Raw genomic sequence first — 288,358 nt, forward strand, 5'->3', positions numbered from 1 at the left:
TTTTTTTTAATGAGCTTATTCAATATAGAGCGTTTCGGAATACATTTGGTTTTCAATTTCGAATACAATAAGATTCAGGATAATGTGAACTATTATTTAAGAAAAGCACACGTTGGGGCGCCTGGATGGCTCAGTCGGTTAAGCCTCTGACTTCGGGTCAGGTCACGATCTCGCGGTCCATGAGTTCGAGCCCCGGGTCGGGCTCTGGGCTGATGGCTCAGAGCCTGGAGCCTGCTTCTGATTCTGTGTCTCCCTCTCTCTCTGCCCCTCCCCCGTTCATGCTCTGTCTCTCTCTGTCCCAAAAATAAATAAACGTTAAAAAAATTTAAAAAAAAAAAAAAAAGAAAAGCACACATCATAAAATTTAAATGATGGCATTAAGATTTCTAAAGCAAACATTTCTTTTTATACTACCAATAGAAATAATATTTCTCAAAATCTTATTTGTATGGAACCATGAGTAAATGAAGAACATACCACATAAGTAAAATTTCCAAGTTACTAAAACCAAACCCTTAACATAAAAAAACTTTAAAAGTATATTTTATGTTATAATAGCTATCATTTATGATGACACATGCAGATATATAATATTTTAGATAGCCATTTGGACAATATCCCTTCTTGTTAGCATTTTCTCACTGACTGTGGTTCATTGATCTAGACATCAATTATTGCACAATGCGGAAATAGGCATTGCCCTCAGGAGCTAGTAGAACTCATAAGATAGAAACTCACCAATCCAAATAGCCTCGCACTGAAGAATTTTTCAAGAAATACAATTCAGGGGCGCCTGGGTGGCTCAGTCGGTTAAGCATCCGACTTCGGCTCAGGTCATGATCTCACAGTCCGTGGGTTCCAGCCCCGCGTCGGGCTCTGTGTTGACAGCTCAGAGCCTGGAGCCTGTTTCAGATTCTGTGTCTCCCTCTTTCTCTGACCCTCCCCTGTTCATGCTCTCTCTCTGTCTCAAAAATAAATAAATGTTAAAAAAAATAAAAAAAAAAAAAAAGAAATACAATTCACATTGCTTTGTAATCATTTCAGGAAGGCAGGGAGGAAAACCTTTTCCCCTTCATGTCCATAGCTGTGCCTGAAAATTAAATTGGCCAAGATAGATTAACAGGACAAATGCATGCAAATAATGCTGTAAGTTTCACATGACACAGGAGGCTTCACAAGGAAACGAAAACACAAGGAAAAGGTTAAGCCTGGACATCGTTTATACTAGATTTAGTAAAGAGAAAAAAGTTATGGAAAAAAGTAATAGGACAAAGGAGCGTGAGTTCAGGACAGTAAACTGGGAGAAATGAGCAAAGTCTGTTCATTTGGATTTCCTCCATCTTTGGAGATGAGGGCGCTCCTTTCTTCCAGGTACAGGGAGGAGACCTCTCACAAGTGGGTCCTACACCCTGCTTCAGGGGAGAAGGGGAGGGGTCAGAGAGCTTTTCCTGCACCTGCTGCTCTCAAATTCCGTTAGCTGAAAATATCCAATACGCCAAGGTACCATATTTGAGAGTAGCATGTTTTGAACCCCATCCACATCTTTTTCCTCTAGCGGAAAGAAGAGAAAAATAACCTTTTTTGAAAGACAAATAGGACAGGTGAGCTGCACGGTGGCCCCCTCTGTGTTCTTCAGGGTCACCACACTGCCACACCATCTTCTAGGCTCCAGAATTCAAGGGTGATTCTATACCTTCCTGAGCACCCCCAGTTCTCATTTCTGAGCTTTCTCTAACCCAGCTATTTAGAGAGTCCTTGTCCTAGGCATAGGATTCACTAACACAGAATGCAGCTGGGTGAGGGAGGGTTCTGACTTTCTTTCCAAGTCTTAGAATATTCTGCCAATGTGGAACTCTGAGCTGATCATTATAGGCCAGCACATATCATTTCCGTGACCATAAGCTACTACTACCATTAGTAAAGTGCTTGTGGCTTTTTAAAAAAATGCTTATTTATTTATTTATTTATTTATTTACTTATTTATTTTGAGGGGGTGTGGGGAGGGACAGAGAGAGGGGGAAAGAGAGAATCCCAAGCAGGCTCCACACTGCCAGCACACAGCCTGATGTGGGCCTCAATCCCACGAACTGTGAGATCATGACCTGGGCTGAAACCAAGAGTTTGATGCTGAACTGACTGAGCCACCCCGGTGCCCCAAAGTGCCTGTGGCTTTTTAACGCCAGCAACATAGCAGATAGTCAATGTGTCTTAGTTGAATTGGGTTAGAGGGTGATCTTTCTTTTCATAAAAGCGTCCATAAGAGAATACTGGGAAAACTGTATTATAAATATTCAACAATTGAAATAAAATAGACTAATTCCTTGAAGAATACAAACTATCAAAAGTCAGTCAAGATGAAATATATGTTATCTTATAGTTATTAAAGAAATTAAATTTACAGTTTCAAAACCTCTGGGGGCGGGGGGAAGTCTCCCAGCCTAGATGCTTTCACTGGAGAATTTTACTAAACATTTAAAGAAGAAATGACACCGTTGTACATATCTTTTCTAGCAAGTAAAAAAGGAGAAAACATTTCTTAACTTATTTTTTGAGGCCTGTATCACGTGGGTACCCAAATCAGACAATGATAGTACAACAAAAGAAAACAACAGACCAGTGTTCCTTATAAACATAGATACAAAATCCTAAAAAAAAAAAAAAAAATGTGAACAAGTTAAATCCAACATTATTTAAAAAGAATAACACACCATGAGTTGGGATTTCTCTCAAGAATGCAAAGCTGGCTCAATATTCAAAATCAGTCGATCTAATTCACCATATTTTTATTTCGAGCTGTCTCTGTGTTTTAAACATAGCACCCAGCATGTTACAGAAACACCATTCATAAACCCCAGTCACGGGTGTCGGATGGGAGCAGGGTACATGTATAAATAGCCTGTGTATGTCAAACAGAAGAAAAGAAAGGAAGCTTGGGGAATAAGGTGGAAATCATCGTGCCCAATTTAAACCATATTTACAACCTAATTTACAACCCTCCTGGAACGACTCCTCCCCAAAAAGGAGAGAACATCAAATAGAAAATTCTACATAGGCTAACATCCTCAGGTTGAACTAAACAGAACAAATGAGGCTCTAAGTATGTTGTTTCACTTCCTGGACCCTGGATGTGCCAAGATACAGAGCAGGCACTGCAGCGTTTTTGGGACTCGGAACCATTTGGGGTCCTGAGGAGAAGGCAGCTTTGACACTGTGGACCAATTGATTTGCATCCATTGATTCCGCGATGCTTTGGGATTGATAGAAGGACACTTCCCCAGCCTGATAAAGGGTGCCCGTGAAAATTCCCCGGCTAACATCATACTGAATGGGGAAGGTCTGAATGGGGAAGATCAGTGACAAGACAAGTGTAATTTTTTTAGGGGGGCATACTTAGGCGGTGGAACTCTAGAGCAAACTCTTCAAGCCAGGCTAGCGGCTCCCTCTGGGAAGGGAAGAAGAGGGGCACTTGGAACTGAGAAGGGACACTCGGGGGTTTTCTGGGCGCTGGCAGAGGTCTATGTGGTTTCATGGGTGTTTACATTACAACAGTCTGTGAGTTGTATATCTGTTTTATGTACCTTCTACATTTGCATTATATTTCTCAGTAAAATGCTATAGAAGAAATAAAATTGTTTAGAAATTTTAAATGTTAGTTTCTTTAGAAAAACAGTTTAGCCCCTTATTCCTCCTAACTGCCTATGTTTTTAATATTAACACTAACAGTTAATAAATAGTTGAAATAAAGAATTGCTCTCTGGAGCTTTTATGGCAATCAAACCAAAATCATGTTTGTTTGTTTATTTTTTAATTTTAGAGAGAGAACGCTCATGAGCAGGGGAGAGGAGCAGACAGAGACAGAGACAGAGACAGAGAGAATCTTAAGCAGGCTCCATGCTTAGTGCAGACCACGATGTGGGCCTTTATCCCACCACCCTGGTATCATGATCTGAGCTGAAATCAAGACTCAGACACTCAACCCATGGAACCACCCAAGTGTCCCCCAGATCATAGTTTTAACTACTCAGCTTGGAACTTGCTTAACTTAGTTTTGGTGTCATCGCCTGCACGGTGAGGGGTGGGTTGGGATGTCTCCCCTGGGTAGGGGTAGCTCCCATACTGGGCAGACCACAAGAATGTTAGCTTTAGACAGCAGTCTCTGTTCTCAGCCTCAATCCAAACCTTCTGACTGAAAAACAATGTCAAAAATTAGCCTTAATTACCTAAAAGCTTTTTATGTAAGTTCCTTAGCAGATTATTTATAGCAAAGCCATTTAATATCATTAAGATAATTCCATGTGCATTAAAAAAAACTTATTTTAAGTTTTAGCGATGGCTCAAACTGTCTTTCCTAATTTTTTAGTTTTCCCTTGCTTAAAATAGTGCTTAGAAATAAAAATGTGGAGCAAGGGGCTAACAGGAATTTTGAAACACAAGCATGGATAGAAAAGAATGGGTATAAGTCCCATAACGACATCCTCACTTATATCACTACTATGGAAAAAAACATAAAGCAAGGTAGGCAGGCTTCAGCAAAAGTGCATGATAACTTCAGCTCTTTTTTTTCCAGAACTGGAAAAAATGATGTAAAACTTGAATTTTTATTATGAGCCCTCATTTACTCTAAAATTTAAAAAGTTCTTACTTTGAGAGAGATCTGGGGGTTTTCTTAAGTATATGATATAGTAGCCTATCTTTGTGTTTTACCTGTGGTTAAGTTTTAAACGCGTATGCAGTAAAAAGTAGAATCCCCTTTTTTGTGATTCCTTTTTATCTTTTCTTTCTTTTTTTTTTTTTAATTATTTTTAACGTTTTATTTATTTTTGAGACAGAGAGAGACAGAGCATGAACAGGGGAGGGGCAGAGAGAGAGAGGGAGACACAGAATCGGAAGCAGGCTCCAGGCTCTGAGCCATCAGCCCAGAGCCCGACGCGGGGCTCGAACTCACGGACCGCGAGATCGTGACCTGAGCTGAAGTCGGACGCTTAACCGACTGAGCCACCCAGGCGCCCCTCCTTTTTATCTTTTCTATGCCTAGAAAGCAGTTCCGCATCTTTTTCTCATCCACCCAATTAATCTCATTCATTTACTTAATAAATATTGAGCATCTAACATGTGAGTGTTCTGGGTATAAATCAGAAAACAAAACAGGCACTCTTTTGTGCCCTCATGGAGCTTATCTATAGAGGAAGGAGACAAAGAGAAAAATTAGTATGTTGCATATTAGAAGGTAGTTAAGGGTGATGGGGAAAAACCAGAGCAGGCTATGAAGATGAGTGCCAGGACAGGGGCTGGGAGGTGGGGACTTCTGGCAATTATAAACAAGGTGGTCACAGTAGAACACATTTGAGGAGATGACTGTTTTTTTGAGGAATGAGTAAGCCATGTAGATATTTGGGGGAAAGTCATTCCGGGTGAAGGAAACAGCATGTGCAGACCATCTGAGACCAGAGGGTGGCTGGAGCATTGAAGGAACAGCATGGAGTCCACTACGGCTGAACCAGAGGGGGGCAGTGAGACAGTGGTCAGAGATGTAAAAGGGATCTTGTGGGGCATTGTAAGGACTCTGACATCTACTCTGAATAAAATAGGAGCCATTGGAAGGTTCGTGATCTACGTGGGTTTTGACAGAATCACCCTGGCTGCTCTGTTGAAAACAGATTGTAGGACACAAGGGTAGAGCAGAGGGGCTGTTAAGGGGCTATTACAATAATCCTGGTGAGATGTGATGATAGTTGGACCACAGTGTAACAGTGAAAGTGGTAACAAGCAGTCAGACGTTGGATCTATGCTGAAGGTAGAATTCCCAATGGAAGGATGGAGTTGTTGCCAACTGAGATGAGGAAGACTGTGACTAGAGAAGGAATGGAGAATATTAGCTCAGTTTCTGACACGTCAAATTAGATGCTTATTTGACGTTAATGACAATGCCCAGTAGTGTAGTGGATTGACTAGCATTCCCTCAAAATCATGTCAACGGTGAACGTCACAGTGTAACCTTGTCTGGACATAGGATATTCGCAGATGTGATCATTTCAATTAAAATGAGGTCATACTGGATTAGGAGGTGCTCTAAGTCCACTGACTGGGGTCCCTAAAAGAAAGACCCACAGGGGAGAGAGCGCAATGTGAGGACAGAGGCAGAGATCGGAGAGATGTGTCTACAATACAAGTCACTCCAAGGATTGCCTGTAAGCAACAGATGCTGTGGGAGAGGCAGGGAACGGCTTCTCCCTCCAAGCCTCCAGAAAGAATCAAGGCTGCTGACACCTGGATTGGGGATTTTTGAAGGAATAAATTTCTGTTTGAGGTAATACGTTGCAGCAGTCCTCGGACACTAAGCCAAGTAGGTGTTTGAAGACAAGAGGGTGAAGTTTAGGGAAAAGGTTGGATTGGGGGTATACATTTGTGATCTGGAACAATCGCAAATTGTTCCAGGGCCCTCAATATTAAGAGTCAGGGAAGACGAAGAGGAGTCAGGCAAGGAGAGGGACGAAGCAGGTAGGAGGAAAAGCATGAGTGTGATACGCTACAAGTCAAGTGAAGAAAGTCGTACAGGTGCCGGTATATGTATATACGCATAAAGAATGGAATATTAGTCAGCCATGAAAAAGAATGAAGTCTTGCCATTTGCAACACCATGGACAGATCTAGAGAGTGTAACGCTAAGCAAAATCAGTCAGTCAGAGAGAGACAAATCCCATATGAGCTCACTCATGTGGAACTTAAGAAACAAAACAAATGAGCAAAGAAAAGGAAAAAAAGAGAGAAGGAGAAGACAAACCAAGAAACAGACTCTTAACTATAGAGAACAAAGTGGTAGTTACCAGAGGGGAGGTGGGTGGGGGGGATGGGTGAACCAGGGGATGGGGATTAAGGAGGACACTGGTCGTGATGAGCACTGGGTGATATATGGAAGTGTTAAGTCACTGTATTGCACACCTGAAACTAATATAACACTGTATGTTGACTCTACTGGCATTAAAATAAAAAACTCAGGGGTGCCTGGGTGGCTCAGTCGGTTAAGCTCTGACTCTTGATTTCAGCTCAGGTCATGATCTCACAGTTCATGAGATTGAGACCCGCGTTGGGCTCCATGCTGACAGAGTGGGGCCTGCTTGCGATTCTCTCTCTCCCTCTTTCTCTCTCCCTCTGCTCACGCACACTCTCTCTCTCAAAATGAATAAAATAAACTAAAAAAAAGTCTTTTCAGTTGGCGAATCAGCTAAATCATCAAGCAAGATGGAAAATCAGAAGGTAGCAGTGAATTGATTAATAGAATGGACCCTTGAGAAAAAGCATTTTGGAATGCTAAAGGACAAAGCCTGATAGGGTGGATTTAGGGGAGATTATGAGGGAAGGAACTGTAAACAATGACTAGAGATGTCATTTTTCTTTAAAAGGAGCAGCCCAAATAGGGTTTCTCAAGAAATAAGTGGGGTCAGGAGAGGGCTATTTGAAAATGGGGAAAATTATAGCACACTTCTATGACAAAGGCAGTGACCCAGGAGAGAGGTGAAAATTGGTCCATGCGGGGGAGTCAAGGAACGGGACATGTCCTTGCGCAGTGGAGAAGGAATGGGATCCGGGGCTGTACTGCCCGATATGGGAATGAGGAGCCACCAGTGGCTGCTGAGTATTTGAAATGTGGAGTCTAACTGAGATGTGCTGTAAGCACGAAATACACATGAAATCTCACAGATTTAGTAAAGGCAAAAGAATGTAGTTTATTAATAATTTTTATGTTGACTACATGTTGAAATGATATTTGAAATATATTGAGTTAAATAAAAGATATTATTAAAATTATTTTCACCTATGGGCACCTGGGTGGCTCAAGTTGGTTAAGCGTCTGACTTTGGCTCAGGTCGTGATCTCGTGGTTCGTGAGTTCGAGCCCTGCATCGGGCTCTGTGGTGACAGCTCAGAGCCTGGAGCCTGCTTGGGATTCTGTGTCTCCCTCTCTCTCTGCCCCTCCCCTGCTCTTGCTCTGTCTCTGTCTCTCAAAATTAAATTAAAAAAATTTAAAAAAAATTTTTTATGTATTTCTTTTTACCTTTTTTTATGTGGCTACTGAAAATTTTTAAATTCCATATGTCATTTTCTATTGGACAGAATGGCCCTAGAGCCCAAGTTAAAAAAATGATAGAAGATAGAAGCAAAGACAGTTTGTCTAAAAGAATAAAAGGAAAAGCAGAGCATAAGGGCAGAAATGCTAGTGGATAAGTAGAGGGGGTGGTGGGTATCTGAAATGGCTTCAGTTTCCTCAGTGAATGAGGGAGGAAGATGATCCCTAAGTTGAGTCCAATTAATTTGTGTTGGATTTATTTTGGTATAGAATCTAAAAGTAAGAATTGAAATCGATTTTTCCCCAAATAAAAGACCCTTTGTCCCAGTACCACTTACTAAGGTTTCTCTCTTTCTCCCCCTATGCTTGTTTGTTTTGTTTCTTAAATTCCACATATGAGTGAGATCATATGGGATTTGTCTTTCTCTGACATATTTCACTTAGCATTATATTCTCTAGTTCTATCCATATTGTTGTAAATGGCAAGATTTCATTCCTTTTTATGTCTGAGTAATGTTCCATTACATATACCCAACATCTTCTTTATCTATTCATCTGTCAATACACACTTGGGCTGCTTCCATAATTTGACTACTGTAAATAGTAATGCTATAAATATAGGGGTGCCTGTATCCCTTTGAATTAGAGAGGAACATTCTTACCCCAGGAGACTAGAAGTCAACATCAAAATGGATCTGTACAAACAAATCTCCTAAAGTGACTGATCTTCCGTTAGTTTCCCCCATATATTTCCTAGTCACTCACTCACAGTTTACTGCCCCTAGCACAAACCTCTTTGTCTTGTCACTTCTCCACAAATTTATTGTTTCTTTGTTTAAAATGTATGTAAATTCTCAGTCCTAGATGCTTCTTTGGGTCTTCAATTTCCTATAAAACTCCCATGTGCATGTAAAAATAGTAAATAAAATGTACATGTTTTTCTCCTGTTCGCTTGTCTTATGTCAACTTAATTCTCAGGGCCAGGTACAGAACCTAAGAGGGTGGAGGAAAGATTTTCCTCCCCTACATTATGTAATATACTCTGTATGTTAGGACCATCCCTCCCCTCTCTTTCTTTTCACAAATATTCTTCACTATACTTGCTTATTGTGATTCCAGATGAAATCTTAAGATATTTTTGCCAAGTCCCCAAGATTGTAAGCTAGAGATTTTGCCTGGAATGACCCTAACTATATAAGTTGATTTGGAAAAAAGTGACATCTCTACAATACTCTGTTTTGCCATTGAGTATCTTAGTATACTTTTCCATTTGTTGAAGTCATTTTTCCCTCTCTATAACTTTCTAATCTCCCTCATATAGGAGGCTCAGATTTCTTTTTCTTCCTTGGGATTTTTGATTTGAGGCTTGTCATTTTTATTTCAAATGTAATCCTTCCCCCCCCCCCCCCACTATATTCTTTTCTTTTTAATTAATTTTTTTAAGTTTAATTATTTATTTTGAGAGAGAGAGAGAGAGCATATGCGCGAGTAGGGGAGGGGCACAGAGAGAGGGAGAGACAGGATCTCAGGCAGGCTCCGAGCTGTCAGCACAGAGCCCAGCATGGGGCCCGAACTCATGAACTGTGAGATCATGACCTGAGCCAAGATCAAGAGTTGGACACTTAACCAACTGAGCCACCCAGGCACACTCCCCTTCCCCCCATTATAATTTCTAATTGGTAAGTTCTGGTGTGCTGGAAAATTCTGGACTTTTCTATATGAAACTTGTATTTATTCTCTGCCACTTGTCAAGGACCTACCATGTTCCAGACCACGTGCAAGTGCTAACTCACGACTACTTTGAGGAAACTGAGATGAATCAATACATTATTGTAGTCGTTTTCCGCTTGATTCTCTGAAGTTTTCTCTATATGTAATTACATCATCTGTACCAGATGTAACCACATCTCTTTCTTTGCAATAATTATACTTTTCATTTCCTTTCTTTGCCTTCTTTCAGGGCAAACTGAACAGCACTTAAGCCTCTTTTTATTTTTTTTTTTTTTAATTTTTTTTTTTCAACGTTTTTTTTTTTTTTATTTATTTTTGGGACAGAGAGAGACAGAGCATGAACGGGGGAGGGGCAGAGAGAGAGGGAGACACAGAATTGGAAACAGGCTCCAGGCTCCGAGCCATCAGCCCAGAGCCTGACGCGGGGCTCGAACTCACGGACCGCGAGATCGTGACCTGGCTGAAGTCGGACGCTTAACCGACTGCGCCACCCAGGCGCCCCAAGCCTCTTTTTAATGACTCGGGCACGTCGCTACAGAGACTGGCAATGTCAACAGATTATGGGCTGTTTCGTCGCTGGGCTTGAAATTGTTGCCACTGGCGGTATTCTCCCGGGTACTACATCTGGTTACTAGCCTCCTGCTGCTCTACCCCACCTAGTCTGTAGCTTTTAATCTGACAAGTAGTAAACTGCTAAATCGGTACACTTCATTTTAGATTAACTTCCAGGCTGTGTGGTTGGAGGCTCCTGTTGGAAAGTGGTAGGTGATAGCTGTTCTGTGTCCTAACACTTCCCTGCTTTCTCTAAACAGTCGAGGTCATGGAAAGCCTGCCCTCTGGACAAGGGAATACTCTTGTACAACTGAGTGTTATTTAAAAATCGCCAGCAGGGAAGCTAGGAGATATGGATTCCCCAGTTTTATTGACTTGCAATATTTGTCACTTCTGCCCTCTGGCTCTCATCTATAACATGGCTGGGGGGTAGGACAACAATATTAATAGTTTCTGGTTCTAGAAGTGTCGCGTCACAGGTTTCTGAACTTTTAACACACATTATTTCATCCGTTCTTTCAAATAACCTTTGGAAGTGATCAAGCCAGAGGCCATCATTCCCACTTTACAGATGAGAAAACTGAAGCCCAGGAAACTGAGTTGTACAGACTAACAGAGGTTTCTAGAGGTTGTGCGTGAGCTAGAGACTTGGTTTCGTGTTTTCCAGTTCAGGGCTCTCCCTTCTACTCCATGCTTTTGTTACGCATAGGTGCCTTAAAAATCTGTCCAAGTATATTCCCTTAATATTTCTAGTTAGCTGATAAACCTACTGTTGATAGATTTTAGTCTGATTTGCAGGGGGATATGGAGCACAGTGTCCCTCATCCCCCACTACCAATGCTCTAAACTGGGATACTCCCAATCTCAGTATAGATTCTCCCCCGAGAGCAAACTAATTCCTTATTCCCAGGGTCTGGGGTCTGATCTTACTGACGGAGTGCATGTGAGGGCTTTAGGAGCAATTGCAAAGGTAGAGGGCATAGTCCCTGAGACTGTCCTCCCTTCTGACACCAACCGCAGTTCAAGGGGTTCCCAAATCATCGTCTGGTTTGGTATTCTCCAGACTTACAGGACTCACTGAAAGCTGGTAGATTCACAGTTATGGTTTATTACAAGGAACAGATACAGATTAAGATCAGCCAAAGGAAGAGACAAATAGGACAGAGTCCAGGAAGGTTCCAAATATAGAGCTTCTGTGGGCTTTCATCCAGGGAGGCAAGATATGTTGTGTGATGCCAATGCGTATGTATGCACAGGGTATTGCCAACCAGGGAAACTCACCTAAACCTCAGTGTTCAATTTTTATTGGGGCCCCATTACACAGGTATGGTGGAGAGATTAACTGATTGCATGTTGCTGATATCAGTCTCCAGGCCATTGATACTGGGAGACTCAAAGCCTCTGCCCTAGGTCATATTGTTGATCTTTCTGGGGTGGCCAATCCCCCAATCTCAATCACAATGGCAGTCTCTCCACTGCACCAGAAGAACGACATCTGAGATTACCCCCCGCCCCGTTCCCCCTCCCACCCGGAGTTGAGAACAAAGGTCAGACCTCTTTAGAGGGTGGTTCATTCTTCACCCCACGGTGTAGCTGACATTTCTTTGCTTCCTGTGTAGTTAAGAACCGAATGCAAGAGCTTCAGCTCAGAGGAGCAGACTTTTGGAAGAGGGTTCACCTTGGCTGTGCCTGAAAGGCACGTTCTCTAAGGGAGAATGAACCCACCCTGCATTGGAAAACAGCCCTTAACCAATCAGCAGCACAAACAGAATACTCCAGGAGGCCTCAAATCTCTAATCAGCAACCTGAATCACGCTGAGGAAATTGCCCTTAATGTGTCATCCAAATTTTAAGTAGCCCCAAATGTTTCATTTAAATGTAAAACGAAGATAACAGAGTGTATCCTAGTGAAATGCGCCTCTCCTTCAATCAGGCTGCTCTTTCCCAAGCACTCAAAATTCCAACCCTGCTGAGAGGTTACCCTGCATCACCTTCCAGATAGCAAAACCCCATTAGGGGAAGCCAACTATTTTTTTTTAAAGTTTATTTATTTTCTTCTGAGAGAGAGAGAACGTGGGAAGGAGGAGCAGAGAGAGAGAGAATCCCAAGCAGGCTCTATGCTGTCAGCACAGAGCCGGATGTGGGCCTTGAACTCACGAACTGTGAGATCATGACCTGAACCAAAATCAAGAGCCAGAGGCTTAACCAACTGAGCCACCCAGGCTCCCTGAAAGCCAGCTATTTTTAAAATCTTTCCTCAGTATCCAAAATCTATAAAGAGCTCACCAAACTCCACACCCGAAAAACAAATAACCCAGTGAAGAAATGGGCAGAAAACATGAATAGACACTTCTCTAAAGAAGACATCCGGATGGCCAACAGGCACATGAAAAGATGTTCAACGTCGCTCCTTATCAGGGAAATACAAATCAAAACCACACTCAGATATCACCTCACGCCAGTCAGAGTGGCCAAAATGAACAAATCAGGAGACTATAGATGCTGGAGAGGATGTGGAGAAACGGGAACCCTCTTGCACTGTTGGTGGGAATGCAAATTGGTGCAGCCGCTCTGGAAAGCAGTGTGGAGGTTCCTCAGAAAATTAAAAATAGACCTACCCTATGACCCAGCAATAGCACTGCTAGGAATTTACCCAAGGGATACAGGAGTACTGATGCATAGGGGCACTTGTACCCCAATGTTTATCGCAGCACTCTCAACAATAGCCAAATTATGGAAAGAGCCTAAATATCCATCAACTGATGAATGGATAAAGAAATTGTGGTTTATATACACAATGGAGTACTACGTGGCACTGAGAAAGAATGAAATATGGCCCTTTGTAGCAACATGGATGGAACTGGAGAGTGTGATGCTAAGTGAAATAAGCCATACAGAGAAAGACAGATACCATATGGTTTCACTCTTATGTGGATCCTGAGAAACTTAACAGAAACCCATGGGGGAGGGGAAGGAAAAAAAAAAAAAAAAGGTTAGAGTGGGAGAGAGCCAAAGCATAAGAGACTGTTAAAAACTGAGAACAAACTGAGGGTTGATGGGGGGTGGGAGGGAGGGGAGGGTGGGGGATGGGTATTGAGGAGGGCACTTTTTGGGATGAGCACTGGGTGTTGTATGGAAACCAATTTGACAATAAATTTCATATATTGGAAAAATAAATTAATTAAAAAAAATAAAAAAAATAAAAAAAAATAAAATCTTTCCTCAGTGCATTTCAGATATAATGTCAGTCAGTCAACAACCAAGAACCCACTTGGGGACAGGCACTAGATTCATTGTGGAGAACAGAGAGGCGAATCAGGGGTGCAGCCTGCCCTCTGGGATCTGACAGTCCGGAAGGGCAAGGAAACACCTGTGCAAATACTCCAAGGACGGTGGGAGACATGGTGCCACATAGACTCACAGGGAAGAAATGGGAAGTTCCTTCCTCAGAGCCTGGGACACGGGCCCACTTCTTGTCCTTTCTGAGGCCGGGAAGCCTTTCTCCATGACCATTTAGTCTTGGAACATCGGCTTTACTTGGAAATCAGGCCTCTGGTTTCCAATATGGAGCAATTCTATCCACGGGAATGCATTTCCACCAAGGGGTCAGATTTTCTTAGCCATCCCTTTCCTCTAGACTTCTCAGGATGTCACCGTTGCCTGTGGAGGAAGGCACCAGCAGAAAGGCAATGGGATTAGGGGTTGAATGATTGGAGCCTTGTCGGTGGAGCTGCCTCTGAGCCCTAGTCTTTGAAGAGTCGTCAGAGACAAAGAAATTTGTGTGTCTGGGAAAAGAGGAGCGAGCGCTGAGCTAAGACGCTCCCTTCTTCACTGGCCTAATGGATGATAAAATTAAGTTCAAGGGTAGAGAATGAATTGTTTTATTTATTCCATTTTTCCCAGGCATTTCCATATTAGATGACCTTTTAATGTTTATTTACTTTTGATAGAGAGAGAGAGAGAGAGAGACAGAGTGCAAGTGGGGCGGGGGGTAGAGAGGGAGGGAGACCCAGAATCCGAAGCAGGCTCCAGGCTCTGAGCTGTCCACACAGAGCCTGACGCAAGGCTTCAACTCACGAACCGTGAGATCATGACCTGAGCTGAAGTTGGATGCTTAACTGACTGAGCCAGTCAGGCGCCCCTTAGATGACCTTTTTAAGAAGCCCAGAAATGGTTTCATTTTTCTGGTAGGACTACATGTGGTTAGGGTGGGGAGTAGGATGGGACCTCGAGGAGCTGCCCCTCATGTTAAAAACAAGAGACTCAGAAGGCCAGTGTTAGTCCGCATGCAAAATTCGAGAAGTCACTTAGCTGCTACCTCAGTTTTCCTATCTGTGAAAAACAACCCGTAGCTCAGGCCACCCACCCCACCCCCACATTACCCACATCAACTTTCCACTACCATCATTTCCACTGGGGCCAGTCTTAGTTCCTAAAGGGCTGACAGGGAGTTTCCTTCCCATGGCCTCTGGCTTCCAAGGCCGAGCCCTCCTACGTGCTCAACCTCGTAAACCAACCCAGGCTTACTGCCTAACCCTGTTCCCTTCCACGTCTCAGCAACCCTCCTCGCCTCAGCAAGACGCATGCTCACCTATGTCAGTGCCCTCTAGCGAAGACCACCAGACGCACCCCTGTACAAACCATGGGGGTCCCAGCGTGTGGATGTTAGGAAAGCCTATAGGGCTTAGGCTAGCATTTGCTGATTTGGGGGAGTGTCTGAGGAAGAAGGGCTGGGCTCTAGATCGGGCGTTGTCAGGAATCTGGCTCCTTCTCTGATTGGCGTATTGATAAATGTCAGGTATGGGGAAAGTACGCTAGGGGGGAGACCAGGAGGGTTAACTGATAAAGAAATAACCATCCTCCGTTATCAGCCGGGAGAGAAGTTTGGTAGTGTGGCCTGGACAAGATTTGAGTTTTATCTGTGTTCAGACAGGACTGTGGAGTGGTTTTGTTTTTATCTTGATCCATCACAATCACAGAGTGGCCCTGACCGATGCTGATGGTCTCGGATATTGTGTGCCTTCAGTAAAAGAGCACCAAGGCCCAGCTGACCGCACCGGACCGGCCCTCCGCTGTCGGAGCTGTGGTTTGCCTCTTCAACCAGTAGGTTTCCTTGCTCTCTGCTGACCACGTCAAATTATGCCCATCCTTAGTGCTGGGACTAGGGTGAGGCCGGAGAGGCAAGAAGTGCACACAATTTAAGGAGGCACCCACTCTCAGGTACTGACCTTGCCCTGGCGCGACCCCGACAGGGAGCGCTTCCTTACATTTCATGCCTGACCCCCCTACATCGCCTCACCTCTGTCCTGCTCTGTGAGATCCCTTGCCCTTCCTTCTTCTTTCACCCTAAATCCTACCCAGACCAGACGTAGACGTGATGAAATTTTGAGGTGATGGTGGGGTGGCCCGGAGCTGATGGCCAAGAAAGAATTCTTGAAGACGCCTTTGGTGCAAAAAGGTGATTTTATTAAGGCAGGGGGACAGGACCGGTGGGCAGAAAGAGATGCGCTGGGGTCGTGGCGGGTAACTGATTATACACCTTCAGATTGGGAGGGGGTTAGGGATAGAGTCAGTCTCTAAGGAATTTTGGAAGCAAGGTTTCTAGGACCTTGAGGGGTTAGCTGTTGCTGGGGAAACACCATTTATCATCATTTATCACCATTTAATAAAACCTCAGTCATGAGATCCTTCATGTATATCAGGGGTCCATAAGCTTGGAGTATGATTGCCAGCATCTATCTTGGGGTAGTTCAGATAAAGGAAGTAGACCTACAGGATCCTCGAGTTTGGGACAACGTCAAGCTAAGATTCTCTTTTGCCCCCAGCAAAGTGTCATGCTTGAGGCAGCTGAGTTCCTAGAGGGAGGTCACTCTGCTGGCTTTAAGGACTATGTGTGGGCTGTAGGCAGTAAGGGAATTTAATTTTTCATTTGCCTTAGTTTCCCACATCACCATGGCAAGCACTTAAACCCCTTTCCTTTGTTCTTGGGTAGCCAGGAGTGTCCGAGGAATATCACACGTATTCCACTGGGGCGGGGGGTGCCAGCCTGTATTTTGCCCTCCGCTTGCCCCATGCTCCCTCATCAGACATACGGAGACCACAGATGGAGTTCAGAGCTAGTCCCCCAAAATACGGCACACGACCATATTGCATATTTTAAGCTGAAGGAATTTGAGAAAATGGTGAAAACAGGAAGATGACTCTGACCTCCTCTCTGTCTCAGCCTCCTTCCCTGAAACAGGTCATAAAATCTTCCTGTGAGATGTGTGTCCTCACTACATCCCGATACCTGGAGGAAAGGGGGCAAGCTTATCTCTGATGTCAAAGGGATGCCAAGAAGAAGCCTAACAAACTGAACTTTCTAGGTTCCCCCAGTTTGCCCCACTTACCTCATACTCCTCACTCGATCATATTCCTCCGCGACTGTCCAACCCCCCATCAAACCTGGCATAAAAGTACAAGGTCTGACTGTTTCTTCCTTTCCTTACGAAGGCTCCTGTGTCACGTAAGACTTACCAGTGAATAAATTTGTAGGCTTTTCTCTTATCAATTTGTCTTTGTCCATTTAATTTTCAGACCCAGCCAGGGAGGCTAAGAGGATGGAGGACAAGTGTTTCTTTCCCTATCCCAGATATAGCTTTCACCCCCCTGACCGTTAATGCCCTTGTGGCCATCACCCCCTCATTGTAGCCTCCAATTATTTGCTAATTGCTTCAGGTGGATTTGTTTTCTCCAATTGTACTATAGACCTTAGCCTGACTGGTTCTTTCCCATCATTCATGTCTCAACTTAAATGAGCCCCTGAGAGAGGACTTCCCAGTGCCTCTGAACTAAAATACACCCAGCTCCAGTCATTCTCTCCCTTTGCCTTAGTTTGCTCTCTTCATTCATTGATCACCATCTGAGATGATTTTAATGATAATGTTATTTTCTGTCTCCACCAACCGCTCCGGTGTCAGTAGTACAAAGGCAAGTCTGTCTTACTCATTCCTGTATCTGCAGGGCCTTGCCTTGTTTGTTTTTGACAGTCAATGTGCATTTGTTGTAAGTCCACGTATGGGATATAGTGAGTGAGCTGTGTATACGTGTGTGCAGAGGGCAAAGGAGGGATGTTGGAATAGAACAATAGAATCCTTGCCTTCCTGTGGTTTACAGTCCAAGTTCATCAGTGCTTGAATTGGTGTCAGCAGATGTTCATATATCAATACTGCTCATTGATTCCCTGATTGCCAATCATTTAAAAAAACCTAATGATCCTAATTAGACTAGTTAAGTTGCTACATACAATCAGCAATTAAACTGCACTTCGGAAAAGGGAGTTTTGAAAATGAGACTTTTCCAATTTTTCGAAATTCATGAATGTTTAAATTATAAACCAGTGAGGATTCCATGCGGTGTAAAATTCCTGATTCAACCCTCCCCTGAAGAGTTTTAGGTGATGGGCCCAGAATGGAAAGAACAATAATTGTTGGGGCCAGGAGGGCTGTCGAATCCAATTTTTCATTTGTTTGTTTAGGTCTTCACTTTCCTACTATTGTCTTGTGTGGCTTTTTATAGTTGTTTGTGGTGAGGGAACTTCCATTGTCATCAGCTGACCCTGACCTCTATACTGGTTCAGTTCAGCTGCTATTTATCAGGCAACATGTACAGAGTTCACAGCACCAAACCAGGCTGCAGCCAAGCCATAGATCATGTCTGCTTCCAGAATAAGGGGTAACACCATCCAAGTGCCTCTTTATCCTTTGGCCAAATGATTGCTAAATTCTTAACCCTTAATAGCCTTCAGCATTCTGCGTGTGGAAATTGGATGCCCGTATTTCTGAGATGTGAAGAATCTCACCTACCTACTTTGGTTTAAGTGGTTGCAGGTTGCTAAGTGCTGGATAGGGCTGTTCATTTATACAAAACTATCAAATGGAATGCCCCATATGCATAGAAACAGTTCTGGAAGGCTACCCAGAATGCCCTCTGGGTAAGAACAGGATTTGGGAAATAGAGTCAAGGCAGACTTTGGCTTTACCTGGACTGTTTTCATTTTTCATAGTGAGAATACATTTGTACGTTAGTTATATAATAAAGTAATTTTTGGCAGAGCTATTAGGCAAGAAAAGGAAATAAAAACAATCCAAATTGGAAAGCAAGAGATAAAACTGTAGCAGATAACATGATATTATATACAGAACTCTCTAAAGGCTGCACCAAAAAGCATGTTAGAACCAAAAATGAATTCAGTAAGGTTGCAGGATACAAAACCAATATACAAAAATGTGTTACATTTCTATACACTAATAACTATCAGAAAGATACATTTTTTTTAAAAAATCGCATTTATAAATGCACCAAAAAGAATAAAATACCTAGGAATAATCTTAATGAAGGAAGTAATAGACTTATACATTGAAAAGCATAAGATATTAATGAAAGAAACTGAAGATGACACAAATAAGTGGAAAGATATTCTGTGCTCATGGACTGGAAGAATTAATATTGTTAAAATGTCCATACTACCCAAAGCAATCTACAGATGCAGTGTAATTCCTATCAAAATCCCAACAGCCTTTTTCACAGAACTGGAACAAACACTCCTAAAATATGTATGGAGACACAAAAGACCCCAAATAGCAAAAGCAATTTTGAAAGAGAAGAACAAAACTGGAGGCCCCATGGTCCCTGATTTCAAACTATATTACAAAGCTATAGCAGCCGAAACAATATGGGATTGGCTTTAAAATGGACACATAGATCCATGAACAGAACAGAGTCCAGAAATAAACCCACGCCATATATGGTCAATTAATTTATGACAAAGAGGCCAACAATATACAGTGGGGAAAGGACAGTCTTCTCAATAGATAAATGGTTGGGAAAACTGAACAGCCACATGCAAAAGAATGAAACTAGACCACTATCTTACACCACACACAAAAATGAACTCAAAGTGGATTAACGACTTGAATGTAAGACATGAAACAATGACCCTCCTAGAAGAAAACATAGGAACAAGGCTCTTTGACATCAGTGTTGGTGATGATTTTTTCGATCTGACTCCAAAAGCAAGGGCAACCAAAGGAAAAAAAAACAAAAAAACCAGTGCGACTCCATTAAACTAAAAAGCTTCTGCACGGTAAATGAATCCATCAACAAAATGAAAACACAGCCTACTGAATGGGAGAAAATATTAGCAAATCATGTATCTGCTAAGTAGTTAATATCCAAAATGCGCTAAGAAGTCCTACAACTCAATAGCAGAAACCAAAACCAAAAACAACCCAACTAAAATAGGCAGAGGATCTGTGTAGATGTTTTTCCAAAGAAGACAAACAGATGGCCAACAAATACATGTAAAGATGCTCAACATCACTAATCGTCAGAGAAATGCAAATCAACACCAGAATGAGATATCGCTTTACACCTGTCAGAATGGCTAGTATCAAAAAGAAAAGAAAACACAAGTGTTGGTGCAGATGCGGAGAAAAGGGAACCCTTGTGCACCGTGGGTGGGAATGTAAACTGGTACAGCCACTGTGGAAAACAGTATGGAGGTTCCTCAAAAGATTAAAAATAGAACTACCCAGGACGCCTGGGTGGCTCAGTCGGTTTAAGCGTCCGACTTGGGCTCAGGTCATGATCTCAGGGTTTGTGAGTTCACGCCCCGTGTCAGGCTCTGTGCTGACAGCTCAGAGCCTGGAGCCTGCTTCCGATTCTGTGTCTCCCTGTCTCTCTGCCCCTCCCCCGCTTATGCTCTGTCTGTCTGTCTCTCTCAAAAAGAAATAAACATTAAAAAAAAATAAAAAACAATAGAACTACCCTATGATCCAGCAATTCCACTTCTGGGTATTTATCCCAGGAAAACAAAAAACACTAACTTGAAAAGAGATATGGATGCCCATGCTCGTTGAAATATCATTTACAACAGGCAAGAGAAGGAAGCAGCCCAAGTGTCCATAGAAGGATGAGTGGACAAACTAGTTGTGGTATATACATACAATGGAACACTATTCAGCCGTACCAAACAAATAAAAGAAATCTTGGCATTTGTGACAGCATGGATGGGCCTTGAGGGCATTATACCGAATGAAATAAGTCAGACAGAGAAAGACAGACACCACATGACCTCACTTATATGTGGAATCTAAAAACCGCAACAAGAATGACAACAAACCAAGTTTATAGATATAGAGACCAGGTGGTGAGGGATGGGTGTTGGGCAAAATGAGTTAAGGGGGTCAAAAGGCACAAACTTCCAGTTCTAAAATAAGTAAGTCACGTAACTATGTACGGAGATGGATTTTGACTAGACTTGTTGTAAAGATCACTTTGATATGTATATATCCAATCGTGGTTTATACCTGAAATAAATACAATGTTTTATATCAATTATTAAAGACAAAATAATTTCACAAAATAAGTTTGAGAGAGAAAATACACCATGAATGTCGTATTCTCAAATTCTATACCGGGGAAGTAAGAAAATCTCTACTGTCGGTGAGATCGTACACGTTTTCACGAAATTCAGAAGTAAGAGAAGAAGTGTTCCTGGACGTCTGTGGTGATTCCTTTGTGTGAAGCTAGCTGTTCCCAGCAGGTGTCTCATTGATGGCTCTTGGTCTGCAGCTCATTCCTCAAACACTCTCAATTCCCAACCGGATGTGTTTCCATCTCTTCCTAGTGCTGCTTCTCGTCCCCCACACCCTACGCAGCTACCACCTTGTGTCACTGCATTTCGTGATCTTCCCCTTCCACGGCTGATAATGATGTGAGATTAATTTCCACTCTTGTCAGTCACTGCCAACATTCCAGCCACCCTGCCCACAAGTCCCTAGGCACTCCTGAAGGAACTGGGTGTTTCTGAGCTCTCTTGGGATGACTAGATCCAGCTGGATCCCTAACAGGGGCAGTCAAAGTCTATAGGCTGGTAACGGCCCTTGAGGTATTCTGACATGAAAAGCCTTTCCAAACAAGGATAAATTGGCTCTGGCCGTCTAGCTTTCAGGAGTTAGAATTGAGAAACAAAAGAATGGGGCAGTTTGCAGTGCAAATTGTACAGAATATGCAAAAGAAAGAGCCTTGAAGAAGAAAGGGGACCATGAGGACCCATGAGCAAGTTGAAGTTGAGAAAAGGCAGAATCCATGGGCACAGAGATACTGTATGAAAAGATGGTGAGTGAAAGGTGGGGCAACCAGTTGACAGTGAAAGAAAATCAGAGAAGCCCAGAGAAGCAAAGTGCAGAGAATAAATTGGTCACATTACTGGTGGGGGCCTCCCAGAAGACCAAACAATTCCACCACCTGAGCTCCCAGAATGGTCTCCCCATCTGTATGACTTTCTCATTTCAGTCTCCTCGAGCCTAATTCTGATGTCGCTTCTACGCTTCCTGAAACTTGGTTCTTCTGCTTTTCCTGGGTTCTCTGGGACTTGGCCATGAGGCTGAGATCCCTGCTTCCTCATTTCTCCACATTCTCCATTGTTTGAGTGACCTGAGTCTTATTCTTAAAATAGAAAGAGCCTAACTCAAATGGTTAGCTTGCCACTCAGGTGTCCTCTCACCACAGAAGGTTGGATGGACACAGCTGAGCCGAGTGGAAAAGGCATGGTCCTCCAAGCATACTGGTCTGAACAGCAGTCCAGAATCTACCAAAGGTGAGTTGTGAGGATTTAGGCAATTTACTTAACTACCTCTGAGACTCATCCTTTCTACCTTGAAATGCCTATGGCTCAGGACTGCTATGAGACCCAAGCCTGGTGCATGCAAGCAGCTGGCGTGGTGCCTGATGAGAGTTAGCACTTGACACAAGTCCGTGCCCTTTCTTCTCTCTGGATGCTTCCTGTCTTGCACAGTAAAGCCCAAACCACCCATCCCCCCCCCCCCCCCCAGCAGCTATGGTTAAAATTGTCTGCTTCCTGTTTCCATGGGCTCTACTATTTTAACTGTTTTGTGCTTAAACACTTAAAGAGTGATAGTCAATCTGGCCAAAGCTATAAACATGGATTTGAGGTGAGCTAGGGCCCATTTCTTTGGTATCTACTGAGAGTTCATTAGAAGAAAATGTTAAGAAGCCCCATGATGGTGCAATCAACTGTGCAGGCCACTGGGGCGTGGGGTGGGGTATTAACCTTTTTTATGCCTACACCCAGTCAGTCTGCCATCTGCAAATATTTATTGCGTGGCTACTACGTGCAAAGTTACTGTCAAGATAGAAGGACCACAACGTTGAACGTGATGAAATTGCTGTACAGAAAGATTAAATTACGGTAAGATTATTTTGAGTTCACTTATTTAGGAATTGCAGATGTATGCTAGACGTTAGAACAATGTAATAAACATCATAAGGGTAGGGCCTAACTCTCTTTATTAGCTCTTAACTAGGACCAACTAAGATTTGATATAAAAGTGTCTCTTGCATAGTGCTGAAGTGTCTTGCTCCTAGATAGGGCTCATTAAGTATTTATGAATGACTCTAGATGCTGCAGGAATCTGCAAACAACTGTAAATCTTGCTGAGCTAAAGTATGGTGTTACTATGTCGAAAAATCTACGGTCATATTGTGATTATGGTCGTACCAAATTATCCTAAAATCATAAGTTTTAGAGGCATCCAAACACATATTCTTCCTCAGAAACTAATCTGCCTCTTTTCCCTGTTTGGACCTCTTTTTCCTACGAGCCTACAGATGGTAATTTTTGAAAAGGGATAGGTATAAATCTTTCTGAAGCTGTTTGCTCTAAATTCTATTTTCTAACAATCTCAGGGAAGGGACTTTCTGTGCCCCACTGACCTTCATCTCACAACAAACACAACGGCAACAACAACAAAAACCCCATAGACCAAAAAACTGAGCATCCCCAATAATCAAATTAGTCAATGTGAAATATGGATATTCCACAAGTGCTGTCAATTTTTTTTTAGGCATAAAAGACAAATGCAAGTATCATTATTCTGCCAACTTAAGGATCTGCTTTGAAAAATACAAATCACAGCATGAACAATTCTCTGAGGATAATGAGATGAGGAAGAATCTTTCATGAAAAATCAGAAAACTTGTAGCTAATTCACCCTTCCTACCAGAAACAAACGTTTCCCAAAAATATATGTCTTAAGTCACTATAAATCTTAAGCCGGTAATCAGAAAAAACAATATCTCATCAGCAAGAAGATCACTACGATTCTCAGGTAAGTAATGAAAAATTAGGCAAGGGAAAGATCTAGAACCTAAATTATATTCACATTCTCTGGAAGCATTGTTATTTGTCATGTAATATCCACATACGTTCCATGCCTTGATCTAGTGGTTGGGCAGAACCTGTTTCAATCAGCCAAAATGGTAATTTTTAAAAAATGAAATGTCTGAGTTTTCACATTGAAACCCTTCATATGAGAAATTCTGCTGCAAGGAACAACCTTAAATAGCTTGGCTAGGTGACATCACATGCCAGTACCCAAGGGGAGAAAACACCTCATCAAGAAAAGGTCAAGTTAAACCAGGAGAATAGATGTGGCATCTAATTACCATTTCCTAACTCAACACTTAGTCATTAGGTAAGTGCCATCAGACAAGATAACAGGCGGAAAGGAACATCTTAAAAGGAAGAATCAAAATGACCAAAATCGTTCAAGAAAGACAATGACTAGGATATTGCTTTCAGGATCCATACCATGAATCCCGTGTCCCTACAATGCTTCATTCAATGAAATACAGTTATTTCTCCTGATTAAATAATGTGGGGTGGGGACCAAAACACACCATTTCCTCCTATTTCATTTCATTTTATTTTTGAGATACTTTCTTTCCTTCGTCATCGGCATTGTCGTCAATATTTAAGGAATTACTGTGTGCCTCATAAGAAGAGAGGCCATGATGTCTACCTGCTAGCATAGTAAGGTTCCTTCCTGCTACTTCAGCTACCATTGCTATTTATTTTCTCTCCAAAAAGACCCTTTCTGTTCCACCTGGCAATGGTCCTGGACTGCCTTGGGTGTAGCGTGCTTCATATGACTCCATCATGCCGAAAGCCGTTCTGGGTCTTATGCTTGCCACCTGCTTTTCTCAACTCCTCCGGGTCGGTGCTGAGCAACGTCGCTGGCTTTCAAAAGATACTGACAGAAGTGAAATCAATCAAACACCTTGGTTACACAGGTCTCCTGTCAGTATTTTTTTTAATGTTTATTCACATTTGAGAGAGAGAGAGAGAGAGGGAGAGAGTGTGACAGAGGGAGGGACACAGAGAGGGAGACACAGAATCTGAAGCAGGCTCCAGGCCCTGAGCTGTCAGCACAGAGCCCGATGTGGGGCTTGAACTCATGAAACGCGAGATCATGACCTGAGCTGAAGTCGGACACTTAACTGACTGAGCCATATAATTAGGGATGTTTTCCTTCCAGAATCCTCACTTTCATTTTCTGTGTCTCAGGAGTGGGAATGCCTTCTCTCACATCAAGAATTCATCGAATGACCTTTACAGACTTTTTGTTCAAACAAGTCACCCTGAGTTTTTCTCTGAAGTGCCCTTGTTTTCTCAGAATTCTTCTGTTTTATGTTCCTTGGAGTAGCCTTAAATAGCTGAGCAGTGTTTGTGTGCCTGTTTATTGAGCTGTCTCTATGGCTCCCACCTCTCTTCTCCTAGAAGTCCAAGAGAGAGTCTCTGTGCAGAAAGAATCACTGTGTGTGAACAAATACACTGCCTGGCACAATGAAGAGCTCTGTGAAAAGGCAGCCTTTCTTTTTATTCAGTGAGATTAATCTCATTAATTAGAATGCTATCATTTTTTTTTAATTTTTTTTTAACATTTATTTATTTTTGAGACAGAGAGAGAGTATGAACAGGGGAGGGACAGAGAAAGAGGGAGACACAGAATCAGAAACAGGCTCCAGGCTCTGAGCTGTCAGCACAGAGCCCGATGTGGGGCTCGAACCCACGGACCGTGAGATCATGACCTGAGCTGAAGTCGGATGCTCAACCGACTGAGCCACCCAGGCGCCCCACGCTATCGTTTTTAAAAACAGCACGTCAAGAAGACAGGCAGAATGAGACGTAACACTTTATGGGGTTTTAGAGTTGCCAAACATATTCCCAATACTCCTGATTATCATCTCCAGAAAACTGAGGTTCAGAAAGCAGTTCTTTGCCTCCAAATTGCTGTATTTTACCCCGCGTTGGACGGTATAGAACATGCCCTTTCCTCCTTAAAGAGCTCCCCGTGAGCCAGCCCTCTTGTTCATTTCTGTCTGCCTAGATGTGGTTATTAATAACTAATTAGTTCAATGACTTGTTAATATAATCACTCAATACCTGCTCCCAAACGCTGCTGCTCACTCCAGAAAGCATTTAAGGCAGGTTGTCATTATTCATGGGGATAAACAAAGGGACAGTCTTGTTCCTCCGAGTTTCTTCGCAAAGCCCTTTGTCCCCCAAGCTGGGCTTCTGTTCCTTGTCTAAGCCAGCAAGCAAGGCCTGTTCTCTAGAGACGGGCCACATCTTTCTCTACTAGGGCTGCTGTGGAGTACTGCCCCAAACCCCTCCTCTCCTGCTGCACTTTCAAGATACAAGGTTTCTAAATGTCTCCTTTGAGCTTGAAATCCACATACACAAAACATCTGATCTAGAAAAAGATACTTCAAGCAGCTTCCCAGGAGCCTTCCCTTAGAAATATTTTCCAGCCTGTACAATGAATCCAACTCAAGACAAGCTACAACATGGGCTCTACCTGTCAGAGTTTGTTCACTGAAACTAAAACTGATAAGTAGAAATTCACCTATACAATTTCCATATATGCTTGTTCATTTCATGCGTGATATCTCTAGAATGCTTGCTCTTACAGAAATATGGCTGTTTTGTTTTGTTTTGTTTTGTTTTGTTTTTACTTCACCCAGTGAGTCTGAGTTCCTCCTGCCCAAGATCAAACATTATTTTCATGTCTTCCCGTCCATGTTAGGAATATGCCTCTAGTATTCCCAGGGATATTTTTCCAATGGGAAGAATTCAAAGAAAGAAAATAGCTCAGTTGATCAACGTGATCATCTTTCACTTCAAAATGGACATACTCTTTCCCATATGTTGGGAATTACGGACAGATTCTTTATCATCCCATTATACTCAGCTGTTGTTTACTTTTTGTGAGTCGAATGTTGACAATTATAGTTTGAGAAGTTTTTTTTTTTTAACAGCATATGCTGAACAAGATAAAATATTTAGAACAACTTACTTTGGACTTAGTAATTATGCTACATTCTTTCAGCCCATTTATGACTAAATTAGAACATTTAGTAATGTTTGGCAACAACTCCCACGCTTCGTAAGCACCAAGGGGAAAAAATATAATTTATTTAATTGGTTTTCGTTTGGAAGGGAAATAATCCCATTTCAGGCATCTCGGTGTTAGAAAAGACGCTATATTCTCCATGAAAATACACAGATGCTCATACATTTGGGAAATTAACATATATCTTCCTCGGGGAAACTTGGAAAGACTGTTCCATTACATTATACCCATTCTTTCACCCATATATTTTTGTAGGATCACTCTCTGTCACCTCATACTCACCTCACATATTCTTTACAGAAACCCTGAACTTCAGGAGGCAGAAATGAAGCTATTAAGTTATTGTGGACTTTTGTGCCGTCACAGACAGGTGGCATCATACATTCAATAGGCACACAAGGAAGGCCTACTCTACTGTGGCAGGCCTGTGCTGGGCACTGGGATGCTGAACTAAATGTGGGCCCTTCTTCAAGGACCTCATGACTTAAAGGCGGAGACCACGAGGAAAATGCACAATAACAGTTCTGTAGTGCAGAGGGGGCACAGAGGGGCTTCTCAATCAGCCAGAATGGGAAGGGAGTCGGCAGCAGAGAAGCTGAGAAATATTAACCAAGAGCAGACAATGTTTGAGTGAGTCAGGGAGAGAGGGCACGGCATGAAGCATCCCCCTCAGAGGCCCGGAGGCAGGAGAGTGCACCCCCGATTAGTGATGGCTACTGTCTCAGTGGTGACCTGAGGCGAAAGGGGATTCAGACGGAAAAGTTATGCGCAGGGTGGGTGGCACTGGGCTTTGCACTTGAACTTTGCTCTGAAGGCAGTGGGGAGCCCATGAAGGATTCTGCATTTTTTTTCCCGGTATACGAGAGGGTGGAAGGAAGGTAGACAGAAGGCAGTCTATGTTATGTGAACCTAAACCAGGACTGTGGCAAAGGGATGCCGAGGAGGGGACAGACTTGAGTGAACTTTCAGGGTGGAATTGGATATGCTTTAAATGTGGAAAAGCTCGTGTGTAGGGAAGCCTAGATAGAAAAACTGAGGAGAAGACAAAACTGCTTCTTCCCTTTTCCATGCTGCCCTGCCATGCTGGGCTCCAGAACTGCACATTCGACTCTAATGATAGGTGACTATCCAGGACTGACCACACCTGTACTAAGCACGTTACACCGACAGGGATCAGAATACGCCATCCAAAAATGTGCTACATTGGCATAAGGTTACTCTGAATTGAAGGCCAATTGAGAGTCAACAGATCCAGGAAGAGTTCTCTGCTCTCCACTTGTCTGTCTCAAAGTGTGGCATAAGTTTTCCTTTATGAAGTTGTCCCCTCCCCCCATCCCTAGGCTGTAATCTCTGTAATCTTTGGAAATGGAAAATCAACACCGAGATGAGTCTGCGTAAACAGACCTTGCTAAAATAACCCTCATCTTCCATCAGTTCCCCTACATATCTCCTAGTTCCTTTCCCCCAGTTTATCATTCTTTGAAGCCCAAACTTCCTTTCCTTAGTTAAAATGGTGGGTAAGTCCACGAGTCTGACCACTTCTCTGAGCTTCACTCCTTTTCTAAGAACTCCCATGCATGTAAATATTAATTAAAAAGATGTGCCTCTTCTCTTGTTAATCTACCTTTTGTTAGCTTAATTCACAGTTCCCCAAATACGAAACAGAAGAGTGTAGACAGAAAATTTTTCCTCCCGGACAACATACATCATCTCGCTGAACCCTCATCCGTCTCAGTGGGGAAGGTACTGCTCTTATCTCATTACACTGATGCCAAAACCAAACCGAGAGATGTTAAGGAGCTGGTCCAAGGTCAAGTAGCTAATAGGTAGCAGATCTGGGATTTGGATCCATGGGTCTATGGCTATACAGCCTGATCATCTAATAACTGCACTGTAATCCCTGCAGGATGGAAAGACACTCTAACAGAGCCAGGAAGGATGGATTAGGGTGCCAGGAAATCCATAATCTAATCCTGGTCTTGTCACTACCAACAATAAAGTTAACCATGTAAATATTCATGTTGTCCTCTGTGGTTCAGATAATAAGATAATACTAGTCATCTATTGCATGAGATGCAGTATAACTTTGAGCAAATCTCGTCCCCCAAACTTCATATGTTGAGGCCCTAACACCTGCTACCTCAGAATGGGACCTTGTTTGGAGATCGGCTATATTAGAGTGAGCCCTAATCCACTGTGACTCTTGTCCCCAAAGAAGAGGAAGTCAGGATGCAGATTTACATGGAGGGAAGAATGCGTGAAGACACAGGGAGAAGACAGCCATCGACACAACAAAGACCTCAGAAGAAAGTAACCCTGGCCAGAAAAAAAAAAAAAGTCTTGATCTCAGACTTCTAGCCTCCAGAATTGTGAGAAAATAAATTTCTGTTGTTTAAGCCACCCAGGGTGTGGTATTTTTACGGCAGCCATGGCAAACTAATGCAATCATATATAATTTAGCTATGTGCTGGCAAAACACGGTTTTCAAATTCCTATTATGTCCCAGGCCCCATTCTAATCCTTTTCATCCACCTTGAAATAGCAGTGATCACCACCCTCCAACAGTGACCCCATGAGCTACACCATGGATGTCTAAATTCTGTGGTTGCAGGAAAATGAAACAGAGAGAGGTCCTTCCAGTTCTGTTAAATCCAAAGCAAATACCTATGTGGGCCAGGTGGGGGCTTCAGGGGCTGCGTTTGGACTTAGGCGTTAGCCAGGGTAACTAAGTGGTCACTTGCTCTCAACTGAGAGGGGAAAGGGAGGCAGCAGGGTTCCTGCTGATGACCTTATTTTGAGCAGGTGAATACCCCCTCCTTAGCTGGGTAATTTCACTGCCTTGACTAAACTGTGATGACCGGGTTGGTCGCATTAATGCCATTTAGCCAATCTTGAGGCCCGGAGTGGTCACCAGGAGAGCCCCAAGGAGAGCCAGCTTTAATAGGGAAGGTGAAGTCCCCATGACTTTTGGACAAGGCTTTTGTGGAGGGGACTCAGAGAAAGGGGTGGGGGAGCAGAGCACAGCCCGTGAGGTAGAGAGAGAGCTCAGCAGGGAGGAGAGATAGGGAGAGTCATGGCTATGGCGACTGCTGCAGGAGAGAAATTTGAGGAAATAAAGAGAACGCAGAAAGGTTTTGTTGTGTGATAGGTATACGAATCCCTCTTTAATCTATGGACAAAAATGTGAATCAAATTCCTCCTTGTTAAAGGTTGTGCTGGCAAGTTGCCTGTTTGTACTCAGACCCATTCCCTGCTTGTGTTCCATCCGTCTGACTGTCACAAGCTCTGATTCTCAGGCCCTCTTGACCACCAGCTCTAGACTAGGTTTGCCAGCCAGAGGTGTGGCTGGAGATTGGAATTGGGCAGGAAAGGAGAAGCCGGGGTATCTCTCGCCCTTCTCCTCTGCTTCCTGAGGCCTATCCAGCAATAACTGTAACTCCTGTGTGGCTCCAGCTCCTGCCTAAATAGGTCCCTACGATGCTAAGGGTCTACCAGGTGGCCCCAGCTCCTGGGCTCAAATAATACCACCTTCTTCATTTGTCCCTCCAGCCCTAACGATGGGTAATGGCTTCCCAGTTGTTAGTCTTTGGGATGCTTCCTTCATCCAGGATATTCTTTCAGCCACTCTAACACCTTTGTAACCAATTCCCTGCGTTTCCTACCCTGTATTTAATAACCCTGACATGGATTTTGCTTTCCTGGAAGAACCGTGATTGATACAGGAGAGAGGAACCTTTCTCCTCTCCCAGATTCTATAATGAGGAGTTCCCTAACAGAGGCCTTGTCTCTCTTTACCCTTTTACTCATTCCACCCTTGGGGCACTGGAGTGGGTAATCTGATCATAATTTTGGAAGAATTACTGGGCCTCTTGGTTCAGCTCTGCTTCCTCCTTTTTGGAGCAAACCTTCCAAGAGAGTACAATATCTCTTTGTACTGTCTGTCTTGCCTGGGCCTGTCCTGGTCCAGCAAATGCTTGCCTATGGGCAAGTCTGTCTAATTTCAGCCCACTTGACCATCAGACCTGAAGCCTAGTCTTCCAGCCTGGTCTCTAGCAGTAACAAAGTTGATCCCCATTTGTTCTACCTGTATTTTACTTCCTCAGCTTGTTCAGAACACAGGTGGGGAAGAGGAGTGCTATTTATTGAGGTTTCTTCAAATCTTAACCTTATTCACCAACTTTTTTGGGAACTGCATTTATGATGTTTTGTGGTTTTTTGTGCTTTTTGTTTTTAGCTGTTAAAATAGCTGAGAAAGGCTAACGGCAGGGGAATCTGGTCTTAGCTGATTAGACAGTGTTCCCTTCCTCAGCAATTTCTGGATCACTCTAGTTGGGCTCACGCGTGTCCATGGATCAGCCCTGCTTACTGCTGACTTCCTGATTTCTCAGTTTCTCACCTGACATGTCTACAGTGGCGCCATGGAGCTAGAATATTGTTCCTAAAGCCAAGTTGATGGGACCAAAATTGACATCTGCCTTTGAGGTTGGAATCCCACCATATATTTTTGCTGTTAGAGATAGAGTCCTGCTATACTTGGGTTTCAGTAATACTGACTAGTAAGAAGTATAAGGCTCCTTGTGATTCCTAGAATCACCAGTGCCCTGAGCTCCCAAGGCCAAAGACTTTCCTTCCTCATGGAGTGTTCTCCCTCAGTGGTCCCCATCGTTCTCCTTGTAATCTGGCTGCTTTGGAACTACTGGCATGCTTTGAATACACACATGTGCACGTGTGCACGCATGCACATGTGTGCACGTGTGCGTGTGTGTGTGTGTGTGTGTGTGTGTGTGTGTGTGTAATCCCCTTGGGTATACATGACTCAAATCTTCTTCCTAGGAAGCTCCCATGTAAATCAAGGATTCAAATATACATATTAAACTTTCTCCAGAAGCATCTGAGCCTCAGCCAAATGACCTTGTGCCAATGTGTATTTTAAAAGTTGAACCCAGGGTTGAAGAGTCTTGCCTTCTAGACACCACCTGGGCTGTTTTTCCATCCTCCATTCTCTTTGGTCAATTCGTGTGAGTGCAGTGGAGGAAATTTGAGCTCTTGGAATGAAGTCAGATAAGAATATCTTACAAAAGAGCATATTTCTTCACCATTCTCTTTGAATCCCATGATGGGGCCAGGATTCCAGGACAAGAGGTAACTTAGCCGAGACCCAGATTGGAACTCTGCTGCAGTGGAGTTCTTGGGCCCCGTCCTGATGAGTGAGGTCATTTGTGACTGTTCTACAGAGAGGCCCTGCAGACTGAGTAGAAGCATCTTACGTTTATAACAAAATTCCAGAGATAGGGAATGATCTGGAATGTAGACTCACTTCCTTATGCATCTGTAAGCCCAGCCCTAGTGTAGGGGGCACCCCTTAGGGGAGCAATTGATGATGAATGAATGAGTGATGTTTAAAAGGATCTGCAGACGGAGCATAGACACCAAGCCTGGTGCAGCAACCCAAGACCATCTGCTAAAAATGCTGAGTTAGCCTTTTCCTCCTATTTCTCAAACCCGGATTTTTCTTCCCCCCCCTTTAATCTCTGTCCTCTTATTTTACTTCGTTCTCCCTTTAGACTCTTTTCCATAGGCAGCAAACTTCTTGGTATGTGATATGACCGGAGAAGAGGGAATTCTTTGCTGGTGCATGGACTCCAGAAAGAGTGGCGCAACCCTTTCCACCACCACCATCCTGTCTGCTGTTGGGCAAGGTGCTTAGCCAAACTGGAACTCAAAATGAGGTCAGCAAGTGCAGTTCTATGAATCTCCTGGTGGAGCGTGAGTGGACGATAGAAGGACGATTGTGAACTTTCTCGAATGTTGAAAGATAAAGGCCCCGTGGCTCGTGTGCTGATCGTTGTTTCCACGTAACCAAAAAAGGCCAAGCGTGCACAGTGGAGCACGGTGAGAACCCACTAAAGTAAGGCTTCTTTGTCTGAGGTCCCGGGGCTCCCAGAGGCCCTGTGGGTATGCGTTTGTCATCAGCATTTCATCCTTTCCCGGGAAAGAGATGGGAAAACGTGTGGTTCTGAGGAAGGTTCAGGAAGGGAACGCCTTTTCTCCAATGTAAGCGGGGATTACCTGGGAGCTGGGAAGAGATGTCCCTGCATGGCTCTGGGCAACGTTGTGTGGTGTGGCCACATCCTTCTGCCGATAGAGGAGAAAAAAACCACTGAGAAAGAAAATTGAAAGGTATTTGTGAAAGTGGGGAAGATCGACCGTGTGCGGTGATGATAACTGCTGTCATGAAATGTCTGCCACACGCCAGGGGTTTTACTCAGCTTTGTGCTCTGTTTACTTTTCATCATCCCCCAGCGCTATGGCTTAGGTGCCCTTCCTCTTACTCTGCAGATCAGGACACAAGCTTGGAGAAGATCTTTGCTCCGCGTCGTGTAACTACCACGTGATAGAATCATGATTTGAGCCTGGATCAGTTTTAACTCTTAAGCCTGGGGGGGGGGGGTTGTTTTTGTTTTTATTTTCTACTTGGCGAGACTAAGTTTTGCAAGGGAAAGCCATTGGTCTTTGAAAGGCAGAGAGGAGGAAAAGATGGTAAACATACCGAGAAATGTTCCAACAGTCTCTGCGTATCCATGGGGAAGGGACTGTGTCTTTTCACCGTTGTATCCTCACACCTACTCTTGGCACAACATAGGAGCTCACTAAGCACGTTTGAATAAGCGAGTGAACGAGTAAGTGAGTGAAAACGTAGGTAAAATAGCACAGAGACTTCCTGAAGAGTACAGAGGGGAAAAAAAGGAGCTTTCTAAAAATAAGAATTGCGTCTTGAGAGGAGGTGTGGGAGATCGTAAACAGTAGCTAAGACGCAGAACAGCCACCTGGGGAATGTGATAGAGAAGCCAACAAAAGGTCAAGATGGCTGAGCAGTGAGGACAACTCTCCAGAAGCGTGTATGAGTTTGACAATTATTTCTGAGTTGCACTCTCTTAAGGGGCTTTAGAAAAGGATTTGGTGTTGTACTCTAATCCCGCATCATCTGTTATTGCTATCATTAATTTAAAAAAAAAAAAAAAACCACTAATTAAGAACCTGCTGCACGCAGGATATTTTATAAAACGATGACGATGAAAATTACGATTTCAATTAAGTCATTGAGGAAGTTAATAAAAGTGCTGGATTGAACTTGGAGTCAAATCAGTTCCGCTTCAAACACACACCTTTAAATATCTATTTAAGTAGTAATTATTGCTCTATATTTTCCATTGCACCCGTAACTATTTCAGTGCATATCTAAAAACATAGCCACAAGACAATTATCACATGAAAAAGAAATTAATAATTATTTTAATAGCATCAAATATCTATTCAACGTTCAAAAGTCCCCCAATTTTATTTTTTACACGTATTTGATAAAATCGGGATCCAAACGTGATGCATTCATATGTTGCAATTAATTTATATGAATCTTTCAATCCATAGGTTCCGTCCCTCTTTGTCTCTTTCCCAACTTACATGTAAAGAAAATTAAATGTATTGTCTGTTAAGTTCTCCACAGGCTGAATTTTGCTGATTGTGCTCCCACAATGTCATGTGACATGTTCCTCTGGTCTCTTGTTTTATCCCCAAATGGTATTTAGTTATAGAAGCTTGAAGAGCTTGGTTTTTCTAGCAAGAACACTTCATAGGAGGTGAAGTGTGCTTCTATATGGAAGGATCTGGACATCTCTTTATGAGAAATCGGCATCTGTTGATGATCATGGCTTACACATTATTTTGTTGAGGAGTGCAAAATGATGATATTCTAATTTTATTACTCATTCATTTGTTGGTCGAAGTTCTCCTACGAAGAGAGGTTACATCTCAATCTACTGGTTATGGGAAGGTACAGTTTATACATATAAAGGCGGGATAAATGCCTAATTCTACCTGTTTATCTTCCATTTTAAATAATAGTGGGTTGGTTCTCTAGCTTCCTTCAGAGGTTATCAGTGAGGGTTTTTGTTGTGGTTGTTGAATTCGTTTTATTTCTGTTTTCTGAGCACAGACTCTGAAGCCAGACTGCCTGTGATCAGAATCTCAGTTTTGTCACATGACTTGGGGCTAAGCAGTTACTCTTTCGGGGCCTCGCCTTCCTCACTTGTAAATTGAGGCTACTTCAGGATATCTTCATCACAGCGTGGTTTGGGGGACTTAAATGAGAATATTCGCAGCACTTGGGAAAATGTGTGGCACGTTGTAAGCCCAATGTAAGTTTTGCCACCATGAGCGCTACTGTTGTTGTTTTTAAGTAGTCCTGAAAGGATTCCAGGCAATGGGATTTTGTGAAAGGTCCCCAAGTGATTCTAATGCCAAGCCAACGTGGAGAACCACAAGATCGTGAGTTTTAAGGAGACAATGGTTACAAAGCGGAAGAATAAAATGACTACATTTGTGTTTTTAGGAGATCGCCCAGGGATGGGGGTCCCACTCCTTCCCTCGTTAACAGTGGCAAGCAAATTAACCTCTCTAAGCCTTGGTTTCTTTACAAGATTACTAGTAGCGCAGGAATAGGATCAATAATAGTGCAGTGCTCGTGGAGTGGCTATGAGGGTCAGGAATTCTGCACAGCCCCTTGCGCATAGTAAGTGCTCAAGTCTGGGTGCCCACCTGACACCCCTTTCCCTGCCTAGATGTGTCTTTCACAGAACTAGTTTGTTCTGCCTTTTCACCACTTCTAATTCAGATCACAAAGGCAAGCTCTAGGAATCTGAAATCTATTCCACACAAACAGCTGGAATAGAAAGGAATCCGTGGTCAGGGCCATGAACAGACTACAGTAGTTCACGGTAGAACGTTTGAACTGAAATGGATTTTTTTTTTTTTATTTTACTTTAAAATTTTTATTAAGTTTATTTATTTTGAGAGAGAGAGGGGGAGAGAGAGAGAGAGCAAGCAGGGAGAGAGAGAGGGAGAGAGAGAGAGAAACCCAAGCAGGTTCCACACCATCAGCAAGCACAGAGCCTGACGTGGGGCTTGAACCCACAAACCGTGAGATCATGACCTGAGCTGAAACCAAGAGTCGGGTGTTTAACCAACTGAGCCACCCAAGCACCCTGAAATGGTATTTTAAAAGGAAGAAACTTCAAATTGGCTAAGCAAATAAGGGCCATTTGAACAGCTCCATACCCAAACCCAGATGGATTTTCTGTTTTCTTATTTGTGCTTCCTGCTTCATCAGAATTTCTTCCCTCTTCCGGTTGTACAGCTTCTTGCCATTTGTTTCTGTTATCTACACGCTATACATTTGGGGCATTTCATTTGAGTTGCTGTGTGCTTTAAAAAGAAGGCATTTTGTTTTTTCAATCTCCTAATCTGTCGTCCATAAAGACAACAGACGAGATAGTCTTTAAGAAACAGATGCTAAGGGATGAATTATTGATCAATCCGTAAACAAGTTGGAAGGTGACGTGCATTTGCCAAATCTATTTTTGTTAATCTTCTCCAAACGTTTCATCCTGCGATCCTAGAGATGTGTCAATAATAGAGCAAAATGCTAATATACTACAGGTAGAACCAACTGGAATAATCAGAGGCTATATATTTTAAGGCAGTTGTTCCCAACATTTCCAATACTGAGATTCTCTTTTATGATTTCCTCTCCCTCTGGGCCCTGTGTTTTGGAAAACTGAACATACCAACCCGCATTTATCAATATTTAATTTATTTCCCCATATTTTATTAATCAAAGTAATCTATAACTGCCAACTGGAACATTCAATCAGTATGAGAAAATGTGGGTGACTATCCTGAATTGCTGCAATTCCGGCTAAAAGCAAGAAAATATTTGCTCTAAAGAAACCATCTTTAATCTGAAAACAGACCCTGTGTTTTCCGCCCCAGCTTGAGAAACGGGGATGACAAACCCAACATTCAGGACTCTTTCATCCGTGGTTACAGTTTATGGTAGGCAGAACAATTCCTCCCCCCACGCCCCACCCAAAGATGTTCATGTCCTATCTCCCGGAACCTAGGAACATGTTAGGTTTTGTGGCAAAGGGGAATTAAGTTTGCAGATGGAAATAAGGTTGCTAATTGCTGATTTTGAGAAGGGGAGATTATCTTGAATTATCTGGGTGGGCCCAGGGTAAACATAAAGATCATTAAATGTGGAAGCAGGAGGCAGACGAGGCAGCGTCGGAGTGATGTGATTAAGTATGGGGCGACAAAGACTCAACCGGGCCGTTGCTGGCTTTGAAGAGGGACAGGGCCAGGCGCCAAGGAACGGGAACAGCTTCGACCTGGAAATGGCAAGGGAATGAATGGGTTCTCCCTAAATCCTCCAGAAAGGAAAACAGCCATGTGGACACTTTGATTTGAGCCCAGTGAGCCCCCGATTGGACTTCTTGCCTCAGCACTGTAAGATAATGTATTTGTGTTATCTTAATCCGCCAGCGGATGGCAATTTGTTACAGCGGCCAAGACAACTACTGCATAACCTCTTTCCCCGAATTCTCAATCTCTTTCTCTCTCTCTTGTGGGCTCTGTGCTGTGGCCAAAGTGACTTCCTCAATGGCCCCTGGGCACTTTCCTACGTACTTTTGGATCCTCCTTTATGGCCTCCTTGGAGGCCTCCTTTACGGCCTCCCTCATGGGGACCACCATGCCACCTTATGTCAGCAGAGGTGAGCCCTGGCCGTCTTTCAGGATGCTGCTGGGATGCTTCCTCGGCCACAGACTCCACTGCTCCCGGGTCTGCTGGATGCCTGCAATCGCTCCCTTCCAACCCCCCCGCAGTGCTGTCCTGTCTCTTCTGGACTTACCGCATTTTCTCCTGGCTGGAGTTATTTGTGCACCCGTCCTATCTTCTCTACTGGATTATAAGCTCCTTGATGACAGGGCTGGTCTTTATATATCTCTAAATCTTCTACAATGCCTAGCTCAATACATTTATGTCCTACAAACTTAGACATTCGTGGTCCTTTTTATGCGTGTAAATGTACATACATGGGTGTGTACGTACGTATGCATATGTATGTATGTGCCCATATGCAAATGACATTATAGACCATCCATATGCCTTCACGGGAATAAGAGAAAAGAACACTCAGGGTTTTTACCAGCCGCCATACAGATGTTAATATCCCAGGCACGTCTACTTTTTAGGACCAGATGAGCTCCTGTCTCTTCACAAAAGGGAGGCTGAAGCACGGGTGAGTTTCACGGGGTTTTATTTCTTGGTTGAGGAGGTGCATATTAAAAGTGGAGAGCTGTACCTGAGACACGTCTGTGTTCATGCAAAGGATCTGAGCAGCACGTGAGGCCCATGAGCAACTGTAGGGAGGTTTGGGTCCATCAGCCTAATTTTTCATTTTATTTGGGATCCAGCTACCAGAAACAAATGCAAAACATTTTTTTTTGCCTGCCAACGCTGAATAATATCTTTCTAGAAAGAAAGAAGCTAAGGATGAAACTAAAGTTATGACATCACATAGTTGATGTACATCTATAAGACAAGGAGTTCTTGACAAAAAAATTGGAATGATTTGTCTCCAAGATAAACAGTTATCTTTGGGATACCATGATTTCCAGTTCTGTGAAAATAGAAAATTGTTCTTGTTAATTTTTTTCCTGTTGAAGCAATTACTTCAGCTATCTTTTAAACTTTTGTTTTTTCTAAAATAAACAGACTGAAGAACACACATCCCTCCAAATACTATCCTAATGCTGGTACATTAAAAAAAATTTTTTTTAATTTTTTTTTTAACGTTTTATTTATTATTGAGAGACAGAAAGAGACAAAACCATGAGCATGGGAGGGGCAGAGAGAGGTGGGGACACAGAATCTGAAGCAGGCTCCAGGCTCCAGGCTCGAACTCACGAACCGTGAGATCGTGACCTGGGCCAAAGTCAGTTGTCCAACCAACTAAGCCACCCAGGTGCCACCCCCCCCCCAATTTTTTTTTTAATGTCTATTTATTTTTGAGAGGGTGGGGAGGGGCAGAGAGAGAAAAAGACACAGAATCCGAAGGAGGCTCCAGGCACTGGGCTGACAGTACAGAGCCTGACAACGGGCTCGAACTCACAAGCCGGGAGATCATGACCTGAGCCGAAGTTGAATCCTTCACCTACTGAGCCACCCAGGAGCCCCCCTGGTCCATTTTTAGGTCATTTCGTCTCAGGGTCTGGAAATGCTAGATCATGAATGCCTTTTTAGTTCTATGTATTTACTGACAATTTACTATATGCCAGACGCTGTGCTAAATGCTTTCTAGGCATCGTGCTATTTAAAGCTAACATTTCTATGAGGTGGGTTTCATTTTAAAGTTTAGGCAGCTGAGCCCTAAAGAGTCTGCTTCTTGCCCATGTTTTCATCATCAATAAGGGTGACAGACTCAGTTTATCTGGAGGTATTTGCACCCCCAAGCATGTGCTCTTGACCTAATGACATCAGACCCTCTCTGTGGGCTACTCGCTAGGCAGAGGAGGCTGCTTTACCCCTCCTGTACACAGATGAAAGCTTCTATCCTCAGATATTAGAAGTATAAGTCCAGAGCAGGACTTCCCAACTTTTTTGGACAACAACCAAAAGTGAGAATCACGTCTAACATCTAGTCGCAGAACAAACACCATGAAATAATACCCTTACTGCTTGATAAGTCTTCTGATATCTTCTACTTCATTTTTAAAGACTTCTGGCCGGGATGCACCAGTTTGTTTTCACCATCCACTATTGGGTCATTGCCTTTATGTTGAAGAACACCGCACTCGCACACAGCAAGCGTATCTTACGCAATTACCTTGGGAAAGACACCTCTACCATGTTAGGCAAGCCATTTAATTTCCGAAGTCCTCAGTTTCCTCATCTGCAAGACGAGGCTGGACCACATTAGTGATTCTTAGTCCTGGCTGCCCATTACAAACTTATAGAGAGCTCTTTTTAGAATTTTTTTTTTAATGTTTTTATTTATTTTTGCGACAGAGAGAGACAGAACATGAGCAGGGGAGGGCCAGAGAGAGAGGGAGACACAGAATCGGAAGCAGGCTCCAGGCTCTGAGCTGTCAGCACAGAGCCCAACGCGGGGCTCGAACCCACAGACTGTGAGATCATGACCTGAGCCGAAGTCGGACGCTCAACCGACGAGCCACCCAGGCGCCCCTAGAGAGCTTTTAAGTACACTTATGTCCAGGTTTTTGACCCAGAATTTCTGATTGAATTGTTCTGGGGTGGGGCCTGTGGATTGTTTCATTTGTTTGTTTGTTTTTAACTGCCCAGGTTATAGAGTTAGGAATTACTGAACTACCTGATTGCTACGTTGTCCTCTGGCCAACAGTTCTAGGCTATTCTGACATGGTGCACAGATTATACTTTTTAAATGATTTTTTTAAGTTAGTCTTTGTAAAGAGAAAAGGGCATTACCCTTGGGGAATATCCCTGACAACAATGGTTTTCACATTCTAGCTACATAAGGAATTGGTGTTTGTTTAAAAATCCTGATACCTCTGGATACCCCCATTGATTCTGATTGTATACATCCAGGCTGGGGCCGCAGACTCTTTATTTTTAACGAGCACCTTAGGTGATTCTGATGCAAGCAGTCTAAGAAACCCTGCATCACATCATCTCAACAACTATTGGTAGTTCCCATAGTCCTCAGTGCCTGGCCCTCAGCCTGGGGCCGGTGCTCTGAAACATTTGCTAAAAGCTATACCACCAACCTGCCTGGACCCCAACACTCTCTGCCACGACCATGGCCACGGCTTCATGTCTATTTCCTTCTGTTCTTTGATCCCTTTTCTAACTTAGCCCAAATAAACAATCACATTCTCCACGTTCACTTACTTCAACCATAATTATGGTCTTACATTTTAAAATCACGCTCAAACTGGGTTCCTAATATTCTGGGAGCTATGGTGGTAGGTAAAACAACAGGATGAACTTGGACAAAAATCCTTAATTTTTTTAAAGAAATATTTTTGGTAGAGCCAACTATGTGCCAATCACAGATGCAAGGACTTTGTAAATATTTCCTCAGTTGATATCTGTAATAATCCTATGAGATAGTGCCCTCACCACCAGTTCTATAGATTAGGACCCTGAATCCCACGGTATTTTTGTAGCATTGATTCTACTCAGCATTTTGAAGGGCATTGTTACTATTTTTTTTAATATAAGGGGCGCCTGGGTGGCTCAGTCGGTTAAGCGCCCGACTTCGGCTCAGGTCACGATCTCACTGTCCGTGGGTTCGAGCCCCGCGTCGGGCTCTGTGCTGACAGCTCAGAGCCTGGAGCCTGTTTCAGATTCTGTGTCTCCCTCTCTCTGACCCTCCCCCGTTCATGCTCTGTCTCTCTCTGTCTCAAAAATAAATAAACGTTAAAAAAAATAAATAAAAAAAAAACAAAAACAAATTATGATGCTGTATGGACTTGAACACAGAATTTCAGTTAATATTTCAATATGAGGTGTAAAATACATTTGATCTGTGGGGTCAGTTGCTACAGACAGACAGAAGTATAGGTTCAATCTTCTCTACCATTAGAGGAATTTCAGTGAAAAACTGCGAATTTGGTAGTAAGTTCCTACAACTGTGATTGGCACATGGTTGGCACTGTAAAAAAACACTCAGTAAAGCATTCTGAAGTTAATCCACCCAAGTAGCAAGTTTCTGGAATAATATTATATAATTTCTCTTTCTCATTTAAAGTTTATCTCTAGCCATGAAAATGGAATGTATTGCCTAATACAAAACATTTTTTTAAGAAATATGTATTTGCCAATAAACCATAGGAGACTCGTATATCATTTGCCAATTGACACGGGTACATAAATACCCCCACTCTGATATGCAATAATTTATTTGTTGGTCAACTAGGAAAGATACAGTCCCCAAATGAAGATGACTCACAGGCAAAGACAATTTTCCCACTTTGAACATTCATTTATTAACTGGCCCATTGGTTGGTTTTCTAGAGTCTTTCTAGAATTTTCTAGGAGACTTCGCCTCCTTCCCTTCTGCAAAACCAAGCACACTTGTGTTCTATCTGTAGTCCTCTCCACCTGGTCTATCTCCTTGCCGTTAGTCTAGCTCTGAGCTTATTTCCTCATGTCAATATTGGGGTTCTTGGTTTGTTTCAAAGACCTGGCTTCTTACCAAAACCACATTTCAGATGGCCGTGTCATTTCTTTTTCTCTGTATCTGGGTCCTTGCCAGTGAAGCCCCGGCTGACTGGGAGGGGGAATCTGAGAGTAGAACCCATTTGTACCCATTGTCATATCTTATGGTAGCCAGGCTTTTCTGTAGGAGGCGTGTCTCAGAGAACCAAGTCACTCTGGTTGGTGAAAATATTTCTCTTTTACAAAAGAATGTCGGCTAAGAATTGTACCAGGAATGGCGAAACCAGAAAATCAGTGTTTCTCCATTGCTGGGGTCCAGCTCCAGCAGGCCCAGGGGTTCCCGAAGGATGGAAGACGTCGGCGAAAAAGTGAAAATACAATACAACAAAAATAAAATGGGCACAGGCAAGAGCAGTGTGTTGAACTGGCCGATTTATTGTGGCAAACGTGGCATTATATTTGTTAGCGATTTCCTTGCAGCGTGCGTCATCTATGTTTTCTAGCATTACCTAATTCTAAAAATGTTCCTTTGTGTAATCACCCATTAAGGAACAACATGGTTATTTTCTCATAACGTTCCCTCCTGTCCTTTGCTCATTGATTAATTTCTTACATTATTTTCGTTATGTATCTACGTTTATCTATAATCTATAAAGCATTTGCTTTGCTGTTTTCATGAAAGGTCATCTATCTCTCAACACCTCAAGTGGAACAGTTACAGGGACATGACCTCTTAGTTGTTTCCTGAAACCATTTGTGGTTTGAGGAACAAAAGTATTCGCCTCCGTCCGAGGTGCCAGGAGGGGGCCAAGAGGGTCTTAGGAACCCACGCCTTATGCATTCCCAGAGAGACAATGCACCTAGGAACTAATGAACCATTCTGTACCTTAACCGACTAGGTTCAGTCATCATCTGGAATGCCTCCTGGGGGCCCAGTGGGCCTAGGGGTTGGAGTAACTTGTGCCCATAGATACACTCCTTTGTTGCCAGAGTGGGGCTCTCAAATCCATTTGTTCCTTCCTTGGCTGGGAAATATATGGGGCTATCCTTCCTTTAGGTAGAGGAGTCTTTATAGGGGGTGGCAAGGGCTAGATGTAAGGCCACACAATTTCCTTGTGGAACCTTATTTCTTTCCCCAATGGTTCTTTTCCCAGGGAGCCTATCGAAGGCAATTCCCCAAAAGACAATTCCCCAGGTACTCTGATTGGTCGTGGGGCTGCCCTGACCAACGTTAAGGCCAAATTACATAAAAGCGGGAGTACAAGAAGCTTCACTGTCATGGGCCGCCCTACAGTCCCGACCCATCCGCCACCCGGGCCCTGCCATCAGGCTGGTTGGATAGCTTGGTTTCCAGCACTCTATCCCTAATGAAATCACCATTTCAAGCAAGAATCATCAGTGGTTGCTAAAACTGTCTAGTTGAAAGATTGATGAGGAACTGGAATACTGGCAATGGTACCAGCATATCAGCCACAGGACACTTGCTGACTGCAAGCGGAAAAAATATAACTTTAAAACTGGAGGCTTAGGCTGTCAACTTTTATCTGGCGATCAATCTTCATACTGAATACTAGGAAACCAGTTTATATGCTTCTTGTTGTGATACGATGTGAAAACATGGCCTTGCCTGTGAAATATTCTAGCAAAAATGTTTAGCTTACGTCTGATCAAAACTTTGAAGCTAATGTTTGAAGCTAATGTTTGCTTTATAGGAAACACAGGGGATAGAGTAAAAATGAAATGGCGTCAGGCAGAAATCAGATAAACTCAAAGTAAAACACTCTATCGGATATGTCTTTTCAATGAGTCAATGTCATATAAAAAAATGTGTTTGGGTTCTCTTCTAGACTAAAAAAGATTCAAGAGACATAATAATCAATGCAATGTGTGATTCTTCAGTGGATCCCAGTCTGGATATCTATAGAAAACATTTTTGGGAATGGGCATCTGTCTTAATTCAGGCTCCTATAACAAAGTACCATAGACTTTGGTATATAAACCAGTGGCTTACAAACAATAGAAATTTATTACAACAATAAAACAAATGAAATGTATAAACAACAGAAATTTATAAATGTAGAGACAGAAATTTAGAATTGATAAACAAATTTTTCTAGATGTTCAAGATCAAAACGCCAGCATGGTTGGATTCTGGTGAGAACGCTCTTTTTCTACCTCTCATTGTATTTTTTTTTTAATGTTTTTTTAATTTATTTTGAGAGAGAGTGCTTGTGCAGCGCGAGCAGGGGAGGGACAGAGAGGGAGAGAGAGAGAATCCCAAGCAGGCCCCATGCTCAGCACGGAGCCCTATGGGGGCTTGATCTCATGAGCATGAGATCATGACCCGAGCCAAAATCAAGAGTCCAACCCTTAACTGACTGAGCCACTCAGGTGCTCTTTCTTATTGCATTCTTATATAGCCAAGAGCAGAGAGAGGAAGCAGGCTCTCTTGTGACTCTTATCAGGGCCCTAATCCCATTCATGAGGGCTCCAACTTCAGGATCGCATTTCACCCTAATTGTCTTCCAAAGGTCCCACACATTCAGTCCTTAACAGTGTCACATGATATAAGCAAGTTATTGTCAGCTTTGTTAGGTGTAATATTTATGGTTATGTAGGAAAATGTCCTTCTTTCCTACATACGAAATATTTAGGGGTGAAATATTATGAAGCAATATAATATTAATTAAGAAGCCAACTTTAAAATACTTCAGAAAAAAAATAATATACAACAAAATGTTAACAATGGTTATAAATTTAGGTTATGGCTACATCGGGGGATTACATGCTTCTTTCTACATTTTTTGTTTCTTTGGTGGTTTTCCAAGTGTGGAACTTCCTAGAAATGCAGATCCTAGGGCTCTACTCTGCCAAGGAGATGGTGGCAGTGATGTTTTCACTAGCCCTCCAGGATATTCTGACAGACTCCAAATAAAGTTTGAGAACCAGTGCCTTGGGGCACTGTGTGGTGAGGGACAAATGAGTGATAGGGAAAGGATCCATCTGGCAGCGTGATAGAATCACGGAGATGAAAGATAAGATCAAATACTAGTTCATGTGACATAGACATGGGAGCAGGAAGTAAAGATGAGAAACCAGGTACCACCCAGGTCGGAGAGGCATCACTGCAGCATGATGCAGGGGAAGCTGTTCAGGGCCCAGACTACGTGTCACAGACCACATGACATGGCCACAGCAGCTTCTGTGGGTGCTCTCATTCTTCCAAGAAAGGCTCTTTCTTAGAGAGCTGGGGCCTGCCTCTTACCATGTTGTTAAGTGCTGACCGAGGGTGCTGTGTTGAATGACTATTACCTCCGCTGCGTGCCCTGCTGTGTCGTCTGGACTGGCCACACAGCCCCCTTCTCACCCCAGCCTCCCACCTTAGAACAAAATGAAGGCCATCATTCCTGGTCCATTTCATCCCGCTTCGCTCAACTAGCCAATCTCAGACTTGTCACAGGCCTACCTAATGAATATTATCTCATACTTGGCCCAGATTATTATAATGCTCCATTGAAAAGGGACTTCGTGTGTAAAATGTCAGTAATGAGCCTTCTTTGCACTTACACTGCCGATTTTACGTGGCATTCTCTAGAACAATATTTCCCAAAACATGTTTTTAGGAGATCATACATATGAAAAGGTATTTTCATATGCGGTTGAATACATCTGGAAACCACTAGGTTGAACATGTTTAATCCAGTTCATTTCACGCAGAACCTCTCAGAGCTTCTGATCCATTCAAAGTCATTGTGAATTTCCACATGGGGCAATTACAGAACAAATCCTTACAAGTATCCTTCCCTACAGCATTCATGTAAAGATTATGGCTCAGAGAGACATGTTTTAGGAAAGCTTTCTTTAAAGTTTAATGGGTAAAGTCAAGTCTTTTGAAAAACCGTATCTATGAATTAAGGATGCAGTGACAAGAAGCCTTTTTTTAAAGTGGTAGGAATGAGATACTGATCCTAGAGTTTTAAAGACAAGCATCTAATAGTTTAAAATAATGGCAAATCCCTTAGATATGAGCCTTAATGATCCAAATAACTTACCTTTGCAGAATTCATGAACACAAAGCTGTCAGAGATGGGGCTGCAGCCACGTATAGCTCAGAGGAAGTAACATGCAATGCAGGGCGGGGGTGTGTGGAAACAAGAGCTCTGTGGCTGACCAGGGGAGGGCGGGCTGATCCCCATCCTATGAAAGGCTATAAGATTCCATTTGATTTCCAATGCTGGGCCTTGCATTGTGCTTATGGAAAAATAGTTATAGCTGTGAAATTTTGTCCTTTGATATAACAGTATACCTGATTCTAGAATAAGGTGAGAACCATAGGCTGCTTGGATAATGTTAATTTAATCATTGATTTTACTCTTTTTTTTTTTTTTTTTTCCTTTTTCCAGAAGACAAGAGTCAAGTATAAAAAGCTTCGAGCGCTGTCATTTCTTGAGGCTGGAGACTAGGCCGAATGGATCCTGCATTGTTAAGTCTTAACAATGAAACAATAATTTTTCTCATAACCGTTGAATAATTTAGGCTCTTCTTCCCAGACAATGGCTTGATTGCATTGCTAGGTTTCTTGACTTAAGGAGCAAGGTAGCAAGTAAAAATAGGCAAAGAAGAAAGCTCGGCGTTATGTATGAAATTCGCACTGAAGGTGCTGTCAGGCTAATCCCATGGGGGTGAAGAAGTTCAAGGGTGCCAGCCACCCAGAATGACTTAGATAAAGGGAGAATTCTACAGACATTTTCTAAAGAAAAGTGGTCATATACAGCTCAATTTTAATATAAGTTGCATTCTCATGAGTACACAATGTGAACTACCAATGTTCTTGAACATTTATCTAAAGTAAACATACTTGAACACCTTCCTTGCCAGGCACTGTGGTACTAGACATTGGTGATTCAATAGTGAACGAGACTCAACAGAGCTTACTTTCTAATGGGAGCGGCCAACACACAGCCAGCTACCAAAGCCACTGCTGGCGGGGGGCGGGGGGGGGGGCGGTAAGCAATTCAAGGAAAGAACGAGTGCCGGGGTAGATCCTAACGGTACTTTTAGATGGCATGATTCTAAAAGGCCTTTGGAGGTTACTTGGAAAATGTGGATGGAAGGATGAAGAGTTAGATATCCAAAGAAACCAGGGGCAGGGGATATGGAATATTCCAGGCAGAGGAAATAGCAAGGGCAAAGACTCAACTTCTGATAGAGCTTGGCATGTCGAACATGAACAGAAGGAAGCTCAGTGTGAACAGCAAAGAAATGACATCGCAGGGGTAGGCAGAGGCCTGATCCTGTGGGATGGCACGGGACCCTGGGTAGATTCTGCTTGGACTTTTGAGCTCCTGAACTGTTAAAAGCATAAATATGTGTTGTTTTAGGTCGCCAAGTTTGTGGTTTTCATTACAGCAGCCCCAGGAAATTAATACACCCGGGCAGGAAAAGATTGTCCCTGCTTGAGTCTACCTGCACTCCTATTCCTCTGAGAGAAACAGGACCGTTAAGTGCTTGGTGCAGTTTAATCCATGTCGTATTATAGTGGATTCATCACTGATTCAGTGTCTGGTCTCTGGTCCTCGGCACTGTGTATGTCTCGTCCTCTCACATATATGTATATGTGAGAACTCATTCCCCTTGCCTCGTCAGGTATGATCAGATTAAAGAGGAATAGTACACACTGGCCTGACTCCTAAGAGATATAAACCACACCACTGATTTGTTTATCCATGGAAACATAAATACTAAATGAGTGAGCTTACTCAAATCACTAAGCACTGCTTTGTCTTGCTTGGGGAATGTGAAGCCAGAAGAAGGCAACTGACTTGTATCGATGGCTAATTTCACCAAATCTTACAACCCGGTGCATTAATCTCCTCCTTGGGATTAGCACATTTACATTGGTTGGACAGGTACTCTCTGTCCTGAGTTTGCTGGTATGTTCGGCAAATTCTGACATGCAGACTCCACCTTTCTAGAGTCCTGGAATGTCATCATCGTGTTTGTTTCGGCAATATTCCTTCAGATGTGCTATGGTGATTAGATGTCAGAGACTTGGGTGAGTTTCACCAGGAAGACTTATACACCCCGTATTCATTCACTAATTTATTTAAGAAACAGTATTCAGTACTTACTAAGTGCTATACATGTGCGCTGGGATTTAAGACACAAAGTAAGTAAGACGAAGGTCTTATTCCCCACAAATTTCATGGTTTTTTAGTAGATTAAAAGCTGCTGTGTATTTCTTCTATAGAGAGCTGATCTCATCTATTTTTGTGTGTGTGTGTGTGTGTGATTTCACAAATTTCATTTTTTGTGGGATAACATTTTCTGACACTTGAACTTGTCAAGTTCAGGAATGGTCCAGGGGAGGGCTCATAAACCAGTCAAATCAACCCAATGAAATAATCTATCATTCAATGTTAGTCATGACCTGTTTGGGCTATTTTATCTAAGTGCTAACACTTCACTAGTCTAGGGTGATAAAGGGCCTAGAACATAAAGTCTTGGTGATGTTAACATTCCCACAAAACAGAGAAGAGCTGGCCATGGCCATCTGTCCAAGTCGTGTCCTGCGTGTTCCCTTCCCACTGGTAGTTTTATTCTATGATGGCGATAGACATTGCCATTGAACGCAACTTACTTTTTTCTAATTTTCTCAAGTCGCGAACTCAAGACTGTCCAAAAAATCATAAAGTCACAAGCATGCCATCCACTCTAGTGTACGTATGTAATTCATTGCACACCTGACCAATAAACTTCTGGAGTTATGGAGCTATGAGGGGTTTTCACCATCATTTTCATAGAAGGACCATGTTTGGTAACCTGTCCTTCTTGGTTTGGTATTAGTTGGTATAAATTAGTCCTGTGGTTTGAAAGTTATACCATAAAGTAGGAAAGACTGGTGGATGAGGGCTCTTGCGTGACCTAGAACAACTTACTCACCATGCTTAGCTGCAGTTACCTTGTTTGCGTTAAATATTATATATTCAGTCTTCCCAGTTTTATTTTTTATTTAAAAAGAATTTTTTTTAACGTTTATTTATTTTTGAGACAGAGAGAGACAGAGCATGAACGGGGGAGGATCAGAGAGAGGGAGACAGAATCTGAAACAGGCTCCAGGCTCTGAGCTGTCAGCACAGAGCCCGACACAGGGCTCGAACTCATGGACTGCGAGATCATGACCTGAGCCGGCCGGCCGCTTAACCGACTGAGCCACCCAGGTGCCCCCAGTCTTCCCAGTTTTAAAATTCAATGAGTCTTTGAGAATCTCTGGAAAAGACCACAAAAAATTAAAGTTCTTCTGCTTATTCGTAAGGAATCAGGTCTATTTTATGGAAAGCCTCAGAATGATTTTAGACAAATTCCACTTTGAATAGTTTGTCAAGTAGATGCCATAAACACTCAAGTCAACAGATACCGTCCTTGCTTTTTAAGCTAATTATTTAATGGAAAGGGGAGGCACCATTACATACAGACACACGCAAAATCTACAACTACTTTTGTGAAACTACTTCTTTATTTCAATTTTAGGTTTACAAAAAGACAAAGAGGACAGGGAGTGGAGAGGCAGGAATAATGCTTGGTCACCGCCAGCGATTGGAAGAAAAGGCCACAGCCAACAAAAATGGTTGAAGGGCTCTTCTAGGCCATTATTAGTAACAGCAATGACCAAAAAGAAGTCCAAGCAGGGACCAAAGGCTTCTGTTAACAAGGTCAGGCTGTTTCAGGAGAGTCAGATGATCTGCCCAGTCCATGTCCACCATGAGGAGTAAGGCCTCCAAGTCAGTTTATTGAGGCCTTGGCTGTGGGTGGGATGGGGCCCCTCTCTTGGAAGATCTGGGCTGCTGACCCCAGGGCACATAGGGGCCACGACGTACATTCCGGGGAAACCCCCTATGAACCACAGGGGCTCGCTGCAGGTAGGGTTTGGGGAAAGGGGGCCTGGGTGGCTGGGGATCATCTTCAAAGGAAAATCCTGTCTGGGTAGGTGAGGGGACATCTGAATGGAAATGGTTTGAGGAGAACTGATCGGACTGGAAAGGATGGTCTGAGGCAAATAAGTGATCTCGGGGACAGAACAGGAATCTGGTCATCACAGGGTGAAAGGGAAAAGGGCGAGGATGTGGGGGCAAGGGCAGGAGGGGAGGCGGGGGCGGGGGTAGATGGGGAAGTGGGAGCAGGGGGCGGTACCCGGCAGGAGGCATGGACGGTTGATCTGGGCTGGCCTGGGGCTGCCGCTCAACTCCCCGGCCTGGTCCGGTCCTCGAGGGGCCATCCCGGATCCCGGGGCCCACCGGGTACGGCCGGGGCAGATCCACGCCCCAGGCGTCGGCCACGTGGGCCAGCAGCAGCTGGGAGAGGTGGCGGTGCGCGAGCTCATCCCAGTGCACTCCGTCCCGCTGCAGGTGGCGCCCCGCGTGGCGGAAGTGGAAGTGCAAGTCCAGCACATCGAAGCCGTGTTTCTTCGCTTCCACAGAGCTGTGGAAGTTGGCCGCGATGACTCTGTCTCTCAGGGAGGAATCCTCAGGCTGGTGCTCTGTCGGGAGGAAGCCCGCGGTGATCTTCTTGCCCACGGGCATGGCTGTGTTCCACACCAGGAGGCACGACTCGGGCAGAACCTGGCCCAGGCGCTCGAACAGGCTCTCCAGGTTCTGCAGGTAGCTCTTCCAGGAGTCTGGACCGTACCTGGAGAGGTCCCAGAGGCAGGAGTTCATGATGATCACGTCCGGGGGCCCGTGCTGGCTGGACTGCAGCTCTTGCAGGATGGCCTCGAGGTAGCTGGAGTACACGCGCGTCAGGAAGTAGAAGCGCACCAGGTGGTGGTCGGAGCAGAACTGGCGGACCTCCCGGTACTGGGTGCCGTTGTGCATGGGGCCCCGCTGGCCTCCGTCTACCAGCTTGTCCCGTTCAAAGCTCTCCTCCCCCTTGGCCTTGAGCTGGGTGGGAGTGAGCAGGAGGTCCTTCTGCAGCAGGAGCACCAGGTCCTTGTACACGGCCCTTTGGACAGAGTCTCCCAGGATGACCACGAACTTGTTGTGGAGCAGCTGCTGCACGTCGGCGGCCATCAGGTGGGCCGTGAGGGCCATGGTGCGCAGCCTAGGTCTTTCCTCTCCACGCGGGAGGTCTTCAGGTTGCTAGGACAGAAGGAGAGAGTGGCTGGGAGGGACCCACCCTGGGCTGGCCCTCGTGTGGCAAGACTCAGGCAAGGGGATGGAGGGAAGTGGGAAGAGAGCAAGAAGGGAGCCCGGAGCCATAAGCCCATCGGCCAGGCTTCACCTTAACCTGTGAGCCTCTGCAGCGGCTCTTGGAGGCCCAAGTTCTACCGGGCCAGAAGCAGCCAACCCCACAGGCCCTCCTCCCCCTGGGCAGGCAGCTCAGGTGTCTGAGGACTGAAGAGTGCTGAGGTCAACCCTGCAGCTGCTCAGCAATGAGCACCGTGAGGGAGCAACAGCACAGAGCCTGTGGTGATATGTTCCATGCCCTGCGTCACTCCAACTATAGCACGTAGGTAACACTGAAAGAAAATATGCAAAAGCATAGTTCGTAATAGAAAAGGTCGGGCTATGGATGACTTGCCTTCTCCCCTTTTTTGTAAATAGACTTTATATAATGGTACCTTACTTTTAATAATTTAAAAAGAACTCACGGAAATGCCACAAACAACAGAAAAGTACAGGTGCCAGGTCAGAAAACATATGAAAACAGATTTCCTTAACAAGGAAGCTGCTGGATTTTTGTTTGTGTGTGTGTGTGTGTGTGTGTGTGTGTGGTTTTTTTGTTTTCGTTTTTGTTTTGCGAGGAGGACTTGTGAAAAAGGCAGTAACATTGGAAATAATTCACACGTTTCAGCTGTAATATTCTTTACTTTCCATAGGAAGCAGATCAGAATACACCATCCCCAAAGATGCCATTTTGGTGTAAGGATTATTTTGAGCTGAAAGCAACTAAGAATCAACAGACATAGGAAGTGTTCTCAGAACTTCCCTTATTTGCTTAAAAGCAGTGTACACATTTCCCTTTGGCGCAGGTGATCCTTCCCCCACCAGGGAGAGAAGAGTCAAGGAAGAAGACAGGGAGTTGTCAACACCAAGATGAGTTTGCATAAAGAGACTTTACTAGGGGCGCCTGGGTGGCTCAGTCGGTTGAGCGTCCGACTTCGGCTCAGGTCACGATCTCGCGGTCCGTGAGTTCGAGCCCCGCATCGGGCTCTGGGCTGATGGCTCAGAGCCTGGAGCCTGCTTCCGATTCTGTGTCTCCCTCTCTCTCTGCCCCTCCCCCGTTCATGCTCTGCCTCTCTCTGTCTCAAAAATAAATAAACGTTAAAAAAATTAAAAAAAAAAAAAAGGGACTTTACTAAAATAGCCCTGATTTTCCATTAGTCCCCCTATATATTTCTGAGTTCTTCCCCACAATTCATCATCCCATGAAGCCCAAGCCCCTTTGCCTTTGTTAAAATAATATGTAAGCCCCCGAATCTGCTTCTTTGAGTTTCATTTCTTTTTGGTGAACTCTTGCGCACATAAATATTAACAAAAATGGTGTGCTTTTTCTCCTTTTAACCTGTCTCTGTTTAATTCACAGGGCCCCAGATACTGAACCTAAGAGGGTAGAAGAAAAGTTTTTCCTCCTCAGCACATTGAATAAAATGTTAAGAGTTGTGAAACTCATCTTCAAAACTTCAGTTTATGTTTATTTTTTTTTTTAACGTTTATTTATTTTTCAGACAGACAGAGACACAGCATGAACGGGGGAGGGGCAGAGAGAGAGGGAAACACAGAATCGGAAGCAGGCTCCAGGCTTCGAGCCATCAGCCCAGAGCCCGACGCGGGGCTCGAACCCGTGGATCGCGAGATCGTGACCTGAGCCGAAGTCGGACGCTTAACCGACTGAGCCACCCAGGCGCCCCAGTTTACGTTTATTTTAAAGTTGCCATTTACAACCATGCCCATTAATGATTACAAGGGAGAAACACAGTCCAATATTACCAACAAATCTCAGATGGAGAGGAACATGGCATCCACTTCATACGCTTACACAGAAGTCAATAAAATCCATTGTGGCTTGATATTTGTAGGCTTTTATGCATTAGGAAGCATTTTAATAGGTGGGGGTGGATGGCTATTATTAAATCACACATTCAGTTTCTAAAAGTCATACTATTTGTGGTTTTAAATGGGTAATGTACAAACATAAAAACATGAAAATGGGTAGAATATAAAAGAGTTGCCCTAAGAGAAGAGTTGAAAATATTGGCTTATTTGTCCCCAAAGAATCTTCATTTAAATGTTTTCGCTATCAGAAAAAAAAGCTTAAAAATGAGATGTAGTTCATTGCGGTGCAACAAAATAAAACATAAAGCAAACCCCAAATCCCTTTGGGGCTCAGGGATGTTCCTTGGTTTGCAACCATTTATTCATCCAGCTCACACTTGTTAAGTACCTACTATGGGCTCCACATGGAGGGTAGTGAATGAGTAAAACCTGGTCACGCCCTTCAGGAGCCCTTCAGGAGCCCTTCAGAAATATTCACGGCAAAGTACAATACAAAGAGCGCTAAGTACCATTGAATGAACAGGTGCTGTGGACCTTCAGGGTCTCTGTGAACAAATAGTCCTCCTTTGCCCTAGACCCCAGTCTCTAAAGGGCAAAGTGAAGAGGGAAATCTCCTCCCGGGGCGTCTCAGCTTCTCATGCTGCTCGGCTGTGTGTACCTTCCCTGGGCTGGCTCTCTGGTCCTACTGTGTGCCTAGTCCCGGCTGGCAGATCGGATAACCTGGTGCTGTCTCCAGGAGGGTATTTTGTTTACTGGACCTAATGCATTCCTCCTTTGAGTCTGAAGTGTGCTCTAGACTTGGGACTCACAGATGGGAATCCAATCTACTAGTTAAAAACCGTGGGAAAGAGGGGCACTGAAGTATACTGGTGAAGAGCACTTCTTTCCGAGCAACACTACTTGGGTTTGAATCTCAACTATTCTATTCGCCAGCTCTTTGTCCTTGGGCAATGACGTAGCCTTTCACTGCCTTAATGGTCCTCATCTGTGAAATGGGATTTTAGCGCTCACTTCATAGACTTGTGAGGACTAAATGTAAAATGGTTAGAACAATGCCCGACAAGTAGCAAGCATGGATAAGAGTTCGTTGTTATTATTACTGAGCAAGTTTCAAAACACCAAGTTAATCATCTATGAAAAGGGTGGGGGTGCTTACAGAACGTGAGCCGTTTGCCCAGCAGGGTTCTGTGAAGAGCAAATGATATGACCTAAGTGAAAGATTTTGAAGAAAAGCAAAAATCTGTGTTTGTTGAGTGGCTACTGGATGCCAGTAGCTTTACAAATGTAATCCCATTTATGAGATAATTTTTATTAGTTCCGTTTTACAGGGAAGGGTATTCCTATGTGATCTGATGGAGCTAAAATTTAAAGCCATGAACGCCAAAGTCAGTCTCTGGTCTCTCGGTAGGAGACATCCTTTACAACAGAATGCCCTGCATCCTTTACAACAGAATGTCCTGCATCCTTTACAACAGAATGCCCTGCGGACTGGTGCGCATACAAGATCTTGGCCCATGTCCTGGAGATATTGAAGACAGGAGAGAAGAGTGCCTTGGTAGGTCTTTATGCAAAGGCAGGCAACTATTTCCTCTGTGAGCCAGGAGAAAGGTGGTTTATGCGTACTCAGGGGCTGGGGGGCTGTGAGTGAGAGTATACATATTTCATCCCATCCCTTGACCTCAACCAAAAGACACGCAAAAATTTAAGTGACCTGGATTTCAGAACAACCAAAACAAAATTCTGCAGACTCCCAGGCCTCTCACAGTGTTTGAGGAATTCTGGCTGCCCTCTGTCCCCACCAGTGAACTTAACCCACCCAAATGCAGCTACAAGGGTTCAGCATCAACACTGGGCAAAACGTCTCCCTGGGAATTTCTCATCATCCTTCTGCAAATGGAGCCTGTGAGCAGATCAGACTGTGGAAAAGAAGGGGGGAGAAAATGACTGGGAAAGAGCACTCCAGTCAGAAGCTAAACTGAAAGGAAATTCATGAAATTCTTGATCAAGAGCACCACCCCTGTAACAGGAGTAGCAAATCAGACACCCTTCGGATTCTCGCCCTGGGAAAGAATCATTTAAACTAAGATACCAAGCATTAAAAACAAAACCTAACAAAAACAAAAGTGACTTCTGGGGGGTGGAGGTAGTGAAGGAAGAAAAATTGAGAGTTAAATCTTCTCTGTTCTAAAAAAAAAAAAAAAAAAAAAAGGCTTGTACATTCCAATTTCAAAGTTTTTATTTATAAAAAAAATGAAACAAAAAAGAGAGCTGAAAACAGATTTTGGGGCTTTTTGGCCTAGGCTAAAAATGTGCTTCAAATGTGCTCAATTCCCTTATTAGTTTTGGTAGCTGTTTTATAGATAGATTCATTCACTCATTCATTCATTCAGTAAAGGTCACTGAGAACCAGCTATTGTGCTAGATGGAAGGACTAGGTATAAAAAGGCGGTCTCTTCTCTCAAGAGGAGCGGAAAGGAAACGGACTCAGGCAAGTATTATAGAAGGTGCCAGTGGCTACAGTGGATATATGTAAATGAAGCGCCAAAGCCAGATGGAAGAGTCAGGAGGGGGAGAGGAGGTATTTGGGTGATCATTGCAAGGTGTGATTCCAACGTCAAATTAAAACTTTTTTTTTTAAAGAGTTTGATGATGATTCCTCAAATCATAAGTTAGTGCCATGCTTTCTTTTTTAAAATTTTTTGAATGTTTATTTATTTTTGAGACGGAGAGGGAAAGAGTGAGAGAGAGAATGAGCGGGGGAGGGTCAGAGAGAGGGGACACAGAATCTGAAGCAGGCTCCAGGCTCCCAGCTGTCAGCACAGAGCCTGACGCGGGGCTCCAACTCACGAACCGTGAGATCATGACCTGAGCCGAAGTCGGACGCTTAACTGACTGAGCCACGCAGGCGCCCCTAGTTCCATGCTTTCTATTTGGACGTTGACTAACACTCTTACAGAAATATGCATTAATAATGGCTACTACTACAATAAATTACTTTCAAGTATTTTGCTTAGATTTCTGTTTGGGGGTAATTAATTTTTTAATACCTTCATAAGCACCATCACTTATAAATCACTGACTATTGCTTGTATAACTATCACGAGCCAAACACATAACATTTGTTTTTCATTCATCAACGTGTTGTAGAAATTAGGTTAATTTCTTTTCTTATTGATCTTTAGTTACAGGAAGACAGACACAGATATAGGTCAGTTGCTCTAGAGGCCCTGCAGAGAAGCCTTAAATCAGAGGTAAACACTAACAATTAGGATGTTGTTTTGATTAGTTATAGGAAGTACTTGCAACTAGTTAAAAAATTTCTTGCATAAGACTAACCATCTTAATGCAACATTATGTTGGGAATATAAATAGTTCATTTTCTTCTACCTGCATTTTTCGTAATCAAATCAATGTGTGGAACTTTCCAAGATCCCCTTACATCTATTTAAACGGAACAGATAGTACAAATAAGATGATTATTTTTCACGAATTTACCGCTGTGTCTTGGCATTTGCTGAATTTTCTAAGCGGGATTTAAACTTGTCAAAAATTAAATTGCGTGTCACAATAAGTTTTCTAAGAAGAAAAACAAACAATTCAAACTTCTCTTTGGGAAAGCTTAATGAACGGCCTGAGGATTGCTGATTCTCAAGAGACTGCTCTTTTGATCTGGGGCAAGTCCGTTAACACACACTCTTTTCCATATAACACAAAAAAGGGGAAAATAATGCCGGCCTACTGTGTTTAAAAGTGGTTCTGAGAGCAAATTTTATTTATTTATTTATTTATTTATTTATTTATTTATTTATTTATTTTTGAAGGAGAGAGAGACCATGAGCAGGGGAGGAGCAGAGAGAGAGAGGGAGACACAGAATTCGAAGCAGGCTCCAGGCTCTAAACTGTCAGCACAGAGCCTGATGAGGGGCTTGAACCCACAAACCGTGAGATCATGACCTGAGCCGAAGCCGACTGAGACACCCAGGCGCCCCTGAGAGCAAATTTTTAAAAAAATACATAAAATACTGTGAAATATTACGGTAAATAATTTACTATGGTAAAGAACGCAAATTCTTTGCAAATATGAGCCCCTAGAAAGTTGGGATTCTAATCCCCCACTCCAGGTAACTTCCCCTCTAAAATAGGCCTCAGCTCTGCAGCCCATTAATTAATTCAGTACAAATTGGAGATCACCTGTGTCTATCTGGGGGCTGTGACAGTTGTCATTCTGCAAAGTGACTCACATCTCCCAACTACTGTCAAGGTTCCTCTACCCCATCCCTATATGGCCCATATTTCTTACTTGGCTATTCAGGGAATGAATCCTTAGGCACCACATCTAAAATCTCAAACACAAGTGATGGAAATGGAAAACTGAAACCTAGAATAGTGATCTTCAAAGTGGGCTCCACGTGGAGCGCTGGGTGGCTCAGTCGGTTAAGTGTCCGACTTCAGCTCAGGTCATGATCTCGGGGTCCGTGAGTTTGGGCCCCGCGTTGGGCTCTGTGCTGACAGCTTGGAGCCTGGGGGCTGATTCTGTGTCTCCCTCTCTCTTTGCCTCTCCCCCGCTCACACTCTGTCTCTCAAAAATAAATAAAGGTGAACGGTGAAAGGAAGGAAGGAAGAAGGAAGGAAGGCAACGAAGTGGGCTGCAGGTTTTCCTGGTGGAGGCAGGACTCACCGCAGACATAATCAAGGTGTATCAGCACCATCCCCCTGGGGCCACAATCTTAAATTTGGGATTCTTTTGCAATAAAGTATCCACAGAAGAATTTCACACACTTTTAGAGTGTAAAAATGGCCAAGTGTAAAAACCTGCCAGGCAGCGTATTTTCCCTGTGGGAACAGTCTAATATAAAATTTTCTTATGGATTTTAGAAAGAAATGCAGGTCGCATCCTTTACAAATGAAGGGTGGCTTCATAATACCTGATATGCAGGTGACTTCTATAAAAACGAAACAAACTATGGAGCTTTTATTCAATAGCCCCATAAAAAAAAGAAAAGAAAAAGAAACAACTCCTGTTTTACGAAAGGATCTCCTAGGGTAAAAATATCAAAGCAATCCCTATAAACAAACATACTATTTCAATCATGTACAGTCTATGACAAACTTCCACATTCCGGTCTCCAATCAGTATTTAAACTGTATTCGCTAACTTCCTACCTCTTATTACCCTGAGACCGAAAGATAACGGAAAGACAGGCAGCCGGCTTTCCCTTCCCTGGAGACACTCAAGTCAGGCGTGGACTCTGGCCCCAAGCAGCCGTGTGCGCTTGGGCTGACTGCCTACCGTTCTGTGCCACCGTCTCCTCTGGAGGTAAAGTGAGGTAGATCGCCTACCGATCACCGATCCGCCGTGAAGACGAAAAGAGATCACGTCACTGTCTGTCAAGGGCCTAGTACAGCGCCTGGCGCGCACTAGGCACCTCTCAACCACAACAACCCCTCCCCGCTGGGACGGCAGAGAAAACCCGAGCCGCAGACGGCACCTCGCTCCCGTCCCCCTGCATCAAGCCCTCCAGCCCACGGTGCCCCCTTCCTCCCGCAAAGGCACAGCTGTACCTGCTCAGGTGTAAAGGTAATTCCTCAGCTCTGGCGGCTCAGGAACTTTGCTCCACGCTGTCCCCTGGAGAGGGGGTAATTACGCATTCTACTTTTTCTTCCCTCTCCTGTGGCTGGTTCCTTCCCTTAAGCACTAAACGCATTCTGGTTTCTTGCTTTCAAAAAGAAAGGAAACTTCTTTGACTCCACCTCCAGGACAGTCCTATCTTTTGCTTCCCCTCCAAGGCCACTTTGGAAACGGGTTATTTGCACGGGCTGTGGCTGGGGCCTCACCTCCCACTCACTCCTGTTACTTTCATTTGGCTTCCAACTCCACCAAACCCAAGAAATGTTGGTCAGTAAATCACCAGTGATTTCCCGGCCGCTCCTGTTAAAGGCCACCTCGTGGGCCTTATCACCCAAAGCATTCCCAGCTCCTGGGGTCTTGGGGGCGCCCCAGGTGACTCCCTGAGGAAAATGCCCCAGGCTGACACTCCAGTATCCCGGCTCACCTCCCCCAGGATCCGGTGTGAGTTTCTCTTTCTCGGGCAACTCCTCTACTGTTGGTCTTTCTCAAGACCTACTAATGGGCTCCTTTCTTCTTTTCTTCAACACTCTTTCCCTGGGTAAATAAATCCCTCCACTCTCTCATTTCTGTTTGCCCCAAACTGTTCAGGTTTGCCCCCTGTTTTTCCAGCGCAACTATTCACAGCACCCTTCCCCCCACCAGAAAAAGTCCCACTTCGGATGGAAACAAATTATCCAAGTCTCCTTATCAATCACCATTTGTATGCAGATGCCTCCTGAATTGCGGCAAAGCCCAGTGGCTCAGAGGGGGGCTCGGAATCAGCTCCCCGGGTTTATATCCGGTTCCACCGCTTACGAGCCTCTGAGACCCAGGGCCGTTTAAGTCATTTTTTTGCACTCCAGAACCCTCATCAGCAAAACGAGAATAATACCACGAATCTCTTTAGAAGTGAGGGTTAAATGAACGAAGTCACTAGCGTGAGGTCCACCGCGTTTTTAAGTGCTCAGTAAATTAAGCCAGCCCAAACTTGTCTCCTGAGGTCCAGACGCATTCAGGTGAGTGGAATGAAGTTCCCAGGGGGTGGGGAAGGGGAGGGGGCAACGAGTAACCTTCTGTGTGGGCCTCTTATCACTTTCAAATTCTCTAGACGCCAATTTATCCTACCATCAAACCATGGCTGAATTCCTAAGATAATTCTCTTGTGACCTTTGGACAATCTTCCTAAAGGTAAATATCAGATCCTTTGTGGGAATGAGGCAGCATATTCTTGCTGTGCATTTTCAGAGAGCTGATGTATCATTGAGGCTTGCCACATTGGTTGGGGATAACCAGGTGGAAATCACCTCTGCTTCTGAATATGGCTGTCTCCACTCTTCCTGAAACCTCAAAATCCTTGAATGAGAGCCTGGATGGAGAACCGTTCAACTATTTCCTGGCATTAAAAAATAAGATGGGATTCTTGAGGATATGCTTTAGGGAGAAGGGTGTTGCAATATATTTTGGGAAGCTGAGCACAGCGATCGAGTTCACCTCTGTTTTAGATTTTATGATTACCTCTTGTACTGTCCGTAAATTATTCTTAATTCTTAAGAAAGTGTGTCTTTGGGGCGCCTGGGTGGCTCAGTCGGTTGAGCGTCCAACTTCATCTCAGGCCATGATCTCATTGTTCGTGAGTTCGAGCCCCACATCTGGCTCACTGCTGTCTGCCCTTCAGATCCTCTGTCCCCCCTCTCTCTCTGCCCCTCCCTCCCTCCCTCCCTCCCTCTCTCTCTCCTCAAAAATGAATAAACATAAGAAGTAAAGAAAGTGTGTCTTTTTACTTTTGAAGACTTCTAAAATGGCATGGTTTTTAGTTTCCGTGTTCTCACATAAAATGTGATCATCTAGGCTTTTGAATTTTGTATCTTCACTTTCATTTGATATGCTAGCATAAGCCCAACATGTTGTATTTATAAACTTTGTTTTTTAACCCAAGATAGGATCCTTCCTTCTGTGCCGCTCCCCAATGCCTGTGGATGAATTTTAGAGCCTGTGTATACTCTGAGCTTTTTCTCACCTCTTCGTGTTTGCTCTGTGGCTCAGCATCAGTGCTCCCTAACCCCCTCCTCTATTGAAATTCTTTTTTTTTTTTTAATTTTTTAATGTTTATTATTATTTATTTTTGAGCGAAAGAGAGAGCACAAGAGGGGGAGGGGCAGAGAGAGAGAGTGAGGGAGACATAGGATACAAAGCAGGCTCCAGGCTCTGAACTGTCAGCACAGAGCCCTATGTGGGGCTCGAACCCAGGAACCTTGAGGTCATGACCTGAGCCGAAGTCAGAATCTTAAACCACTGAGCCCCCCAGGCACCCCTTCTACTGAAATTCTGTTTCTGCCTTAAGATCCAGTTTCAAATGAAGTTCTGTCTGAAAGCCTCCCTTTTTTCCCCAGACAGGAAAGTCCCTCCTCCTTCTGATAGATGCCCTGACTTAGTCCTTGGTTCTATTTTGTACTATAATTAACTACCCCAGTATATCCTAGTCCTGGAGGGTGGGTCTCACCCCACCGTTCTACCCCTCTGCATAATGGTTAGCATTCATTGAGCAGTTACTGCCTGCCGGGCCCACTCATGAGGTAAGGACTATTATTATCTTCACTCTATGAGTAAGGAAACTGAGGCTTGGAGAGGTTATGTAAATCACCCAAGATGGTGCAGCTAGGAAAAGGCATAACTAGTCTGTCATTGCCAATGAATCTTCTGATTGATTAGATAAGCCAAAGATATTGTTTTGTTTCTTTAAGAGGAATTACGGCTCCAAAACCTGAGCTTTTAACCCCAGCTATAAATATTTGTTGAAATTAAGAGGAAAAAATAGTCTTATCTAGAAAAATAATATTTGCATACCGTTTTCCTTATTATTCTCTGTTGAAAAATCAAAGCAATGTTTTGTACACAGCTTTAAATTTCTCCATGAGGAAACAGCAGGGATGAAGTTAACTCAGTTCAGCTTTCATTCACTGATAGTTAATTCCTCCTCCTAACGGGTCAGTGGAAAACTCAGTGCTGTGCTAAGCTCTGTTTGTACTTAGAAATTCTTGATACTTATGCTGACTACTCCAGATTCTAACCAGTATTTGAGTAAAAATTTCCCATGGTTGGAAAGGAAGGGTGATGGGGAGCCAGTAACGACTAAGTTGCTTTCAACAGATGAACAGCTTGGATTCTGAAAGTTCTGTCTCCAGGAATGGCGACAACAGCCATTTTCAGCAGTGATGTGAACGTTAGGCTGAGTCAGCAGGCTGGGATTTCCCACCTCTGAGCTCACTTCATCTCCTGTGTTTTCAGCATTCAGATGGGAGAAGTGGCCTCCAGTGCTCCTCTAAGGAGATCACAGGAAAGAGCTTTTAATTTTTTTTTGTCCTTTGAGAGAGAGATAGAGACCAAGTGAAGAAGGGGCAGAGAGACAGAGAGAGAGAGAGAGAGAGAGAGAGAGAATCCCAAGCAGGCTCCCAATGCGGCGCTCGATCTTACAAACCATGAGATCATGACCTGAGCTGAAAGCAAGAATTAGATGGTTAACCGACTGAGCCACCCCGGGGCCCTAGAAAGAGCTTTTAAGTTGGATATTCTTTTATTATTGCTGTTATGATTAACAATGTGGTGTCTGATTACTAAGTGCAATATGTTTCTATGGGAAAAAAAGGTGTTGAATTAAATGGGATTCTAAGAGTCAGTCTCTTGTCCGCCTTGCTCCCTAGCTACACTATGCTATAGACGGATCTGGAAGACCTGCGTTCCCACCGCTCCGTGTGTTGGCAGCAGTGGGACCAAGGACTTTGCCAGTTTTAAGCTGCAGGGCTTGGAACCAGAAGAGAGACAAGGTCCAAGAGGAGAGAAGCTCGCCTGGAGAATGGAACGGGCGAACTCACTCTGACACTGCCTTTTTTCAAGTCCTGTTTTCCTCCCTTCAGCTCCGAGTTTGGACCCGTGAGCTTCCCTTCCTGCTGCCAGGTTCAGCCAGGCTTTCGGCTTCTCTATCCCTCAGTGACAAAATCATGTCAACGGCTCTGCACTCACCAGGGTTAACTGTGGAAATCAGATGCAATGCTCTGTAAACTTTGCACATGTTCGTTGTTGTTATTCTCGAGCCACGTCTGCATGTTCAAGGGTTGGGATGTTGCTCGTTAAGAGAGCTTTCCAGTCAAATGAAGGACTTAATTTATTACTGAGAAATGCTAATTTCACTTGTTATTCAGTAACATTTGGTGTCCACTCCACCAGTATACTAAGTGTTTTACCTGGTTATCTGTGACATTGGTATTTTATTTTTCTCCATTTTACACATTCAAAAATTAAGTTTGGAAGATGAAGTCGTCTGCCCAAGGTCGTCTATTTTATAAAAAGCAGAGCTGGGAGTCAAAACTGATGCCAAGCCTTTGTGGTCAACCACAACATACAAGATTGCACAGACAGTCGATGCTTCACATCCTTTCTCCTGTTCACAACTGGCTGTCTCTTTTTACTGTACGTTTTTAGAGATAGGGTAGTGTATCGATCATAAATCTTTCTTATTACAAAATAACAGTTGTCTCTTCAGGGCTGTCCAGTTAAGTGGGGGTAGGGTGAAGGGGGTTAGGACGGTGATTCCTCTCTACAGTAAGTGCCCAAGAAATGAGGATCCTAATTAATGCTTAAAATAAAATGGGAAAACTGGAAAGTACTTACTCATTACAGTAACTGGTGATTTGAAAACGTACCTCTCAGTTGATCCGAGATCTCTTCCCTAGACGGGCTCCTTTCTCGGCTGTAGATCAGAAGGCCAGGCTGGAGAGCCTAGAGCCTGGGCTGGAAGGCAGATAAGTTCACCCCTGGGTGCTTCTATGCTTATGAGCCAGCGGCTGGGGAGAAGATGCCATTTCCGGTGGTATCTGAGGCCAATGACACGAGTCAGCATTTACTTTTTTGTATTAGGAACCGGAAGACTAATGACCAAAGCTTCAAGGCAACAAATGTGAAAACGCGAAGTCAGTCCAACATACAGCATCTTCCCGGAATTTGGCTCTGAGCTGGTTTTTATTTCACTTTTCTCAGTAATCTGGGTGTAGCTTGTATTTACTAACTCTTAAACTTTGTTTTGTTGTCACAACTCAGACCCTCGGTTCTTCCTGCCTTGTAGTTTGCGCCCCGCCGAAAAGGCAGAGTGGGGAAGGACAGAAAGAGGGGAGAGGAAGGGGAAGTGAGAAAAGAGAACAGGAGGGGATGATAAGAAGCAGACGGTTCCCTCTTCAAATGGATTTGTGATGCACATTCGTGTGCTGCATTAGTTTACATAGCGCCTCCAAATCCTCTCCTCTCACCCTCCCACCGCCCTGTGCGTGGAAGAGCCCATCCCAGAACTATGGAGAACTACAGGCCTCCAGTAAGCTCAGACCGTGGCCGACCCACGAGGACCTGCCGATTTCTCCTCTGCTGTTCCGCGGGAAACCGGCAGGGACCTGGAGAGCGGTCTTTAGATTGGTTAGATACACGTAGTGCTTTGTTGTCTGTGATCTGAAGGCCGAGGAATATTCCCTTCCCTACAGGTACCAAGATGAAAGAGAAGGAGGAAACGAATTGGAAAAGAAGAAGAAGAAGGACACGAAGCTCTAAAAAAGTTTTTCCTCAAACCGGGAACCTTTTATCGGCATATTAAGCACTTTAGGATAGAGCGTTTCTCCATGGCATAAAATAACTAATGATCAAGAGTAATGGGCTCCAAAACAGTCCAGAAATATGTGCCCTGTGCACTTAGTTTGTGTTAGTTTTTTAAATACTATGCTAGTTAGAGGCGCCTAGGTGGCTCAGTCAGTTAGGCGTCCGACTCTTGATTTTGGCTCAGGTCATGCTCTCACGGTTCATGAGTTCGAGTTCCATGTCTGCACGGTCAGTGCAGAGCCTGCTGGGGCTTCTCTCTCTCTCTCTCTCTCCCTTTCTTTCTGCCCCTCCCCTGCTCGCTCTCGTGTGCTCTCTTTCTCAAATAAGTAAACTTAAAACAATTAAAAATCAATACCGTGCTATTTAGGTAAATTGGCCTATAAAACAACCTAGCAGCCTTTTCTTGAGAAATGCCGTTTTCCTTCACTTCACTGACGACCCAAAGCGTGGCTCAAAAACTGCATCCATTACACATTGTTTTTATTCTCTTATCAGTAGCCATAAAGCAAGTTATCTTGCATTTTTTCCATGACTTTTACTACAATTATTATTGTGTCTCAAGGCAAGGCTGCATCTAGATATTTACAATTCAGGCTAGTATGTCCTATAACTGAAAGTTTGCCGTTGTTTATTTCTATAAATGAGTTTTCAATCGCTCCGGTTCTCTGAAGTCCAGCTAGTCTGTGCACCGTGAGGGTGAAAAGCCCTTGTGAGGTCTCGAGGGAGGATGACCAAAACCGGCCTAATTCCAAGACCAGGGACTAGAGCCGGAACCGTGCAAATGATAATCTCGTTTTACTCTTTGAATTTAACATAACACTGTTTGAGACCACACAACAGCTTTTCTACAGATTTTCCCACTTCCAAGAACTTATCTATGGAGACAGTTACTGTTGCTATTCTGGCCCCACTCCGTGTCCCGTAGCTCAGTGAGCTGGCTTGCGTTCTTCTCCGCCACACTTTTCCTAAACAGCCGTGATCACTTACACATGTATAAGGTTTTACACTTAGAATCTCACAACAGACCCCGCTAGTAAAGCAAGGCAAACTTTAATTATGATGGTCACCTTGCAGATGGTGAAGCCGAGACCCGGAGAGAGCTTGAATGACTGTCACCTTGACGGGGTGCTCAGAGCCTGGGGGCACGATGATGACAGTGTGTCCTCTTCACTGCCCTCTCAGCGGGAGGCCAGAAAGGGCGCCCTGCTGTTATTATTTGGCCTATTTTCGGATGGTATTTAATGGCACAGGACTTGAAAAGGTACATGTGGTATAAGCAAGAAGTCCCTCTCCCTTTCTGGTTTCCTAATCCCTCATTCTTCCTTCCAGAAGCAATATGGTCACTGGCTTATCTATTCTACCAGAAATATTCTATACAGATAACCTAAATCTCTCGGAAATATTTTATTCTCTCTTCCTTCTTTCTTGAAGAGTCAACTTCCCTTTTTACTTAAGGCAGACGTCTGGAAAGAATACGAAACCCACTCAGAGCAGATGCTAAACTGCAGAAAGGCTTTGGTAAACCGATCACCCAGATTGTTCCAAATATCCAGATGTTTGAAATGGTACAGAAAACTTGTGACTCACAACAGCTTCTAAAGGAGTTAGGCGAAGCCCTCCCTGTGGTGTCGCACTATAATTGACTTGGGCCTTCGTGCCCTGCCTGGGGACCACTTAAACCTTGATACGGATTTGGAATATGGCGGCTGCATGCCTGTTGACAGTGTGAATGGAAACCAGAGCTACGATACTGTGAATGAAGTGACTCTGAGGCCCACACAGACTTGAGTTGGAAAACTGATTCTGTCATTTATGGCTGCATGACATCGGTAGTCACTGAACTCCTTGTGGCTTGATCTTCTCATCTACAAAATAGCGACAGTAATAACTGCTACATAGGGGCACCAGCGTGGCTCAGTCGGTTGAGGGCCAACTTCGGCACAGGTCATGATCTCGCGGTTTGTGAGTTCAAGCCCCGCGTCAGGCTCTGTGCTGACAGCTCAGAGCTCAGAGCCCAGAGCCCGCTTCCGATTCTGTGCCTGCCTCTCTCTTTCTGCCCCTCCCCCACTCATGCTGTCTCTCTCTCTCTGCCCAAAATAAAACATTAAAAAAAAAAACATTAACACATGAAATGTCTTTCTCTCCCCAAAATAAAACATTAAAAAAAACATTAACACACTAAAAAAATGTTAATAACCACTATATAGATGTGATGGTTAAATGAGAAAATACACCCAGAGCACCAAGGATATAGTAGTGTATAATAAAATATGTCCACATCATTAACCGTGGCCCATGGTTAATTTTGTAGACTTTGTAAATTTTGTAAATTTTTCTTCCCCAGCAAGGGGGAAAGGTGGTTAAGAGATTTTTAATTTTCTTTTTTTTTTTTTAATTTTTTTTTTAACGTTTATTTATTTTTGAGACAGAGAGAGACAGAGTATGAACGGGGGAGGGTCAGAGAGAGGGAGACACAGAATCCGAAACAGGCTCCAGGCTCTGAGCTGTCAGCACAGAGCCCGATGCGGGGCTTGAACTCACAGACCGCGAGATCATGACCCGAGCCGAAGTCGGCCGCTTAACCGACTGAGCCACCCAGGCGCCCCTTTAATTTTCTTTTAAGATGGGAACAGTGATAGTATGTTTGTATGCTTATAGAAATAAGTCAGTAAATGGGGAAAACTAGATGATGCAGGAGGAATACTGTGGTAGACCCCGTTCTCGGTGCTAGAGATACAGCTGTGAATAATACATTAAAAAAAATCATAAAAGCCTTGCCCCTATAGAGTTGACATTTGGGATGGGGGGAGGCAGACAACTAAAAAACATAAGTAAAATAATATGTTAGGTAGAACAGGAACGTGATTGTTGGATGGGGAAGATTCAGGGGCTGTGGGTTGGAATTTTAAACAGGGTAGTGGCAGGGTTCCAGATACATCACCTCAGAATGGCACTCCCTCATACGGAATAGTGTAAGCTGAAGGAATTTGTGAAATGGCAGGTGCTGGAAGGACTCTATGACCCACCCCCCCCGGCCCCGAAGCAGGTCATAAAGCCCGCTTGGGAGAGGTGCCCTCCCCTTACCGGGAAGAAAGTAACATCCTTATCTCTGAAGACACCAGGACTCAGCAAGGAATCCAAACAAACAGCTGTGGGTAAGTTCCCCCAGTTCACCACCCTTAGCTGGTACCCTTTGTCCTACCGATCTTCATCAAACCCAGAGTAAAAAACACTCCGGCTTAACCTTGTTTGGGGGCGTCATTTGTTTATGAAGGCTAATTTGTGTGCTCCTCTCTTGTCAGTCTGCCTTTTGTTACAGAGACCCAGCTGAGCACCTGGAAAGGGCAGAAGGGACCAGCAGTGGTCTGGAGAAGGCCTCCCAGAGAAGATGAGATTTGAGCAAAGTCTGGAGGGAGGTGATGGAAACCCCATGTAGAAATCTGGGGGAAGGCAGCTCCAAGCAGAGAGAACAATAAAGAGGTGAGTGTGACTAGCTTAGAGTGAACAAGTGAGTCAGACACAAGCGATGGAGTCAGAGAAGAAAGGGAGGTAGATGGCGGGCCATGGAAAGGACTTGGGTGTTTACTCTGGGAGCCGTCACGAAGGGTTTGAGCAGAAAATGTCCACCACCTTATTATGGACTGTGTGGAGCAGGAGTGGAAGCAGAGAGACCAATTCAGAGGTCATCAAATAATCCAGGAGGTGAGGCTTGAACCAGAGTGACATCAGCTGAGCAGTGAGAAGTGGTCAGACTCCAGATCTATTTTAAAGGTGGAGATGCTAGGATTTGCTGTGGAGAGAAGATGGGGTGTGAGAAAAAGGAACAGAAGGCAAGTCTAGCCCTGTGGTTTTTGGCCTGAGCAACAGGAAAGATGAGTTGCTGTTTACTGAGATGGAGAAAATTTAGGAGAAACAGGTTTGGGGGTGGAGGTCCAGTGTTCGATTTGGGGCTTGTTCGGCATTCCTTATGCACATCTAAATTGAGATGTTGAATGGGGATGTGAATATACTAGTCTGGAGTTGAGGGGAGAGGGCCAGGCCGGAGATATATCAGTTTGGCCTGGATGCGGTCACCAGTGTCGAAGGTGAAGATAGAGAAGAAAAGAGGTCTGAGAATTGAACCCTGCGGCACTTTAGGTGCAGACGGTCAGGAAGCTGAGGAGGAACTCACACAGGACACAGAGAAGGAAGAGTCAGTGAAACGGGAAGAAAACTAGGAGAGTATGAGGTTCTGGAAGCCAAGGGGAAAACGTGTTTCAAGGGAGGACTCGAGAGAGAGTGTCTGTGTCAGAGACAGCCAATAAGTCAAGCGGGACAGTTGACAGTTGGCTATAGCGTATGGACAGTGTAGGACGTTGGTGACTTGACTGAGTAGTATCGACAAAGGTTGATTGGAGTGGGTAAGAAGGAATAAGAGAAGAATCGGAGACAGTACCACCCTGGAGGAGTTTTACTATAAATAAAGGGAAGCAAAGAATGAGAAGTCAGCGGGAGAGTGTGGGAGCCCAGGGCAGGTTGCCCCCAAATACACCACAATGGCATGATGCTTTTTTAAATTAAGATTATTTAAGAGACAGCCAGTGTAACAAAAACAGTCTGACCCTCCTCCGGCTCTACAAAGCAGGTCGTAAATCTCCCATGTGAAAGGTACGCTCCCTACACCAGGAGGAAGAGAGACATCCTTATCATGAGAGACAGGGAACTCAAGGCTGAAGAAGCCTACACAAACAAACCTTGTTACTTTTGCTAATTTACTACCTCGGCCCAATTCTGTTTAGATTCCTTACTAACTGACAATTCCCAAACAGAAGTTTTCTTTGTCCTGTCCATTCTTCGTAAATTTATGTTTCTTTGTCTAGGAAGTATAAAGCTGCCTGTCTCAGTCACTTCTTAGGTCCCACATCTATGACACCTCTGTACGTAGGAACTAATTCCCCCAGACCCCGTTAATCTGTCTCATGTTCATTTAACATTCTTATACCACCCAGGAGAATCTTAACGGGTAGAGTAAAATTTTTCTTCCCCAAGAAGGGGGAAGGGTGGTTAAGAGATTTTTAATTTTCTTTTTAAGATGTGAACAGTAATAGTATGTGTGTATCCTTATAGAAATAAGTCAGTAAATGGGGAAAACTAGGTGATGCAGGAGGAATACTGGAGCGATGTTGGTGAAAGGGTTGGGATCTAGTGCCTAAGTGGACGGGTTGGCCTTGGATAGGAGCACACATTAGATATCAGGCTGAGTACCGGAGCATGATGCCGGAGTACGGGTAGGTGTGGGGGCGCAAGCTTGGGAAGTTTTCCTGACTGCTATTTTCTCAGTGAAATAGGCAGCAAAGTCTAGGTCACCAGCTGAGCGTGAACCCGAGGCAGGTGCTATGAGAGGTTTGAGCATCGAGGAGAAGATACGAAATCGTCATCTGGGAGATGACGGAGGCTGTAATTACCGCACAGAATGGAGGCTCACTTTGGGCTGCGAGCCTCTATTTGAACCAAGAGTGCTCAGCATGGATGTTTGGTTTTCTCTAGTCTGTTTTAGCCCCATGGGCTGCAGGTAGCAGAGTAGACAAAAATTGTATTTAGTCAGGAATGAGGTTTTGCCTTTTGGTTTCTATTAATGTATGTTAATAGGCCATTACAGGTTTATAATGTATTTTAAACTATGATTTATTTAGAAGCAAACCCATGAAAGCCAAGTATTTTAGACAGTGAAAAATACTATGAATATCAGGACAGAAATAATGTTCTTTTAATATTAACAGCTCTTTAACAGTTCCGGCCATGGATTAATTTAAACTGATCTTTTGGGGCGCCTGGGTCACTCAGTGGGTTAAGGGACTGACTCTTGATTTCAGCTCAGGTCGTGATCTCATGGTTTGTGAGTTCAAGCCCGCATTGGGCTCTGTGCTGATGGTGTGGAGCCTGCTTGGGATTCCCTCTCTATCCCTCCCCCACTCATGCTGTCTCTCTCTCAAAAAATATATAAACATTAAAAAAAATTAAAAGTAAACTAATCTTAGGGCGCCTGGGTGGCGCAGTCGGTTAAGCGTCCGACTTCAGCTCAGGTCACGATCTCGCGGTCCGTGAGTTCGAGCCCCGCGTCGGGCTCTGGGCTGACGGCTCGGAGCCTGGAGCCTGCTTCCGATTCTGTGTCTCCCTCTCTCTCTGCCCCTCCCCCGTTCATGCTCTGTCTCTCTCTGTCTCAAAAATATATAAACATTAAAAAAAAATTTTAAAGGCAAACTAATCTTTCTATGAGCTGATATCATTTTATTCACATTTTCTATTTCCAGGAACACTGTGGTTTTTCTTATCTTCTTGGAATGGAGGGCTTCAAGCAGGCCCGAAATCAACCCAGTGAATATGTACTTATAAATACACGTATTTCAACAAACTGCTGTGTGTTTATGCTCAAATCTATGAGCGGCTACCTTAAAAAAGGATCACATTTGGCAAACCACAAAACAGTATGCGTCTTCTTTGTATGACTTGCAACAGTTTGCATATTCTGGATAATTTCTCTTCAAGGCACTTGCATTTAGCACTTTCAGGCACATACGAATAATTTGTTTCTATTGAGGCGCAAAGTTTTCTCTGATCGTGTACTGAGAGTTCTGAGACTGGATTAAAACCTGTAACACATTCACTTTAGTAACCGAATTCAGTTCTGCACCAAGGCAGTGCCTGCAAATCTCTGTGTTGTTGAGGAGTGAGGCTAGAATTGGAGTTTGGGAGGTTATAGGTCGAGAAGAGCCACATTGGTGGTTTCAGCAGGACGGATGGAATGAGAGGCGAATTTATAAAAGACCTCTTTCTGTGAGGACTCCTTAAAATTTTCTGCAAATTTTCTGGGAATTCTTATGTTTTGTGCAAGTTTTCTACCCTGCTCCGGTGTGTAGCTTAGTGGTTTCAGAGCAGGGCCTTTGTAGGCAGAAAGGTTGAGTTCAAGTCTGAAACCTGGGAGCTGTGTGATTTGGGGAAAGTTCCTTAGCCTCTCTGGCCCAAATCCAGCAGAGGAGATTGAATAAGCAAAGTGCTAAGTAAATGCTCAGTTTACTCTAGAAATTAGTATACATGTATCCATGCTTTAGTAATATAAAATAATTAGTAAATTATGTTAGTAATTTAGTTATAAAAAATAGGCTTTAATACTTTTTTTTTTAATTTGTTTTTAACGTTTATTTATTTTTGAGACAGAGAGAGACAGAGCATGAAGGGGGGAGGGGCAGAGAGAGAAGGAGACACAGAATCGGAAGCAGGCTCCAGGCTCCGAGCCGTCAGCCCAGAGCCCGACGCGGGGCTCGAACTCACGGACCGCGAGATCGTGACCTGAGCTGAAGTCGGACGCTTAGCCGACTGCGCCACCCAGGCGCCCCCCAAAAATAGGCTTTAAATGACATTGAATAAAATGTAAATACTGACAAGTACTCCATTTGATGGCACAGCTCTGTGAACCGGTGTGCCCCTATCCCTGCAGGAACAGACCTGAGAAGTGGGGAAGATGGCAGGGACTTAGGCCAAGTTGAGTCTCCGGGAGGTCAAGCAACTGCCTGAATCACAGCCAGGCTAACCACTGAGCTTGGACTAAGGATCAGGCCTCCTGAGTCTCCTAGTCCCAGAGTCACAGTTCATGAATTTCAGGGGGGCAAAAAAAAGGTTGTAAACCTTTTTTACAAAGAATAACGTAATATCCTAGGAGAATGGGGCTTTGAATTCATTTAACAATGTCCCTTACCTCTAAATAACAATCAAATTTAATTAGAAGACTCCAAACCACTGGCTTAGTTTTCTGATTCCAGTTTTCTCTCTGTCTTTTTTATTACCATCTTAACCACTTGTAAGTGTGCAGTTCGGTAGTGTTCAGTATATTCACAACACTGTTGTGCAACGGATCGCACGAGCATTTCATGTTGCACATCTGAAACTCTATATCCATTAAAGCAGGACTCTACTTTGCTGATCTCCACAGTCCCTGGCAACCAGCCACCTTTGGATTTTCTCTTTCTATGAATGTGACTGCTTTGGATACCCCACCCAAGTGGAATCACACAGTATTTGTCTATCGTGACTGCCTCATTTCACTTAACGTGATGTCCTCAAGGTTCATCCATGTTGTTGTAGGTGACAAGATTTCCTTCTTTCTAAAGGCTGAATAATGTCCCATTGCCAAGTTCACCACAGTTCACCCAGTTACCATGTGTAAGAACATAGCTATGTCAAATCCCAGGCAAGAAGCTCTCAAAAACTCTATTTGAGATGTTTCATGTTCCGGGTTAGTTGACTTAGTTATTTAGGAGGGACAACACTTCTTTTCCTCGATCTGTGTTGGCATAAACTGTGCAAATAAAGAAGCTCCATCCTCGACTCCAAAAATGCTGGGAGCATCAACTCTTTCCCACTCAGAAGGATCTGAGTGGATCTTCCTTTCACATTCATGATTTGCATTTTATTTCTTAATTAATTAAGTTTTCAAAATTCTTTTAAATTTTATTTTGAGAGAGAATGTGCATGCACGAGTTGGGGAGGGACGGGGACAGAGGGAGAGAGAGAGTCCCAAGCAGGGCTCCACACTCAGCACGGAGCCCAATGCAGGGCTCGATCTCAAGACCATGAGATCATGACCATGAGATCATAACCTGGGCCAATATCAAGAGTTGGACGCTTAACCAACTAAGCCACCCAGGCGCACCATTGTATGGGGCTATCCACAACACAGTCAATTAAGGAAAACACCCGGATATTTCAAAAAAATACATGCTTTTAAGTGCATTATAGATTAATTCTAACTGCTAGTTTTATTTTCTTTCTAAATCAAAATGCTAACCCTTCCTATATTTGCATGGTGGGATTGTGGATGCAATAATTTTCTTTATTTTCGAGGCTGTCTGAAACCTGGTCATACTCTATTTATAAAGAAAAAGTTCCAATATTTTAAGAGATATTAACTGCTAAATTGCTAAACATGAAGTTTCTTTGCCCAGGAAGGCAGACGTTGCTTAATATTTTTGATGCATGCTAATTTCCCTTTCTTCCTTCGCTTAGATACACCCAGGCACAGTGCTTGGCATCCAGCTACAAGGTCGACTGAGGCATGTTCTCTGTGCTCAGAAGCTCACAGTCAGTGAGGGAAAAACAGAAGCCGATGACTACAATTCATTGTTGGAAAAGCAATTATGGCCTTATGTTGGTATATTACTTATATTACTGAAAAGGGATTTTAAAAATTTTACTAAAAATAAAATAATTGAAAATAGCTCTGGAAAAAGTGGCCTCTGGTCAGATTCTTTTCAAATGAATATTTACTTTATAATTATAACGATTGACCTGAATTGCATTGTTTTTATTTTATTTTATTTTATTTTATTTTTAAAAAAATTTTTTAATGTTTATTTGGTTTTGAGAGAGACAGAGACGGGGTGCCTGGGTGGCTCAGTTGGTTAAGCATCCGACTTCGGCTCAGGTCATGATCTCACAGTCTGTGGGTTCAAGCCCTGCATCCGGCTCTGTGCTGACAGCTCAGAGCCTGGAGCCTGCTTCCGATTCTGTGTCTCCCTCTCTCTCTGTCCCTCCCCTGCTCATGTTCTGTCTCTCTCTGTTGCAAAAATAAAATAAAAACATTAAAAAAAAAAAGAAAAGAGAGAGACAGAGACAGAGAGTGAGTGGGGGAAGGGCAGAGAGAGAGGGAGACACAGAAGCTGAAGCAAGCTCCAGGCTCTGAGCTGTCAGCACAGAGCCTGATGCGGGAACTGGAATTTACGGGCTGCGACATCATGACCTGAGCCGAAGTGGGTCACTCAACCCACTGAGTCACCAAGGCACCCTGCATTGTTTGTTTTATAAATCAGTTGTTGATCACTAGTCCATTCTACCAGTGAAATAGTAGACTTTTTGACATTTTTCCAAATTATTATTTACAAAACTAGTGTTACTGCTTATTTCTTGTTACCTTCCTCTTTCTCCTTGAGGACATTCTTTTGCTTAACAGTCGGTTGTGGAATCTCTGAAATACATTCAAACAAATGAAAAGGGAGAACTCTAAATGACTTTCACTTCTCTGAATCTGATGATTACCAGTTTTATTGACCGCTGATCATAAATCTTTGAATTCTATGCCAATGTTCTAGTTTCTTAGTCATGATTTCTAGGTGTTGCATAACTGTGGACTCAGTCACCCTATATATTTGTATTAGAACAAAAGACCGTGTTTATTTTCTGTATACGCGTTTATTCTTGGTGATGCATGCTAGTTAAATCACGGGGCAGTCTTAAAACACATGACAAAAATAGCTAAGAAAGAAACGGCTCTTTGTTCCTGGTTGAATAAACTCCGCGATGACGTAAGTATCCAATTTAAAATAAATTCTAAACTAATTATATTAGTCCCCAAGCTTGTTCCTCCTCTCAGTAAGTGAAGTCAATATTTACTTAATCGCTCCATGACAGAAATTGCAAGATCGTCTGTGATTCCCTCCTTGCCTTCAGCCGCCAGGCGTGGAGTCCATTCTCCTTTCTGGACCACTCTGTGATCTGTCCTCTTCTCTCCCTACGCCGCTACCTGGGTTCGAATCTGAAACCCGGGCGTGCCTTCCTGATTTATCTTCCCACAGGTGTTCCTTTCTTCCTCCATCCCCTTCTCTGTCTGCAGTCTATGCTCTTTTTAAGATGCGTATCTTGGGGCACCTGGGTGGCTCAGTCGGTTGGGCGTCCGACTTCGGCTGGGGTCATGATCTCGCGGTCCATGGGTTCGAGCTCCACATCGGGCTCTGTGCTGACACCTCAGAGCCTGGAGCCTGTTTCAGATTCTGTGTCTCCCTCTCTCTATGCTCCTCCCCTGCTCGCGCTCTGTCTCCCTCTGTCTCAAAAATAAACATTAAAAAAAAAAAAAAAAAAGATGTGTAGCTTACAATTTCATTTCCCTTTCAGGGGCTGCGTTTAACCGGCTACATCCTGTCAGAATTTTTCTGAAAATACTCAACATTTTGCCTTTTCTTCATCAGGCATGTTAGGCAAATACCTACGCGGCGGTGCCTCGGTGAGGTCTGAGGCTCCCCAATTGACAAGGCATCTGGGTTCCCGTAGATCACAATAATACATCACAAGCGCATACCGAGTAGATCCTTCTGAACGCACACTAAGCGCATCATCAACCGCTCAGAATGTTAACAATTTACACTAACCCTTTTTACAAAATCAGCAACAATGATTACTGGCGCCATGGACTGGGCGGCTCCTTTACATTCCAGACATATGTGTCCATTAGCTGTTACTTTTTAAACCACCCCGCAGGGTGTCAGGCCACGCTAGTCAGCTAGGAAGTAGCAATTTGCAGATCCAGCCTGCCTCAGCCTACTCCCCGTCTGTCCTCCCCCAAACTGGGCCCTTCACACCTCCTGATCCCTGCGGCTTCCACGCCTATGGGGTGCCACACAGGGAATGGCGACATACAGGGGAATTAAAATGTTGTGGTGGAGTAAAGCAGGCTGTTTTATTATCAGGGGAAGAGAGAGGCTGGAGCTGAGGAGACAGCACCCAGTTCACCACCGAACATGTCACTGCTTTGGTTTCAGGCATATGTTTGGGGACAGCAGGCTCAGAAGTCCTTGACGTTGGGTGGAATTGCAGATGTGAGGTCCTGGGAGAAATTCCTTATACCTTATTTATTTACAATCTTATTCGGATTGTTGGCACTCCTCAGGAAAACAGCAACAACAAAACGTGGGGTATGCTTCACAGAGCTGTGTTAGCCCGCACTCTCTTGCAGTTTAGTGTGGCTAACTGCGGGCTTAAATTTTAGGAGGAAATAGGCGAAGAAAAAAAAATCGGAGCCCTCGCCTGCACGTGCTTGGTCTGTTGAAGAAAACTAGAGAGGGAGTTTATTAGTTCTTTGAATGGGAAAGCCCCCAAGCGTGGGGGGAGGGGAACGCAAAAGCCTCCGGTCTAAGTGAGCGCTCAGCGGATGTTTCAAGAGTGCGTGGGTATGTCGTTGACCGCCAGGGCCAGGACCCAGCCCACAAGGCTGATGCGGTTTCTTTACCTTGTGATTGTGTCTGATGAGGAATGCATACTTCCGTGTTCGCACAAGGAAGATTTTCTGATTGTCCTGTCCCTTCATCATTCGGTACAAAGGAGGAAGAGAGGTCAGGAAGCACGCCACATTGTCACCCCTGCAGAAAAAGGCAGCCGGAGCTCCTGTTGGCCACTTGCTGCTGTGCTGCGCCGTCACTTCTGCCAGCAGGCTTGGACGGAGGCAGCAGCCTCAGCCAGCCAGAGGGCATGTCCCCAAAGCCTCAGACTGCCCTGGAGAGGTGGCTCAGGGCTTCCTCTTTTATGGCCCTAATTGTGTCTAGCCTTGACTCATCTGTGCTAACAGACGAGCCTGCTTCATCTGAACCAATCCAGTGTGCCTATTCAGACCAGCCCTGCCTATCCTAATCACTTATTTTACATTTTGGGGACAGAGACTTAAACCCATTTAGCCCTCGGTCTGTCATCTTCAGGCTAAGGTCCCTTTATGTACTTGATGCTTTGACCACGGGATGCCACCTAGGACCTGAGAAGCTTTTTCCCTGAAGGCCACCAGGGTAACCTTGGTCTGCACCTTCTAAGAAGATTTTGGGGTATCTGTGGTCTGCTACCATCCCGTGACCACATGCAGGTCTGTTTCCTCGCTTTCCTTTCCAACAAACAAGGTCCTTAAACCTAGGATTAAAACAATTTTTTAAAAATGTTTATTTTTGAGAGAGAGAGAGAGCATGAATGGGGGAGGGACAGAGAGAGAGGAAGACACAGAATCGGAAGCAGGCTACAGGTTTCACACTGTCAGTACAGAGCAAAAACAAAACGTTTTTTGTGTGTGTTTTTTGTGTGTGTTGAGCCCCACACACGGCTCAAACTCACGGATCGTGAGATGACTTGAGCCAAGGTCGGACTCTTAATCTACTGAGCCACCCAGGCGACCCTAGGATTTTTTAAATGATCGGGTCGCCTGGGTGGCTCGGTCGGTTAAGCATCCAACTTCGGCTCAGGTCATGATCTCATGGTTCGTGGGTTCGAGCCCCGCGTCGGGCTCTGTGCTGACAGCTCAGAGCCTGGAGCCTGTTTCAGATTCTGTGTCTCCCTCTCTCTCTGCCCCTCCCCCGTTCACGCTCAGTCTCTCTCTGTCTCAAAAATAAATAAATGTTAAAAAAAATTTTTTTTAAGTGATCAATTCATTAGAGAGCGCAGAAAACTGCAGTAAACTTTTGCCTTGTCTCCAGTAGGCTGAAGTAATTACCAAGAAGAGAGGAAAATACCCTAAGCCTGATGCTAAGGGTACTCGGCATCGATATAATACGCATATTACGGTTAACATTTGTTGAGTGCTATTTGTGTTCCTTTTCCTTTCTTCTCTCTCCTTCCTTCCCTTCCCTTCTCTTTAGCTAAAAACTATCGGCTAAAGTCGTTGATTGTTCTAGCATAGTCTACACACAACCACGATTACAAAGATTAAATGATCAGGGGGTCAGTGAGCTAGGACGTCCAGATTCGTTTATGCTAAGAATCATTGACTATATAGCATTTATTGCTAAATTAGAAGGAAACGCTATGGTCCATGTGTGGAAATCAGCTTCTTTGTAGACAATGAGTAGGAGCAATAGAGCCACCCAGAACCTTTACTTGTGGATGTATGACTTACTTCTCCTGGTCTGTAGGCAAATTGAGGAAATGAGGCAGCAAGCTAGGATTGGGGATAAATCCAGAGCATGATACCACTTTAAGAAAACCCGGATGTCTGAAAACTATACCAGGAGCCACAAACTCCAATAGCCGTAGGTATTAGACGTGAGATATAAGACAGTACGTGAAGCAGGATCTCTTCTTGGATGTATACTCATTTTCCATTTAAACATGTAGAAATAGTCTTTGTATCCTCTGAGAATGTATTGTATATTTATTCTTTTCTTGAAATTCTTAAACCTCTCCTATCTCATTTTGCCGCTTCTTACGAATACATGGAAGAGAAAAATACCTCTCGATCATGAAGACAAAAAAAAAAAGCGAAAGTAGAGTGGTAAATGAAAACTTAATACGCAGTCTCATTGTCGGGGACAATAGGGAATAGTGGGGATTGTGGCAAAATGGAGAACACGTGCCATTTAAGTAGGCACTAGCCCTTCTGTTCTAACAGACTGCTCTGTGAGAGAAAATAGTTTCAGTTATTGCCAGGTACTCCAATTTTTCAAAAAGCAAAGCTGTAAAGGTTTTTATGAGATATAGCCTGATTTTTAAACATCGGTCAAAATAAATAAATAAATAAATAAATAAATAAATACATACATACATACACCATGTAGGTAAAACCAAACAGCTTTGCAGTCATTAGGTTTTTACTTCTGTCTAGAGAGTGAGAGAGTCAAATTCAAGCAAACACCTGGGAATTAGGAATCACACAAAATCAGGTCAAATGGGAGCTGTGGACAGGGGACAGATAAGCCATGAGGATTGCAGAAACGACAGAAGGGCCAGAGAGAATTCTGATGCCATTCTTGCCTCAGGAACATTTTCCCTTCTAGCTGTAGCAGAAGCCAGTAACGGTTTCCCAGGCAACATCCAGTCTGCGTAGCCTGGAAACCCACGTGCTTCTGCAATGTAGCAACATTTCTTGATAGGCAACTTTGGCACAATTTCGGAGTCTTACAAACCCAAGAAAGGAAGCTGAGATGGTGCTTTAGAGCAGTAACTCCCTGCCGTGGAAAATGTTAACTCCCCTCCCCCCCCCTTTTTTTTCAAGTTTGCTTATTTATTTATTTTGAGAGAGACAGCACAAGTGGGGGAGGGACAGAGAGAGGGGAGAGAGAGAGAATCCCAAGCGGGGTCTGCTCTGTCAGCACAGAACCCGATGCAGGGCTTGAACTCATGAACTGCGAGATCGTGCCATGAGCTAAAGTCTGACACTTAACGAACTGAGCCACCCAGGCATCCCAGATTTCAACCTTTCTGTGAAGTATGGAGTTTTTAATGAATGCTCATTTCTTTGTCTTTGTGGATCCTTGAAATCAGGTTCTCAAAGCCTGAGTGCTTCATAAGTATCTTCTAGGTATAGTTTTTATTTTGTTTGTGGTGCTTACAATGAATATAGATAATCAGATATTTGTAACACTGGTATATTGATATTGTAGTTGATCCAAATGTTTTTTAATATTTCTTCAAAATTGGGCAGAGCTCCATGGCCCATTTTCAGATGGAAGTTCGGGTTTACTCAAAGATGAACTTAAGAATACGTGTTTTCTTTGTTAAGGAACAATAATAATAGATATAATAGTATATGTATGTAATTTGTAAGAATAGTAATACTGTTAGGGCAGTATTAATAACCATACTACCGAGAAGTTTAAAAAGCCTTCCAGATAACTTCCAGCAATTCTCTATTTTGTTTTTAAGAAACTGGAGAAATAGAATTTAAATGAGCAACTCTGCCTTTTAATCCATATGTCATATATCCTTTACTGTTTACCTGTCCTTATTATTTTTCTGCCGACTCTAACAAGCTAAGCTGAGATTAGATATACCAGGGGAATGCTGTAGGTACATTGTGTCCTGATATCAGCAAGGCAGTTGGAAATGGCTGTCAGTATAACCTTACAAATAAGATGGAGAAATATGTAGGTGATACATGATAGCACAGTTTAGTGCATCCGTAGTCATCTACATCCAATATTCGACATATCATTCAACAAACATTGAGTTAGCAAATATTAATGGGTATCTGCTATGAACTAGGCACCGTGTCAGGTTCTATTAAGCATAGGAGTGAATATGGATTGTTTTGTAGAGGGAACTGAGAAGGAAATAAAGGTTTTAAAGCAGGACACACACACACACACACACACACACACACACACACACAAATTGTATATATAAATGTATAAGTATCAATGTATATTTGAGTGGAGAATAGATTTCATCCTCACAGTGGATATTGCAATATAAAAGTAATTTTGAAGTATCCTAGGTGAAACATGTTGTATCACTATACATAAATGATATATATAAAATGTATCTTGACTAATAAGCTGGTTTTAGAGCAGTTTCAGGTTTATAGAAAAATTGAATAAGAAAGTACACGTTCCTATACATATTCTTCTTCTACCTCCAAAGTTTCCCTTATTACTACATTTTGCATTAGTGTAGCACATCTGTTACAACTGATGAATCAATGTTGATACATCATTTAACTAAAGTTCTTAGTTTGCATTAGGGTTCCCTCTGTGTTGTACATTCTATGGGTTCCCACGAATGTTCATTTGTATCCACCATGTTTCATGGTGTCACAGTATCATCCTGTATCCACCATTAGAGCATCATCAGGAAAAGTTTCACTGCCCTAAAAATCCTCTGTGCTTCACCTGCTCACCCTCTCTTCCCCCAGAAACCTTGGCAACCACTGCTTTTTCTATTGTCTCCTTAGTTTGCCTTTTCCAGAATGTCTATGGTTGGAGTCACACAGGATATATAGCCTTTCCTTCCTGGCTGGCCTCTGTCACTTAGCAATATGCCTTTTACGTTCAAAAACAAAAAAAAACAAAATAGAGATTTGGCAGAACTCTTAGCTTTGTAAGAAACTGCCAAACTGTCTTCAGTGGCGGTACTCTTTTGCCTTCCCACACGCCCTGAAGAGTTCCCGTTGCTGTACATCCTCACCAGCATGTGGTGTCGTAATTGTTTTTGGATTTTGGCCATTCTAATAGGTGTGCCGTTTTTGTTTTAGTTTGCAGCTCCCTAATGAAATGTAGCATTGAGCATCTTTTCCCATGCTTATTTGGCATCTATATCTTCTTTGGTGAGGTTCAGATCCTTTGCTCATTTTAAAACTTAGGGTGTTTTCTTATTATTGACTTTTGAGAGTTCTTTGTACCTTGTGGATGTAAGTTCTTAATCACCTGTGTGATAAATATTTTCTCCTAGTCTGTGGCTTGTCTTTTCATTCTCTTAACTGTGTCTTTTGTAGAGCAGAAGTTTGTAATTTTAATGAAGTCCCACTTACGGATCTTTCTTTCATAGATTATGCTTTCGATACTGAATCTAAAAACTCGTCGCCAGATGCAAAGTCACCTAGATTTTCTCCTATTTTATCTTCTAAGAGTTTTTTTTTTTTTTTTTTTTTTCAACGTTTTTTTATTTTATTTTTGGGACAGAGAGAGACAGAGCATGAACAGGGGAGGGGCAGAGAGAGAGGGAGACACAGAATCGGAAACAGGCTCCAGGCTCCGAGCCATCAGCCCAGAGCCTGACGCGGGGCTCGAACTCACGGACCGCGAGATCGTGACCTGGTTGAAGTCGGACGCTTAACCGACTGCGCCACCCAGGCGCCCTCTAAGAGTTTTATTGTTTCATATTTTTAGGTCTGTGATCCGTTTTGAGTTAATTTTTGTGAAAGGTTAATTTTTGTGTCAATTCTTTTTTTTCTTTTCTTTTTCCATGTGGATGTACATTATTTCAACAACATTTATTGAAAAGACTATCCTTATTTTACTGAATTGCCTTTGCTCCTGTGTCAAAGAGAAGTTGATTATATTTATGGGGGTCTATTTCTGGGTTCTTTATTTTGTTCCATCAATCTATTGGTCTGTTTTTTCACCAATACCACATCACTACAGCTTTATAGAAAGAATTAAAGTCAGATAGTGTCAGTCCTCTGAATTTCTTCTTTTTTTTCTTTTTCTTTTTTTTGTTTTTAGTTTTGTTTTTTTTTTAACGTTTATTTATTTTTGAGACAGAAAGAGACAGAGCATGAATGGGGGAGGGGCAGAGAGAGAGGGAGACACAGAATCGGAAACAGGCTCCAGGCTCTGAGCCATCTGCCCAGAGCCTGACACAGGGCTCGAACCCACGGACCGCGAGATCGTGACCTGAGCCGAAGTCGGACGCTTAACTGACTGAGCCACCCAGGCGCCCCTTTCTTCTTTTTATTATTATTATTATTAGGTTGTCTATTCTGGGTGTTTTTCATCTCCATATAAACTTTAGAATCAATTTGTTGACAGCCAAAACATAACTTGCTGGGATTTTTATTAGGATTGAGTTGAATCTGCTGATCGAATTAGAAAGAAGTGATATCTTGATAATATTGAGTCTTCTTATCCATGCAATACCTCCCCCATTTACTTAGATCATTGATTTCTTTCATCAGAGTGTTGCGGTTTTCATCATATAGATCTTGCACATTTGTTTTAAAATTTATCATTGGATTTTTATTTTCTTGTCAGTACTAATGTAAATGGTGTTGTGTTTTAAATGTCAAATTCCAAATGTTCATTGCTGGTATTAGGAAAGCAATTACTTTGGTATATTAACTTATATCTTGCAACCTTGCTATTATCACAAGAGGTTTTTTGTTGATTCTGTGGGATTTTCTACACAGAGAGTCATGTTATTTGTAAGCAAACACAGCTTATTTTCTCCTTCTTAGTCTGTATAACTTTTATTTCCTTGATAAAAATTCTTATTGCATTACTTAGGACTTCCAGTGCAATATTGAAAAGGAGTGGTAAGAAGGGATATCCTTGCCTTATTTCTAATCTTCAGGAGAACACATCTAGTTTCCGTTAAGTATGATGTTAGATGTGGGTATTTTGTCGATATTCATTCATTCATTTTAATTCCAGTATAATTAATGTACAGAATTATATTAGTCTCAGATATACATGCATAAACTTTAAATAAAGTCTTGATTTTGTTTAACTTTCTTCCTTTGTTATTGTGGTAGATAATACCTCACATGTGCTGATAATTTACTATGTGTCGGGCATCCTATAAAGAGACTTACATACATTATTTAAGTTAAACTTGAAACAATCCTTGTGGTAGGTACTATTATCTCCATTTTATGGATGAGGAAACTGAGGCACAAACAGGTGAGTATCTTGTTTCAGGTGGGCAGAGCCAGGATTTGAAGAGCGGCACTCTGATGCCAGAAACTTAGCCCCTGAGCTCTACTGACCCCTAATGAAGTGCTCCCACTTGCAGATGGCCTGCTCAACCTATATTTTTTATGGTTTGCATATTTTTAATTTTTTTTATTTATTAAAAAAATTTTTTTTAATGTTTATTTATTTTTGAGACAGAGAGAGACAGAGCATGAGCAGGGAAGGGGCAGAGAGAGAGGGAGACACAGAATGTGAAGCAGGCTCCAGGCTCTGAGCCATCAGCCCAGAGCCTGACGCGGGGCTCGAACCCACAAACTGTGAGATCATGACCTGAGCCGAAGTCGGACGCTTAACTGACTGAGCCACCCAGGCGCCCCTTGCATGTTTTTTAAAAAAGACACTCATACAGACTCCATTTCAAAAATGGCAGGATTTTCAAATTTCCTTGCAAACTTAAAAGAATTCATTTATTTTGGAACTGGAATTGATACATTCCCTGGTTTGACTAATCTTGTGGAAAACTGGTCTGATAGAATATTAGAAGGTGTGGGAAGAAGTGTAATGGGGAAAGAAATCTAAGAAGTTTTTTTTTAAGACAATTATTAACTACAGGGAACAAGCAAATGATAAGGAAATTTAATAGTAATCATAGTGCACTCAATATTAAATTATGAATGCTATTTGCATGAGTATAGTAAAGTATATAATAAGTATTTAACGACACACAAAAAAAAGTGAATGGAAGTTGAAGACGTGGAGAATAGGAAAAGTGGATGAGACAACTTGGACAGACTCAGGTACCACTTTCTTTGATCTGCCTGACTTGCCTCCATGTCTGATGTTACACTGGACTGAGCTGCCCTGAGCAATCGTCTTTCTGACTCTCACTGCATCGTGTTGCTTACAAGAACTACACCTCTAGTATAATGCTCAACTCTCCTCTGCCTACGACCATGTAGTTTTTTGGGGGGATTTTCTGCCTCTAAATGAATTTAGAAAGACAATCAGAGAGGAAGAAGCATAAGTAGAGGGAAAGGAATAACCTTATAGCCACCAATTACTAGACAGAATTGAAATGTAAACATAATGAATACGGAGAGAGATCATTTCATATCCTCATCGTCCTCATTTTCTCTCTTGAGGCACAGCTCCAACTTTGACGAATACTCCTGAAGACTAATTCCCAAAGACTAAAGCAGGCTTCTTTTATCTCATACAAGTACACATTTCTTCATAGAACAGGTTAAATATATAATGCTAATAATGCACAATACTCCCAACGAAGACAATAAGTTTAAATGGAATCACAAAACAGAATAAATGGCCAGTGTGAAGGTCGAAGGGAATTTTCATTTGCTATCTCATTTTGCCACATCCCACCTTTCCCTGCCTCATTAAAATCCTGGCCATATATTGCTGTTCTCCCATCTAAGGAACGTCTGTTCTTTAAATAGTATATGGAACTCCTACCGGTGTGACCTTCCTTCTTGGCAGGTCAGCTGAGAATATTAACTAGAGTACTTTGTTCCATGGTTCCCAGAAGAGCAGGAGACCGTAATATTCAGAGAAGCTTCATTGTTGAAACAGCCTGAGCAGTCTGCCAAAAATGACCAGCTCCCTTTGCCCTGAAGACGTTTCTCTTGTGTTTGCAATAAGTAGATATCAAAGGGACACTTATGGGTCTAAACTAGTTCCCACGCTTGTAAGAAGACCCACCTCTGAGATGAGGAAGGCAGTGGGGAGGCAGATCTGTTTGAGGGGCAATAGAGAAAGTTATCTGAAGGACGCTGGCAGCAAAGGGCAGGCAGTTAGTGGTGCAGAGAGGTCTTAAGGAAGCCTGACCAAATGCCCCTACAGGTGGCAAAGTACAGCAAAAAAAACCACTTCAGTATCACAGCATGGGATATTTATTCAGTGATAGGTAGGCAGGAAACCCGGGAATTCAGGTTAGTGAGGTCAAGAGCAACACAAGGCCCCAGCCGTGGAGAAACCGAGGAATGAAATGGGTTAAAAACAACCACAACTCAAGACACCAAATGCAGTCATCACAGTTAGGTCCTAAATGGCGGACAATGAAATACACTGGTGAAATGCAATCAGCAAACAAGATTAGAATCTCGGAGGCTATCTGGTTGCCTCAATGGGATTTATAGGACTAGAGCAGGTGCGCTGACCCTCACACCAAAATTTATGTCAGTGGGTGAAAAGACAATTGTAACTTCCCAGTGGACCATGATTTAAGCTATTCAGGACTAAATGTACGGAAGTAGGTCTGTGTCTCTAAAAGAGATTAGAAGAAATGCTCACAGTTTATAAAAGTCATTCCCAATGTTTAATCTTTTTGTTTTGGAGGTCAGCCAATATTCCAAATCTTTGACTCTAGCTACCGGGGTAATCTGGGCGTGCAAAGGCAGTAATCGGAATTACGGTGGTGATCGAGAGGGGTGGGGGCAAACTGATGAACCAAATGGCGAGCGGAATTGGAGGAGGGTACAAGAGTCATGGCCAGAGAAGTATTGTAGAGAATGGTTCCCAGTGTTAGAAGATAAACTGAGACATATTAAAATTGTTCAGCGTTTATTTGAGCAAAAAATCCGTTCTGATGGGGTAGCACCAAGTCAGAAGTGGTCAGGAGAATTCCACCAACAGGAGCTCCCAGAGAGACTTTCTTTGTAGAGAAAAGGTGAAAGTAAAGCAAGGAAGTCATTGATTGGCTCTAGCTTAAAGCCTAGTTGGCCGGTTGTGATTGGTTACCCTTAGGTTTCAACTTTGTAATCTTGAGGCATTTACAGGCTTAGATTTTAGTTTGCTTACACAGGTTGCCATGGCATTAAAGCTATTTCAATCTAATGGCCTCCTTGTCCGGTTAACTTAACACGGGTTTCTGAAGTGGTTTGGACAACTGGATGGATGGTGATGCCAACACAGAATAGGGACAGTCTAATGCCTGGTTGCAAAACGGACTCCACCTTTTACTTTCTGTGCACATTTGAGCCAATTACTTAACCTCTCTGAGCCTTTATCTGTATCTGCTTCCTGGGCATCTTCTGGTTTTGTCCAGGCTACATATTTCTCTTATTTCAGCCTCTAAACACCCTGTTCCCTGCAGCCTATTTAATTGCCTTTCATATCAAAGGGAAATGAAAGCAAAAAGAATAGGTTTTCTTATCATCATCATTCATTTACTGTCTATTGTGGTTTCAAAGCTATTTGCAGGCCCTGTGGAAAGAAGCAAAGATTATAAAGCATAGTCTACATCTTTGAGATAGTTATCAGTTTGTTTAAGTAAAGCAAATCTATATGCAACGAGAAAACAGTAGTTCTATAACAATGGATAGATATTCCACAATGATATTAGATAGATTGGATATATTCACAGGAGGAGACAGAGCGAATGGATGTTCTATTGGTCAGGAGCTAATGAGGAGATATGGAGAGCGAACTGTCACCTCTTTGGCAAGTGCTAGGTGCCCCATATATCAACTGATGGTTCTGAGTCAGCTATAGAAAATGGTAACGAGGGGCGCCTGGTTGGTTAAGTGTCTGACTTTGGCTCAGGTCACGATCTCACGGTTTGTGGGTTTGAGCCCCACCTCAGGCTCTGCACTGACAGTGCTGAGCCTGCTTGGGATACCCTCTCTCTCTCTCTCTCTCTCTCTGCCCCTCTCTGACTCACACTTTGTCTCTCTGTCAAAATAAATAAAATAAACTTTAAAAAGGAAAATGTAATGAATATGGATCACAAAGAGAAGGGCATGTAGGGTTCTCATTAGAATTACGTGGTAGTAAAAACAAACAAACGAAAAATCCACCTGCACCCTGGCCCCACCCCCAGAGATCCTGCATCAGTTGCCCTGGGCCTGGGAACCCAAGGATCCATGCTTTAGGAAAGCTTCCTGCGATTCTAATGTGCATCCAGGGCTGAAAACCTCTGCCTTAGGGCAAAGACTAGATGATGAATATTTTCATGTCTTTTTTTTTTTTTTAATGTTTCTTTATTTTTAAAAGCGAGAGAGACAGAGCACAAGCAGGGGAAGGGCAGAGAGAGAGGAAGACACAGAATCCATAGCAGGTTCCAAGCTCTGAGCTGTCAGTGCAGAGCCTGACGTGGGGCTCGAACCCATGAACTGTGAGATCATGACCTCAGCCGAAGTCAGACGCCTAACCAACTGAGCCATCCAGGCGCCCCGAATATTTCCACATCGTTTGTGGAGAGCTGCGGGCCTAGCGGTGAATATTTCTTCTTCTGGGTTGTAATGAAAACGTGGCTTCCTCCACGTTGCCTAGGATGAGAGTGAGGTAGATGCCTTGGGCTGTGAACATGCTAGTTTGTCTGGGGAAGCGCAAGCTGAAGGTTTGGGGAAGGCGCCCCCCTGAGATCTGGTAGATCGCTGAATGGTAATGCTGGGTGGGGTATGGCATTAAGGAGAAACCTGGGGATTTCAAGCAGACCTTTATCAGAAGATAAGGAGGTAAAGCGAGTCTGAACACAGACAGCACATGGCTGTGAAGCCAGCCAGGTCCTTTTGGGAAAGCGGCTTAAATTCAGCCTCAGCTTCCTCATTTGTAAATGGGCATACTCTTAGTACCCCCCTTACGTGTTTGTTGCAAGAATGAGATGGGAGAATACGCATAAAGCACAGAATGCCGTGGCTATCATACAGACAGGAATAGGCATCAGATAATGTAACTGTTGTTTCAAAGAGATAAAGGTTCTGTGTGAATGAATCCTGTATCCCAGCCTCAGGATTTAGGTGGCGGCTCGTAAAGATTTGCCTTGGAAACTGGTGGAGACCTAAAGGTTTCTAGTTGAAGAAGTTGAAGGGCATTGAGAGAAAGCCTGTCACCCTTAGCCTGCAGGGAGCTGGAAGGAAGAAAAGGAGCCAGAGGTGTGGAGGCCACAGGCTCGGGGTTCAGGGCGAGGAAGAAGTGGGTCAGACCAAAAGGAACTGGGGGGGACATCTGCACCCATTTTGGAGACTGAGACCCAGAGAATGGGGCCCCATGGAGCAGGGCTCTCGCTCGTGCCTTCTCATGAACCAACCTGAACCACAGAAAAGGACAGGCTGGGATAGACAGCTTTCGCTAATGCGAGTTTAGGCGTTTCTGCTTGTTGGGCAAGAAGTCCAACTCAAGATTACACGAACTCATGCGTATGACAGTATTGTTCTGAAACAAAATACTGTGTGCATGAGGTCTTGTCATTGTGTTTCTGTGTGGAGTTTCAGAGATTCCTGCAAATGACATTGAACCAGTCTGTGCACTTCAAGCACCCTTCTGAGCACATTGTGTTGAAGTGGGTATGTGGGTGGGGAACGGCTGAGACAAGCGCCAGCTGGGGCTGAAGGAGCCAACCCAAGAGCTCTCTTCTGTGGCTCTCAGGCTTGGAGCGGCAGAGAGTTATGCGGAGGGCTTGCCAAACATCTCGGGGAACTTTCTGTTTGGAAATTTCAAGGACTCCCATTTCGTCATAAGGCTAGTTGAAGGGAAAATGCCAGGCTGGAGAGAAACAAAAGATGGCTGGCTTTTAGAGCCTGACTCAGCGTCCCTGCTCATCAGTTGTTTGCTGAAATGAAGACAATATGTGCAATGGCGATACAGCGCTAGAAAGTCCATGGTGTTTGCACCTGATGCTAGGGCAGCAGAAAGCCGCTGTGTAGCCTCAACACCACTCAAGGACCTGTAAACTACCAAAGATCGAAGAAATAAATGTGTGTTCGAGGTCACTCATCCATTAAAAGGACTTTAAAGAAGAATATCTTCGTTATGAGAAGAATGGTCACAATAACAATTTAAGGAAGATGACGGACTGTTCTTTTCTGAACAGGACTGCACCTGTTCAGTTGGGCAGGTTGTTCATGGCACAATAGAGTTGGTCCTGAAATCAGTCTGCTTCTCTGCTCACTAAACCTGTACCTTACTGTGGGGCTGCATCGGCCCAGAAGGAATGCCTTCTTCCAGTTCACACAAAGGCATCCCATGAAGTAGTGTGGATCCTCTCAAGGTCTGAAAACGATGCATGTCTTCTGCTTAGATCACTTCTTAAAGTCACTTCCAGATTCAGGTAGGAAACCAATGATGGAAGAAAAAAGAGAAGATAAAAACGATTGGAATATAAGGTATAGGAAATTTAAAAAAAGTAGCTCGGTGAGGTCAATCATGAGGAACAGTGGGAGGTCTCAAGACAGGTGAAGGCACTCCCTCCCACCCCTGTAGACTCTGGTACTGTGAGTAAACTTGGAGAGAAAGTTCACAGTGACCTAATAAATGGAAGAAAGGAAAACAGGGCAAAATGCAATGCAGAGCCGTTTCACAGTAAGAAGCTACATGAGTCTAGCAGCTAAACCCAGCAATTGTTTAACTGGGGCTGGAAACATTTCATTTGCCAGCAACAGGCCTGTTTTTAGGGAGACCATGTAAAATGAGTGTGTTTCTGACAGCCCCTGAGCTTTTCACTTTCATCCAAACTCCCTTCGCCCCCTGCCCGCCCCACCACCGCCGTGTGGCCGACGGCTACAGCTGACGTCTCACATCTCCACTTGGATGATGAAAGCTTCCATATCACGTTCACATCTGCAGGGCTCTGCCGCTCTCAGTTCTGACCACTAACTGCTCAGTTGCACATTTCACAAAAGGAAGTCCTGAACTGGGAGAAGTTTGGACTTGAAACGAGGTAAGTAATTGCGCAGGTCCCTTTCAATGTCTTAGGAAACCAGAATTTACACATTAAAAACAGATCACCACATTGGGGCGCCTGGGTGGCTCAGTCGGTTGAGTGTCCGACTTCGGCTCAGGTCATGATCTCGTGGTCCGTGAGTTCGAGCCCTGCATCTGGCTCTGTGCTGACAGCTCAGAGCCTGGAGCCTGCTTCAGATTCTGTCTCTCCCTCTCTCTGACCCTCCCCTGCTCATGGTCTGTCTCTCTCTGTCTCAAAAATAAATAAAACATGAAAAAAATTTAAAAAAGTAAACATTAAAAAGAAAATTTAAAAAACAGTTCGCCACAACTGAGCATTGCATTTTGTAAAAATAAATCAGACTACCTCAAAGGACTTTTGCCCAATGCTCACTGTGTATATCTCTTACTTTTCCACAGACCGGGAAGACCTGTGGCCAACACCCTTGTTGGATTCTTGTGACTTAAGGCTTCTGTGTGGGAACATCACTGAACCCAGCTGAGGAATTTACAACATTATCTGCTTCCCTTGGGATTAACCTTTAATTACTTATCCATCCATCCATCCATCCATCCATCCATCTTGGTCCATGATCTCACATAGACCCTCAACTGTGTTAGATGCTGGGAATACAAAGATAACTGAGGCATGGCGACTGCCTCCAAAGTCTTTAGTAAGGTGAGACAGACATGTAACAAATGCTATACTCTGCCTTAGTGCTACGACACATGTATGTCTGGGGAACAGAGGGGTCACCAAGAAGGAGGAGGTGCTCCCAGGCAGAGCAAACTGTGGGAATAAAGCAGCCATGGTCAAAGAACTGGTGTGGTCGGGAAACGACAGATAGATCAGTTGGCCTCTTGGAACCCTATCTTTGGAGCGGTTGGAGTAAAGGCCAGGTCCAGGTAGTAGATGTGGCAGAATGGGGCTTGGCTGGCACACATCGGAAGATTCCAGTGGAAGTGTAATTATCTATTTTTATTTAAATTTTTTATTGTTTATGTGTTTTTGAGAGAGAGAGAAAGACAGAGCACGAGTAGGGGAGGGGCAGAGAGAGAGAGACACAGAATCCGAAGCAGGGTCCAGGCTCCGAGCTGTCAGCACAGAACCCTACGTGGGGCTCGAATTCACGGACCGCGAGATCATGACCTGAGCCGAAGTTGGACACTTAACCGACCGAGCCACCCAGGGGCCCCAAGGAAGTGTAACAGTCTTTACAAGACTTGGCCTCCAGACAATGTCTATAGTTCCCAGATATGCACTCAACGGATTTAATGTTTGAGAGGAATTCCAGAATGTGTAGAGCTGGGAGTTGCCTAGTGGATGGAATGCTTGGACAGCTATTCTATCACCTCTGGTCCTTAGAGCTAAATTCATGAGCACATTTAGTCTCTGTTTTAGCTCTGAAAAAAAAAAAAAAACGTTTAATGACACTGATGCTTTTACCACTTGGTGCCGGGTTTAACTGTTTAAGCCTGTTACTGAATGAAGATTAAAAACGCATGTCTTGGGGCGCGTGGGTGGCTCAGTCGGTTAAGCGGCCGACTTCGGCTCAGGTCATGATCTCGCGGTCCGTGAGTTCGAGCCCCGCGTCGGGCTCTGTGCTGACAGCTCGGAGCCTGGAGCCTGTTTCAGATTCTGTGTCTCCCTCTCTCTGACCCTCCCCTGTTCATGCTCTGTCTCTCTCTGTCTCAAAAATAAATGTTAAAAAAAAAAAAATTAAAAAAAAAAACGCATGTCTTACTATATGTTGCTGCTATAGTTAAACGAGGGTAGTAATTCCCTTGGAGTAAGGATGGGGGTTTTCATCTGCACCAGATCATTTCACCTTCCTTGGATTTCCAGTTTCCTGACACTTCATTTTCTCTCATTTACCATCTCTCTCTTGGTTTTCTCTCCTTTTTTTTTTATTTAACTGATGGCTCCATACTTCAGTTTTCTCATCTGTACAATGGGGATAACAATAGTGCCCACTGCAAAGAACTGGAAGATGAAATGAAAAAAAAAATTCAAGTACAATGCTTAGCATATGTTCATTTGAAAATGTTAAATATCATTATTATCCATGCTCACTGTAGAAAATTTTTAAAATACAGAAAAATATAACAGAGAAAATTATAACAATATAAAAAAATCTCACTCCCCAGGGAGAATCATTATTAACATTTTGCTGTTTTCTTCCCATTTTTTTTTTTTTTTTTTGACTAAGAGATGCTAGGTCATACTGAATGTGGAGTTTGATATACCCCACCTCCATTTTAGTAAGTATTCTTGCAAAGGTTTGTTACCTAATTTAGTTATTACTAGCTGTCTAAGTAAAACTTTTTAAAATGTTTATTTATTTATTTTGAGAGAGAGAGCACATGCGAGTGAACATGAGCAGGGAAGGGGCAGGGAGAGAGGGAGAGAGAGAGAGACAGAATCGAAAGCAGGCTCCACACTGTCAGTGCAGAGCCCCATGTGGGGCTCGATCTCATGAACCGTGAGATCGGGACCTCAGCCAAAATAAAGAGTCGGACGCTTGGGGCGTCTGATGGCTCAGTTGGTTAGGCATCCAACTTCAACTTGGTTCATGATCTCACCTTTTGTGGGGTCAAGCCCCGTGTCAGGCTCTGTGCTAACAGCTCAGAGCGTGGAGCCTGCCTCAGATTCTGTGTCTCCCTCTCTCTCTGCCCCTCCCCGACTCACTCTCTGTCCTTCCCTGCTCTCTCAAAAATAAATAAATAAATAAGAGTTGGATGCTTAACCAACTGAGACACCCAGGCACCCCAAGTAAAAGTTTTTTTAAATTAAGTCTTTAATTTCAATTCCAGGTGAGTTAACATACAGTGTTATATTAGTTTCAGGTGCACGATATAGGGATTCAACGATTCCATACCTCACCCTGTGCTCATCACAACAAGTGCACTCCTTCATCCCCCTCACCTATTTCACCCATCCCTCCACCCACTTCCTTCCTGGTAACTGTCAGTTTGTTCTCTGTAGTTAAGAGTCTATTTTTTGCCTTGCCTCTCTGTCTCTTTTCTCCCCCTATGCTTGTTTGTTTTGCTTCTTAAATTCCACATATGAGCGAGATCATATGGTTTTCGTCTTCTTCTGACTGACTTATTCTCTCTAGCTCCATCCATGTCATTGCAAATGGCAAGATTTTATTCTTTTTTATGCCTAAATAATATTCTATCATGGCTAAAGATATTCCACATATTCTTTATCCATTCATCTATCAATGGGTACTGGGGCTGCTTCCATAATTTCTCTCTTAGTTTTAGATGTGATCTCATGGTTTCTCCCTGTGGACACTACCTCTCAGATACCCTCACCTTTCTAACTTCTTACGCTGGAACTACCTACCTTGATCCTTAGCCTAAATTTCTGAGTGATTCTGGAGAATGTAAAGATCTGTTTGGAGGTGAATCTCAAACGTTGGTAAATAGGGCAGCATGTCTAACATGCAAAGTGGCAAAACGACCCATCTTCGCATACGACAGTCATTGCCTATTGCTTCCTCAAGGCCATTTCCCCTTCTTCCAATGTGTTCAGGTGGTGTGGAGAGATCCCTTGATTACAGGGAGAGCAGACCCTACCCCAGGCCCAAGAATGAATCAGTATAGATCTAAACCAGTTATGGAAATCTTCCCCTGGGCCGTTGATGCTTCTAAGTTTGGGTATCTGACCCAGTTCTCACCAACAGGCTATAAAGAGTAATCTGGAGACTTCCCAAGACAAGGCTTTGTGATGCAGAGGCTTGTGTTGGTTTCCTAGGACTGCTATAACAAAATACCACAAACTGGGCCTAAAACAATATAAATTATTTCCTCACGGTTCTGAAGGTTATATATCTGACCTCAGGTATTGGTCCCTCCGAGGCCTCTGAGGAAGAATCCTTTGCCTTTTCTTCAGCTCTAATGGCTGCCAGCAGTCCTGATGTTCTTGGCTTACACTTTATCTCTCCAATTTCTGCCTCTGTCTTCATGTGTCCCTTTGTGGCTTCTCTGTGTATTCTCATGCCATGAGATACTCTCGGTATCTGTCTGTTTTCTCTTATAAGGATGCCAGCTACTGGATTAGAGCCCATCTTAATTCAGCATGACTTCATCTTAACTAATTACATTGGTCAAGACTATTTCCAAATATGGTCACGTTTACAGGTACCTGGGGTTAGGACTTCATCGTACCTTTTGGGGGGACAAAATTCAACTTATAGCGAGGGCTTATGCCCTTTTCCTTTCATCTTCTTGGAAGTACAGCAGCCATCTCATGACCATGAAGCTACACTCTTGAGAAAAAGGTAAACAGGCTAAAGACAATGGAAAAGAGAGCTGGGGTAAGGGAGGTATCTGATAGCATCACAGGACAACTAACTATTGTTGGCAACCACGAACCTCTAGACCTCTTCATATGTAAGGAAATGACCTGAAGCATTATTTAAGCCACTTCCATGTTCTTCATTACTGTAGCCAAAACACATCCTAATGGATATACCAAAATTCCACAGGTATATAATAACAAGATTAGAAAAAGAAGGTAATAAAATTTTCTTGATCTAGATTCCTTAAATTTAAAGGGCTATTCTTTATTCTAAAATTATGCGGTTTTCACTTTTTGTTGTTAAAATGTCCTTTTTTAAAAGAAATGATGGTGATTATAGATTGTCTTTTTTTTTTTTTTTTTAGCACTTGCAAAGGAAGGAGGGAGAGAGGGAGAAGGGAAGGAAGAGATTTGGGGTTACTCTTCTTCTAATTTTCAAAAATCTTTATATTTGCTTGTGAAATCCAAAAGTCTACGACAAGAAGAACGTTGGCTGAACTTGCCTTGAGGGTCTAGAAGCAATAATCTGCCAGAGCCTCTGGCACGGGCTCGATGGCTTTTCAACTTGTTGGCTTGAAATCCAACATGGCGGGAGTATTTGTATCGTGGGAATCTGCAAATAATAAATCAAAACCCTTCCCCCTCAGTTGTTTACTGGCACACGCCTGTCTCTTGCAAGTGTCCAGGAGGTCAGGAATTTCTTTGGAAAGCTAGCAGGTCATATTTTCTAGGGTAAGGTAAGCTATCAAAAACTGGGTTGGAGGACTGTAACTGTCGTATGCTCAATTTCCTTGACAGGTGTTTTCCGTAAATACAGGCTGACTTAGGTTTAGATTTGTGACATGGGCTCGGCCACTGAAGTGGCCCCCATTTTCTAGGTCCCCGACATACAAATTAACTTTTTCACAGGAAACACAAGCACATTTTCTGCCACCTTAGATTTCTTGAAAGATTCATGCCAATTTCTTTAAGGTTTTTTCCTCTAAGGCCTTAAAGCAAAATATAACATATTTAGGAATTTCACCCTCAGACAGAGCAGAGATAGTTCAGACATTTTCTACATGCTTTCCGCCCACCCCTTTACCTATACGGAACCACCAAGACATGAACGCTTACTTGACATTATAATGCTAGATACCTGAATTGTAAGTACCCCAGTTTTCCCTCACTGACAAAAGTTCACTCTCTAATTGGATATTTAACATTCCAAGGACATCACATACGTTATTTAATTCGATGTTAATTTTCTTTATGTCACCTGTGTTTTCCAGACGGCAAAATGTGTAAAAACCATCTTTTAAATCATTACCAGAAACAAGGAGACCCCCAAAGCCATTTTAATTTAGCTTTTAGCTTTCAGGCAGACCTGAATCTCATTCATCTCAATAAGACATTCTATTCTGTGGACAATCTTGGGAGTGATGAGTATTGGATTCTTGTGCGTTTACATGCCTTCACTTATCTACATCTTACGGACAGCTGGGCGTTTCTCCTCTTCAGGCTGTATGGTGTAGCGATTAAGGTCTGGGGCTCTGGAGCCAGCTTGGCTTACATCCCAATTGTTCCATTATTAACTGCGTGGCCTTGTGCGAGTTACGTAAGCCTCCATTTTCCTCAACCATGCAATGGGAATAATAGCGATAATATCTGCCTCCTGAGTTACTGAAAGGCTTAAACACAAGATGAGACATGTAAAGCACTCCCTGTAGTATTAGTGTAGGTTTAGCTCTCAGCATTTAGGTCGATGGCTTGCAGCGCCTCACTGCCATGTACCTTTGAATTCCTCAGAGTCCTCTCTGTTACCCAAGCAATCGTGGGGATACGTTCTGTTCTAGCCTCTCTTCACCAGGAGCACCCGCCCCCCCCCCCCCCCCCCCCCAAGCTTTCAGCCACTTTAGTTGCTCTTTTCTGGACTACCTTCAAGCCTCACTGGCCCTCTCTGGTTTTCAGATTTCTAACTGAGTTCAGTCTTCTGGAAAAAAAAAAAAAAAAAAAAACAAAAAACGCCTGCTTAGAGACACAGAACCATTTGTGACTTTAAAGTTACATCAAACTGTTCTTTGGAGAGGTTTGCGAAGCCCTCAGCCTGTTATCAGTAGGACTGGACTGTTATTAGCACCCGGTTCTGCACTGATCTTGGATTCAGTTCTGATTCTGAAGGGGGGAAATTACAGGATGTTCCTTGACAGGACTAAGATTGCAGAAGGGTTGTGATGGTTGGTGATGATGTTCTGTCCTCTGTTTAGCAGTGGGAAAAAAAACTTGAGTTGTTTTACTTAAAAAAAAAATCTTTTTTCCAGTAGAGGAGATAACTTAGACTGAGGGGGTAAAAACAGTTCTAGATTTAAAAGACTTTAGAGATTCAGCATTCGTTCTATTATACATGGTTTTTCTCTCTCCTTGTCTGTAATTAAGAGAGATACAATGGAGAATACCTTCACTAGCCAGAACTCAACTCCCTGAAACTATATTTAAATATATTAGAAATATATATTTTCAGGAGGTAACATCAGGCTAGCTGACCTCAGTGATTAATCAAACATCAAGTTCCTGGGTAGGTACTAGTAAAACTTAAGTCAGCCCAGCCTTTCATTCTTGATACACAGATCATTGTACTAAAAGCGAATCTCCATGGAAGTGATTTTGTCTGTTTTGTTCTGTGCCTCTGGAAGACCACTTGGCACATAGTGGGCTTTTGGTAAATATTTATCACATTGATTGATAAATGAACGAATGCATGGTCCCGGAAAAATGAGAAGCGAGATTCAGAATTACAAGGCAGAGGCATTGTAAGGTCTGTAATCATCAACACTATATTGGTTTTATGGAAGGGAACCAGGCTTCTTAACGCGGAGCGTTGGCTTATAGTGTTTAGAAAGATGCTGACAGAGTACTGACTTTTTTCTTTTTTTTTTTTTATAAAGGGCCGATTAACCAGAAATATTATTTCATCAAAATGGTCCACCGATTTCAACTAATTGAGGCTTTAAGTTAAAGAATAAAAGTGCTGACTCTAAGGTTATGAATTATTGCCATCAGCACAAACCTTGTGTTTGATAATAAAACTTTATGGAAATGTCTCCCTCAGCTGGCATTGCCAGATGTTCTGGTGAACTTTGATGGTCCCTTGTTTCATCTCGGAGAAGAGGTCACCCCAGTTTAAACTCCATACTCATTTTCTTGCTCTTAATTGAGGCTAACTAACATTGTGAGCCTTTCAGAGATGTGGAAGATCAGAAGCAGAGACGGGAAGCTGGAGATTAGCTGTCAGGATCTAAATTGTGGTTGTGACCTTATGGTGGGTAAGTGGGGACTTGATAAAGCAAATTATGGCAGTGCTTCCGTTTGTAATTTGTGTCATCTAGATAGTATATCCTTATCCAAATTTGTGTCCTCAAGCCCTCTTGACTTGTCAAAACTAAAAATGATAGGCAATTGCCTCACGAGCTTTTTTTTTTTTTTTAGTGTTTATTCTTGAGAGACAGAGACAGAGCACAAGCAAGGGAGGGGCAGAGAGAGAGAGAGAGAGGGAGACACAGAATCTAAAGCAGGCTCCAAGCTCTGAGCTGTCAGCACAGAGTCTGACACTGGGCTTGAACTCACAAACCACGAGATCATGACCTGAGCTGAAGTTGAACGCTTAACCGACTGAGCCACCAAGGCACCCTGCCTCACGAGCTTTTTGTAAACATTTTGTAAAAAATGTAATGCATTTTTCTATCACTCGGCATGAAGAGGTTCAATCTTATACCAAATCTATGACCCTGGTACCCTTGACGTGCTTTCGCTTTTTTCTATTTTTTTTCTTCGCTTTATTTTTTGAGATGCTGACAAGAGCTCTACGGCCTATTTGACTGTTGCCTTTGCAATGTTTGGAAGTGTTAACGCGATCTTATCATGCCTCGGCAGCCTATGAAATTTCTTGTGGCACCACTCCATTTTCTCAAAGGGTAACTTAGTATCTCCCCAACCTCACCACCAGCCCGTTCCTATTTATTTTGGGGACTCCCCAAAGAAGTGCTTCACATTTGCTCCCAGGCCTGTCTGTTAGACAGTTACCACATGGCGTCCACCATATCTTTCTGCCATTTGACTTAACCTACCACTGCCAACTGCTACTGTCTGAGCGAAGAATATCAGTGTTCATGCAAGAAGGGTGTGAGTGTGGTGCTGGGGTTAGTGCAGAGGAGGGCAGAAAGGCCATTTCTCTAATTTTCCCTGCTACACTGGCTTACATGAGTCTTTAAGCCGATCTGGCTACATCCGGGGTCCTTTGTATTCCTGTAGCTTCTGTCCTTTACCCTCACTCAGAATCTTACAAATTCTCTCCTGGAAATAATTCTGTCAGGATCTGGCACTCATTCCCCAGCTAGAGTCTCAAACATTCTTTTGGAAACATTCCCTGAGTTTCCTGTTGCTATGTCCCACCCTCCCCTACCCCTCTGAGGCGGGCTAAGGCACCATTCGGGGCAAAGATGACGTAATCATCATCTCTGCCCTCACCTTAGGCACTCCCTCTCCAACTAGACTCAGTCACGAAGCAGAAGCTCCACACGCACATGAGAATTTAATGCGAGGGTGACGAGCATGCAGTGACAAGACAGGGGAAGTGTGCACGTTAGTAGTCAGTTGGCCAAATTGTCTCCTACGGAAGGAAATCTTTTTCTCCTGTTTCTGCAGTGACGAAACCAAATCTAACAACCTTGGGTTCTGCACACAATATAATCTCCTTCAGTGCCTCATTTAGGTGGGCACTACCAGGGTCTTGGGGGTTCGTCATCCCTCCGTTGAATCTAAAGGGCCTTTGTGGAAATTTTTCTTAGGGACACAGAGTTTCCTCACATGCCTCCGGATGAGTACTTGTGAGTATTTGTGTTTGGTAGGTGTCCCCCACCTAGTAGCATCCCTTTTCCTCTCCTCCAGGGCCATGGAGAACATGCAGTCTAAGCCTCTCCACAGGCTTCTCTGAGTTGATAGCTCCATCTGGGACTGCTCAGCCTGCCCCAGGGGGACGGTCTTATTTGTTCTCTCTCCTCCATTTCCTTCTTTACTCGGTATCCCCTTGCTATCCCATGCAGATAGCTCTGACTTCTCTTCCTTAAGTTTTCCTGACTTCAGCGAGTTTGAAACCCGGATGCTTTTTACACATGTTTATTCATGTATTTAGTTTGAGAGAGAGAACGAGAACGGGGGCGGGGGAGGGGCAGAGAGTGAAGGAGAGAGAATCCCAAGCAGGCTCCGAGCTGTTAGCGCAGAGCCCAACATGGGGCTCGAACTCGTGAACTGTGAGATCATGATCTGAGCCGAAATCAAGAGTCAGACGCTTGACCGACCGAGCCACCCAGGTGCCCCTGAAACCCAGAGGCTTTTAAGAAGAGTCCTGAGCAATAATATTTAAAGAACCATCGGACAGGACACACCTATATTAAAAGGAGCAAATAGATAGGTTTCTGAATTCCCAAATGGGATTTCCATACATTAGAAATGTCTGACCCGACATCTAAAAATTATGATAATACCCTAGATAATGACCCAATAAAATTAATTATGAGGTTTTGGCTCCTTTGGAAAAAGCTTTGAACGAATTTAATTCACGGATATGAGCATCCTGTGCAAGTTAATATTGATTTACCAACTCAAATAATATGACCGCCCCAGAGTGAATAAGTACTTTGACATTGAACTTGGTTTTGCTGCCCGGATATTATGGGCACTTGGCCACTTTGCTTCTAGGATAATGTAGTGTTAAAAAAAAAAAAATAAAAAACAAAGAAAGAAAATTAAATTTCTAAGATCAAATTCCTGAGATAAAGCCAGTACCATATGTTAAACTGGAAAGATTCTACTCAACTGGCAATTCAGTTTTTCCATAATCTGTGATTTAGTATCCTCTACTAAACATCAAAAATACAGAATAGGAGATGTTAAGTGGATCAGGGATGTTAAATGGATATTTTAAGATAATTAAAAGTGTTATAGTATCTAGTTATATAAGATTACATAGTTTTATAAATAAGGTATAAAAAGGTATACAGTTAGAAGTGTTATAAATAACAATAAATGTTACTTGGGCTTACTATGTCCCAGAAACTTTGCCAGAACTTTACTGAGAGTATCTCATGTAATCGATGCATTAGCTAGTTGCAATTCTCATTTTACAGATGAGGAAACTAATGCTCAACAATGTCAAGCGACTTGCCCAAGTTAACATAGTCTGTTAGTGGCAGGCCCAGGATTTGAACCTGCCCATGTCTGACCCCAGAGAGTATGCACTTAACCAACATGTTACGAGACAGTCAGGACAGGAAGCCACTTAAAAAAAAAATAAAATTAAAAAAAAAAAAAAAAGGATTACATCTCAGGTTTGCAAAGTGTCCAAAAATGACTTTCCTATCTCTTTTTTAAATTGTCGCATTCACACAGATGAGCTAAGGCTCTGAAAAAGTAAATGCTCGAGAAGAGGAGGAGCTGAGAGCAAATGGGTCTGATGTGTGCCAAGACCAGGGGGTGAAGTATACCAATGAGCAGTCTACTAGAACAGGGAGGAAGTAGAAGTCTCAGGGAGTTAAGGTTGTTAGCCCAAGGTAGGTACATGGCTCTGAATAATTTGTGATTCGCTGAATTCAGCGAGAGGGGCCCTGTTATTTATAATGTAGCCAGGAAAATATTTTCTTTATGGGATCGGACTGGACTGTCTCTGCAAGAGGGTCAAGGGGGCAGAGAGATGCTACCACAGGGAAGTCACACACAGGACCCGGGGGAGTGGGGTTTCAAGAGAAGGCAGGGTACCAGGAGTCCCCACAGCAGAAACCTGATGTGGCTGCTCTTGTCCCCACATCCACGTTGTCTGGGAATTCCCCACATCAGTAGCCGGTCCCAGCAGAATCTAGGCTGCTGGCACTGGAGTGGAAACAGGTAGTTTGAGGCATGAAGCTGAGGCAGAACAGGGATCCTCAGCATCCGTGCCTGAGAAAATCCTGGCTACAGCCTGCGATTACAAGGCACCAGGTAGATAAGTACCAGGAAGTCGGATGTTTGATGTGCTTTGTTCTTCAACTCCCTCCTCCCCATTTTCCCTGCTCCCAACAGAACTCTACTGGATTATGTCCCTGTGTGTCCCGAGGGCAAAAATCAGATTTCAGAGACAGTCCAGTCCGATCCCATAAAGAAAACATTTTCCTGGCTACATTAGAAATTACAGGGCCCCTCTCGCTGAATTCAGCGAATCACAAATTATTCAGAGCCATGTACCTACCTTGGGCTAACCCTCAATCTGTTCCCATCTTGCAGAACATGCTCCAATGACCAATTCTCCCCTTCGAATGCAGTCCTGGAAATGTTTCATCCCACCTGTGGCTTGACCAGCAGGGAATACAGTGAATGTGCTGCTTCCCTGAATTGCATCTCAAGCTTTCAGTTACTCGTCACTTAAATCGCCTCAGCGTCGCGAACGGCCACATCACGCCTGAAGTGAGTGTGTGGCCATTGAACACCGGCTAGATCTTTCTCACTCAAACAGCAGCTATCCCACCAGACATCCATCCTATGCTTATGAACACCCAGTTACAAATAAATTTTACGTGGGTAAAATTAATTTCTTTGAGGCGTTAGTGGCCTAACATTCCAAACTGCTGAAATCAGGTTGAATTCCAGCCAGTTGATGGTGTCATCGACACCAAGAGTGTCAAACTCTTGGTGCTCTGTGATCCCTGCGGATAAGGTAAACTGCCTTCTGTGTCTTCAGTAAATTAAGCAAAATTCAACTACAGCCAGCAAACATTTATGGAACACATATCGTGAATTAGTCACTCTTCCTAATCCAAGGATGATTGAGATGTGTTCATGATGTATGGTTTGATAGGTAGCAAGGGGCTGGTGGCACGTGGGGGAAACAGGCATGAATATGGCTAAGTAGGAGGCGATATGAGTAAACTCCTACAAAAGCCTAGAAAATTTAGCAACTCACCGAATTGTTCTAGCAGTGGTGTCGTTTCCTGTATACGTAATCTTCACAAAACCTCTCTGTTTTCACATTGCCATCTGGTTGCTGTGGTATCCCGTTCAGCCCGAAGCTAGGTCTGCCCAGCGCAACTAGGCCGGCTGATTGACTGAGGACTTTGGACCACGCGTGCTCGTCACAGCAGAATGTGTAAATTCGATTTGTTTCAGGGTGTTGATGGCCGGGACTAATACATGAGAAATGTACAAGTATCTCATCCTACCGGCACCGTGTGTGACTTTAAGACAACAACGATGTGAAAGACGGTGCACGAGACGGAGGCATCTCACACGCTGCCTCTTCTAGAATGCAAAGATAACTAGGAAGCAACAGGGAACAAAGGGACCTCCGTCTGCAAGGGTGACTATAATAATGGCGGGGTGTCCCCTTAACCATTCGACAATCTGAGTGACAGTGCAGATGGGCCACATGTCTGCATTTTGTTGCCAGCCACCAAGCACGACAACACAATTTTTGGTAGCCGAAGCTAAAGTAATTATTTGGGCCATTGACTAATAGTTCCTTTATGTTGCCTTCCTGTAGAGGGAGGAGGAGAACGAGGAGGAGGAGGAGGAAACCTTTCTGCCCACGGTTTTTACACTAGGCTGCCAGATTGACATCCGTGGGCCTGGTTCACATTTACTAATCTGAGTCTTAGCAAGAACAAGAGATTACCCACTCAGGTATGGAGGTTCTTGGTATTTTACACTGAAAACAATGACTCAACCCTGGATATAACTGAAAAGGGGGAGAGGTTTCTTTCATAGCTGCTAGCCCCCATTCAGAGCCTTCTTTTCTCTCTTGACACTCTTTGTCTTAAGAGAGCCTTATGCAGTCCTAACAGGAGTTGGCCACAGGCCCTAGTCCTGAGGCAGACACCTAATTACGCCTTCTCCAGGCAGGATCCCAGGCTCAGACCTTTCCTTGAGCCTGGGTCGTGTGTAAGGTTTGTGCTCTCTCGGTGAGGCAGCCCAAAGATTTTCAATGGACTTTCTGTTTTGCTTTTTATTTCCTGTCCTCCCTCTCATTCGTCCCTCCTAAATCATTCAAATACTGTATTACTCAAGCTCAAAACACAGTTCTCGGCCAAAGTGAGGATGAAATAAAATTCTCAAAAGACGTAATAAAGATGAAATCAACTGTTAATAGAGAATCAATGGAGCACATGGAGTCAGGGAGTCAAAAAATGGTGTTGGAACAGTTGGACATTCATATGCAGGAAAAAAGAGAGAACTTTGACTGTACCTTGAACCATATATTAAAAGGAATTCAAAATCTCTCGTAGACCTAAGTGTAGAATGTAAAACTGTAAAAGTTCTAGTATAAAACATAGGAAAAATTATTTGTGACCTTGGGTTAGTCAAAGATTTCTGAGATATGACAGAAAAGCACAAACCAATAAACAGGAAATAATAAATTAGACTTTATCATAACTGAAAGCTTCTCTTTAAAAGACACTGTTAAGGGGCGCCTGGGTGGCTCAGTCGGTTAAGTGTCTCACTTCGGCTCAGGTCATGATCTCACAGTTTGTGAGTTCGAGCCCCACGTCAGGCTCTGTGCTGACAGTTCAGAGCCTGGAGCCTGCTTCAGATTCTGTGTCTCTCCTTTTCTCTGTCCCTCCCATGCTCATGCTCTGTCTCTCTCTGTCTCTCAATAATAAATAAACGTTAAAAAAAATTTAAAAGACACTGTTAAGAAAATAAAGATTAGCTACAGACTGAGAGAAAATGTTTGTAGAATGACACATATCCAGCCAAAGACTTGTAGCCAGAATATATAAAGAACTTTCAAAGCTCAACAATAAGGAAACAACCTAGGGAAAAAAATGGAAAAAAGATGTGAAGACCCTTCACCGAAGGGGATATATAGATGGTAAATGATCACATGAAAAGATGCTCAGCATTGTTAGTGATTAAGAAAATGCCAATTAAAACCATAATGAGATATCACCTATTAGAACGGTTAAAATAAAATGAAACTGGGGGTGCTTGGGTAGCTCAGTCAGTTGAGCGTCCAACTCTTGGTTTCTACTCGAGTTATGATCCCAGGGTTGTGGGATCATGACCTGAGTTGGTTTCTGAGCAGAGTTTGGAGCCTGCTTAAGATTCTCTCCCTCTCTCTCTTTCCCTCCACTGCTTATGCTCTCTCTCTCTCTCTCTCTCTCTCCCAAAAAAAAAAAAAATTTAAGTAAATAAATAAAATGAAACTGGTAAGAGTAAGTGCTAGGGAGGTTCAAAGCAACCAAAACTCATACTATTTTGGGTGGAAATATTAAATGGCATAGTACTTTGCAAAACAGTTTGGCAGTGCCTTATAGTATTAAACATACACTTACTTTATAACTCAGCCATCATCCACTTAACTCAGATAATCGAAAATCATATTCATACAAAAAACTTGTTTCCTAATGTTACAGCAGCTCGATCCAAAATTGCCAGAAACTGAAAACAAGCCAGGTATCCTTAGGGGCAAATGTATCAACAAACTGTGGTACATCCATACAATGGAACACTACTCAGCAATGAAAAGAAACGAACTCCTTATATAGGCAATGATTTAGATAAATCTGAAATGAATTGTGCCAAGTGAAAAAAGGGTACATATTTGTACCTTGAAAGGGTACATATTTGACGAGTCTATTTACACAAAGTTTTGGAAAAGGCAAAACTATAGTGACTGAGAACAGACTAATGATTACCAAGTCTGGGGTATAAGGAAGGGAATTGACTACAGGGAGGTACTGAGGAAGTTTTGGGGTGGCAGAAATGTTTTCATCTTTATTGGGACGGTAGCTACATGAATATACACCTACACAAAAATTCATCAAGCTGTACATTGAAATGTGTGCATTTAGCTGAAGGTAAATTATTTCTCGATTAAAACACTTAAAAAATAACAGTGAATCAAAACCATTTTCAGATACATGGAAATTAAGAGAAGTGGTTGCCAGAAGACTAAGAAATGCTGCCAGATGGGAACTTGGATCTTCAGGAAGGAAACAAGCGTCCCGGAAATGGTAAATATGGTACAACTGTATGGGTTTATTCAGTTTTCCCTTCATGTATCTTCTGGTGGACGCAGGTAGGATACAGAACACCTGCGTCATGGAGGGGGATGGTGATGGGAGGGGATTTTGTAAGAAGCAAAGAGAAAGTCGCTAAATCCATGGGGGTTTACTAGCTCCTAAAAATTTAGCTCTAGCTCGGTGCCACGGTGCAGGGGAAATCCAAACTAAGTCTTCACAATGCTGAACAACCTGGTAAATAAAACAAATTTGAGCGAGCTATTCCCAAACCTTGCTTGTTGGGCATTGGGTGTCCACGACTTGCCCTTAGCAGTTATTAAAAAATATTTGTCAGATAATTATGACCTCAATTTCCAATGCGAGTCTTCTAAGAATTATTCTAGCAAAGCTGCAATTAGTAAATGGAGGCCCATGACAGGTAGGAAATGCCAAAGTCTTGGGTCAAGATTTAAACTGAGGTCAATCCGATTTCCTGTTCTGCTGACCGACCAACACTACCCTGGTTTTACCTCAGACTGTGTTTTCCCATATATAGGTGGAGATGATAATAATGCCTATATCATAGGGTTGTTCCAAGGATTGAAGGAGAAAATGTCTGCCAGTACCTGGGCTATAATGAGAACTCAATTAATAGGACTATACACACACACACACACACACACACACACACACACACACACACACAAGATCTCCAGTTAATACATCTGATAGCCAGTCAACGCTTAAAAGAGAAGGTGTGTAGAACCTTCTCTTTTGTGGATACCCGCACTGTTCTATGACCAGAAATCCCAACTTTTTAAAAAGTTCATTTAATTATTTTGAAAGAAGAGAGAGAGGGGCGTCCAGGTGGCTCAGTCAGATAAGCATCCGACTTCAGCTCAGGTCATGATCTTGCGGCCCGTGAGTTTGGCCCCGCGTCGGGCTCTGTGCTGACAGCTCGGAGCCTGGAGCCTGTTTCGGATTCTGTGTCTCCCTCTCTCTGACCCTCCCCTGTTCATGCTCTGTCTCTCCCTGTCTCAAAAATAAATAAATGTTTAAAAAAAATTAAAAAAAAAAGAGAGAGAGAGAGGGAGAGAGAGAGAGAACGTGAATGGGGGAGGAGCAGAGAGAGAGAGAGATACGGAGTGAGAGAATCCCAAATAGGTTCCTTGCTGTCAGGACAGAGCCTGATGTGGGGCTCGATCTCAGGCACTGTGAGATCATGACCTGTACTGAAATCAAGAGTCAGAAGCCTAACCAACTGAGCCATCCAGGTGCCCCAGGCAGAAACCTCATCTTAATCCCAACAGCCGGCCAATCAACAATGTGTTTAGGTTATCATGGACCTCTTAAAGGCACAATAGCAATTTTCTCCTTGAAACGCACTAAACTACACATGGAAAAATTGTGTGAATTTCAAACAATCCTCAGACTGTCTCTGAGAGCTTCAAATTAGCAATGGTTACCTTTGAGGCTTACTCCAGCTGCATTTTTGGCCCCAAATCTGCTCCAGAGCAAAGGGCTGTCTGATTGCATTTGGAGCTAAATTTGGATTCAAGGATTTAAGCGGATTCCCCTAACATTTACTGAGCTCGTCTTATTTGCTGGACATCACGCTAGACACTTTTGCATATATATTTATTTTAATTTGTTTCAATGAGAATACTCTTTAGCGCATCTGCTGCATTTCCCGCAGATGGTTTCTTCAGTGTTTCAAAACATATGAAAAACCTGAGAAGTATTTGTGAGATTCTTACGATCATTTTTCTAAGATCTGAAATCTTTTCTTTTAGATGAATAATATTTAAACAACTGATAAAAAATAGTGTCTCTTATCTGGGAATTATATTTTTCTTCTAGTATTTCAGAGATTAATCATATTCATCCTAAAATTAGTAATTGTGGATCTTCTTTGGCAGGATGGCTCAAATAGCATTATAAATATCATGGACATTATGTCCCTCTCCTCCTCCCACCCCATGTTCAAAGGGAAAAAAAAATTATGTGTTTGTATACAAAGCTAAAAAAAATATATAATTCCAAACTTTCCAAAGAGCACTGTAAGTTGTATATTAGCTTTGGGGGAAAATTATTGACAACTCTGACAAAAAAACGGCCTCGGAACAAACCCACAGGTACAGTTGGGTATCTTCTCAGCCTTGTCCGTTTCAAATTGATTTCTTCTTGCCACGCCTCAACGTGGTTCCCTCAGGGACATTTCTGTTTCCTTTGGGGTCTCAGGAGACCCTATCTTCCTTCCTCAATACTGCCAGAAGAGAAAAGAGAGCTCACAACATGCCAGTCCTTATCTTTTACAGACGTGATCTCCTAGCAAGAGTTCTGGAAGAAGGTATTGTCATCTCCATTTTACAGGAGGAGGGTCAGAGACTTTAAGCAATTTGCCCAAGTTCACAAAGCCAGCAATGAAGATCTGAGACTTAGACCCAGGTCTTTCTGGCCACAAAGTTCATGCTGTTTCACTATATTATCCTGCTCTGCCACATCCAGAATCAAATTCAAAATTTATCAGCCTTGATAGATTTCTTTGATCTATCATAGATTTCCTTGATCAGGATCCAATTTTGTACAACCAGTTTTATATTATCCTCAAACTTCATCGAAGCTAACCACCATACAGCTTTCCTGATTTTATGTCTCAAAGTCGGATGTATCTACTGGTCTGGAATACCTTTCCCTTCTCTTGTCCCAAGCTTGCAAATTCTTCAAGGCTGACTATGTTTATCTTCCACAGGACCCATCTGACTCCTCCAGCTTTTCTCTTCCTAAACATTTGATGAGTTTGGAAGTTGATATCCCTTGTCCCTCTGCCACACCACTCCAGCTGCCTTTCTTCCAGAGATGAATGGTTCCTATTGCTAGCAGGCAGGCTGAACCTGGAAGATGGGAGCATGGCCTTGGTCTGAGCAGGGCTGGATGGAGAAATCTGGCAACTGACATAGGACTTCTGCCCTCTAGTCTGAATCAGAGCCTGGAGACCTGCTGCAAACAGCCTTGGGACTAGTATCAATTGGCCCAAAGGAGTGTATGGGCCTCTGAAGGGAAAGAGATGGCACCAGCACAGGCAGGTGCTCCTGGGATGCCTACTGGGCTCCTTGGTCTTTCAAGAGAGCTGAATAAACGGGCCAAGTCTTCTCCATCCCTGAGGCTGAAAGACCAGGGGCATTTGCAGCCAAGGAGACCATCAGGATGGAGGTAGCTTCCTTTTGGTGTTCCGTTTAAAAGATCTATTATCAAACACAAAAATCACCAGGACCAGATGGATTCAGAAATAAGTTCTAAGTGATCTTTAAAAATAAACAAAAAGCCAGGTAATCCAAAAGTAATAACATACTTTTTCAGAAAAATGAAAAAGAAATCTTTAGTATCCTCTTACATATTTGTCTTCATTTTTTCCCCCTCTGTTTAATGTTCATCTCCTCCTCTAGCTCACCCGAAGCTACCTCATCCCCCAACCCCGACACATACACATTTAGCTGCCTTCACGGACTTGCTGCTTTCAAACTTATTTCTCCTTGCCTTGTCCCTAACCACCCTCTGTCATCAAAATGTCTGTTGCTGTAGCCGCTGGTCAGCTGAGTTTTAGGAGACCCACCTTCCCCTGCTCAGATCAAACAGACAGTTTTGCCCCTGGGGGGCTCCCTTGAGCTGGACAGCTCCTCGTTCCTCCCTGGGCTCTGCTACTGCGGGTAGAGAGAAAACCCAACAGAACATTATGTAGATTCTTGTCTCAATTAAGATGTCTCTGGTTTCCAGTAACAGAATACCAACTCAAACTGTCACAAACAATGCATTCTCTTCTACAACTTTAAGTAGAGGCAGGCCGTAGGGGTGGTTGATTCAGGGGCTCGGCAACATCATCTGGAATCCAGCTTCCTTCTTTTTCTGCCCTCTATTTATGGTACTAACTTCATCCTCGTCCACGTACAGGATGCAAAGACGATTGGCTCCTTCCCCAGACAACTCCAGCAAACCCCACCTGACATCTCAGCTCATTCACAGGGAGGCGGCATGGTTGCCTTTGACAAGTCGTCTGAGGGGCGACTGTTAGAAAGCCAGCCCCAAGGTCCACTTCAGCTCCACCTCCCAGAAGGTCAGTGAGGAAATCTAGCACAAGTGCCTCCGGAATGCCCAACAGAAATGAAAGTCGTCACCAACAGAAAAATCTTTTGGATAAGGGTGACGCTTTCAATTTTGACTACAGTTCATCCCGACTAGTTTTTGTTTTGTTTTGTTTTGTTTTGTTTCTGTAAAAAGACTTCCCTCTTGGATTGAGGGAATCCATTTTATTTTATTTTTTTTTAATTTTTTTTTAACATTTATTTTTGAGACAGAGAGAGACAGAGCATGAACGGGGGAGGGTCAGAGAGAGAGGGAGACACAGAATGTGAAACAGGCTCCAGGCTCTGAGCCGTCAGCCCAGAGCCTGACGCGGGGCTCGAACTCATGGACCGTGAGATCGTGACCTGAGCCGAAGTCGGCCGCCCAACCGACTGAGCCACCCAGGCGCCCCAAGGGAATCCATTTTATGGAAGGAATGATTGAGATGAGCAGAACATTATTTTAAATTCTCTTCACAGAATGGATTGTGAATCACCTGTTGTCCTGACTCTGGCCAGTTATACTCTACTATGGTCAATTCATAGACTAGTGCTATTGACGTGTTTTTGAGGTAAGCTAAAAGTTTTTGTGCATCTACATTTTGATTGGTTTAGCTTAAATTTTCAGATGGATTATTAAAAAAAAAAGCCAGACATTCGTTAAAGCCAGTAAAAACAGGCTTTCTTCAGTAACTAGTACAGTAGAGAAAAAGGAATCGAGCATAGAACCGAGTTCAATGTTTATTTGTGTAGAGATGTAGAGACTGAGTGAGAGTCACAGAAGTGGAAAATTACAAGAAGCAAATCGGGGGATTGGTCAACATGATTAGGCCATTGGGGTTTGTTAACTGGCTGTTATGGAAACAGGACTTCTACTGCTTGAAGATTGGATAACAGGTGTCCTATCTTCAGGTGTTGACTAGAACAAACAAATTATTTTGTCAACCTTGAGTTTTCCTAGGCAGAAGCTTAAGGGGGGATGTGTTTTTCTACAGATGTGGCTTTGACCTACTAGAAGCCTTGATAGTGTTTGTTTAAGATCTGTGTGTGTGTGTGTGTGTGTGTGTGTGTGTGTGTGTGTGTGTGAAGGGGTTGACGAAATCATTTGAGATGAGAATAAAGGACAGTTTTCAGATGTAACCTAAAGAGATCATGCTACAATAATTATCTTGTACAGTTGTTACCATACGATTTCTCTTTGTCACTGAACCTACAATTTTGTTTACTAATATAAAGTCAAATTAATACTACACATTGAGCTTTTTAATTGAAGCAGAGGACCAGTAGAACATTATGCTTCAGTCACCCCTGAAGACATTGCTTAGTAGTAGCATAATATGCACATAACCGGCTCCAAGGGATAGCCTTGAGTCAGCTATCTGGAACAACTTTTTTTTTTTTTTAAAGAAGGGAGGTTTTGTGGATGCATAACTCAAATAAGTCAGGCTTTGCCCACCAACTTTAAGTGCTGATAGGAAATCAAGGAGTTAGTCATAAAGGTTTATAAATAGGCACTCGAACAAGTACATATAGGATGGATCTTTTTAACCACATGAATCCTTTCATTGTAGAAAAATTATTGAAACAACTAGCAATAAATGATCTGTGTTCTCTCTGGGGTTGTTAAAAGAATATGTGTCAGATTCATTATCAAAACGTTTTCCCAATACACACACACTCTTTGGAGCTACATATGTGGAAATGTGAAAACCTTCATAAAGCTGACAAAGATGAAAAGCAATTCTAGAAAAATTGCCCATCATTCATTTATTATTGTTTGTAAAATTTTTTTATCTTGGCAATCACAAGAAACATTATATGGGATAATATGCTATAGAGAAATGGGGTAAATGTTACACTAAATCAGATATTCCTCTGGTGAATCTGGTTCTATACTGTATAATAAAGCTTCCATAGGAAAAAAATCATCTTATTACAGATCACATTGGGGCTTAGGTATGTCAGTACATCTGGGTGAAAATTAATTAAAAACAATTCTAGTTAGGAATTTGCAAACCGGTAGTGAAATATTTAGTGCCTGGCACACAGTAAGCATTCAGGAAATATATGTTAGGCCAAGTTTTCTGTTTTAATGTTTTTAACGTTTATATATTTTTGAGACAGAGAGAGAGAGAGAGAGAGAGAGAGAGAGCACGAGCAGGGGAGGGGCAGAGAGAGAGAGAGAGAGACACAGAATCCAAAGCAGGCTCCAGGCTCTGAGCTGTCAGCACAAAGCCCAATGCAGGGCTCAAACTCACAAACTGCGAGATCATCACCTGAGCTGAAGTCGGATGCTTAACTGACTGAGCCACCCAGGTGCCCCAAGTAAAGTTTTCAAGATGCGTGTTTTTCCCACACATAAATAAAATAGATACTGAGTAATATTTACATTTGAACTGGTTGGATCACCCTGAATAAGCATCTTTTTCAAAGGCACAACAAAAGGAAAGAAGCTCAGATTGTTCAGTTACAAAGAAATCATATCATTAATGTCACCCTTTCTCACTATTTCTTACTATTATACAGAAACATTTAACTGGAATATCTTGGCACCACCCCCCCCCCCCAAAAAAAAAAAACATAGCTGGGACCAAAGAAAGAAGCAAGAATGTCCTCTGAAGAGCCAGCTGACATTTTTGTAGTCAGAGCCAGCAGGGTTTAGAGCCCTTATCACAGAAGAAGCACACCGAGCCCCAAATCAATCTTATTTAATCTCATTTAGCACAGGATTTAAATAATTTTATCTAGTTTCCATGCCAACAGGTTAGAAGGATTTTATTCAATGATAATTTCTTATGGTAGAATTTTAAAGCATTTTCTTTAGTTCATTTATTTATTTTTTTGAAAGAGAAAGGGAGAAAGCAAACGTAGGGGAAGAGTAGAGAGACAGGAAGAGAGAAAATCCCAAGCAGGCTCTGCACTGGCAGTGCAAAGCCCCATGCAGTGCTCAAACTCATGAAGCACGAGCTCATGACCTGGGCTGAAATCAAGAGTCAGATGCTTAACTGATGGAGTCACCCAGGCACCCCTCTGGTAGAATTTTAAAGCATGTTTTAAGAAACACTAGATCCCTAGGGGCCCCATTGGTTAAGCATCTGCTTCAGCTCAGGTCATGATCCCACAGTTCATGGGTTCAAGCCCCGCGTTAGGCTCTGAGCTGTCAGCATTGGATTCTGCTTTGGATTCTGTGTCTCCCTCTCCCTCTGCCTCTCCCCCTTTTGCGCTCTGTCTTTCTCTCTCTCTCTCTCAAAAATAAACGCTTAAAAATAAAAGAAATACTAGATCCCACTGAGGAATCTTGTTTCATTTTGCCCTCAGTCCTAATTTTAGGACTCTTCCCTCTATCTCCAGTTGACTCCATTATATAATTGTTTACAACTCTATTTCCTCGTTTAGAGTAGGTACTTAATATACTCTATTACCATTTGTATTCTTTTCTCCTTCAAAGTCTTTCCAAAAACCTTGTACACTGTAAGCACACAAGGAACAACTTGTTAAACACAATGAATCAAAAATAGAGAATTAGGAGAGTTGATGTCCCGTTGGAAGCAGCAAGAAGCTACATAAGGTAGTTACAGTGTAGGAAGAAACTAAAATCAAAGAAGAAAAGCCCAGCCATCTGGGGCCATTCAATGTAGGGACAAAGTGCTTCACATACCTCATTAGCCCCTGTGAATTGCAAGAAGATTCAGAGAATAAGTACTTGATGCTCAAAACGACCACACTGAGTCATCAGAAGATTTAAGTGAGGAGCTATGTAATCAATTTATATAAGGAGGGGGGAAATGAGATACTATTTTTCATCTATCAAATTGGCAAAGATTTTTTTTTAATTTTTTTAACGTTTATTTATTCTCGAGAGAAGGAGACAGAGCATGAAGGGGAGAGGAACAGAGAGAGAGGGAGACACGGAATTGGAAGCAGGCTCCAGGCTCTGAGCCATCAGCACAGAGCCCGATGCGGGGCTCGAACTCATGAACCATGAGATCATGACCTGAGCTGAAGTCGGACGCTCAACCAACTGAGCCACCCAGGCGCCCCAAAGATGTTTTTTTTTTAAGATAAAGCCCAGTGCTGATAAGGACACAATGATGTGGCTCTACTTATAAACTGCTGGATGGCGCAAAGAGTTCAAGAAAATGATCTTAAGAACAATGTTATATGTTTGCAAAGACATGTGACACGAGGCTGTCCATCACAGTATTAGCACTGTGAGAAATTGTCCATCAATAAAGAAATATCCAATAAATATTTTAAAAATTAAATTACAATATTTCAATATCATATAAATGTATACATGTGCATTAAAAAGAATGGATGCTTGTGTGAAAGGGTGTATGCCAACGTGTTAACAGTGGAGGGGAGGTTCACAGATAGTTTTTATTTTGTTTCTTACAATTCTATGTTTTCCAATTTTTCACCAATATATACGGATTAATTTAATAAGCAGAAATAAGAAGAGATTTTCTTTGTGTTTGTTCAGGGGTAACCTTTAGTTATACGAAAAATTCATTTATGTGGAGAAACCCGTGCCTTGACCATACAGTGTTAGACCTTTAGGAAATGTCCACTATGTGCTTCATGTTTGTTGGTCCTGAATATTCAAAAATAAAAGACAAGATCTCCGGTCCCATGGAGCTTACATGGAGGAGACAAGATTTTACTCTAATGTTTATTGAACTTTCACTTGGGCTAGGCATTTTGCTTAGATTATCTCATTTAACCCCCACCATTATTCTGTGAAGTAAATTTTTTCTTTTTAATTTTTTTTTAACGTTTATTTATTTTTGAGACAGAGAGAGAGAGAGAGAGAGCGCATGAACGGGGGAGGGTCAGAGAGAGAGGGAGACACAGAATCCGAAACAGTCTCCAGGCTCTGAGCTGTCAGCACAGAGCCCGACGCGGGGCTCGAACCCACGGACAGTGAGATCGTGACCTGAGCCGAAGTCAGGCGCTTAACCGAGTGAGCCACCCAGGCGCCCCTAGTGAAGTAAATATTAATCTCATTCTCCTTTCACATAGTGAGCGGCTGAGGCTTAGGGAGACCAAGTGACTTGGCCAAGATCACAGCCAAGTAGTGGCTCGTGAAGGAGAGCTCCGAACACAAGCACACTAGCTCGGGACGCCCTTCACCAAGACTATCTCAAAAAACTATACTCAAGGTGATGTGTGCTGAGATGGAATGTCACTGGAACACATAGGACGCCTTCATAACCTACAGCGAGTGGAGGAAAGGATGGGAAGTCTACCTGGAGGAGGTGCTGACTTCAGAAGAGATCACGAATAGGAGCTGGGGCAAGGACAGGTGCAAATGGGTGTTCCGGTCGGAGGAAGCCATGCGTGCCTGCCTGTGCTCAGAGGCCCAGGGGATGGCTGCCCACCCAGGCAATGTTGGAGCCAGGGGGTGAAGGAGAATGATGACCCAGGCAGCAAGGCTGAGACACCATGACAAAGGGGCATATCTGCTTCACCCAAGAGTACTGCACGAAATGAAAGTCTCTTTCAGCTTGGCACTAATGGGTAAGAAAAAGGGTTAAGCAGGCTTTGCAAATCCCATCCCTGCTTGACTGATTGGTGCCATGGCAACCCAGCAGCAGCCAACACTTGTCAAGGCCTCTTCTTTGGATACAATAATAAACAGTGATAAAACATTACCTCAAGGCTTTATATTTTTGCCATCAGTTAAAATTCTGTTCTTGGCTGTGCTTAAGACTTCTTCACATCACAGCTGAGAGAGAGAGGGAGGGAGAGAGAAAGGTATATTCTCAATAATGTACTGGGAATGCTGCAGGCATCTGCTTTAAGACTTCAACGCCTTCAACGTTTCAACCCCTTGGAAGGGGCCAAAAACCGTATGGAGGCAGAGTTCGGAAAGGGCTTTTTCCTTAAAAATAAAGACTTGACAGGAGGTGAACAATGACGCCGCATTCTGTTGCTTCCTGAAGCATCAGCCCCATGAGGTCTCTAGTAATGGCTGCCGTGGGGCGATCGCCACCCCCTCACCCCTCCTTTCACTTTTAACTCGAGCTTCAAGAGAGGAGCGCAGACTCACAATCATTGCTGTGTGACAGCTGTGTGGCGGGTGGGAATTGTTTCTCAAACAAATCCACAAATATTTAGATTTGGTGTCCTCCTCAGAGCCACTCGCAACCCGTACAGCCTCGTCAAAGTGACAGTTCCTCACAGGAACCAAGAGCTTCTCAGCATGGAGAGGTGACTGGGCTGGGTTTGAATCTTGGCTCCCCCTCCTCCTAGCAGCTCCCCCTTCACCTCCCCTGACCTCTAAGAGCTTAGTTTCCTGCTTTGTAAAATGGGATTTATACCCCTTCTTTTGCAGCATGGCCGACAGGGCTGGAGATAATGAATGTCAGGGAGAGGGGCGCGTATTATGTGTTTAAACACTGAAATGGCCTAGGCCCAGAGCCTGCCACCCGTGTTGCCAAATGTCATGAATCCTTAGATACACACTGTTGTTCAAGTTTTAACCCTTCTGAAATTGGGAGGTGTTCTTTTTTTAAAAAAACTTTTTTTTTTTTTTTTTTTTTTTTAATTTAAGGGATGTGTCTTATAATATGCAATGTGTCACAGTTAATTAGCAGGGATTTTTCCGTCTCAGTGGATCACAAAGTAATGGAGCATCCTACAGGGGGCGATATCGTACATTAAACGATATAGGGTAGTAGTCCCTCCCAGCAAATGGAGCGTTTCAGTTTGGTTACAGGGCAACAGATAAAAAGAAAGAGCCAAACCCTACTCCTATTCAGGAAATCTCTGACAGAAAAGATAAGATTGATGGCAAGTACCCATCTCATCTTTCTGAGCTGCTGCAACCTGGCAACACATCTGTTCCTAAGAAAAGACCCATCACAACCATCCACCTACTCAGTCTCCTATGTGATCCATACCATCTGGTGCCACCTTTCCACGTCTCCTCAACTGTCCTTCCCGGCACCACACGTGATGCTCTAAAACGAACAAAAAAACAAAAGAGACTTAGAGATTTTCAGAGCTGTTTCTAAAACGGACCCAGAAATGTAATGAATATAATTTTCTGGGCTTGCAGAAACATGTTGATCACAGCAGCAAGGCTTTCAGCGGGGAGGGGCAGAAGCAGGAAGATGCTCCTGCACACACACACACACACACACACACACACGCACACACGCACACACACGCACACATGCACACGTTTGCTCTTGTAAGTAACAGAACCAGATTATGGAGCAAGTTAGGAGACACTTGCTTGGGGAACCAATCTATAAGGGGGCTAAAATGCCATTGGCATGAATTAGAACCATGATCCCAGCTAAGTCAGGTGTTTTTGTTTGTTTGTTTAATATATGAAATTTATTGTCAAATTAGTTTCCATACAACACCCAGTGCTCATCCCAAAAGATGCCCTCTTCAATGCCCGTCACCTAACCTCCCCTCCCTCCCACCCCCCATCAACCCTCAGTTTGTTCTCAGTTTTTAAGAGTCTCTTATGCTTTGGCTCTCTCCCACTCTAACCTCTTTTGTTTTTCCTTCCCCTCCCCCATGGGTTTCTGTTAAGTTTCTCAGGATCCACATAAAAGTGAACACATATGGTATCTGTCTTTCTCTGGATGGCTTATTTCTAAGTCAGGTTTTTGAAACCAGCTCTACCTGGGGCTGAAAGAAACACAAGTTGGTCCCATTCCCACTAAAGGAGACACGGACTTCTGGGAAAAATAGTTAAAAACACACAAATAAAGAAACAAAACCAAACTCCCTATAGGTGCTAAACCTGTCTCAAGTGAGTATTTTTGTGGTGCTTGTTAGCAGATCATATAACGCAGTTACACGATTGAGCACCAATCCTGAAATCTCATTCCTGACATTAGTACTTGTGATCAACAAGTTAAAACAACTGTCAAAACCTGTCAAGGATGTAAGACTTTGCTCTCCTTGCATGCGAGGAAGTTTGTCTGCCACTGTTTCATTGGGTGCTAGTAGGGGACACAGGTTTCCGGATCAGATAGTTTGGAACAAGGAGCAGTTAGTACCTTGCTTACAAGATGTGTGGCTATACAAGAGACCCTGGAGAATTGTCTCCCAACAATGGCATAGTGATGTGACCTAGTGGAATACAGTATAGTACCGTTCACCCCACTAAACAAACTTCTTGAAAAAGACATTGAAACATACTTATTGAACAGTATGTTGAAACAAACATATTGAAACATACTGAAAGAATACCAATGTGAAGAGGCAGATTAGACTGTGTAGGAAGTTCACATGGTCCAGCTCCTGTCTGGAGCAATTCGGGGTTAGTTTTCTCATGGAAATCAACTTGAATAAAAAGATCAACTCGTAGAGAAGGAAACAGGACAAAGCAAGCAAAGAGTAGTTATTTTTCCTCTTTATTCAGAGACATACATATCATGCATTTCATAATTCAGGGAAAAGCATAAAACTGGATGCTTTAAATTAGTTGGAAAAATTTTGGCCTAAAGACAATTCAAGGGTCAAAGCTCAGTTATGGAGTGCTAATCTTGTTCCTTTTCCAGCATAGATGGCTTTTCCTTTCTTTGGGTTGGCTCTAACAGTTCCTTGTCCTTATACTTCAGGGATTTGAACTGGGAGAGAAAGAAAGTTACCAGATTTGAGATGAATGGAACTTGAATCATTTCGAAGTTCTATATCAAACTGATTGGAACATTTTGCATAATTTTAAAGTGTGTAACTCAGCTGTAACTCTAATTTCTAAACTCTAAGCACTTTTTCCCTTTCCTAGAAATAATACATTTGATTACTGTCTTTCATGTATTAGTCATTTTCTTAATAACTTTGACTAACTGGGAGCCTAATTCTATTTTGGAAGATAATATCTATATACTACTAGTAACTAATCTGCAGACCTTATTCAGTTTTCTTCAATTGTTCTTTCCAGTCCAAAATTCAATCTAAGTTCCATATTGCATGTAGTTCTTAAGTTTTTAAAATCTCCTCCAATCTGAAACAATTCCTTATTTTCTGTGCCTTGCTATTTTAGAGTTCTTCAGTTTGAATTGGTTTGATGTTTTTTCATGATTATATGGAGATTGTGCATTGTTGGCAAGGAGATTAAAGAAGTGATATTATGCCCTTCTTGATGCAGCATATCAGGAAATAAATGAAATCGGTATGTCTCCTCATTGGTGATGTTGTCTTTGATCATTTGGTTAAGGTGGTCTGCCAGGACTCTCCACTGTGAAGTTATGTTTTTTTCTCATTGTAACCAGTAACCGTCTTGTGGAGAGATACGTTGAGACTATGCAAATATCCTATTTCTCATCATAGTTGCCCGTTAATTTTGGCAATCTCACTAGCTTGTGACAATTATTACTGTGATATTTATAAAAGAATAATTTTTCTATCATTCCTTCACCATTCATTAATTGGCATTCTATTAAGTCCAGGCTTATCCTTTGACTTTCCCTTTCCTGTCTTGGAATCGGCCATTTCTCCAAGTAGCCCTAGTTCCTTTGATTGGAGAATAATGCTTAGAAATCAGGATGCAGGGGTACAAGGTGTGCTCATCATTACTGGGGTGTCATCACTTCCAGTCCCTTTCAGTGAAAGATCTAGGAAATATTTGTATGCGTGTGCATGCGTGCACACACACACACACACACACACACACACACCCCTCTATTTAACACCATGATTTGCATTTATATATCTGATTCCAATTCAACACCACAAGGCTCCTTGTAGTCTCCCCTTTTTCCTCATTTGTATCTCCTTTCTCTTTTATTAAGATACCTGGTTCTTGTTATCTACAATCTATTTATTTATTTGCACAATCCTATAATGGGACATAAAGTAGTTTCAGAGTTGCTAACTCATACCTCTGTGAAAAACAAATTTATCAATTCAAATAAAATATTTCCGTAAGTTCATTTTGTTTTTAACCTTACAGTATGTAATGAGTAGTTTTATGTTTCAACTTGAATGGGCCATGGGATGCCCAGATATTTAGATAACCATTATTTCTAGATGTGTCTGTGAGGGTGTTTCTGAATGAGATTAACATTTGAATCAGTAAACTGAGTAAAGCAGATGGTCCTCCCCAATGCGAAGGCCAAATATAGTCTTTTGAATGGCTGAATAGAATAAAAAGCTGAGTAAGAAATAATTTTTTTCTCTCTGTTTATCTTCCAGCAGGGGCATTGGTTTTCTTCTTCCTTTGGTGTCAGACTCACACTAGAGCTTATACCATCAGCTACCCTAATTCATAGGCCATCAGACTCAGACTGGAACCATTAACTCTCTTGGGTGAGGAATTTGTTGACTGCAGGTCCCGGGGCTTCTCATCCTCCATAACTGTGTGATTTTATTTCTTATAATATATCACAGATAGGTATGATATAGAACACATGGTATCTATCTGTATCTATCTATCTATCTATCTATCTATCTATCTAATCTATCTAATCTGTATGTATCTCCTACTGGTTCTGTTCCTCTTGAGAACTTAGACTACTAATACACAATATATAGTGAAAATACCATTTTCCAAAATTACTTAGATTAATGCCTTTCTTCTCTATTCTCTTCATCACGGTCATAGTGTTCTTTGCAATGGTCCATTTGTTACCATTTATATTCCTTTAAAAAATTAAGTCAGGTCATCTCTGCCCAAAACCCTCTAGGACTTTCCATCTCTAAGTCAAATTAGAAGTCCTTCCAAGGTCTAAGCCCTGCATGATCTAGCCTCCTCGTGCTTCTCTGGCCTCATCTCCTCACCACACAACCTCTTGCTTACCCCAGGCCAGTCGTACTGGCCTCCTTGCTGTCCCTGCAGCATCCCACATGTGCTTCTGAGTTAGTGCTTTTTAACTTGCTCTCCCTCAGGTATCAGCATAGGCGAGGCTCTCACTTCCTTCAGGGCTTCTGTGCAAGAGGCCCTTATATATTTATTTGTTTGTCTGTGTTAGTCACAAAAATGTAAGTTCCGTGAGGGCTTTGTGAAGGCTTTGTTCTGCTCATTGCCACACTCCTTGACCTAGAACAGTACCGGGAACTTAACAGGAACTTAAATATATTTGCTGTTGACTGTTTGTTGAATTGACCCGCACCATATTTCTTTAAGAAAATATCTTAAATGTTTTAGATGTGAGTGATCAGTATTCATTTGATAACAAATTGCCAGCATAAGGTCTGACAATCTGGACTTATGCCTAGAATGCATATTACAGTAACTGTGCAAGTACAGTATGTGATTCAGTCTTATTCATTAGGATGTTTGCCTTAAATATACTCCTCCACATCTCTTCTGATAGCTGTCTGTCCATATAAAGGAAATACGGGTTTTTTTTTTGCCTAAATTCTCTACAATGAACCTGTATTGTTTTTATAATCAGGAAAAAAAAAAAGCAAAACCTCTGCAAACAAGCTCATATGTTAAAGTGTGAGTTCCCGTCAAAGGAATACTGCGATAACCTCCCTCACTCCTCATGCTCCTCGGGAATCTTTCATGTTTACAGCCTCCAGAGTCGACTTTTAAGGCATCTGTCTGAAAAAAGGATCGTGAAGCATATTTTCACCTACAGATAGCCCATCCACTATCGTGTAAGCCAGCCTGTAAAAAGACAGTTCTCCCAAATCATTTAATTGGAAGAGGCTGAATAAGGAAATAATGACAGATCACCAAAAGTGTGAGGTAACTATTGAGCTGGTTCTCAGGGAACTTGACAACAGGAGACAGAAGTGCAAAGAAAAAGGAATTGAGCTCTAATAGAGGGTCAGGATGTCAATGTCTCCTCCTGCATTTAAACACAATAAGGAGGGTGGGTGGATGGCTCTGGAGGGGAAGCACTTAAGATAAGTGAAATGTATTATCAGTTCTAGGATAGAGTGTTTGGAAGCCAGATACAAAATACCAAATTATAAAAGCCATTGAATGGTTTTTCAGCTGAGAAATAATAGCTGGAAAGCTGTTTCCACCAGTCGAGAGCACAAATTTATTTCTGTAAATTGAAAAGACTGGGAATGGCCAAAGGGATTGTTAGATTAATGGAATCTTACACTGAGTTTCACTGGGGAAGGTTCTCAGCCATCCCATTTCCTGATGGAAGGTTACCAAACCTGAGGGTCTGTGGACAATGGAAGATGCTTAACCGACTGAGCCACACAGGCGCCCCATGGACAATGGAAGGTGAAATGGGCAAGGGGAAGAGAAAAAGAGGACAGAAAGTCTTAATTTTGTAAAATCTCATGGGATAAGGGAAAGACTCTTAAAGTTGACAAATGTGGAAAGCCTCTGTGGTCCCTCTGGTGACAGAGATCTGTCTAAGATTTAAGGGACTTTAGTCAGAAGCACCAGCATTGGGACCAGTGGGGGGGGCACATCTGAATTACCGATCAAGACATTGGTGAAACAAAGGGTGTGCTTCCTTACTAAAGTCAAGGGCTCTCCTTTGGACAAAGAGTAGGAAAATAAAGCTTATAGGAGTATCCAACATGGCTCTTTAAGTTTTTGTACTCTTCTCCTAGGAATCATTTCAAGAAACTAAGGCAACACAGATGACCCCTGGGATTCCCCCATGAGGACTGGAGGTTTCAGAAGCTGTGGAGAATTGCCTCTGCTGTGCCGATCTCCCTGCGAGTTTGCTGTAGGACACAACTTTGGTTGCCTATCCAATAGCAATCACTCACTCTTTTCTAGTGGACCCTGAGTTTTTTCTAGTATCCACACTTTCCCAAGGCACCATGGGCTTTAGGGAATGCTGATCCCATTCCCAGTCTCAGGCGTTGAAGTTTGGTTACACTAAGCCAATGGAGAGAATTTCATTCCTTGCCAGCAATTGGCTTAAGAAGAAGAAGATTTGGTCAGGGGCACATCAAGGAAGTTGGTGGGGGAGGCTTCTGGAAAAGGTCTCTTAGCTCTTTGAAAAAATACAAACAGAAGTCCCCTTTTTTGTGTTCAGATAATGGACTGTAAAGATGTGATACCTGGACTGCTACGGCCACTTTTTTGTTGTTGTTGTTTTTTTTTTTTTTTTTTTCTTTTGCCATGAGGAAGCTAACCAACATGATCAGAATGGAAGAGCAGAAGAATTTAGGCTCTTGATGATGTTGTCAAGGTGCTGAATCAAACAACACTGAAGTTGTACTACCTCAGACCTTCTTGTTATGTGAAATAATAAATCCCTTAGCTGTTTCAGCCATTCTGAGTTTTCTGTTGCCTGAGTTTTGCCTATGTCATTATCTTACTCTTATAATGCAATGTTGAATGTGCCTGCAATAAAACCCTTCCTTTCGAGTCAGTTCTTGAGTAACAGTAAGGCTTTTCTCCCTCTCCCTCCTCTGGGAAACGTATGATACTCCCAGAATGCCAATGGGTCCAAAATAGAGACAGGAGTGCCCAATCACAGCTGGGATCAAAGGCAGGTTTTCCAGGTTCTGGTAGCCCACCGCAATAGCTGAAAATGCCCATTGGTGTGGAGGATCGATGCATGGACCAAACTTAGAAATTGGTTCTTAGGCTCACCTTTGGGCTGGGTCTGCCTCTGAGCTACCCCGTGCTGTGCTCTGGTATCCTCCGGATTCCCAGACACAATACCTCTGACATATCATCCCTTTACAAGATTAGCCCTGCAAACTTGGAGTACTCAAACCTCGCACATTCTAAAGAAAGGACTGGCCTTAACTGTCAGATAACCTCCAGGCCCTTGGAATATCCTTCCTGATGATAGTGTCTTTGTATAATAGATTCTTTGGGCCAAGTCTGATCATTTATGCTAACAACGTAATTTCTGGTGAACATCTGTTGTGTTTGCCTAGGGTCCTGGGCCACACTATATTCGTTTGACCTCTGGAGACCCGGAGATTGAGTAGTTAAGGTCAGTCACTCAGGTGTTCCATGCTTATGTGACGGATCCCGAATAACGAGCCTGGACACGAAGGCTCAGGTGCATTCCCCGGTTGGCAATAAAACTTTGTACGTGTCATCACATATCGTTGCTGGAAGAATTTAGCACGACCTGTACAATCTTCTGGGAGAAGATACCTAGAAGCTCATGCCTGGTTTCTCCTCCTCTATGCATCTTTACCTTTACTGATTTTAACCTGTGTTCTTTACTGTAAAAACAATTAGCACATGTTTACCGGCTTTTCTTAGGTCTGTAAGTCCGCCTAGTGAGTCACTGCGCCTGAGGGTGGTCTGGGGGATCCCCGACACAACCACTGCACAGAAACCTAGAACTTGTGTTGGAATCTCTTATAATCTTTCTAGTCGTGTATCAGCTGGGTCAGTTGATCCACTGGAAAGAGCACTGGGAACATGGAAGATTTGGATTGACATTCAGGTTCCATGACATGGCAGAGGCAAGGTTTGGGGGAAATCACAGATCTCTAATCCGTCCTCTTTTCCCCAGTGGGACAGTATCTGCTCTGCTACAACGGGTTGGTGTGGGGAGCGCATCAGAGAATGCACTTGACAAACTGGAAAATTTGGAAAATTGTAAAGATGTTGCCTATACTTTAAATACTTGACACAGAAGTGGAAGATTGATAGCTAACACTGAATGCTGAATTTTTCCAGAGACCTGGACATGTGCTGGCTCATTTAATCCCCACTCTAGAAGCAACTTCGTATTCTATCTTAAATGGGAACTTTGTGAGGAGGAGATTTAACAAACTTCTCACGGCTCCGTCTCCAATAAAGAGCAAAACCAGAACTCAAACCACAGCCATCTGGTTGAAGAGCTCAGGCAATCAACCATTTTATAATGCAATTCCATCCTTTTAAGTACCTCCACAGAGTTCAGTCTCTTGAGTATAAAACCTGTTAGAGATGTGTAGTCTGTCATCTGAAAATACCAACAGTGACTAGAAACTATCCCTAGACCAAGACCACTGGAGTAAATACACCTGTCTTACCTTAGAAGATCCTCTTTTGTTTTGGGTCAAGGTATTCAGCAAGTAAACATATCTTGGGACACTTAGGGACGCTAACACTAGTAACAACACTAACAAGAGGAGGGGGATTCCCTGCCCTTGTTCCCTTTTCCAGTTTACCCAGTGTATTTTGGATAGATCTTCCTTTCCGCATAGAGCTGCCACAATCATGACTAGGGGGAAAATCTGTTATGTCATCTGTCAGATGTGTGAAGTATTTCCCAGTGTCTTCTGACATAACGGAACGCTTGGTCGTGAAGCACCTCTTCAGTACTTCAATCTTGGTTGTGTTTTCCACGTGGGTTGAGATGGAGACAGGATATCATTTCGTTTCACTGATTAAACGAAGAGAGAGGTTTGGGGTACAGATATTAAAACATAAAACAGAGTTGAGAGTGACAACATATTTTGCTGTCCCTGACGCTTTGATATACATTTCTTGGCAGCTCGAGCTGCCAGGGGCATAAGAGACTAGAGAATATAGGTCAAGAATCCTTGGGCTTTCAAACTCACATTTGAACCAGAATTAATAACAAATGAATCTTAAAACTCTGTACTTTCGTGAGATGTATTATGGCTTTGTTTGGGAACATGTGACTTGCTGCGTTATATATTTACAACGTTATAAGGAATTAGATTTCAATGATCATGATGATGTAGCAGAAGCAAAACAGTGTTCTTTCTCAGGAAGCATCAACGCATTATTGAAAATCTGGGTTATTCGATACGCAAGTTTCCTTATTAGTATGCAGTAACATACGCAATCCAGTGGGCTTGTTCAGAAAGAGATGATCAGAAATGAAATATTTCTTTTCTTTTCTTTTCTTTTCTTTTCTTTTCTTTTCTTTTCTTTCCTTTCCTTTCCTTTCCTTTCCTTTCCTTTCCTTTCCTTCCCTTTTCTTTTCTTTTCTTTTTTCTTTTCTATTCTTTCCTTTCCTTCCCTTCCCTTCTCTTCTCTTCATTTTTCTTTTTTCTTTCCTTTTTTTTCTTTTTTCTTTTCTCTTTTCTTTTCTTTTCTTTTCTTTTCTTTTCTTTTCTTTTCAAGCTGAGGTTTTGAAACACCCTGGCAGCATGAGTTTTGACAAGCTTTTGTTATAACTATAATAGCAACTTCAATACACATATACACAAACACACACGCACCTGCCCTCTCACACCAAGCGTCATACATCCCTTTCCCCACCCACCCCCAACACAAACGGGCCGCTGGCAACTTCCTCACCTAATTTCCAACCTTCTCCCCCTGCTTACTGTACTTCAGCCACACCCGCCTCCCTGCTGTTTCTTGAACACTCCAAACACACTCCTGTTTGTGCTTGCAGTTTCCTCCGCTGAATATCTTCTCTCTTGGATATGTGGGTGACTTTGCTTTCCTCAGAAGGCCCTGCCCTGACTGCTGTACCCACGGAGGCACACAGATCACTCTCTGTCTGTGTGTCTGCCCCTTCCTTGCACTCTCTGAATCGGCGTTAGTTATTTGTACTCTCAGTCCCAACCACGACATGTGAATGGTCCTTAGAAATCAACTAGTCTCATCTAATAGTCCCATTTTGCAGACGACAAAATGGAAACCTGCAAAAGAAGAAGTGACTTGTGCACAAATCATTCATTCGTCCATTCGGCAAATATTTAGTCAGCTTCTAGGTGTCAGACTGTAGCTCCGTACCAGGTATTGGGGGGGTAAAAAAAGACGAAGGAAACTTACATTCTATTCAGGAAGACAGGTAATAAACAAGTAAATGTACAGTGAAAGTTAGGGAGTGATTACTGCTTCAAAATAAAGCTAAGCAAAACAAAAAGCAGAGAGGTAAAAAAAAAAAAAAAAGCCAGAAGTAGGAAATAGCCAGGAATAGTTGAAAAACATAATCTCAAAGGCACATGGCGCTAAGTCTGTTGAAAGTTCTCCAGATGTTAAAACAGCTGTTCATTCAAGATGGTAGCCAAGTGGCAGGCTAACTTCTGAGTGCAGAAGGCTTAGCAAGGGGTTCCTTTGGATTTAAAAAAGAAGTATAGTTTCTGACACTAGGCTCAAGGCAAGTGGGGCGTAAAACACCCTTAAATGATATGATGACTTTCACTGTAGCAATAATTGCTGTTAAAGTAATGGTGAAATCTGGACTGGATCCATTCGAAACACTGCGCATAATGAACCATCACAGAGTTGAGATACTGTAGTTAATGTCAGTTACCAATAGTGACTAGAGCTGACCTGAAATCCAGGAACACACAGAATCTTCTGAGGAAATAATCAACTCTTTAAAAGTGGGAGCCAGGCTACTGAACGCTAGGAATTCAAACGTGACCATGCACAAAGCAAGAGCAAAATCACACTACTCGTCTAGGAATGTCCCAACCTATACTTATTTCAGAATGACAGCAGTCCACTGATGCCATCATGAGATCAGACCAAGTAATATAAAAGCTAAGAAAGGTAGCCCAGATCTGAAAAAAAAGAGAGGGATCAAGAAGCAATGGCTCCCGAGAAAATAGCCAACCAGGTACAGACAGACTCCATTTATCTCCTCATGCTTGAGTTTCTATCTAGGAGCCAGGCACCAAAGGGAAACATCTGTGTGTGTGTGTGTGTGTGTGTGTGTGTGTGTGTGTAAGAGTAGGCATATTTGGGAGAGGTCTCTACATGCTAATGAAATGTCCCATCTGCCTCCTCTGGTACAATGAATTCAACGCATCATCTTTTTAAAGAAAGAATTCTCTTACAAATGGTAGCTTGGGCTTTTATGCTAGTCAAATCTCCAGAATGAGGGCTGCTTCTTAGAGCCTCACAGCTGTTCACTGGCAATTTCCACACAATAGGCCATTTGCACTTAAATAATAAGGCCCTCCTCAATGACAAGGCTGAGTGTTCCTGAAGAAAGTTCCAAATCTCTAAAGTGGCTCAAACGTCTCAGCTTCAGTATTAACATCTCTGGCTACACTGTAGATTTTAGGACTACATAATGCTCATAATTTCAAGCATTAAAAAGTTTCCTTTTTTGAAAGACAAAAAAAGCTTTCCTTAAATGTTTAGAAATTAGAAACATTTTAGAAATACTTCTTACATAGACATCTCTCTAATAGCATTCTTGTAGGTCTTACTTTATATTCCTTAAATATTTTATTTCCTCCAATGGATAAATCATCTTGGTAAAGGACTGCTTTGGATTTGTCAGTGATTCTGATTCTAATCATTCCTACATTTGAATACATATATATTAAACATGATAAGATAAGTTATAATGTGCACATTTAATCAAAACACACCATTGTTTAAATATGAATAAATAAAATAAAATTAAGACCCTGTTTATACGTACATCATGGGAACATTTTATATTAGGTTTTGTGATCAGTCCCACAATCTTTCACAAGTTGGAGCAAATCAGGAAGCCAAGGAGACATTGCTGAATGTGCTTTATCGATATGTTACTTTCCAACAATTAAAGTAACTGAGAGTGCTATATGGCTTTCAAAAATGCTTTACCACGAGATCTTTTAATTTGCAAAACAACCTCTTCGATAGGTGGAAAAGTTATTATTTTAGTTTTATAGATAAGAAAATTGAGACACAGAGGCCTGAAGGGAGTTACCTAATGTTAGGTGACAAGAAAGTGACAGAGGCAAGGCTACAATCCAAGTCCCCTGACGCTAATCATAACGGCCACTCTATAACATAGTCCTCTTGCAAGACTATGCCTTGTCTTCTATTATACGTTGATATCATTTTCTTTTCTTTTCTTTTCTTTTCTTTTCTTTTCTTTTTTTCTTTTCTTTTCTTTTCGTTTCTTTTAATTTTGTTTAATGTTTATTTATTTTTGAGAGAGACAGAGACAGAATGCGAGTGGGGGGTGCATAGAAAGAGAGGGAGATGCAGAATCCGAAGCAGGCTCCAGGCCCCCAGCTCTCGGCACAGAGCCCCACGCGGGGCTAGAACTCAGGAGCTGTGAGATCATGACCCGAGCCGAAGTCGGACGCTCAACTGACTGAGCCACCCAGGCGCCCCAATATCATTTTAATTTAAGGATTTGCTTAATACTATTTTGCTATGATGCTGAGCTGCTCAAAACAGAAATTAACATTTGTCAGCAGCATCACTTAACATTTGAAAGATCCAGGATTCTGAAAGGTATTGAAGAACTACATGAAAGAGTCAGCTCTTTGAAGTTCCAGTGTGCAAGTTTTATGCAGATTATAAAGGCATGAATATGTGGTTGCTTTCCCACGTCTTATTGATCAAATTTCCCTTGAGTACATCAAGCTGACTTCTTACTGTTCACTTATCCTTTAAAGTACCTGATGGTTTGGCTTTTCTCATCTCCAATATCTCATTTTAAAATGGGATCAGGCTGAAATTCTTTTTACAAGAGGGCTTAATAATTCCATCTGCTAAAATGAAGGAAGATAATTTATTTTTACCATTAGAAACTTTTTGACAGATGGACAGGCTAATTTTCTTGATTTACAAAGAGCTCATTGCAATAAATTAAAAGGTGAGCAAGCCAATAGAAAAATGGGTAAAAGATATGATCATGAACCCTATAGTGCAAACATACAAATGGCCAATAAATATATGCAAGATGCTTATAATAAAAGTAATGAGTAGCAAAGTAATGAAATACCTATTGCGTGGGGGGAAAAAAGTTGAATGGTACTCACTCCTGGTGAAGGTTTGGGAGAATAAAGGCCCTTGTATCCTATTGATGGAAGTGTAAATATGAATACCCTTCTGGAGGACAACTTGTCATTATCTATAGAAATTTTAATTGCATGTATCCTTGAGGGAACAATCCCATCGCATGGATCTTACTACATAGATATATTGATGGAAGTTCACCTACATCTATGGACATCAAATTTCAATAATTACAGCATTATCTGTAATGGCAAAAAACTATAAACAATCAATTTCTATCAGTAGGAAATTGGCAAAATAAAAGGTAAATCTATAGTTACAAATACTGGTACATAAAAGATAATATCAATCTGTATATGGAATATTTTTCAATATTTGGTAATAAGTTTAAAAAACAAGATATATATATATATATGTATATACGTATATACGTATATACGTATATGTATATATGTATATATATACATATATATATAGTATGATCCCTATTCAATAGAAGAAATAAAGAAGAAAAATAAATAGGAAATACACATGAACACACGTACATGCATATATGCTTATACATATCCTTTTGTGTCATGAGTGAATCACAAAACACTATTGAGTAGCAGTTACCTCTGATGTGAAATAGTGGAGAGAAGGGGTCAATTTAGGAGGGGAGACACGGCTTATAATTTCATTTTGTTGTGTTTTTGCCTTGTTGAATTTTCCATTTGCTAACCAGATATGTGTATTATTTTCTGTTTACATTTTAGGAAGGCATGCTTTTTCTCCATTTCACTAAATTGGAAAAAAATAAGAAGGAAGAAAAGGACAAAGAAATGGGTTTCATGTTGATTAGGAAAATGAACACATGAAGAGTCCTATGTACAAAGTAACTTCCCAGTATCTCCTGTCCTAATCTAATAAAGGCCTTGCATTTCCAAATCCCCTCCTTATTCTTCCCTGTGTTATCAAATGTCCATCATGCTATGGAATACATCTTTGAGCATCTGCAGACGCCCACATCTGGACTGACCATTCACATCAAGAAGCAGTCAGGGATCTTGGTCACTGGAAATTGTATCTTTCTTTTGTCCTGGCAAATAACACACCTGCGGTGAGGCATCTTATGCTTGTACCATGATATTGGTCTTCAAGGAGTGGGGAAGTATTTCTTTTTTTTTTTTTTTTTTTTTTTTTTTAATATATGAAATTTACTGTCAAATTGGTTTCCATACAACACCCAGTGCTCATCCCAAAAGGTGCCCTCCTCAATACCCATCACCCACTCTGCCCTCCCTCCCACCCCCCATCAATCCTCAGTTTGTTCTCAGTTTTTAACAGTCTCTTATGCTTTGGCTCTCTCCCACTCTAACCTCTTTTTTTTTTTTTTTTTTTCCTTAAGGAGTGGGGAAGTATTTCATATGCAACACGATTATATTACTGCAAACTGAGCCATGACGAAGGCTGTCTCCTTGACCAAGCTATGGTCAGGCTCCTCTGAGCCCCCTTCTCAGCTAGACCTCAACTTTGGCCTATAGAAACTGCAGAATCTCAACACAAATGCTTTCATCCATTCCCATCCTGCTTGAACCAATTCTAGCACAGTTTCTGACAGCTCAAGGTTGTTCTCCTAGGTTTACTTCAGCCCCTCTTAAAGGAACTTCTTGAAAAAGTTCAGTGCTTCCAAGAGAAATTACTCTTTGTTCCAGGGCAAAACCTGGTGATAGATCAGACCCAGAACCCCATTTTTAAGACGATTCTTTAGAAAGCTTGCAATTATAATTTTTTTCTCTGCCCTTTGAGATATAATTCTACCACCCAAACTGTTTTCTCAGGGACCTGAGAGTCTTTGCAATGTGAACAGTCAGGGAGATGACTCTGGTATAGACTCCGCAGGAGGGTCAAGGCCTAAGTTGGGGAGCTGTGCACCTCTGCCCCCTGTCGGCCATGAAGATAGGACACACTCACTTCTTTTCCAGATAAGCACTAATTAAGAAACCCAGATGATCTAGTCGCATGGACCAACACCCTTTAACACCCTTCAGTGCCTTTTCCCTAGCACACCCCAGCCTTTACAAAGTCTTCTGCCTTTTGGAAGAGTTGGGTTCAGTTCACACTGGATTCTCTTCCCTATTGCAATAGTCTGTGACTGAATAAAATCAGCCCTCATAGTTTTAACTACCGCCCGGCTTTGTTTATCTTTAACAACAGATCTCAGGGAATATCAGGTGATCAGGTCTGGACCCCAGAAATTCCACAGGCATCTTCCAAATCTCCCTGTGGCCCCAACCAGTCCACTCCCATAATTAAACCTAAGCCATTATTATCAAATTTAAAAATTATATAACTGGGGGCACCTGGGTGGCTCAGTCCGTTAAGCATCCAACTTTGGCTATGGTCATGATCTCATGGTTTGTGGGTTCGAGCCCCGTATCGGGCTCTGTGCTGACAGCTTGGAGCCTGGAGCCTGCTTTGGATTCTGTGTCTGCCTCTTGCTCTCTCCCATTCATGCTCTGTCTCTGTCTCTCTCTCTCTCAAAAATAAAAACCTTAAAAAAATTTTTTCTTTTAATTATATAACTGCTTTTGGTCCAGTTATCTTCCCATTTTGTTTCTGTTCTTTCAGAGCCCCATATGAGGGGTACCACATCAAGGCATCCATCAAGGCAAATCCTTTTAGGACAGGGACAGGGCCTTCTTTCTTTTCTCAGTACAATCCCTGGTACAGAAATCACAGACTTTGAGGCACTTGGAAAGTGTGTTTGCTGACCTCATCTCACCTTATTTGGTTTGGCTTTTCAAGGATTAAATTCCAAAACTTGTGCAGATTTAGAAACATGCGAAACAGTCAGCAAATAATATTTGTGTCTCACTGATTTAAATTAACTTTGTATTGTTTTATGGGACTACATGTAAAAAAATATTCCCTAGAGTCTCTTTTATAAGAAAGTGGGGGGGGGGGTTACTTTTTAAGCTGTGTTTTAAGTCTCCAAATATGAAATGTTTTAAACATACATAAAGGTAGAATGGTGTATTGCATTATTCTCTACTCATCAGTATTACAGATTACCATAGTGTCCTATTTCTTTCATTTTTTCCCCCTGGAATGTACTATATTTCTAATGATAATCTTTATGAACAAAGCTATTTTTTTCTTTTTCATGCATTTTTATTGAAATTCCAGTTAACATACAGTGTAATATTAGTTTCAGGTGTACAATATAGTGATTCAACACTTCCCTACATCACCCAGTCCTCATCAGAAGTACCCTCTTGGGGTACCTGGGTGGCTTAGTCGGTTAAGGCTCAAGTCATGATCTCATGGTTCATGGGTTCAGACCCTACGTAGGGCTTTGTGCTAATGGTGTGGAGTCTGCTTGGGATTCTTTTTCTCTCCCTCTCTCTCTGACCCTCCTCTGAGCTCTCTCTCTCACTCTCTCTCTCTCTCAAAATAAATAAACTTAAAATAAAAAAAAAAAAAACAAGTGCCCTCTTTAATACCCATCATCCTTTTTTTATTTATTATTTTTCATTAAAAATTTTTTAATGTTTATTTTTGAGAGAGAGAGAGGGAAAGAGACAACACAAGTGGATGAGGGGCAGAGAGAGAGGGAGACACAGAATGCAAAGCAGGCTCCAGGCTCTGAGCTGTTAGCTCAGAGCCTGATGCGGGGCTCGAACTCAGGAACCGCGAGATCATGACCTGAGCCGAAGTCGGTTGCTTAACTGACTGAGCCACCCAGGTAGGTACCCCACCTATTTATTTATTATATTATTTTAAGTTTTTATTTAAATTCTAGCTAGTTAACATAGAGTGCAATGTTGGTTTCAGGAGTAGAACCCAGTGATTCATCTCTTACATATGACACTCAGTGCTCATCCCAACAAGGGCCATTCTTTTTTTTTTTTTTTTTAATTTTTTTTTTTCAATGTTTTTTATTTATTTTTGGGACAGAGAGAGACAGAGCATGAAAGGGGGAGGGGCAGAGAGAGAGGGAGACACAGAATCGGAAACAGGCTCCAGGCTCTGAGCCATCAGCCCAGAGCCCGACGTGGGGCTCGAACTCACGGACCGCGAGATCGTGACCTGGCTGAAGTCGGAGGCTTAACCGACTGCGCCACCCAGGCGCCCCAACAAGGGCCATTCTTAATGCCTGTCACCCATTTAGCACATCCCCCACCCAGTAATCCTCAGTTTGCTGTCTACAGTTAAGAGTCTCCTATGGTTTGCCTCCCTCTCTCAACAAGAGCTAACTTTTAAATTCCACAGATGCTGACTGTGCACGGTGGGTGTCAGTTCTCCTGCGATAGTGAGGCTGTTGTTCAACGTTAAGAAGATATTACTGGCCAGCCCCAGAAGGGCCAAGCCATGATTTGAGTTTCATTCCAGGAACAGCGACGCATTTGGGCTGAGTCATATGCTGTGTCCCCTTCAGTCTCCCTTCCAACTGACAGCACAGTTTCTTAGGTCTTGGGTAGGGTTAAGAATGTAGTTAGGGCCATCTGAAAATTGACTTACAACACAGCACAGTGGCTAACCTGGCCTCATTGTCAGAAGAAGCCTGCCCCTTGGCCTTGCAGTTTCACATAGGCCATGCTGGGTGTGATGTGATTTCCTTGATAATATAAAGATAGCATTCAAGTTGGAACTATAAATCCATCTGTAAGCCATTTAATTCCTCCATAGCACTGGGACATTTATACAGGGACATTTGTTTCAGAGGAAAATCTTACTAAAATTATATTAGGGCCTTATTTTTGTTTTGAATAAACTGTATCAATGCTCCAGACTACAGGCTTAAGTATACACAGGAATAAAAATTAATTAGTGCAATGTGTTTATGGCATCCTTATTTTTTCCCCCATAACTATATTGATGCATAGCCACTTATATAAATCAAGGCTCTGTCTTAACTGACTTATTCGGAAGAAGTTTATTTGCAAATGAGAGAGTTCACGAAAAGGGAAAGAGAGATTTACTATTTATTAATATGAGTACTGGCAGCCAGCTATTTTATTAAAAAATCAAAGTCATTGGGGTGCCTGGGTGGCTCAGTCGGTTAGGCATCTGACTTCAGCTCAGATCGTGATCTCACGGTTCATGGGTTTGAGCCCCGCATCGGGTTCTGTGCTGACACATTCTGTGTCTCCCTCTCTCTCTGCCCCTCCCCCACTCGCCATCTGTCTCTCTCTCTCTCTCTCTCTGTCAAAAATAAATAAACGTTAAAAAAACCAAAGGCATTGGAAAAGTTGCAGTTTCCACTGGTGTTAGTTGTCCTTGATGCAAATGACTTTCTATGTAAAGCTCAGGACACCTGCTTTCACCCCAGCCTTCTCATGTTTTATGTAAACATGAAGCATAACACGACAACCCAGTCAGACTGTCAGGTTGTTGGATAAAACTGGAGATGATCCATGCCTGTGTTGTTCCCTCCAACCTTCCTTCTCTTTCCCCTCTGCTCTCAGCAGCATCAGCAGTCCTGGAATCTGCTGGTATAATCCCAGCCGGGACTGGGGAAGCATAGAACAACAGTGTGCACACCTGGGTGTTCTGTCGGACAAGGAGCTGAAGCTTTTTCCATGTTCGCTCTAACAAGTGTCGAGGAAATATAACCAGTTGAATAATTTTCTGCTTAAGCCAGATACTAAGAGTCTGAAAGGAGGCAAAGGAAGGCTGCTGTCTTGTGTTTGTTAAAGAGGCATTTGGGGAGCACTCTGAAGAGAAGGATCTGGGGGTATTTTTGTTCAACCTAAGGAATGTTGAGAAGAGAGCTTCAGACAGTTTTATTTGCCGTTTCAATAAGTCACAGTGGCTTGACGTTTTTACTGGATGAGTCATCTTTTAAGTATGTGACAGGTATTGGGATGTCCCGAGTCATAGGATAAGAATATGTTTCCTCAAGTAATCCATACTTATAAATACCATCAGTACGCCTTCAGTTTTTAAAAAATTCTATGCGAAAGACTGAGCATAACCAATATGCTTATTATCATAAAATATAGTATATGCATTGATCTAACATATAAGTGATATGAGTGATTGCTGTATCCCAGTTCATCATAAACAGTTAACTGTTAATGTAATTAGCAATTGATATAAAGCTTTACCCTGATGTGGCAGTTGTATCTGTAAACAAAATCAAATAAAACTGTTAGAACAATGTGTTATTTTAACTCATGGGGCACCTGGGTGGCTGAATCCGTTAAGCACCTGACACTTGGTTTCAGCTGAGGTCACGATCTCACGGTTTGTGGGTTCACACTCCGCACTGGGCTCTGTGCTGATGGTGTGGCGCCTGCTTGGAATTCTCTCTTTCCCTCTGTCTCTGCCCCTCCCTTGCGCATGCTCTCTCTCTCTCTCAAAATAAATTTAAAAAATTTAACTCTTTGAATGGGTAATCTTCTCATGGTCATCAACATTTTTATCCTCAAATACATATTGACGGTCATGATTAAGCAATTCCCATGATAACACCCAAGACATAAAAACAACTGGGATAAAAAAATATGATGTTAAGTAACCCTATTCCATTTTCCTGTTTACCCTTCCCAGAAGTATTTTACAGAAAACTGAGCAAAATACGTTAAGTGATCCCTTGACTTTCAGCGTATTATCTTAGTAACTCTATTCTTTAAGGTGAAAACTTCACTCCCTAAAAAACATTATCCAAACAAAGGTATTTCTACTCCCATCACCTGGTGGCTCTCAATTCAGTATTTGTCAATAGCAGAATCTTATCTTCAAGTGAAAGGTTGTTTGCAAATCCAATATGTACAAGTGGACAATATGAAACTGCTCTGGGTGAAAAAGGGCATAGGGAGCTCAGAGTCCTACCTACTAAGTTTCTCCTTTGGGCAGAACTCAAGACTTCCTGCCCAACACAGTCTGAAAACCACTGCGTTAGCCTATCATAAGGAAATGTGTTCTTCATCTGGTACCAAGCAAGTCAGTCAATGTCCACTACATTGTTGGTGATGGTGGTCATGGATCGGCCCTGACCCATGCCTGCCAAGTACGCTGCCCTCTTCTGGGATTCTTTAGAGTTCCTGCCAGAAGCATGGTCCCTCCTCCATCCTTTGATTCTGCCACCTTAGCCACAGGTGATTGGACCAGTAGGGGCACCTGATGTAAGGACAGTTATCTACAGGCTGCCCAGTGACATTTAAGTAACTTGGCATGAGACTTCTGCCCAAAGGGGCACTGCATGCTGGAAGGTCACTCATTGGCCTTTCATCATCTATGGGGAATTTGAACTCGAGATGTACATCCAGGAATGTAGTAGGGAGATGTATAGAAAGAAGGGAGAAAGGAGAAGACTTGAGACAATGTGAACTGGAGTTAGTTACGGCAGGACAAGTGAAAGAAAAGAAGAGAGCCGGTAGGTCATAATGACACAGTGCACTGGGGAAGGAAGCAGCTGTCCTCACTTCACCTTCCTTTTCAGACCGTTGGGACCACTGGCATGCCCTGAAGGACATTCTGGGATGGCTTCCTGCAGTTCCTCACTTTTCTGTATATCCTAGAGATATCTCTATCCTGCAAGGCTACCTAAGCATGCTCTGTGGATTTCAAATTGCAAAAGGTGTAACTAACCCCATTGGGTAGTTTTCCTACTTTAATAAACATATAATTCAATCTGTTTATTATGAATAAACAGATTCATATTGTTTGAATATGAATTCAAACAATATGAGGAGATAATGTGTGGTGCAACCCAGTTTAGACACCAGATGTGTCTATATCTCAGGACCAAGAATATCAAATGTAAGGCTCTGTGCCCTTCCAGTTCCACACCTGTACCCTTAGCAGATATCAATAATTGAACACAATCCTTTATTTCACTATTCGGACAGGAATCAATTTCGGAAACTTTTGCAAGCAGTTCACTAAGCGGTTTATCTATCCACATTATTGATGCAGGAGTTGAAATCTATTTCTCTTGCTTTGGTAAGTGTTTTGAGTGGAATTATTCCTCTTTTCTTGTTTAGCAGGGTATTTAGGTAGATCTATGGTTTTCATTACTTTCTGTGGTATCTGAAAGCTTCAGCTGGGGTGTCTCAGGGGGTTGCCTCTGGGGGAAGGAGAGTAAGGCTCAGATTAAGGCTGAGTAATCGAAGTCCAGAAAAAACCTGAATATCTCCATTTATATCTGATATATGTATTGAAATTCCTGGTAAAATTTTATTTAAGGAAAAGACTGCAACCAACAGTTGTTTTTTGAAATCGCTAAATTATTGTATCATCAGTAATTGGGTCATGGCGTTTATACAATCGTATCATTTCATAGATTGGTTTTACTGAAACCATCAACCGGCATGATTAGCCAACTATTTCAACCTGTCATTTCAAGACCTAAATTGGCAGAACAACATTTCTAAGTACTGTTTTCAGGTTTTTTATTAATAAAATATGCTTTCATACATCAATGACCTGGACATCACTATCAGCCCATTTGATCTAATGGCAACTTACAGAACACTTCACCCAGCAGAATACATATTTCTTTTCAGGTACACATGAAACATCCACCAAGACAGACAATATTCTGAACCATAAAACATGATTAAATAAATTTAAAAGGATTTAAATTATGCAGAGTATGTTCTTTGACCACAGTAGAATTAAATTATAAATCAATAACAAAGAGATAACTAGAAAGTCTCCAAATATCTGGAAACTAATACACTTCTAAATTACCCCTGCATAATAAAGTAAATTAAAGGGAAATTAGAAAATATTTTGTACTGAATGCAAATGCAATGAAAACATATCAAAATTTGTGGAATGCTGTGGGATAGCTGACACAGTTATTAAAATCATTGATTTCAGCTTCCACTTTAGGTATTAGGAAATAGAGAGCAAATGAAATCCAAAGTAAACAGAAGAAGTGAAGTAATACAGACCAGAATGAGAATCAGTGAAAGAGAGAACAGAAAAACAACATAAAATGAATGACAAAAAATTAGTTCTTTGAGAAAATCATTAAAAAACAAAAACAAAAACAAAAACACAACAACTCCAGCCAGACCAATCAGGGAAAAAAGAGAAAGAAAGAAGGGGTGGGGCGATGGGGTGGACAGTAAACAAGTTAAACAATAAACAATATCAGGAATGAGAGAGGTAATAACACTGCAGACTCAACAGATAGTAAAAAGGATAATAAGGGAATTTTTTCTTAATTATGCCAATAAATTTGACAACTGAGATGAAATGGATGAATTCTTTGAAAGACATAAACTATGAAAGCCCATACTACGAAAAATAAATAACCCAAATAATCCTGTATCTATTAAAGAAATTGAATCTGAAGTTAAAACTTTCCCACAAAGAAAACTTCAGGCTCAGATGACTTCTCTAATGATTCTTACTAGATATTTAAGGAAGAAATAATACAAACTTTAAACAAAAATCCTTCCAGAGAATTGCAGAGGAATGAATACTTCCCAACTCAGTCTAGCAGGCCAACATTATCCCAATACCAAAAGAAGACATTATAAGACAAGGAATTTATACACCAATATTCTTCATAAAACTTATGCAAAAATTTGTAATGAAAGTTTAGCAAATTGAATCCAATATTACCTAAATAGGATAATACATCATGGTGAATAAAATTTGTCCCAGGAATGCAAAGTTTTTTTTTTTAAGTTCATTTATTTATTTTGAGAGAGAGAGAAAGAACAGGGGAGGGGTGGGGGGGGGGGGGAAGAGAGAGAATCCTAAGCAGGCTCTGCACTGTCAGCACAGAGCCTGATGCAGAGCTGAAACCCAGAAACCGTGAGATCATGACCTGAGCCGAAACCAAGAGTCGGACGCTTAACTAACTGAGCCACCCAGGTGCCCCAAAGTTATTTTAACATTAGAAAACCAATCAGTATAATCCATCATATTAGCAGATTAATATAAAAAATTTATTATCTCCGTAGATACATTTGGCAAAATCCAACACATATTCCTTATAAAAAAACTCACAGTATACTAGGAATAGAAAGGAAAATTCTCAACCTAAAAAAAATAGCTTTCAGTTAAATATAAAACATATTAAGGAAAGGGGAATATAAAACTTTTCTATATCCTGGTAAACTTAATAGAATTTTGGTACATCATTTTGTTATTTTAATGGAAGTATATATCTTAGCTGTAGATCAAATAGAATCTTTAAACTGCAATGTTTTTGCTATCTCTGTTCATCAAAGGTAACTGATGTCATAAGAAATTAAGCACCTTTATCTGACCTCTGCATGGAAGGCTTGGATATATACGAGGCTGTGTTGATACACTGTTTAGAAGGGGTCATTCTAGAACTCAAGTAATACTGTTATATCTTGTACAATAATTTTTAGCATTCAGAAACACGAAAGCATCTTTTTGCCGAATAAAAGTTGTAGCAAAGTTTTTTTGACCACTAATGGTAACTGCATATGGATCTCTTTAATGTGACTGCTATCAAAGGAAACACCTGATTTTGTGAAAAAACAACAAGTTCCAGGGCGCCTGGGTGGCTCAGTCGGTTAAGCATCCAACTTTGGCTCAGGTCATGATCTCACAGTTCGTGAGTTTGAGCCCCGCGTCGGGCTCTGTGCTGACAGCTCAGAGCCTGGAGCCTGCTTCAGATTCTGTGTCACCCTCTCTCTCTGTCCCTCCCCTGCCTCGCACTCTGTCTCTGTCTCAAAAATAAATAAACATTAAAAAAAAAAAAGCTTAAAAAAACCCAATAAGCTCCATATTTGATCAAATAATTTAGGCTATGACATAACTGTATAGTGACCCTATAAGATTTCTCACTCAGCAAATGGTAAAGTCTTCATTCTAATCTAATAAACTTATTTTCTGAAATCTGCTTCCTATATTATGGTATGCTTACCATGAAGCTCAGATGTTCCCCACTCTAATGAGAAAATAGGAAAAGAAAATGGCCCTGTGATATTTGGTTTTGATTTAGGGAGTTATAATCTGCAGGAGCTCACTGACTAATTCCTTTGTGACTTTTCAAAAATGCACAGGTCATTGCAATGCTCTTAATAAATCTTTAATCATTGAACAGGTTTTTGACAAGATTTGCACTGTACAACCAAGCTCTACAAATGAAAGCAAGATAAACTTGTAAATCACTTGTCATCCAGGTCCCAAGGACAGTGCCCCCGTCTCCGATTTCTCATTTTCCAGATTTGAGGGACTTAACTAAAGCCTACAGAGAAGGTGCTCAATGGCTTGGGGAAAATGTTCATTTTCTAAAGAAGAACGGTAGATGTTGAGAGCAGAGGTTGGGAGGAGAGAGGCACATCAATCTAGTTTTCCATACCATATATCCTGACAAAAAGATTAAGCAGCAGCAAGATGTATAATGACTTTCTATTACTGAGGACATAAGGAAAGCGTTTGTTTTTCGCACTTAACAAAATACGGTTTGAGCAATTACGATGTAAGTCACACCCTGACAAAGTGAAATACCAAGTTCTGCATCCAAGTGTGTGTGGCTGGCTTCCTGCCCATCTTCAGGGAAACATCATGCTGGCTCCAATTACCAGTGCAGCACATTTTCTGTGGTATAAACACTGAAGTCAGTGGCAAATCCGCCATGATGCTTGAAAGAAAAAAAAGGAGGGCCAGAGCCAGTCTCTGGATTCTGTATATTCCTCCGAGAGAATACTTCGTAGGCCAAGTGATGACTGCCTAATTGAAAGTAATAATGATGAAAAGCATTTCGTGTGATTACTGTATATAAAATGTCCCCATTTTATTAATCCAATTAATGTGTTTATAACTTCATGAAGACTGAACTATGATTATACCCATTTTAAAGTTCAGGAAAGGGAAGGTGACATCATCTTTTTACAGCTTGCTTTGACAAAGGCAGGACAGAAGCCAAAGTCCATGCTGTTTTTACCACTCCTCTACTGTTCCCCATCCCTTCACGAGGCAGGTTAGCCAACTTACCCACAATATTCTCTTTGGCCATTTAATTAGAGTAGGGTATTGTTTAGTTAGAAAGTGTATTAGCACATCTCAACCAGGCATGCTTATTCTTGCATATTGAAGAAAACTGACAAAAGAAATTTTCCTTAAAAAACTCTGTTTTTTAGGGGCGCCTGGGTGGCTCAGTCGGTTGAGCGTCCGACTTCAGCTCAGGTCATGATCTCGCGGTCCATGAGTTTGAGCCCTGCGTGGGGCTCTGGGCTGATGGCTCAGAGCCTGGAGCCTGCTTCCGATTCTGTGTCTCCCTCTCTCTCTGCCCCTCCCCCGTTCATGCTCTGTCTCTCTCTGTCTCAAAAATAAAAAAAATAAAACGTTAAAAAAAATTTAAAAAAAACCAACTCTGTTTTTTAGTAATTCAGAAACTCACTTAACTATGGGCTTCGATTTACTTTAAATTTTGTAAAATCTGGAAGTGGCTTCCTTTATAAAGAGTCAGTGGTTTTAAAGCATGTTTTATCTTACAGGGCAATGAGCACCCATTAGTGACATAAATTTGTAGCCATGAAAGGAAATTGGGAGAAACCAGGCGGAGGCCTCTGCCTTCTGTCAAAGCCTCATCTATAAACCATCCCCCACAAAGTACCACCGCAATGGTGTCTTTCCCAGTGTATAAAGAATGAAATTTCTAATTCACTTTTTCCATTGCTTTATTGAGATATAATTCACAAAATCTAAAGCTTATCCACTTAAAATGTACAATTCAATGGGTTTTTAGTATATTCACAGATACATGAATGGTGAAACCAGATATATGATGGTGAAACCGTCACCACTATTCCTAGAACATAGTCATTACCTCAAAAAGAAACCTTGTATTCTTTAGCTTCAAAAAGAAATCATGCCCCTGGGGCTCCTGGGTGGCTCAGCCAGTTAAGGGTCTGACTTCAGTTCAGGTCATGACCTCACTGCTTGTGAGTTGGAGCCCTGCATCGGGGGCTGCGGCTCGAAGCCTGGAGCCTGCTTCTGATTCTGTCTCCTTCTCTCTGCCCCTCCTTGCTCGTGCTCTCTCTTTCAAATATAAAATAAAAAAAATATTTAAAAAATTAAAAACAGAGAGAAACCGTGCCCCATTTTCTCTAGCCCTAAGCAACTATTAATTTACTTCCTGTCTTTATAGGTTTGCCTAACATGAACATTTCATATAAATGGAATCATAATATGCTGGGTTTTGCGACTGGCTCCCTTCACGTAGCGTATTGTTTTCAAGATTCAGCCGTGTTGTAACATGTGCTGCTACTTCCTTCCCTTTTCATGGCTGCATAATAATCCACTGTATGTATATATACCACTTTTTGTTTATCCATTCATCAGTTGATAAGCATTTGGGCTGTTTCCACCTTTCGACTATTATGAATAATGCTGCTATAAACATTCATCTGCAAGCTTTTGTGTGGACATATGTTTTTACTCTTCTTGGGTATATACCCAGGAGAAAAATGACTGGGCCATATGGTAAGTCTACATTTAAATGTTTGAGGAATTGCTAGACTGTGTTCGAAAGTGGCTGTACCGTTACAAATTCCCATTGGAAGTGTGTGAGGGTTCTGATTTCTCCCTATCCCTGCTAACACTTATTATCTGACCTATTTACTCCAGCCATTCTGGGGCATGCAAAGTAGTATCTTATTGTGGTTTTGATTTGCATTTCCCTCATGACTGACTAATAATGTCGAACATCTCTCCATGTGCTTACTGGCCACTTGTCTACCTTCACTGGAGAGCTGTTTATCCGGATCCTTTGCCCATTTTGTAATTGAGTTGTCTTTTTTTATTAGTGAGTCGTTAGAGTTCTTTATAAATTCTGGGCACAAGTCCCTTATTAGAGAAGTGATTTGCAATTTCCTCCCATTCTGTGGGGTGTCTTTTCACTTTCTCGAATGGTGTCCATTGATGCACAGACGTTTTTAGTTTCGATGAAATACAACTTATCTCTTTTTTCTTTTGTTGCTTGTGCTTCTGTTGCCATATCTGAGAATCCATTGCCAAATGGGAGGTCATGAAAATTTAACCCTAAGTTTTCTTCTGTGAGTTTTGAGAACTTTGATCCATTTTGAATTAATTTTTACATATGATTTAAGGTCAAGGTCCAACTTCATTCTTTTTCATGTGGCTATCAAACTGTCCCAGTACCATTTGTTGAAATGGGTGCCTGGGTGGCTCAGTTGGTTAAGTGGCCAAGTCTTGATTTCAGCTGTGGTCATGATCTCGTGGTTCATGAGATGGAGCCCCGTGTCAGGCTCTAAGATGACAGCAGGGACTCTGCTTGGGATTCTCTCTCTCCCTCTTTCTCTCTCGAAATACATAAACTTTTTTTTTTTTTAAAGAAAAGATTTTTCTTTCTCCTTAAATGGTCTTGGCATTCCCCCCTTTTTTTTTAAAGTTGACCATAGACATATTGTTTTTTTCTATACTTTTAATTCTATTCTATGTATCTATATTCTATATATAGCTATCCTTATTCCCATGCCAGTACTGTTGTTTTACACAGAATAAGATTTTACAAATATTCATGGTTGACGCAATCCAGGACCTCATAACTCCCATATTCTCAATAAATGAATAACTGGCATTTAGTCTGCCAAATAATCTGGCTCAAATGATCCAACCACTTTTTGAACACTTATACTGTACCAGTGGCGAACTGCTATAAAGTCGCATGCTATCTTTCATGCTTAGGATGAAATTTGCATGACAAAAATAAGTCACATTTCCTTATTTGATCATGCTTTCTGAAAATCAAAATCTCAAAATAAAATAAATTGTACAATTGTGGAAGAAGGAGAAAACTTAGACATTATCTAGGCCAATCTATTTTGTTGTTGTTGTTGTTTTGTTTTTACAGATTAGAAATCAGACCTTGAACTCTTTTCATAAAAACAGTGCCACCTTCTCCCAAAGTGTGACCTAAAAAAACATTTGCTCCATTAAAGTTATTTGCAGACTAGACATAATTCAGGTATTTTGACAGACTATGAACCTCTCTAAAGGGAACAAACAATCATTGGTGTGGATAGAGTTTATCAACATCTCTTTTGTAGCCAAGACCCGTCACACAGAGGGTGTGTCAGCAAATATTTAGATGATAGAATTTTGTATTTGTCTTCTGGATACTTGGCCCCATGTAGACCCCAGAAAGAAAAAATCTTCTTAGTAAAGATCATTGTAAAAGAGAGACAAACTGAGAAAATAACTGTCGTATTTTGAAACAAAACACTAAAGACATAAACTAATAGAAATCATGGAATGATTCGTTTGCGAATATTTTTTGTTCTGTATACCTTGTATATATTAATTTTTCATTAGTCTGATTAACAGAGATTTCTAGTGTGTTAATTTCAAGGAACATGGTTTTATCGATATTGGACAAAAGCTCTGGTATTCTGTTATGAACTCAATTGTGTCTCCCTCAAATACACATTTTGCAGCCCTAACCCCCAATGTGACTATATTTGGATACAGGGCCTGTGAAGAGATGATAAAGGTTGAATGAAATCATTAGGGTGGAGCCCTAATCCCATAGGGCTGGTGATCTTGTAGGAAGAGGAATAGATAGGAGAACTCTCTCTCTCCACCATGTAAGACCACAGCAAGGAAGCAGCTATCAACATGCCTGCAAGGGAGTTCTCACCAGAAGCTAAATTGATCAGCAATGAGATATAGACTTCCTAGCCTCCAGAATTATGGAAGTAAATTTCTGTTGTTTAAGCCACCCAGTCTATGGTATTTTATTATGGCAATCCAAGTTGACTGATACATGCTTTAAATGCCAAAAACCAACAAGGGCAATTTCTCAGAATCAGATTCTAGCTAGCAGTTCACATTGTTGTATGTCATTGTTTTTCATTGTAGTTACACATTAAAAGGATTATATGGAAATGTAAGAGGTATAAATCTGAGAAAATGCCTCCAATTTCTTACACTCATCACATCACTTAGAGAAAAGATGGTTGCACATTTGATGAGTCCGAAACCTGATCTCTAAGACGAATAAAGAGATGCAACCCATACTACATTTCTTAACAGCAAGGAAACAGATCATTTTTTAATTGAAAACCTTTCTAGAAGAAGAAGAAGGAGAGGAAGAAAGGGAGGAGGAGGGAGTGGAGGGGGAGGGAGAGGAGGCAGAGATTTTTTTAAAAAGGGAGAAAACAAATAGAGCAAAGAACTTTTTTTTACTTGTTTGCTTGTTTGTAGGCATCAGATGGCCATGCCTTTGAAAAAAGTTTAAAAGTACATTACACGATTTAAATACCAACATAGGAAAGCTGACTCAATTATAGAAATGCTATGTATACTTAGGCTGAGAACTTAAATGTTCCACATGAGCTCATGCGTGGTTGAAACAAAAGAACCCCAAAGTTGAATATTTTTAAAGAAATCTAATCAAGACTAAGAAAAGAATTTTCATCTTAAAAAACATAAGCTATTTCTGGAACTACGATGTTGTACTTGAACTAATGTAAACCAAGGAAGAATTTTAATAATCAAATTCTGAGAGCTAAAACATGATTGAAAAATTCTGTAAAATATTAAAGATTTAACATTCCCAGGCAAGATTGGTCAAAGGAGGTCCAAAACTAGGGGCCAGTTGAATAAAGCCATCCTATACGCTTTACTTAACTGCTTAATTCATTCACCTGTTAATCCGTCCCTTTATCAATTGTTCTGAGAGACTCAGTCAAATTCCCCTTTATGTGTCCGATTCCCCTAACACAGATGACCCAATGAGTGATTATCTTAACAAACGGGACCACTGTAATGGCACTGAAATGCCACTAACACATTTCCAGAGGACATTAAACACTTACTGCGACACATAGAACTTGTGACGTCTTTAAAATTCCTGTGAAAACTCTCCTAGTGTCCAAGAAAAGGACCTGCTCATTGAATCATCTCCAACGAGGTAAGAGAATTATGCCCAAGGAAAGGTAATTCAACATTCACAACATCTTCCTTTTTTGAAACAGTTTGCAATTGTATCTCATGACTGTGACTACAGCTTTAAGACAAAACCTTCTGTGTTTGTTTCCTGAAAAGTGCAAAATGGGGGGCCCATATTATCATAGACATTGGAAGAGGAGCTTATATTTAGACCACAGTGAATTGGACTAGAATTGATTTAATTTGCCATATTTGTTCTTTATTACTTTTGAAAAAGATACCAACCTTGGAGTATTTTAGACAAAGCTTATAGTCTTAATTTGTACATAGTCTAACATCCCCAAACTTTTCCCACCTGAATCTCTAGACCATGTTGTTAAACCTTGCTTAATGGACAGCAGGAAACATGTCAGTAAAACCTTTTAAAAAAATCACTGTGCCTTGGGGTAGAATGATCACGAAAGAAAGCAAGCCAGATCCTGGCATCCTTTAGTTCTTTTTTTCTTTTAAAATTGTTCAATGTTTATTTATTTTTGAGAGAGAGAGACAGAGAGAGAACAGGGGAGGTACAGGAAGTGAGAGAGACACAGAATCCAAAGCAGGCTCCAGGCTCCGAGTTGTCAGTACAGAGTCCAACACAGGGCTCAAACTCACAAACTGTGAGCTCATGACCTGAGCCAAAGTCAGAGGCTTAACCTACTGAGCCACCCGGGAACCCCTGGCATCCTTTAGTTCTTAAAGGCTTACCCTGAGGCCTGTCCCTTGGTGACAGTCCCTGGTTAATAGTGGCCTCTACTCCTGCTTTAGCTGGAGGGCTTAATGGCAGCAACCTTAAGGCTTCTGAGATCAGAATATTTGCTTTTTTTTTTTTTTTTTTTTTTTTGAGCGGAGGAAAGCTTTATAGGTCAAGTTGTAGGAGGAGCATCAAGGAGGCAGCCTCTGCTAACCCAGGACAACCTAATTTTTTTTTAAGTTTATTTATTTATTTTTGAGAGAGAGAATGAGCATGTGAGCAGGGGAGGAGCAGAGAGAGAGAGAGAGAGAGAGAGAAAATCCCAAGCAGGCACCCCATTGTCAACGCAGAACCCCAGGCAGGGCTCAGTCCCATGAACCAGAAGATCATGACCTAAGCGGAAAGCAAGAATCAGACGCTTAACCAACTGAGCCACTCAGGCGCCCCTAATTTTGAACTAGAATTGAAGTGTGTGCGGATATGCTATGAGTCAGACAGAGATCTGTTTCCAGGGGGCAACGTCCTCTGTCTGTTGCCCAGTGTGCTAAGGGGACAAACCAGAACGTGGGGAGAGCTGCGTTTCCAGCTTTGATGGGCCAGATAATAATTAGCTAAAAGCTTCTGCCCAGATCTCAAACATGGCTGTTTGTAAGTCATAAACTGCACTTGGAGGCAGAGGACCCGAGTTTGAACATAAGCTCCATCCTTCCTGTTTATCTGGGCCTCAGTTTCCTCATGTGTCACCCAGGAGAGATTAGCATCCAGGTTTGCTGTGAAGAGAACAACATAGGGGTTATACTCGGCACTCAAGAAGGTGTGCCGAGCCTGACTTTCGAGAGTTGCTCTCGCTGCACGTGTGCCTCTCTGTTTACTTTGGCTTTGGATCTTTTCCTGTTCTCGGCGAATCTTTAGTGAATGACCCAAGTCCCAAACTTAGTTCTTCCCCTTCTAAATGGAACAAGAGAGAATGATGCAGTATGTTCCTCTAAATAAAATACATGACTCTCAAAACTGTGTTCTGTTTTTTTAAAAAAAAAAAAATCACATTTTTGGCCACTCTTTGGGCACGTATATTTCTCTGCATACATGTCCCACATATTTCTGATGCAAACTAGAAGGCAGTTCAAATCTGGGAAAAGCTGATTTTCCGAAGCCACCCAATCTCTCCCTCCTTTTTTGAGGGGTGGGAATCAGGATCAACGATGGACAGAAAGCAGGAAGCTACCAGCATGAAATGATGCAGTCAAAAGCATCAAAGCGAGCAAACGATCATACTCCGACAGGCCTCCGTGTCCTCATTTCTAAATTGGGGGTAAAATGCCTGATTATATCATGGTCGTGAGGTTTGGACTAGATAATATATGTAAGCCGCCCGACACATTGCCTGATACATGGTATGTGTTCATGAAAAGCTGATTGTTTTTACTCCTTGTCCGTGACTCCCGAATTCAGAGAATCGCCCATTTTCTTAGTTCCCACAGCCTTCTCTTACATCATGCATTACGTCTCACATGTATTATAGTAAACAAGTGCAATTCCTCTCCCTACCCTTCAGGACAAGGACTCCGTCTGCTTTATCTTAGTACCTCTCGGAGACTCAGCCCCGTGCCCAGCATTCATTTGTGGAACGGATAAGACATCCTATGGAATTGGGAAGGGACTGTGTGCGATTATAAAGAAAGCAAGATCTAGTTGGCAGTTTTTGCTGATATACTCTACGGACAAATGTATCAAGAGTGGGGGAATATTAATTAAGAGGAAAGAGAAGGAATCTCCATTCGCTTTTGCACCCAGCGAGGCATGAGGATGTGTCGGGGGTGAGGGGGGGCAGATCAATGACAATCTATTGTGTGCCCAAGATGCTTGCTGCAGGTCGAGGTTCTTTACTGTAAAAATGGAACCTCAGTCTCCTAGCTGAAGGAAGGAAGGAAGCACTTGAATACCCCAACATTCCCCGGAGCCCGGGGCAGAATGGGGAGTCTTTTAAAAGTCCTAAGAGAAAGGCAAGTATTATGTCTGCTAAGAACATTTACAAACAGTGTGATTCTGCAAAGTTTTTGTTAAACAGTTACAACACCAGAAGCCATTATGGCAAAATGACATGTCTTGGGAGTGGCTTTCCTGTGGAAGAAAACACAAATTTCTATTTGCTGAGGTCAAATACCTCGATTGTGATTAAAATCACAAATCTTCAGCTAAAATTACTGCTTTGTGAAATAGAAACAGCGAGGGAGAGTGGGTGGAAACGCTTGCTTCATTTTCTGCACTAACTTCACAGAATATGGAGGGATTTATTTTTCTCCAAGACAGAAACCTAATGAAGTAGAGTGAAATTTGCCTAGAGACTCTTGTTGGAGTGGCACTTACTGAAAAAAAATATATTTCTGCAGCACAGCTTTTAGAGTTTAAACAACCGGGGCTCTGCATTTGAAAGGCATTAGGAAATGAGGCTACTTTTCAGGGGCCTGGAGGAATCCGTTCCCCTGAAGCACACTTGGCCAAACTGCACCTTGTATAATAGAGACCGTACTGAAGAATCTGGGGCGTATGCTGTGCTGGGTGCAGTGTTGGCCATATAACAAGCGTTAAATAAAATAATAGCAACATGTGACACGGAGAGCCTGATCCTCTCATTCTTACTGCTAAACCCACATACCAGATGGTTATACACACCCGTAATCAAGTGCAGAGCTGTGTGGGCCGGGGGGCTGGCGTGGTCGTTCTGAGTCAGGCCACAGCCTTCTCTCTCCCTCTTGTGGAAGAGCTACCCTACCTCCACAGACAGTTATGAAAAGCCGCGCTGGTGGTTTGGAGAGCCCCCAGAGCCCCGGATCGGTCCAGACGATTCATGAATGACACCGATTTCCCTCAAGTCCGGGCAAAATGACATCGGCTCCCTTTACCACCTAGAGAAGGGACTTTCTACTAAGATCTGTACATAAATCGGGACACCTCAGCTCGAACAGATACAGGTGGTTGTTCATGAGACGCTTGATGGGCCGGTACTTAGCTCCTTAAAAAAACAAAAACAAAAACAAAAAAAAAAAAAAAACAAAAAACAAAACTCTTCCTTGAGAGTGCAGAGCTGGGGGAAATAAGTTCATGGTGAAAGAGCCCATACTGCGTGACTTCGATTAAAGGAGGTCTCTAGAACAGCCACGTGCATAGCGACAGAAAGTAGAAGGGTGGGTGGCCGCTGGCTAGGGAAAGGCAATGGGGAGGTACTGTTTAAAGGGTGCAGAGTTTCAGTTTTGCAAGGCGAAGAGCTCTGTGGGCGGATGGCGGCGATGGTTTGTACAAAAGTGTGAATGTACATAATGCCGTTAAACTACACTGAAAAAAATGGCGCTGACGGTAAATTTTGTACTATGTGTATTTTACCATAATTAAAACATAGGCAGGGCACCGGGGTGGCTCAGTCGGTTCAGTGTCTGACTTCCGATTTCAGGGCCGGTCATTATCTCACGGTTTGTGGGTTCGAGCCCCATGTCGGGCTCTGCGCTCATGGCGCAGAGACTGCTGGAGATTCTCTCTCCTGGCTCTACACCCTTCTCTATGCCCCTTGGTGTATTTAACCGAGTGTTAAATAAACACTTAACTATACATACATAATAAAATATAATTAAAAAATTTTTTTAATGTTTATTTATTTTTTGAGACATGGGGAGAGAGACAGACCATGATCTGGGGAGGGGCGGAGAGAGAGAGAGAGAGAGAGAGAGACAGAATCTGAAGCAGGCTCCAGGCTCTGAGCTGTCAGCACAGAGCCCGATGCGGGGCTCGAACTCGTGAACCGGGTCAGTGAAAACTACCCAGGTGTTCTTGTTATGGTAAAATGAGAGCAGATGCATTCTGGAGATTTTAAAGGCACTTTTCCACCAGACTCTTTTCACGTTAGTGTTGGTGCCCCCTAGAGCGTGAGCTACTCTGGGCGATGTCTTTGGCGATGTCTCCTTATGGCTCAAAATATGAGGTCCACAATGTCCTTGGGCTCATTAACACAACGCAAATGTCAAATGGGCTCTTCCATTTTACCGAAAATTAATTTTTAAAAAATCAGACTGCTTCTAAAGCGACTGAATTCAGTGGGAGGAGTAAGGTCCTTCTCTTTGAAATTGGAAGTTATATAAGTCAAACTTCAAAGAACCCCAGCACGTTGTCCCACACCCTATGGTTTTTGAATGGAGTCGCTCAAACCTCTGGTGCTCTGACCTCATGTGTCCTCGTGTCCGTAGGCTAGGAAATAGAACTTCGCACTGCACCGAACTCTGTCATGTGTCAGTTATTGACTCAGCACAGAAGGGCCTGATCAATAATGACCCGGAAGAAAATGCTAGTTTGATCTAAAAATGACGCTCGTGTTTTTATGATCAAAGCACCTTCTCAGGGAGGCTCTTAACCCTTTCACTGATTATGCCCCTGGCTGAGGTACAGAGGGCTCTCAAAACATTTCTCACAGGAAGTTCAAGGTGAGGCTGCTTCTCTTGTACTTGTGGTCTGTGCCATGCAATAAAAAAAGGGTGTTATGGAGTATCTTTGTGTCTTAAGGGTTTTGTCTCCCAGTGATATCCCAAGTTCCTTGTGCAGCAGAATTATCATATTTTATTGGTAAAGTTGGCCCAGACCCTACACTGGACACATTGCCCTTGTCAACTGCAAATTTACTAAACACTTCATGGGTGAAATATGCTTGCAATTTACAATTAACTGATTGGTGGAATGGCTGTTGGTTGAATAAAAAATTGTCGATTGAAGTGGGTCCTATTGCAACCATTGTACTTTTCATTGACAACCACGTTTGCAAAACTTCCTTCACATATTTTAAATCCATTGTTTCTGTTTTTCATCTCAAAGTGAGGACAGAAGAGGTCATTTGGCTAGTCTCTAGATGAGTGATTTACATGACTTCATTCGTTTATCCCTCCCATCTCTGTTCCTCTGCTTTGAAAAAAATTGCTCTTATTATGGTAACACACACATAAACATAAAATTTACTATCTTAACCATTTTTCAGTGTATTGTTGAGAGGCATTAGACACATCCATAATGTGCTACCACCCATCTCCATAACTGTTTTCATCTTATGAAACTGAAGTTCTATATCCATTGAACAATTATTCCCCAACACCCCCTTCCCCATCCCCAGTGCCTGGCGACCACAATTCTACTTCTTGTCTCCACAATTTTGACTGTTCTAAATACCTCATGCAGTATTTGACGTTTTGTGACTGGCTTATTTCACTTGGCATAATGTCCTCAAAGTTCATTCATGCTGTAGCATGTATGGGAATTGCCTTCTTTTTTACGTATGTACCCTGTTTTGCTTACCCATGGGTCAATGGGTTGCTTCCATGTTTTAGCTACTGTGAATAACACTGCTATGAACAGAAGTGTTATGTTCATCTATTTTGCTGAACAAAAGACCATAATGTTTCCTTTAAAGTCAGGAACACTATGGGAGGCGCGGAAAAAGCAAGAGGATTCATGAATGATTTCAGCCATGAGCAAGCCTCCTCCAAGCCACCTGTGTGAGCCAGTTCTACACTCCATTACAGTACGCAGAACAATAGAGTAGACTCTCCATTTTATGAGCTTAAAAATCACTGAAGGGATTGATACACTGCCCAAATCTCAGTGTATTTCAAAGCCATAGAGATGTTGCTAGAAGTGATATTAGAGATCATCAAGTTTAGTGATTCCCCATTCTTGAGTGCACATCAAAACCACGAGGACTTTTGGGGAAAAAAAATGCTTATGCATAGATCCCACTCCCAAATAAATATTCTGATTTAGCTGGGCTGAGAGGTGGGCATCAGTATTTTTTAAAAAGTTTTTTTCAGGGGCGCCTGGGTGGTTCAGTTGGTTAAGGGCTTGACTCTTGATCTCGGCTCAGGTCGTGATCTCATGGTTCGTGAGTTCCAGCCCCGCATCAAGCTCTGTGTTGATAGTGCGAAGCCTGCTTGGGATTCTCTCTTCTCTCTCTCTGCCCTCCCCCACTCACTATCTCTCTCTCTCTCTCTCTTTCTTTCTCTCAAAACAAACTTAAAACAATTCTAATGTGTAGCTGAGGTTAAGAATTGCTGACACAGCTTAACCCACACTCCTCACTGGATTTAGAGAGAGAAAAAGGGAATGACAAGCCAAAAGTGACACAGACATTGGTAGAAAGATGTAATCAGGGACTTTAAAATTCCAAATCTAGTACTCTAAACCTCTTGAGAAATTCTTATACTGTATTGTGTTCTTTAGAAAGTACAAAAAAAAAATAAGTAAACTATTATCAAGTAGGTAATTTTTATTCAACATAGAAAGATTTAAATTGAGATTAAATGCATGCTGGAAGGTTTATTTTAGTTTTCATTTTAATATCTGAATTGCAATGAATCCAAAAGATGAAAAAATTCTACCTATTATCAGAAATCTGACAAAGGAAGACAAACATCATCTTGATATATTATACACTTGATATTATACACTAATATATCATCTTGAGATATTATACACTTCTCAAATTAAATAGATTAACCCGGGGCATGAAGTTTAAAGAAGAGAAGAAAACAGAAATGAAGTTAACAGGACTGATTCTAAAGATGAGCCCGTTCTGCTGTAAAAGCCAAGTAACGGAAAACCAAGAGGAAATGCAAATGACCAATAAACATGTGAAAAGATGCTCAGTCTCACTGTGGTCAGGAAAATGGAAATGAAACCATAGTTTATTTGTCAGATGAGGGAAAAGCAAGAAAATGATAACATCCAGACCTGGCAAAGATGTGGGGAAAAGGGCAATCCAATTCACATTTGGGAAATGCGTTGCTTCCAGACAGTGCCTGAATAACAGGCATGTGCAGAGTACGTCAGATCCTAGGAGCGGGAGTCATTGGGAAGGATCTATTGTTCTCCACCAACCCCATTATTTTACTTTCCACTGAAATCGTTGACCTGCCTAATCAGGTCCTTGTTTAGTGTGTCTGAGCTGTTCCAGAATCAACTCCCGAGAAGCTCAGCAGTGTTTGGGTGACTCTCTTTCCCACTTGCCTCTTGTTCTCACCCCGAGCCCACTCCAGAGGCGAATCTCAGTGTTCCCGACCGGAAAAAGCAATGCTCACTCAGCCCACTGCATCTTGAAAACCTCATCCTTGTGCAAGTCTGAAAGTCCTATACCCCTGGGTAGTAACCTTCTCACCAGCTCAGTTGCTGGATGTGTATCTCCCCACCCCTTACTGAGCTCTTGCTGGTGTCAGGCAAAGCACTGCATTTTGTCATCTTGTCATTTTGTCCTCCAACAGTCCTATAAGGTAATTACTATTTTTATTCATACTTACACATGAGAAAACTGAGATTTAGAAAGTGTAAATATCTTTCATGAGGAACACCCAGCTTGTGATTGGCGGTAAAGTCTCTGTTTTTCTGGTTCAGGAGTGTCACATGCATGTAAAATTTGGGGGTGATGAAAACATACTTTTCTACCAATTTCTTCTTTCGGAGGCCACGGTATCTGAATAAGTCCTTGCAGAACTGGCTAATATCTGGGATGCTAACCCCAAGCTGTTGACTCCAATGCCTAAGGCTTAAGCCCTAGGATCTGCTTCCTTTCATCCTTGAGCCACTGTACCCATTGCAGAGACTGGCTCCCACCCTGCCAGAGCCAATGCCAGCCCTGTGTGCACATGTCAGTCCCTCTGCCCGCCCCCCCCCCCCCCCCCCCCCGCACATTCATTGGATGAAGAGGCCACTGTTGTCACTGCTGCCACCTGCTGGCATCTGGCCTCTCTGCCCAAGCTGACGTCCAGGGCCATGCCATGGCCCTCGCCAGGGCTCTAACTTCGATCCATCGCACGCTTTGTGTCTGGGAAAATGGCCAAAGCCTCAACAAGTTTGCCTCAATTCACCCTCTCGAATCTGAGCGCTGAGGGCTACCACCTTGGTGTTCCCTCCCTGTGTGCCACTGGGAAGAAGACAGAACAGCCTCCTTCTTTCTAGAGCAGAGTATATGCTTCTTTGTCCCTTAGACCTGCCTGGCAAAGCAAGACAATGATCCATGGATGTGGGCAAGACTCTCCCTACCAAGATCTCCAGCCTCTTCATGTGGGTGCAGCGCGGTGAGTCTTGATTTGCAACACCTGGTGCAGGCGTTCACCAACCAGAACTTTAGAAATCTTTCACGGGCGTGCATCATCAATGAAGACTATCAAGGCTGACATCATCCCACTCACCCCGCAGACTTTGAACAAAGAATTAGGGGGCTTGGTATAAAGAAGTTTGCCTCAAGGAGATTAAGCAAGAAAATTAGAACTTCAGGGGACTCATTTGAAGATATGCCCAGACAGCCCAGCCACATGTAATTATCCATCCTAAGACAGATTTACAACATAAAGGGCTTGCTTTCTGTATTAATATGGACCCATCATTAGTGAGAGACAGAAATGGACTCAAACTCACTTGAGCTGGAAATAGGAGCTTAAAGTCTCCTATATGTGAACCATGGAAAAAGTCATAGAAGACTGGACTTCAGTATGTCTGAAGCTAGGAACTCCCACTGTGGGGTTTCCTTTGTCTCCGATCTCTGCCTCTCTGTGTGCTAGCTTCACTCTGTGTTCAGAGGTACCATGGAGGGGTTTGGAGGGAGGATGGGCACGGACAACAGCAGCCCAGGCTCACACCTCCTCCACCCCCCCCCCCCCCAACAAGGGAAAAACCTTTCCAGCTCCACTGGAAAAAAAAAAAAAATCCCAAAGCAAGATTCAAATAGTCCTCTTTTGGGTCATGCAACCATCCTGGATAACTGGAATGGGCTTTGTTATCATGAGAAAGGGAAAGGAATGCTGGGCAAAAAATGAAAACTGACCATTATGGTTCTATACAACGAAACAGTGTTTGCAAAACATACATTTATTTTATTTCACCCCATCACCATTTTTTTTTCTTTAATAGTTTAAATAGGTTCCTGCAGAGAGAATTCCAGCTGATAAGATTGCAACCGTTGGAAATTAGGTCTACTTATTATCCACATTTTTCCTTTATCCTGTTAATAACAATTTTAATTATTTACTTATTGTATGATCATTTGCTCATTGTTTGTCTGCTCAGCTAGAGTGTGAACTCCACAAGGGCAGGGGTCACAAGTATTTTTGTTTACCAATATTTCCTCTGCACCTAGAACGTTCCTGGCATGATCTGATCAACAATCCTTGAATGATCGATGCTAGATTCAATCTAAGTCAGCACTGGATGATTCCAAAGCTACTTAAAGAATCCTAAGTAAAGGGGCACCTGGCTCAGGAGGTTAAGCGTTGACTTCAGCTCAAGTCATTATGTCGCTGTTTGTGAGTTCGGGCCCCACGTCCAGCTCTGTGCTGACAGCTCTGAGCCTGGAATCTGCTTTGGATTCTGCGTCTCCCTCTCTCTCTGTCCCTCCCCCTCCCCTCTCAAATAAATAAACATTAAAAAAAAAAAAAAAAGAATCCTAAATTAAGAAACACTAACCGAAAGAAAGAGGAAATGAAATCAACACTTAGAATTAGAAGGTCCAACCAGTTTCACCATCCACGGCCTGACAGGGAATCCACAGAACAGAGACACGGACATAACAAAAAATAGTGTCTGATGAGCTAAACGTCAAAAACTTAAGATGCTTATAAAGGAAAGAGGTTCAAAGCAGAAAAAAAAAGTTCAAAGTCGCGGCCAATTCTGAACGTTTTAAAGTTTACCAAAAAAGTTGACATTTATATTATGTGAGCACAGAACCGAGCTTCCGAAACTTCCCTCCTGTCACTATATTTCTATGTGACCCAATTGTAAAATGGAAATATCATCAAGCCAGACATCCGGAAGGATCTCTCCATCAGTCTGTGTTTAATGGAATAACACCTTAATGAAAACACACTACTTGGGTACTTCACTGGGCTGTGCTAAAAATTATGGCCTTTCAAAGACTCTCCGTTGCCCAGGTTCTTGCCCTCTGTACACTTTAATAAAATACAACTGTTTGAGTTTCTGTTAATTAAGACTGCAGCTTGCTGTGACCAGGACTTCCTGGTGAGCTCCAGCAGATCACCGAGAAAGACGTTGGTAGAGAGTCACCAACAGTTACCTGCGGAGGTTATTGGGGCATCCCCTCCCAGCACGGGTTCTTGATCTGCCCAGAGAAACAGGTCTGGGGGAGAAGGTGCCCCAGAGAGGAGGCCACAGGCCCTGGAGGCAGAGGAAGCGAGGCCCTGCTGTGTGTACTGCCCTGTGGTGGAGAAATGCAATTTCAGCCGAGAGGCAGGGCCCGAGAAACATAAAAGGTTGGAGGCCGAAGAGAAAGGGCAAGCTCTGACAGAAAGAATTTAGTTTCCTTTAAACTTTTTCTGGGAAAAGTGGATAACAGGGAATTGAGGCTGACCGGTGCCCTGGGAGAAGCCCAAGACTTCCGTGACGCCGGAGGAGGGGCCCTGTGATGTGAGATAAAAAGAAAGATATGTTTGATCTTGATCCCCAGTCCCCGATACAGGGCGCCTAAAACCCACGTTAATTCCCAAGTGATAAGAGCACCAGGGGCATGTTTGGTTCTACTGAAGCTGGATGAGCGCTGGCCACCAAAAAGACCAAGCTGTGATTTAAAGCTTGGCGTTTTCAGCGCCACCCTCCCTGCCTTCTGGAGAAGAAAGAGGGGCTGCAAATGGAGTAAATAACTGATCATGCCTACGTGAGGAAACCTCCAGAAACCTCCAATAGCAGGGGGTTCAGAGAGCTTCTGGGCGGGCGAACACACAGAGATGCAGGGAGGGGGGTGCTCTGGGAGGGGGCACGGAAGTTCTGGGCCCTTGCCCCACACCTTGCCCTGTGCCTCTCTTCTGTCCGGCACTTGCCGAGTTCTATCATTTTGCAATAAACTGATAATCTAGTCAGTAATACGTTTCTCTGAGTTTTGTGAGCTGCTCTAGCAAATGGATCAACTCAAGGAGAGGGTAGTTGGAACCTCCAATCTACAGCGGTGGGTCGAAGCCCAGGGGACAGCCTGGACTTGTGATTGGTGTCCAGAGTGGAGGCAGGAAGGCTAAGGAGGGGTGAACCCTTAACCTGGGGGATCTGACGCTGTCCGCAGGTGGATAGTGTCAGAAATGAGTTGAAATGCAGGACACCCAGCTGGAGAGGGAGAATTGCTTTGCGGTGTCCCCGGTGTCGGAACTGGTACTAGAATCTCTTAGGCCTTCTCTGAGAACAAAGAGACTCGCACAGAGGGGAAGAGGCAGCCAGTGACTCCTTTGACTCCCTGGCAGGAGGCTCCATGGCTCGGAGGCCTGGGATGGCAGTGTGGGCCCATGTGAGCTCAGAGCCCGCGATGTGCTGATGCTTTGTGAATTTGCCTGGCCCTCAATACCATCTGAGTGGGCTGGCCAGAGTGCTTTTCTGTATGCACTCCCTTACCTTCCCTCTACACCACTTGTCCCCTGGGTTATGCTATCGTCTACACGAAGAGCACCTCGCAGCTAATCATTTAATTCCATAAACAGAAAAAAAAAAAAAAATCATGCCGTATGGAGAAACTGAGAAATGTATCCAAAAAAACAGTTGCTGATTTAAAAAAAAAAAAAGAAAGAAAGAAAATGGAGGGCGCCAGGATGGCTCAGTGGGTTGAGCGTCCAGCTCCTGATTTCGGCTCAGGTCATGATCTCGAGGTTTGTGAGTCTGAGCCCTGAGTCAGTCTCCACGCTGACAGCACAGAGCCTGCTTGGGATTCTCTGTCCCTCTCTCTCTCTGCCCCTCCCCTGTGCGCACATACTCACTCTGTCTGTCTTTCTCTCTCTCTCTCAATTAAATAAATAAATAAATAACTTAAAAAAAGAAAGAAAATGGCAAGCACCAACTCTTGTATGTCAGCAATAAAATGGTCCTTGGGGATTCTCATGGCAAAGCAGAAAGAGCGTCAGACCAGGAGTCAAAGCAATGACCTCCCAGCAATGTGTCTGCCACACAGTGGCTGGATGGGTGACTCTCCGTGAGTTGTCTCCTCGCCTGTCCCATTTCCCCTCCTGTAAAAGGATGAAAGGCATCTAAGTTCTCTTCCAGATTTAATTCTCTGACTCTTATATAAGTTTTTTAATTAGAAATGATAACACTGGCCCGCTGCACCATTATTAGGATATTTTTCTACTCTCAATAGGAAGATATAGAAAGTATTTTCCAATTCATTTATTTTATTTTATTTTTTTTAACGTTTATTTATTTTTGAGACAGAGGGAGACAGAGCATGAACAGGGGAGGGGCAGAGAGAGAGGGAGACACAGAATCGGAAGCGGGCTCCAGGCTCTGAGCCATCAGCCCAGAGCCCGACGCGGGGCTCGAACCACGGACCGTGAGATCGTGACCTGAGCTGAAGTCGGATGCTTAACCGACTGAGCCACCCAGGCGCCCCTCCAGTTCATTTTTAAGGTTTACTTATTTATTCTGAGAGAGTGTGAGTGGGGGAGGGGCAGAGAGAGAGGAAAGAGAGAATCCCAAGCAGGCTCCACACCTGCTTGGCCGGTGTGGAGCCTGGCTAGGGGCTCACACTCACCCACCGTGAGCTCATGACCTGAGCTGAAACCAAAACTCAGACACTTAACTGACTGAGCCACCCAGGCACCCCAGAAAGTATTTCCCAATATTAACGAGGGAATGAAATCGTACTTGTCACAGTAAGCATCAACTACCAGGGTGTTCTTTCAGAAAACACTGCCACTTTGTCACCCTCACTCATTTGAGCTCCCCCCGACTCCCTTGTGACTTTTATTCTTCCAGAAGCAGTTTTAAACTGCTTCACACGGTAACTTTATTGAAGGGGCAAAATATTTTCTCTATGAAAATCCAATCGGGATTTATGGGCATACCTCGTTTTATTGCACGTCACTTTATTGAGCTTCACAGATAATTGCGTTTTTTACACATTAAAGGTTTGCAGCAACCCTGTGTCGAGCAAGTCTATCGGTGCCCATTTTTCCAACATCATTTGCTCTTTTCATGTCTCTGTGTCATGTTTTTCCATTCCTGCAATATTTCCAACTTTATCATTATTATAATATTTGCTATGCTGTTACTTTAGCAATAAAGTACTTTTAATTAAGATGCGGATCTTGTTTTCTTAGACATAATGTTATTGTACACTTAATAGACTACTGTGTAGTGTAAACAATACTTTTATGTGCCTGGGAAGCCAGAAAATTCACCCGACTCACTTAACTGCAGTGGCTGGACCCGAACCCACAAGATCTTTGAAGTATGGCTGTCCTGAATGACAGTTTGGGGTAAAGCACGGACAAAATAAATCTTAAGATTCAGTTTTTAGCAATGGCCTCAACCCCCTTTGCGTATAATCAATGCATTTAATCACATAAGCAGCCCAGTCCACTGCATTTCCCTTTTTCATTCCCAGGTCTCCATTACCGCAGGCCCTAGGCCCCTCCTATGCCATCTATTCCCACCGAATTCACATCCACGGCACTAGACACTTGTCCCCCCTGAAACACTGCTTCTGTCCTCCGATGTCTGTTTGGGCTGCAGGATAGCCCGAGTACTTGGCCCAAGCCTTGGACTGTTCCTCGCTGGTTAATGTCTATCTGAGCAGCCCAGTGACCATTACTTCCTTACACAGTCTATGGTACAGTCTCTGGGAAGATTCCCTATTCTAGGGACATCCCAGACCCTTCCCACTCTGCTTGCCCTCCTCACTGATTTGGAACATCACTCCTTCTTTCCGGCAACCTGGATTCTACTGATCTGTCAAAACCCGGACGAGATCCCCCTCCCTCTACAGAGCTTTCCCAGAACCGTACATCTCGAAGGGCACCATCCCCACTTTGTACAGTCCGCTGCCTGGCACAGCCGAAGAAATGAGCGCATGAGCCCAAGAGGCATTCTCTCACGGAGCTGGGATGTCCTTCACAGGGCTGAGTCTCCTTCTAGGCGGCACAAGCCTAAGGCCCCCCCTGCAACACAGTCCGGTGAGACGAGAGTCAATATACAAAGCTGGCCCTCTGATTAGTCTCAACAGAAGAGAACTGGGAGCCGGCTTCACAGAGACCCCCAGGTAAGGGCCACGGACACCTTCCCTCCCCAGGTGTACCATCTTTTGGGTCCCCTCTGTTGTGTCCTTCTACCTTCTACCACCTCCACCCTCCAAAAAATATTTTCAGAATAATTAGAAGAGGACGGGTAAAAGCTGGGCTCCCTAAGGCCACAGAGGCATAGCTACCTGGGTTTTTCTCCAGGGCCCAGCAAAATTTAACTTTAATCTTTGCCCCACTGGGTCAAAGCGACCCCGACCCAGACCCAGTCGTAAGCAAGGACTCTGCAAGTGGATGTTTGGCTGACACCTGATACCCACAGCATTTGACTTGCCCGGGGTGATAATGAAAGTGATCTTACGATTAATTAGCATTGATTGCGCCCTTAGTCTGTGGCAGGCACTCTTTTAAGAACTTTTCACTCATGCGTGTATTTGATGCTCACAGCAATCCTCCAAGCTGGTTATTATCGTGTCCACTTTACAGTTGAGGATGTCTTTTATGTCAAAAGGTAAGCTGCCTTTCCCCAAGCCACACAGCCAAAGCTGAGCCGGTAACTGTTTTCATTTTCGTTGTGTTTTGTTTGGATTTAGGGAAAGAGCCTTGGCGGAACCTCCTTTACCAGGAGACCAGAGGAGAGAAAGGCACATGTTCGCAGGAAGTCCTGACTTCTCATTTGGTACCTCTGGGATCTTAGAGCCTCTCATTACCTGAAATATGAAAATGGCACACGTTTAATTATTCATTTTCCATCACCCTTAATGAGAGGATGAACTGCCATGTGGAACGAAAGGAAATGGTTTGACCTTCAGGCTGTCAGAAAGTGATAATTAACTAAAACCCGGAGTCCGTTTAAACGGACAAATGAAGGTGTTTTACAGATCTTGACGCAAATGAGCTATCAGGGTCACTAATTGATGAAGTCGCCTACTGGAGCAATGACAATGAGAAAATAAACACGTGCTAAAAATAAACATGTTTCCTTAATTACGGTCACAGGTGCTCTTCAGGAGTCTCTAAAGCTCCCTTGGCTTGCCTGAGTCTTGGGGTTTTGAGTGTGAACGGAGAGAGGGCTGCAGGGCTGCGGCGCAGCAAGGGGAGGCACAGGGGGGAGGGTGTGCACCCGGTGGGCGTGGGGGCGGGGGCAGGAGCCATTCCGTCTCAGCTGCGGAAGAGCATCCGGAAGGTGGAGGCTAACGCGGGGACCTGTTCCTCGCAGCTTCAGGACCAACTGTTTGGTTTTTCATCACTTGGTTGATTGGTTTGACCACAAGTCACAGTGGGAGTGATTTCTGGAACCATGCTGCTGCTTGGCATGTAAACAGACTCCTAATCTAGAGCTTCGCTATGAAAATGGTCATAAATAGCTGCGAATTACTACAGTTGTGCAACTCATGACTTCATCGTGGCTTCTGGCAGAGCAGATGGGAGCCGCGTTCCCGGGGCTGCTCACCACCCCCCACCCCTGCCCCGCAATCTTTTCCTTCTCAGCTAATGAGCGCGGGGCGCGAGGTGCTGCGCAGATGCCAGCGTGGTGTCCTCCTGGCCCCGCTCTAGTCCCGAGTAACACATTTTTCAAAAGGCCATCGAGCCCTGAAAGCCTCGCACACGCTGCATGATATATAAATATATAACTGCCAAAAATATGGCAAAATGAGTCACTATTAATAACTCAAAGAGTCATGGGGATCCAGGCAGTCCGATTCCTCTGCCAAAAGTTCAGAATGTTTGCTTAGCGCTTTGATTTCTTTTTCTTCTTTTTTTTTTAAACTCTGTTCTTGATTTGCTTCAGTACATTTCCTATTTAGATACTCCGCCGAGTGTGTGTCAAACTGTATCTGTAACCTTACTAGGACATACGGGAGCCTACAGGACAGGAATAGAAGGCCTTTAAAGCTAAAGGGGCTTTAAAAATTATGCTTGCCTCGCAAACATTTTCCGTTTCTCTTTAGCAACTGTCACCTTTGTCATACTTGCAGAAATTGCTAGAGGGAAAGTGAAGAAATTCCCTCAGTCACTTACGTTGGTAACAATATTGTACTATCAACTATTTTTTGAACATTTACTATCGCCAAGCACGGTACTTCTATACGTCACTGCTAAGCCTCACGTCAATCATACAACGTAGGTGTGATTTCCGTCTCACAAACCGAGGCTCCGAAGTCAATAACCGCCATGAGCTGACATGGTGACTCTCAAGGCTGGAATTCAAACTTAAGGCTCTTTAGCTCGGGTCCTATGAAACTGCCAGTAGTCCATCGTTTCTAACCAATAATGTCAATTTTATGCTTCAAGCTACTTCTACAATGCAGTGACCCTAAAAGGAAACCTAGAATCTCTTCCTGACACCACAAAGACGCCTCACAGACTGGCAGTGTGTGGACTGGAAAATTGTATGAGGCAGTACTGTGGGGTGAGGCAGAATGGCAATGTAATTTACTATCTTTGCATAATAATAATAATAATTAGTAGTAGTAGTTGTAAAGGCACGATGTGCAACTATACCATAAATGGCAAAGCATATCAAGACTCTTTAATCTCCTGATACTCTCTGATCCATTCTATCTGAAAATCTTCACATGTAATCATGCTCACCAGACTTTTCCAAGCATTGAAATGATTTCTACTATTTAAAAGTTAATGATGTTAACGTATGGTTTGGGCGGACCATGTATTTTAATGAGCAGGTAGGCAGTGAGTCTGCAACACAGATATATTAAAAAGACAATTTGGTAAGAGCAATTTAGTTTCTTGAGACCTGCCTGGGAGTCAATAGCGTAGTGGTTTAGATAGAAGCTATGACAGTATTATTTCTATGACAAATTATTTCCCTGAGGTCTTCCTCTAGAAATAATGCATAGTAAACCCAACTTTTCTTTTTAATTCAGTTTTCTCCACTGTTACAGGTTAGAATGGGAAATATCAAGGTGGCTAATAATAATTATTGCATTTAATATGTGATGGCTACTGAACAGTGGGCTGTTAAATGCACAATAATTAGGAAGATAGAGCATCACAAGTTTCAAAAGATAAACTGTAAGAAAAGGATCAGTGAGTTTTAGAATATTTCAGTCAGGGGAAGAATCTCATTTTACTAAAGGGGAAACTGAGTTACAAGAAAGACAAATAAACAACAGAGCCCTTCAACTCATTGGTAATACCACAGTGACTACCATTCAGTTCTCTTGACTCCTCAGCCAATGTCTTCTCCCCTAAAATCATCTAATATTTTGTTCCTTTCTACCTACACTTCTTATTGAAGCCATCTGGAACAAATAATAAAAGATGTGCCCAACAAATTAATATATTAAAATGAACTCGGTATCTTAGGTAATTATATTTCATATGGGAAAAAGTAGATTCTTCAGATTTGTTGAAACAAGATGATCAAATAACTTTTTAAGTTGACTCATATGAATTTATCACCAGAATCCAAAGTCTGATTGGCCTTTCTTAGGGCCAGAAAAGTTCTTTCCTATCTTGTCCTTTCTGGACTCTGTTGACCTCCCAAATGGAAGGTATCTAATTTGAGACACTGTAGGATTATGTGTCACTCAAATTTATTTCTTTTTTTAAATTGTATTTTATTTTTTATTTGAAAGAGAGAGAGAGAGAGCATGCAAGCAGGGGAGAGGGGAAGAGGGAGAAAGAAAGAATCCAAAGCAGGTCTCACGCCCAACCTGTAGCCCAATGTGGGGGCTCGATCTCATGACCATGAGATCATGACCTGAGCAGAAATCAAGAGTGGGATGCTCAACTGCCTGAGCCACGAGGTACCCCAAATTTCTGACTCAGTCTTATAAATAAGAATCTGAACCAACATAGCTCTACCATAATATTTGTGAACCAAACGAAACAACCAAAGGGGAGAAGTACTTTAAATGAAAAGATTCTTAATATCTTTTCTCGCATAATGATAAACATATAGAAAAAGAAAAGCAAGTATATTAATTGTTGGATAGATGATTCAGTTCGTTTCTATATTAACAATGACTCATTCTATAAAAGTTGGAATTTTAGGAAATAAGTCATACTATTGTACCAGAGAGACAAATACATAATATGCCAGATAACAAAATACACTCAAAACATAATTTTCTTTTATTTTCGTCTATGGCTTTTGAGTGTTCTGAATATTATTCTTGCCTTTAATGATATAGAAAAGGGAAATAAAATGTTCATGATAGTTTGTCAGATAATGCGGTCCTATATGCATGAAAATAGTTTTCTAAAATAGTATTTATGAATAGTCCAGAATGCAAGAGTTTCTATTAATATTCCCTCTATGGCCTTAGATCAAATCTGTGTGAATGGCCACTTTTCCAGGGAAATGGTTAAACAATGCATAGTGTCGCTCTTTGGAGCCACTGGGTTTATACACCTATACCTGCATTGATACAAATGTGCTACCCGTCTGCTATATCTTCATCAGAAAGTCAGCTTTATCACTGACTTTTATCACATTTATCACATTTATCACAGCATGTAATGGAGGTGAGCCTGAGGATTTGCAGGCCAATGTCAGGAGTGCCCAGATGGAATGGGAGGCCGTGAGGACTCAGAAAAATCCCTTTCCCTTGCCTATATTGGCTCTTTTAATCGTAACCGTATAATTATGACAAGGCCACCTTGAAGTCTTCTTTTCCTGGTGTGAGTAAAGGCCGGTACCGCTCTCCTGTCTTCCTCGCGCTCTTCAAACAACTCTGGCAGAGCTCACAGAAGTCCAAGGACATGTGGAAGTCCAGAAGGAGTGGCAAAAAGGAAAAGTTTCTGAGGAGGTGATATCTGGATATGAGGCCCTGATGTTCTCAAAATATTCACGAGAGGTAGAGAAAGGATATTTGTTCAAATTACACATATGTATCCATTTCAATGAGTGCTGTAGTCACTACGGTGCTGAGTGTGAAACGATGGTGGAGACATAACCCCTATTTGCAAGGCACTTATAATTTGATAGAAGAGTTAATATGGTGTGTGCACCTGTGTGTAGAAGTTGGGAGCTACGGAAGGGTTTATGTGGAATGATACATGGCTCTTTTGGGCAGAGTAAGTGATGAGCTACTGAGCTAATAGATGGTGTTCTGGGAAGACTCCTCTCAAATATATTCCGACCATCGCCAAAACTGGTATTATGAATTGTTATTCTCTGGTATTTAATGTTGCCTTCTTGCACAGTGCTTTTCGAAAGTGTTACTGGAAAAGTCAGCACACTAAGCATTTGATCTCATGGAAGTTTTTCAGATCGCCTTCTTTCCTTCGAGGAAAGAGAAGCGCTGCACCAAAGCACTGGGTGCCAGGGGGAGAAAGGAAACCCATTCGTCAAGAGATTGCTGGTTGCTAGGAATCAAATCTCGTCCCGATGAACTCAAATTACAAAGAAGGGTTAACTGTAAAGATAAAGCCAGCAATCTTACAGACACACAGAAGCAGGAAACAAAGTCCAGCTTTGTTGACTTCACAACAACCTACGCTGCAACTCCAGTTGGTCCATCTCTGTTCTCTGCCTCTGATTCCTTCTTTCTCCCCTCTGTGTATTGACGCTTTCTCTTTTGAGTCTTCTTGGTTTTCAAAGCACATCTGATATCTTCTCCCTGTAAACTTAGCTTCCTCTGATTACTTATAAGTTTGCTCTCGAGTGACTTTGGTCGTGCTCAACTTTGGTGTGCACGGATACCAACTTTAGCCCTGCCTGGATGTGAACTCTCAGACTAAGTCTACAACCATTGAGTAGTTTCTATGACTGGACTCAAATTCTTGAGAGAGTCTGATTGTTGTTTTCTATGAGTCTGTTCCTGGTCTATTCAGAATGGGGTGAGGGGGACATGGGTTGGGGTCAGGCCACTTAGGCCTGTCTTTCACAGCTGAGACTAAACAGCAGGAATTCTGAGATAGGAAGGGGGAGGGGGCAGCACAAGTGTCCCAACACGTGACAACTACTACCCCAAACCCAGTGTTTTCTTCTCACAGTGTGGCAGTGGGCAAGTCTTACTTGGGGAGGGCACGACCCTGATGGTTATGGCACAGGACCAAGTCAAATAGTGTTTGAAGCATGGATAAAAATTTGATTTCTGATTCTCCATCTTTTTTCTCCCTCTACTACAAACTTAACAGAAAGTTAACTGCTCCTCCAATGGTGACACAGCCATCACTGTTAACAGGGTTAAGAGAATCTTTGGGTAAACTGAGAGCTAGACACTTATGTACTTTTAGTTCATTTATTCGCTCATTCAATTAATTAACCTTAGTAAGCACCTATTCTGCCTGTGGTAGATGAGCAGCAGAGTCTCACATACTCTGAAAGTTTATCTTATTAATGGCTCTTTGGGATACGTGTTTGTTGGGCTTTCCAAAGAATGCAATCTAGATTTTACCAGTGAGAAGTTCCAAAATAGTCTTGGAATCTATTGTACCTAAAAATTTCCAAAAGCAGAGTATTAATAAATTTAGATACTCAAACAATAATCATTTCTGGCTCTGAAAACCAAGTTCAGTCCAGTGCCTGGAAAGAAAAACTAAGCAGAAAGTCTAAAGCAAACATAATATTATCAGCCTCGCTTTCCTTTCCCCATGAATGCATGGCTTTAATGTGAGCTTCCAGTTGCAAGGAAACCTACTATATTTATTATAGGCAGATATGAATGGTGTTTTGATGTTTTAAAATCTACTGAGAAGGAACTATGAAAAGAAGGAAGAGGGTGATCATTTAAGAAGTTATAATTAAACTGTGTATTTTGAAGGATGTATTTTCTATAGACACACTTATCTTTATAGACATGTGAGTTATTTTAGGTATTTTTAGTTGATACAGATGGAGGACTGAACTAGGTAAAAGGGGACTTGAGTTCAATGTAAGATGTGTAAATGTGGGCAAGTCTCTTTCTCCCTGTGATCTTTACTTCTTTCTCTTTATGACATATCCATCAACTTATTAGTGGGGTCAACTGAGAACTGAGAAAGTTAACGCTCTTTGAAAACTGAAAAATCTCATTCAGTAAGTGTTTGAATTTGACTAAATTCATTAGTTTATTGCCTGACCTCAATAGTGAAGTTCTCTTGTGCAAACTTACAATCTATTTTTGGTGACTGTTTACCCAAAATTCCATCTCAAATATATTTAAACTAACAAACTTAACTTGCATTGTGTGCAAAGTTTATTTTCTAAAAATATGTAGGAAGAAATAAAAAACATTGGAAGGAGTAAGTTACAGATATTTCTAAATTGCGATTGTACAAAGCAATAATTATAATTTCCTTTGTAGTATAAAATCTATGTCGAACTAAGATGCAAAGCAAGAACACAAAAGTCAGGAGGGGTAAATAGTTTAAAAGATTTAAGGGTCTAATAATATCATAGGACTGGTAAAAATAATGATTTGTATAATTCTTTAATAAATCAAGGATATATGTTGTAAGCTCTAGGATAACTACTATCAGAATAAGAAAGTAATGTATAATTTGCCAAGTTATTAGAATGAGGACATTAAATACTAAGAATTTTTGAATAATTTAAAAGAGGAAAAAAAGCAAGAAAGAAGGAACATAAAACAAAAGGAAGAAAGGAGCATAAAACAGAAGAGCCTAACTGAAAATTTAAAATAAGATGGTGCCCAGAAACCCAATTGGGTCAGTGGTTACACTGCATATAAGTGAAATAAATTTGAAGTAAAAGACTATGATTGTTAGACTAGGTAAAAAACAAAAACAAAAACAAAACCCCACCCAACTGTATGCTTTAAACATAATGATCAAGAAATGTTTAATGTATAAGGAAAGACAAACCATGCAAACAAAAACCACAATGAAAAAGCTCGGATAGTTCTACCAATATCAGGCAATATGAATTTTAAGGCAATAAATATTATCAGAGATAAGGAGAGATGGTTTGTAATTATAAACGGGTCAATCCAATAGGAGGATACTACAATCCTGTATCTCTATGCACCCAATAGCATTACTTTGAAATAATTCAAGCAAAAAATGGGCAGAAAAAGGAACTATGTCCAAATCAACACTCACAGTGGGAGGGATTAATATATCTTTTGCAATAGCTGATAGAACAAGCTAAAAATTTTAAAAATCAGTAAGAATTGAATAACGGCACAATTTGCAAACCAAATGGTAAAACTGAACCTACTAATGACCAGGTACATATATTTCAAGTGTACATAAAACATTTATTAAAATCATAAAGAAAATTTCGGGGCACCTAGGTGGCTCAGTTGGTTGAGCGTCCCACTCTTGATTTCCACTCAGGTCATGATCTCACATTTCACCGGTTCAAGCCCCACATCAGGATTTGCATTGACAGTGTGGAGCCTGCTTTGGATTCTCTCTCTCTCTCTCTCTCTCTCTCTCTCTCTCTCTTTTTCTTCCTCCCACCTCTCTCTCTCTGCCCCTCCCCTGCTCGTGCTCTTTCTCTCTCAAAAATTAACATTAAAAAAAATTAAAGTCTCAAGAATTTCAAATTATTTAAATCTTTCAGAATATCTTCTCTGGGTAGGAGGAGCTAAGATGGCAGTGTCATAGGAGGACCCTAGGCTTGTCTCCTCCCTTCAGCACAGCTAGATGAATATCAAATCATTCTGAATACCCAAGAAATTGATCTGAGGACTGACAGAATAAACCGCACAATTAAAAGGAGAGACGAGGCAACGTCATAGAAGTTAGGAGGTATGGAGATGTGATTTGGGGGAGAAATGGATCATGGGTGCTGTAGAGGGGAGGGAACCCTAGTCCCGAAGAAAGGCAAGAGAGAGTAGAGTGCACAGGGGATCACACGAAGAAACCACTTCCTCGAAGCCATTGGCTAGGAAAACGAGAGGGGCTGATTTTTGTGAGTTTTTACAACCAGCAGGGATCAAAGACTGGAGGTGTAGAGGTCTGGGGTGTGGCTGGTGTGGAGCTCTGAGGGCACTGCAGTGCTGCTGTGAAGGCAGCAGATAGCCTGGGAGCAGGTGGTGCATTTGGGGACCCCCTGGCATGCAATGGGAGAGACAGTTCCCCCTTCTTTGAGTGCATTTGGGAGAAGTGGCATTGCCTCTTCAGGGACAAAGGAGCCAGCAGTCACCATTACACTTCCCCGCCCCTTAGCATAGGCACAGAGACACCTACTGAGGGCAGCTAACCTGAACACAGGCTTTTTGCTATGCTTTACTCCAAATGCCATGCCCCTGTGCTTTGGTGCCACTGTCTTTCCGGGGCAAAACTGCATCAGTCCCAGCATGGTGAAACTCACCTCCAGAGGACCAGTGCAGATCCACCATGCCATGCCAGGATCCTAACAATTGGGTTTTTTAAGACTCAGCTGGCCTGCCTTGGATAGGACACAGGTGCACCGTGCTGCCAGGCAGGCAGACGGCACAGACAGAGTGAAGACAGGGAACTGAGGGATGCCTGGAAAACATGAGGGGAGATTGTTCGCTCTTCTGGAAGGGCTTCTTGAACAGTGGCAAGCACAAACTCCCCTCTCTGGGGATGTGGGAGACGGCTGGTATCTTTTTCTCCCCCACCCCTCAGCATAAACTGACTTCAGAGAGCAGCATGGTACCAATAGTAAATTGCTTACACGAAGCCCCATCCCCTGTGCTCTGCAGGTGCTACTTTTCTTGGAAAAGAAAAAAAAAGTGCCTGAGAACCAGAGCAGTGGGCCCATGCCCCAGATGACCAGAACAAACCCCCTGCGTGCACCACAACTACTGACCATACAGTCGTGCAAAGCTTCAGCTGCAGTGGACATAGCATCAGGTCTCTTTTAACAAGCAGACCAGAGCACACCTAGTTAAAACTTACCACACTCTGGCCTACGTCCAAGCACTCTCCACTGCAGGCAAGGAGAAACTCTGCAGAGGACTGACCTGAGGGACAGAGCAGCCAAAATACAGCTACGGAGTGCACACAGCACACACCAGCAATACTTGCTTGAAGTACCAGGCCCGGGATAGTATGTAACCTCTTCTTTATAAAGCCATTACTCTCAGGAGCAGGAAACATAACAGGCTTTCCTAACACACAGAAGAGGGCAGAGACCTAGATAAAATGCTAAGATGGAGGAATTCATCCCAAAAGAAAGAACAAGAAAAGGTCACGCCCAGGGATGTAATCGAAACAGATATAAGTAATATGCCTGATGGAGAATTTAAAGCAACAACCATAAAGACACTACCTGGGCTTTAGAAAAGCATAGAAGACACCAGGGAGTTCCTTGCTGCAGAGATAAAAGACCTAAAAACTAGTCAGGCCAAAATGAAAAATGCAACAACTGAGATTCAAAGCCAACTGGATGTAACGAGCATAAGGATGGAAGAAGAGCAAGAATGAATAATTGATATAGAAGATAAAATTATGGAAAATAATGAAACTGAAAAGAAGAGAGAAAGAAAAATATTATATCACAAATGTAGACTTAGGGAACTCAGTTATTCCATAAATCATAATAACATTCATATCATAAGAGTCCCAGAAAAAGAAGAGAGGGTAAAGGGGGCAGAAGGTTTATTTGAGAAAATAATAGCTGAAAACTTTCCTAATCTGAGGAAGGTAACAGACATCCAAATCCAGGAGGTACAGAGAACTCCCATCAAAATCAACAAAAGCAGGCCAACACTAAGACATAACATAGTTAAATTTACAAAATATAGAGATAAAGAAAAAAATCCTAAATGCAGCAAGACAAAAGAAGTCCTTAACTTACAAGGGAAGACAAATAAGGTTAGCAGCAGTTTTTCTCCACAAAAACTTGGCAAGCCAGAAGAAAATGGCATCATATATTCAATGTGAGGAATGGGAAAAATATGCAGCCAAGAATGCTCTATCCAGCAAGACTGCTATTGAGAATAGAAGGAGAGATAAAGAGTTTCCCAGACAAACAAAAACTGAAGGAGTGTGTGATCACTAACCCAGCCCTGCAAGAAATATTAAAGGGGACTCTTTGAGTGGGAAAGAAAGACCAAAAGCAACAAAGACTAGAAAGGAACAGAGACAAACTACAGGAACAGCAACTATACAGGTAATACAATGGCACTAAATTCATATCTATCAATACTTACTGTGAATGTAAATGGACTAAATGCTCCAATCAAAAGACATGGTGTGTCAGAATGGATAAAAAAAATAAGATCCAACTATATGCTGCCACAAGAGACATATTTTAATCCTAAAGACACCTGCAAATTGAAAGTGAGGGGATGGAGAATGATTTATCATGCAAATGGACATCAAAAGAAAGTCAGAGTATCAATACTTATAGCAGACAAACTAGATTTTTTTAGATGTTTATTTACTTTTATTTATTTTTAACAGAGGGAGAGAGAGGCAGAGAGAGACAGAGACACAGAATCAGAAGCAGGCTCCAGGCTCTGAGCTGTCAGCACAGAGCCTGATGTGGGGCTCAAACTTATGAATTGTGAGATCATGACCTTCACTGAAGTTGGACACTTAACTGACTAAGACACTTAGGTGTCCCCAGACAAACTAGATTTTAAGCCAAAGACTGTAATAAGAGAGGAAGAATGGCACTATATCATAATAAAAGGGTCTATTCAACAAGAAGGCCTACAAATGTAAATATGTATGCCCCAATATGTTATGTCCACCCAGATATATAAAACAATTATTAACAAACATAAAGGAACTCATTGATAATAACACAATAAGAGTAGGGGACTTTAACACCCAATTTATATCAATGGACAGATCATCTAAGCAGAAAATAATCAAGGAAACAATGGCTTTGAATGACACACTGGACTGGATGCACTCAACAGATCTATTTAGAACATTTCATCCTAAAGCAGCAGACTACACATTCTTTTCGAAGGCACATGGGGCATTCTCCAGAGTAGATCACATACTAGGTTATAAATCAGGCCTCAACAAGTACAAAAAGATTGAGATCATACCATGCATATTTTCTGACCACAATGCTATGACGCTTGAAGACAACCACAAGAAAAAATTGGAAATACCACAGATACATGGCGATTAAAGAACATCTTCCTAAAGTTTGAACGGGTCAACCAGGAAATTAAATATAGGCCAATATCCCTGATGAACGTGGATGCAAAAATTGTCAATAAAATACTCGCAAATTGAAACCAACAGTATGTTAAAAGAATCATTCACCACAATCAAGTAGGATTTATTCTTGGGTGGCAAGGGTGGTTCAATATTTGCAAACCAATTGACATGATAGACCACATAATAAAAGAAAGGATATTAAAAGAACCACATGATCTTCTCAATAGATGCAGAAAAGTATTTGACAAAGTACAGCATCTATTCTCGATAAAAACCCTCGACAAAGTAGAGATAGAAAGAATATACCTCAACATCATGTAGGTCATATATGAAAGACTCACAGCTAATATCATACTCAATGGGAAAAAACTGCAAGCTTAAGTAACCATTGTTATTTAATATTTAATATAATACTGGAAGACCTAGCTCCAGCAATTAGGCAGCAAAAAGAAATAAAAGGCATCCAAATCAGCAAGGAAGTCAAACTTTCACTATTTGCACATAACATGATACTCTATGTAGAAAACCTGAAAGACTACACCAAGAAATTGTCAGAGCTGATACACAAATTCAGTCAAATCTCAAGATATAAAATCAATGTTCAGAAATCTGTTAGATTTCTATACACCACTAATGAAGCAGCAGAAAGAGAAATCAAGGAATCAATCCAATTTACAAGTGTACCAAAAACCATAAGATACCTAGGAATAAATATAGCCAAAGAGGTAAAAGATCTGTACTCTGAAAACTATAAAACACTTATGAAAAAAATTGAAGACGACACAAAGAAACAGAAAAACATTCCATGCTCAGGAATTGGGAGAACAAATATTGTTAAAATGTCTATACTACCCAAAGCAATCTATATATTTATTGCAGTCTCTATCAAAATACCACCAGCATTTTCATAGAGCTAGAACAAACAATCCTAAAATTTGTATGGAACCACAAAAGAGCCCAAATAGTGAAAGCAATCCTGAAAAAGAAAAGCAAGGCTGGAGGCATCACAATTCTGGACTTCAAGCTATATTACAAAGCTATAGTCACCAAGACAGTACTGGCACAAAAATAGACACATAGATCATTGGAACAGAATAGAAAACCCAGAAATGGACCCACAACTCTATGGTCAACTAATCTTTGAATAAGCAGGAAAGAATATCCAATGGATAAAGATAGTCTCCTCAACAAATTGTGTTGGGAAAACTGGACAGCGAAATGCAAAAGAATGAAACTGGACCACTTATACTACACACAAAAATTTATTCAAAATGGGTGAAAGACATAAATGTGAGGTAGGAAATCATCAAAATCCCAGAAGAGAACACAGGCAGCAACCTCTTTGACTTCTGCTGTAGCAACTTCTTACTAGACATGTCTTTGGAAGCAAGGGAAACAAAAGTAAAAATAAACTATTGGGACTTCATCAAGATAAAAAGCTTCTGCACAATGAAGGAAACAATCAACAAAACTAAAAAGGCAGACAGCAAAATGGGAGAAGATATTTGCAAATGACATATCTGATATAGGATTAGTTTTCAAAATCTATAACTAACTTATAAAGCTCAACACCTAAAAAGCAAATAATCCAGTGAAGAAATGGTCAGAAGACATGAATAGACATTTTTCCAAGGAAGACATCTAAATGGCTAGCAGACACATGGAAAGATGCTCAACATCACTCATCATCAGAGAAATATAAATCAAAACTACAATGAGATATCACCTCGCACCTGTCAGAATGGCTACAATTAACAACACAGGAAACAACAGATGTGGAGAAAGGGGAACCCTCTTACACTGCTGGTGGGAATGCAAACTAGTGCAGCCAGTCTAGAAAATAGTGTGTAGGTTCCTCAAAAAGTTAAAAATAGAACTACCCTATGATTCAGCAATTGCACTACTAGGTATTTACCCAAAGGACACAAAAACACTAATTTGAAAGAATACACGCACCCCTATGCCTATAGCAGCATTATCAACAATAACCAAATTATGGAGGGAGCCCAAATGTCCATGGACTGGTGAATGGATACGAAGATGTGGTATATATACATAATGGAATATTACTCAGCTATGAAAAAATAAAATTGTGCCATTTGTGCATATGGAACTAGAGTATATTATGCTAAGTGAAATAAGTCAGAAAAAGATGAAAACCATATGATTTAACTCATATGTGGAATTTAAGAAACAAAACAGATGAACATGGGGGGAAAAGAAAGAGGGAAACCATAAAACAGACCCTTAACTACAGAGAGTAAACTGAGGGATGCTGGAGGGGAGATGGGTGGTGAGATGGACTAAATGGGTGATGGGTATTAAGGAGGGCACTTATTGTGATGAACACTGCATTTTGGTGTCATACATAAGCAATGAATCACTAAATTCTACTCCTGAAACTAATATCACACCATATGTTAACCATCTGGAATTTAAATAAAAACTTAAAAGGAAAAACAAAAAACAGAGAGAGAGAATATCCTCTCCAACCAACATGGAATTAATCTAGAGGTCTATAATAAAAATAGAAAAACCCAACTGTCAAAAAATTAAATGATACACTCAAAATAATCCATGAAGTAAAGAAAAAACAAATTAGGAAATATTTTAAACCGAATAATTAAAAAACACATTTCAAAACTTGTAGGAAAAAGCTAAAATTATGCTTAGCAGTAAATATATAGTCTTAAATGCACATATAAAGGTCTAAAAAATCTAAAACTCAACAATTTAAGTATTAATCTCAAGAAGCTAGAAAAAAGAGCAGCAACCAAACCTAAGGAAATAAATCATAAAGACAGAAGCTGAAACCAAGGAAATAAAAATTGATCATATTATAGAGAAAATTAACAAACCCAAAAGTTGGTTCTTTCAAAAGATTAGCAAAATTGATAAAGCCCTAACAAGACCCGTACTTAAAAAGTAGGCAAAACAGAAATTAGCAACAACAGCAGTGAAAAAGAGGATATCTCTGTAGATTGCACAATAAAACTATTCTAAAAACAAGTCTTCAGATAAATTTGATTATCTGGATGGAATGGATGAATGATTTGAAAAACACATCTTACCAAAGCTGATAGAAGAAGAAATGGAAAATATGAATAGTCCTGTATATATGAAAATTATGAAACTATTTTTAAAAACCTTTCACCAAAGAAAACCCCAACCCAGAGAGCTTATCAATGACTTCTATCAAACACTTTAGGAAAAATAACACTTTTCCTGTATAATTCTTCAAGAAGGCAGAAACAGTATCATAGCTTCCAAGACTTTTCAAACAATGAAAAGAGCAGAGACTTGCCTTTGAAACTCTGATATTCTGAGAAAAAAAAAATTGCAAACCCACTTTTCTCATAAACATTAAGAATATTCTTAACAAAGTATTAGGAAATCAGATCCAAAATCCAGTGATGCAGTAAACTGAGTGCAGTCTAGTCTAGGTGTGCACGGATGGTTTGATTTAAAAATCATAACGTTTACCACCCTCACAGAAAAAGTAGCAAATTCCATGGTTATTTAAAATGCAGAAAAAACATTTGATGAATTCAATATTCACTTGTGATGACAGCTTTTAGCTAACTAAGAATAGAACTCCCTTAATGTGATAAAGAAGAACTACAGAATACCCATAGCAAACATCAATCTCAATGGTAGAATATTGAAAACTTTCCTCTACTATTGGGACTAAGTCATGAATAGCCACCGTGACCACTTCTAGTCAACATTGTAACTGGAGGTCTAGCCACTGCAAAAAACAAGAGAAAGAAAAATCATGGAGATTGAAAAGGAAGCAATAACCTGTCATTTCCAGACAATAAGATCATGCACGTAGAAAATTTCTAAAGAATCTATAGACAAACTCTTAGAATTAAAAAAAGAATATAGAAAGGACACCAGACGTAGTCAAAATACTAAAATTGTTATAAATTGACTAAGTGTATCCCCTCCAAAATTTATATTTTTAAATGCCAACCCCCAAGGTGATGATATTAAGAGATGGGTTATTTGGGAGGTGATTAGGTCATGAGAACAGAGTCTTCATGAACAGGATTAGTGCTCTTATAAAAGGGACTTCAGAGAAAGCCCTCACCCCAAGGCGAAAAGCCACTATCTATGAATGAAGAAGGTTCTCACCATACACCAAATCTTCCAGCACCTTGATCTTGGACTTTCCAGCCTCTGGAACCATGAGATACAAATGTATGTTGCCTGTAACCCATCCAGTTTATGGTATTTTGTTATAGCAGCCCAAGCTATTACATGAATCATATTTGTACATACTGATAATAAGCAAATAGAACATAAAACATATTTATAATAGCATACAAAAATTCAAACACTTGGAAATAAATCTAATTAAAAATATGCAAGATTTTTAACTGAAAATTACAAAATACTATTCAGAAAAAAATAAAGGAGAGTCAAATAAATGGAAGTCTATACATTGTTATGAATTGGATGATTCAATATTGTAAAAATGTAAGTTTTTCCCAAACTAATACACACTTCTATGCACTCGCAACCAAAATCTAAGCTGTGGGTTTTTTTCCCCAGGAATTTATAAGTCAACTTCAAAATTCATGTGGAAATGCGGAAGGCCGAGAATAGCCAGAGCATGCCTGAAGAACAAATATGGAAGACCAACACTATGAGATATCAGGAAATACTATTATAAAGTTACGGTAATTGGGGCTGGCTCAGTTGAAGGAGCGTGTGACTTCGAGCCTCATGTCAGGTGTTGAGATTACTTCAATAAATTAATAAACTTAAAAAAATTAACAAGTAATAAATAAAGCTATGGTAATCAGAACTCTGTGGTACTGGTACAAGAACAGTAACTGTCCAATGGAAGAGACCCACACGTGACCACGTGGTCTGTGACAAAAGTGACCATGCAGTATAGTAGGGGAAAGGATGTTCTTTTTAATAAATCATGCTGGAACAACTGGATATCCATGAAGGAAAAAATATGCATTGCCTTCTACCTCACATTACACACAAGGATCAATTCCAGGTGTGTCTTAATCTGTCTGGGCTCCTATAAAAAAAAATACCATAAACTTCGGTGTCTGGTGAGGGTCTGCTTTCTCATTCACAGATGGCATCTTTTTTACTGTGTTCCCATGGCAGAAGGTGATGAAGGCTCTCTCTGTAGCCTAATCCCATTCATAAGGGCTCAACCCTTTTGAACTAATCATATCCCAAATGCACTATCTCCTAATTCCACCATCTTAGTTAGGGGTTAGAATTTCAACTTAAGAATTTCAGCGGACCACAAATTCAGATCGTAGCGAGATGGATTGGAGAAATAAATTGAAAGGTAGAACAATAAAGCTTTTGCTTTTTAAAAAATGTATTTGTTCATATTTTGAGAGAGATAGAGTGTGAGCAGGGGAGGGGCAGAGAGAGTGAGGGAGAGAGAGAATCCAAAGCAGGCTCCACACTGCCAGCCAGCGTGGAGCCTGATGTGGGGCTCAAACTCATGAACCCTGAGATCATGACCTGAGTGGAAACCAAGAGCTGGTCACTTAACCACCTGAGCCACCCAGGCACCCCGATAAAACAATAAAGCTTTAGAGGAAAACATCTTTGTGACTTTGGAGTAGGCAATGCTTTCTTAAGCAGAAATAAAAAGGAACAAACATAAAAGAAAAAATGTGATAAACTTGACTATATTGAAACTAAGAACTTCTGCTCATCAAAGTGAACAAAATGGCTACCCACAGGGTGGCATGAATTATTAAATATGTATATTTATGTACACTTACATAATATATATGACGCAAAGAACCACAAATCCAGAATATATAAAGCATCAATAAGGAAAAGACAGCTTAACAGCACAATTGGCCAAAGATTTATAAAGAAGGATATGTAAATGGAGAACAACCATATGGAAAATTGCCCAAGTTCATTAGTCCTCAGGCAAATGCAAATTAAAAGCTCAGTGGAATACCACTATCTACCCGACCTCCCCTGCCCCCGCAATGGTCAAGATGAAAAAGATGGAAAATAATAAGTGCTGATGAGAATACGGAGGTACAGGAATTCTCATATAGTTGTGGGAGAATACATTTGTACATCCACTTTGGAAAACTGGTGTCACTACCTAGTTGAATATGTGCATAACCTGTGGCCAAGCAAATACATTCTGAGGTATATAACCAATAGAAATGTGTACATTATGCTCATTAAGGACATGTATTAGAATGTTCATGGCAACAGTACTTGTAACAGAAAAGACTGGAAATCACCCATATGTTCATCAGTAATAAAATAGTGAAATCAATTGTGATTGAGTGACACAATAGAACACTACATAGCTATGAAAATGGTCTACAACTACATGCAATAATATGGACGAATCTCAAACTTAAGTTGAGCAACCAGTGCCAGACACAAAAAGCATATATTTCATTTATATAAGTATAAAAACAATCAGAACTCATCCATGTTGATAGAAGTCAGGAGAGTGGATACCACCAGGAGGTTAGTGCCTAGAGGGGAGCATGGGACCTTTAGAGTGCTGGTAAATGTTCTGTTCCTTGATTTGGGTTTCATTGCCCTTATTTGGCTAACTTCTTCTGTGCATGCTCCCTGATTCTTGTCTCATGACTGCCTTTGCTGGAACTTGTCATTTTTTTTCTTCAGAATGGTTGGACAGAACTCAATTTCTGTTTATGTCATTATTCATTTTACTTTCAATGTACATATTTACCATTACGTTTTCTTGAGGTTCTGCAAAATGCCTGAGTCTCAGGACTTAGTTCTGGGCACTGGCTTTTTCTCTCCAGGTAGCTCGACTGCTTTCTTTTATCTTTTTCTTTTCTTTTCTTTTTTTTTTAATTTTTTAAATGTTTATTTATTTTTGAGAGAGGGAGAGACAGAGCACAAGTTGGGGAGGGGCAGAGAGAGGAGACACAGAACCGAAGCAGGCTCCAGGCTCTGAGCTGTCAGCACAGAGCCCTGACGCGGGGCTCAAACCCACAAACGGTGAGATCATGACTTGAGCCGAAGTTGGACGCTTAACCAACTGAGTCCCTGAGGAGCCCGATCTGATATCTCTATCTGATAAGAGTTCTGTGTTCTTTATTCATCTGCCTCTTTTCTGTGTGACCACCAATGGATGGTGTTCTGCCTTATTTATTGATGATGTTATTTATGATGTTCTGCCTCTGCACAATCTGTTATTGTAGTGATGAAAAAAGAGGGAGAGGTTGCCTTTAATAAAAAGGGTAATTTTCTTATTGGGGAAGAAACACGAGGACATTGTTTTTCCTGTGTAACTTAGAAGTTCACCGCTTAACTGCATGGTACCCTGTGCCCAAGGATGACAGTGCCATATTCGGCCAATCTGAATATGTGGTCTTATTGGCAGACACACCTCTTTTGTGGCAATGGATTTATCATGCTATAATAGTCGATACAACTAAACATTAAATTCATCAAACGACCTACTCGTCTTCATTATTTTACACTCACATATATACACTCATGAATATAAACTTGGCTTCCCAAATCTTTTTTACAGGCAGAGACTATGATTAGGCCACATCAAGGCAAACACATTTTGACACTTAATGGGTAAATGCGTATTCTGCTTGTGCAAATAGAGCTAAGGTCCTCAGGGCCTTCCCAGGCAAGGGGATTTGGAAGAGAGGAATTTACGTGTCCAATTGTTTTAATAACTATAATTGAGTAAATGAAAAATCCTACTTTTAGATAAATGTGGACAAGTGCCACAAAAGCATGTTTTCCAACATCCTGCTATTTCTGTAAAGTAGGAAACGTCAGTGAGCAGACTCCTCCTTCAGCAACTTGTTCGGATTTGCCCCTGACCTCTCCTACACTACAGTAGCTCCCAAGGAAATCTTCCCTGGTTTCCTACCATGCATTTCTATCACAGTGCAAGTAACAGCATGTCAGAACTGTTCTCTGGAGAGAGGGATGATTGTTATGATTTTGTTTTCCCCTATCGTTCAAAACTCCTTTGAGTACTTTCCAGTGTATACCGAGATCGCCAATCATCACTCCTAGCTAAAGGTCTCCACCTAGGAGGTTCCCCACCGCATGCCAGCTTCAAGTCCCACGGGGCTGTGAGACGCCCAGGCCTGCAGACTGGCAGCTCATTCCAGTCTGCAGCAGCTGAGATAGTACCAAGAAGAACAAGGGAGGGCTGATCCATTTAGATTCTCTAATGAGGACCTGCCGTACTCTGGGTCAGCTCAGGGGAGCCACATAATTAGTACAAACATCACTGTGGCGAGGTACCTTTCCAGCTCTGTTTATTTTGTACACAAACCTAGCTTCAGTTCCATTGGGTCCAACAGACATTTGTTAAACATCTGTGCTGTGTCAGATCATGGCCGGGGCACCAGGGCAACAAGGATGAATAGCATATGATGGGGACTCGCTGTAATACTCTTTTTCAGCCTTATCGTTCCCAAAGCAACTTTCTATGTCTCATCTCGGTCCTTGTGGAATCAGACAGTGCATATCCCAGGGCTAGATTTCCATCTTACAAGTGAAGAAGTTGAGTCTGAAAGACGAAGTCGCTTACCTAAGATGATACAGTTAATAAATGGAAGTTAGGTTCTGGCACCATAGCCCAGAAAGTTGATTCATTATTCAATGCTCTATTTTACGGCATGACTTTTTTTTTTTTTTTGACACATTGCCATTTGATTAGAAGGCATATGATTAGAAGGTGTTTAAGACCTTTTATCCGTGCCAGGAGACAGACTCTACTTTCCTTCCTTGTAATTCTTCCTTGTGAATGCCATGGATAAAAGGAACCATATTATTGTTTCTTAATTCTAAGAGATAATTGTCATCCCTGACCATTCAAATGGTTTCTCCCAAATAATATTTTTTTTTTAATTTTTTTTTTAACGTTTTTATTTTTGAGACAGAGAGAGACAAAGCATGAACGGGGGAGGGTCAGAGAGAGGGAGACACAGAATCCGAAACAGGCTCCAGGCTCTGAGCTGTCAGCACAGAGCCCGACGCAGGGCTCGAACTCACGGACCGCGAGATATGACCTGAGCCGAAGTCGGCCGCTTAACCGACTGAGCCACCCAGGCGCCCCCCTCCCAAATAATATTTTTATTTACATCCAAATTCTCTTTGTTGAATCAGCTATTTGGTCAACAAGAAATGAGGAAGATCTAAAAATCTGCTTGTATTGGAATTTTCAATGCCCAAAATACCTATTCTGTTGCAAATATTTTGGCTCTTTGCTATATCCAATTTGAAATTGAATTATATACTGTCTCATATCCTATAATTATGTCAAATAACGCTACCAATTCCTAGAGAAGAACAACCATATGATGGCTCTGGGAGTGTGGCCAGGACTAACGATGTTTGCTGAATGGAATTTAAATTAGGGCTGACCCCTCTACTCCCTAATGGGAAGCATTAGAGCTAATGGTAGAGCATGAGGTCAGAGTGACACAGAGTGGGGTGAGAGATCTGGTTCTACCACTAATCTTGGGCAACTTACATAAACCAACTCATTCCCACTGCCCTCATTAGAAAACGGGGATGTTAATGACCATCTCTTAGGGCGCTTGTAAGAATTAAATGAGAAGTCTGGTGTATAGTGGTAAAAATGCTGTAAGTGTTGGGTCTCATTATCCAGCCCACTTCTTGGGTCTTTCCAGAGGTCTTTCTGCCTTCCCCTGTATGAATGCAATATTGCTGTTCACTCTCACAAACCGAAAGGTCAGAGTTCCAGAGTAAAGTACCCATGGAGCTTCCACCACAGAGAGCCTTGTATTTGCTGAAAATAACTGAATGAGTATTTGCGACGGTGCTGGCCATATGCTAGAGTTTATTATCTTTTCTCTCAACTTTATTTTACTTTATTTTGTGTTAATTTGGTCATCGCTTCTCAGCCTTTTGGCTAAGATCAAGTGTGTTAATTTTGTCTAGCAAATACTTATTGCTCCAAATCAGATATTTCTTTGAAGAATCAGATACTACCTTTGGGAAAAGCGATCAAGTAATTAGTGCTACCGGAAATCATATTTTTTAAAGAACATAAAGTAGGAGCCTGAGCATTTCATATGGTTCTCCAAAGTGGGTTTGTTAAACATTATCCATACTTATCAGACACATAATATCAGCCCCCGTTTTGAGGGATAGAATAGCATTTGGGAATTCAGTTAGATGATTCCCTTCAGGCTAATAAAGAGCAAAATGGAAATTAGAGCAGCTACCATTTATGACCAAAATTGCAAGAGGTAACCATAATGCTAGGAGCATGGCTTTGACACACTGAATTTTGTGAAGCAAATTTTCCTCTGTTTATTTCATTCCCAAAGCTGAGAATTTCAGGGCATTCAAACACACACACACACACACACACACACACACACACACACACGTCTGCCTGTTTCTTTTCTCATTACATAACTACGACAAGCCATGCTCTTGAACCGTCTCGGTTCCTCACTACAATGGACTTATTCTTTGAGTAGAAACATAATTTGCCAGTAAGATCATGGATGGCATTCTCCGATTCTTTACATTTTTTCCTGTATTTCCAATTTTTCTACAATAAGCACATAGTACTTTAGGGCTTAAGAAAAAAAGGGTTTTAGGTAAAAAAAAAAAAAAAAAGAAGGAAAGAAAGAAAGTAAAGAAAAAAGGGTTTCAGTTGTCCTTTTTGTTTTGTCTTCTCATTGGAAAGCACACGGCAGCGTGGGGCCGGGGGTTATGCCACCTTCACAAAGGTTGGTCTGACAATGTGCTGAGAGAGAAGGATTCGCAGCTGTTGGGAGTTGATCCCAACTAGTTGGGGTCGGATGTTGATCTGACGATGAGCCCTAAATCTGGGAATGTGGACAATTGGTCAAGAAATGCATGAGTGACCAGTATGTCTCTCCTTCTAGTCAGGCTTGCATGGCTCAGGCAGCATTTATGCGTCGCTATAATCCTTAGACTAAAGAGTAGTGCCTGGCACATAGTAGATGCTCAGTAAATATTAGCTAAATACAGGATTGGTGTGCTAACACAGAACAGCCATGATTGTTTCTCACATCAGGGGAGTCACTTCGTACCTTGGAAATCAGAGGAGGGTTCTGCTCTCCAAAACTATAGTCCCTGAATATTAAGTAGGAATCATGAGAAAACAGAAGCATTGAGGCACATACTTAGTCATAAGTAACTCTGAACAATTGCAAGCACTCATTGTGCTTTGTCTTACCACAAAAGCATGTAAAAAGAAAGAGAGAAAGAAAGAAAGAAAGAAAGAAACAAAGAAAGAAAGAAACAAAGAAAGAAAGAAAGGAAAGAAGGAAGGAAGGAAGAAAGAAACTGCAGATAAGGAAAGAAGAAAGTTTTTAAGAAACTACTGTTATGACATAAGTATGTACCCTTCGCAGATGATCTTCAAAGGTGAAAAAAGGTGAATTTTGTTTATGTGAATTTTATCTCAACTAAACTAAAAAACAAAAGAAAGAATCTTTTCAGTCTCTGTCCATGAAGACAAGAGATAGAAAGAGCAGATGACTGAGTGAGAATTGCTTAAAGAGTTGCCCCATTCTGGGCTCTCCTTGGATACTGGGTACTGACCAGCCCCCATTTCTAGCCAAGGCAGCTTCCAGAGAACCAACCCACCAGCTGACACAGGCCCGCCTGGAGCTCAGAGAGCACGGGGGTGGGAGTAGGGGCTGGTGCTCAAATCCCCATACAGCAAGTGACATAATCCTGGGTGTGAGATCTGGTTCTACTACAAGTCCTGGGCAATTCACAAAAACCAACTGGATGAGGCCAAAAGAACAGGCTGTTACAAGGGTGGAGTATATTTCCAGGGCTGGTGGGCAAAGGTATGTGTTTTCCGTGGGCCAAGGCTCCAGCTACAGTGTAAAAACCCTACGAAGAGCACTGCCCCCAAAGCAAGGTGACCTCAGTAGAAAGCTCCTGTGCGTGACATTCAGGTGCCTGGAGAGCTACAGACCCCAGTGAGCTGTCTCTGAAGAACACTGGATGTGTTCCCAGTTTTAAAAAGGAGGCAATGTTAGGTATCTGCTCCTACACCTTGTCACAGGATGTGTGTTAGAAACAAAGGAGACACGGAATGGGAAGGCCCTTCATAGGGTATAAAGTGGTATAAAAGTGTTCATTCTTAGTAAAAATGACTCTAAATCATAAACTAGTGTTGTAACAATTTCTCGTCTCCTACCTCGGATTCCTTAAGTCTTTGATTACAACAGGACACATTCTGGAAATCACAGGGCTAACAGAAGCCTTGAGATTTCATCTACCTAGATCCCTGGTCCCAGGTAGGGGTTACTTCCAAGCCCAGCTGAGCACTCACATGTCCACACCTGCCTCGGCACACTAGATTCAGAATCAATCCACTTTCTACTATCCATTGGAGTCACTGAATGGCCCAAAATACCAAAAGATTGTGCCATGTGGAAAAGACCAAAAGAATATCTATCTGTCCTATTTTAAACTCCTGAGAAGGCAATTCAACCATCTGTCTTGGCAACCATTCCAGGCTGGAGCCACCCCGTCAGAAACATCTCTCTTCTGTTTAATCTAAATCCTTCAAATGGAGCTTCAAGCTAATTTCATCCCATTCCCTTTTCAAATAATTTGGAACACAGTTGTTTACCATCTGGATTATAGGATTATATAATGTTGCAGGGTTATGGTAAGCAGTAAATGAAATAATTCATGTCAACCACAGAGCTCAGTATCTAGCACATAACAATACATATTTATTATTACCACCATTATAGGTGCAAGGACTCTTTCAGTCACAAGTTGCATGACTACAACTCGAAATGATTGAAGCAGAAAGGAGGGGGGATGGGGTGCAGAATCTAACTAGAAAGGAAGTAAAAGCGTGTAGTGGCCTTCAGGTACTACTGGATCTAGGACTCAAGTCATGTTTGCTCTGCTCCTCTTTCTTTCTCTTCTCCTCCGTCTTTTTGACAAGCTTTTTTTTTTTTTTAATGTTCATGTATTTCTTTTGAAGACAGTGAAAGAGAGCAAGTACGGGAGGGGCAGAGAGAGAGAGAGAGGCAGAGGGAGACAGAGAATCCAAAGCAGGCTCTGAGCTTGCAGCCCCCGACGCCGAGGCCGGGGCTTAAACTCAGGAACCATGAGGTCATGACCTGAGCTGAAAACCAAGTGTCAGAGGCTCAACCGACTGAGCCACCCAGGCGCCCCTCTGACAAACCTTTTGAAGTATAGAGAGCAGAATGGCAGTCAGCAGACTCAACTCAAATAAGCCTAGAATAGTTTTCTCATTCCTCAGTTTATTTATCAAAAATTTACTGAATGCCAAGCACGTGTCAAGCAGAGTTTTAGAAGCTAAGAATAGAGCACTAAGACATTAAATTTCTGCCCTTGTGGAATTTCCCTTCTAATCGAAAGAGGGGATCTGGTAGGAGATACGAAATTATGTAGAAAAAGTTCCCCCCACAACGTAGGGTCACACTTCACACCTACAATTAGGATAAATGCTTAGTTTTTTCTTCTCAAAGCCAAGTAAACCCAACCCTTAGAAAACTCCTTCCCTCTTGCCAAATGGCAGAATCTCAAGAATCAGGCCTTCAAATAGATAAATGTGTGTGGATTTTGAGTGCATTTGGTTTATTTATGCTGTGTAATCTTAGCATGATGTTTCTATGCCTGAAGCTATAGGGACATGTCTTTTGCTTCCATGGTTGAGTCCTTTTTCTTCTGAGACCACCTTCCCAAGAAGTACGGGACTTTCTTCCACCTTCATGGCTTCCTTTGAGTAGGATGCTAGTTCCTTAGTAAAACGTTACCAAAACCTGGTCATTTGTTAGTCATTTAGAAAGTATTCATCTGAGTAACTTTAATTCCATTTCTCTGTGTTAACCATTCCAACTATAAAAATGAAGGCCTGGACACCAGGGTTTTTCGAGAACCCCAGGAAGTACGGCCTAACTTTCAAAACGTTCAACCCCAGCCTCTCCTGGGAGCTCATAGCAAGGAAGCTTTCCTGAAGCATTTCAGGCTGTATTCTTCTTGGGATGAAATTCCACTTTTCATGAAACTGAAAGTGATCGGAACCAAGCTGCTCTCACCTGAAAACATCTTGATTTACCAGTGCTACTCCAGATTTATTCCACAAACAGGCTGACTAAATTAACAATGCACACAATTCCGCTTAAGTTTGGCACTGGCCTAGCAGATCTGTGCTACCACACGAATCCACTCATGACAATGTAGGGACCAATTCTCACGAAATTCAAGGTTGCTAAACTGTGTGTGTGTGGGGGGGGGGGGGGAGTTGGTTATCCTGACATCAGTTTTATTTCTTAATTTACAAGTTATGTGCCCTGCTCCTGTTTTCTCAACTTGGTCTGCTTTTCAGTCTTCCTATCCCTTCCGCTTTAGTTAGTTATCTCTTGTCAGGGCAGTAATTTATTTCCTTTAATCCACATATAATGGACAAATGGGCCATCTGGCTCAGTCAAATCCCATCGTTAAAACTGATCTCGGAATTAAACAAAAACGGATTTCATCAAAAAGCTCATCAGCCTCAGGCTCTCCACCTCTTATGTGTCCACCTGGCATTTTTTTTTTCTTTTTTCTTTCTTTTTTTTTTTGCGGGGTGAGTGGGGGGTGCTGTCCACCCTGTGTTGCACCTTTCCTAGCCTAGCATGCTTGAGCTAGGCATCCGCCCTGCCCTGCCTCTTAGGAGGTATGAAGAATCTCGGCGCAGACACCCCTTCCAGGATCAGTCCCTGTTCGGCGTGAGCACATTTGCTCTCACCACCTCCCTACCCCAGCCCCCTGAAAGAAAGAAAGAAAGAAAGAAAGAAAGAAAGAAAGAAAGAAAGAAAGAAAGAAAGAAAAAGAAAGAAAGGGAAAAGAAAAAATCTGGCTTCAGGATTTTCTTTTTTTTTTTTTAAAGCTTAATGCCCTCATCTTTGCATTCCAGCGGGGGGTCGGCCCCAAGCCTTCTTTTCTGCTCTTCTCCTTCACAGATTGGGCACCTTCCCTGACGCCAACTCCTGAGTTGTGAACGGGATAGAACTTTCCCAGGGAGATGCGGCCTGTCCCCGCTGCGCCTTCCCGGCTCCTTTCCCCCCAAGAGATCCTTGTCGCACCAGACGGAAAGTACCCATCCCCGTCCCCCACCAGACGTGGGCGGAGACGGAAGGTCACGTCTGTGTTTATTTTGTGAACCTGTAAAACCACCAGCACTTAGCCCTGCGGAAGCCCCCTCGGCCCTGGCCCAAAGAACAAGCTACAAGAGCTCAGGGGACCCGGGGCGGCCGCGGCAAATGGGTTCTTCAAGAGAGACAGAGACCTCTCCTTCCCTGGCCGGGCGTGCCCCCTTAACCTCTCCCCTCCCACCCGGTTCGGAGCTGGACTGGCGCACACAACGGGTGGGAACGGAGGGGCCCCGGCCTCGGCGGTGCCGCCCGCTCCGCCCCGTCCCTCCCCGGGGTCCCGGCTGAACCTGGAGGCGGGGCGGGGCGGGGGGGGGGGGGGGGATGTGGCGGTGAGGCCGCGGCGTGGGGGGGAGGGGGGCGCCGGCCGCCGCTCCGATTGGCTGCGCCGCCGCCCCCTCCCCGCGCCGCGCGCCCCCCGCCACGCGCCCAGCTTGCTCCCGCCCGCAGCCTCCGAGCTGCTTCCAGCCGGAGGGAGGACGCGCAGGGGCGGGGCCGTCTCCCCGCCCCGCATGCGACCCGGCGCGCGGGGATAAAACCCTGGCAGCGGCGCGCGGGAACCCTCGGTCCCGCTGGCTCCGGAGCGCGGGGAGGCGGGGCCGGGGCCGATCCGCTGCCGGCGCCCCCGCCCCTCGGACCCGGCTCCCGGAGTGGGGCTCCCCGCGCGCGGACACACGACGGCCAGGGCGCCGAGGCGGTACCTTTAGCCGAGCGATGAAGAGAGCCCGGGAGACCCGACCGCAGCCGGCCGAGACGTTTCCTGCGCCCCGGGTGGCTGCCGCCGCCGCCGCCGCCGCGTGAAACTCCCCAAAGTTGAGAGCCAGCGAGAGGCTGCCGCCCGCCGGGAGCAGGAGGGAAAGGAACTCGGAAGATGCAGGAGTGACGGACAGAGACAGACGGACTCACGGACCAGCAGACACCACCGTTCGGCGGCCTAGCCCCAGAGCCAGTGAGGCTTTTCGGCTCTGTGAGTTGTTTTCTGGATGTTGCTCTGCTTCCTATGTATTTCCGTTCAGTTGTTTGTAGGATGCGTTTGTGTATTTTTGTGTCTGTCGGAGGGAGTTTAAAAAACGACGCAGGATGCACGTTAACAAAAATCCCCAGTTTCTGATGCTGAGACGGTTGTGTTGACAGATTGTAACTGTAAATGTCTGTAAGCAGGGGTAATAACCCGGGGGGGAGGGGGGATTGCATTTCACGGTAAAAAGGCATCAGAGGCTTCCCAGCGTGAAACAAGCCTGCATTTCAAAAGTTATTGGGGAGAAAGCAAGGTATGACTCTGAAGGGTTAACTGGTGGTAGTTAACTTTGCTTTCTTGCCCCCCTTTCGAATATTGATTGTTTACCAGGTTCACTGGTGGGAAGCTGAGTTGGTGGAAAGACGCCAGGAAGAGACTTGGAGGCGACCATAATGTCTGTACGTTTACACACACTGCCCACCCTGCCTGGAGTTGTCAGACCGGGTTGCAGGGAGCTGCTGTGTTTGTTGGTGATCACGGTGACTGTGAGCCGCGGCGCCTCCGGGGTGTGCCCCACCGCTTGCATCTGTGCCACTGACATCGTGAGCTGCACCAACAAAAACCTGTCCAAGGTGCCTGGCAACCTGTTCAGACTGATGAAGAGACTGGATCTGAGTTACAACAGGATCGGGCTTCTGGATTCCGAGTGGATTCCAGTTTCCTTTGTTAAGTTGAACACTCTAATAATTCGTCATAACAACATCACCAGCATTTCCACGGGCAGTTTTTCCACAACTCCAAATTTGAAGTGTCTTGACTTATCATCCAATAGGCTGAAGACCGTGAAAAGTGCAGTGTTCCAGGAGTTGAAGGTTCTGGAGGTGCTCCTTCTGTACAACAATCACATCTCCTATCTCGACCCTTCTGCTTTTGGAGGGCTCTCCCAGTTGCAAAAACTCTACCTAAGTGGAAACTTTCTGACGCAGTTTCCCATGGATTTGTATGTTGGGAGGTTCAAGCTGGCAGAACTGATGTTTCTAGATGTTTCTTATAATCAAATCCCCTCCCTGCCAATGCACCATATTAATTTAGTGCCAGGAAAACAGCTGAGAGGCATCTATCTTCATGGCAACCCATTTGTCTGTGACTGTTCCCTTTATTCATTGCTCATCTTTTGGTATCGTAGGCACTTTAGCTCAGTGATGGATTTTAAGAATGACTATACCTGCCGCCTGTGGTCTGACTCTAGGCACTCCCACCAGGTGCTTCTGCTCCAGGATAGCTTTATGAATTGCTCGGACAGTATCATCAACGGCTCCTTCCGTGCACTTGGCTTTATTCATGACGCTCAAGTTGGGGAAAGGCTGATCGTCCCCTGTGACAGCAAGACTGGTAATGCAAATACTGATTTCATTTGGGTTGGTCCAGATAACAGACTGCTGGAGCCAGATAAAGATCTGGAAAACTTTCACGTGTTTCGCAATGGAAGTCTGGTTATAGAAAGTCCTCGTTTTGAGGACGCTGGAGTGTATTCCTGTATTGCGATGAACAGGCAACGCCTGTTAAATGAGACTGTGGATGTCACAATAAACGTGAGCAACTTCACCGTGAACAGATCCCATGCCCATGAGGCATTTAACACAGCTTTTACCACTCTCGCAGCCTGCGTGGCCAGTATCGTGTTGGTACTTTTGTATCTCTATCTGACGCCCTGTCCCTGCAAGTGTAAAAGCAAGAGACAAAAAAACGTTCTCAACCAAAGCAATGCCCATTCGTCTATCCTCAATCCTGGTCCTGCTAGTGATGCCCCCGCTGATGAACGGAAGGCAGGTGCCGGTAAAAGAGTGGTGTTTTTGGAACCCTTGAAGGATACTGCAGCAGGGCAGAATGGGAAAGTCAGGCTCTTTCCCAGTGAGACGGTTATAGCTGAGGGCATCCTAAAGTCCGCAAGGGTGAAATCTGACTCAGATTCAGTCAATTCTGTGTTTTCAGACACACCCTTTGTGGCATCCACTTAATTTTGTGCCTGTATCTGTATGGTATAGTAATTTAACTCTCCATACTTAACTTTCTGTGCAGTCTGCAAAATAAACAGCAGGACCGAAATGGTGTCGTTTTGCGTTTTGAAATGCAACCCAGTGGTCTCTTTAACTGGTTAAGAGGAAATGTGGTAACGCACTTTTGGTTCCTCAATGTGCCAGAGAAAGGTGGGGTTGTTTTCCAAAGTGTAAGTTCTAGATGACAATAGCTTGGTCTCTAGCACCACTGATCATTTCAGAGCTGGTGTGGAGGTGACATTGTCTTTTTATTCAGGATTCTTGCCAGAAAAAATAAATTTCAGTGAATTAGTGTTCCTTAAGAAGAGACTTTACTAGCTATTTAGGACCAAAGTTATTTTAAAGACAAGCATCCGTGTCCTATTTCATTTTTAAAAGCTGTAGAAGGAAGACCAGTACTTATAAAACACAAAAGTGAGGTTAGATTAGGGAATAATTCAGCTAATTTCATACCTGAGACCACGGTGAACAGACGACACTGATAAAATGTGCTGGATAATGCCACATCCCATATGGTGTTAGATAAATAGTGCAATAAAGGTACATTTGTTTGACTGTCTTCTTTCCATTCTGTACATTCCTTATCCTTGAACAAAAGACGTTATTGAAAGTTGGAAGTCATCATTCGTTGTTACCATAAATATGTAGGCGTCAATACCAAAATGTCTGAGTAACTTCTTAAGCCTTTGTCCTAGCTGACTGGTATTTGTTTATATGCTCGTGTATATGTAAGTCAAATTATATGAACTATTAAATAGATTCTACTGTATTGTGCGCTGGACATTTGAATTAATGTAAATACATGTATTGTGTGAGTTGACGTTCTGTTTTATTGGGCTACTTAAAAACATAAATCTAAGATGTTCTATGTGATTACGCTGTTCTACTTTGTCTCAAGCACCCTCTCTAGCAGATATCTCTCCACATTTTTTGGAGTTACGGTATACGTTTATTTTGTCAAAGGGGGAGAAAGGCTCTAAAGTGTTCTACCCAATTTATACCTTCCATATGACATTTTACTCTGATACCATTATGCACTTCAGTCGGGTTTAGAAGACCAGCTCCAATTTTACGACACAGTGAGGGCCTAGGTGACCTCGTCCTTGTTTCCATGTCTGCTGTAAGGTGACTGAGTGTACTCGTTCTCTACCCAGGTTTCCTTAGCGGTAACATGAAGGTTTCAGACAAGGTGATGTTTTAGGTTCCTTCTCACACTGGAAGGGATGATTTCTGAGTGTCCTTAGCTCCATCACAGACTTGTACTGGTTCTCAGGAACTATCCTACACGGTGATGAAACACAGGAATGGGATTAGGACAGACTAGCATAGCGCTGCATAGCCCAAAGGCACATTTTAGACCATCAAGCCCAGCTCTTTCCCTTCCTCAGAGATAAGTGAAGCCCAGAGAAGATTGTGGGTTATCTAAGACCACGCAGTGAATTAGTGACCAGGATGGAAACAGCGCTCGGGTACAGGATTCTTCCTGGCGAAGAATGCTTACTTTTAGCAGTAGGCATGGAGAACGAGCCAAAGAACGAGACAAAAGAGCGGTCAGAAAATGGCAAAGGAGAGTCAGGGCTGCGTGGTCCCCGGGACTAAGAGAGAAGAGAGTTTTTAAGAGGTGGAAATGGGCAACAGTGACAAAAACACAAAGAAGGAGTTGAGGAGGGAAGACTGACTTTGGCAATGGGGGTTTGGGGGAAACCGTGTGCATTTGGTGACAGCTCTGTTTGTGCCAAGCCAGGCATCCAGTGGCAGACACGGGTCAGGGAGTTGAGGAGGGAGTGAGTGGCCGGGATATGGACCCCAGGGAATAGATACAGAGCCGCTACTCAACAGTGTTGAAAATTCTTTGTTGCATGATGTGAATAAACTTAACCACCTCTGCCTTTAAAACACAGACCTCACCAGTTAGATAAGATCCCTTTAGACCCAAAGATGTTACTGGCAAACGTTTTATTCCTGTTCTTGCCATTTAAGTAATTAGGAAGAATACTGTGATTTGTATGGCCTTTGAAGTCCTCATTCATTCTTCCTTCATACTTGGAGAAACTCACTCAAAGATGCTGTGATTTGTTCAGCTTCACACAGTCTGGACACAAGGAAAAACTCTTGAGCCACTGATGCTTTGCAGCAATGGGTGGGGCTGCCTCCAGGGGCCGTGATCCCCGTGACTTTGAGAGTGCCAAAGAACAGGGCCAGACGCTGGCAGGGAAGTTACAGAGAGGGTCTCTGAATTGCACCCTTTCTGGACAGGATCCCTACAGACCTTGATCCCTCAAAACCCTTGATCCTAGGAAACATGTGTTGCATTCGGCAGGAGGACACGGGCGGTGCTTGGAGTGGGGCGTTTGTGGAGCCCGATCTTGGTTGGTCCTAATACACTTCCGGTAAAAGAGAGGCTGAGCTGAGACCAAAACTAACATACGTACGATCAAAATGAAAACAAACAAAAATCCTGAATACTGAAAAGCAAAGCTGTATTTTGAACAAAAGTAGGATGGCATGGTGATGACGAAGCAGGTTGCTGAATGTTATGATGTGGAATTCTAAGTTCTTAGGTATAACTGTTTTCTTTTTTTTTCCTGGTAGCAGCCTGATCACATGTATTTTAAATATAGGAACAGAACTAATTTGTACCTTAAGTTTGTCCCACTCAAAATTTTATATAATTTTCCTTCCAAGTAATAATCTGGATTATGTAACTAGGTTATTCTTTTAAGATACTTAGTATTTTTTATTACACAGTTTTGAGAGAAATGGATATGCATTGGAGAAATCAAGCAGAGACCAAAGATAAATTTTCCTGGGCTTAGAGTATTTTTTCCACTATAATTAGATGATACTAGTTTTATGGCAAATGGACCCTATAGGTAATCATGAGTTACATTTCTTAACTATACTTTTTCTTAAGGTTTATAATCTGAAAGAACGGCCTAAAACATTTTCTTATTTATAATCAACTTCTACATTAACTTTCACTGTCTGGCCTGAAGAGATGTAAATATACTTACTTTTGGCTTTTTAAAAATTATTCATCTTGAGAGAGAGACAGAGAGAAAGAGAAGCAGAGAGAGGGAGAGAGATAATCCCAAGTAGGCTCCATGCTGTCAGCACTGAGCCCAACTCGGGGCTCGATCTCACAAACCATGAGATCATGACCTGAGCTGCAATCGAGCTGGATGTTTAACCGACTGAGACACCTAAGTGCCCCTATTTTTGGCTTTAGTTGCTTGACTTATATGCCCAGAAAAAAAAAACAGCTTTTCATTTTTCCAAATAAACATTTTTCTAAAATGTTCATCACAAGGGATATAGGTAAAACTTACTGGGGTGGAAACAAGAGAGACAGGAAGGTACATTGTCAGTCCAAATTCCAAAAAGATATCTGATTTTGGGTTACCCTGCTCAGTACTGTTAAAACAGGATACAGCCTAAACATCCTCACACATCGTTGGCTTTTCCTTGGCCATAAATGCTGCTTGATTATTGCCCACTTTTCTGGTGTCATCTAGTATTTACCAGCTGATCTAGTAATAGGTCTGACACCAGGCTTCTCGATAGAATCATAAGGGAAAGGTAGATAAACAAGGGTTTCCAGCAGCTACACACTCCCTCTCCACACTCCCCAACCAGAGATTCTGCCTGAAAAGGTTTGGGGTAAGGCCCATGCATTGTACTTAAAAAAGTTTTTTCATTTCAATTTTCAATTTCATTTTCCATTCTGATTCTCCCTATTTTGATGAAATATATTCTAAACTGGGATCACGGCAAATGTTGTGGTTAGGACTCTGTCAGAATACACTATTATTACTCGCTAATGGATTTGTTAATAAAAAGAATTTTAGTGCTCTCTTAAAAAAATTCTAATGTGGGGGCACCTGGGTGGCTCAGTTGGTTAAGCGTCCAAGTTCGGCTCAGGTCATGATCTCACAGTTCATGGGTTCAAGCTCCCGCATCAGATCTGTGCTGACAACTCAGAGCCTGGAGCCTGCTTCAGATTCTGTCTCTCAATCTCTCTCTCTCTGCCCCTTCCCTGCTTGTACTCTCTCCCTCTCAAAAATAAATAAAATATTAAAAATATTCTAATGTGTTGGAGAAACGAAGGAGTTGATTCTCTGATACTAAATGGACTCTAAATTGTTGGTTGTAACTTATGATTTATATTTTTCTAAATTATAAAATATAGAATAATTATTTTGAGATGACTAAATCTCTGATTCTCTCACTTTAAAAATATTTTTTATTTAAAAAAATTTTTTTTAACGTTTATTTATTTTTGAGACAGAGAGAGACAGAGCATGAACGGGTGAGGGTCAGAGAGAGGGAGACACAGAATCTGAAACAGGCTCCAGGCTCTGAGCTGTCAGCACAGATCCCGACGCGGGGCTTGAACTCACGGACCGCGAGATCATGACCTGAGCCGAAGTCGGCGCCTTAACCGACTGAGCCACCCAGGCGCCCCAAAAAATATTTTTTATTTTTAAACAGATTTGAACAGATCTGGTGGATAACAATAAACTTACAAGCTTTCAGATTTGATTATATCATAGTAAAGTGAAGCCATATTCCAAGGATGTTGGAGTATAGATTTCATCTGCACAAAACCAAACTCCTTTGTTTTTCCAATATAATAGAATAATAGTTTTTTTTTAGGTTATTTATTTATTTTGAGAGAGAGTGTGTACATGAGCAGGAGAGGAGCAGAGAGAGAATCCCAAGCAGGATCTGCACAGTTAGTGCAAGGAGCCCAATGCAGGGCTCAAACCCATGAACTGGGAGATCATGACCTGAGCCAATATCAAAAGTCAGATGCTCAGCTGACTGAGCCACCCAGGTACCCCGAATAATAGTTTTTAAAGAGAATATTAAGGTTCCTTTCACTGGGGCCTTCCTGGGTAGTTTAGTCTGTTGAACGTCTGACTCTTGATTTAGATTCAGGTCATAATCCCAGGGTCATGGGATTGAGCCCCGTGACACGCTGAGCATGAAGCTTGCTTGAGATTCTCTCTTTCTCTCCCTCTGCCTCTCCCCACCTAAATTAAAAATAAAAGTTTTCTTTCATGGTTCTCTTATGACTCTCTGCCCAAGAGCCGGTCCCCAAAGCCCTGTTTTTTATTTATAAAAAAATTGTTTATTTATGTATTATTTTTATTTATTATAAAAATAAGGAAGTTAGTGTGCATAGATGATTAGTTTGCCCTTGCAAGCATTATTGCATAGTAATATATTAAAAAGTAGAACTAAAAACTCATGTAATAACCTCTTGAATAATTTAGAGGACTCTGTAAAGGACCATGTTTCTTGTGGATAGATTCCAGGGAGGGGAGCCCTTCAATAGTGAGGACCAGAGCAAACAGAGTGTGGAAACACAGGCCCTTTGTAAATTATAAAATGTGATATAAACAGTATTTATACTGGGTTTAATTTTTTAAGTACCTACTAAGTGCCAGACACACTGTGAGGGGTGATGGTTATTATCATTCCCTATCACAGAAGCCCTGAAAAAATGGGCAAGATTCCACCCCACTACAGACAGGAAAAAGAAGCTCAAAAGGATAAATGATTTTCCCAGATAACTTGACTAATCAGCCTTTTTTTTTTTTAATGTTTATTTATTTTTGAGAGAGAGACAGAGATAGAGAGAGACAGGGGACAAGTGGGAGAGGGGCAGAGAGAGAGGAAGACACAGAATTTGAAGCAGGCTCCAGGCTCTGAGCTGTCAGCACAGAGCCTGATGCAGGGCTCGAACTCATGAACCGTGAGCTAGTCAGCCATTTTTACCATGAGAGTCATTTAAAAGATAACTCTGCACAACAGTCCTATAGGTGTTCTACCAATAGAACTACTTTGTAAAGCATGGGTCATAGGTAAACTTTCCATAAATGTACTAGTGAATGGATTAGTGCCCAAAGTCAATCTGGAAGAAGAGGAATTCAAGGGCAGAAGATCATAAATCCTTTAGACATAATGAAGGTAGAAAAGTTTTTTTTTCCCCCTGCAAAACACAATGTGTCACAAGTAGCAAAATTGGAAATCTATTTAAGATACAGGTTTAATAGACAAGGCTTCCTCTGGTCTACTGACTCTTTTCAGGCTGGTTGTCCTTCACACATGAAATTGCTTCATATGTAAAAAAGAAAAATATCCATTTTATCATTATAAATGACATATTCAAGATATTTACATGAATAAATGATTCAATTCAATTTCTTAAATTAAAAATGACCCAAATTTACAAAGTAAATAGTCCAATTGGAGAGGATATCTGAGAGTTTGTTTTAAATTTCTAGAAGAGTGGTAGGGACAATTCAAAGCCAGGGATACTTTTCCAATTAATTTTAAAATTAGGTTTCTCAAGGGGCACCTGGGTGGCTCAGTTGGTTAAGCATCTGATTTCAGCTCAGGTCAGGATCTCATAGTCTGTGAGTTCGAGCCCCGCATCAGGCTCTGGGCTGACAGCTTGGAGCCTGGAGCCTCCTTAAGATTCTGTGTTTCCCTCTCTCTCTGCCCCTCTTCTGCTCATTCTCTCTCTCTCTCTCTCTCTCTCTCTCTCTCTCAATAACAAATAAAAATATTCAAAAAAATTTTTTAATTAGATTTCTCAAAATAATTTTTGAAATTATTTCACAGGACAGCCTCAGTGGCTTATCTGATTAAACATCCATATTAGGTAATATGTCAGTAGAGCATGAAATATATTCTCAGAGAATTTTGTAGTGTCTGTATCTTAGTGTCATAGAATCAAGTATAATGGGATTAAGGGTCAAATCCTTGGTGACAATTGGCCAGTTACTGCCAAGAAAAGACAATTGAGTATCTCTAGATATTATGGAGACCATAAATGTTGTGTAATAACTACTCTCTCCCCTTATAGGAGATTACAGTACAACTGAGAGAAGAAACATTATTAAACTAATTCAAGGGTAAGAGCTGATGGGGCGCCTGGTTGGCTCAGTTGAGCATCTGACTTTTGATTTCAGCTCAGGTCATGATCCCAGGCTGGAACTGAGCCCTGAGTCGGGTTCCTACGCGTGGAGCCTGCTTAGGACTCTCTCAGGATTCTTGCTGTCTCTCCCTCTGCCCCTGTCCCCTCCTTGCACGATCTCTCTCTCTCTCTCTCTCACTCTCTGTAAAATTAAAAAAAAAAAAAAAAAAAAAAGTAAGAGTTGATTTGTCTACTCGAGACTATTCTGTCAAATAAGAGGTGAGAAAAGGAAGATAATTGGCAGAGACCTTGCTTTGGCCAACTGGACTAATGCAGCCTGGGCATGAACACTAGAAAACTATACCATAGATACCCCAACCTTGTGCTGGCAGAGACCCTTACCTTCAAAAAGCCCGTATGGTAAGGAGGTGGTGCAAGCTAGGCAATAGCACTCTAAAGTGAATGTCAGTGAATAGACATAAATAGATCCTGCCAATCTATTATCACTTTAAACCAAATCCAGAGGAGAAAGAGACCTCAACGTTTCACACTGGTTCTCTCTCTACACTTGCAGCGCCACACCTTGCCCCCACCGCAGTTAGGATGAACACATCCCAGCCCCGACATGAGGAATGAAAATAACAGCAACAACGATAATAGTAACAATAGTAACCTTTTTACATGTAAGCTCCGTGCTTAGGGCTTTACATATTTTTTCTCATTCTTGTGAGGAAGGTATTATTTTTATGTCCATTTTACAGGTGGAGAACGGGGGCTTAGGAATGGTTGGTGATTTGCCTAAAGAACATATAGTAAAGAAGTCAGGATTTAAATCTAGCTTTGTGTGGATCCATCCAGAACCCAGGCTCTTAATGTCTACACTGTACTACTGTCTACACTATACCACGACTATATTGCTGCTCCCAAGTTTTGAAAAGAGACAGAAATATGGCTTCATCACGAGGCAAGTGTGCTGATATAGAAATGCCCAAAGACAGGAAGGTCAGGGCAAGTTTCCCAGAAAAAGTAATGGCTGAGTGGAGGCTTCAAGGAGGTCTGTATGTTTAGAGAAATCTAGTTTGTTTCTCACAGCTGGACATGTGGGCCTGATGGAAGGTGAGACTGTGAATGCACCCCGGTCCCTGGGGATTCGACTAAAGCAGTTGTCGGAAACAAGCACACCGGTGCCCTGGGAACTGCCTTAAAACGGGGCCCTTCAGCAGCTGGATATGAGGCTTTAGGTTGGGGTCCAGTATGAACCCACCTCATTTCACATTCCACTCTGCACTGAAAATGTAGTCCTTTTTCATAGGTCTTCAAGGAGAAAACATACTAAATTGGCTCATGTAAATGCTTATGGCATGTTTTGCTAGGTGAAAAAGAGTTAGAAATATTAGCTTCTTTTGTGTAACAATGTAGGCTTAACACGGTAATGATGAAATAATCCTACTTAATTCAGTTATCACTCTATAGACCAAGGAATGTCTTAGAGCTAATGTTTATCCAAGCCTCCCTGTAATTAAATTTATACTGCTAGCCTAGATATTGATTTGACTAAGCTGGTTTTGTAAGAGTGAATGATTCGGGTGGGAAGAGACAGAAAGATGTGATTTTCAAGCGGGGCCGGGGAAGAACCCACATCAGACCGGCCTGCAGAATTAAATTACTACAATTCAGGCTGCTTGTTGAGCATTTGTGTGCATTTTTGCCCCAACTCTGCCTGGTTAAATACTTCTCGAAAGCATTCATGCTTGAATGAATCTTTCTTAAAGTCTAGATTGTATAGAGCTATTGCGCTAAGTTTTTTTGATTTTTTTTTTTCAACTGTATTCCTTTTCCGAAGAAAAGCATCTTGCCTGAGGAGGAAACATAATGAAAGACCTGTGATGTGAAAGTCTAAAAGAAGTTGTTTACTTTTTTATTTGTTCTCTGTTTTTAAAATATTCATACTTAATTACAACCTTAGGGAAGCCTTCAGCTCTCAGTCTGACCTACTTCAAATCAGTGGAAAACATAACAAATATCTCCCCTCTGCAACCATTTATAATAACCTTGACTTTTTCCTAAAACCCAGAGGAAATGTAGTTCTTGACTCTGGGCCAAGTTTGTCGGGAGCTATTGATATTAATAAATCTTATTCACATAAGGATTCACTTGAAAATCACATCACTAATTATTATATATAATTTGTAATAAGGACCTTAAAATGACCTTCATTACTTACATAGAATATAGTGATTTGATTGACAAATATGTTGTTACTTTTTTTTTCTTGGTCTTGTTTAACTGGTTAACATTAAGCATCTTAGGAATCTGGCAGGGGATTTGAAAATGAAATCCTATGCAGCCTCACACGGGGTCTGAGATTTTCCTGAAGAAGTAGACGCAGGCATTGCTCTTTAGGGACTTTTCTACATCTAATGACGAGGGGGCTGACTGACTCCCCTGCTATTTGTCATTTCAGATATTCTCAAATTCTGCTTAAGTTTTAAGTACAGCACACTCGGGGAGACAGGAGAGTCATCTACCGATGGCACACATCCCATACATCTCTTGGATCTTGGCGGTTGCCAGGATTCCTGCCAGGCAGCGAAGCCTCTTCCCACAGGGTCTAAAGATTTAGAGGCGATGGAGGCAGAGGCATTTATAGGAGGTTTCTCCTGACTACGTCTTCATCTCCTCTACTTATTTCTGGAAAATGCTTGAAACATGTGTTTATTATTTGCTATCAACCACTTTAAAGCTATGCAGCTATACACACTGGCCCTTTAGCCCCACGCCACGCTCTCCCTCTTGAAGGCATTGTTGACCCTGGGCAAGAGCCAGGCACTGAGCACTTTACTATCTATGGACATTCCCATGCAACGTGTTTATATTTGATCTAGAAATGCCTTCGGGGTTGTTGCATAAACGTGGTTCTTCCCATGGTCTTTCTCATTTCCATCAAATGGCAACCCCGTCCTTCCAATTGCTCAGGCCCAAAACATTGGTGTCATCTTTGACTTTTCTCTTGCTGTCACCCTCTAGCTAATCTGTTGGAAAATTCTCTTGGCTCTACCTTCAAAATATATCTGGAGTCTGACCTCTTCTTACAACTTCCACCCCAGCCCCATCCAAGCCACTGGATTTATTGCAATGGGGCTGGCTGGTCTCCTTGTTCCACACTTGCCGTCCCAGCGTCTGTTCTTAGAACTGCAGCCACCATGACTTCTCTGAAGAGTAGGCCAGTTCATGGCCTTTCTGCTCAGAACCTTAGCACTTGCTGTCTCAACCCCTGATTACTCCCTGGAGGCACATGTGGAGATATCAAAAATCACTCCCAGGCCTGGCTCCATCCCTGGATATTTGGGTTCACTTGATTTTTACAGTTCCACAGGTAATTCTAAAATGTAGCCACGGCTGAGTCCTTCCAGGGGGTCTGCAGGCCCTTACCACCCCAAGAGTTCTCGGACCTCATTTCCCATGTCTCTGTCCCATGCTCTGCTCTGGCCCCATTGGCCTCTGCATACACCAGGCACGCTCCTTCCTTGTGCTTCTGCCCCCTCTGTCTGGAATTGTCTTCCCTATTCCTGCCTGACTGGCTTTGCCTCTTTCAGGTCTTTGCTCAAATGTCGTCTCGGTGAGGCCTCTGACCAGGCTATTTGACTCTGAATTCCCCACCCCACCCCAACCCAGCCTCCCTATTCCCTTTCCTGTTTTATTTTTCTCCAACGCTTTCATCAGCATCTGACACCCTGTATATTTTACTTACTATGTGAGTTCCATGAGGGCAGGAATTTTTATGAGTTTTGTTTGGTGTTGTGTTCCCAGTGCCAAGAACAGAAGAAATAAATATTTGCAAATAAATATTCATCCAATGAACAAAGCGGGCCTAGGAAGGGGCTGTAAGGCTGCCCGCTGCAACGAGCTCAGGGGTGGCCATGACAGTTACTACTGTTGACAACATGATCGTTTCCATGTGGTACATTTTCTACTTTGTCCCAGTTTCTGATGCTCTTCTTCATCTCCCAAAAGAGCACAAGAGGGGTTTTGCCATATTCGGTGATGAATAAACTATCAAAATACAGATTAGTACCCATTTTGCATATATTTCCCACTTGTTTAAGGCACCCCATTTGGTATTTATGAAAAGATGTCATGCTGAGTACATGAGAAGCAGGAAGCCAGTGTCTGTCTCCTCTCAGCATCTGCTAACAGAGTGACGCCAATTAACGTGTGTCAAGGGCCTGAAAGGACTCAGATTGGGCTTGATGGCACCAGGCAGTAGGCCTGACACAAATTTAAGAAGCTGTCTCCTACCTTTGGAGCAGGATTTTTTGGAATCCAGTTCTGCCATGAGGAATTCTGACTGCTTTAGTGAATAAACAGCAGAGATGTTGTGTGTGCTCGGTGATACTGAGTGCAGTGAAAGATGACCTTTCTGGAGGTCATGTGGTCTGGCAGACCAATGAACTGCCCTCCTTGTCAACATGTGGAAACTTCCAGAAACTTCCATGGCAATGTGTTTTCTGAATTAGCTCCTGGTATGATGAGAAAGCTACATTACCACAAGGAAAACCAGGCAAAAGAAGAGACCTGAAGGAGGTGGGGTGCATAACATGAGTGTTGGCCACTCAGAATATCCACCTACTCTAAGTGAGGGTCAAGTATGTGATAGTGGATTGTGAACTGTGGAATGCAAGACGATAATTGTCAAAGTTGGCAGCCAGTCCAGTTTTAGTGGCTCGTAGGTGGTCACCACTGCTGAGTGGCCCTCTCTCTTCCGTCAGTGTTTCCAAGAACAGCTATGCTCTCCTTCACCTAGGCCCCTCTTTCTGTTCCACTGAAAGTCCATATATTACTGAACCCAAGAGAACAGGGGTCAACACACTGCTTTTGGTAGGCCACTCCTCCTGCCATATTATGCTCTATATTGTAAAAACCTTTTTGTTTTTTCTGGTCTACGCCACTGTCACCTCATCAACCTAGATGACCCTTCTGGCTGTTCCAACAACATCTACAAATAAGAAGAGACAATGGAAAATGAATAGCTAACATTTCTTGAGCACTCACCATGTGCCAGCCGCTGTTTTAAGTGCTTGCCATGAGCCAACCCACGTAATCCTTAGAAGAGCCTCTGGGTCAGGCATTACTGAGAGAAGCCACGTGACCTGTGAGCAAACTGAAGCACAGGGAGATTTAGAAGTTTGCCCAAGGTCACTCAGCTGCCAGGAATGACAATGACAGAGCCAGGAATCACACACATTTCACTTAATCTAGACACCATGCTGAAGTAAATACTCCTGCTCTATTTTACATAGGAGAAAACTGCAAGAAATTACTCACCTAAGGGCCATGTGATTGTTAAGCAGTAGCAAGATCAGAACCTAAGTTTATCTGGTTTTCAAAGCCCTGGTTGTGTTTTAATTGGCTTTTTGGGGAAACCCCACTTTTTTTTTATTCATTGTTAATATTCTAAATTTGGTATTACCATAAATCTTGCTGGAAGAAAAATCCTATCATTTTTAGCTTCATTTTTTAAAAACAGCCAATCATCAAAACCTGAGCAGCAACATGTTAGAGTGGCAGAGAATTACGGTTGTGGGCACCATAAATGTGGTCTGTGTACTTCGCACAGTGCCGGGTTCTTGCTGACATAATTGCACGGAGGTATGCCATCCCTTTAACCCATTTTCAAATGGGGGAACTTGCCTGAGGTTACGTATCATAGCTAGTAGGTAGCTGAGACGGGATGCGATTCTATGTCCCTTGACTCTAAAGTCTGTGCTTGACCTACAGTCCTCTCTCTACCAGTTGTCAGCGCAAAGGTCATATGCTGCCCAATACCTAGCCAACTTAGTGATGCCATTTTCTCCCCTTTGTAATAGAAAAATTAAGAATGCTTATCATCGCATTGGGAAACCTTTGAGTGTGTGCTCAAGGACCAGATCCCCACCTGAGCTGGTCTGAGCCCATCTACCACAGGCAGCAGACTGTTTCTCTGGTCCCGGCCAGCCATCTCAGGAAGAGATGCTGTTACTGGCCATTAGGAAGACGCTTTAAGATCGAAGATATTCATCATAAATGTAACATTTCTGTTGGAAAGATAATTCTGAGAGCATAGCTTACACATAGAGGGCCCTGTAGCATCTTGATAGCTGTGCCAAAAAGTAAATATCAAAGCCATTTGGCCCACACGCTCTTCTTTATGCTCATAGATGTATTGTGATTATTTGTTCATCATTGTAAATATTCACATTCAATTCATTTTCTGGCAACTTTCAGAAAGTGTTTACTGACAGCTGGATAAAATTAACTGAACGTGTCCAATAAAAACATTGCTGAAAATAGGAACGGCATTATCATTTTGACAACAAGTGTAGAATTTGTGTTCATGTTTCTAGTCTTATGTTTGGTTTTGTCTCAAGGGGAAAAAAATCTCACTGAATTCAGCTCCAAATATGAAGTAAGTTCTTTGTAATTTTCTCTCTTCCTTTCTAAGTTTTGCCTGCCTTCCTTCCTCTCTTTCCCCTATTTGTGTGTGTGTCTCTCTCTCTGTTTTTTCTATTTGTTTGTTTATTTATAAAATTTTTTTAATGTTTACCTATTTTTGAGAGAGAGCGACAGAGTGTAAGGCAGAGAGAGAGGAAGGCTCAGAATTTGAAGCAAGCCCCAGGCTCTGAGCTGTAGGTACAGAGCCCCACGTGCGGCTCAAACTCATGAACCTCGAGATCATGACCTGAGCCAAAGTCAGACGCTTAACCGACTGAGTCACCCAGGCGCCCCTCTTTCTCTTTATTTTTTATTAAATCACTACTAATTTCATAATAATTTTAGTTTTAGTCTAGAAAAGATTTTTTACTACCCTCCTAGACTCATACATTCTCTAGAATCTCACAGTTGGGAGTCTGCTAATATATGCCATTTATAGTCTGAAAACACATTATGTTTTATCAATTCAGGGCAATTTCTAACATTAAAGTTAAACCAATGCTAGCACCCGTCTTTCTTAAATGATACATAACCAGTAGAGATTACCTCTCTCTGTTCCTCCTAAGATTGCTGCCATTTCAGTAAATGTCATTTTACTGAATGTCATTTTTACTGAAATGGAGAAGAGGACGGAGATAATCACATTCACTTCCCTGAACCTCCATTTTACCTAACCTTACATGTTCCTTTAGCAGCCATAAAATATCCCATATTATTGCCAGAACTCACATTCAGAATCATGATAGCTAATATTTAGTATTTTCCTGACAAATAGTTGTATGACCTTAATCTAGGTTTACAAAATAGGTAGATCATTAGCGCACTGTTACTCGGGTTTTCTTTTTCTTTTGTAAGACATATTTGCTGGCTGATTGACATAATGCAACAGCACGAAGTTCTTCAGTCATTGTAGGTCTGGGTATTTCATCCAGGTGTTCTCATTCTCAGTCCATTGTTTTTAAACAAGGCTTGAAAAATAATAACAGAACAACATTAATTCAAACTTTTGTATTCTTCAAATAGCTTTAACAAATTGAAAATCACTAGTTTAATTATTAGCCAGTCAAAGATAGGTCACACCATTAGGGAGAATCTATGGAGAAGTATTTATTTTGTGGCACACGGAATAGGAGCCTTTCCCTGAAGGACCTGAATTTGATAAACAAGCTTTTACATAACAGGTCATTATCTTAAACAATCTATCATTTTCACTAGAGACCGTTTTTTTTTTTTTTTTTTTTTTAATTATTTTCTTTATAGAGAGAGAGGGAGGGAGAACAGGAGGCAGGGCAGAGAGAGAGAGGGAGAGAGAGAATTCCAAGCAGCCTCCATGCTGTCAGTGCAGAGCCTGATGCAGGGCTCAATCTCAGGAACTATCAGATTGTGACCTCAACCAAATCAAGAGTCAGATGTTTAAATGACTGAGCCACCCAGCCACTTTTTGTAGCCTTTTTTTCTTTTTTGTAGCACCTTTTTTCTTTTTAAATAATGGTACTCTTGGAGCTCCTGGGTGGCTCAGTTGGTTAAGCCTCAGATTTCTGCTTAGGTCATGATCTCATGGTTCATGGGTTCAAGACCTGCATTGGCTCTGTTGCTGACAGCTCAGAGCCTGCAGCCTGCTTTGGATTCTGTGTCTCCCTCTCTCTCTGCCCCTCCCCACTCACTCTCTCTCTCTCTCTCTCTCTCTCTCTCAGAAATAAATAAACATTAAAATAATAATAATAAATTAAATAATGGTACTCTTTTTCCTAATTTTTTTTCATATTCTTAATGGTTAAATCATTTTTTGAAAATAAGATGATCTTAGAAAAACATAGATATACATTCTAAAATTAAACATTTAAAACAAGGACTAGCTTTGGTGAAATATTACAGTGCTAATGGTTTTCTTTCTAAAATATTTTTCCAGGTCAGGGGCACCTGGGTGGCTCAGTTTGTTAAGCGTCTGATTTTGGCTCAGGTCATGATCTCGTGGTTTGTGAGTTCGAGCCCCGTGTTGAGCTCTGTACTGACAGCTCAGAGCCTGGAGCCTGCTTCAGACTCTGCCTTTCTCTCTCCCTCTCTCTCTCTGCCCCTCCCCCACATGTGTTCTGTCTCTTCCTCTCTCTCTCTCTCAATTAAAAACAAACATTAACAAATTTTTTAAAAAATATTTTTCCAGGTCAATCTATATCTGTGATTTTCATATCAGGATATTAAAATTGCAGCCTTTAAAATGATTTCTATCTGCCCCTTCAGCTCTTACCCTCCCAACATCTCTCCTGGCTTCTCTTCTGGCATTGCTATGACATTGAGTTTTCAGTCTTCTGAAATATTGTGTGTGGCCTTTCACCTAATAATAATAATTAAAATAGTTCCTTTCACTGCACATTTAACTTTACTAAACTGTGTTTAGTCTCAAGTAGGGAAATGAGATACAGAACTCAATTTTCATCTTGCATAAAATACATTTAATGATACAACTCTTCAGAACTACATTTAAAATTCTCCTTAGATTGGCTCCAGGCAATTTTTCAAGTGCTCACCCCCACAATTCCTCTATCTAAAGAATGCATTCTAATGTGGTGTACTCATGGTCCTTAATGAGGCACCAAGAATATACTCCCTAGTATGTTCCACTGATTGATAGCTTATTGGTCCTAAATGACCTGGCAAAAATCCCACTTCTATGAAGTCACCTTTCACCTCATTCATTTATTCATGGGTGAAAGCAACATTTTCTGAACTAATTCTGATCTAAGCCCTCCTTAAAAGATCCTTTTGGAGCAGGAGAAGGATATTCAATTTGCATCTGGAAAAAAACCCAAACCCTATGGTAGTGATGTTGATATGGGTTAAGTGTGGAGAAGGCAGGATGGGAAGGAGGGAAACCAAATGGAGTCCTTTACAGTGGCCCAGGAGCAAGAGTAGGGCAGGTTTGTAGAGAGATTAAAGGTGCACAATTTTTAGGACTTCACTGATTGAAACTAGACAAGTCATTTCGAGCTCACATAAGGATAATAATGAAGATATGCACAAAGCATTACAGGAGAACAAAGAAGGGTGGCAGAGCTGAGTGTCCAGAAAAGTTTTCCTAAGGATAGAATAACCCAAGACAAGCCATGAAGAATGAGTTTGTACGTGAAGTGGAGAGGGAGGGAGGGGATTCTATCCCGTTGGAGGGAGTAGCATGGGTAAAGGCTGAGAGGCTAGAGAGAATGTGATGCATCCAGTGAGTTGCAAATACAGTAGTTTGGTTTTGCCAGAACTACAGTTAGGAATGGATAGAAGTAGGAACTCGACCAAAGGGAAGTTGACAAGGTAGGCAAAAGTGAGATTATGAAGGATCCTGTATACCACTCCAAGTCATTTCACTCTTATTCCGAAAGCTAGGAGGTCAGGCTGTAAATGAATTTAGCAGCTACAGTGATATGGTTTGTAACCGAAGGGTAGCAAAATATGTCCCCCAAAATGCCATTATGGCATAAGAATTATTTTGCGCTGAAGCAGATATGAGAAAATCTCTCTGCCCTCCTCTTATTTGCCTAAAAGCAAGACATGAATTTGTAAAGATGGTTGCCTTCCTCTCTCTACCAGGAAGGACAGAAGTTAATTACAAGAGATAGCTCTAGACTCTTATCAGCCCAAGATGCGACTGACAAACTTTACTAAAATTTACATCACAAATTTACTAATCAGCCTTTATCTTCCATTAGTTGTCCCATATATTTACCTTCCCACTATTTGCTGCCCTAGAAACTCAGTCCTTTTCCTCTATCTTGTTACTTCTCTAAAAATTATTGTTCTTCTGTTAAGATGCTATGTAAGACAAAATTCTAACCATTCTTTTGAGTTAGTCATCACTGAATACTCCCATGTGTATGCACGATGCACTTGTTAATGTGCTTTTGTTTTTCTCTTGTTAACCTGTCTTTTGTCACTCTAATTTGTAGGATCTCAGGAATGAACCTAAGTTAGGTAGGAGGGAAATGATTTTTCTTCTTCTGTGTAATTAGAGAGAGCTTTCTGAGCTTCTGTACAGCAAAGGAAACAACCAACAAAACTAAAAGGCAACCAACGGAATGGGAAAAGATATTTGCAAATGACATATCAGACAAAGGGCTAGTATCCAAAATCTATAAAGAGCTCACCAAACTCCACACCCGAAAAACAAATAACCCAGTGAAGAAATGGGCAGAAAACATGAATAGACACTTCTCTAAAGACATCCGGATGGCCAACAGGCACATGAAAAGATGCTCAACGTCGCTCCTTATCAGGGAAATACAAATCAAAACCACACTCAGATATCACCTCACGCCAGTCAGAGTGGCCAAAATGAACAAATCAGGAGACTATAGATGCTGGAGAGGATGTGGAGAAACGGGAACCCTCTTGCACTGTTGGTCAGAATGCAAATTGGTGCAGCCGCTCTGGAAAGCAGTGTGGAGGTTCCTCAGAAAATTAAAAATAGACCTACCCTATGACCCAGCAATAGCACTGCTAGGAATTGACCCAAGGGATACAGGAGTACTGATGCATAGGGGCACTTGTACCCCAATGTTTATAGCAGCACTCTCAACAATAGCCAAATTATGGAAAGAGCCTAAATGTCCATCAACTGATGAATGGATAAAGAAATTGTGGTTTATATACACAATGGAATACTACGTGGCAATGAGAAAGAATGAAATATGGCCTTTTGTAGCAACGTGGTTGGAACTGGAGAGTGTGATGCTAAGTGAAATAAGCCATACAAAGAAAGACAGATACCATATGGTTTCACTCTTATGTGGATCCTGAGAAACTTAACAGAAACCCATGGGGGAGGGGAAGGAAAAAAAAAAGAGTTTAGAGTGGGAGAGAGCCAAAGCATAAGAGACTGTTAAAAACTGAGAACAAACTGAGGGTTGATGGGGGGTGGGAGGGAGGGGAGGGTGGGGGATGGGTATTGAGGAGGGCACCTTTTGGGATGAGCACTGGGTGTTGTATGGAAACCAATTTGACAATAAATTTCATATATTGAAAAAAAAAAAAAGAAAGAGCTTTCTGTTTGCAGTGAGGAGTAAGTAACAGACTAGTTACAATACTGTAAGAGTAAGTAAGTAAGAGATCCAAGTAAGAGATGATCATCCTCCAAGTAAGAGATGATGAAGGCATGAATTGAGATATGGTAATGGAGATGGAGAAGGGGATGTAGTTGGGAGATGTTAAGATGCTGAGATTGATGAGATTAGTGTCTGATTTGATGGAGGAAGGTGGAAAGAAGCATCAAGACTTACCTTCTGACTTATATATTGGGTGTTACAGTAAAGGATGGTGCCATTTTCCATGATGGGGAATATGTTGAAGGGAGAAAAAAATGGATTTCATCTTGGACATGTTGAGATGGAGTACCTTGTGGGGCATCAAAGAAGGATTGTCCAGTACAAAGATGGATGAAGATGCCTGGAGCTCAGAAGAAAGAGCTGAGCCAGACATTTAAATGTTGGTGGTCATTCAGCATTTAGTTAGTAGTTCAAACCACGGAAGTAGATCACAAATCAGAGACCGTGTATCAAGATAAGAGAAGAGAAGAGAAGAGAAGAGAAGAGAAGAGAAGAGAAGAGGATAGAACAATGGAGATAGCAACATTTCAGTAGTTGGAAGAGGAGGAACTAAGGGAAGAGCCACAGTAGAGAAGGAGGGTAGAATCACTGATGCCAAATGAGAAAAAGGAGATGGTGTCCATCAGGGTCAAATGCATTATAGAGATTTAGGAAGAGAAAGCCTGGAAATGTTCATTGTATTTAGAAACAGGTGACCTTGGCAGGAGTAGTTAAGTGGAAGAGGAAGACATATGGCAGTGGGTTGAGGAATGCATAAGAAATGAGTAAGTGCAGACATCTCTTTCAAGAAGTGTGGATACGAGGGAAGGAGAACAAAAGATAGAGGCTGAACTATGTAGGGGGAGTGCAGAATCAAGAGAGGGCTGTTGAAATTCAGAAGGCGTGGGCATATTTAAATGTTGGTATGGAAAAGTCAGGAGAGGAGAGAAGGAAGCTCTAGCTAAGACATGGCATAAAGAATGAAATAAAGGCATGAGACAGTAGAAGGGAAAGAGGTTAGGGCAGGAAGAGGGAAAGGAGGAAGAAGGGAAAGAAGGAAGACAGGCAGGTAGGCAATGAGTACACAAGGGAAACAGAGAAGAGAGAAGAAGAAGATAGGTATGAACACAAACAGGATTTGGAGCACTGGCTAGGAAGTTGAGAGACTCTTTGCCTAAGGAACTCGAGTTCTCTATAAAGAGAAAAATAGAAAAGGAGATCATTTGATGAGATTGAGAGGAAACAATATATTGGGAAGGAGCTTAAAGAAAGTGAAGATCTGAAGTAATTGTTGTGGGTGTCAGGGAGGAAAAATTTTTTCTCTACCCTCTTAGGTTCTATCTCTTGGGTCCTGAAGATTAAACTGACAAATGACAGATTCACAGGAGAAAACACAGATGTTTATTCGCATACACACAGTAGTCCCTCTTGTTTGCAGTTTCCCCTTTCTAAGGTTTAAGTTCCCCATGGTCAACCACAGTCTGGAAGCAGATGATCCTCCCTAGCAGCCTAACCCTGCATCAGAGGGCCAGTATCATTCATCTCACTTTATGTCATCATGTAGGCATTTTATTCTCTCACATCACAAGAAGGGTGAGTAGAATACAATAAGATTTTAAGAGAAAGACCACATTCATTTTATTACAGTATGTTATAATTATTTGTTTTACTACTAGTTATTGTTGTGAATCTCTTACTGTGCCCAATTTATAAATTAAACTTTATCATAAGTATGTATGTGTGGAAAAAACCTAGCATATCTGAGGTTCGGTACTATCATGGTTTCAGGCACATACTGGGGGTCTTGGAACATCTCCCCTGTGCAAAAGGGGGCCTTTTGTACACAGAAGTTTACAGAAAATGTGACTTAAGGAGATGGTTAGAATTTGGGGCTTATATATGATCTTATTAGGGGAAGAAAAGGGAGAGAAGGGTACTTGGGAAAACAAATGACTTTTAAGAAAGATAAATGGGCACCCAGCAGAACAGATGGAAGAGATGATAGTTCTGTGACAATGTCTGTTTAGGTGATGGGTTGTCCTGGTGCTGACTTCTTGTCTGCAGTGATAGGAGTCGATCCTGCTCCCAGTAAGTAGATTTATGACAGATGAGTTCTTCTGGAAGACTCTGCTTTCAGGCAGATAAGGAGAGTTCAGAAAACACACACACACACAACGCACACACACACACACACACACACACACCTCTTTTTGTATCTGGTGATTCTCAAATGCCTTCAGCTCAAAATAATTTTTATGCCACAGTGGCATATTCTGGATCCCTTCGTGGGAAATAAGAGACAAAAATGACTAGGGAAATGTAAAGGGTTTTCAAGTTGAACACAATGACATGTGTATACATTTGTGTGATTTTTTTCCGGTGGTACCCAGCAGGGTAGGTGTGGGAGTAAAGGAAGTGGATGCTAGGATTGATCCATGTTTAGTTTCCCTAAACTGGGGTGATGGAAGGACAGTGCTCAAGGCAGTCAAGGTATTAGTTATCCCAAGAATGATTGAGAATAGGGATCACTCAGAATAAATGGGTGTTATGGACTGAATGTTTGTGCTCCCCTAAAATTCATATGTGGAAGTCCTAACTCATATGTGGAATCTCCTATATTTGGAGATGGGATATCTAAGGAAGTGAGTGAGGTTTAATGAGGTCATAGGGGTGGGCCCCTGTCCAATAAGATTAGTGTCCTTATAGGAAGAGACACCAGAGAGCTCTCTCTCTCTCCATACACACACACAAAGGAAAGGCCATATGAGGACATAGCAAGAAGGTCACTGTCCACAAGCCAGAATGAGAGTTCTCACCAAAAACGGAATCAGCCAAAACCTTAATCTTGGACTTCTAGTCCCTGAACTGTAAGAAATAAATTTCTGTTGTTTAAGACTCCTAGTCCTTGGAATTTTGTTATGGCAGCTTGGGCTGACTAATGCAGATGAATAGGGAAGGAAGTACAGTCAGATAGACCATAACAGAAAAGCGGTAAGAGTTCTTAAGGGTGTTGAAGAACACGGAAGTGACTGCATTGCAGCTAAAGGCAGCCACGGGCCAGAGTGGCTGTTGGAGCTTATGACTGCCAAGGAAAAGAAGCTCTAGGGGATGACAAGCTCTAGGATTGTCATTAAATGTCACTAAAAGGAAAGCGGTTATGAAGGTTAATGAACTTAAGAGTAATTGTGAGGCTAAGGCTTTTGAAGGGTCATCCATGCATAGGAGACATCTGGGGTGATGGAGGGACCTGAGATGAGAAGGATGCATGAGTCAGGAAAAGCAATGCTTGCTGCTGTAACAAGAACTGCCCCCCACCCCCACCCCACCCCACCCCCAGATTTCTGTGACTTACCCAAATAAAACTTTGTTTCTCTTTCATGTCATGGACAATTTGGCCAGGCAGTTGTCCTGGGATCTGTTCTCCAAGCAGAACCTTAGAGATTGGGACGCCTGTGTGTGTAGTTCTGCTATCTGGGGTTATTAATTTCCAAATAGTATAACCCTGATATAAAACATGAGAAGAAAAGCACAAGAAAAAGACTACCATCCCATTTATGAATATGGATTAAAAAATTTAAATAAAATGCCAGCAGTAATAAAAGAAAAATACAGCATGACCCAGTAGAGTTTATTTTAGGAATGAAAGAGAGAGGTGATGTCTATGTGGGCCTGGCTTAATTGGATGGAATGGAAACATTTGCTTTGCTCAACGTTCTGCAACTCATCCAAACATTCGTATATCATCAAGTCAGAAAAACTGGTCCTCCACTTCAGCAATCAACAGTGAGATAAATCTGTGAAGACACTCTGTAAATTGAAATGCACTCTGTAGGAGTGAGGAATTTTTTGAGCACACTGGGCCCCATGCTGGGTGCTGTTTAGGACAAGAAGTTTAAGGCATGATTTCTCTTCTCCTGGATCTCACCATCTGATTGGGAAAGATAAGCCACAAAAATATGCACATAACATCAGGTGACAAAAGCCTAAAAGATGGACAGACTATGTTTAGAGTTGAGAGGAGACAAGAGAATCTTCCAGGCATTGTCAGTTGCAGAGAAAGCAAATCATTTCATTTTTTCCCCATGGGCACAGGAAGAATGCCTTTCCCAGATCCCCCTGCTTCCAGGAAGGGTCAGCTCAGATAATACCTTAGGTAGAAGTGATGGATGCCACCATTAGTCTTGGCCTTCAATATCCCACTGGTTTCCATTCTCTCTCTTTCCCCTATTCATGTAAAGAATAAGCAAAAGACGGGGCGCCTGGGTGGCTCAGTCGGTTGAGCATCCGACTTCAGCTCAGGTCATGATCTCACAGTCTGTGAGTTCGTGCCCCGCATCGGGCTCTCTGCTGACATCTCGGAGCCTGGAGCCTGCTTCGGATTCTGTGTCTCCCTCTCTCTCTGCCCCTCCCCTGCTCATAGTCTGTCTCTCTCTGTCTCAAAAATAAAAACATTAAAAAATTTAAAAAAAAAGAATAAGCAAAAGAGCCAAAGTGTTTTTTAATCTATTTTCTTAATCTATTCATTCATTTAAACAATACTTATTATGTGGCCATTATATGCCAGGTATTGTATCCTTATGGGGCTTACACTCTAGTTGATTGGTGAGCTATAGGAATTTTTCCTTTTTTTTTTTTTTTTTTTACATTTACGGTACCACACTGTATTTACTGAAAAAAAAAATCTGATTTGTGCAGTGCAAAACCATCTTGTCCAACTGTATCTTCTAAAAATTTTTACTTCCAGTACAATTAACATATGGTTATATTAGTTTCAGATGTACAATAGTGTTTCCACAATGCTGTACATTACTCTGTGCTCATCACCATAAGGGAACACTTAATCCCCTTCACCTATTTCACGCATCTTCCTACCCACCTCCCCTCTGGTAACCACGAGTTTGTTCTATTTCAGAGTGTTTTTTTTGTTTGTGTCTTTTTTTGTTGTTGTTCTTTCTTTGTTTTGTTTCTTAAATTACATGTATGAGTGAAAACATAGGGTATTTGCCTTTCTCCGACCGACTTATTCACTTAACATTATATTTTCTAGGTCCATCCAGGTCAGTGCAAATGGGAATACGTCATTCTTTTTTATGACTAATATTCCAGTGTGTGTGTGTGTGTGTGTGTGTGCTACTTCTTTATCCATTCATCGATACATGGACACTTGAATTGCTTCCATAATTTGACTGTTGTAAATAATGCTGCAATAAATATAAGAGTGCATATATTTTTAAAATTAGTGTTTTCACATTCTACGGGTAAATAGCCAGTAGTGGAATTAATAGATCGTATGGTAATTCTATTTTTAATTTTTTGAGGAGCCTCCGTACTGTTTTCCATAGTGGCTGTACCAGTTTGTATTTCTACCAATAGTGCAGGAGGGTTCTTTTTTTCTCTATGTCCTCACCAACACTTGTTTCTTGCGTTGTTGATTTTAGACCTTCTGACAGATGTGAGATATCTCCTTGTGGTTTTGATTTGCATTTACCTGATAATGAATGATGTTGACCATCTTGTGTCTTCTTTGGAGATATGTCCGTTCATGTCTTCTGCTCATTTTTTAACTGGATTATTTGGGTTTTTTGGTGTTGAGTTGTGTAAGTTCTTTATATATTTTGGATACTAACCCGTTATTGGATATGCCATTTGCACATATCCTCTCCCATTCAGTAGGTTGACTTTCTGTTTTATTGACTGTTTCCTTTGCTGTGCAGAAGAAGCTTTTTATTTTGGTGTAGTCCCAATAGCATATTTTTGCTTTTGTTTCCCTTGCTTCAGGGGACATATCCAGAAAAATGTTGCTTGGCCAATGTCAGAGAAATTACTACCTTTGCTCTCTTCTAGAATGTTTATGGTTTCCTGTCTCACTTTTAGGTCTTTAATCCATTTTGAGTTTATTTTTGTGTATGGTGTAAAAACGTGGTCCAGTTTGTTGTTGCTGTCCAGTTGGCCCAACACCATTTTTTGAAGAGACCATCTTTTTTCCATTGCGTGGTCTTGCCTCCTTTGTTGAAGATGAATTGACCATATAATCCTGGGTTTGTTTCTGGGATATCTATTCTGTTCTATTGATCTATGTGTCTATTTTTGTGCCAGTACCATATTGTTTTTAATTACTATAGCTTTGTGGTGTATCTTGAAATCCAAGAGTGTGATACCTCCAGCTTTGCTGTTCTTTTTCAGCATTGCTTTGGCTATTCATGGTCTTTTGTGATTTCATACAAATTTCAAGATTATTTGTCCTGGTTCCGTGAAAAATGCTATTGGTATTTTGATGGAGATTGTATTAAATCTGTAGATTGTTTTGGGTAGTATGGACATCTTAAAAATGTTTGTTCTCTCAATCCATGAGCATGGACCATTTTGTTTTAGAATTTCAAAAGCCACCTATTGGATTTATTAATTCAACCAATTTTATGTTTTTGAATTTATGAATGTCTCTCTTTGGCTTTACTGTTTTCTTGCTCTGCCTTTTCTTAATTTGTTTTGTCACTTTTTAAAATTCCATACATTGGCTTATTTCTCATTTTCTCTCATTGAATGATGGGAGTATTGAAAGGTACAGTGAAATCATGTCATACGTACATCTAAAGTTTGTTAAGCTAACTGAAAATTCCTATGTGAGCATTCTTCAGTATCAGCAATCCCATGACTTGCATAGTGGATGCAACCAAATCAGAAAACCATCTTCAGGAGTTCCAGAACCCAAAGATAGAAGAGCGAGTGATTTTAAAGTTTTCTCAATCATTAACAAAGACATGAAATTAATTATTTGTTTCAAAAAGTCAGTATGATCAGAATACTGTGTGAATAATTATAAGGTATCTCCAAGACACATTTTTACTATACATGATTTTCACCTTATTTACTTATTTTAGAGCCAATCTATGTTATTTATTTGCTTTTAGCTATTATTGTCTCTTGTGTGTTTGCAAGTATAACATTCTGATATTAGCCTAAATATAATTTACCATGGTTTTGACTTCTTTGACTTCATGAGTTGATATAAAATGTCACTTCACTTGAAACCTTGTTTCAGGAAAATTACACATTCTAGGAAGTGTTAAGCACTCCTCTGGTTTCTAAAAATATATAATTGATTACACACACACACACACACACACACACACACACATGACTTTATAAATTGTCACATTTGCTCCTTACTAGTCTGCTCTAGGCATGCTAGAATATGAGTCACTGACTTACGCATTTTATCCACTCAGACTGCTAATATAAATGTCCAGCAGGAAAGCATGATAATCAGAATGCTACAGAAATCCCCTGTCCCGTCCATGCTTACAGCAACTTAATCCTCATTCCCCTCTTAATCAAAGCACTTTGGCCCCCCAAAAAGGGTTAGAAATAAGAGTGGGCTTGCTTATGATGAGGCTTAACTAAAAGCCAAAGAGCTGAGGCCACTGGGAAATCAGGGCAATGGCCTGACACATGGTAGGCAATTAGCACATTTTTTGTAAATTACCCAACAAGTGAACTCTGATTTCAAATCATGTGTTCTTCCTCTCCCAGTGTTGTTGTGAGGTTCAAATGAGAACCATGTGAAAGAGCTTTGCACACTGCCATGCTAGTTATCACAACTAGTATTTTGTCACACTATGGTGGGTATGGGGGGGGGGGTGCTCCATATCCCATGTGACCCTAGGGCACAATGGTTCACAAAACCATGAGAGGTAGAAAGCCCCACTCTGTTACTCTGCAAAACCTCTTGGTAGATACATTTTAGATGGGAAAAAAGGGCTCCTACTAAATCTCTCAATCCATCCAAAGCTCATTAAAAGGTTTTGTTCTTGGTACTCTGTAAGATTCCCCAGATTTAACCTTTCCTTTACTTACCTAAGGTGGCTGAGAAAGTGGGAAAGGAAGAGGTCAGATTTGAGTAGCATCAGGGTCTCACTCATCTTCCTGCCCCCACCACCCCCACCAGCTACAGATGGGCCTGCAGAAAATGTTTATTTCCTCATCCCCTTACTCTAATCAGGTTTTCAGAAAGCAATCAGTGGATCAATGGTCTACCATGGGAGAATTATTGTTTGTGCCTTTGTTTCTCTTAACATTTTAGGACTAAAATGATTCTTAACATTTTAGAACTAATTATCTCCTGTGACATGATCTCATGAAAATAACTGACACCAATTCAGCAATTACCTTTACCAAGCCCCGTTCTTGTTGCCTTATGTGAGGTACATATGATATTTATCTCCACTTTATACAGGAGGAAATTGAAGCATAGGGAGGCTTAGGTAATTTGCCCAAGACTGCCGAGCTAGTAAGTGCCAAAGCCAAGTTAGGAAGCCTCATGGTTTGGCTTTAAGATGTGTCCTTTTAACCACTGAACTATCCCACCCTTCAGAAATGAAGGCATTTTTTCCAAATCTCACCATTGCAGCTAGATTACTTGTGGAGTTTCACACCTAATTCTGTATGTGGCTTCATACTGAAGGCACTGATTGTTTTCAAATCACCAAAAGGGTTCCTAGCAATTGACATTGTGTAAGCAGTAAAGTCTGATATGCAATACAGACAATCTAATGACTTGTGTGCCATAACTGCAGCTAACTGAGGCATGGCTTTCCACACAGCTGAAATTGTGTAGCCAAAGTTTTGTTTAAAGGAATCATGGCAACTTTCAGAGTAGATGATCATAGTCTTTAGAACTTGAAACGGGGCCTTACGGATGACCTTGCTCAACCTCTGAGAGGCTCAGTGACTTGCCCAAGGCTTTAAGAGCTGAGCTAGAATTTGAATCCAAGGGTTTGCAATTCCCAGCTCCAGGCACAGAGCTCTTTATAACAAAGATTTTCCTACTTTACGACAAATTTGACTTTCTTTTCAGCCCTCTTCCAGGGCCTTCAGTAGTAAAGAGTTGAAAATAACTGAGATATTTCTCTCGCTGTGAGCATAGCAAAATGAATAAAAGAACTTCCCCGGGTCCTCACTTACTTTATTAGACTATGTAACTTTTCTGAGTTCCTTCTGTTAGGGATCAAATAAAAATTTCAGGTGTGTGTCAAGAAGGCAAAGGATGTAAGATTTACCAACCTGCCAGCTAACTAGTTCACCTGCTACTGTCTCATGGATGCTGGTAGAAGACACAAGACTCCCATGTCAGAGACAAAGAACAGTTTATTATTCACAGCACCAGTAGTAGCCAGAATAGTAGCATTTGTGGACATTACCTAAGCCCCAACCTCCAAAGGACAACAGAAGAAGGCCTGATACCTTCACACCCAGCAGGTTGTGTTGTAGGAGGGGAACTTAAACTTGAATCTTTTATAATGGGTAGTAAGCACACCTGTTCTTCACTCCAGAGACATTATATTTACTATACCGGGCAGCAAACATGCCGGTCCCTTTCTCCAGAGAGAAACACTGTCTCTTATCTGTCAAGGTGGTTCTCTCTATAAACATCCTTGAAAAGTAGTTCTTAACAAAGGTAGCCACTGTCTCTGTTTGCAAGATGTGAAAAGTCGCTGAGAGACTATAGGCCTGAGACCACGGAGAATTTCTCCCAACAGCCTGAATCTATGAAAACCAGCCATATTCAAGTCACTGAAAGTTATGTAAAAGTGCCTAACCTAACTGAATTACTTGATAATCAGACATCAACTTCAACATTGTTTCAGTAAAGCTCTGCAGCAAGAACGCTGATTTTTGACCCGCTCCAGCAAAAATGACTCCGTACTGATGAGAGCATTCTGATCCTTTTTTAAATTATGGGAATACATTTTTTTCCTAAGTATCTCATTCTTTCAAAGAAAGAAAAAATATTTTCTTCCCCACAAAAGTGCACACAAAATATTTTCTTGTTTGGGAAGTGAAATAAGGGGGGCCAGCCAGTGATACCCCAATGCTTTAGCAGCAGCACCAGCAGCATATATTTTCAGGTCCAGGATGGCATGGGCATGGTGCCGACATGCTGAAATGTGCAAGTAACCCCCATCCTATACTTCTTTATGTCGATACAATTTTTCTTAATGATAAAAGAAAAGACACTATGGTACGTATTAAAAGTTTATGCACACTATGTAAACGGTTTTATGGCAAGAATTTTTGCCATTTATGCAACTATTTCCTTCCTCTTTCCTAGTTATGAATAATACCAGCTACCATTTGTGGTGTTCCTAATATTCAGGTACTTTGCATATTTTATCTCATTTGAATTTTTCTTTTTTTTTTTTTAAGTTTATTTATTTTTGAGAGGGAGAGATAGAGCGTGAGCGAGGGAGGGGCAGAGAGAGAATGGGAGACACAGAGTCTGAAGCAGGCTCCAGGCTCTGAGCAGTCAGCACAGCTCAATGGGCTCAAACCCATAAACTATGAGATCAAAACTTGAGCTGAAGTCAGGCAGTTAACTGACTGAGCCACCCAGGCACACCTATCTCATTTGAATGTTAATTGAGGTATGTAAAGGAACACAGACACACACAGCTACAGATAGAAGGGCCAAGATTCAGATCCACCTGCTTGGAAAGCTGGTATATTTCTATTACATTACTCTGCCTTGCTATTACCTAGGCCACCACTTGGCTTGGGGTATGGATTTCCAATGAGACTTAGAAGCCATGCCCTCCATGCTGCTAAGTCACTTGCCTTAGTCCCCTTCACTCAGGCATGTTGGCATTTTCAGCAGTGCTCGCTTCTCCACAACTCAGGAATATCATAGACTCTTAGAAGTAGAAGGGATCCCAAGAGTCTCCATTCTATAGCATCCCCAATGGATGTCCATCTGTTTTCTGCTTTAGGGCTTCCTGGGTTGGAAGCACATATAATTAGAATTTTTAAAGATCTTGCTCTATTCTGTCACTTTGTATTTTGTACCCATTGTTCTTAGTCTGCTCTTTAGTTTACCTCATTTTCTAGAATGACCTCTCATGAATTCCAAGAAAAGTGTTTCCAGAGAAGCATGCTGAAGAAAGGGCAATAATCTAGGAGGTTTACATAGTTATGTCTTTAAATATATTGTTAAATATTAAGAGATTGTCACTCAGTTCTCAAGCACTGATTAAGGCTAAATCATGCCAATAAATCACTCTAAATCATTTGCCACTGGAAGGATTTGGAGCCAACTTAATGAAATGCTTACTGGTGCTAATCCATTTTCTATTATGTATCTAACAAAGTTATTAAAGTTCGTATTTCAGCAGAAACCCAGTATTGAATAAATGTTGGATAAGCATTTTTAAACACTTCATGGAGACATTGTCATTCTTATTTACATTTACGCATTAAAACTATCCACAGGCTTGATAGATGCTCTGATAAGTGATTGTTCTCCCCCGCAAAGACTCCATCAATAGCTGTTAACAATTCTCTCTTTTTGTGGCCTTTAGCCTCTGACCCCATCCCCTCTTTCCAATTGAGTGTTTTTTAAAGCAATGCCACCGCAAATATCCTTTATTTCCTCAGATCCAGGACAAAGTATTAAGACATTCAAAAGTCTCATTTAGGAAAGTTCTTTTTTCTTTCATGCTTCAGAATTATATCAGGTGTTGTTGCTGTTGTTGTTTTGTTTTGTTTTTTTGTATTTCAGGCAATTGTAGTGGATTGAGTGGTGTCCCCTAAAAATTCACGTCCACTCAAAGCCTCAGGATGTGACCATTTGGAAAATTTGTAGATGCAATTAGCTGAGGATCTCAGCCTGAATTTAGTCTGGGCCCTGAATCCTATGACTGGTGTTTTTATAAGAAGAGGAGAGGATGCCGGGAGTCAGAAAAAAGGAAATGTGAAGACAGGGGAGAGATCAGACATAAATGTCTACAAGCAAAGAAACACCAAGGATTGCCAGCAATTATCAGAAACTAGTAGAGAAGCATGGGATAATTCTTCCCTCAACACCAACCTTGCCGACACCTTATTTCAGACTTCTGGCCTCCAGAACTGTAAAAGAGTAAACATCTACTATTTTAAATCACCAAGTTTGCAGTAATTGCAGTCCTAGGAAACTGAGGCAGCAGTGGTGTGATAATCAAAGACATTAAGAAAATACATCAAGAAAAGTCAAATAGATCAGATGCAAGATGTTACAGGTCTGGAAATGTGCTGTTGCCAGCATGGCTTTACTTTAAAAACATTATTCTTCATAAAGAGCCTGTGAAGACAGAGGGGCTGCCTGGCTTGTTCTCCGTCATCCTCAACAGCTCTGATCACATTGTATGGAAGGGATTTGTCTTTCCCAAGGCCCTTCTTTTTTCTCAGTTGAAGCTCCGTGTCCTCCTAGGGGAACTGGCACACTATAAGTCACAGGAAGGGCTCAGTAGATAGGCAAACCTGGTTACATGGTCACCCTAGCACAGTCCTTGCAATCTTCTGTTTTTCTTGCATGATTATGAATAGTGTCCTCCATGTTCAGAAGTGCCCCTTTGGACAAAAGGTTACATAGTCTTCCTATCAATAAATACTTGTTATGTGTATGGAGCCGATGATTTTGAAAACTCTGTTATGAGTCTATTTGACAAAATGGCAGAGCTAATTCTTTTTCCCTATCTTTACTGGTTTTTATTGTAAAATTCATATTTGCAGTTAATACATCCAGAGTGATCATATTAAAAGGAGTCAGATCATGTGTTTTCACGGTTCAAAATCTTTCCACGACTTCTCATCTTACTCAGAATAACAGCCAAATGATCTGACCCATTTCCTCCCCAATCCATTGCCTGGGGTCTGGCCCAACTGTCTTCCATATGGATACATAAACAAATACATACGTTTCTGAGTCAGGGGATTTGCACTTGCTCCTGATAAACATGTGTCAACATTTGTGGAATACAGCTAAAGCAGTATTAGGAATAGACTCAAAGAATAGACTCATAAACATCTATGATAGAAATAAGAAGATAGAAAATGAATGACCTAAGATTAAAAGTCAGCAGGAACAAACTCCCAAATCATCCCACAGAGAGTAAAATAAAGAAAATAATAATGATAATTCATAAATTAATGAAATAAATTCTATAAAGATGATCAACACAAAAGTGGTTATTTGAGCAGACTAAAAATTCTGGCAGTTTTGATCAAGAAAAAAACAGAAGGTATAAGTAATTAGTACTAGGCTTGAAGAAGAGTAAGTTCTACTAGGGATTTTTGAATAAAATCAAAATCAAAAATGCAAGTCATGACACTAATTTTGAAAACATGGATAAAATAGTCATTTTAAGAAAAATACAACCACTATAGGACTCAAGAAAGATTTTTTTAAAAAAAAGATATTTTTAAATGCAAAAATACCAGCATTCATTAATGATAAATTGGTGGTCAAAATTATCCCTCGCCAAAAGGCATCAGGTCTAGAAGGTTTCATAAGTGAATTATACCAAAACTTTAAGGAACAGACTATCTCTACTTTATTTAAACTTTTATAGAAAAAGAAATTAGGGGCGCCTGGGTGGCTCAGTCGGTTGAGTGGCCAACTTCGGCTCAGGTCATGATCTCGCGGTCTGTGAGTTCAAGCCCCACATCGGGCTCTGTGCTGACAGCTCAGAGCCTGGAGCCTGTTTCAGATTCTGTGTCTCCCTCTCTCTGACCCTCCCCTGTTCATGCTCTGTCTCTCTCTGTCTCAAAAATAAATAAACGTTAAAAAAAAAAAAAAAGAAAAAAGAAAAAGAAATTAATTCATTTTATATATTTAATATCATCTTGATAATAACAGAAGAATAATTCAAGACAAAAATTGTAGGCCAATTATACTTATGAACATTATTTTAGAAAAATATTTGCAAATCAAATCCAGCAACATACAAAACTAAAAACTGCTAAATGTTCAACACCAGAAGCCTATCATTACAATTCACAACATTCACATTGTAAAGAAAAAAATCACATGCTAATCTTAATAGATATAAGAAAAAAGCATTACGTGAAATTCAACACTTAATTTTTAGGTTTAAAAAAAAACCTTCACACATTCTAACAAGTATTAAAGCATAAATTCTACCAAACATTTATTAAATAATAATTCCAATTGGATAAAACCCCTTGTTAATTCTAAAAAAAAAAAAAAAAAGCGGGAACATCCCCCAACTCATTTTGTGAAATTAGCATAATTCTGATAACCAAACTAGACAAAGACAGTGAAGGGGGGCAGAAGATGCCACCCCAAAATATACTACTTTGACTCAAGGATTATTTTGAGCTCAAGACGCTTGAAAAACAGCAAATGCACGAAGGACACTCTGACATTTCTTTTTCTTCTTAAAAACATGAGATAAAAATTCCCATGAGAAAGATGTCTCTCTGCACCAAGAGGAAGAAACATTCTTGTCATCGGAGAGGAAGAGTCAAGGCAGAGAGAAGTCTGCACAGACATTGTTACAATAATTCTTATCTTTCTTTAGTCTCTCCACATATTTTAGTTACTTTTCCATGATGGCTACTCTCTGTTCAACCCAGTGTCTAAACACAGGCCTGGTCACTTCTTTGGGTCTCCATTTTCCTATGGGGGCTCCCATGTACATGTAAACCTGTGTGGGCTTTTCCTGCTTTTCCCTTTTCATTCTGTCTCGTATCAATTTAATTTTCAGCCCAGCCAGAACCCTAAGTGGGTAGAGGTAAAGTTCTGCCTCCCCTATAGCAATAATCAATAGAAAATTTACAGTCTCATCTCATTCAGGAACATAGGTGTAAAAATCCTACACAAAATCTTAAAAAAAACCCAAATTCCGTAATCTAAAAAAGAAAATAATTTATGATCAGGTTGAATTCATTCTAGGAATACAAAGTTGATTGAATGTGAGAAGGTAAACTTACATTATTCATCTCATTCATATGCAGTAAAGATTTTGAACTTGCCTCAAAAGAGGTCTGGCCTTTGTCCTGTCATCTCTAAGCCTTTGCACTGCCGTGCCCGATAGGAGTGCCTTTGTTTGCCCTGGAGCTTTGGGTAACTGGATAATCTAGCAGAATGATTTAGAGTGGTGGCTGGCTACATCAAAAAGAACAACAATGTGATTTGGGGTGGGGACTTTGGGTCATGCCTGGAAGAACTGGTGACTAGAGATTAAAATCAGCCACGTGAGCAATCATGCCTATGTAATGGAGCCGCAGTAAAAACTCTGGACGCTGGGCTCAGGTGAACTTCCCTAGTTGACAATAGTTTGTCAGTCATTGAAACTGGAAGAGAAATGCATGCATGTCTCCATGGGAAGAGAATGACAGAGGCTCCATATTTGGTAGCTCCTGGACTCTGCCCTATGTACTTCTCTCCTTGACTGATTTTAATCTATCCTAAAATCATCAAGTCAATCAAATGATTTTAATTCTTCTGAAATCCCAATAATATAACAAGCTGATTTTAAAATTTATCTAGAAGAGTGAAGGGCCAGGAATAACCATGACACTTCTGAAGAAGCTAAGGTCTTGTATAACCATATGTCAAGATTTATCATAAAGCTGGAGTAGTTGAAACATTGTGTTATGGCACAGGGATAGTCAATGGAATGGACTAGAGAGTCCGGTAATAATAGGCCTACATACGTGTGGACAACAGTCAGCGTCAAGGAGGGAAGATCCAAGGATGAAGAGAGAGAAAGGATGGGAAAATGGTTGAAAGACCACTGGGGAAATCACTGATCTCTGTATACATTTGGCCGAGGCCAAAGCGACTTCCCTTAATAAGGAATGGGGGTCATCAAGTGTGGCCCAAGTCACAATTCAGTTTCACACCAAAGAAGAGGATCAGTAACATAATACGTGGGGTCCACTACAAAATGAAATTGCAGGTCCTTTGTCTAAAAATTATTAATCGTTTCAAGGAGGTGACCAGAATATTAAATCAAGTGCAAGGCCCTTTTAAGCTTGGGGTCTTGTGTGACTGCACATGTCACATGCCCAGGAAGCCAGCCCTACCAGGGAACATTCTACAGGTCTCTCTGCAGTGCAAGTTCTGGATAATAGATTATTAGGAATCGCCTATATGTTGTTATCAACTTTGTGGGCGTCAGCTAATGTGAAAAAAGTGGTTTCACTTAACAACCATACACAATATTCTCTGTGATTAGTGGCAAGGAATTTTCTACATTTTCTCCTGTTACATTAACTCAAACACACTTGTAATTCAATACTTCACTTAAACGTTTTACCCAAAGACAGTTGCAGGGGTATACCCTAGTTCTGAGCATTGAGGAGAGTACATTTTCTTCCATTACCCTAATAAACTTTCTATTGCTTGACATTTTCCTGGGGCTTTCATTTTCAAACTTGAAAGATTACTAGAACATTTCACCAAGGCAATGCTGATTTTATTTTATGTTGCTCTATTTTTTACTGTCAAAAAAATGAATAAGTCAGTGTCTAAAGTTATAGAGATTATGACATATTAATGCGAATAATTGGTAATGCATAAAAATTGATTTTCGAGAATTGAGTACAGTTGAACCATGCTCCAAATTAGTCTTTATACAATGTAAAAAATCTAATCTACTTTAAGAAAGATATTTTGAAATATATAAATGTATAGAAACTTTCACTACACTATATAAATCTTCAAAAACTGACCGGTTGCATTTTTATTTAATATAATGCTTCCACTTTGTCAATGGGCCCTGTATATAAAGTTATAGCTGAAGTTAAAATATTTATAGGTGTGTGGTAGTTTGTTATGCCCAGATAGTGCTTCTGGGGACATTTGGAGTAAAATCTATCGTAGAGTCAAACTTCACATCAAATGAAGAATTCAGCTCACTTTCAGAGAAATGTTTAATTAAAAAAAAAATTTTTTTTTAATGTTTATTTATTTTTGAGAGAGACAGCACGAGCAGAGGAGGGGCAGAGACAGAGGGAGACACAGAATCCGAAGCAGGCTCCAGGCTCTGAGCTGTCAGCACAGAGCCCTCCTTGGGGCTGGAACCCACGAACCAGACCTGAGATCATGACCTGAGCCAAAGTCGAACGCTTCACCAACTGAGCCACCCAAGCACCTCGAGAAGTGTTTAGAAGAAAGACTATAATTGTTGTCTTCTTGCACAGTTACTCTTAAAATGCTACAGATTCCATCATCAAATCATTTGATTTCAGGTCAAATCTTATTGCAAGGTTTTCTCACAAGAGATGTACCTGAAGCCACAAGCATTTTTAAGGAGTTAGTGTGAGGTCATCCGCATTTGCTATTATTAGTCGGCCCCTGTTGTGAGTGACTTTATTTGACAGCATCATAACTGATTATCTGAAAATGTGAGGCAATGGCTGTCCCTTCAAGAAAAATTCAATTTGCAATTTACATTTTCCGCACTCCCTTTCCGCCAGCTGACAAATCAACTGTAGATCTCTGTTCAGCCCCAAAAGACACTCCTAATGAAAAAAGAAACAGCCTTAAGCCTCCTTCAGAATGATCATATTTAGCAGCCAATAGAGAAAAATTGGGCTCCATGACTGAGGGCAGAGTTGGTGTGTGGGGCTAGGGAAAGACTCCATGAAAACCCAAAGACCCACAGAAAACTGGTAAGCTTTCCAATGGCAGAGGCTGGTCCCAAGCATCCCAGCTAAACATAGTGTTGCTTTACTGACTATCACCAAGTCTTTCAGCCTAAGAGCTGGCCCACCCTGCTCCCTTCTGCCTCGAATTCCATGTCTGCCAATCAGCCACTGTTCTGTGTCACGTTTCTCTTTCACTTTGTGTGTGTGTTTCGGGAATTCTGATGGCATAAAAGACTTAACTGGCCATTTGAATAGCCTCTTTTGTGATTTGCTCTTATTCATTTTTGTATTGGATGATCTTTTTTTCTTACTAATCTGTAGACAGTATTTGCCTTCTTGCGATAACCTGTTAGCTGTAGTTTGTGTTGTAACTGTCTTCTTCTACTCTGAGCTTCCCTCTTCACTCTTTAAGGTATCTTTTGGTGGGCAGAGGTTACTAACTTCAATGTAACCAAATACGTGATTTGTGATTTTATGGTTTGCATTTCTTATGTTGCATTTTAAAAGTCTTTCCCTACTCTAAAATTGAGGAGGGGCGCCTGGGTGGCTCAGTCGGTTAAGCGTCCAACTTCGGCTCGGGTCATGATCTCACAGTTCGTGGGTTCGAGTCCCGCATCGGGCTCTGTGCTGACAGCTCGGAGCCCGGAGCCTGCTTCCTTGTCTCCCTCCCTCTCTCTGCCCCTCCCCTGCTCACACTCTGTCTGTCCCTCTCTTTCAAAAATAAAATAAACATGCAAGCTGTGGAAATATTCTACTGTATCTTCTTGAAGTTCTTTCATTTTTTTCACATTATGACTAAGAAGAAATCTCAAATTAATGTCTGTCTATGGCACACGGTAGGAGTTAAGTTTCTTTTTATAGGAATATTCAATTGTCCCAATGTTATTTATTGAAGAGATTCTCCATACCCCCCACACCTTGCTCACAAATCAAGTGTCCACATGTGGCTGTCTCCTGTGACTCTCTTCCTATGTCATTGTTCAGTGTTTCTCTCCTGCACCATTCTGTGCCGGTATCATAACAAGTGTAGCTTCATAATCTTGCTCATCGGAAATCCAGCTTTGTTCTTCTTTAAAAAAAAATTGTCTTGGGGAGCCTGGCTGACTCTTGAGTTCAGCTCAGGTCATGATCCCAGGGTGGTGAGATCAACCCTGCGACCCTGCATTGGGTTCCATGCTCAGCGTGAAACCTGCTTAAGATTCCCTCTCTCCTTCTGCCCCCCTCCCCTGCTCCTGTGCTTTCTCTCTAAAGAAATAAATACATTGTCTTAACTATTCCTGGTCCTTGGCTTTCTAACTAAATTTAAAAGTAGCTTGTCACGTTTCATTAAAAAAAACCCCAGCAGAGGGAGTTTGCATTAAGTATACTGATCCATCTGGGAAGAATTATTCTTTACAGTTCTGATTCCTATAGTCCATGAATATGGTATTTCTCATCAATTATTTAGACATTATTTTATGTTTATTAATAATATTTTATAGCTGTTTGCATTGAGGGCTTACATATCTATCATTTCTTAGATTTATTCTGTGACATTTAATATTTTTGAAGTTAATTTTATTTTTTTGAAGTTATTTTTTTACTTTGTTTTTTTGAAAGAGAGAGAGAGAGAGAGAGAGATAGAGAGAGAGAGAGAATCTTAAGCAGGCACCATGCATGCTCAGTGTGAGGACTGATGGGGGGAGAGGGGCACAGTCTCGCAACTGTGAGATCGCGACCTGAGCCGAAATCAAGAATTGGACGCTTAACCAACTGAACCATCCAGGTGCCCCTGAAGTTATTTTAAATGGTATAGTTTGGATTGTTTTGTTGTTTGCGTATAGAAATTTAAATAGATTTTAAAATATTGTTTGTAGTGACTTAACTCACTTATTAATTCTTTTATTTTAGTTGCAGTTTCTTTCCATTTTCTACATATATAGTCATATCATCTGTGAATAATGATGTTTTACTTCTTCATTTCCAGTAATTATGCAATTTTTAAATTTTTCATTTCATAATGCACTGGCTAAGACCTTTGAGTCCTTCAATGGTATATGTTGAATAAAAGTGGTATTAAGATCCTTGTGTTGCTATGAATCTCAAAAAGAAAACTTTCAACAATCTACCATTACGTATGACATTCATCAAAGGTTGTTTTGTAAATGTCCTTTATTAGGTAAAGAAAGGTCCCCTTGTAGTCCTTGTAGTGTTTGTTTTCTAGAGTTATGAATGGGTATTGAATTTTCTAAATGTTTTTTTCTCCAACTATTAATATGATATGTGATTTTTCTCTTTCATCCTATTAATGTGATGAATTACACTGATTGATTTTTCCCATGTAAGACCAAAATTCAAAATTGCATTTTTGGAACAAACCCAATTTAGTCATAAAATATTCCTTTTTTACACTAGAATATAAGGTTCATGAATGCAGGTCTGTTTTACTCACTGCTGTGTTCCCATGGCATGTTTGTTGAATGGATGAATCCCTCAGAATTTTGACACTCTTTACTCTGTGAATAGAGAGCCCTGAGCCCCCGGATTACCTGGGCTGGGGCTATTTCTCCTTGCTGCAGAGGGGTCACACTCCCCAGGACTGGGCACCGTCTTCACCCCCATTTTCTAAAGAGCATATACCAAACAACTCATATCTCCTCCTCTCTTGGTTCCTCACAAAGGCAGCTCTGCCTCCTTCCCTGTCTCCCCACTCCCTCCGTGTAGTATTGGGACTCCTTACATTCTCCATCCAGGGTTTAGCAGACCCATGAGTCCCTTGCTCACTGGCCTCCAGGACACTCTCGCAATTGGCACAGATGCCTCAGGGACAGACAAGGGACAAGGAGAAAAGGTGACGAGACTGTGCTCAATCTTGGTTATCTTCTTGAAAATAATGCTGAAAATCCTACACTCTGGGAAGAGCTCTAATCTGTGGTGTGAAAGTCACCCTCGAAAGTGGCCTCTGAGTACAATGAAAGATCTGAGGCATATATGTCTTTCATCAGGAATCATGAAACAAGAAGAGCCAAAACCAAAATGTGTTGTCAGATAACACAAACACATGAATACCTATTTCCTTTATTATAAAGCATAAGAAATGATTTCAAATGTTAGGCAATTCATTTCCAAACATCTTAAAGTTAATGAGAAAAAAATCTCATTTTTAAAGGATCAATGTACCATGAAGTTAACGAGCTAATCTGGAACAAAAATGACATGAGCTGTATTATAGTTTCTTTACTGGTGACATTGTGATTCTAATTGTAAAAAACTAAAATCCATAAATAAAACACTTGACCTTAAGTTGGTTTAGAAGGTTATAGAGCTCTTCATGACTTGACTTCTGCCCACTCCTCTCTTGCCCTTGAACTTTTGCCCTAGAGGTTTTGTGATTCATTCCAATTCTCCAATAAGTCAGGTTTCCATGACCCTAGATGCACACACACACACATACACACACACCCTCTACCTGGAACACTCTTTCCCATCAAGTTCTTTGTCTGGCTAACTTCAACCCTTCAAAGGACTTAAATATCACTTCCTCCTAGAAGTGACAGCTCCCCTCCTCCACCCCCAAAATGGGAACCATGACTAGAATGTACTTTTATAGTACCTTAAATTTTTCCTATCATATCTTCATCAAATTTTATGTATTTGCTTGTCTTCCTTAGAAACTATAAACCCTTAGGGGAGGGACCATGCTATCTTGCTCATAGTTGAGTCCTCAGCCCAGGAGTAGTACCTAGCATACATCAGGGGTTCAATTAATATTTATTGAATAAATGAATGAACAATTAAAATCTTAAACTTTCTTACATGCCTGAATTATTAGTGCTAATCATGTATCTTTCTAAGCTGACTTAGAGCGGGCTACAAGGTCCTAGTGTCTGTGGTCAAGAGTTCCTAAGAATATAATTTTCCCTAAGCTGTAACTTAGATTAAGAATATAATATAGATGAGGAGAGGTGATTTACTAGTAAGAGCCCCTGTCCAGTGCCCACTGAGAGGCAGACTGCCTAGGTTTGAATTCCCACTCTACTACTAACCATCCTTGTGACCTTGGACAAGTGACTTAATTTTTGTGTCCCTTAACACCTCTCATAAGGTGGTGGTTGAAGGATTAAAGGAAATTAATATAGTGCCTGGCACATAATGAGTGCCTAATGAATGCCATTCCCTTATTTGACTGTAGGTGAGGGGATATTTGGAGTGCCTGGGATTCCCAGGAAGCTGGGGAAGAGGATCCCCTTGGGAGGGAACATTCAGTTCTCTTGTAAAGAGATGGTGGGGATACCAGTGAAAGAGTGAAGTTTCAGTCACCTCAACTGAAAATGGAGTTGGGCTGCTAATTCTCCTGTAGTCTAGATGCTGAACTCCACATTGGGGAAGGGTAAACGTATTTAGGGAGATACAGTGACTCTTCTTTAAATGTCTAGTTCCACCCTGAATGACTGAACGTAAAGAGGAAATTCTCCAAAAGATGAACTTCCTTGTTCATCATCTCACTCCAGGGAAATGTTTTGGAGGAGCAATAATTATAGGCGTAATTGGGGACCATCTGCCCGTCTTTCCCTGCCAGTGTTCAGATTAACTAGAGGAGACAGTGGTGGCTCGAGTGGGTGAGAAAGAACAACGGGGAACTTTGAAATGCGTTAGTGTGCTCTGTACTGTGGGTCGGCTAGCCTAATTCCTACTCCAAGCCCCCTTCTTATCAGCCACCTTCCAGCCAGGGGTGGGCCTGTGCTGCAGTTCTGCTGGATGAGACACAAGAGAACATTCATCTGCTGGGGCCTCTGGAAAAGTTGTGTTTGTTTTGTTTTGTTTTGTTTTTGCTTTTCTAAGGATCAGGGACAGGCCGCTACAAAATATGCCACTTGGGCATATTGATTATCTTGAATTAAAAGTTAACTCAAGAAAGAGCCAATGCAAGAATACTCTGACCCCACCCCCACGTTTGTCACCAGAAAAGCAGGAAATAAACCTCCCATTTGAAACATACCCTCCCTGTACCAGGAGATGAAGAGACACCCTTACCACCTGAGATAGGAAATTCAGAGCTGAGAAGGCTGTGTAAACAAACCTTGTACTTTTACTAACTAACTACCACAGCCTAAATCCTGCTTGGAATTTCATACTAGTTGAAGCTCCCCAACATGAGTTTTCTCTGTCCTGTCAATTCCTCACCGATTTATTGTCTCTTTGCCCAAAAATGTATTTAAAAGTGCCTGCCTTGGTCATTTCTTTGAGTCTTAATTGCATTGTTGGGTCTCCATGCATACATCATTGAAACTTTGGTTTTTCTCATATTAATCTGTCTGCCAATCTGATTGTTAGACCAGCTAGAAGAACCTTGAAGGGTAGAATAAAATTTTTCCTCCTCAATACTTTCCAGATAGAAGAAGAGACAGATAGAAGAAGAGGCAGATAGAAGAAGAGGCAGATAGAAGAAGAGGCATGCCTCATTCTGCCCTTTGTCCCCCCTCCCCACCCCCCAACTTTGCCTTAAAGGCAAATGCCTCCAAGCTACGACGGATGGTAGAGGGAAAGATAGAAGAGGCTGATGGCATCACGGAGCCCCCGTTTCAGCCCTGGACTGCTCACCTCTGACCTCGTTATCTGAGACAAATAGACCCCTTTTTGTTCAGGTCAGTGTTGGCTGGGTTTTCTGGCCTTTGAACGTACTCCTAACTGGCAAATTAGCTGCAGTCAAAAGTTTTAGACTACGTAAGCTTCCACTGCAATGCTTACTTCAGTGTCTTGTAATCACTGGTCTTCATTCACTTCTGCTAGACCTGAGTTCCTTGAGAGCAGGGATCTGGGCTTATTTATTTCTTTATCTGCAGCATATGGTAGACGCTTAGTAGATGTTTGATGAGCGAATCCATTTCATTTGCCGTATTATGATTGGTGAGCTTGCTACTCAGGAACCGGTGCTGTGGACGGATTTCTCCAGGTTTCTGGTCCAGCCAGGAGCAGGGTGGTGCTTCGGTAAAGAAACCGGGGTTAACTTGAGAGAAATGAGGGGTCACGAGCCATCAAAAACAAAAAACTTCTGTGGTTTCCTTTATTTCTGGATGCATTGACAAAAACAAATGAAGTATGCTAATACACATAAAAATTCAGACATTTTTTTTACCAGATGATGAAAACATATGCTCTTCTCAGACATAGAATGAACCTTAATAGGAGAAGGAGCGACAGGAACAACAAAACAGAGGAAAGGGCAAAATAATTTTTCTCCCCTTATTAACGTGGCTGCTCACTCATGACACGAACCTTTCTTTCGCCAGGAAAAATCTAGGCATTTGTATTTTAAAGACTCTGGAGCCACGACTGCTTCGGAAATGCCCACTCTTGACCTTATCGGCTTCATTTAGGGAATGTTCAGGCCCTGCCTCACCACGCCGATGTGCTTGCAAAAGGTTATTTCTCTGGGCTCTGTCTTTCCCCTTTTGCCTTCTCCTGTCCCCGAGGCTGATTTAATTTCCTTCAGCATCACGAGGCTCCTGAGCCAATTTCTCCAGAGCCTTTCTGTCATTTGCATTTCAGCTGCCCACTTCTCAGGGTAGTTTCTATTTTAAAATGCTTACATAACAACTTCGGGTCTGCTGGGGTCTTTTGATTCCTGAAGATTTTCATCAGATTGGCTTGAATGCCCATTTCGTGCCCTGTGGAAAATCTAGTATCTTCTCCAAGATTTCTCATCATTCCCAGGAGGCTCATGGCCAGCTTCGCGGACACTGCTGGCTCCCACTTACTAGCACTGAGGAATTAGTGCTTTCCAGCCTGTACTTGTGCTGACTCCTTATCTTTACTGTGGCAGCCACACACAGTGGACCTCAGGACCATTACTTAACTTGTATTTCTGTTTTGAATAAGCCAACTAATTTATAGCACTAAATGTGACTTCTTCCTTCTAAGGAACGTGTAAGACTTCCTTAGTGAATGTATATTAAGCACTATCCTATGCCTGGGACACTTTGATGACCGATTGAGTAAAGTAGGTTATTGCAAGGTATTGTGACCAAGGGCCAGCAGGGCAGCAGCCAGGCCAGCAGGAATAGCAATGCAGGGTAGAATACTGTGGAACAGGAGAGCCAGGAACACTCTGTGGACACTGCACAGGCACACGTTTGCAAAAGATTCTGTGTAGTTTCTTGTCTCTTGGGCTGATCAACTGAGTTGCGCCCTCACTGAAATTCACTCGTTCTTATAAATTGATTTCCTTAGTGTAAAATTCCTGCCTAGAAGTTCTAACAATCAGGCCAACGCTGAGACACAAGACCTTCATATATTAGTACCTGTAAAAATGTCTTACATGGAAGATAGGTTGGTTATTATGGTATGGACCTATATGTTCTCAGAAACAAATGCTACTGTGCTAGAGAAAAAGAACTTGATACTCGTGAACAATTAAGTTGACACAGGGTAGATATGATGCATTTGTATGAATTATTATCTTCTCCCGGTTTCTACTCATGAGCAAATGACTAGATTTTTTTTCTTCTGCTTCTTGCCAACGTATACATAACGGTGTGTGTTGATCGCTCCCTTTGAAACAGACATCTTCTGGATTTAAGGTGGGCTTTAGGGCCCTCTAGTGGCTTCTTGAATATTAAATACTAAACATTACCATTTAATTGAATACAAGGGGAAAAAATCCTTTAAATTTGTTACATATTAGCTCTTAGAAGCTTTAAAGACAGACATTGGAAAACTTGTAGCTCATACATATCCTGTTTCTTCTTCCAAAATGAAATATGTTATCAGATCTGCGTTCCCAGAATAGCTACATATGAAAATCATTCCCCATTTAAGAATTATAACGTAGAGATCTAATATTTTTATATTTAGAATTAACATGTTTCACTTGTGCAACAGCACTTTGTTAAGACCTATTTTGCCTTTTTAACTGGCACATTCGAATAATATGGACATGGCAATGACCCATATGAGTTCTTGGATTTTTGAGGAAATGACAAAATTTTGGCATCCTGTGGACTGTTTATTGGGTTTTAATCTATCCTGACAACTAAAATAATTTTCTGGCACCAACTTTTGTGTCTTTCTATACTGTCCATCTTGAAAGAAATCAGCCAAGGGTCATCCTCACATTTAAGTGGTGTTGATGATTTAATGGTGTTGCTATAGACTTCTCTCAATGCAAAATTCCTGAACTGTCAGAAGCTGCCTCCCCAGATATCACCAACGCAAACCGGTGATAAGACAAATTTGAGTTTATCATTTACCTCAGTAAGGATAAACACCACCTTGCAAAACTTTGATGTTGTCTCGGAGTGGGGAAAGACTAGGACAGAATTTATTGAGACCTGGAAGTATGATTTAAGGTGGGTCTTTCAAAACAGGGCTCAGAACTGGGTACGGATCAGGACACAACAGTCCAGTATTGGTGGAGACATCAAGGCCAGGGGTTCAAAGAATCTTCAGTTCAAACTCTCTATTGATATTTTTCGCTGAAGAGATGATGGGTCTATGGGGAGTTTCCTGTAATAAACAATGAAGCCATTTGCCTGAACAGAACACTCCAGGAACTACAAAGCCTTGCTGATTAAGACAGGGAAAGAGCAAAGTCATGCTAATGTAGATAGTAGGTGTGATTTAGGTTCTTGGTGTCCAGGCTGAGTATGAGAGGAGATAGTTTCAGTTTTTAGCAACCTTCAGCAATTAAGAAGTCTTTACGTGGCAAAGCAATATTGCCTGTTAAACAAACGAACACTGAGAGGAACAATACATAAATTTGGAGTAGTTCACTCTTTAGAATGGCTCTATTTTAGGATTTTGAAGGAGAGCAGAATATGCCACTCCGAAATACGCCACTTTGGCATACTGATTAGTTTAGGTTTTTTTGGTTTGGTTTGAAGTGAGGTGTAATTGACAGATAACATTACGTTGGTTTCAAGTGTACAACATAATAATTAGATATTTGTATCTGTTGTGGAATGGTCATGGCAGTAAGTCTAGTTACCATCTGTTACCACACATAGTTGCATATTGATTATTCTGAAGTAAAGTTACTTGAGAAACAGAACAGCCAACCATCCATTGTGTCCCTGAAAGCAGCAGATGAATTTCCCCTGTGAAATTCACCCGCCCCTGTGAAAGCACCGGGAGGGCAGAAGGCATCCTTATCACCAGAAACAAGGAATTTAGGGCAAAGAAAGCTGTATAAACAAAGTTGTTCCTTCACTAATTTACTACACTGAGTCCAAACCCCTTTATCTTGTCAATTCGTTACAAATTTATTGTTTCCTTGCCTAAAAGGTATAAAAGCTTCCTGCTTTTGTCACTTCTTTAAATCTCAATTTTTATGGGGTTCTCATACATATGAAATTTGTTGTTCTGTTACTCTGTCTTATGTCAATTTAACTATTAGACCAGCCAAAGAACCTACAAGGGGAAAAAAAGAAAATTTACCCTCCCCTACCATTGCTTTCTATCAGCACATTTAAATAGAAACAATTCCCTGAAGGAGCAGACACAGTTTTGATAGGCTTTGATCATGGTGTCAGCTAGAAAGAAAATCTTAAGTGTAGAAAATTGGCAGGTAGGTAGGATGCCACGATTCAGGATTATGGGGCTGCCATGCAGACACAATGGACTCCCCAACCTGGTATTTTGTGCATGGTAAACAATATTCTGAAGGAGGCAGTAAGCAGAAGACAAAATATTGACTCCAGTGTTGCTTGGGGTTTACCCTCATCCTCTCACCAAATCAGAATTCAGTGTCCACCATGAAGTATATGGTGCTAAGAACTCTCCCGACTCCCCGCCCCCCCCCCCCCCCCCCCGCCCCGCAGCCGACATCTAACATGATGACCTCATTCTAGTCTATCAACCGCTTTTCTGAAGTTAGCGTGCTTCTTCCAGTCTTAAGCAGGCCATGGTTTTAAAAGAGAAAAAAGTGTAAGGTGTCAAAGAAAAATTACATCAGACACTTGTTAAAAATGCAAGAGAGATTTATTCAAGCCACTGCAGTAGAGGAGAGGGACTTCAGTACAGAACTGAGATCAACTCCAGAGACAGCAAGGGCTCCTGGGGATTGATAGCCAAGGGGGAGGGGGAGGGGATCTGGGGATGGAAAATGAATGAGACTTGATTAGATATCAAAGGTGGAGGAAGAGGAGTGTGATTAGATATCACAAATTGTGGGATTCTCTTCATAATTTGCATTTCTGGGATCCTTGTAGTAGGGGAAGCCTATGGTCAAGCTGGCCAAGCAGACCAAGGCCAAGCCCAGCCAAGAAGATGCTCAGAAGAGCCTGATTACAATTTAGTCAAGGTTATAGTCCTTGTCAAAGATGGGAATATTTGAAGATAATAACACTAGGAGTCAGTGGATGAGTTGTGGTGAGCCCAACTCCATTTCTCTTTGTTCCAAGGAAGAACAACCTCTGATCTAAGTGCTCCTCACCTCCCCAAAGTCCTGCTTGGTATTAGCAGCTCACGTGGCTACAGGGCCACCGGCAGGAAGGAGCAAGAGGCCATGCCAAATGAGTCTGTCAGCAGCGTCATTGTATTTGTATTCAATAAATGAATGCCTTTAAAGCACTAACTTCTTGAATAAACATTTGAAATACATCCCAATTTTGTAACATTGTTTTGTCTTTTTTTCTGTTATTAAACATGCTAAGAGACTCAGTGTAATGTGAGTAGATTATACCTCTCAATCTCAGAAAGGCCTATTGTGAATGATTTCTAGAAGACTTTGTTCCTCAGTCGTATGGATTTTCAAAGAATCTGAGTAGTAGTCAATTACCCACCCCTCCCGACAGCCCTCTCCCTAACCCATCCATGAACAAAGCAACCACCGGGTGAACTGGAAAAAGTCTTACCTGAGGACTTACAGCCATCATCGTAATCATGTCATTTAAAGTTATATGATATGACCAGATGAGATCATTTAAGGAATGAGTATAGGTGCAGAGAGAAGTTCAAAGTGTGGGCCTTCAGATACTTCAACATTCGGAGGTCTGCAAAGTTAGAATCCGGCAGAGGAGATGATGAAGGGTGAGGAGGAGAGAACTACTAATGATTATAAGAAACACCGTTTCATTAACGATCCTCCATTAATGCAGAAGCCACTCTTTCCACAGACTTCCACAGGAATCCAGATTCCTGTTTTACCCACCAACTCCTCAGTTTCTGCTTCACACACTTCGAAACCACAGGATGCATTCGGAAGCACTACACTCATAAACAGACGTTCAGTAAACCTACCCCCAGTTTGGGGATCTATCTGCCAACACAGGATCGTGGGGTATGATGGAGTTAGTCAGAGGGGTTGAATTATATGTGCTTTCTTTAACAAATCAAGTTGCTTCTGCTCGCTGTTCAGCTATTATGTTCAAGTTCAGTGCGTGAACCAGAAACCAATTTAGCTGTTCCGATTAGAAGGGAATTTAATGTAGGCCATTAGGCACTTACAAATCCATTGGAAAGTCATGGGGCTACCATTGCACCGTCGGTTTCATGGTCTAGCCTCCCCTGCCGCTAATGTGTCACTTTCACAGCTGCCACCGCAGCCACTCACATCTGGGAAGCTGAGGCCTCACCATGAGAGCATGAAGACCAGCTCTCGCAGTTTGGGACCTGCTTGCCAGCTCACACACCCAGACGTGGGCTTCCCCACAATCCTACTCTCTATATTTATATGAGGATATATCATTATTTGGACCTAAATCACGTTTAAAACTTCAGCTCCAAGTGATTTTGAAAAATGTGGTCTTCGACTTCTGGCTCTTAAGATACAACAGGCATGCAAAAGAAGTTGGAACTAAAGGCCAAGCAGGAACAGCTAATATCCTGACCAAATGTGTGCAAATGTTGCAAGTCTTATGAAAGGTCATGAGACTTTTTAGCCATTGTCTAAAACCTGCAACTTCTCTGTCACTCCATATGTATTTGTATTTCTGGCATCCTAGAGTAGCGAGAGGCCAATGTTTTGCAAGTTTGGTACCTTCTGCTCCTATTCACTGCTTTGCTTCCAGAGAATTCCCATACCTTTGTCAATTATCATGTCTTTTAGTTGGCACTCTCTGAATGTGCTTTATATAAAAACATTTTAGGGGCGCCTGGGTGGCTCAGTCGGTTGAGCGACCGACTTCAGCTCAGGTCATGATCTCACGGTTTGTGGGTTCGAGCCCCACGTCAGGCTCTGTGCTGACAGCTCGGAGCCCGGAGCCTGCTTCAGATTCTGTCTCCCTCTCTCTCTGCCCATCCCCCACTCATGCTCTGTCTCTCTCTGTCTCAGAAATAAACATTAAAAAAAAATTTTTTTTTAATTAAAAAAAAATAAAAACATTTTGGATGATCTACATCTAGGTGGCCTCCAGACTCAGCTCTGGTATGAGTGCACACTCTCTCTGGGCCTTTCATCTGCATGAGCATTAGTCAGCTGCACGCACAAAAATGTCAAATACCAAAATGGCTATTGAGGGAGGGGAGTATGAGAGGCATTTGAGGGGCAGGAAGAGGTTCATAATCTGCTAGAGTCTAGCTTAAAAGCACAGACTGACCTCATCTTCCAGGTTGATCTCTTACTCCTCATTTAATTATCGACTCATCTTATTTCAGCACTGCCAACCCCACAAAATGCACTTGCCTCTTCCACGGTTGGCCAACGTCCTCTTCCTACTTCATGTCCAGAGTCAAAGCTCAAAATAAAACTTACCGATGATAGGTAGTGGCTGAGTTTGCTTCAAAAATAAAATGTCTTTTGAGATTTCCTTTCTAAACTATTTTTTTTTTATCTCCGGCCTTGTTAGGAAATTAAAGAAAGGACACCGAGAAATAAATAAGCCAGAGAGCCACGATTGCCAAGGGAAATAAAGACGTGAAATTAATTCTGTCATAAAAATACTTTAGACTTCTCCTCCTAGTAGACTTGACGAATGAGGAAAGGTGCACAGGTGCACCTAGGCACAAGAGTCATGGTAAAGACTCCTTGGCTAGTCAAGTATCATACACCTGTAAAGCACACAACCCAAAGGATGATGTTTCCCTTTGTGAATATCATGAGACTGGGCACTGTGAGATAGTAAGACCTGTGACTTAAAAACAGGAATTGTCTACTACTTGGTTCAGTTGTCCTGAACCTCCTGAACTGACTAAAAGCTCCCCGAAGACAGCTGCAATGTGGGCCGTGCCCAGGATACTGCAATAGACAGATGTGGCCCGACTAGACGATTGGAAGGACTAGTCGAAATTAGCTACACGGGAAAAAGAGTCAGCATATGCCAGGCAGAAAGAAAAGTAGGCTCAAAGACAAAGACATGCAAAAGCATGGCATCTTTGGGAAAATTCAGGTGGTTTCCTAGAACTGGAGTGTCAGATGGGCAGGGGAGTGGGAATAGAGGAAGGCAGCGTTCACAACCCACACAGCCAGGGTTACTGAGAGATGAAGAATCAGATTTCTCCTGTAAGCCATAGGGAGGAGGATGATATGACTGACAGTTTGGAAAACATACGAATGGCAGGGTAAAGAAGGCAAGAGGGAGTGGGGAAAAGATCAGAAACAGGGAGAACAGTTAGGAGGTTATTACAGTAAATCTAGGCAAGAACAGACAAGGAAATAAAATAGCATTAACTTAGTACATGTATCAAAGAAGGGATGCATGCCTTTGGGAGGTAATTAAGCAGGAGAATGACCTGTAATTCTACAAACATAGTGAAGCGTGGCAGTAAAGATGGTAAGCATTGGAGGCAGACCGCCAGGGTTCAAATGCTGCAGGTTCGGCTACTGTGGCAGGACTCGGGCAAGTTGCTTAACTTCTTTGATTCTCAGTTGGTTCTTCTGTGAAGTGAGGGTAGTAACTGCACACCCTGGAATATTGTGTGTATTTAAGAGGACAATACATGAAGACCACTTAGCTCTTTGCCTTTTTCACTCCTTACCGGGACTTGAGATCCTATGACCAAGAGTATTAGGGAGGGATGTACCTTCCACTTGAACCTCAAGAGGACATAACCAAAGAATGGTCTGGATGGAAGTGACTCCAGAAACTCGGTCTCCATCTAAGATTTGAAGGCTTGATATTACCATCGTGTAAGAGAAATTTTGCTAATTCTTTTTGAGACAGAAGGTACATTATTATATTTTGAATAATATATTACCTTAAAAGACAGAAAATCAAAGGTTGTTCCTGTTTGTAAGCAGTATTTAAGTAGAAGAAAAAGAGATAATATACGAGAGGCGATTTGGAGAAAGACACCTGATGGGCCCATATACCCACAGCATTCCTGGAACAGGCAATCACACCCAATGGTTCCTCATTCTCAAGGTCAGTGACCTCAAGGTCATTGGCACAATACATGGTTTCAGAGATTAGAATCCTAAGTCATGGCTACAAACAACAGGAAAGATGGATGGGTTTTAGAAGTTGTTTTGGTGTACCTTTCTTGAAATGGATGATGCTCCTGAGATACAGAAAGCCACCGGGAGAAAACATGGCCTGTCTGTTACCTCCCTTTCTCCTCTCCTCACACCCCTTTGCTTCTCCAATCTTTGAATCGCTCCCCATCCTTCAAAGCCTTGATCAGATAGCTTCATCTCTATAAAACGTCTCAGCCACAAACCCATGTTAATTCTGCTCCTCTCTAATTGATTACCTTTCTTCTTTTATAAGTGTGTCTGATCATATCAATTGGTATCAGATGTTTTTCTCAAGAAAACAAATAATTTGATTTACGGCACAAGTGTACTTAGCTCTAATGTAAAATAAACACATTAAAAAATAAATAAAACAAAACCACTTTCAGGACTGGAAGGCGTTTTGTTTAATGCCCAGGTAGACTAGGCACCCTGTAACATCTGAAGGGCCAGTGTGAATTAACTGAGAGGAAGCCCTTGTTGCATCATTTTTCAGTTTCATGGCCCCCGTAGGAATAAAGCTTCTGTTCCTCCACTCCTCAAGGCAGGTCTCTTGAGTCTAAAGGGAAAGCCAAGGCAGTAAAATAATTCTATAATCAGTCTCCGAAGAAGACTCAAATAACAAGGAATGCAAAGAGTTTGCATTTGATACTGGTGGTCTTTTGGAGCACCTTAGGCTGTGGACGGGCTTAACCTGGGAAGCATTTTAATCATTCCTTGGATCCATCACCTGAAACTAATGAAAAATTCAGTGTCTGAAAACTACATAGTTACTTGGCATTTAGCAGCTAGAGGAGATGAGTTTTGTTGTAGCTTAATAAAGGTCACTGCCCCAAAAGGAAGCCAAATGCTTCATCTTCTTTCACAGCCACAAAAATACTGCTGTTAAAAAAAAGTGAATGACCAAAGGAGAGATGTCTTCTTTCACTTTCTTACCTATTCGATTAGAGACAATTAATAGATTTGGGCAATAGAAATGCTAGTTGGTAAAAAATAAATAAATAAATAAAAATGGAGTTAATTAAGTAGTATTTTATGTTTCCCTGGTGGCTATTATCTTCTTTAGCTACGTATTTTTTCCTTTTTCTTTTTTTGAATGTTTATTTATTTGTTTTAAGAGAGAAAGCGTGCACACACAAGCAGGCAGGGGCAGAGAAAAAGGGAGACAGAGAATCCCAAGCAGTCTCCATGCTGTCAGCGCATAGCCTGATGCAGGGCTCGAACTCACTAACCATGAGATCATGACCTGAGCTGAAATCCAGAGTCAGACACTTAACCCACCGAGCCACCCAGGTGCCCCTACATATTTTCTTTATTCTTTCTCACAAGAGCTAAACGAATCAAAGGGTAAAGACATTTCTTTCCACTGTCCAATTTCCCCAAGTCCTAATTATATCCTATTCCTCATACTTTTGTCTCAACCCTACGAAGGAAAATGACATTAGGGATAATCAATCTCTTTGCAACAACGTTAGCACATTTCAGCAGAGAGCTGCCGCCAGCGTGCAGGAGGTGGCGCTGTCGTCAGCTGTGGCTCCAGCTCCGGAGGGCTGACGGTGCACATCTCTTTCCTTGTTCAAAGGGCCTCAAGTTGGTAGGGCCACGGTGGGAGCATTTACACCACAGAGGTCAGTAAAGGCTACGCATCAGGGCTTTTCTCCTTCCAACCCCTCCCCCCCCCCCCCCCCCCCCGGGCCAACCAGTTTACCAGCTTACCACAGATTAAATACCAGAGATATTGAAGCAAAGCTGTATTTCCAGGGGGCAGGACAGAAGGAAAGGAGAGGTTTCGACTATCGAAGCAGTGAAACGATCTCGAATTCCACCTCAATGCATCGTCTTGGTTGAACCACATGAAACTTCTGATCTTCAACAATTTTTAAATTATGAAAATGGACTTTCATATGGCTCAGCCTAATACACAGGCTGCAGGTAACAGAAAACCCAACAAATGGCAACCCAAATAAGTAAAATCTCTCACACGTACCAACCCATCCTGGGATGATACAGCTGTTTAATGATGCTCTCAGAGACCAAGGATCTTTCTATTTTTCTTCCCTGTTTCCCTTGGAAAATGGGTTTTTGTTCTCATACTTGTCATCTCCTGGTCACCCATCTGCTGTGCTTCCAGGCATCTTACCTGCATTCCAGGCAGAAGAACAGGGAAGGCGAAAGGCGAGGTCAGGCGAGGTGATTGGTGTTACTCAGGAAGACAAAAGCTTCCCTGGTGCCCCATTCAAAAACTTCCATTTGTATCTCATTGGCCAAAATCTGTCACGTGGTCACCCCCAGACAGAGAAGAATGAGATCACTGAAACAGATGGAGACCAACTGTGATTCACCCCTGGCCCTGGCGTAGGAGCCTACTCTCTGGGAGGGGAAGAGCTCCCGGCCACCCCCTGAGTGTGCTGCGGGGCCATTGGCTGGGAACAGTAGAGGGGGTGGGAGTGGCTATAGGGAGGACAAGTGGTGGCCCTCACAATTCCCTTCTGGTTATGAACCCAGACATCTTCAGGCTTTTTTCAGAAGCTCTGATGAGATTTTCCATTTCTGGGTATAAATGTGTAAAATACTACATGTTATATATAATTTTTTACGCATGTTGCTTAGCGCTGTGTCTAGTTAGCATGCGGCTCAAAAAACTGTGTAGTAATACACATCAGTTTTGCAAGGTTTAGGTGATCCGAATACTGCAATCCATCCCTGCAAGCTTAGTTAGCCCTCATACTATGATGTGTATGTGGCACAGTGGTCTGTTTACAGCTTTAGGCAGGGAGCTTTAAAAAAAAAAAGTATGAAGAGGGACCCTGACTTCAGGTGAAATCAGTGACCTGGCACCTTAACCAAACAGACAGTTGAAAGAAGATAATATATATTATATTATAATTTTTTTTCTGAATAAAATGCCTAATGCTGGTTATTTTGAGGAAGCCAAGAAAACAAACAAGTACACTCCTCTGTGGCGATGACTGTATCCTTAAAAAAATCAGATGTGTCGGGGAGCCTGTGTGGGTCCGTGGGTTGAGCATCTGACATCAGTTCAGGTCATGATCTGTGGTTTGTGAATTCAAGCCCCACATTGGGCTCCAGCTTGGAGCCTGGAGTCTGCTTTGGATTCTGTGTCTCCCTCTCTCTCTGCCCTCCCCCCACTTGTGCTCTCTCTCTCTCTCTCTCTCTCAAAAATAAATAAACATTAAAAAAAAACTTTTTTAAATTAAAAAAAAATCCGATGTGACACTTACCTACTTTGGTACTTAACAATCATGTTACTCAAATGATTGGTAGCCTTGCTTCAGCAATAATGGCAGGCGGGCCACCTTATAGCTCTCAGTAATGGAGTCGTCTGGGTTAACTACTGTTCATGCCTCGCTGTCCCCTTGGTTTGCTTATGGCCACTAGGGGAATGCATGGCTCCTCTGCACTCGGCCGGGGTTTGTTGAGAAGCGGGGACAAGGCAGGCTTTGAGAACATGGTTATAAAATACTTTCGGTCGCACTTATGAGCACAAGACCCAGAATCAGACACACTCAGGTTCTATCCAGAGGAGGCCCTTTACTGGCAATGTGACCTTGAACGGGTCTCTTGATGACTCAGCCCCAATTTCCTCACCTGTAAAATGATACTTTGTCAGGTCATGGTAGGGATTAAATGACACCAGTAAGTAAAGCAGTCCACATATAGTAAGAACTTAGTAAGCAAGTCATTATTGTGGTTTAGCCATGTCTGATTCAAAAAAAGTTCTGAAATGATTGTATTTGGGATAACTCTCCCTTTAATAATAACAAATAATAATACGTGTCTCATTGTAATAACTGCTGTTTCCAAGGGCCAATGTGCTATCATGAACTCTTCCCATACTTCTTTTTAATTATGCTTCTTTCCAATATTATCTGGGTATGTTTGGAGAGTATGATTTTGCTTTTTGTACTTTTATCTTCGACAGCAAACGCACTCGCTCTCTCATCAGTTATAACTCTCCTAACTTTGAAAATGTATGTGGCATGAGAAGCATCTCTTTTATCACGTTGAGATGGTCAGAAAACAAGGCATTTCTAGAATTAAATCATAAAAATCATTATCATTATCTCTCAACCCTTATTTAATACTCATTAGGCATAATGCAATATATAAGATCATGTGGCTGTAATTCTACAAAGGATCAACTAAAATGGTGTGTTCTCCACCAATCACACTATTCTCATGGGTTTGGCTCTTTATAAATAGGGAATCACATTTAACTTTTGATCCAAGCAAATAAAAAGCTGAGACATGTACTTTTTAATATTCAAAGCATAGACCTATAGGACTCTAAAGAATCATCTGAATAAAAAACAGTGAAATTAAAGCTAATTTAAATTTCGGGTCAAGCATGCTGGTTGTTGGTACATTGCCAACGTGCGTATGGTTTGTGTATCTTGAAACAAGAAGTTAACAAATATATTCAATGTTCTGAAAGCTTCATTTATTTTTTTTATTGTGCTATAATTGACATATCAGTTTTATGTGTACAATATAATGATTCCATATTTGTATATATTGTAAAATGATCAGCACAATAAGTCCAGTTAACATCCCACACCATCCATGGTTACATATTTTTTTTCATTTCTTAATTATAAAGGCTAAATTAAAATTTACACATAATCTTCTATAAATTTTTGGATGACTCAACATTTTGCTACTGGTTATTTTATATAATAGTCTTCTCCCTCTGTTGTACCTTTCTTATTGGACCTTTCCATATATCATTTCAAGTGGCTTTACCCTCAACACAGAATAGGAAATATCACAATATGAGCCACAAGATGGCACACTAATAGCAGTAATACGCAGCATTAAGGAGGATAAAAAAGTAAAATAAAACCTTTCTTAAATCTACAGAGTTAAAACAGATTCTATGGATACACATTATATTATTGGATAAATGCAAACATCAAAAAGTTGACCGTAAATATGAATTACATATACAATAAATTTTCTTTTCCCACTGACTTCTATTATAAAATCAAAGATGTGTTTCTCTCGATAATGTGTTTTTTATTTTTATTTTTACTATATTTTTAAAAAATATTTTTTTAGTTTGAGAGAGAGAGAGAGACAGAGCATGAGTGGGGGAGGGGCAGAGAGAGAAGGAGTGTGTCACAGAATCCAAAGCAGGGTCCAGGTTCTGAGCTGCCACCACAAAGCCCGGTGCAGGGCTCAAACCCACAAACCATGAGATTGTGACCTGAGCCGAAGTCAGATGCTTAATGGACTGAGCCACCCAGGTACCCCGATAATGTGTTTCTTTTAGATAAAAGTTGATGTGGGTGATATAATAAATTATCATGTAGGAAAACAAAGTCTCTTGTATCAATGTGTTCAAAGGAAAATTCTATTTTAATACTTTTATTAAATGTTAAAAACATAATAAAGCTATTAAAATGTCAAAATTCAAAGTTTTCATAGTTAAGGTTAATTTCATGTTTTTTTTTTAATTTTTTTTTAATGTTTATTTATTTTTGAGACAGAGAGAGACACAGCATGAACGGGGGAGGGGCAGAGAGAGAGAGGGAGACACGGAATCGGAAGCAGGCTCCAGGCTCTGAGCCATCAGCCCAGAGCCCGGCTTGGGGCTCGAACTCGTGGACCGCGAGATCCGTGACCGGAGCCGAAGTCGGACGCTCAACTGACTGAGCCACCCAGGCGCCCCGGTTAATTTCATGTTTGACGTAACATCATACAAGTCTAGAAAACTAAACTGCACTAAATACGTGGGGCTAAAAATCACCCAGACATAATTCCTTTGCATTTCTCTGAAGGGGTTCCCAATAGTCCCTGAATGCTGAGAAGTTTTAGAAATAAATAGTCTGGACCGAATTGAAGGAGGAGAACGAAACACAGCAGAGGCAGCAATGAAAGCAGGACGGCAGATGTACAAACGCAGCAGATCCTGGAAGTCCACAGAAGCTGTTGGGGCAGTGGGAAAGCACACTGATGGAAACAGATAGTTGGAAGGGATGTGGAATTCTGTGCAAGAGTCCTTAGTGATCCAGTGATTTTTTTTTTTTAATTATGAAGGTATGCCTGAATGAAAACCACATTCGTGTTAAAATGAAATAAACGCGTCTCTTTTACCAAGACCTAAAGCTACGGTATTTTATTTAGACATCATTGTTTATCAAATAACTCTTCTTCAAGGCCTGATTTACAGCTGTTTCTTAAGTCAAAATAAAACTCATACTGATGGGGTCCTAGGTGCCCCACCATCTGGCTCTCTGCTCTCCCCTAGCTACTCTCACGGGCCATGAGGCTCCAGCCAGCAAGCCTGCTTGCTGTTCTGAGTATTAGCTCCATCTTCTGTCACCCCTTGTGCTCTGCTGTGCCAAAGATGGCAAAGGCCCTTTTCATAGTGTAGGCCTGTTGCTGGGAAACCCTGACCAGCCCCCACACTTCCTTGCATCCAGGTGGGACGATGTGACTCGTTCTTGCCAGTGGAATGTGAGAAGTAATCACGTGTGTCACTTCGTGGCCAAGATGATTAAGGAGTAGTGTTCTTTGTGCTTTCTCTCTCCCCGTGTGCCAAGTGGATATTAACACTGGATGATGATGGAAGCCGCATATGGAAGGTGACAGAGACTCCATCAGCTCAGGGTTCCAAATGAGGATGTAAAGCAGAGCATTCCTCCACTCCTCCACCCTACCCTGCCTTCCACGCCTGCTACTCAACCAGGAATCTCTGGTTTGGATTTATAGGAGTAAGAAATAAGTTGCTATTATGCTAAGTCGTGAAGCTGTTGCTTCTTCTTCTTCTTTTTAAAATACAGCCAGTAGCCTTAACGAATTTATTTGCAAAGCCATTTTACTATTTGAAATGGTTTTTCCATTAGAAGGGGATACAGAGACTGGTTGTTTATTAGGTACCTATATGTTAGGGATATCACAATGGTAACACCCTCATGGTGATTTAGACATGATATCATTTTACAAATCTTCCCAACCCCAAGAGCTAGTCATTATCATGTTATTGACCTTGACTTTTATTATCGGGTAACTCTGTTTAAGTATAGACAGTCTCTGTCTTGAGAACACTTCATATTAGAAGGTCCAGCTGAAGACTTAATTCACCACCAGCGATGGGATTGAGTAAGCCAAAGATTGATGGGGAAAATATGGGAGATGGCCACATGGCATTCTAAAGTATTTAAGTCTGGCTGTACCATAGATACAAGCTTCAGGCTGCATAAAGAGGTAACAGAGAAAAAATGAAATTGATAAACAGTAGGCTCCAGATCAAAAATGTTATTGAATGTTGACAATACTGTATGGTATATATGAAAGTTGTTAAGAGAGTAGATCCTAAGCACGCTCATCGTAAGGAAAAAATAGTTTTCTTTCTCTCTCTCTCTTTTTATCTATAGGGGATGATAGATGTTAGCTAAACTCATTGTGGTAATCATTTCATGATATGTAGAAGTCAAGTAATTATGATATATAGAAGTCAAATATACCTTCAACTTACATAGTGCTGTATGTCAATTATATCTCAGTAAAACTTGGGGTGGGGGGGGGTAGGATGATATTGAATCCCAAGCCAAGAAATTTGGACTTTGGTCTATAGACAGTTGGAGGGAGGGGTGTTATTAAGTCTTCTGTGCAGTCAAGTGACATGAGCCAATCCCTGCTTTCAGAAATTTTATTTGGCAATAATATTATATATAGCCAACTTACAAATTAACTTTTAGAGAAGGGTTATTCTTTGCATTGCAGGATATTTAACAGCAGCCTTGGTCTCTGTCAGCTAAGTAACAGAGGCAAACCCCACCCTCCTCAAATTGTGATAACCAAAAATATCTCCAAACATTGACAAGTAGCCTGTGAGGAACAAAATCAGCACTGGTTGAGAGCCACTGTTTTAGAGAAACAAATAGTTCACCAAGTGAGATTTGTCTTTGTTTTTGTTTGGAAACATACCACTGCCTCATCCCCTTAAATCAGGATAATGGAAGTCCTTGGCCTTGGCCCCCACCCCCTACCCCTTTCTTTTATCAGAAGGCCCAGCTGAAAGTGGCCATACCTCTCCCATAATGCAAGGGGTCTTAGGACCACAGGGATATGGCCACCTGTAGCCCATGCTCTCTCTTCTACCATATTATAGGTACCATGACCCTGGAATTCTTTGCCCAAGTAGCCTCATCTTCCAAATGACGGTGCTTGGGGGTGGCTATAGACTGAGTTTGGACATGTAGGCTAGGGTATCCACATGCCCGTGCCTAAGGTTTCTATGGTGGTAGATAGACCCAGTGTGGGAAAGGGGGAGTGGCTCTTCAAAATTCCTGTGTGGAAGCCTAATTCTAAATTTGAGTCTGACCTACCAGACTTGGGCCCTTTTGAGAAACTTAGAAAGACAATGGCAGAGGTGGTGGGGATCATCAGTGGCACCTTGTGGCCAGCGTTTTTTGTGCTAGCTGGACAAAGTGGGGTAAAGAGAAACTGAGCCACATAGAACACAACTTCTATTCACCCCTTGCCTCAAAGTCAGAACTTGGATTCCACAATCCAATGGGGGTAGGTGGCATACTGGGAAGATCTTGGGACCCGGAATGCAGAACGCTTAAGCATTTGGGAGTTGTGTAGGACTTCACACAAAGGCACTGCAGGCTACTCAAAGGAGCTGAGCAGTACAGAGCTTTGGGGGTTGCTAAGCAGAGCAGAGGATCTGGTTTAGCTCTGGATGGAAATGGAGAGAAAGTAGAGGCTGGGAGATCTGAAAGTTGTTTCTAAAATTCTAACAAGAGATGTTATGCTGAACAAAGACTGGGCTTAGGAGACAAGAGGAGGGGATGGAGAGATTTCATGAAGGCTGTATTGCTCATAAGAATGGTAGATATTAATATAACCCTGGGCAAACAGAAATATAAAGACTTGCTTTGGCTCTTAAGATTTTGGGCAGAAAAGATTTAGGGGTTTACATGGGGACAAACCAAATGAAAATTTTAAACAGGATTTTAGAAGTTTACTTTCTTCTTCTTTTTCAGGACTATTTGTCTACTTCCATAACTTTCTAAATTTTGCATTTCATTTCTGTATGTGTATGTGCATGTATATATGTGCATGCATGTTTATTTTAAATCGATGCATAAAACATCAAAACTACTATCAAATAAATACTGTCAAAACGTGGAAACTTAGGGCTGAGTGAAGACCAGAAGAAGCTATATTTGGAAACAACAGGGATTTGGATGTCCCCGAAATCACTCAGCCTCTGTGCCTCCCAGCATTGCCAACAGGGACTTCTCTCCATGTCACTGTCCCACAAAGGCATTAACCTCTCATATATGGAGCCAATATATGGAAAGGAGAATTGAAGAAGTATAATGTTCAAGTTTGAATCGAGAAAGAAGATTCTTTGGGCTTCATTTTTTGGTTAAGATCATCTAAATTGAACATTAATTTGAGACTGTATACAACAACCTTGAGGTGTCCTCAAAAGAAGGTAACCATTCTATAGTTGGAAAATTTCGACAGGCAATTGCATTCACATTAACCTTTTGTTGGGACATATACAGGAGTGAGATGTCTCTGAATCGTTAGCATTTTCCACAACTGGAAAATTCCACCATTTTCAACAAGTTTTCAGACTGGCTCCTTTGGGTCCAATGACTATAAAGTGCCAGTTAGAAAACTGCAAACAATGGGCTCACAAGGCCTGGACGAATTCCAAATCATTTTAGTGGGCTTATCAAGCCTTCTTCTAGACAATGGAAAAAATGTGGGAAATGCAGTAGCTACTTTAAAGAACATTATTGTTCAACACTGAGACGCCTCTGTGCACTGTGTTTTGATACACTTCAAAGTTCATAGAATCAGGGCATCTCAAGTCAGAAGAGGCCTTACAAGGTCATTTAAAGCTGTCATTCTTTTTCCCATTTACCTTTATGTAGACAGATAGATTTATATCAACATTTTTTTAATGTTAACCCTGTGCAAAATGCTGGGATTGGTGTGACACGGGAAGGAAAAAAAAAAAAACCCAATATGAGTCAATGAAGACATATCCTTCCTGGATATGCGGAAAGGTGCCATTGGAGATGTGGCAATACTGAGTATAACAGAAAGTTCCTAAGCAAAGTGACAAGTTCTTTGAGTGTAGCTGAAGCAGCAGAGGTGATTCTACCTGAGGACATTATCAAGTAGCACCAAGAAAAAGTGTCCCTGATAACCATCACCACCCCTGGTAAGCATCCCCATATGCTCTTGAGCTCTGGACCAGTTTACAACCAAGTTGTGTTTGACCCACCTTGACCTCTTAAAGGAGACTGTGGAATCTAACTTTATCTTTGGCTCTTATATCCTTTAAATGTTTATTTGTTTATTTATGAGAGGGAGAACAAAGAGGAGAGGGGCAGAGAGAGAGAGAGAGAGGGAAAGAGAGAATCCCAAGCAGGCTCTGACACAGGGCTCCATCTCAGAAACCTTGAGATCATAACCTGTGCTGAAATCAAGAGTCAGATGCTTAACCAGTTGAGCCACACAGGTACCCCAGGCCCTTATATCCTTAATTTTGGACATTTAACTGATCTTCTATTTTAACATAGGTCTAATTTATTTGCCATTTCATTTTCCATTGAATTCAGTTGATTTAAAAGTTCTCATCTCACACTGTGTATCAAAATAAAAACTTGAACAGTTACTTAGTTCTTACATGTCTTCGTATTTTGTACCCTTTTTAATTCTGCTTAATGGTACTGAATGGTTGCACTTTCAGTACAGAGTTGTGACAGCTTACCATTATACATTTATGAAATAAAGTTATCTTGATTAATATAAAAAAAGTGGAGTGATCAGCAAAACCTTTTCAGAAAGGGTAGGAGGTGAATTCAGAAGTGCTGTTTAGATTAGATCTGTGTGACTGGGCTAGAAGAGCATGTGAAGTAGAGGGAATGAGATGCAAAAATGTGTGGAGGTAGGAAGAACAAAACGGGCCAGTAGGACATCAGTGCACCAGTTGACCTGATGGAAAGTTCACGTAAAAAAGAGTAGGAGCCAAGGTTAAGGTAGGCCTTCGTAACCATGAATTGATGAGTCTTTATACTCTTCTGAAAACAATGATGAATCTTGAAGCTTCTAGAACAGGGGATGAACAATAAACCCACCTGTTGATAGAGGAATTCACTCATGGAAAAAGAAAAAAAAAACTACTCAAGGAAAAAAGTATTGATTCTGATTTAAGAGAAACTATGGATCTGATATTCCCATTAAAGAAATCTATAATAATGACTTCAATTTATGCTTGATGAGCTGGGCTTCTTCCAAACTCATCTCTAGGAAATAGGTCCTGTTGCCTGCCCCTTAGTCCTTTATTGCTGCCACCTATTAGAATAAGGAGAAGTATCAGGCCTGGAGAATATTCATCAACACTCTGAGGACATAGCCTTTCAGGATAGTGCTAAAAAAGGGTGTAGGCAGAATGGGGGCTGTATTAGTCTTCTCCGGCTACCATAACAAAATGCCAATGACTAGATGGCTTAACCAACAGAAATTTATTTCTTATGGTTCTGGAGGCTGGGAAGTCCAAGATCAAGGTATTAGCCACTTCCATTTCTGGTGAGATCTTTCTTCCTAGCTTGTAGACACCTTCCTTCTTGATGTGTCCTCAAATGTCAGAGAGAGAGAGAGAGAGAGAGAACAAGAAAGCAAGATAACTCCCTTCCTCTGCTAAGGCTACAGTCTTATTACAGCTCACCATTATGACTTCATTTATCATTTAATCCCCTGATACAGTCACATTGGGGGGTTAGGCCTTAAATATATGGTTTGTTGTTGTTGTTGGGGGGTCAGCCACAGTTTAGTCCATAGCAGGGAGTTAGGGGCAATCACTGAATCAAATGAACATTGAAGATTGTTCATTTACTCAGGATTTGGGAAATAGTGTGGTAGTTGCCAAATCATCATTGTGGCAGGTAAAAACATAATATTTTCTACTACATTCTCTCACTATTTTAACAATCCTAAAACTGATAAAGACTATTCTTTTATATATTAAAGTTGTGTAAAACATGATACATGATTAATAAGTTATTTTAGGTAAATATATTATAACCGTATGGAATCAAGCAGGCTCCCAAATCTATCTTTTGATAATAATAGTTTTCACTTAGTTGATCACTAAGCATGTGTTGAAGTTTTATATAAGTTATCTCATAAATCCTAATAATGCTCTGATGTAAATGAAGATTTCCACTCCATAGATGAGAAAATTGAAACTTGGAGAATTTAGGTAGTAGGACAAGACAGAGCCAGATTTCAAACTCAGGCTTCTATGATTCCTAAGCCCAGAAATTCCCCTCTTCTTGGTATTCTTGATATCACATTGTTTTTCACTGCATTGATGATATAACAGATAAAAATGACATTTTCAAAAATCAAACTATTGAAAGGATTGGGGAATGACAACCATCAAAATTACCCAGAGAATTGTGGTTTTTTAATCCTAATTAGTTCTCGTCTTCCATTATAAAACTCAAACATGCACACAAATTGGGTCCATGGAATCAGAATCTTTAAGGATGGGACCTAGGGATCTGCATTTTATAAAGTTACCTAGGTGGTGCTAGTGATTGGACTAGATTTAAGATTGTAGTGGGTTGAATGATGGCTTCCCAAAAGATCTGTCTTGGTCCCCAGAAACTATGAATGTGACCTTGTTTGGAAAGAGTCTTTATAGATACAGTGAACCTAAGGATTTCTAGATGGGATCATCCTGGAGTATTTGGGTGAGCCCTAAATTCAGTGACAGTATCCTTATAAGAGACACAGAGATGCGAAGACAGAGGCAGAGATTACAATTAGGCAACCACACTTCACTGAATGCGTGCAGCTACCAGAAGCTGGAAGAGGCAAGGAAGGATTCTCTGCTAGAGCCTTCATAGTAAGTGCAGCCATGCCAAAACCTTGATTTCTGGCCTCTAGAATAAGGAGAGAATCCATTTCTGTTGTTTAAGCCACGACACATGTGGTAATTTGTTACAGCTTCCCCAGGAAGCTGTATCCAAGGACCTACAGATTTAGATGATATCAAGTAGCAAAAGAAATTAAGGCAGGATTGAATATGGGAGTGAGACAGAAAATAATTGGAAATAATATAGGTCTTCTTTTTTGCCACTCAGGAATGCTCACAATTTAATAGTCTATTTTGATTTTGGTCTTGCACCATTCAAAACTCCATCTTTGCATCATTAGCCATTTCAAAAATATTGAGCAGACTTGTAAATTTCTATTTACATTAACTGGGAAAGGTCATTCAAGTCTATATAGTTAAACCCATTGTGCACATAGGTTTTATGAGTCCCAGAGCCTTGGGAAAACATACAATTCAATGCCTTGTGGCAAGTTTAGGCAGTTAGTGGTGAGGTTAATAAAAACAGAGTCAATAGATAATTACCCAGAGAATACGAATCCACTGAGAGAATGGGAAATGAAGGGGGAGAGGTATCGCTTTTACTCTGTGCCCTTGGAGGTGCAAATGCCATTTCCTTCTGTTCTTTAGCAAGAATAGTTCCCAGTAGTAAAGGCTTTTCTCCTCTTTGGGAGACTGTGCAAGACAGACAGTAACACTTCCATAGTTAACATGATTAAAAATCAGTAAAAGATAATTATCTATGGTCTTCTTGGGTATCAGGCCAATAATTCTTTTCCCTCTCTATTTGCTTTAAAATAGTATGCCATCTCTTCAAGGACTCAGAGCTGAGTACCAATTACCTACATGTCAGTTAAAAATAAATAAAAATAGGGGTGCCTGGGTGGCTCAGTTGGTTGAGCTCCCGACTTTGGCTCAGGTCATGATCTCACGGTTCATGGTTCCAGCCCCGCCTCGGGCTCTGTGCTGACAGCTCAGAGCCTGGAGCCTGCTTCCCATTCTGTGTCTCCCTCTGTCTGGCCCTCCCCGGCTCATGCTCTGTCTCACTCTGTCTCTCAAAAATAAATGAGATGCTCTGTCTCACTCTATCTCTCAAAAATAAACATGAAAAAAATATTAAAAATAAATAAATAAAAATACTAAGCGTTAAGTCCTATTTTACTGCCAGTTAAGAAAATATCCAATGTTACGTTGGGCTAACCTCCCACGGTTGTATTTTACCTGTATTCTGGACTCTAGACAGACCTCTTGAGATTACACTATTACATTGTGTTAGAAACGCATTAAGTTGCATTTATGTTTCTAGTACTAACATCTTCCCTAAACCCCAGACTGGATGCTCCTAAACTCACTTGGCATCTCCCCTTGGATAAGTAGCCAAAAAAGAACTTTCTTTTTTTTTTTTTTTTTTTTTTTTTTTTTTTTTTATTTATTTTTGGGACAGAGAGAGACAGAGCATGAACGGGGGAGGGGCAGAGAGAGGGAGACACAGAATCGGAAACAGGCTCCAGGCTCCGAGCCATCAGCCCAGAGCCTGACGCGGGGCTCGAACTCACGGACCGTGAGATCGTGACCTGGCTGAAGTCGGACGCTCAACCGACTGCGCCACCCAGGCGCCCCCAAAAAAGAACTTTCAATTCCCCTCCCAACCCCCCAATCTTACTTCTTCCTTAATGTTCCCTATTTCACCACCATTCACACAATTGCTCAAAACAGAAACCATGGAGTCATTCTCTCCTCTTCTCCTTCTGGCAACCACCTTACCTCACATCTGTATCAGATAAAATTGTTTCAATCTTGCAAAACACCCTGAATCCCATCACTTCCCTCAGCCTGCTCCATCATCGTACCTAGATCAGTGCAATCGCCTTCAACTGGTCTCCCTGCTTCTATGCTGGCCCCCACAGTTTGTTTTTACCCAGAAACCAGAGTTTTCAAATATAAACCAGATTATATTTAATTATGTCTTCCCTACATTAAACCTTCTAGTGACTCGGGATTATTTAGCATATAGGCAACTGTCGACATTGAGACTCCCAAATAACTGTAGTTTAACAAGACTAAAGGGCTGTTAATGAGGACTCCACAGGCCAGAGACCCTGGTGACCCATATCTTATTGTTCTTTTATACATAACGTGTCCCCCTCATCCATGTGGTTCAAGATGCATCAGTATTACCACATCTGCTTTCAGGTCGGTAGGAAGTGGGAAAGAGGCGGGCATGTTCCTTTCTATAAAGCTATAACCTTGGAAATATGCATATTACTTTCACTCACATCCTATTGGCCAGTAATTGGTTGTGTTGCCACATTTAACTGCAAGCGAGGCTTAGAAATATCTTTGAGATATATTACTGAGCAGGAAAGTATGGATTCTATCAAAATAGCAAAAAGGGAGAATGGAGATTCAGGGGTGTTATGGTAGACTAGGTTGTGGTAATAAAATGACCCAAATACATTATGGCTCAACAAAATGGAAGTTCATTTTTTTCTTTCTTTACATAAGCATTTTGGGAGAGTGAACAGGTTGTTGGCCAGACTTTTCTCAACATGGTCATTAGGGTTCCAGGTGATGGTGGCTCTGTCATCTTTAACATATATATTTAAGGTTTGTCATCAACATTTCCATCCCAGAGAACAAGAAGGGAGAAATGGCGCAAAGATGCATGTGTGGATGATTTTTATTGGCCAGTCCTGGAAGTAGGGCACATCACTTCCACTCATGTTCCCTTGCCCGGTTCTCATTCATAGGACACATCTAAGGGCAATACATACTGTGACATTTGGTCTGGCTCTGTGCCCAGGAGAAAGAGAACAGAGATTTGGATGACTACCTAGCAAGCTTACCATCCCACACAGAATAAAATCCAAAGTCCTTATCAGACTTAAACTCCAAACTTTCTTCAGCCTTCCTCCTGCTAAATTAGATCCAGCCTCAGTGGCCCTCTTTCTGGTCCTTGAACTTATCAAGTCTGTTTTCACCCCTGGGTCTTTGCAATTGCTCTTTGTTCTGTCTGGAATTCTTTGCCTCACATTTTCACTTGCCTGGTTCCCTCACTTCATTGAGTTCTCAGCTTAAAAAATATCTCCTCAGAGAAACCATTGCAGCCACCATTTCTGCACCCTCCATATCTCTTATCACTTTACATCACCATCAAATCCCTTATCGTGTTTCATTTCTACTTATAGAAACTACAACTTGTTCACTGCTTATTTATGGCCTGTGTCTACTCATCACTCATATTTATTGTGATGGCATTATTTGTTTTGTTCATTGCCATACCCCTGATTGCCGAAAAAATTGTCATAGTAGGCACACAATAAATATTTGTTTATTTTAATTCATTAATTAATGAAACATAGAAACTCTCTGATCACACATAAGATTTAATTTACCATAACGTTCTCTTTGAAACAATACCTTTGTACTCTTACAGATTTTCTTTCTCAAAGAACATTCTCCAGAATGTTTGATATTGGCATCTATTATGTATAGAATGGAGATTATCACATACCTATTTCCTAGGATTATCATGGGAGGCAAACCATAAGAGACCCTTAACTGCAGAGAACAAACTGAGCATTGCTGGGGAGGAGGGGGGTGAAATGGGCTAAATGGGTGATGGGCATTGAGGAGGGCACTTGTGACGAGCACTGGGTTATATGTAAGTGATGAATCACTAAATTCTACTCCCGAAATCGGTATTACATTGTATGTTAACTAACTTCAATGTGGATAAAATCTTGGAAGAAGAAACAAGATTATATGAGAAAATGCATGTGAAAAGCTGAGCACAGTGCATGCCACATGGTCGAATGAGCAGTGTGTGTTCAACCAGGGCTAGCTATGACCACTGCTGCTGCAACTGCTGGATTCCTACAGGGAAAGCATTCAAAGGACAGGAAAGGGGGAAGTCTCTTAATCATTAACATTCCTGAAACATTATGTTATCTGAATTTAGGCGGAGAAATAAAAGATCTAAAATATAGCTATCTGCTGTCTTGATAGGAAAGTGCAAAATGTGAGAGTTCTGAATTGCCTTTCGATTATTCGTGTTGTTATTTGGTAAGAAACTATGTAGATTCTAAACTTTTCTAGCACCGGCTCGATTGCGATGATATAACAGCTTAGACTATTGCAGTCATTCTTTCAACAGGACCCGTTGAAGAAAAGGCAGAACAAAATCCTTCCGGTAACATTCTGTACTGTGTCTAATGCATTATTGAACGCGCCAGAAATCTCCATTGGTTTTTACTTTCAAATTAAGAATACATTCAATCATAGAGTTGACGAATTACAACGGCTATATTCCAACTGACAGAACCATTAAAGGTGAAATGGTTATGCTAGTAAAACCAGTAACTGGATAATTCTTGCAAAAAAGCTATGCTCGAAACAACCCGTGTGAGCAGGGTCACGAGGACATGGCTCCCAAACACTAAAAAAGCCCGTGAATATTTATCTAGTAAAAACATGGAAGCCATTGGTTTAAAATAAAGAGTTACTCTATTTGGTTTCCTAGCAATAATTTTTAAAAATACGCTCTCCCTTGACTCTTTAGTATAAATAGTTTTCTTCTGTTGTCCCTGAATAATTTCATAGACGTCAGTGTTGGGTTACCAGCAGGCAGGGTGAATGAACTGCTCTTAGTTTCCCTCACTGCTCACTCTGGAACTGGCAGTTTCTCCTTCCCCTCTCTAGCCAAAGAGGAGTAAAGGTCCTGCACATGATACCTTATCAGCACAGCATACATCTGCTGGGAGGAGCTGGGATTTCTGACAGTGAATGAAGCATGATTCCTCTGAGAGTGTCCATGAAAAGCAGCTCTCCTACCCCTGCCCAAGACTCACACACACAATTTTCTATATGATTCTTGTCCCCACCCCTACCTGGTTTTAATCACCCTGAGACTCAACCTCCTCTGCTTCAGGCTGAGCAGCACACTGGGTAATGTAGTTTCTACACGGATATCAAAATGGAATTGTTGATTGGGGAAAAAGAGAGGTGATGACTTTGCCTGGCTCAGATAACAACTCTCCTTTTTCTGGCCAGTGCCTCCCCTTGTCCTGGAGTTAAGGGCAGGCAGTGGGGGAGAGTCAAAGTCTTCCTCTTGCTTTGGGGTTGTTCTTGCTGCTCTGGTTCAAAGGGTAGTGTTTGTGCCGTCCAAGAATATGTTTCTCAATGCCTCCCATCAACGATGCAGTTAGCGGAAAGTCCCTCTGACCTTTGACATGTCTCCTTCTCTTATTTTTACTTTACAAAGCTGGTGTCAGATCTGTATCTTTTTGTATATTTTCATGGGTATTTTAACAAGAAATTGAGAGGAGGTCACTTAGGTATTGTTGAAACTTAACCTGGAAATTTGTCTGAGTTGTTTGGTCTTATTATTAAGAAAGACCAATTGAGCAAAATAATTGAATCGGACGGCTGAATGGGATCATAATGACCCTCTACGGATCAATATCAAATACTCAGTGTCTCTGACTGTTGGAGATCGAAAGGAAATGGGACACCATCTACTCTAAATCCTCACTTTATCTTAGGAATCTGCTGGTTGGGGAAGATCAATGGCTTGCTGAAGGACACAGCTCGTTAGGGATAGATATAATCGAGCTGTGGAAAGTATTCCCTAACTCCAAAGACACTTGTGAAGATCTGAGAGCCAGTTTTTTGTTTTGTTTTGTTTTGTTTGGTTTGGTTTGGTTTGGTTTTTACCATGTCTTATTAACTTAAAAATGGCTGAGTGCTTGCTTGGTTGGGACGAAATACTCTTTTAGCACCAACCAAAAAATTACCTTGGTAGTCTTCTGAGATGGTGAAGGGAAACAAGAAAAGTGAGTGTTATCAGGTGTGAAGAAGGCATTTCCCTTTTGCATCTCACTTTGACCTCTGGTCACAGCAGCCACACAGACCAAGGTTTTCAATCAGTAGCTTATCAAACCAGGGTACGTGGAATGCCTCACTAGGACATCGAGTTCACCAGCAGCTGTGGGAACTTCCTTCTATCTGTTGCCTGTTTACTCAAATGTCACATGTATAGACTCACTGATAAATGTGTTGTCACTCCAAGACAGATTCTCCAAAACCTGATATTACATTGATCCTACAAGCAAAGGGACACCAGCAACCTTGAACTTAGCCTGCCTGCCACTTCTTTGAGGATTGTGTTAATTTGGGGCTTTTACAATCTCTATTTAAGAACCCTTCTTTCTTACCCAAAAGAGTCAAATCTACACTGGACTGAGGTTTAATTTTTAAAAGTTGGAGAAGACATTGTGTCAGGAAACAATTCTTTGTAAAGGTGTACATCTCCCAGGTGAACCAGGGTGGAAATAATGATTAATATCTAGAGCTTTTTCCATGGGCTTATATTTTCAAGGGAGGATACCTTCTCTTCAAATACAGATGTGCTCAAGTTCATATACACCGCTTAATACTTCTGAGCTTAAGACAGTTAAAAAAATAATTTTATCTCTGTATATTAGAAAGTAGAAAACACTCACTGTAAAAGTTTTGTAAAATATAGACACTTATGCAAGAGAAAATGGAATCCTCTAGTCAAGATTTAATCAGTGAGAACCACTGTTAACATTTCAGTATTTCCTGCCAGTCCTTTTTCCATGTATTTTTTAAACACAGTTAATATTAGACTGGGTGTAATGTAATAGGGAATAGCATTTTGCAAATATTAAACCACCATTCTGCTGGTCCGTGGGTGGGTTTTTAACTAAAAATTCAATTTCTTTTTTTTTAAGTTCATTTTTATTTATTTTGAGAGAGAGAGAGAGAGAGAGAGTGAGCAGGGGCAAGGCAGTGAGACAGGGAGGCAGAATCCCAAGCAGCCTTCACACTGCCATTACAGAGCCCAGCTCGGGGCTCAAATTCATAAACTGTGAGAACGTGACCTGAGCCAAAACCAGGAGTCGGACGCTTAACCTACTGAGCCACCCAGGCACCCCAAAATTCAATTTCTTTAATAGATATAGAAATCTTCAGGCTATCTAATTCTTAAGTGAGCTTTGGTAGTTTGTGTCATTTCATCTAAGCTATCATATTTATTGACAAAGTTTTTCATAATATTTTCTTTGGTAATGTCTATATATGTAGTATCCATAGTGATGTAGTGTCTATAGTGATGCCACCTCTTGACTAATATAGGTAATTTATGGCTCAGTTTTTTGTTTTCCTGATTAGTCTAGAGGTTTATTAGTTTTGTCAATCTTCTTGAAGAACTAATTTTTGGTTTTATTGATGGTTTTCTACTGTTTTCTATTTCATTGGCTTTCACCCTGATCTTTATTATTTCTTCTGCTTACTTCAAGTTTAGCTTACACTTGTTTTCTTTTTTAAGGTGAAAACCGAAGCCATTTGTTTGAGATCTCTCTTCTTTTCTCCTATGGGCATTTAATGCTGTTAACTTCTTTTTAAGTACTATGTTAGCTGCCTCCCACAAATTTAAAATGCTGTGCTTTCATTTGCATTCGGTTCCAAATACTTTCTAATTTTCCTTTTGACTTTTTATTTAACCCATGGTCATTAAGAATTATGTCACTTAGCCTCCAAATATTTGAGGATTTTCCCAGATAGGTTTCAGCTATTTATTTATAATTTAATTTTACCACAAATGGAACATACTCTATGCAATGTGAATGATTTAAAGTCTATTAAGCCTTGATTTACAGTCCAAAATACAGCATATCTTGGTAAATATTTTGTGTAAATATTCTTCACTTAAAAAGAATGTTTACTATGCTGATCCTGGGTGTGGTGTTACATAAGTGTCAATTAGGTCAGGTTGGTGTATAGTATTGTTTAAATCTTTGACCGTAATTGTGGATTACTCTGGTACTCTCATTTTGCGTGTGTGTCATATATTTTGAAGCTCTGTTATTAGTACGTAATTGTTTAGGATTATTATTCCCTCCTAATAAATTGTCTCCTTGATCAGTATGAAATGACCTTCTTTATCCCAGATAATATGCTTTATCTGGTATTAGCACAGCCACCTTAGCTGTCCTTTGACTTTTGTTAGCATAATACATGTATCTTTTCCCATCCTTTTTTTTTTTAACATAATTTATTGTCAAATTGGCTTACATACAACACCCAGTGCTCATCCCAACAAGTGCCCTCCCCCATCCTTTTCTACTAGCCTATTTTTGTCTCTGTATTTTGAAGTATGTTTCTTGGGGTGCCTGGGTGGCTCAGTCAGTTAAGCATTTGACTCTGGGTTTTGGCTCAGGTCATGATTTCACGGTTGGTGAGTTCCAGCCCTACATCAGGTTCTGCACTGCAGAGGCTGCTTGGGATTCCTCCCCCCCCCGCCGCCCATCTCTCCGTCTCAAAATAAATAATAAACTTTAAAGTGTGTTTCTTGTAGGCAGTATTCTTGTAGGCAGTATATAATTGGGTTTGGGGTTTTGTTTTTTTCAATGCAATCTGACAGTCTCTGACTTTCATTTGGGATGTGTGTATCATTTGAATTTAATAGGTTGTAGATGTGGTTGTGTCTAAACCTGTCATCTTGCTTTTACTATTTGTTCCATCTGTTCTTTTTCCTGTTTCTTTTTCTTCTCTGCCTTCTTCTGGATTAATTTTTTATTGATTCCATTTGATCTCTTTTGTGAACTTATTAGATATAACTATTTATTGTGTTTTTAGTGGTTGCTTTAGGGCTTATAGTATACAACTTTAACGTATCACTGTCTACCTTACGGTGACATCATACCATAACACGTAAAGTATAAGAACAATGTATCTATGTACCTCTATTTCTCCCCTCCATTTTCTTTATGCTATTGTTATCATATATTTTATTTCTACATATTTTATACCCCTACAATATATTATGATTTTTCTTTAAACAGTCATGTATCTTTCAATAAGAGTTAATTAATAAGAAAATTATTATTTAATAATATTATTTCCAGGACTCTTCATTCTTTTGTGTAGATTCAGACTTCAATTTGGTATCGTTTTTCATTTGCCTGAAGGACTTCTTTTAACATTTCTTGTAGCACAGCTCTCTTGGTGATAAATTATTTCAGCTCTTATATGTCTGAAAATATATTTTGCCTTCATTTTTGAAAGATATTTCCACTGGATATAGGATTATACTCAGTAGGCAGGTGTTTTGCCCCCAGTATTTACTTTTTTTTTTTAATATTTATTTTTGAGATAGAAAGAGACAGAGAGGGAGGGGCAGAGAGAGAGGGAGGCTCCAGGCTCTGAGCTGTCAGCGCGGAGCCCAAGACGGGGCTCAAACTCACAAACCGTGAGATCATGACCTGAGGAAGTCGGATGCCTAAATGACTGAGCCCAGGCACCCCTTCCCCAATATTTTAAAGATGTTGTTCCACGGTCTGCTTGCTTGCACTGTCTGACTACCAATGTGCTGTCTTCCTTAGCTCTGTATGTAATGTCGTTCCGGGGCCCCCACTATTTTTAGGTTTCTCCCTTTCTTATTGCTTTATTGAAAACTTTGATTATGAGGTGTCTTGTGTAGTTTTATCTATGTTTCTTGTGCTTGTGATTTGTTGAATGTCTCGAATCTGTGTGTTTATAGTTTCATCAAATTTGGTTAAGAAAAATCTGCCATTATGTCTTCAAGTATTTTCTATGTCTCCCTTTCTTATTCAGGGACTCCAGTTAGATGTAGGTTAGGGCATTGTGGTTGCCCACACTTCCCTGATGCCTCTTCCTTCATGTCAACCACATCTGGGTCACCCACACACTTTCGTGTAACTGCATTGAGTTCTTTAATGTCAGGGTAGACAATCAGGCTCGTGAGACAGAAATGACACATGTTGTGCACACATCTTCAAGTCCAGCATCTAGTTCTGTGCCCTCCCATAAAAGGCACTCAATAAATACTTGCATAAGGACTAATTTGAATATCCATTTTGGTGTCTTCACGGTCTTCTAGCTCCTGATTCATTAAAAATATTAGTTCGCTAAAACCTACAATTTAGGTTAAATTGTGTTTGCTGCAGACAAAGAGAGAGGAGCGGCCCCCATAGTGCTTGGCAGTGGTGTTTTAGAGCAAAATTTTATGCATGTGGTTCACTGCAGTGGGAATATTAAATCCATGACTTCATCACAGATGTTTCTTTCATTGACTTCGTGTTAATACTTCAAATCAACTAGGTTAGGTTAATATTAAGTTGCAAGTTGACCAAAGTAAACATTTCCTTAGATTAGTTCAGATCACTAGCATTCCAGGGAAATTATGAATCAGTGTTCTAATAAGATTATTTTTTTTAAACTTTTTAAATGTTTTTTTTATTTTTGAAAGAGAGAGAGAGAGACAGAGTGTGAGCAGGGGAGGGGCAGAGAAAGAGAAGGAGACACAGAATCTGAAAGAGGCTCCAGGCTCCAATCTGTCAGCACAGAGCCCGATGAGGGGCTCGAACTCACAAACTGTGAGATCATGACCTGAGCCGAAGTCAGATACTTAACCGACTGAGCCACCCAGGTGCCCCCTAATAATTATTCTTTCTGCTTTTACGTCTTATTTGTTTTCTTCAGACTTTATGCATTATTTTAATAAGTCTCTGCCTGGGTTAGACGTGACCATCTGGGAATTTGCAGTTTTATTTAAAATCAAGTAACACGCAACTCTCTGAAGTAGGCTTTTTATCTTATTTTATATTAAATAGGCAGTATTGGATTTTTGTAGGCATTTGAGCTACGATGTCTGGATGACAGGAAAATAGGTAGGTACGAGTCAATATCAAAAGAAATACAGAGTCTGATTTTTCTGTCTTTGCATGTGTATTGGAAGAATATTTTCAATCTTAAAATACATTTAATTTTGGGCACCTGGCTGGTTCAGTCAGTTGGGTGCCTGACTTCCGCTCGGCTCGTGATCTCAGGGTCCATGAGTTCGAGCTTGCATCGGGCGCTGTGCTGACAGCTCACAGCCTGGAGCCTGCTTCCGATTCTGTGTCTGCCTCTCTCTCTGCCCCTCCCCGGCTCGCGCTCTATCTCTCAAAAATGAATAAACATTTAAAGAAAAGAGAAAAGAAAATACATTTAATTCTTTAAGAATCTGAGTATCAATTGTTCTTGCCCAAATGTTTATAATTAGTATTTCAGTCACAACAGAGAAGAAATGAAAATAAGATTGTATCTAGCAAAATACTTGCCCCTTTATAGGAATCGGAACGGCCAGCTTTTCCCTTTAAGGTCTAAGAGAAAGATGTGCAGTGGTGCTCCAGAGTCAGCAATACCACGGTCTTTTCTCTTCTGGCCATTCATTCTTCCCTGGGTATCTCACATTTCCCCACCACCCTTAGCCTTTCAAGGTTAACTTTTCCTTTAATACCCATTATTGAATCCAAGCTCCTGACTTGAACAACTGCGTGCAGTCCAGGTTATCCAGTGGCCCTCACCAAGTATTTCTGATGCCTCAAAGGAGGCACACATGTCCCACAAAGATGTTTCCACCGCATTTGTCTCTTTAGCCAGACATTTTTTTCCCCAGACCGTTGCTCCCCTCTCGTGTAATGCGTTGTCCAGGATGCAGGGGCTTCTACCTTATACCTGCACCCCACACATGGGTGCAGACATCTTTTTTATTTCTCCACAGCATAGCTAAATAAAGTCAGGGTGTTTTTCTTTTTTCACTTCATCAAAGGTTTGCAGACTACTGCATGGGCTGCAATATGGTCAAAAAGGATCCAAATATCACTACTCAAGTCCTTAGCCATACCCTTCTATAGATCATCCTCTAATGGTATTCTTCCTCCTGGAGCCTGAGACTGCCGCCATCTTGCTAAGATCTTTGCCCGTGTCTTCTGGCCTGAAATCCCCCCGTGGGGCCCAATTTCTATGTGAGCGTCTGCCATGGCTCCGATTCCGCCAAGACTTCCTTCTGTCAAAAATACATACCAAGGTACGCCACTAAGGAAAGTGCTCAACACATCATTCTGAAACATCTGCATTAGTATCACTTTATTGTTTTCAGGCTTTCTGTGGGAATTTCCCCCAAAACAATGGAAAGTCTTATAGATCTATAATCAAACTGCCCCACAGAACTGGTTTCCTATAGAATAAAAGGAGGGTCTGCTCCCAGATATATTCCAGGTCTCACTCTAGAACGCAGAAAATACTCTTGAAGTACAGATTCCAACTCTAGCAGGAAGAACTTTTTATCGGAGAAGATTTTTTTAAAAGGATTTTTGAAAACTGTTTTTAACTTTACAAGTCTTTTTTTTTTTTTTTGAGGCAAAGCCCATGAGGCCACCCTGCTTCCCTGACTCTTATTGTCTTGCAATGGAACTTCTTGAACTTGGTCCATTTTGAGGGGTTTTCAGGATGAAAATCTCATTTTTCTATCGAGTGAAAGCAAAACCCAAGAATATGCAAAGAAAAACAAAGAGCATTTTACTTTTCCACAACTATACAATTTGAGGGAACATGCCAATAACTACCCTCCAACAACCAGGCTTATGCATGGTTCCCCCTCTCCGGGTCATCAGGGACCTTGGACCCTGTGTCTGGCAAAGTGGGGGAATGAAAAAGGCTTCCTGGGGCAAACAATGCCTCAGTTAAGACTTGCGGGAAGAGGAGATCCCCAGGCCAGACCCTCACCATCTCTTCAAAATCTCTGGTAGTGCATGTGTAAGCCCATTTTAGAGAGCAGACACTGAGACCCAGGGCCTTTCAGATCCCCCTCTGCCGCCCTGGTTTCTTCCCGTTGGTTCACTCATTCAACAAACGTTTGAGCATTCTGTGTGCTTCCAGTTGCAAACTGAGGTCCAAGAGCAGGTAATGGGGAGGGGACAGACCTCCAATCACAGAGAGGGTGAGGTTTCAGTCAGTTCCTCAGGCATCTGTGTTGGGTTCTCCTTGCCTCCTCGGCCAGCTGCCCACACATTCCCTTGCGGTATCCTCTATCTCTACTGGGGGAGCCATATGTCCTCTACATTTCACAGAAATGACACAGGCGTTAGGCCATCCATCACAGAGCAGCTCTACTGGAGCAGGGCATCAGGGAGGGCTTCCCAGAGGAGGCAGCCCAACCCTGGAAGCCAGAGATATCAGCCAGACATAGCTTAGGCACTGCTCCCAGACTGTGCCAGGACATGGAGCTGGAAGTGGGGACATGGGTGGGGATTGAGGAGCAGGTGAGAGAAGAGGAAGCATGGAGGTGAGGGGGGGTGGTGGAAATGGGGGGAAAGTCCCCAAATGCTGATGGGGACTGCAGGGCACAGCTTCCAGGCAATGCTCTACCCATGATAGTGAGTGTCACAGTCTCTCCCTTGACTCCGGAGGGAGTCACAACCTTCTCTACACAAAGTCCTTCATTTTTCCCCCCTCCATCCTGGTTCTTGCTCTAGTCTTCAAATGTATAGGTTGCAGTTTTTCTACCAGAGAGAAGTAAATAAATATTAAATAAATAAATAAATAAATAGTTACAAAAGAAGAAGCAAGCTTTGCCAACACTTCAGCGTTTATATCTGTTTGTGTTATTTGCCTGTTTTGAAAAGCAAAGCACTTCTAAAACTCAGTTTTTAAAAACAGGAAATATGGTGCTTCTGATTCAGTCACATTTGCATTCTTTTAGTCTCTGTGAATGTATTTTAACTCAAGTGAAATTTCACTGGTTATATGTTGGTAAGTTTCCAAAAAAGCCCCAGTAACACTCAGGAATTATCCCCGCGATAGGATGTTGGTCAGGTTTTATTGTCCGGCAAAGGCCTTTTAAAAACCCATGAAACAAGAATATATTTATCTAAGGTTTAAAAAAAATGAGTTATTGAGTACTCCGTGGGGATGTAATTTTATCAGCTATTATTTAGCAATCTTAGGGAGGGTGTTAGAGATGAAGTTTTTCTGGTGCTCTTTCTAAAGAAAACGACAATAGCATCATACGTCATATGCCTGGTCACTGAAGGTATTGGAGATACCATTTATACGAGGCCATCTATTCGACTTGAGTTCATTTTGTTACTGTCTTTTTTATAAAACTGTTAAATTGGATATTGACTAATAGTGTCCTTGGATACCCATTTAAGTAGACGGAAGAGTTGTACAGACATGGAAATATGAAGGTGTTCCTATCATGGGGATTAAAATAATTGCCCCAATCCAGTGATGCATCTGACAGGATGAGCAATCTACCTTCTTTCTCCTTGCTCCCCTGGACACTGCCCAGAGACTGGGTGCATTCAAGGGTAACGATAGAGCTGTAAATCTGTGATGACATGGTTTTCCAGAGTGTTCATGTGTGTGTGTGTGTGTGTGTGTGTGTGTGTGTGTGTGACCTTGGTCATCCTAGGATTGGTGAATGCCTTTGAAGTGTGGAAGATTACACTAACTCCTTACCCCTCTCCACCACCACCATTGTATTCCTGCAATAAATCAAGCCCTTGAGAAAGTGAATGGTCACACGTTTTGTGTTTGAGAATCTAAAAAAGGAGGAAGGCCTGCAAATGAGAAGACACTGGTTCTGTGAGCGATGAGTTCCGAGACCACCTTGAGCCTGAAAGATAAGTATGTATGAGCGGAAGCAGGGGAATCCTTGTCTAAATGGGCATCAGGTCAGTGTGGAGGGCTGCAGTGGAGTACAGGATGCCCTCTGCTAGAACAGACCAGCCATCCATTTTCTCGTAGTTTGCCAGACCACCTGCTGACTTTTCTCGCTTCCCTCTCTCACCAGCTTCTAGGATCCAACCACTTGCCAATATCCTCAAGGATCCTTCCCTTATCTCCACTGCAGATCTGTGGTCTCCAAACTCAGCTAAACCCTGCCCATCCTTTTACACGTCCCCAGTTAATTTTCACTTCTATTTTCCACAGCAAAAAAAAAAAAAAGTAATAAATCCCTCCACTCACCAATATTTTGCATGGGAGTTTTTGTGCCTATATTTGCTAATTTGTCATCCAAACATACATGTACAAATATATACATAATGTATCTTTACAGAGTGGAATCATACTATGTCTACCTTTTTGTTACCTGGAATTCTCACTTAACAATGGAGGTCTTTCCATATCAATAAATATAAATCAGATCATCATTAGTAATGGCTGTGTGGTATTCTATATTTGGATGAACTACAATACTTTTAGCCCAAATCTTGCCATTTACTTATTCCTGTATATTTAGAACACCTATATGTTTTTCTATTAAAACATTATCGCAGACACATCCTGTGCTTTGTGCACTTGTTTGATTAATATTGAGGATAAATTCCTAGGAGGTGAATTACTGCACCAAAGATATGTACTTTCTAAGGACTTTGATACGTATTGCCGAATTTTCTCTACAAAGTTTATACCAGATTAGTTCCATAGTAGTCTGAGTAATGGTCCTCGCCCTCAAAGATGTCCATATTCCGGGGGCGCCTGGGTGGCTCAGTCGGTTAAGCGTCCGACTTCAGCTCAGGTCACGATCTCGCGGTCCGCGAGTTCGAGCCCCGCGTCGGGCTCTGGGCTGATGGATCAGAGCCTGGAGCCTGCTTCCGATTCTGTGTTTCCCTCTCTCTCTGCCCCTCCCCTGTTCATGCTCTGTCTCTCTCTGTCTCAAAAATAAATAAACATTAAAAAAAAAAAAAAAAAAAAAGATGTCTATATTCCAATCCCCAGAACTGGTGAATGTGTTATCTTACTAGCCAAAAGAGACTTTACAGATGTGATTAAATTAAGGATTTTTGAGATGGGGAGATTATTCTATCATGTCTGGGTGGGCCCCATGTAATCACAAGTGTCCTTATAAAAGGGAAGCCAAAGGGTCAGAGTTAGAGAAGGGGAAGTGGCGAAGGAAGCAGAGGGTGCAGTGACAAGGGGCCCTCAGCCAAGAATCAGGGAAGACTCTAGGAGTTGGAAAAGGCCTAGAAAGAGATTCTCCCTTGGAGCCTCCATAAGAAGCACAGCTCTACAGACCCATTTCAGACTTCTGATCATCAGAACCGTAAGAAAATAAATCTGGGTTGTTTTAGGCCACTAAGTTTGGGGTAAACTGTTTTAATTTTTTTTAACGTTTATTTATCTTGAGAGAGAGAAAGAGAGTGCACACGCGTGTGTGCACATGTGAGCTGGGGAGGGGCAGAGAGAGAGGGAGAGAGACAATCCCAAGCAGGTTCTGCACACGTGGGGCTCAATCTTATGAACCGTGAGATCCTGACCTGAGCCGAAATTAAGCATCAGCCGTTTAACCAACTGGGCCACCCAGGCGCTCCAGGGCAAACTGTTTTAGCAGTAATAGAAAATTAATACAGTCCCCAAAAGAGTACTTGTTATTATTTGTCCACATTCACACCAACACAGTGTTATCATTCTTTCCACCTACTTTTTGGTCTGATGAGTCAAAAGGGGTAGCTCATAGCTTCAATTTTCATTAAAATTTTTTTAACATTTATTTATTTTTGAGAGACAGAGAGGAAGACAAGAATCTGAGCCATCAGCACAGAGCCCAACATGGGGCCTGAACCCACAAACCGTGAGATCATGACCTGAGCCGAAGTCAGACACCTAACGGTCTGAGGCACTGAGGAGCCCCTCTTTAAGTTTCATTTTATTTTTTATTAAATTTTTTAACGTTTATTTATTATTGTGAGACGGAGAGAGACAGAACACGAGCCGGGGAGGGGCAGAGAGAGAGGGAGACACAGAATCCGAAGCAGGCTCCAGGCTCTGGGCTCTCAGCACAGAGCCCGACGCGGGGCTTGAACCCACAAACCGTGTGAGGTCATGACCTGAGCTGAAGTCAGATGCTTAACTGACTAGTCACCCAGGCACCCCTTTAATTTTCATTTTAAAGAATATAGTACTCAATTTGAAATTGTTCATACGTTTCTTTGCCATTTGAATTCCTTCTTTAGTCAGTTGCCTAGTCATATCCTTTGTCTAAAAGCTTTCTATTTGTCGTGCTTGGGAAGCCCTTCCTTAAATTTCACAAAATATTTATTGTTACACTATTTTAGCACTTAGGAGTTTTCGTTTTAAAGATAGGCCACGGGATTTTAAAATAGATATAAAATATTCATTGATATAATTCAGTGTTTCATATTACAACTAATCTTTCAAAACATACCACTTGACAAGGTGCCTGGTGGCTCAGTCAGTTAAGCATCCGACTCAATTTTGGCTCAGATCATGATCTCATGGTTCGTAAGTTCAAGCCCCACACAGGGCTCTGTGCGGACAGCTCGGAGCCTGCTTGGGATTCTCTCCCTTCTCCCTCTCTCTCTGCCCACCCCCCCTCTCAAAATAAATTTAAAAAAAAATGCCATTTGCCAAGTTTTGTTATAGTATCAGAGTAGAATACCCACAATTATCTGGAAGGCCATAAAAGTACTCCTCCCTTTCCAGCTACATAGCTGTGCGATCATGGTTTATTTTACATTTCAGTCTTCAGTGGAAAATACTGTAATTGGCTTCCAGCCTGTCTCCTTTCACGATCTTTTCCCTCTCTACCCCAATTTTTTGTGTGAGTTTTTTTAAGTTTATTTATTTATTTTGAGAGAGGGAGAGTAAAGGGCAGAGGGTTAGGGAGAGAGAGAGAGAATCCCAAACAGGCACCACATTGTCAGCACAGAGCCTGATGTGGGGTTTGAACCCATGAACCATGAGATGACGATCTGAGCCACTCAGGCACCCGCCCCCCCCCCCCAACCTGAATTTTGTGGGCCTCAGATTGCCTCTTCCTACTTTACGATCTTGCTTTTTTGATTGCAGTTGATTAGATTAGAAGAACAATGACAACAGACTCTTCCTGGGAATTTGTAACATGATGGAACACAGGGAGTGTGCCATGGGTAGATGGGACCTATATTCTGAGGAGCTATGGAGTAGCCATAGTCCACACCAGTTCATGGCAAGAATGAATCATGTGTTTAAAGACTCACAGAGACAAAGGACAGAACAACGTGGGTGCAGTTCCTGGCTTGGACCCTTTTTGACACTCAGGGTGCATCTCTCTTGCCAATTTCCACACAGCAGCCGTGGAGTCCCCGCGGTAAAGTATCTTTTGCATAAATTATTGCAAGTCAGTTCTGATAGTACCAAACAGACACATGTAACACAAAATTCTCACGTGTGGTGTAAAGCCCACAGCAGCTCTCTCAGGTACTTACCAGGGTTTTCACACCCCGAGCCTTTCACTCTCCCTTCTTCTGGTCTCCTTTGTGATGTCACTGCATGCCCTACATGTCTCTACTTGGACCACCTCTGCCAGTGCACTAGCTCCTTCTTGTCTGCATTTGCAATGGCTTCAGTCATTTTTATTTGGGGGGGGCGGGTATTTTGGTCCAAATTCCCTTCAAATTCAAATTATTCTCACCCTACTCTTTAAGAAAGGAGTCTACATTACTTGTCTCCAGTCCCTTACCAACTCTCAGCCTAAACCATCTGGCTCCCTCCTCAAACATGGCGCAAAAGTTGTCCTAGCCAAGGGCCTGTTACGGCACTTGCCCCTTGACATTCAGTTTATAGTGTCCGTAAATAACAGGGCTGATACAGAGAAGCTTTGCCTGGTAACCTAAGCCAATTTTGCTCTCAGAAAGTTGCTAGATGGAGAGTCCAGCAGTCCATGATGCAGTTAGCTTTGCTCTTTCTCTTTGGATTTTTAGTTTGGAGCATCTCAAACATACGTAAAAACAGGGTGAATAATACAATAAGCACTAATATAACCAACAACCAGCCTCGACAATTATCTACTTGGATTCCATTTACCTTCTTCTAAACTCTGAGTTACTTCTGCCACTTTCTTTTTTTTTTTAATTTTTTTTAATGTTTTATTTATTTTTGACAGAGAGAGACAGAGCATGAGCGGGGGAGGGTCAGTGAGAGAGGGAGACACAGAATCGGAAGCAGTCTCCAGGCTCTGAGCCATCAGCACAGAGCCCGGCGCGGGGCTCAAACTCACAGACCGCAAGATTATGACCTGAGCCGAAGTCGGACGCTCAACTGACTGAGCCACCCAGGCGCCACTCTTCTGCCACTTTCAAAGCAGATTACAGGTTCATATTATTTCATCTGTAAATGTTTTCATGTTTATGTCTAAATGAAAATGGTCTGCCTTATAAACAAAATCACATTATCATCATCATAATCTTACATCAACAATCTGTTGGTATCACTTATACCTTATCAGTGTATTTTCCCATAATATTATTTTTTATTTTTTTAGATAGTTTATTGAACCTGGGTCCAAATAAGAATCCATACATTTTAATTGTTAAGAGATCTCCTTACTCTATAGATGCCTTGTCTTTTTCTTCCTTGCAATTTATGTTGTTGAAGAAACAGATGTTTTGTCCTATAGAGTTTCCCACCATCTGGATTTTTTTGATCGCATTCCCGGGGTATTGTTAACTCATGTCTCTGTCCCCCATATTTCCTGTAAGTTGATGGAGGCTTGATCAAATTCAGATTAAATATTTTGTAAGACTTCCTCCAAGGTGGTGTTGGATATATACAACAGAGGAACATATATTCTGGTTGCCTTCTTGACAGCCTGTGGACAGATCTATCACAGCTTTATTATATTCTATTACAGTTTTCTGTTTACATGATGCTCTCCCTCTCAAGACTGCAAAGTCCTTGAGGACAGGGCCAGTGTCCTTAGCATCTAACTTAATGCCTCGCTCACTGGCAAAAGAAATCTTTCCGTAATGCTCCTATGAGATATATCATGTCACATAGCAGGAAAAATTGGTAGTAAAATGTTTCCTGAAAAAATTAAAGAAGGCAAACTGCTGTATACTTGTATACTTGTAGGAAAAACAATCACAAGTTTGGAGACCTTCTCTTACCAAAATGACAGTTGGGGCTTAGAGTGGTTGCCCATGATCCATTCATAATCAGCTAGCTAGCGAAAACATGTCAGTGGTGAAAGCACTTTTAGTTTGGGACCATAACGAATAAAACTCTTTCTATTTTCTATAGCTAAGGACTACTTCCACAAGTGAGGAAACCAAATTTCAGAGAAGTTACGTCACTTGCCCGAAGGCACATATTTAATACGTGGCAAGAGCTAGGGGCGTAAAGGCAGGGTCCTAGGCTCCAATTACGAAGCTTTTTCCAGCATATACTACAGAAATGGCCTACAAAGTGGCTTCCACATCAGGTGGGCTTTGACAAGTGATAAAACACATAGACCAGTAAAAAATCAAATCTACCTGCAGGGCGAAATCATTCTCAGCAAAGAGAAGCCTCAGATAAAAAAGAACCAGGTGACAAGAATTCCTCCAGGCTTGGCAAGAACTAAAAAGCCCCTCAATTTTGTGCGTTCTTCTGAGAGAAAAATAAGTGATTCAAAATTCTGCCATTGTGAACAGCCGTGAAATTATACCCTGCCAGGTGCCCTTGGCCATGGGACAGCCTGGGCTACTTGGTGGAATCCCTCCAGCGGTAGCTGGGCTTGTGTTGGAGCACCTGCCAGCACTCGCTTCACATGTATAACTCACTGCATTGCCACACTGGATGCTTGACCAGGGCCATGTGTCCTCGCCCAAAGTAGAAACTACTAAGTCAGGATCCTCCCCCTGGCTGCACCAGTGGGAACTCTGCAAAGATCATCTCAATGGCTCCTGAGGCTTTCCAGATTTGACTGCCAAGGCTTATCCTGAATAGTTTCAATAGCTTGCAATTGGGACAAGCCAAGCCATCTCAAGAGCAAAGACCAACCGAGACAACCCTCTGATTTGTTCCCTGAAGGTTCCGAGCCATGCTTCAGTCATTTATGAAACCAGTGGTGCCCTCATGTTTGGACCAGGCCATGGCATGACCAGAATGCATTATATTCAAAGACGAATACACTATATGCTAAAAGCCAAAGCCGAAACCAAAAACTGAACCAGATTGAGAGGTTGTCAGGATAATCCAAGGTAGCGTTAAACCAGGATGGCAGTGTGACAGTGGGAAAGCCTACTCCTTGTGACTCTCTGAGTTCTTCAGCTACAAACTGTTATGCAACCAAGGGCAGGCTTTAAATACCAACAGTTTTGTCACACACACATTGACTTGTTGGAATTGTTTGATGTTCTTTCCATGCCCCCACCCTCAGAACGTCTAATGTAAAACCATACTATACGATGAACAACTTCCCTCCTCTGAGAAGCTTTCCTGAGCCCCTGGGCTCCAGGCATTTCCTTCTCTGTGATCTCACAGCAACTGGCTCATACTTTCCTCATTGCACATATCATCCATATTGCACAAGAGTTACACTCCAGTGTGGCTATTGGTTAGGGTTTACCCTCCATCCTCTGAAAAGGAGGACCTTGCACTCTTCTCTGTTCACCTTCAACTAGAATGGTGTCTGGCATTTAGTTAAGTATTTGTGGGTTTTTTTTTTTTTAATTTTTTTTAACGTTTTTATTTATTTTTGAGACAGGGAGAGACAGAGCATGAACAGGGGAGGGTCAGCGAGAGGGAGACACAGAATCTGAAACAGGCTCCAGGCTCCGAGCTGTCAGCACAGAGCCTGACGCAGGGCTTGAACTCACGGACCGCGAGATTATGACCTGAGCCGAAGTCGGCCGCTTAACCGACTGAGCCACCCAGGCGCCCCAGTTAAGTATTTGTTAAATGCATGTTGTTATCTCAACAAAATGTTTTATACACAAAACTTCTCCTTCCACCACTCCTGCTTGCATGAATCACATTACTTCCAGAGAAGAGAGACAACCTCCTAAGGCAATTTTCACCTAATTACTGATGAGAATGCCTAGTCACAAAGAATCATTCTTTTCCCCACTAAAACAAAAATGATGAACTCTATTATAGCACAGTCTAAAATGAGACAATAAAACCTGAATAAAGGTAAAGTTGGCATTTTTCTTCTCTGGAAATAAATCCAGACTTAGTATGATTAATACCACATAGAATGACACCAAGACAGTGGGTATTGCTTGTCTTGACACTTCCTGGAAGCTTGGGTGTGTTGCTGGAGCCCTCGGAGGTTTGGTCTTCTCTCCAGGGCAAGCCAGGGGTCAGCTAAGAAGTTAAATACAGCTTTCTTAGAATAAGCCCTCTGGGCAGCTCTAAACTGGAGCTCCCAATCTAGGCAAATCGGTTGTATTTCACAAACTAATGCCAATAGAATTCCTGGAATGTTGGATTGAGAAAGTTTGGTGGCTGGGTTTAGCAAGAACTTCATGATGGATGAGCAGTAGCCACCACGGGTACAGATGGGGTAGTCGGAAGCACCAGGGTTGATATCTCCACCCTTTCATCACGTCCTAATCCAGAAAAAAAAGTTGCTACATGTGGGCTTTCATCATTTCAACCCCGAGGAATGCAGAGATGTTGAGTTCATACCTAATGCCCCAAATTCATACTTCCTTGTCAAAAACAACCCCTGCCCATTTCATAGAGAAATGCCTGGGAGCTCAGAACAATAACATGTCCCAGTACAGATCCTTCTCAATGTGCCCTTGGCAGGTTTGGCTGAGCATAATCCCCACAGGAGGCTTCACGGCAGGACTGGCGCCCGTTCCTAAAAGCCAATTGCTGCCTATTTGATTGATTTGTTGATTGCACAGCCGCTGACCTGCACATGGCGACGGGCAGGGGTTGCTCCTTGGCAGTCAAAGGGAATAATAAGGGCAAAACCTGCCAGGACAAGGCATCTGGCAGAACTTTTTGAAACCCTTTCTATTTCCAGAACTTGGAATACACAGGGACCTCAAAGGCACCAGGAAGTCACTCTGGCTTGTCCTTAGTGCCCTTAGGAGGAATTGTTTGCAATCCTCGTCCCCACACGACTTACCCAGGTACTACCTGGGAGCATATTTCAAATGCTTTGTTTCCACCGGTGGAGAACTCATCTCCCCTCGCCTGCCCTCCACCAACAAACGATGCTTCATTTATAGGAGCATATGGGAGAAGAACGGGTTGAAATCCCCCAAATAAAAGCAGAAGACTGACAAAGTCATTTTCAACTTTGAAGCCAATGACATAAGTCTCAGGTCACGGGAGTGGAAGGAGCACTGACATACTTTTTCACCTGCTGCACATGAGCCATAATTTAAAAATATCCTTACGTAGCCTTAACTGTCCTCCGGTTTCTTTCATTACATGACCACTATTTACTCCAAACCTAAGCGTTTGCAGTAAAACATAGTTCTCTACCAGATACTTCTTCCTGATATCAAATCCTGCCCCTCGAATGGCACTCTTTCTTAACAGCTCTAGTCAGCTGCTAAGAAGGCACACGTAAGCGCTAACAGGGAACAAGGAGGAGATTTCTTTTGCTAACTACTCATGAGAATGAAGGCAACGTATTTTTTGAACTTAGGATGCATCAAAAGAAGGAATGCTGGAAACAAGTCAAATGCACAGAGGACAAAAATTTTAAATCCTTTGACAAAAATGTAATGCAAGATTTGTTTTATAAGGTTCATCGATAAACACAGAGCTGGCGCTTGGTACATGATCACTGAATTGAACTCACAACTTGTTCTCATTTCCTAAACTCTCTGAGTTCTTTAGAATATGCCCTAGGATTGCAGGTGACCTCTTTTCCTTTTATCTCTACCTCCCCAACAAAGAGTAGTCCACAGGCATCATCAGATGAGGCCAATGCAATTTTGAGGATAAATCCTAGCAGACAGTCATCAATTCCGTACATAAGAGTGAGTCTACAGAGGGAACCAAGGATGCGATTCCACATTTGTCCCCAAATTCAAAGGGAACTGACACACTGTTTATAGGATCCAGTTGGGCTCACCCAAGAACCAGTCTCAACAAAAGGTCTTGGACCTCTTTGGGGGTCATTCTCCTTAAGTCTGCAAAGTAGCAAAATGTAATGGGCAAACACATGCACCTCCAGAATTTGTATAAGTGATAGTCTGATTTTTTTCTTATCTCATTTCCTGAAGACAAATGCTTCTTTTAATTATGTTTTTAACCTATGCAGATCTGAATGTATTAAATAAATATTTGTCTGTAAAATATATCGTGAAGAGTATAGCAGTTGCCTCCAAGTTTCCTGGAATATAACTGATTTCAATTAATTAAGCGTTTTAAATTTGTTTACTTCCCAGATGATTAGGAGAGAACAAATCTTTTCATAGAGCATGAGTAGAGAAGTAGGTAATGCAGGTGAAATTAGAGAAGTAGATAGGGGAGGTGGTGCCGAGTTTTCAACAGTTTCTCCAGATTGGGAAGCTACCAGATATTTAATAACGAGTCAACTCTACCTGTACAATGGCCCTGGTGTCTGCCCTCATCTTTCTATTACCCCGAAATAAGTCCCCATCACCTTGCTGGACTATTGCAATAGTCACCTAACTAGCTTCCTTGTCTCCTTTCTCTCCTCTTCAATCCACTCTGTATTAATCACTTAGACATGAAATATGTAATAAGCATCTGCTATGTGCTAGGCATATTTTTACACCTCGTTTCCACACTACCACAGGGATCTTCAAAGAGAAAAGTCTTTAAAAATAGCAATTTATCCGGGCACCTGGGTGGCTCAGTCGGTTAAGTGCCCGACTTCAGCTCAGGTCATGATCTCATGATTTGTGAGTTCGAGCCCCACATCAGGCTCTGTGCTGACAGCTCAGAGCCTGGAGCCTGCTTCGGATTCTGTGTCTCCCTCTCTCTCTGCCCCTCCCCCACTCATGCTCGCTCTCTCTCTCTCTCTCAAAACTGAATAAACAGTAAAAAAAAAATTAAAAAAGCAATTTAATTGACGTTTTCAAAATTTTAACGTTTATTTTTGAGAGAGAGAGAGAGAGAGAGAGAGAGCATGAGAAGGGGAAGGGCAGAGAGAGAGGGAGACACAGAATCCGAAACAGTCTCCAGGCTCTGAGCTATCAGCACAGAGCCTAAGGTGGGAATCAAACCCATGAACCGCGAGATCATGACCTGAGTTGAACTCAGACACTTAACCAACTGAGCCACCCGGGCACCCGTTGAATTGACTTTTAAAAAGAATGATCTGAAGAGGTGGTTTGTCTACCAAATTCATCCCCATAGGATCTACAACTAGGAGGATAGTGTGTGTGTGTGTGTGTGTGTGTGTGTGTGTGTCCTTTAGATTAAAACCTGACATTAGTTTGCTCTCTTCTCTGAAGATGACAAAATTATTTTTCAATCATTTAGAAGACTATTCCGCAAAAAGCCTATGATACACAGAGCAAATTTCTGGCCCTGGCTGATATCCTAACGTATGAGGAGACTGGGTGTCACTGTGATAAATACTATATTTCTCCAGTCACTTAGCCTACGTGTAATTTCAAAAGATCTAATCACCTCTTTCCACCCAGCATCTCTGGTCTTTTCCACGTTTATTTAATTAATATTCCAATAAACTTCTGGTTCCAAAAGCAGCTTTGAGAATGTTTTCAGAAGTATATACATGTTATTCTGAAAATGCTAAAGCTATTCTAGGCTGAATGTTCATTTCCCATTTAAATCAATAAATCGGAGGGGTGCCTGGGTGGCTCAGTCGGTTAAGCGGCCGACTTTGGCTCAGGTCATGATCTCACGGTCCGTGAGTTCGAGCCCCGCGTCGGGCTCTGTGCTGACAGCTCAGAGCCTGGAGCCTGTTTCAGATTCTGTGTCTCCCTCTCTCTCTGACCCTCCCCTGCTCATGCTCTGTCTCTCTCTGTCTCAAAAATAAATAAACATTAAAAAATTAAAAAAAAAAAGAAGGGATGCCCTGGGACAGTGGGGTCTGTCCCTGATAGTAAAGAAGAAATTGAGGCAACTACCCTTAACCTACTTTTTTTCTTGCACAGGAGACATGGGGTCTCTTCTCAAACTTCAGAAGTAAGGAGGCACCTGGGTGGCTCAGTTGGTGAAGCGTCTGACTTTAGCTCAGGTCATGATCTCGCGGTTCAAGCCCCGCACTGGGCTCTATGCTGACAGTGGGGAGCCTGGAACCCGCTTCAGATTCTGTGTCTTCCTCTTCTCTCTGCCCCTCCCGCATTTGTCTCTCTGTCTCTCTGTCTCTCTCTCTCAAAAACATATGTTAAAAAACATTTTTTAAAAAACCTTCAAAAGTATACGTTACAACAAGTATTATTGTACAACACTACAAGTATTAAAAAGCACAAAAAGCATTCACAGTGACCAATTAATTATGGAAGCTAATCACAGAGTCGTAAGAGCCTTTGGCATAAATATGCAAACATTGTTAGCTGCTACCAGTGGAAATAAATATTCCACTTTCATGTGAGTCACTTTTCCAAATATTGGTTTACTTTTTGTCCCTTGGCTTCTTGCACTTTTTGACTAGGTACTAGTGAGGGTAATGCACAGTGGGTATCGACACACTAGTCACAGGTGTATGTGATTGCACACAGTCAGTCGTGCAAAAATAGCTAGTGGTTTTCAACAAAATTGACTAATTTTACTTTAAAACAATTTTTTTAATGTTTTATTTATTTTTGAGACAGAGAGCGTGAGCAGGGGAGGGGCAGAGAGAGAGCGAGTCACAGAATCCGAAGCAGGCTCCAGGCTCTGAGCTGTCAGCACAGAGCCCGACACGGGGCTTGATCTCACGGACCGTGAGATCATGACCTGAGCCGAAGTCGGACGCTAACCGACTGAGCCACCCAGGGGCCCCAAAGTTGACTGTTAATTTCTTAAAGTCAAATGGGTATTAAATAGATGAAAGAGACCAATTATCACACATGCATTGTGATTAAACCTACTGGCTAGGCAGAAACCTTGACAGAAAATAAAATCTTTCTTCTGGCTTTAGAAAAGAGTCCGTACATTGGTCCCACTACAGACTCTCCCAAAGCCCTGTGGGGTTTATTGCTAAAACATTAAATTCTGGTAATAGTAAGAATTTTTGAGGGCAACTTATCTTACTTTCATCATCATGTTACATTTCATATTTAAAACTCAATAAGTTAATTATTCTATTTCTGTTCCAGTAAATGCAGGTCAACATCACCTTTTAAACTATAGTATCAGCAGAAATTATTTTCTTTGAAAATCCACTGGCACGTTTCTCTGTTTACCCATTTATTTCTATCTCCATTTCCTCAGTGAGGTGATGTGTTATCTGGGGACATTTTGGTCACCATCAATTCTCTTTCCTTATTATCACTCTGCCTGCCCGCTTGAATTTCATGAGCAGCTGACTCAGACAGTGGTCTATTCATCTTCCTTGAAGTCTGGGCTTTGCCAACAAGCCCAGTGTGGTTATTTTTAAAAGCCACATCGACTAGTTGTTTGAACTGATCAGCCCATCCAGTCATGGGATTGGAGGTGGTCACTCCACAGGCACAAGGAGAAGAGAGAGGAGGGAGGGAGTCCCAGGCTGAGCTATGGATTGTGACTTCCAGGAACTTAGAAAGCACTGATTACTCAGTGGCTCTTTTGAGGAAAAAGTAGGAAATGACTCTAATTCCTGAAGACTTATTTCTTGCATCTACTTTGTGGGAGGAAATGGAAGCACCGTAGTTTGCAGTCTCTATGGATCCCTTTCATCTCTCATGGCCCTGTTTATTCACACCAATCATTGTGCTAAGAGCTAATGGAGAGTCCAGGTAGAGGGGAGCTAACAATGGTGGAAATAGAGAGGAATTCAAGTCCTACTGCCCAGGACCATTACCATCTCAGGAGGAAAGAAATACACAAACATAGGAAATGCAAGGATAGGCAGACTACTGCTGTGCTAGTGACCGCCGTGCCCCCAGTGTCCCATCTCTTTTAGGAGTCTTCTGTGTGAAATGCTTGAAGCCCTCTCTATATCCCACAACGCTGGACATATGGCAGACCATCTGAAATGCTGCTCGAGTCCCATTGGTTCAGTAACTCTCTTCTTCTTTTCTCTGATTATTAAATAAATCTGCATAGATTTAGTTGGTTATGAAATACTAGATCTTGAGGTGTTATAAAGTAGCTTTACTCAAATTCAGTAGGTTTTATATTTTTTAAGGTTTCCCCACCCACCACACCACCTCCAAATTAATCATTTCAGTGGCCAGGGACAGTCTGTTATATAACACTGTCTTCTTAGTAGCTAAAAAAACAACAGTTAATGATTGATAGATCAGGAGAGGCTCTGGAATTTTGAAATCAGAGAGTGTGATCCACAAGGGAACTACACTCCAGGTGACATACACAACTAGGGTTCTTTTTTTTTTTCAGGTTTATTTATTTATTTTGAGAGAGACAAAGAGACAGAGAGAGAGAGAGAGAGAGAGAGAGAGAGAGAGAGAATCCCAAGCAGGCTCTACACTGTCAGTGCAGAACCTGCTATGGGGTTCAAACCCACGAACCTTGAGATCATGACTTGAACCAAAATCAAGATTCAGATGCTCAACTGACTGAGCCACCCAGGCACCCCACACCTAGGGTTCTTTATTTCAAAAATATTTTTTATCATAAATAAAGATATTGCTCTCATGTGTTATTATCAAGGAAGCATTGACACAAGTTCCCAAGTGGTGTGGGACTTACATTGATTTCACATTTGGACACTCGACACTAATTTGAGCGTTTAATATTTAGAAACACTTTCTGGTCACATACACAAAATTACATTTGGATGACAAATGGAATCAAGACAATCCACAAAGTTCCCTGTCACAGATTGTGAACTTAGAGATGTACCTTCGTCTAACAAAACTAAAAAGACGGTGAGGTAGAAACACAGAGATTTGGCCCTAACTTTAATGAGCCTTTATGTGTCTCTCTTCACTTCAAATTAGGATGGACTTATTTCTTAGCTTAATTTTCAAATAACAATCTTAGTTCCCTTCTCTCCAAATTCTTGAGGTCCATCCCTCTGTTTTCCCCATGGTCCCTCTGTTTTCCCCATGGTCTGTGTGCAAGATCTAGGACTAAAAGATCGACCAGTTTTGGAGCAGAGCAACCGTGAAATATGTCTATGATGTCCACACAGTCAAAAGGCACCAGACCCTAAGGAGATCAGAAGCGACCACAGACCAGTGCACCTGACAGCATACGTTCTGGATCTGAGGCTGCTGGCACGACGACCGCGGAGAAAAATCCCCCACGGATATAGCCATCTCTGAAACAGTTTCTCACATTCCCCCCTGTGATCCACAGTGAACCCTTCTGTCAGATATCGAGTCACCTGTTGGCATTTACAGCCATCATTAAACACAGAAAAGCGTGCACCCTCATTCTTTTTTCTCCTTCTTCCTTTTTTCCCCTCTTTCACCCAATGGGGTGGGGTTGAGGAGGGTAACTGAAGCTGTGATATAGATCTGTTCCCAATGTTCCCACAGTAATTAGATACGGTATAAACAAGTACTTTAAATGATCAGGATTCTGTTTCTAGCCTAGCTACCTCCAATGGGTACTTATCAAGTTTCTTCAAACACAAAATGATTTTTAAACACCTAGCATATCACCTCACACCAAACTGGAAGACCATTGACTACACAGGTAAAATGTGCCTCGGAAGATGTGTCAGAGTCGATATAAATTAAACCACAGCAGGAATTTTTTGTCTTGACCCTCAACACCTTATCACTTTTTTTGTTCAAATCAACACTTTCGTGTTTTCCTGAAGTTCATTTCAGTTTATGTGATTATCATTGGATGAGGCAATAGGATTCTGATCAAGCCAGTAAACATAACAAAGACCCAGCTAGTGCATTACGAAATAGCAACATTTGCATGTGTTTGGAAATACTAAAGTCTCATCTCTAGATTATCTAAATTCGTAATTTCAGATCAATAAAATTAAGCAATTATACTCTAGTAAATCCTGTTTTGCAGGAAATAGAGCAGGAGGCAGTATTTTCATATTGCAATTTATGCTGGTTTTTTGTGTGCCGGTTTTTTTTTTTTAAACTACAAAGTAGCAATCTAAGCAATGCTTTCAAGAGGTCCACTCTTAAGCCTTCATCTTTATCTGAAAACAATTTAATCCACAACAATATCTACTCTGAAGAGAACTTTAGAGAATTTCAGCTATCTTTTGACTATCTGCCTGGAATTCTCTAAGTGTGAGTATTTGTCTGTCTCTGACCATTCAATTACTGACTTTCTGTCAGCAGAGAAGTCTGCAGAGGTCTTTATGTTTGGGGCTTCTCACACTGTATCTTTCTCCTAAACCTTAACAAAACATGCTGTAAAATCATTTTTAAAGTATAATATTCTTATGTATATATGGTTAGTGTCCTGAAACATTGTTCCAACCTGTGTATTTTTACATTTTTACCAGGAGGAAAGACACAACTGCAAGGGGCAGCGTGGAGAAAACAAAACAAAACATTGGCCCAGGCTCAGAACCAGAAGGGACCAGAGTTCCAACCCAATCATTGCTAATAATGAGGTCTCCAATTCGTGTTGGCATTCTGATCTTCCGTTTCCTTCTCTTCTAGATACAGGCGGAGGGAAGAAAAACCTTCTTAGAGATCGTGGCTGGGTGTAAAAATTAAACTGACAAAGACGGATTAGCAGGAAAGAAGCATCCACATTTATTTAATATAAGTTTTCTTTTTTTGAGAGAGAGAGAGAGAAAAGAAAAGAGCGCACGTGAGTAGGGAGTGGGGGTGGGGCAGAGGAAGAGGGAGAGGGGATCTTAAGCAGGCTCCACACCCAGCACAGGGGCTGAAGACTTGGGGCTCGATGGTGAGAGCATGACCTGAACTGAAATCAAGAGTTGGATGCTTAACCAACTGAGCCACCTAGGTGCCCCTATTTTGAATATAGGTTTTCTGTGATATGGGAGACTTCATAAGGAAATGAAGACCGGAAGAAATAGTTAGACCTGAGTATTTTTATGCTAGGTTCGATGAAGAGTGGGCAGTCATGGGGAGATCTCAGAAGTCATAAAACGTATGAGGTACATATAGCAAATTTGGGGGAAACTTAGCAAGATCTGTTTGCTAGGATTCTTCTAAGGGTCCATTGGTCTTTGAAGATAAGGACACTCCTTTACTCTAGGTAGAGAGAGGGCACCACTCACATGAGAGTTTTATGACCTGTTTCAGGGAGAAGGTTGGAAGGAAGACCAAAGTGACTTTCCTGTTTCTTGTGTTTTATCAAACTCCTTCAGCTTAAAATATTTAATACACCAAAGTGCCATAAATTTGGGGTAGCATGTCCTGAACCCCATTGAGAAGGCTTCACAGGGGCTTTGAGAGTCTGCAAGTTCACAAATTTTAGTAGACATTCCAGACAGAAGGGAGGTTAGAGGACTCCAGGAGCTTAAAGAATTGGTGTAGAAATAAGTAGGAATAAGGAAGGAGAAATACGAAGGAGTAAGAATAAGGAAAGGCTGGAAGGACGAGAGCTGTGTCAGAACATGAGATATTAGAATTTAAGATGCAACGTTGGAATAGTTATTGGAGGTAAGACCCAGGGGATGGGAGGCTACAAACAAAGGCCATTAAAGTTGGTGTCAGGAAATGTTATGGCTAGAATTCAATGGGTCACCCACACAATATCAAAATCCCCCAGGAAATGAGAAAGATGACGGCGAAGACTGTGAAGACTGTGAATGAAAAGTTGAAAGCTTCAGTGAATGTAGTACAACCAAGAGAAGGTAGAACATCGTGGTCAGGAGCTCCCGCGTTAGTATCGTTCAGACTTTAGCTCAAATCACAGCTGCACTACTGACCACTTTTCATCTTCAGGCACCTTGTCTACTGTGTCAAATTATAGTCCACTCAACTACGCAATGGGAGAAATAATGTCTGTGCCACAGGGCCATTCTGTGTGGCAGATGATAATTGCCTACCCAAAAGCCATTCGCATCATCTTCCTTGCTCTACAGCAGGTTGGCTCTACCCCACTGGGTGGATCTTGATTCATCTTAGTCAATCATGGTGATTCCTTCTGCTGTCCCAGTAATTGACTCAGGAAAAACCCAATATTGGACAATGGGATGTAGGCTAAGCCTGTTAAAGTGACTTCCGGGAAATGTTTGTTATTGCTTCATATTGGTTTGTGATGACATGATGTTAAGACCTCTGCAGCCATCTTGCTGCTATGAGAAAAACCAACAGATGAACTGAGAGCATTTATGTGGAAAGATGACAGGAGACTCTGATTATTTAGCAAAAGCAGTATTTGGAAGACTAACAGCAAAAGTTTTGAAAAATCAGTTGGATGGGGTGCCTGGGTGGCTCAGTCGGTTGAGCGTCCGACTTCAGCTCAGGTCACGATCTCGCGGTCCGTGAGTTTGAGCCCCGCGTCGGGCTCTGAGCTGATGGCTCAGAGCCTGGAGCCTGCTTCCGATTCTGTGTCTCCCTCTCTCTCTGCCCCTCCCCCGTTCATGCTCTGTCTCTCTCTGTCTCAAAAATAAATAAAACATTAAAAAAAATTTAAAAAAGAAAAGAAAAATCAGTTGGGAACTTGAGAATTTAGATTGAAATATAATCTAAAAATTGTTCCTTTTTAGTTCTGAAGAAACGGCATTTTTAACTTTAAAAGGAGGAAAGAGGTAAAGGGTGGACCTCTGAATAAGAAACTAACATCTTTTAAAATCAGCAATGACTGGAACCTTATGAATAAATTATTATATGCTCTATACTTCTTTCCCCGAAGTTGTCAGGTGTCTTAAGCGGTAAATTAATGTTGGTTCAGGAAGTATAAAGTGAGTCATAGGAAGAGAATCTCGTTCAATGATCTTGAAATATATTCAGTGTCAAAGATGATCATTTAAACTCTTTCTTCCTAGTTTTTTGGAGGAGAGACAACCCATTATCTAAATACTTTTAAGAGGCAAACTGGCTATTGATGTGGAGTGATTCAGACAACCTGAATTTGCTCACAGAACATATTGTTATCAACATATGGAGAGCAATCCAGAACATGAACACTGCAATCCTGTCTTTGTTTCTCTGCCTTTCTACTTCTCAGAGGGGCGAGGCTTCTTGACTCATTTCCTGAAAGTCTGATAGACTCCTTAAATAATTTACCAACTTTGAGTCTATACTTCAAGTCAAACTTAAATTGAACCAAACAGACAACCTACACACATAATAAACGGGAAGATTGTGCCAATATATATTTGGATGCATGCAGGATACATTTTTATGCAAAATATTTAATAACCATTATGGTATGAAAACTGACAATCAGAGTGAATGCCAATTGTGGGCTAGGGCAGGGTCCTGGAAGGTCCGTATTGTTCCAGCCATTAACTCTGCAGTTTTTACATCATAGGGAGATAAGAGGATCCCAGGAGAGGATCTGGGTTGGCTGAGAAGGGGTGCCGTTTACCAACTGGTATGGGACTATTTCAATAATTCAATAAACCATGTGGTCACATTGGAGCACACCAAGTAAATATCAGCCCTGAATACAGAAACTCAGCTAAGTTATCCTTTGACTGCCCGGAAAACAGAAACAGACTCAGAACATAATGGACTTATCCAAAGTCTTATCCAGTTAGTTTATAACCTGAACTACATCCTAGGTATCTTGATTCCTAATCTTCTGCTCTTTTCATCATACTGGATGTTCCAGGAAGAGAATTAAACAAAAAATTCCATTCTTTGACCATCAGATCAAAAGGAAGTTTTAAGGCTCAAAAGGCAATAGCCATTTTGAGCCCAACACTGAGGCTATCAATACACTGATAACTTCAGTAATAACACAGATTTTCTCTGATTAAACTAAATGTTAACTTTAACTTTGGAGATTTTATTTTAAATTTTGGTATTTTTGACTATTCGTTCTTCATTTCCGAAATGGAAAGAAAACGTGTTACTGACTTAGAGTAGAAGTGATATGGTAGTTAAAAAAATTTAATTTGGAGACAATTGAGCCAGGATTGAGTGTTCTGCTGCTTATTAATATGTGAAGTTAACCACAAACCTTTGCTTCCCTGATTCTCAGTTTTATAAGAAGTAGAGATTAATAGTTCAATGGAATAACAGGAGTGGCTTCCTGCCTGGATTGTTGAGAAACGGCTAGAGAGTGGAGGGCAAGTCTTTCTTCAGTGACGGAAATGATCTGTGATTCACATCATCCATCACAGTATCCACTTGTAATGTGACTGGAGCAACTGAATCTTACACATTAATCTTAATTAATTTACATTTACATCTAAATAGCTACATATGCTTAGTGGCTCTCCAGGTACAAGGAGAGCCAGAGAATGATGTAGAGGTGAAGAGAAAACTACAGATACCATGAAGTACTGAGAGAAAAGAGAAGAGTCTTTCCCTTGGCCCAGACAGCCTATATATAGAAAGTCATTCCTCTTAGACTTGTTTAAGCTTTGGGAATTTATATAATATTTTAATAATGATCTCATTTGCAAAAGCATCCTCCCAGGGATTAGTCTAGCTTATCTCTATAATTTCTTTGGAAATCAGTGTTAGGCATTTTCAATTGTGTTAGACATTTTCCATCTTGTTTATCACAAGGAACATTTTAAACCTTTCGTTGCTTCCATGTCATGTCCATCCTTCCCTTGCAGTGGCTGACTTCTAGCTTCACGAGGCCAAGCGTATTTGCACTGGTTTCCATGTCTATGAGTAGACCTCAAGATAGCTTTGCCGGTATGCAGTGAGTCCAAAACCAACACTTCTATTAGCCCAGTACTGCACACCAAAGACATTATCTTCTAGAAAGACTTAAAAGTCCAAGGGCTATGCCACAAAGGGTCAGATAACATTGCTGCTTTGTAACTAGGAGTGGTGAGAACCTTAGCTATTTCATGGACAGTACATACTCTTTCATCTTGACTCCAGGGCTCTAAGGCACACCTTGAAGTTAAAAAAGAGAGAGAGAGAGAGAGAGAGAGAAACAAAACCAAAAATGAATGACCTTAATATTCCTTTTCTCTCCAGCCCCTAATCTCCAGCCCCTCTTTCTATAATTAGGAGATATTAAATCATCATCATCATCATCCTCCTCGTTAGAAACAATATACATTCAAAATATGTCATCATGTTTTTGGGAAGCCACTCAGAAGATGGGGAGAAAAGGTTTATTTATTCCTAAATTTGACTGAGGAGATAACCACTAATTAACTAATAGCTTTAAAGCGATACAGAAACATGAACTC

At 41.8% G+C, this 288,358-nt stretch overlaps 2 protein-coding genes and 1 long non-coding RNA gene across 5 annotated transcripts; 2 read left to right on the forward strand and 1 right to left on the reverse strand.

Annotated features, from left to right (window-relative positions):
• Positions 1–49,140: 49,140 nt before the first annotated feature.
• PCED1B (PC-esterase domain containing 1B) lies at positions 49,141–188,061 on the reverse strand. Of its 3 annotated transcripts, none has more exons than XM_019419133.2 (3): positions 187,969–188,061; positions 63,003–63,173; positions 49,141–50,780 (listed from the first exon to the last, which is right to left on the reverse strand). In XM_019419133.2, the coding sequence occupies exon 3, from the start codon at positions 50,730–50,732 to the stop codon at positions 49,434–49,436; it is 1,299 nt and encodes a 432-aa protein (XP_019274678.2). In that variant the 5' UTR covers positions 50,733–50,780; positions 63,003–63,173; positions 187,969–188,061; the 3' UTR covers positions 49,141–49,433. The 3 variants fall into 3 exon arrangements, with proteins under 3 accessions (XP_019274678.2, XP_019274677.2, XP_019274676.2); XM_019419132.2 differs by having other exon boundaries at positions 62,971–63,173; XM_019419131.2 differs by lacking the exons at positions 63,003–63,173; positions 187,969–188,061 and adding exons at positions 58,260–58,414; positions 58,751–59,295.
• LOC109249014 (uncharacterized) lies at positions 59,208–62,965 on the forward strand. The gene is made up of 2 exons (XR_002072403.2): positions 59,208–59,321; positions 62,004–62,965. It is a non-coding gene; the product is annotated as an uncharacterized LOC109249014 (long non-coding RNA).
• Positions 188,062–188,117: 56 nt separating the features above from the next.
• AMIGO2 (adhesion molecule with Ig like domain 2) lies at positions 188,118–191,155 on the forward strand. Its single transcript, XM_019419130.2, has 2 exons — positions 188,118–188,234; positions 188,616–191,155. The coding sequence occupies exon 2, from the start codon at positions 188,678–188,680 to the stop codon at positions 190,241–190,243; it is 1,566 nt and encodes a 521-aa protein (XP_019274675.1). The 5' UTR covers positions 188,118–188,234; positions 188,616–188,677; the 3' UTR covers positions 190,244–191,155.
• The last annotated feature ends 97,203 nt before the right edge of the window (positions 191,156–288,358 follow it).

This window comes from Panthera pardus, unplaced genomic scaffold (assembly GCF_024362965.1).
Source record: "Panthera pardus isolate Hobbes unplaced genomic scaffold, ASM2436296v1 HiC_scaffold_6, whole genome shotgun sequence".
Taxonomy (NCBI): domain Eukaryota; kingdom Metazoa; phylum Chordata; class Mammalia; order Carnivora; family Felidae; genus Panthera; species Panthera pardus.

What these genes read in the sequence shown, in the direction of transcription:
- AMIGO2 (XM_019419130.2), top strand. Translation starts at nt 188,678, where the DNA reads ATGTCTGTACGTTTACACACACTGCCCACCCTGCCTGGAGTTGTCAGA.
- PCED1B (XM_019419133.2), bottom strand. Translation starts at nt 50,732, where the DNA reads ATGGCCCTCACGGCCCACCTGATGGCCGCCGACGTGCAGCAGCTGCTC.